Consider the following 243,793-nt stretch of genomic DNA (forward strand, 5'->3'; position numbering starts at 1 on the left):
ACCCCAGACGTTGAAGCCTCTTTTTCTTTCAATAAAAAAAAAAAAAAATTAATATTATGGGACTATTATAGGTACTAAGCAGTTAACTATTTTATAATATCATACCGTCGGTTGACAGTAGGTACCTACCTAAATAGTAAAAAATAATATTATATGCTTGAATGAAATAATTATAATATGTTTATAAGGTGCATCACATTAATAATTTCTAAACTTATTACCTATTGATTTTACTAATTTTTGAGATTGGGTCATGCCTTTATATTCAAATATATAATCGTATCCGTTTAATACGCATATAGCATTTATCAATTGTTTAATAATTATTGTTATGTTGTTCCGATCAAAAAGATTACTAACCTGCCAATCTCACAATTAGTGCAATATAATATCGTTTTTTTTTTTTTTTTTTAAAACAATTTATTATAGAAATATAAAACTTCGACCAACATTGTTGGACATGTGTTTCCACCATCGTATACGTTTTTTAAACAAGTTTTTCTGTAAAAGCAATATTGTACCATAATATATATACGAAATTATAATTATAATAATTCATAATGTGATTACACGTGTCGAAAAATCAAAAGCAATTCAAGTTAATTTTTTTTCTAAATTTAAACCTTCAGTCTTAAACTTAATACGTAGGTAGTGTGTATATGCATATACAAGTACGTTGCAGGTAATAATATTGCGCAGCGTGTGCCCAAGAGCTATTGTTCGAATGGTATACAACTATCATTATTATTATTATTATTACTAACGAAACAATGAGAACGCAGTCGTAAGTGAATTTAAATGTTATTAACGGCAGTCGAGTACATACTTCCTCCACACAAGTCCGAGCGAAACAAAATTGTCTACCACAATAATGATAATAATATTATTATTTATTACATTATTTGTTGTTTTGTCCACGCAAAAACATATCCAATCGCGGAAGGTATCAAAAAAAGATACACTAATTATTTTTAAAATACATGATATCATAAGGATTTAATAGGAACATTTTCAAGTATTCTTTCTGAAAAATCAGAAAAATGTTATTTATTCATAACAAAACATAACCCATGTACCTATAAGACCTTCCATTATTTTTAAAATGAAAAGGGGCATGTATAAAAACTAAAAATATATCATATAAGTACTAAACAGAATATAATATCCATGCAAATATTTTGGGATTTCGAATATTGTTTGTACTATTATCTCAAAATATTTTTAATTTTATCGATTTATTATATAAATTATAGTCCATACATAGTAATTAATAATTATACATAATATACGTAATATTATTATCATTGATTATAAATACTAGTATTTATAATCAATGATATTTTATACGTACAAATATAGGTACAAAATCGTGTAAAAAATTATCCTCAAGATGCAAATCCAAAATGTACATTCTTGCACCATTTTTCCATTTTTAAAAAAGAGGTAGGTACTAATTTCAACTAACGTGGTTTTCTTGTAGAATTATTTATATTTTAGGTTTCTCGTTTAATATTAAAATAAGTAATGATTGTTTGACTTGTAAATGTAAACGAATATTTGATTTGCAGCTACCTGCCATTATTGAAAAATTACTATAAATATAGACATTTGGTTGAGTATAAATAATATGTATGATATCCCTACTAAATTATATTGCGTACTGAAAATTTAAGATACATAATTAAATTTGTAATGAGAATATTTAATAAGTGAAGCAATCTTTCTATTTACTTTGAAATCGTGTCGACTGTACTTAAGCTAAAAAACGAAATAATACTAACGACATTTTCTGCAGCATCTTTTAAAAAATTGGTTAAAATATTTAATTCGAGAACGGAACAAAAAGCAAATATTTTTGTCCTTAGATGAACTCAGATGGTTAGCTGAAAAGTTAATGACTATATTAAAATTTAAAGATACATAATATGTACAAATTATTACAATTATTGTGAAATATGTAAGAGGATGTATTATCCTCATTATCTTATTAAATAGAATAATGTAAAAACCATGAGCATATAACAATCGCATATCATTAAAAATATGTAATGATATTCATATAATAGGTATTTAATAATTAGAAACCGTTAACGAATTATTATGTTTAGTATTATATAAATATATAATTATCGTTTAACGTTCAGAAGTTAACGATAAATCTCACAAAATAACAGGTAGCTGGTAATCTTAGGTTATTTTACTGATTGGAATAATTATTTTGGTTTGTTTGATATTACAACTTACGCCACGCGTATCTACAATCCGTATAGAATACCATACAAGTATACAACAGTCCCATTGTCTAAAATAATAAATTGTTGGCTGTAAATATTTCAATATCCTTAATGTTTGATATATTGGCATTTTAAAATTAACTAAACACTCAGTAAATACTATTTGCATAATATTATATATGACATACCTTAAACAATTTTTTCGAGAGTTTGCACCGTTGAGCCAAAATCAATATTAATTATATTGTTGTCTTATTGTGCGTAAAGTCTATAATAAACAATAACGCAATATATAGTAATAGTCTTATTATTTATTATAATAACAAATGTTTGTCGGTCATCAGCTAAATTTTTATTCTCAAATCGAGTCTATACGTGCTCTGTCTATGCTCGTTTTCGAAATATTGTGTGTCGTGATGTTATTATTATAACATGATTGGAGGACGGAGTGGCCGAGCGGACTAAGTAGCACACCGGCGCTGGTTCAAACCTCGGTCCACGGGCGGCAGTTTTCTTCGGGCAAGTCGCGGTGTCCGGAGAGAAGTGCCGCCATCCCCCGCCCGGGCATGGCAGATACCCACGGGTGACCACTAACAAATCTGCCAAACCAAAAACACACGTGTTTACTAACCTACAGTTCCTCCCCTACAAACAAAAAAAAAAAAACAAACAGCTAATGGCCATAGTTGCCGGGCTGCACGACCAATGAAAAAAAAATATATATATATAATATTATTATTATTATGAGATTGTCGAAAATAAAATAAAAATATACATATCCAAAAAGTTTTCCGTACAGCTTAAAATTATAACAACATAATATTATAGGTTCAAAGCACAGCAGCTGCAGATGTTATGTGAAAATGTCTGCGTACAATATAAATATGTTGTCGGGCGGACGGGCGGGCGGGGTTAAGGCGAGTATAGTAAATCGCAAGCGATTAAAGTGCAGTATAGATAATAAAACAACGAAAAAGTACCGTTACGGTTAATTTCGTTGCGCTTTTTTTTTCCATTTTTATCGCTGCGCATGTTTGCAGAGAATGCCTTATCGCGAGCTCAATATAATTACCACGTAATCGACAGCAATCGGTTTAACATCGAACGGCATGATATCCACTGCATCGGTCTGTTACAACAATATATATAACATCATATGATATATATATATATATATACGAAGCAGCGTAGTCTTTTCGAATCGGTCTCATTTACAATAGCTCGGTAGTCGGTCTTTATTTATTTTTATCGTCATCGTCATCCATATCCCCCGCAACGAATGATTATCGCAAGTGCAGGATACGCGAGTATCCGCTGTAGTATAATATATTATTGTAAAGTAGGTATATAATAACATAATCGACGAGTTCGACGTCTATATTATTATACAGAAAACTGCAGCTTTCGCAGGAGACATCCATAAATAGGTATACTATAGATAATACAATATACTGCAGGATAAACGTTCTACCACCTCCCGTTTTAACCTTTAAACGATGCGATTTTATAAACTCTGTTTCACAGAATTTGATTGAATTCGTAACTAAAGGAAAACAATACGAGGGTGAGCACTCTATGTCAATGATATTATGATTATGATAGGACATTTTTTTAACGAATTTTCTCTGCAGATCTACCGCTCAGCTTGATAGCTATTTTACCTAACTGGTATCTACAATAATACTGGCAAACGCGTATGATATTAATATTAATTATTGTGACGAATATTATTTGATTGTTCCGACAGCTGTTATACATATCGATTCCAAAACGATCAACCTTGACGATCAAAGAAGCGCACATGTGTAAATATTATCATCGCTCGTCATTTTGAATTTACATAATTATATTATATTACTTTGGGCTCCAATGTTTGTATATTATACGTGCGCGTCATTAATGCAGTAATTAAAATTTTACTCTATAGGCGTAGGCTATAATCATCGCAATATCATAACATTACATAGGTTATAGGTACGCTACCTTAAACGTTATACGATAATGCGATCGATTTAACAGGGTTTCCGAAATTATTTATATCGATCTTTCACGTGCATTACCTATCTATGTATAATATATATCATCATATTATATGCATTATACAGGGTGTAACAGAAAGAACTTACTAATGCATAACTTTTGTTCTAATCAATATTTTAAAGATTGTTTTTTTGTATGTAACTCATAAACACTTGCGCTATATTTAAACATTTTAAATATAGGTAACCTTTTAGTTTTTTCATTTTTATTCTTTAACAAGATAATGTACTATCTATACAAAGTTGTACAATAAGTGTACTTATATGATAAAAGCAAGAATAACAACGAGACGAAAAAAACAAAGGCAGAAATAACGACACTACCTTTCTTGAAATTGAAAAATTAAATGTTAAAATTTGATTCAAATTTTTAGTATCAAATTTCAAAATAACCAATTTCTTAATTTAATTATAAGAACGATTTTGTCGGTAAAAATATTTATCTCATTTAATTTTTTGGAGTGGAAAATTAATTTTAAAAGTAATAACTTTTTCAAAATATTATATTTCAATTTGAGTATATTATTCTTATATTTATTTATTATCCATATCGTTTTCACAATTGTTGCCATACGTTTAACTAACAAATTTTTTTTTTTTGACAGATTTTTCTGTTACATCCTGTATACCTAACCTTTATGAATACAACATTTAAACAGTTCAAACACTCGTTATGGATGTAATCGCGGGTGAGAGACGATAATTATTATTGCCAAATGTACATTGTACATTTATTATAATATTTATATTATACTTATTATAGGTACCTATATTTAATCGCACCATTATACTACTTGAACTGCATTAAACTGGTATGACTTATTTCTCTTAGATAAAAAAAATAAAATACATCATACAAATTACCATCTATAAATACATGGTATACTGATGTTTACTCGAAAATCGAAAATCGAAACTAAAAAAATCTGGATGTTATTATATGGTTGTTTCGACACACCACGCGCCCAACCAAGTAAATAGTTTAATAATTAAAAAATAATAACTGCCTATTATAGCGCTTACAACTGCAGCTTATTGAACAGTCACGACGGATGTTGGATACCATATTATTACCTGCAATTATAAGAATATTGTGAAACTGCAAAACCGTAATATTATATATAGGTATAGGTAAACGACTATTAATTGGTACATACTACATTCCACCATCGTAATATACTGCTGACAAGTATCGACGCGTTGGCCAGCCAAAATCGTTAAGTCCTAATTTTAATATAGATAATGTCTTATATTGTACTGTAGGTATGGGAACAATTATAAATTTACGTTTTATATTATATGTTTTAAAAGAAATATTGTACAAGTAATATCCGACTGGCGTAAACTATTCATCAGACACTTTCAATGTTCCTGTAAAATAATTTATATATATATATAATATTATTACGCAGTTTCTCCACTTTTATTGTCACGATTATGTAGGTATTATATACAATCGCACTATTATACGGTTGTCAAAATTACCGCGGACACTTGCGACTTGTATTGATTTTGTATAGAAGCCATAACAATAAAAAATATAGCTATAGATTATATATGCATTGTCAATGTTTTTTGGACAATATTCGTGATAATGTGTACATACTTTATGATGTACGTTTACGGACAACCGCGCAATACAATAAGGCAGGGCTGTCAGTATTTAAAATTTTGAGACCGTTATCCGGTATTTGTTTACTACTAATATCTACCGGTTATGTGGTATTTTTGGTAACAACAGTAATTACTTTTTCATATATATGTTATAGCGGTATTCTAATATACCGTAAATACCGGATACCACCAGCCCTACAACAAGGTACACGCACGTTGGCGCAATAATAGTTATAAATTATAATGTAGGCTGTAGCTATATATAGCGTAGCAGCCCTAAAGCCTATACAGGAGATGATTGAGAAATACAGAAATCCAGAAATGATATTGTTAAAAAGTGATGATGGGAAAAGTCGGATGCTAGAAGCTAATAAGAAATGAAAATTATTTCACCACTGCACGGAAACACAATGAACCATATATATGATACATAAAACATGATTATATGATATGATATGTTATTTGTTATCGCATATTTAATCATAAGAAAAAATGTATCAACAAAGTAATGTAATTATAATATGGATTGGTTGCTGTGTAGGGGCAACCTATAGATATAAGGTTGGGCAAGTAAGTAAGTTAATTAAAATATTTAACTGTGGCAAGTTAGATTAATTCAATTACATTGCCTCCAGTTAAGAGTTAAAAATCTTAAAGAAAAAATTTAACTCGATAAGTTTATAGTATTATTTGGAAAATTAAATACACTTAACTCAGCTAATTTTTTTTCAAGTTACAGTCATAAAGTGTCCTAGTATTTTGAATTGCACAAACATTTACCAAGACGTTTAACAATGTGAAAAAATTAAATTAATATGATATGTATATAAAGATTAAATATATTAATAGAAAATAAATCACCAAAATCGAAAAACAGTCAACGAATCAGTATTGTCTGTTGATTCCGCATGATACGAAAAGAAAACTGCACGACATTGATAATTAACTATAAAAACTTAAGGTTACAAGTTACAACAATGACAATTCTAACTGAATAAGTTAATAGGTTAAAAAGTTTGAAAAAAATAACTTTTTAACTTAACTTTTTGCAAGTAAATTCCCACCTTTGGCTATAGGCACTGTACGCAATATTGATGATGTGAAATTGGACATATAATTGTTTTTTAGGAGCATAGGGCTACATCGGTACTGAAAAGAAAAATCAAATCACAATTATGAAAAAAAAGTTGTATCCAGCCCAAAAACATATATCTATATTAAGAAATGTGTATACCTAATAATATTGTACTGTTATAAGACTTATTAGTTTATTTAAAGCATTCAAATTGTATACCTATACTTAAAAATGAAACTGTCGAGCCTTACTCATTTGATAAAAAAATAATTAATCAATTTTTTTTTTAATATCATGAAAATAAACAGTAATGTGGTTATAGCAACTTGAACGTACCTGCAGTGAGGTGGGAGCGGCCTAAAAACGCCATCGTGTCTACTAAATGTGACTCATGTAAATTTGTATTCTCAAGAAAATATTTAACCGTAAGTATATTACCTGCACAAAACACAAAACGCGAACATCGTGCGTTTCTTAAAAATAAAATGTTCATCAACATAATATTATTATATCGTAATGGAAAACAATTTGTAAAATTAGTGTAAGTATTGCTATAATGGACGACTTCCTCATCGTTCACACGCGTCGCTGTTAAAATTAAACACCACTTATAACTGGTACATACCAATTATAATCTCCTCGTCTCTCAATTAATTATATCCAGAGATAGAGTTGTCAACGCAAAAATGTTTAATAATACATATAAGAGACTTAAATTACGGTGAATTATATGTAAGTGTCTACAACCTATACGGCTTGCGATTCTTAAGATAATGATAATATTATATAAACGTTCGTTCTGAGTGTTAATATGAAGATTTGTATTTTGTATGTATAGATATTATTAACTACCTATTCAATCCAGATAACAAAAAAAAAACCGTGAAATTAATTAACTTTTCATCCTCAATATTAGCTGTAGTATTATATTATAATATTATGCAGACCGGTGCGCAGCTATAAGTCGTTTCAAGGGTAAAATGCATAAAAATCTTTAACTATATAATATATATACCTACTCTCGTCTGCGATTAAGTGATTAAGCATTGGTTATTACTTATATTAATCACTAATCCTTGAAATGTAATAAAATATTATAATAACATAACAACCGAGATCAAATCGAAGAAAAAGAAAACCGTTGACATTATATAGACACGAAATCGATTCGTAAGACTTCGGAGTAATCTAATGTAACTACGCGTGAAGCGTTGTCATTACTATAAAACGTAACTTTAACGTGTTATCGATGGCGATGGTGCAGCGATACAGTGTAATATAAGTATAATATTATTATGTGTCATTTTATAGTTTTGTATATTATATTTTACGACACCGACGGTTTTCCCTATATTATAATTTATAAGGATACATTATGGATCATACAATGTATAAACGGAAAGTCGTGTACAGGTTACCTGGTTACCACAAATGTGCTTCGTAGTAATATCACGATATTATGTGCGTGCAAATTTCGCGTTAGATAATGGAAAAAAAAATTACAAAGTCAGTTTCTTCTACTAAATGGCTAAATAATGTATACTTTACATCAGGGGTCTTCAACCTTGTTAAGCAGCGGGTCCCCTATAATTATTTTTAAAAAATCTCATGGGCCTGCACATTTGTGATAAAAACAAGTATTAAATGGTTAAAAATATGTTAAAAATACAGGCGCATATAGTCGGCATAGCCTATACTTATGAAACGTATTCGCGGACCTCGAAATATAAATAGGGCGAATCACCGTGGGTTGAAGACCCCTAGGTCCTTTACATTAATTAATGGTTTTGAGAAGACATTTCATCAGGGTCGACTTTTGTGCTTTGGATTACCTATTAAATTTAAATAAAGGTTAAAATTTAAAATAAAATAAAATGAAATTTCACATTTTTTTTTAAATATAATATGCAGCTACTTCGTGTTGACGTGTTGTATTTACTTTAAACTATATAGGTGAAACCAAAGTATTCAAATACAATTTTTCGAATGGTTAATTGTAATATATAGTTATAAATATTTGTATGTGAATTACTATATTAATTAACTTGTAATTACGTATAATATGTGCTTACGTATGAAATGTAAACCGTGAAAATGTGAAATGCGAGTACATGAAACTCAAAATGCACACACGTTTTTTACCGAGAAAAAACTTCGTTCACAATAAAGATGAAATCAGATCGTTGCAGACAAATCATGGGATTTGCTTTATCCGCAATGTCTTCCTGGAAATACTGCGCCAAGAAGGCCTATATACGCGTCAATAAAGCTATTTATAGGTTCCAATATCAATAATATATACATAGATGGATAAATCTGCAGATTATAAGCGTAAATATATCCGTGAATACAATAAATAAATGTCTTAAACGGTTGTAGGCAGTATTTTCTCATGTATAAAGAAATATACTAAAGAAATAAATAACCTCATAACACCTACCTACACGCGATCAATAAATAAGATAACTTCAATTTTCAAGTTAATTCTATGTTACTCATGTTTATTCTTTGTACTCATATAGTCATATACATATGTGTATAATATACGGGCGTGTTAAAAATTAAAATAATGGATAACTGCAGGATCTCCAATAATTGATGCCACTATAGTTATGTGTTTTGTCCATAGGGCATAAACTCATATAATATTATTATGCACGAATCAAATGTCGTTCCAAAAAAATATGTAGTGTTGCTCCTAACTTTGAACTCCCGCTGCATATTATATATAATATAATATTTATAGACTGTAGAATGCAAATATTATTTAAAAAGACATCTTTGCGCAATGCACTCGTCTACCATATAAAAAAGTAAAAAACAATATGATTGTTCAAATAAATTTTTTTTATTTTAAATTAAAACATCGTTCTATGAATTTGAAATATTTTGCATTTTTTTACTTTCTTAGATGATACTTCAAAGTTCAAAATGTGTATCATGATGACTCACGAAAGTAGGTACAACATTTTTGGAAAACGATTTTTGAGAACAAAAAAAATTAGTTCACAAAATAATTTATTTATGTACGTCGATTTTCATAATCTGTTAAAATCCTAAGTATAAACACTATACTGATAACACGCCGGGTACTCTTTGTTGTTGTTGTTGTTGTTATTATTATTGTTATGTTTTGGTCGTAAGCAAATATTATTACAAGGGTAAAAAAAATTACGATTTTTCACTGAATAGTTTGTGAATAAAGGTTTAGGTATGGTATACCTACATGTTTTTATGCGTTATAAGATTAAGGTGCAGAGTATAGTACGTATATATTATTATAATATGTAATAAGGACGTACCAGTGGTAGGTATAGTCATGATTGTGAATTTTGGGGGAGGGACTGATAATGTATTATACATGGGAGGCTTAGTTAGGATCCCTTATAAGTTTAATATGCTGATGCCTTTGGTATATAATATTTTAGACTTTTGCATCAATACCTTCGATAAAAAAATTACAAGGTTAATGCATGTTTACGTCTAACGTAACGCGTAACGTCATTATGTTCACTTCAACTCTGAAGCTTGAAAGCATTTATTTTAATTTTACTGAAATTTCGAGATGGGCCGCCGCTCCTCCAGCTCTCCCCCTTTCTGATAATGCCACTGACTCCTATAGTCTGTACACATAATATATTATATAGGTTGACAATATGGCGTTTGGTACGTATAATAGATAGCAGATGGCGGAACAGAAAAAAAATTACTAAATAGAAACTGAAAAATGATTTTTACACTAGACGAAATTATACAGCCAAACGGCCATGAAGGTACTACAACAACGTAAACATAAAATAACATTATTTTATTATCGCTAACAATAATCATTCCACGTACCTACCTATACATAATAAAGTCTAAAAGTACACACCAGCTGTGCTGAAAAATAGGCATACATCGATTATATATACCTGTATCAATAAAGGTCAATAACCTAGCTTATACGCGTATTATATTATACACTGTGTTAATATGATAATAATAGTAATTAGTTTTAATCTATACTTAAACACTATACCCGTATTATCGTTATGGTCGGTGAGAATTTAAAGAGACAAAATTATCGTTTCCAACTTTATTTTTATTCAGCTACAACCAATTTTTTACTGTTCAAAATTTGAAGTTATACGTGCCTCGTGGTAACTTAAAAGTCATATAATTGCACAGAAATTCAAAGATAACTAATAAGGCCCGAACATATACATATCATATTTGTTAGTCAATTATAAAAATTACAAACTAAAAAATAAAATGTTTTTTTTTTTTTAAACTTAAAATCATAATTAAAATCTTCATACTAGTTTATGTACAATATCTAATATCGACGACATAATTACAATAATACCAATACCGTGCATATCAATTCCATATTAAGGCGATAAAGACATTTTGATTAATCGAGAGTTATGTTGTTCTATAGCTTATAAAAAGGTTTCTTTGTACCTATATGGGTGTTATCATATATTATATAAAAACTAATTAAAAAAACACTAATTAACTGTTTTTACCTACCTAATGTTTGTACAAAATTAACATATTTTGAAAATCTATTGAAATACAGTATACATTAACTTAATTACCAATACGTGATAATATACTCAATATTATATTAATAATATAATATTATTAGTTAGTTGAACGCTATTGATGTAGATAAAAAACACTACACTATCATGCAAGTCTGGGCAAGTCAATGATTTTTTTTAACTCAGCTAAGTTAAGTTAATATGCACCAATGGCAAAAAGTTAAAAGTTAATTTAACTATAGGTTAACTCAGTTAAGTTAAAAGTTAATACACACTTTTTGTTAACTTTTTATTGAGTTAAAAAAAGTTTATTTGTTTATACTACACTAGAGTATTTAATTTTTTTCCAAACCAAAACTAAATTATAGACTATACTGTTTATACTTTATACAGTATTTCCATATTAGTTAGATTCGAATAATATACATATGTTTTACTTTAAACAATTCACGGCAAATATTTTTTGACATAAAAACGAAATTGACTGAAATAGTGAAGTATAATATATTATGTAAGATAATATTTTTACTAAAATTATACAAATTTATTAGATATACTTATTATCAGGGCTTGCATTTGAAAAAAAAATATTGTTTTACGTTATTTACAATCAAAACGTTATACAAATTTTGAGTTTATCGTTATTCAAAATTTAAACGTTATTCAACTTTTGTGTTTATCGTTATTCAGAATTAAAACGTTATACAATTTTTGCGTTTAACGTTATTCATAATTAAAACGTTATACAATTTTTGCGTTTATCGTTATTTAATATTTAAAAGTATTTAGATACCTGTTTTAAAAGTACACAGGCCGCAATTTAAAAGTATATGACTATGACCTTTTTTGGGGACATAATTTCCCTATTCTGAGTTTTAAGTAGGTATTGTGTAATTTTATTTATTTAATTAAATGGGTTAGATAACCCAATTACATATTAGTTACAAAATATAGAGTACAGTGATACAGATTAAATTATAATATACATAGTTCGTAAAGAAATGGAAACAAAATAAATGATAAAACAGTATGATGATAATTAATCTAAGTTATAAGTGATAATGTATTATTGAATTTAATAAATTGCCAAGGCTTTAAGGACTTTATTATAAAATAATAAATATAAAAAAAAAAAATCATGATCATTATTTTGAAATTTTGAACGTATTATTAGGTTTTTAAATGTTAAAATTATATAGTAAGTTTTACAATATTGTGCTTAAGAATATCATTTAAGCAGGAATCTATGTTTCAAACATATTTTACTCTGATTGTTTTGACATACTTTGTCAACATTTATTTTATATTTTCCTACAATTGACAAAATAATCAGAATCTATAATTTATGTTGTTAAAAGTTAAATAATATGTATTGGCAATATAAAAGTGTGTACATAGCTAATATACTATAGAGTGTAGACAACATAGTATAATTTATACTATCTAAATTATACTTATTACCATATTACCATTATTAAATAGAACATTCACAAATAACAAAATAAATACCAATGATCACCGAACACAATAGTTGAATAACTTGAATGGTATAAATTCCGACCGTAGTACAGATAGTACAGTACAATATTATCAGAGTATCACTATTATTAGCTATTGGTAATTAAATTATTCTATTAATACCTTCTTATTAAATTTTAAAATAAATCTAATACGGGATCTCCCGGATAGGCCGGATACGGGATAAAATTAATTCTTGGATCGAATAAATAATTGAATAATACTAAGTATTATTAAATAATTGGAAATTAATTATTTTGTTTAATAGAATACAATATAATATACCGTTTTGCGTTATGTTTTGTTTAATGATATAACATATATTTTGTTAAACGTTACGTTTTGTTTTGTGTTATTTATTTATTTATGTTTATCGTTTTTCGTTATAATTACGTTTACAAATTTCAATCGTTTTTTATCAAACATAACGTTATAATCATAACGTTATTATAACGTTTGCAAGCCCTGCTTATTATATTATATTTTATAAGCTTTCCCAGACATCGTTAAACCCATGGCTATAATCAAATATAAAATAACCGATTTGTACATAATATGAAAACCAATTCGAAACAGTTGTATAGTGATAAGTATTTTTTGTCGGAACCAATTCGTAGATTTTATTAGACCCAGGAACCAATTCCGTATTACCCAAGTGCGCATATAAAACTGCATCTAGAAAAAGGTAGCCCATCCTACATCGATAGCCTTTTTTTCTTAAATATTAATATATTGTTCATATATTATTGTCTTAACAATATTATGGGGCATTCAGTTATCGTGTGTTTCCTTATCTATATATTTTTAACTAACTGTTTTTTTTACATTTTATATCAATGAATTTATTTGTTATAATCGATTGCCAAGGTCCGTAACCACCTTCGGAGCATGTACATTGTACATACTGAAAAAAATTGAATGACCGTCGTTGCGTTCAAGGCAGAACACTCGTATGTGTATATGTGTGTTAGGTTATATTATGTGCATAAGAACTACGTCATACGATAGGTGTATAAATACATATAAATACTTTTATTTAAATCGCGTGAGAGTTTAATCCGTCTATTACCCAAATGGTCGAGAAGTGGTGAATCATTAATACTTTATACCGCATAAAAATATATTCTTAGAATTATCTAAGAATACTAATTTTATTTCCGTGCGTCGTCATATTTATAATAATAATATTATACTACCATAATATTTTATTGGGGTACACGAAAAAAATCGTCATAGTTCATGCGTTCATACCTAATATTAATTATAGTTACTAAGCGCTCATAATGTTATAATATATTATGAATATCGTTTATCTCAGGGCCCGAAATGGGAGCGATAAACCTGTCCGCGTGCAACGCAATAACGGATGCGAGAATCGGAATATATTATGCTGTTATTATTGTTATTAATACCTCCTTCTTATAAAATCAACCTTGATCGTGAATTCTCCACCGATTCAAAGGAGTTCCTAGTCTCGACGTAAATAACCCATATTATTAGGCAATGTACCGGACCCGTTGGCCAGATTCGTCCAAGCAGTCGTCATCTCGAACTCGAGTGCATAACGTGGGAGTGCATCCGCCGACGATTATGAATCGTCGTTATTTTTTTTAGCAATAATTTAATAGAAAATAACAGTGGATTTCGCCAGTAATCAAGGTCACGGAAGCTTTATGCTTGTGATACAAACACAATTAGTATAATAATAATATGTCAGTTGGTTAACCGTTTAACAGGATACGTGACGCATAGCAATCCAATCCGAACCGTATAATAACTATAATATACAAACAACGTAAAAAATTAAACAATATGCTAATAGCTATAGATTTTTAGATTTTGTACCGTATCTGTCCGGCCAGATGATTCGTCCAAGTGGTCGTCTTCGGAGGGAAAGTGAGAAGTGCGTCCGCTGACGATCTTGAACCGTAAATTTTTTTATTTTAGCAACGACGTAATAGAGCATAACGGTGGATTTCGCTTAGAAACAAGGTCATTAAAACGTTACACTTGTGGTGTACAACAATCAGTTGACCGTTTAACAGTATACAATATGACGGATATATAAGCCCAATCCAAATAGTATACAATGTACAAACAACATAGAAATTAAAACAATACTATGATATAGGTACCTAATATAATATGTTATGACAACTAATAGATTTAAGTTTGCATTAGAATAATATTATTATCATTGTGCTCCAAATTATTGTATCAGATATTTTACAGCAACAATTCTTCCTTTAAGAAAATTCAATTTTTTTCTACTTTTCTAGACAACCCTGGAATAGTTGAATGCTCAATTATTATTTATTATAATAAAAATTACAACAGCTATAGTGTCTTTCAACTTTATGTGGAATAATATATTATGGGTTTATAAGTTTATTACATAGGTACCTAAAAGTTGTTAATTATAATGAATAATGAGTTGAATATGAAAATATTACACGCGATAGCAAATATGTAAGTGGTAGGTAGAATATTATTATATACCTATATACCTAGGTAATCAAAACATCTCAAATAAAGGTGATTATAAGTTATAACTTATATCAGATAATACTGCAGTTGGAATTTACTGAGGAAGGTATTTACTATTTACCGCTATTATTGTTATCGTTATTGTTATTATTGGCAAGTATCGTTTATCGGGTACGCTCATTTCGATAATATTGTTACAATATTTCACGTATAGATAATATTTACAAAATAAATTATAACATACTTTGGCCGATTAACCGACAATTTGCCTAGTTATATCCATGTATAATAGCCAATATAAACAAACCATTTTTATTACTCTCACACTGTCATAAAAATATAACATATTTTTTTTATTATACTTTAACACATAAATTTTAAAATCTCACACCATATTTTATTCAATAATGGTACATTTCTTGTCAACAGCAATATGGTATTTTGTACAAATATTATTTCTAATCATCAATTACTGCTACAGTGAGTATTATACGGGCACCATTGTATTCATACAAACTTACCGATATTATTTAAATGCCAGTAGAGACGTTTTACAAATTTAAAGTATTTATTACCGTAGATATCATAAAACCAAAAATCGATGGTTCGCAAAGAACACAAAGGCGCATAGTTAATCTTCATTCTCAAATACAAATATTGGAAAGAAAAGTACAAGAATTGACGAGTAAAATAGAAATTAAAACACGGAAAGCCATTTTGTACAAAGAACTCTATTCGAAATCATTGAGTAACAGGAATGTCTTATATTATCATTCTGTATGAAACTATATTATATTATAATAATATAAATAAACAATGTGATAAAATGGGTGTTTTTATAGAAAAACCATCAACGCTTCTACTCTAACGTCCAAGCCGAGCGCGATTTGAACGAGTGAAACTATAACATACCTACTATCTATTATAATATGCTAAACATGTAAAATGATACGAAAAAGCTATTAAATAAATTACCAATTTGAAACCACTTTTGTTTCCGTATCTTCGAATAACAATCGACACCATCACACTCTCAAGAGTTATATACTATAATACTATAATAATAATATAAAACAACAACAACAACAACATATTATTATTATTATTAATAATCGTTTAAAAAAAGAGCATTATTGATAAAAAAAATGTTAAAAATAATGAAATATAATAAAAGCACATCATACAATGTTATATTATATAAAGAGTAATGAGTTTATAAGTAGTATTATGTATAATTTATATTATATTATACAGGGCAATTTGTTGAAAGAAGAAAGTTCAACGTACGTTATTTGTTTATTAATATTGTCAACTCGACACCGATGTTCGTCCACAAAACGTAAAAAAAAATGCACATAAACATGCTTATATTATGCATAATAGCCAATTAATAGGTGTGCATATTATACTGCATAGTCATTTTTTTTCTCGTAAAAACAATAATTCGTTCCAAATAACGATTCGTTTGTGATTTTAAAAAAATAAGTATATAGTAAATACGCCTTAGTTGATGAGAATTTATAACTGAACGATGAACGTATTTTTAAATAAGAAAAAACTCGTTACACGAGCGTATAATATTACATCTTTACACACGACGTTTGAAAGGAAATTGAATTTAAACGGTTTGTCCGAATTCTGAATAGTTTGAAAAAAAGTTTTCCTATAGGCATCTAACGACTACTTATATTATAACGTCTTAAAAAATGCATGATGACTCGGCGTTTTGATAATCATCATCAAACCAAATTCGTTGAAAATACATAGGTATTAGGTATATATTATTATAATTATTTTTAGGTAGTGAATTTTAATATTCATCACAACAGCCATTAATATTTTACTCGAGATATAAATAATAATATTATATAGTCGGTGGCACGACGTCATGGTGTTACAATAATATTATAAGTAATTACAAAAAAAAAAAATTTTAAAACACGTCAGTGATGTATAATCATCACGTATTTAAAATTAGCATACCTATTATATGTTATTCTGTAAATTTTAAATGCATAATATTCTACTCGCGCTACAGGTTTGTGACAAAAATTAAAAGAGGTAGATGCCCGCCTGCGACCCGTGACCTTAGGCAGTATGCTCGTATTAGTGGGAACTTGTATTATAACAATAATTATTACAAATTGCCGTAACCAAAGTGCTAAGTACCATCCGCGCGGTATTCTTTTTTCCCCCAGAGATTAGATTCGCCACCGTATTAAATATATAGCTCGCGGTGTACGCGTATTATAAGCTTCATTGAATAAGAGACAAAAGACATTATTCGAGGTACAGACCAACAAACAATATACAATAATATATTCCACGCGGTCCGCATATATAGGTACAATACGCAGATATAATAATATGCAATATTTAGTCTGGTATGTATTATATATATACCAGACTACCGCGGTATACCGACTGTGCACAACATGTTTAATATAAAAATATGCACATGCCTAAAGGGTGAGAACGACCACGGTATATAGGAATAGGTTATATGTGTGGTGCTATATGTGTGTGTGTGTGTGTGTGTGTCTAGTTTACTTTTCGGACGTGCGGTATGAAAAAAAAAATTCGGAACAAATGAATATGCATTTTACGACGGCGGCGGGATCGATTTGTATCCTTCTCTCGAAACAAAATATATTATAAAGAAACAGCGGCAAACGCTCTTTCTCAGCCGCCACACACACAATTGTTCGCATTTCGTCTATTAACGGCCATTTACATGCAAATCATTGCCCGTAACTTTTAAATTGCATACGTGCCAGTGTCTTAAGCCTCTACCGAGCAACGTTTTAATATACGTGCGGGCGCGCTCGGTTCTTTATATTTTTACAAGGTAATTTCTAACTTCTATGTATGTATAGGCACTGTTTCTGCAGTATACCTATACGTGCATGTAACAAATTGCTACCGCGGGTCAGGTATAAGAGGTTATACCGCGTTATAATACAGTTGATGGAATAAACCTACATTATCCAATAAATTATATACCTATACATAATATATATACAAGAGGTCAAACTATATATAATATTCGATGAACACGGTAATTATACCAACGTGTACAAACTGTGTTTCCGGCGGGTAATAGATTAACTATACTATAACGACGCAAAGTCAATACATATACCGTCGTCGTCGTCGTAATTCAAATTAAATCGAAACCTTACACGCGAAAAAGTTCCGCTGGAGTAAATTGAGCGTGTAGGCGCAGACGTCAAAATTTACTAAAAAGTTTGGTTTTGGAAAATTGGCACAACTCGATATTAAACTATCTACCTAATTAAAAAAAAAATTAAACTTCGCAAAATATTTCAGAAAATGAATAGCGTATTTCCTAAAAAGTTCCAAAATGTATCCCTGCCAAAATCTACAGATTTTATTGACATGTCGAAAATTGGCATTATACTTTAAATTCGTGTTATTATAAAACCAGGGGTACGTTCCGATATAACGAGTGGTAAAGAGCCATATTTTAAGCTGATGTCTGCAAAAAAATTGATTTAGGAATTTAATATTATATAATATTATGTTCTTTGGGATGAATATTTTATTGTCTTAAAATTTGGTACCTTTAGGTACAATATTTAATAGGTTATACAACATTTTACCAATATGCTATCTATATTCTACATGGATCACGTGTAATTATTGTGAAAAAATATGATATATCAGGTATCAATTTTATCGCGGGGTTGTATTTTTTTGTTTTTTTATATATATAATACATTTATAAAGTGTATTATATATATCTGTGGTTTTTTGTGACTAAATTTGATAAGTTAACTCTAAACAATCAGTCATCATATATTGGCCATATCAATTGTAATATTCATATAAAATATTTTGCCACTTTTTTTTCCATTTATATAATAATAAAATGATTGTACAAATGCAATCATATATCATTATTATTATTATCAATATTATTAATAATATACTTCTTTATTATAATAATAAATACAAGTAATATAATATGTTATGTGGTTATTGCAATAAAATGTTTACGGCAAAAGTATTGATACCTGGATTGTGTGTTTTTTTTTTTAAATTTAATTATTAATTAATCAATTATTGTCTATAATTTATTTTATGAGCATTATTATAGCTAAACATAATGTTAAATTTGCAATTAAAAACAAAAAAATATATTTTCTCTAAGACTGCAAACTGAAACTCACATTTACTATCTTTTGATTTTTTAAAATATTAAAACCATATGTCCTGAAAAATGAACATTTTGCAGATATCAGCTTCTGGCTCTTTACTACAGAATTGTCTGTTTTGGCAAACGATTGTTTAGGAATTTTAATTGTGTATAGCAATATATTATTATATTAACCAATGAACCTATACGTGTGTTAATTTACTAACATATTTTTATTCGATAAAACATAAATAAATTTAATGAGTGATAAGTGATGGCCAAGTTTGAAATAATCAGCTGACAAAAATATAATCTATAACGGGTAACAGCTAGAATACTTTAAAAAGCCTACAATGGCTAATTTTCGTTGAATAAAAATGGCATTAATTCAATATTTTATTCCTACAATTGTATAACTAAACATTATTTGGCTATATTATATTGTTTCGATTCGAATGTAAAAAAAAAATATTTATAATTTATATGTAAAAACAGCAAATGACAATAAATAAGGCATCATCTATTAGATCCATGTGGTTTATTTGAAATTGTAAACATCTGGGTGGTTCAAATAGTTATAGGTATTCAGTCGTGAATAGTCATTGTAAAAGTAAGATGTTAATCGATGCGAATTTCAGAAACAGGAAGGTGCATTATATTATGAATATAGTTTCAACTTTTAAGTTTGCCTTTATAATAGGCCTTTTTAATGTTTGAAATAATGTAATATGTAATGGTGTTCTCATAGTTCGATAAAAAAAAAACTGATAACAATTATAGCAGCAACACGTGTGTGTTAATTAAGTGCACTAATAATTGAATACATTTACAAATGATATCATTTTTTATCGTATTTATATTTCCATATTCGTAAAAACTAAAAACATAAAAATAAATAAATAAATACTATAAAGCTTATATAATTTTTACATTATACGTAAGGTGCAAATATAATACATAGGTAATTATTATGTTCCTAAAATTAATTCGATGAGCAATCGGATTATCTGATCGAATGACTTGTCACATGACGTGGTGGTGACCAATGGATAATATTGCCATTTAACTATAATATATTATTAAATTTAAAGGTAAACGTGTCATGTAATAATTATTATATTATATACAGTAATAGTAATCGTATGTGGCTTATTTGTCACTGATTCTAAGAATTATAGATTAAACAAAAACACTACTTTCGAAAGTCTAAAATATTAATCTTAAAATAAACGCTCAATTTTTATAAAGATATTATGCAGAACTTTACTCAAATCAGTTGAGTACATTAGGCAAATGTCGTTCTTTAATATAATATAGACGATTCAATTTATAATTTATATAAATTGTTCGTTATAAATGAAAAAATCAGTATTTTCCATTTATCAAATAACATTATAGCAAAATTATTATGGCAAACATTAAATCAATCACGCTGCAGGTTGTATTATCATAATAAATTACAATGAACGAGGAGGAAATTCAAATAATTGTCGATGCTCTATAAAAAAAAAAACCATTGGAAATATGTATAAAAAAAAACCATGTACCTACCTACCTATACAATTAATCGCGTTGATATTGTTATGATTGTTCTGAGAAACAATTTTCAAGTTTTCCCATCACGTCTGTTGACACAGTCAAACGTAAAAGTTTTTTTATAATATTATTATACTAATATGCTTAAAAACACTCTCATCTGTTAACCTACACAGCACAATTATAGTTCGCGTTTGACGTGTTTCACTGTATCACGGAACACCCCAAAAACGAATTTAATAATAATATTTAATACCTACAGTAAATGTTTTCTTATGAGAAGCAATGTCAAATAATTTTCTATTTTAAATACGTTAAAAATCATAGAGGTTTCTCTATTTTATTATACTGCCTTTCCTTATTATTTATACTGAACGTTTATTTAATAACTAGTGAATATTTATTCAATTGTTGCTTGATTGTTTATTATTAAGGGCCCTAGCCCTTAGGTAGGATAATTTTTCACAAGAGTAAGATATAATTCATAGTTGTGCCACCGTCTGTCGTTGTGTCGTTAATACCTGACACATAGACTTATTTTAGACGTATATAATAAATATATTATTTATACTATTATACACCTTGTTATTTCATTTATTTTAAATATATGTAAAATAGCATTTTTATTTTTATCGCCTATAATTTATTGATCGCAGTAATATTTAGAAAAAGAAACTTGGTGAATATTATATCAAATATTAAAAATTTTAAATATTTTCTATCGTTTAATATTATATTATATCATAACAATTGTACCTATCTGTAATTGATAATATATTTCATAAAACAAAACAAGTATTTCTGGGAACATATGTAGTTTGATAGAAAAGTTTAAAGATTAGTAATATAGGATTTTTAATAGTGCCTAAATAATATATAGGTACACTGTTTAGGTATAGATGGCTATGAAACGATTAAGCATGAAATGCCATTTTTACGGCACTATTGAGCAAAACTTTTTTTAACGCACTATGTGATACGGTTAGGTGATCGAATACTCACTACATAAACGGAATTATTCCTATAATAATTTTGGAATAGTCACTATTATCTTAATAACTTTAATAATCATAATACATTTTTCTGAAATGTTTAAAACTTTGCTGTAGAATTAATGTATTAATTGATAACACTGTCGATAAAGCTGGGCTCGGATCGTGGCTCGTGTATGTTTAGTGTCATAATAATTTGATGTAATAATACGTGAAAAAAAATAAATTACGTGATTCCGGCAAAATAAATAGCATGGAAACATCGCATAAAATATTCTATGCTCAATCGTGTTTTACCGGGTTAGGTTGCATACAATTGAGTACAAATAAAACCATTTAGAACGAATCGAGTCTCGGGATGTTTTAGGTAGGTACATACTAATAGAGTCCACGATTTAATACTGACTGAAACCCGTTAAACTTAAAAAAAAAAATAACATCTTTCCTCGCAATTATACAGACTCAGGACTGTCCGTAACTAAAATTCCTACAATAGTACCTATGGTTAAAAATGTTTGTTAAATGTTAATTTTTAAAAATGTGATTAATGTGTGTATAATATAATAAATAGGTATGTATATAATTCATTAATTTAAACTGATTAATATGTTTAAACTATACTTCTCTCAAGTGCAGACTCAATTAGTATATATTTTTTTCTTTCCACATTTCGGAATTAAGACTGGTATATTTTTTGTTTATACCGGAACTCAATTAGTATATTATTTATTTCCCGTTCAGGTATAGGACTCATTAATGCACCGAAGAACCTACAATTATGTGATATGTATTTATTATTTTAAATTTGTATCAGTTAGGTTGTTTTTCATATAAAAAATGCAGTTTAATCTTCTAAAATAAATATAATTTGAAACGTATGGTTAGTTAGTATTATTATTTCATATCTACGTGAAAGGCAGACTGCATATTAAGTTATATTTTATAAATCAGTCATCATGCTAGGTATAGTTATATGTGTATTCTACGTTGTACACAGGTATATCGTACGTACTAAATAGTTCATAATTTATGGATTACAATTTAAAAGAAAATAGCAAGATTTTAAATTTCGAAAGCATATACGTACATAATATTAAATATACAAGCAGTTATTTCATTTGAAAAATAAGTATTAACGTTAAACTATAATAACATTAGTACCTATGTTATTAAATATTTATTGGTATAAACTATACTATCGTTCAATTGTAGGTACTTACCTACTGTAAATACATTTTAACTCCAACAATAATTTCTACTAAAAAAAAATGTTTTTCATGAAAATAAAATAATCTGTTGTGATGTAGGTAATGATGATAATGTAGTATCGGCATTAAAATACCAAAATGTTGACAGTATACGGAGACGACGGTCCAACATTTTTGTAGTGGTAGGTGAGGGGGATATGGATTGCAAAACAAAACTTTCAAGGTTATATTATAGTCATGACATTTCAGTTAAGTTCTCAAACTGTGCAACTCACAAATAGGTACTTAGTTTCAGTTGGCCAAACTATACGCCTTTCAGCCAGGATAGTCGGCGGGGTAGCAGATAGAAAATTCAGCCACACCCAACGAAATGTATTTTATTTTTGTTGGCGCCTTGTTTAATAATTCTGACTAAATTACTAAAATCGAAGTACGATATACGTATATGTACGATACGTTGCCACACCATCAACCTAACCAGACATTTTCTATAGATAGGATGTCAACAAATAAAAGTCATTGAAAATAAACATAACTAAATAAAAATACTCTCAGCGGCGTTTTATTGTAATTCGGAAGAAACCGGATTATCATTAGAGTAATTAAAAACTATCACTATAGGTTATAACAATATAAGAAGATTGACTGTTCTACACGTGGTGATGTACATTTTGAACTTAGGACCATTATATTTTATTTTCTAGTATTTTTTTTTCATATATAGCTGTGCATGACACATGTTTGCTTAATATTAATATAGGTACAGCATTTATATATTATATATATTTAATTTATTATTTATAACGGCATTATGCGTAGATTGTGTACTTACATTAGGACAAATCGTTTGGTTTTATTTAAAATGAAAATTGTTTTATGCTCGTGAATAGTCGTAAGTCGTAATAATATATAATATTATACAAATAGTATAAATTATACTACCTATTTCTACCTACTTATACGGCGGATTCCATTTAGTCGGCAGGTAAGCGCACAACAACATTTCGTGAAAAAAGTAAAAACAATAATATTGTACATGATAATTGATAGGTATAGTGACAAGATTGAGAACGCACTAGTGAAGTAGTAATTTCCAAAATACATCACAGCACAATACACAATATGCGATGGTCTTCAAGTATTGTTGTTATTATTATTATTATTATTCTAGTCGTTAGACACTTTCCGCAGAATAATATACAATATTATAATATATTTATATCTCGCGGACGATGGATATGCGTGGTTCAACGCTATATAGATATGTACGCAACACCATAATATTATAACATTATATAGTATATTATACGTGCACCACACACCGTGGGTATACTGCTATAGTGTTGTTCGTTTGAAAGTTAATCCAAGCAGGCATAATAATATTGTGCTGTACGAGTCTGGTGTTCGTCAAACGACCGGCGCGAAAACGTTTCCTACACGGTTTTCCGCAAATAATAATATTACCTCGGCTGCGTTCTACCTAATATACTATATTTTAGACGCTATGGTTTCATCCAGGTAGCCGGTCTGCACCGCACGAGGCGCACACTCGAGGAATATAATGGAAATGATAATTAAGAAAACGTTTCCTTCCGCCGCATTCAAGTACCTATATATACGCGTATAATATATACCTATGTATTATAATATAATGCCGAGGCGCGTACACATACAGCACGGGATAAACCTAACCTGCACGAACCCGTACCTGTATAATATTATTATTACGGTGTATGTACGTCACGTGAAAGAAGGCCTATACACGCTCGTAAAGAACGTATTACCGCGTTAAGTCCACGTGATCCTGTGTGCGCGGGACGTGCTGCAGCGCCGCAGGAAGTTTCAATCAGTGGTTTGCGCGAGGGTGGACCCGGACGGGGAGGGACGACATAAGTCCAACAATCCCCCCGGACTAGCTTTTAATTATTTTCGAGCTTAATCGAATAATATCAGTGCACTTGTATAATATATGATATAATATGTGTATATACACGTATAAAATATAAACGCACGCCAAAAAATAAATTTGCCATTTCCGGAGGGTGTACTGCAGATAAGCGTGGCTGTGGCGACCTTGACATTAGTAAATAAGTCGTCACGCTCGAAATGCTCATAAGCGTGCCGATGACGTGTGAGAAAAAAACCACCGGTCACATAATGTATTGATAAAATTACGGGCGAACTGTAAAACGCACCTATCAAGAGATACGCTCCCACAATGCAAAACAAAATCGTTTACCATCACATCAACAGCTGCAGACTATTTAATTATATTATATTTGCGTACGTCAATGTCTGTGAAAAATTCAAAAACCGCCAAATTGTATTACCATTTCAAAGCGACAGCAATATCGAAAAGATATTATTAATATAGTGACCACGTAAAAGTCTCCAAGCAGACTTAATTATACGTAGGTACATTATCCATATACTGTATAGTAGTTGCATAGCCGTACTACAGGGTTCAGCAAAATATTACGCATAGGTAACTTATGAACACTCATCGTTTTCACTGTACATTTTCGTGTTTCCTATACCTGTTCTATCAGTATGTACTCCGCCATCGAGTGTTGTGATTGTGGTGTTAGGTGTTTGGTATCGGTACGTTGGGTTTTAAGAAATTTGAAAATATCAAAATAATAGATTTTAAAATATTTGGGAAATTTCTGCAGTGCTATTTAAAAAAGCGCCTGTCTAAAACGTTTTGGAAAAAACGAATTCTATAACAGATGAATGTCCTGGAAAGTGTCTTGCGAAAAAAATGTCCCTTTGTATTAGGTACCACCTATTATAGATATAGGTAACATCACGTCGTATATTACTCGTATATTAAATATTTTGTAATATAGCGACGCCGTGCAAAGCGTCTCCGAATTAAAGGCACCTTTTGTTTCGAACGACGCGTGTGTTTTTAATATAGCTTTAACGGCTTACCGGCTGCTGCTGCTGCGGAAGACGACGGCAACGAGTGAGGCGGAGGAGTAGGAGCAGGAGCAGGAGCAGGAAAAATCGTCGAAATATTTTCGCGGATTCTTCTCAACCGTTTTTGGTTATCGCGTCACGTAGGTACCGCAACAATGCACTTGCACCTCCGCGGCCGCCACCACAGCCATATTCCAATCTATATACACACGTTATAATAAAACAACCTCTATATAATATACGATATCACACACACACACACACACACACACACACACACACACACCACCCACCCACCCACACACCCACCAACAGACACGAACACGCACGCACGCACGACGCATTATTGCATGGTAAGAGGCGATTAAATGTTTTCCCGTATTGCATTCCGCGCCGCTAAACGAGAAACTATAATATTATATTTTATGTACAAAATATATTACAGTAACGTATATAACAATAATAATAATATAAAGCGGTTACGACATATTATTATTATATGATGATTGCAAACGAACGAAATATCTATTTTACGGCGTTATACATTCTGACTCCGCCGCGGTTTAATCAAGTTTTAGGGACTATTATAGCAACCCTGAAACCATATAAGACATAAAAAAAAACAACAGTATAGAGGTATATACAATTAGAGGTACCCAGGTCGGAAAATACGGAGAATTAAAAATGCGAAATTTTGTTTTGCATATTTTAAAAGATTTCGCTACGTACAATTATGGTAGGTATTTTCACACTCACCACAGTCACCCATGTCACATTTCCACAATCTAATAAAAATATATTATCCTACCAATTGTGGTATCACCATTCACCCGTATTAGACAATACGCGGTAAACCAACTATACGCCTTACCCTCGTATTCTCTAGTTAATGACACTATCTAAAGTTAATTAGAATGGCACTGTTAACTCGTTTAGGTACGATGGCATGCGCTTGTCAATTCTTAGTTCGTTCCTATCTAGTTGAAATGACTCAAAGATTACATATTATACCTTAACACTATTCAGTTTAATAAAACTTCATTGACACATAGTACGTACTACGTATATCCCGGCGCTGTTCCTTTGAAAGGCGAGAACGTAAGAATGACTAAAATAATGTTTAACTTGGGTTTTCAGGTCGGAAACACTTTTATTGTATTAAAACAAACATAAATAAAACACTTAGCAAATTCAGATCACCTAGGCCGTACTACGATCGGCGTTTCACACGCCGACGGGGTCAGTGTCTGCGCGTACGGCGGTGTTATATAGAAAATATTATCGTCGCCTCAGCACATATTGCTTCGCTGGCCTGACCTATGTCAATAATTTACAATTTGAAATATTCCCACCTATATTACATATATATTAAATAATATTATTTTGACGACTGTCTACAACATACGACACTATCATAAAATATTCAGGTGGGTAGTTTGATCGCGGGAAAAAAAATATTTTTTTAAAACTTTCTTAAATACATTACTAATAATTTTAGAATTTTTTTTCTTAAAACATTATGTGGGGCATCCAGGACCTAATATAGTATGATGATCTAATTTAATTCACTCATATCTAAATAATAATACATTTTTTATTTATTGTGCTCTAAACTATAAAATAGAATGTTTTATTTTTGACATTTTAAAATACGTTTAAAAATTAGGTCTTGATAGAAAATAAAAAATGTATGGTTATTGTTTAAATGAAATGCTTATTTCTATTTTTATAGTGCAAATAATTACTTTTTGAGGATGGGGGAATAATTCAAAAATTTATATTTTAACATATTTTGGTGCGATTATTCTCGTTGTCTGGTTGAAGTGAAAAAGGTAGTATTTCCGAACATTTTTTTTATTTTGAATAAGTAAAAGCATCTATTGTGGCGTCATTCAAAATTATTAATTATAAAATTTTTGTAATGTTATTTATTAATATTTGATTTTGCTCACCATTTCATCTACCCGTTCGGAAAATGTTTGCCTGTATCGAGTTTATGAAATATTAAAAACATTAAGCTATTTTCGCAAGTCCAGAACAACAGGTATAAAGTTTATAAGAACAGTAGCAACTACGACGCAGTGGCGTACTTACGCGGGATAACTTGCCTTTGGCCTTTTTATTTGATAGTTAAGTTTTCTGTATTTCTCAATAACAAATTGTAATATTACTTTAAACTTTTAAGAAAGATTATCTGTTTTCTTAATACTCTAACCGCGGCCATCCTATATTACCTAGGATTATCGCTAAGATAAATAATAAATATATACATAATATATAGGTCGGCTTTCATGGTACTAATAGGTGATCGAATACGTGACTATCCGACTGTAAAATTATTATTTATTACTAGAAAATAACTTATTATTTGAAATCATCCCTTTTTTTCGTATCGTAATGTATCGAAACATTTTAATCTCGGTCTCCCTTCCCCTCCCCATTCTCGAGCTTCAACTATGTGACTGTGCGACAAGGGACATTTTCGAGTATCTGGTAAATAATATTAGGTGGGTACCTATATCGTATATTGTATTCCTATATAATATTACGGGCTACCAACGCAGTATAGCTGGGCGTGACACAAATGTACGAGTTTTAATTAATCTGAAAGCGATTAATCGTCGTAAAATAATATACATGATATAGGTACTACTGAATACGCGACGTATACTTGGCCGAGAGTTTTGGTCGGTTTTTTTTTGTTTTCGAAACGACAAAACACCGCACAATGGGCGGTTTTCTATATTATTATATACTTCGACGATATTCGACAAATCCGCACAAACCGAACCCCCGTCCGCTGCCTACAAATTGTACTATATGACATTCGGTATATATATGGTGTGTGTGTGTATATATATATATTATATACGAGCCGCAGACTTTTATGTCCCTCCGGAAAACTACGGAGCACACACCAGAGTGCGAGCCAAATCCAAAAACACGTTTTCGGGAAAACAGTTGTCACCATGATAGACCTATAAAGGCGTTAACTAATGGACCACACTTAGAGAGAGCTTTGGTCAGGGGACGAGAAGGAGTGAAAGATAACAGAAAAAAAAATAGTAAAATACGATGTGTCTGCAGTAACCAAATAAAAAAAATGTGTTACAATAAAATTAATATTGATAGTGATTATTGTAATTATTATTATTACCTTAAAACTATTATGATAGTGAGTTATCTGAATCTCTGATCAATATTCATTGAGGTCAGGGTGGAGTGGAAATTGCTGTTCATTAGTTCGTAGGTTCACCTGTGGTTGTCACCGATATTGTACCCAAACGGAAATTCGAAATCTGGCCGAGGTCTCGGGAATGAACTCTAGTGGGTCAGTGCGAACGATAGACGCGAAACGCAATAACACGTCTTTCGAACGATAATCGTCCGAGCAGAAATTGTTTTTTATTTTTATACTGCGCCTTACAGCTTGCAATGTCCGCAAACACAAGGCGTCTAATTTTGTCCATCGAATCAGCCCTTACTCTTTGTGGAACACCTGTTAAAATTCTAAATTAAAAAAACCAAACAATATGCGATGTTGTGGGTACGGATCATTATAGTCTACACTTGCGTACTGAAAAATCCGAAAAGGAAATAATTGTTGTATTTTGGTCGTAACTGTTTTTTTTTGCGAGCACAAAGAATTTTGTAATATCGTGGCTGCACCAAATACATGAACATTATAGTAGTGTAAATAATATGGTGCATGTGCTCGACTTCTCGAGTTATAGTTATAATAAAAATTGTTATCTTCACTAATGTACCCGATAAAATACCATTCCCTCGGTTGAAAAAAGTTCTACATACTATTCTGCAGATCCATTATACATATTTAGGTTACAGCCATTATACAATACACTTGTTTAATTTTTAAACAAATGGCTTTGAATACATAATTACTTTTTTTTACCATTTAACCTAATCTAAAATAACAATTTTTTTACTTTTCTATTAGCTTATAAAATTTTCACTTCAAAACTTCATAAAAGTACGCAATATTTTAGTATATTTTAACTGTTATTCGTAAATTGTTTATTAGTCAACATTATACCAATCAACCTTTTGAAAATTACTAAATTAAAAAATAAAGTCTACTATATACTGAAATTTTTAGGTACAATTCCCGGTTTGCCGATTACAAATGACGCTCCTCAATCGTACATTTTTACCTACCTGCTTGATACCAATCCGGGTTGTCGGTAGACCTCTTGGTAGGTAGTCAGCGGCGGAGGGCTTCTGCGAGTGCATCACAAGGGACAAACGTAAATTGCGCCCAACGAAGGGAAAATATTGTAAATTGCACCTGGTATTTTTCATTTAGCAAGTCTTCCAAAAATGATTTTTTGGTTTGCTTGAAATAAATAAATAAACTAATATGGGATTACTTTGTTGTTTTAAATAATTTTTGTTAAGTTAATTTATGTAGTAAATAATAATAAACAATTTTAATAATAATAAATCAGGTAAATTATAGTACAATATATTAATATTATGTACCTAGGTAATTGTAATACAATTATAAGTTATATATCAGCATAGTATAATGAGACATAATCATCACATATCCACCAATAAATGAACAACAGTATTTAAAACATAAATATAATAGATATCGATGAATTCGAGGTCAATTAGATACTATGGATGCAATTTACTATACCCATTTAAAAAACTAAAAAATACCAGCCACAATTTACAAGCGCCCGTCACAGGCATCCCACGACCCATATACATCTATGAAGAGATGGACTACGCTTACCGACCCTCATCCAAAAAAAGCAAATATTTATTCTTCGAAATTCTCAGACCAATCGGTACTATTCCAGAACGTGAACTAACCAATATAATTCTAACGAACAGACTTAATATAAAGAAGGTTTAACAATCATTTGAGAGAAGAAAGATGGAGTCGCCTGAATATTATCTGCAGACGTTACTGCTGCAGAGTCAACAATGTTTATCTCCTCTCGCCGTATGAGATGTTGTTGTGATCAATTCTTTTTGATTTTTTTTCATATTATGAGATCATGCCACCAATCTTACGCGTCGTCGTTTCTACTGCGTATCGTTATTGCGACCCGGTGATCGCACACGTACATAATATGTTTTCAGTCCACTATGTATACATTAGGTATTACTGCGTGTCCACCGTATATCGGTTTTTAGTAAAAAAAATTGTATAATACATATTATTATACCTATTATTACATATTTCAAGACTTCCACCGTGATTATATCGATATTTTATCTATTTACTCAGAAGTAGTGGTATACATATTGTGATATTGTGTGTGTGTGTGTGTGTGTTTGTTTGTGTGTAAGGAGGATGTGATGAAGCGGAAAATTATACTTTTAGCGACCTCAATCCACTGTTTTATTTTGTAAACAATGTAACAGTACTATAATGCAAATAAGGAACATAAATACACATCCTTGATGGATGCGATACACTCACCATTCTTCTGCGTGTCTAGCACAATAATAATTAATACGACCAACACATGCAACTCAGTACCTACCAAGTCTTTATAGAATTGCTTACCTACCCGATATCAATAATATCAACTCTGGGTTATCTTAATAAATCGACACCCAGGGCTTGCATTTGAAAAAAAGAACGTTTTAGTGTTCAATCAAAACGTTTTGCAACTTGTGTACCTTTTTTGTTTTTAGATTCTGAGCAGAGCGTTGAACGCATTGATTTTACAATAAAGAGTGTTTTTTACTTTTTTTAAATTAATTTTTGTGTAATAAAAATTATACTCGAATCATAAATTTCAAAAAAAAATAACAAATATTTGAAAAAATGTTAATATTGTTATCAAAATAATTGTTTGGTGACCTTGATTAACAAAAAGTTATTTAATTAGACTGTCACTAGTTCACTCAGAATCGTTTTTAATCGTATTCAATAATTTATAATCGAATTCAAGTCTAACACATCCATTACAGCAACCTTCTCAATGATGAGGTTCACTCGACACACCACACGCCTATACTATACAGATCAGCGTATCTCTACTTGACGGTTTTTCAGATTTAAAACATTGTACCACTTTGTGTTTATCGTTATTTATAACTAAAATAAAACGTTAGTTCATATATAATTGCGCACTTGATATCACTCGATCTGATCAAAGTTGTAATGTTGTAATGTATCGAGTCAATTTTAGCTCTATTAAGTGCTGAATACTGCATAAACCATTTGTAAAAATACCATGTTACCTATTTATAGCTATTTTAAAATAGCTATAGCATGTATAAGGCATGTTTTAATATATCTACCTAAAACTATTCGTCTTGAGTGTAGACGGTCTACAAAAAGCCTTTGTTTTATTATTTTTGTTTCCTCCAGTGACCTCAAAACTTGTCAGTTTTCAATTTGTTCCGATATTTTCCAGGTAATAATATTGTAGAGACCAAACTGTTTTATAGGTAGGTACAATGAGATTTTAATTTTTTTTTTCAAATTTTCATCAAAACAAATACCGAGGCTTATTCTGAAAAAAAAAAAGATTTGAATAAATCGCAAACAATTACGACAAAATAATATACCTAGGTACGCGCATATAATAATTTGTTTTAATTGTCTATAAGTATACCAGCCGTTAACGGTTATGGTGGTACGCATCATTTGTCATGACCTCCGGGTAATTCGATAATATGCTAAATTAAAGTTGTCTGGCCCTCAAACTGCCAGCTGATCATAGTGTTCAGTGGAATTATGGCGTGTGACGATGCCAGGAAGTTAGAACCTAATACGTTGTTTTTACTTTATACGAAAGAGCCACGAAACAAAGTTTTAAAAAGATACTAACTTTAATAATATTACAATATTTAAAATATAAAAACGATGATGTCCTAAACGACTATGGTCTATGGGGTGTAATGGTTATCATTTTCACTTTTTTATGAAAACTTAAAAAAAACCAATGGTTAAACTCCCCCCCCCCCCTAACCAATGTGGTATTGCCATAGTTTGTATGATTATAAATAATTATAATATAAACGTACATTGTGTAATTAGTTGTAACACACTCTATAATCTATTATGATAGTGGCACGGCGCGGACCGTTATCTGCTATCAGTCACGCAATGTAGTCAGACAAGTAACGTCCGCTGCTACTAGTTCCTGGATGGGTGACCACCCGGGTTCGTAGTAGCAAAAACCTTACCAACACATACACGTGTTGCTTACCTACCGTAACAACCTTACCGTACTAACCCTACCAACCACAGTAATAAAAAGCTAATGGTCAAAGTTACCGGGCTCAATTTTAAAAAAAAATCTATTATATTAACAACTCAACGTAAGTCATAACATGTTTCCATGTTTGTAGAAACAGAAAATAATAAATTATTAAAGGTAGGTACTCTTATGACTTATAGTTATTATAATTGTCACTTTTGAGATTTTTAAAGGGGAATAGTTTGCTTTAGAATATAAAATTGAAAACATGAGTTGATATCAAAAAAAACTTGATTACTATTATAATAAAAAAAAAAATAAGTTCACTCTATGGGCATACTAGATCCATTAATACAACGCAATAAACTATAGTTCCATAATTCCATGATTAGGTATTCCATAATTCCATGTAAAAATTAAAAAGCATTTGGTAACCTTTATGTTTTGGTACCAATGTTTTTAATATTGGCTAGTATGAATTTATATTAAAAACTCAAATGTGGATAATGTTTATACTGGCCAATTTAAATTTATTTTGAACAGAACCGTAACATCGTCATACAAACAATCATCAATCATAACTATATGTACAATAACTTTACTAGTCTACGGACTATTAACGAATAACTTAATATCAACAATCTTAACTTATGTAATACAGATAACTAACAGACGGACAGACACAACGGGGATATAGGGTGTTTTATACTTACGTTTAGAAATCTAAAACAACGGCAGATCGCAAACAGGTACATACTTTTGATTTTTCGGTAAAATGTAAAAACATTTACAACCATTTACATCCAATGGTATAAAAAATATGTTTATTTCTAAAATACAAAAATCGATTAGTTATAAGAGTGTCCTGCTGCCTTACTTAGGTACCGACATAAATCATATTGCGCGTACATTATATGGTTATAAAAACTGCTGGAGCGAACCTCTAAGTGTATTATACACTTATAATATTATAAAGTAATCCACGATGGCACACGGGCCGACGAGACACATTTCTATATATATATAAGATACAAAGCCGGTACCTAATCCGTCGCGTAATTGAGGTCGGCGATTCGAGGGGTTAAGTCTGCTCGAAAACGCACACCGCCGCCACCGTCTAGACACGACTTTAAACGACGACGGTGACGATACGATTAAGGCAATATCATATTCCTTCGCGCACACACTATTACGTCATATAAAAGACAATAATACAATATTATATAGATACTTATCCACAACACACCCATAGGGCATGCGCAAGAGAGATGCAGCCGATGCAGGGTATGGCACACAGTAATATTATATACCTACTCTATGGTATGGCATGGTTATATGCAAAGAGCCTAGATATATAATATATAATGTCTCTCTATAGTTACATGGATCCCCTGCACAGTTATTTTAATCATACTATTTAGCATTAATAGTATAATCAATGTTTTGATTAGAGTTTTAATATTTTAACAGCTTTTTTTTAAAAACTTTTTTCATAAAAATGTTGGTAGTTGAATATCAGTTCTATATTTTCATAATAATTAATATTATCACCGGTAAAAAATGCATTAATCACCACAAATAGGTATAAATAATAAAATAGATTGCTAATACTAGAGTGCATTCGAAAACTCAACTCTAGTTAACTCTATAAAAAAATAATTACCCAACTTCGTTCGGGAACGCAGAGTTGTTATACTCCAGGTTAACTCTTTAACCCCGAAAAAATATGTAGGTTGTTTTAACTCCACTGATAATAATGCTTATCTCCGAAGATAACAAAATCAACTCTACTCTACTCTGCTCTAATTCTAACCTACTCTAAACGTACTCTACTCTAACTATTCATATTCGAACGCACCCCTAGAGAATAGAGAGCCTTTATTAGCTCACAGCTGTCTAGCTAATACCATTGATTATGCATAGTTTAAAGAATCCGCCATTTTTGTAGACATTTTGGGTTTTATCACGGAACATTCAGGACTCTGTGCTATACTACTATTATCTATTTTCATACTACTATATCGAAAACGAATGGGCTTCACGTCATACCAACAACTGACAAATACGGGGCGTGATAGAAGAGATTGGTTACTACGACATGGCCTTGTAATTAGAAACTGATGATGATATCAAAAAATAAAATAATATTATTTAAATTAATCAATTGATATTTTTTGTCTATTATTATTATAAATATAATCCTATTTTTATACGTTCTTATAATGTTGTTTTATATTGGAATGAAATCACAATATGGGGGACGGAGTGGCCGAACGGACTAATGCGTCGGTTGCGACGCACACCGGCGCTGGTTCGATACCTCGGTCGCGGGCGGCATTTTTCTTCGGGCAAGTCACGGTGTCCGGGGAACAAGTGCCGCCATCCCCCACCCGGGCATAGCAGATACCTACGGGTGCCCAAATCAAAAATTCTGCCAAAACAAATACACAAGTGTAAACAAATCTACAGTATCCTCCCCTACAGTACCACAGGCTAATGACCTAGAAGTTGAAGCCTTAACCCTAATAAAAAAAAAAAATAAAATCACAATACCATATTTTCAAATTAAAATATCTAAAACCAAAAAATAAGTTACCCAATACATGTTAATTATTTTTCGAATTTCAATTCATATTTGCATTCAGAGTCATGCCCTAGGAAACGAGATACCTATTAAGAGTTAATGAGGAGTTATTGTTTGTATTGATGAACTTTGTATTTTTTTAAATACCGGCATCCCTTTCCAAAACAATTTGCGGATTAATAATATAATGACCACACCCATATTATCACTCTTAAGAGGACGCCGCCGTCAAGAACTGTTGTCATTCTGTCATTCAGCAGACCACAGACGCGGAACATCCGAACATGGAGTTAAAGAAATATACATTATAGGTCCAATGAACTTTTCGTTCTGTATGTATAGAAGTTTAAAAAGTTATCACAGAAAGGCAGAAAGCATTATTAACTTTGGATAATTTCCCAGGTCATTCAATTGATTTAAGTATTTAACCCGTTGTAGATATCGCTTTGTTACAAATAATGTTTTTTTTATCTCATTTTATTTCGATAAGAAGTGCGTTGTGTAGTTTTAAAACAAACCGTTATAAGATGAACGATTGGTCTTTAGTATAAGTTTAATGTTACCTACTGAAATTCTAACACATATAAATACCTACCTACATTATTATAATATATAATAATACATGATAAATTTATAAATTATAAATTAGAATACATACACACATATATTTTTGCATTAATAATACGCTGTTCCTTTTTTTGGTCAAACCCTCTTAATCCGACAGTCACCGTAGTCCCATTTAAGTCGGACTATATAAATCATATTCTAAATTTCAATATGAGCGTATGACACGCCATCTGTTTAATAGGAACATACATAAGTAGGTTTTCACAATAATTATGCGTTTTATCATTCGAATCGGGTTAATTATTTATATCTTCGTATAAACTTTACGTCATACACTCCTACGTTCTTTCTGTCGCCCGTATGAAAAACCAAGATTTCACAATCAATATTTCACGATTTTTCGCAATGATTATTCGTTTAATTAAAATATAATATTATAATATTGAAATATAAACATTAAACATTCACGGCGTACCGAACGCATCAACGCCATTATCTTATCGTCGACCACAATATTATTATAAGTGTTATCGATGTGTTTAGAAATTATTATTATTATTATTGTTATTCATCATTGCTTCTTGCAGGTGTTTAATAAAAAAAAATATATAATATTTTAATCCATCCCTGGATTGCAGCTGATGCGGGTCGACCTCATTTCTGGACGGCCGACCGTTGTCGTATATGCAAACGAAGACGCACGAGGATAAGCCTTTATTTAGGTAGCATAGTTTTTATAATTGCCCTTAACGCGTTCTATCGTTCGTCAAGTAATTTTGTTTCAATCTATAGTAATTAATAATTTAATAACTAAAATTTCGTCTATAATAATATCAGGCACATAGATATATACCTGAGTGTGATGTATAGTGTGCGCACCACTTCGTTTTTAATCGTTGCGCATGCATAATATTATAACTAGGAAACGGATTTAAATATTCTAAAAACCAAGAAAAATGCCTTAAAAAATGATCTTAAATTATTTTTAACATTAAAAAAAAAATCTGTGACCCCAAACTGGCCCACACGGTTTTATTTTTAAACATTTTAAATTTATGGAGTCTTAAATATTATTCCTATGTTTATGTAGGTACTTAATAGTTAATAGCCGTTGAATAAAATAAATAATTTCTAAGATTTTATTACCCATGTATAAATATTTGTCAGCCGTTAATGAACCAAAAAATATTCATCCACCAATGGAAGAATTCCTGGCAGGTGCAAACCTTCTACAGGCACATTCACGGGGAAGGGCGGTATGTGTCTTAGGTCTTCTCAAAGTGTACATTTTTTAATATTATTAATATTATATTAATATGCATCCACTCTGCTCGAGAAAACCAAATCAAGCCCCGCGGATCACAGCCCGACGCAAAGTCGCCACCGTATCGTAAAATTGCGTTTGCGTTTAAAATAACATACACGTAATGAATCTATTTCTACGTCTTACCGTCGACGAATGGTTTTGGTCTTTAATTGTTTTCCATCAGAAAATGTTTTCGGTAACACAGACACACACAAACACAGACACAGACAGACACACACACATACAAATAATATTAACATCGGTCAGCGGACGGGTATACCCGTTATAACGGTATGCAGGTATAGCAGACATAATAATATAATATAATTGTAATGAATGGGTGCTGAAAACCTTTTCACGTTGACGTGCGCGAGGGCTGGTTACGAAAAGCAGACAGGTAGGTAGCGCAGACAGGACAGGCAGGTACAAGTGGGAGATAGGTATTCATCATTTACTCCCTTTCTGAACCTCTTCACTGCGGACGGACCGCAGCAACATAAATATTTATATATATATATTATCATAATATTATTACACTGCACCGAATAAATGATTATGTTAAATCAGGGACCGGAATAATACATTAATACCTAATGAATTAACATTTCTCATTACCCCCAAAGACTTTTGATCAAATTTTAATTGAAACATATATTTTTATAAACGTACATGGAGGATAGTTTTAAATTAAAAATTGTACTTAGGCTACCGAGCTCTGCATAATAAAGCCTAGCATTACGAGTAACGGGTTTTTATATTGCTTACAAGTCAGGTAAGATTTATATATATTGTGTTATATATTTATTTTTTTTCTTCGAGAAGATTATAATACTGAATATTATGTTCGGAGGGGGACCCATGAGTTCACAATTTAAAATATAAATTCACTAAATAGTTTGGTAATATAAATTAAATAATTACAATTTGCAATACACATTTCTCATATAACTAAACTATCAATATAAATAAATACATATTATTCCTTTGTTTTCATTTTTTTATTGATCTTAAGCCCCGTCATGTTTGTAGGGGGGCTACAGCTAGATTGGCACACGTGTGTGTATGTGTGACAAGGATTTATCACTAAAAACCCGGGTGGTCACCCATCATGTCTAGTGATACCGGCTGGTGCTTGCACTCAAATCACGTATCGCTCGTGACTGAATGCAACCAACCACCGCGTCATACCAAGCCACTTTTTATTTATTTATTTATTTGTTTGTATAATATAATATAATATTATATTATAATGTAGTATTAAGTAAAAATCGCGTAGTTAAATAATATAATATATGGCAGTAAAACTAAAACTATCAATAATAATTACTAAAATTATCTAACTATTATAATAAGTAATACAATACAATAATCCTATGCATTTGTTATAAGTCAATTATTACATGGTACTGAACAGTTGTGTATTTTAATGAATAATAATAATACATTATAGGTAGGTATTTAGGTTACACTGCGTCAACATGGCGTGACAGCACGATCATTACTTCCTCGACACAAAAGTAGGTAGGTATTATAAAATATTATTTTATATTAATATATAACAAGTATGTAGACAAGATGCTTGAACGACAACTCAAGAGACAAGAATACAAGATGAATTTTCAAAAAGATACTAGATACTTTGATTTGTTTACCTTTAGTTACTAGGTATAACATTATTTGCGTTTTAATAGTACGGTTTTTGTTTTTATTACAAACTCAAAAATAATTTGTAGTATACACACAGTTTTGAACTTGTTTTATGATTCCGGCAATCAGCTTTGGAAATAAAATGATGTAAAAACTTAATTAAATGGTTATACGTTTCTTTTGTTTTTTTCTTGGAAATATGTTTCTTAATTTTTTTCTAATGTATAACACAAAATAAATAAAAACGATATAAGATACACCATCCAAGTATCCAACCAAAGAAACATGTATCTAGATAGGTATAAGTACAATACACGAGATAAATTGAACAAATGTAAAAAAAAAGGTACACGATACAAACTAACCTATCTTAGATACAAGTACACATAAAATACAGTGTATTTCTGTTTTAAAATATATTTTTCATAATAAATCCTAAAAAAAAATGTTTAAAATTATTATAATTTTTATTTTATACAAATTAGAGGATAAGGAATCATAAAAATAAATTCATGTAATTAAGTACAAAAATATTTATGATAGGTAATGCATTCTAAGAAACACAAATCTTTCGTTATGAAATTGGTATATTTCCCAATATAATTAACATTGCGCATAGTTTATGTACATTACAAAAGAACGATAACTATTTTGCATAAAAGCGACTTAAAATTTTAAATTATTGTAATATGTACCAAATTAATAATTAATTACCTTCAATACATTACCGATATAATAAAATAACGTAATTTCGTTTTATTTTACCAAATTTCAGACATTAAAATAACTATGGTGAATTACTATTACACAACCAAAAAACCGTGTTAGATGTCCAACTTAATAAATTATCAACTTAATACCCTGAGGCAATGTCATTATTTTGTTTTTTTTCCTGCATGTATTTATATATTAATACAAATTAACATGACATTTTATCTAGGCAATAGATAAACAATTAAACTGATGCACATTATCTAACTATAACATATAATTAAAAATAAATCTACGTCAACAATTTACTAATAATAATCTCAATTCCATAATAGTTTATAGTTATATTATAAAAAACCACAACTAGATAGTTAATATAGGGAAGATAAGCTTTTAGACAAATATATTAGGTAAAAAGTGTATCGAATATTAATAACTTAAGTTTCATTAAGGTGATGTATATCAATATAATAATATATAATATTAATTATTTATTTACTTATCGGTTTATATATTACATACATAGCGCAGAAGAGAAGATCATTGAAGAAGTGTCATACTATTTACATGCAATTTTAATGTAAAATTGTGAAACTATTATGACACACTCTGCTTATTCAAAGATAAATTTCAAAACAACAATAACTTAAGACTTGTTTTCAAAATAAAAATTGTACAGTAACACAGAAGAAATCATGCAAGCATATAAAATAAAAAACAATAATATCACAAAATTATTTTAAACAAGGAACTTGTGATTCGGAACACATAATTATAATATGACTATGCACATGTCGTATACTATAATAGTTATAGTATACGCGATTGTAATAATATAATTATTATATTATTACAATCGCGATCACACTAGCAGACGATACATTGGTTGGCCAGTAAATGTTACAGCGGTTATATTCGTAGCGCAACACACTTAGGCGAGAATTTCCAAAATAAAATCAAAAATATTGTGTGTAGGACAAAAAGCCCAAAAGGAAGAGCAACGTGATATCGCGTCATTATACCGACACGGGCAAACACATACATAAATTAGGTATATAATATGTATGCGTGTGCGTCGCATTTAGTTCGAAACTCTGGTAATACTTATTTTTAAAGTTATACCCTAATTCATATTCGACCTGCGAACCGGCCAAAAGTCTGTGACACTTATTTATGCGTCGGTACGCAACAAGACACGACTCGGAAGTTTTCCGCAAACAACAACCGAGGCCAGAGTCGTGTCTCCCCGTATCAGATCCGCGAGAAGAGGAGAGGAATAATAATTATTAAAACGATACACGACTCGGCTGGAAACACAACGATCGATGCTCGGGAATTTTTGTCTCGACATGACCCGACTAGGTCACTCGCATTGGCACGTCCTGACTTGTAAACACAGAGCGAGCAAGCGGCACGTTGTCTTGGGCGTCTGACGGACCGAGAAGACGATGACCAGGTACGTGAGGTGGTGTTGCTACTGAAGACCATCATTCGTCGTCGTACAGTTGCCTCCGGTCGTCGTCGTCATTGTAGCGCGGCCGTCAGCAATCGGTAACTCATCGGGCACGCAAGAAGACAGCACCTGTTGAATGGTCTGGCCGTCGAACGTGAGTAAGGTGACCGGCGGATCGATGGCCTGCGCGTAAGCCACGTCGCCTTGCGTGTCCAATATCCGGTAGTACTGCTCCTCGTTCAGACCGTCGTCGGCCGCGCTCAAGCCCAAGTCTCGCATGGCCTGCGTCATGTACTCGGAATTGTTCTAAGTTGGGGGGGAAACAATGAAAACAAGTTTTTTTTAAATATACGCGACAGTGTGGTCCTAATATTATAACTATTGTACTATAATACAGAAATTTATTGTTACAAGTTCATAACATAACAAATTTACGCTCAGCAGATAACGTTTAACTCGGTTAGTTTAAAAATTGGAGTGAATCGACCTATTATGAAACTTGACGATGGTAAGAACATTATCTGTGTTTGTTGTGTATTTTTTTACGATAATTCAGTTTTTATAAGTGAGTTATGCGCATTTTTAATTTACGCTATTATATACGCAAAACTCAATAAAAAATTGAACTATCGTGAAAAACCTCACAGATAATGTACTTACCATCAAGTTTCATAATAGGTCGATTCACTCTAATTTTTAAACTAACGGAACTAAACGCGTTCTCCTGAGTGTAAATTGTAAGTTGTAAGACGAAGACAACAAATGGCCGTGTAACATCTTCTTAATGAGAGACCGGAACATGACCATTAGTGTAGCTAGATAGCCTATCCATAACGCCTAGTTATCGTGTTTTTTTTGTAATAATTATTGAAATGCAAAGAAAAAACGCGTTTTACGAGGTAATGGAGAATCGGGCCCAATGGTGATAGAACAAACGCCAGAACGTAACGAAAAAAATTATAAACTGTAGCACTTAATCCCCAAATTCATCACAAACACCACCAATAGCCAGTCCGTCGTTATGAAGGGACAGCGCTTTTGAAGGCACGCAAACTAACGCTCAGTATGAAATATAATATAACCATTAATCCGACTGGGGCCCAGCACACTCTGTGCAATATACACACACGTTTATATTATTGCATATCATTACACCCGTTGTAATCCGCCATCGGCTCAATCGATCGCGCACGCTGTATATAAAACAGTATTCACCAGGCTTACTTTTATGGGCCGTTTGATGGCTATTATGCTGCCCGGTTCGATTGGATTGTCCAGCTGTATGTCGGTGGCCGTTAATTCGAAACCGTCTGTATCTAAAACATACATATGTAAATGCAAATAACGATAACGATAATAATTATTAATAAAATAACACATTGGCCGGCGCACACGGGTTCATGTGTTTTCGATCCAAATTGAGGGTAAATTCAAAAACTACTATTCACTGTCTATTTGTGCCGCCGCACTGCTTTACGTGTATAATGTATATGTTCGAGCATACTTGACGACGATTTTTTTTTGGCGCACTCGATTAATTGGAATTTGAAAAGCTCCCGCCCCTTTGTCTCACTACCGGGAGTTGTTTGTCATATCACTTCAGCTCGGGTATACAATTGACAATAATTAATAATATTGCAACGCCAATGCGATTTACACATATAGATTGCAGTCAATGAGACTTCATTAATGCATTGATAAATTTACAAGCACACTGGACAATACGGACAAGTCTGTCTTATTATTTTTTCGCAAAATAGGTTTTTTAAGTGAAATTCGTAAAAAAAAAACCAAACGACAAGGCCGTGGACGACCAAACGAATACACATAAATCTACACATAATTTTCTGAGGATAATAAGGGAAATAATTAAATATCAGTTATGACAATATCGGTAAAAGTACAATAAATAACACGACACAACACAATTAATAAATAACCAGGGGCACAAAAATAAAAATCTAAAATGGCGATTCTCTATTATCCGATTTAGGAGTTTGATACATTTATTCTACAGCATAAATTAGTCGACAATTCATAAAATATTCATAATTTAATTTTAATAAAATAATACAATTTTAAGCAAATACGTCTTGTACGTGTCATGTTTTTACGACTTTGTATGGTTATTTAAGTTATTATTATCGTAGTCTGAATATAATTTTGAATAATTTAGATTCAGCAAACTATTAAAGACTAGGTATATAAAAAGTTTTCAATTTTTTTTTACTTATGCCTTGTATAGCCTTTAAAGTTATAACTCACAAAAAAACCATTTTGTTTTTTTTTTTTAGGAAAATAATTAAGTATTATGTTTAATTATAACGACTTTTTATACTGGACGCAAATAATTTAGTTAGGGCATACCACATGTGTACGTGATATGGATACTGCACACATTTCTCGCGGTACCAAAATACTCAGTAATTAATTCAGTTAAATAATAATTTAATTTCTGAACACTGAGATAACACGCACAAGGTCAGCGAAAAAGTGTGCTAAACGTAAGTATGGAGTATTATAGGTATACAGATTGTAGTCTATTGCCTGCTAAAAATAGTATCAGTATGCCTTAGATATTGACGTTGTTAACACTATTATAGCATTACCGTCCATCGATAAATGTATTAGAGTATAATATTATTATGTTAAGTATTCGACATACATTTACATGTAACATTAAACAATATAATTATTAAATAGTTGAATAACACAATATTACAGTGAAACTACGATCGATAAACACATACTATTTTAGCACTACAAATTATATGAAATTTTGAACGAGTATTTATAAGACAAAAGTAAGTAACCGCTCTGCTGTATAGTTGTAGGAGTCTAGTGTAACTCATTATCGAATAGGTTACTGTAATGGATGTGACAACATTTAGGTATTAATTATTATAGTCATTAATTTTACTATTACGAATTTGGCATTAATTATAAATGTCATATAATAGCAATTATAGCATGAAATTAATCTAAATGTTTTGAAAATTTAATAGTGTACCTATGTAAAATAAAATTATATGTAAAAGTTTCAATCGCCCACTTAAAATATTTTCAAATTATAGCAAAATAACTAAAATCATTATTCTTTGTTTAAATATTGAATTTATACAAATTTGAACTTGAAATGGCTTTAAAAAAAAATCATACATGTGCATGTATGTGATGTCATTTTCCATTTAATTTTTATTATTATTTTCAATACGAAATGCAGTTTAAAATACTTAAGCTAATAGAAAATAATGTATACGCTTATAAGTGAAATAAAATGATAAATGAACCAACTATACGTTTGATTACTATTGCTAGTACAGACCCTTCGAAGTTCGTGTATCGTTTAATTATTAAATATGAAGATATAATATAATCTATGTATTTTTTACTATCAATTGTTATCTGTTTGACGTAAAACATGTAAAATGTACAATAAATATCGGGCAAAACTATAACTGTTTACACTGTTAAATCCTACTATTATATAAATGTAAAAATATACTACTTACATATTATTAAAATTTAAAATACACTTACCGGTAAACTGAATATTAACCGTTTGAGGGGGTTGGTCTATTTTTTTTACTTTATGTCCGAGCTTTTTTTGATGGTTTTGGTTCTTGAAGGGACGGAGGCAACAAGTGGTAGTGATGTGCCCGTTGGTGTCTTATAAGTTTATGTTTTAGCACGTATTGTTTGTAACACCACTGGCAACTGTGCGCCTGAGACGACGCAGTGGCAACAGTATCTATTTGACTGGGCGGGTTGTCATCGATGGTAACCGTCTGAACACACCATTAATTAATTGATCAATAAATAAATATTATAATCTTATCAAATGGTTAAAATTAAAAGTTTTAGTAAAAATAATTATGTATAATTTTTTTTTATTTCTTACTTTATCAGTCGGTTTTTCGGGTAGTTCGCAATCCGGGTGGTTTTTAAGTATGTGCGATTTCCGCTTAGCATTAGTCTTGTACATCTGAAGTAAATTTAATATATTTTAATAACAATTAATTAATCTTCCAACCACGGAAATGATATCGAGATTATGTTGTGTCGTATGATTACCTTATCACAGTACAAACACATGTACATTTTGGCTTTAGGCATGACGGGTTGGTTGAGCGACGGCACAGAGTCAAGACTTATTTCGGGATGTCTCAGTGCCAAATGATTGACGTAAACGCCTCTTCTTTTGAAACCCACCAAACATTTATCACACTTGAACTCAGAACTTTCGTACTCCAACATTGTTTTTGTTGTTTTCTAAAGTGTAATAGGTACATAAAGCGAATATCAGAAATTTGCAGTTATTGCGAATACTACATCTATGCAATTCATCGTTTAGAATGAAACAATACATTTTTCTGCACATAGTTTTATCAACTAAATTATAAATTGAATAAAATACAATATATTGCAGATATGTATTATAGACAATGTTTCGAACGTTTCATGGGATAGCGGATAGGTGTGTATAGAAATGAATTATTATCATAATATATATTACCAATTGAATTTGTTGTGCTTTTTTTTCCGCTCTAGCTTCTAATTTTAACTGAGTTTTCGATGGCTTTTTTATGGAATAATGAACTTTATTCATATGTATCTTCAGTTTGTCTTTCCTCTTGTACTGTTTACCACACATGGTGCACAAAAAATCTCTTTGGTCCGAATGACTGCGAATTAAGTAAATATCAAACGTATATTTTATATTATGTATATGCACTAAAGCATTTATATTTGCTCGTATTTACTCTATAGATTTTGCACACAGAAATGTCCGCAATAAATACCTGAGCATGTGTACATTGAGATTGAAACGACTACTAAACGAGCTATTGCAATATTCGCAACCAAACTCAATGCCATGATGCCGGGCTCGGATGTGCTTTCTGATCAACTTATAAGTATTGAATTGCTGCATGATAAAAACAATAACAAAACAGTTTGTAATTGGGTCTATCTATCCAAGTGATGACAGTTATAAGCAAAATAATGTAACCACGTACATTACACTGCCTCCCGTCGAAATTTCAAAAATAACCCAAGCTACTAATTAGCGTGAGTTTTTACGATTATATTTGATAATTACGAGATATTTATTAAACAAGTACAAGTGAAATAATAATGGTAATTTTTTTTTACTAAAAATTAGCACGCTATTTGCGTGGTATTTTTTGTAGCGCTATATAGAATTGTCTCGTCAACAACTCACATTTCTAACTAGGGGATTCACTGAACAAGACTTACGTTTGATTTATTTTAAAGTAGCATTGCAGGTGCAATGTAATATATTTAATGTAATGTATAATATGCAATTCAACTTTTTTATTATTATTACTAGGTATCTATTGTACCTATTGTACCTATTTTGTTTGTAGTAAAGTACAGACAAATACTCCTACTATAAAATAATTTTATAACAGATAGGTAGATATGATTTTGACAGTTTTAACTATTTTGTCTATTAAGTTATTTCTAAGTTATTCAACCGTAAAAACTGAGAGAAACAACTAAAGGGTAATTTCCACTTTACTGCACGTTACATTTGGGGATTCCCACTTTACCGCCCGCTGGACGGAAAAAGGACGCTTTCTAACGCTTCAACCGCTATCAAAAACCAAACTTTCGGTGCAGGCGTGACAAAAAAGTTATTATTTAACCTGTGGAGTGTCTGGGGTAACGTTACGCCAGTTCTCCTTGTGCTATTTAATAAAAAAATCGTAAATAAGGGTAGGGAGTGCAAATTTAAAAACAATTTAAGTTCAATAGGAGAGGAGGTGGGCAATGTAATGTACGTAATATTATAATCGTACGAGTGGGCACATCGGGCAATAGAAGATGTTGTTCACCGCGTGGGAATGTACGTGTCCCTTTAATGATTTCAAATCGACAAACGTCAAACGACACATGGGACAGTCGTAAATTACACCCTCTGAAATGAATATAAAATATTATTACACAGTTAGTTTGATATTTTTGTGCGAACAATACCGTCAAACTGACGATAGCATATATAGTGTAAAATATTATAGCATGCTGTAAAAACACTTCTAGTGCAGTCTAGTGCTAAGAAGTCGACGAGTAAAACGAAAATCTATAATAAAAATATATTTTTAAACGTACTCTCGCGGTTAAAATACCTATCAATAAATAATATATAGAGTAACAGTTAAATCGATAAACTAATATTATTGTGTTATACGTTGATTGCCACACGACTGCTCCACGGTATCTCGCATAATTTTACGTATTTAGTTCTATAAAGCCATTCTAATTGCGCGGGCCGCCAGAACCTAAATCATATTATTTCACTCAGCGAGACAACTTGAGTTTCCTGAATAATAAAGTATTATAACTTTGTAAATACATGGAGATTTATCAAAGCTATCATTATCCTAGTTTATTATTATTTTTTTTTTTACATTAAGACGGCAACAGGTAAGTTAGTATTTTAAAGGAAAGAAAAATAGAATAATATGTATTTTTTTAAAATTTTTTTTTTAACTTCGGTAACTTCGGTCATTAGCCTGTTACTGTGGGGGAGGGTAAGGTTGGTTTGAACACGCGTGTATGTATGGCAAGGATTTGTCATTAAAACACGGGTGACCACCCATCCGGGAACTAGTGACACCGGCAGATGCTGGCACTCAAAACACGTTTGTGACAAAAGCCGTACACTGTGTCACACCAGGCCACAATAATAACTATTGTATACAGTAAAATAGATAACAATGCTCTAAAATGTGTGCGGTGTAATATAACCATACTGTAATTGGATCGTAAGAAGTCATGTACTAGTGTGGCGATCAACGTTTACTTCATCAATGATGAAATAGTATAAACTAATAATATAATATGAAAAGTTCTAATACAAATAATAACGAAAAATCAATCTTTAATAATATGTTTATATATTGTACCAACCAAAATGGGTGCGCACGTGGCACGTTAACACGACAGTGTTCAAAAAACGCTTATCACACATGTTACATTTGTACGGCTTGAGTTCATTTTCCTTGTGTTTTGCTTGATGAGACTAAACAGAGAAAACATAATGTAAAATAAAATAATAATAAACAAAAAGAGACAAATTAAATTGTAAACAAAAATGTCATTAAATATTTAAATGTACAAACAATTTTATTGAAACAAATCAATTTCATAGTTTATTGACCGAGGATTGACGCTAACTGCTTATGTGTAATAAAGCATAAGATTAGGTACTTTACTTACTTATATCGTTAAAAAAACCTATATAATTAAGCTTTTAAATTTGTAAATATAAAGTAGATAACTTTATAACTCGATATTTTGGATAATTTTTTTTCTTGTTGTATTATCCACGTTTCCGGCGAAACACTGGAACGTTTATTATTATTTAAATATAATTTATACAAAAACTAACCCTTAGATGAATGGCATTCCTGTATCTCCTATCACACTGATAACAGTTGTAAAAGGTACCACCTAAGCCCATTCGGTTATCCGTGAAACTGTGCACGTAAACGTGTTTAATTAGTTCTTCGGTTTGATGAAACTCCTAGGCAAAAAAATAACGATTACATTATAAAAATATTACTGAAAAAATCTAATGATAAATGAACTAGACGAACATTAACAACTAGCTAGAGCTAAAAAAAATAGTTGTTCTTAACCATGAATTTTTCTGGTCAAATTATTTATGGATCATTGCATGCCTAAAACGTAGGTTAAAGACGACTGGGTACTAAGTCAAAATTCTCGGTACGTACTATACCACCAAATCTTGAAGTATACATATAAACTATATAGTATATACATATTATAGATATATATCTTAAAAAAATCAAAAAATCTCATACTTACAGAATTACATTCCGGACAAGTGGTATCGGTTAACGTAACTTGTTCAACATCAAACTCGTCTTCATGCAATTTGATGTGTATTAAAATGGTTTCACGTTTTGAGAATTTCAAATCACAGGCCACACACAGCCAAATATGTCTAATTATAAAAGAAGCGCAGAATATTAACAATTGTGATTTTAAAATGGTGGACAAAGTGGGTACAGCTCTGCTTTGACATTAGATGTCGCGTTGGTCACTGTAATTGATGTGTCAAATTTGAAATCAATGATATAAAATCGTTGGATACGAAAAATAATTATTTTAGCGAAGATGGTCCGTCAGCCTAGATTACGAAGTATATTTTATGATATTATTTCTATAAAGTAATTCAATCGACTAATAGTAATACACTATACAGTGGGCTGAATTAATTTTTTCTGAAAACATTGCATTTGAAAATGTCATTGTGTGTATAAAATATAAAAATATACTTATAGTATATACTAATAATTATAAATAACAACAGTTTCACTAAACTTGTTGTTCTTTGATGAGAAATCGTTAATTTACGGGTAAATAACCAAATTTGTAAAAATGTGAACTTCAAACGCTCATATAATAAGTACTGCGATAGTTTTTACTTTTTACCCACTTCAAAGTACCAACTAAATTCACTTTCCTACTAGAAAAGATATAGAAATTAAAGATCCAAGCATTTTTACTACTCCAAAAGGTAAAAGAAAAATACAAATTACAAAAAACATATTATTATAAAATCAATGCATTTGTCACTTCACTCAGAAAATAAAATACATTTTATACAAACCAACAACTAATGACTTACTTGATGCTATTGTTTGCTCTTAATTTCATTTTATAGGTGTTTTTAGAGTTATTCTGTGCATTGACGCAAATATTACACTGTGCATTATTTTTACCAAATCGATTGGAAAATTTTCTTTTTAATGTCATATGCTTGCAAGTCGTTGATGATGTTCTCATCTAAGAAAATAATCAACAATTTAGATTCAAACTGTTTAAGTGGATACCGTTAACCACATACCATTTTTCCTTTGCTCGATAAATGATTTCTAAAATGCTCAGATGGTTTGTTCAACTCCTGCGATATTTTCAACGATTTAAACGTTTTTCGTGCAAGAGGAGGAGAAATGCCATGATTGATTACTAAACAAATATTTTTATTTTATTTTATATTATTTATATTATATTTTACATTTTTCAAAATTCTTAAAACACATTTTAAAATTATAATTACGATTCATTATATTATTAATACTAGTATGATACAATCTTTAACACATATTTAAATGTCAATTTTGTAAAATGCGTAAATGCCTATAATTAAATATGATGGATTATAATTTATTACGGGAAATAGTTATAAATATCTATAACCAACATATTATAACATTACTTTATATTTTGATGGATGAATTTTTTAATGTTTAATGTTCAATATTTATGCATTAGTATTTTTAGAAAATAATAGTTTGCTACAGAATATGAAATTTAAATATGAGGTTCCAAAAAATAATAATACAATAAAAAATAATTTTATTTAAAATGTCTCACTGTTAGTATGATATTTCAAATTAAATAAAAAAAATTGAATAAAAAATTAATAAACAATAATAATTATCAACAAAAATAAGCTTATTCAAATTGAGAATTGTTTATAAGGGCCCCGTAATTTCTAACAAAGTTTTAATAGAAAAGCCAAAAAAATCTGAAGATCGAATGGAATATAAAATATAATATACACTATTACATATTGTACATATTAAACAGTGATGCTATGGATTGGAAGTTTCAAATTTAAACCGAACCAAATGCTAAATTATTTATTATTTATTATTTATTGTGGTAACTTTATAGTAAATACACATTTTAAAATGTAGTCGTTTTGTTAAAATGAAAACAATAAAATATATGAATTACACAAATTGACATAGTTTTTAATTTATAAAATTTCGGTTCGGTAAGTGTTCTTTAAATTTAAAACAAAGTTCTGGTCGGGTTCTTTTCTCAAATATCAGGATTTGAAACATCACCTTTAATAATGACTACCTATGCGTAGATAGAAGAAAATTATATACATTACCTATAATACCGTAAGTATTACGTAGGTATACCTACTATTACCCTGTTACGTCACTTAGATTATGGGTACCTAATTATGAATTATTATTTATTATTAGGTAGGTAACTAAAAATTATAACGGTACTATACAACGTACGAGAGTTAATAATAGAGTCGAAATCAATGTCAATTGATGTGTTCATTTCACGATTCGTTATAATTTAAAGTATGTACTATATACTTATAAACAGAATTAACTCTGCGAAATATGATCGAGGAGTACACGATCGTCAAAATATATATCGTTTGGCCACGTTTATCGTGTCTTCAGCGCATAAACGGCCCAGTGGCGGTTTTGGGGGTGAGGCATGTGAGGCACCGCCTCACTTGTAATTTTTAGGAAAATAAAAAATATATGTTTCTTTATATTAGTATTTTGTACTATTTTGAATTTTAAAATTTTAATCGTATACTTTAATTTATATGGGTACTCGTACTTTAGGCATTAAATGCTTTAGAATTTAAGTTAAATAAACAACAATATTGAATATTATTTTTTTGTACAGAAATTGTACAGTTGTACCTACGAACGCGAGAACGGCTGCACGTCGCTGTAACGTAGCTTATGCGCCCGGCGCTACCACCGCTAAAGCGTTGAGATCGACAGAGGCGGTAGCCGCCGTCGCCTAAGTTTGTGCATGCGAGGTGCGTCTACGCACACACATGTAAGCTCGTAAAATAGTGTGAATAGCGCATGCGCAGACCGCCGCCAGAGGCGACTAGAATCAACCGCTCAACGATATTATAAACGTCGGCCGCCGGGTACATAAATTATATGAAGGGGCGCTAATTGCTAGGTGGGGGGCTGCACACTGTTGTCACTGATACACGGCCGTCGCAGTGTCGCACGACGCACGTCTGTTATCATTTAGTCAAGAATTAATATTATCTATATCTGTGAATATGATAAAATGATTGCCTTAGCACAGAACATAGAGTAAGTTACTCTATGACACAGAGCTACAGAATAGTTTTTATCATAACTGGCTAATCTTTCCACTCCATTTTAATAACTAAATACCATCTAAAAAAATTTAGCCACTGATAAACGTCATCGTCATAGAAGTACTTGCATATACAATAAACATAGTAGGCAGGTACATATTATGACATGTGATATTATACAATAATAAATAAATAGGCCGATGTGTATAAGTCAGACACGAACTACGACTTTTATTGGTACATAAATATAAGTACCCATGTATATTATTCGATTTCTATAATTTATAAACATTTATCGAAATTATACGTCTTATAATGCTATGTAGCTAACGCCGTGTTTTCACATTGTATCGTCATTGAAAGCATTTCCAAATTGTTAACACCCATCGTACATTTATTTTTTACCGTCATATTATGATAATAAATCAATACATTTCTATCTCTATTTTTAATTTATCAACGTACTTTACTCCAGACAACAGAATATACAGAGGGAATTTATTTCCCGATATTGTGAGCACAGCGTACTTTCTCCATTAAAATGTATATACAAACAACAAATTTCATTGGAATCGTGAAACATGCTTAAAAGAAACCGTTTTCATTACTTTGGTTGATACTCAATGAACAATGTTTATAGTACGTGAACAAAGAGTATAGAGATGTTGAATACAGAGCAGACGTCTTAAAAACACCAATAAAAAGGCAATACGCCTAACCTGTCCGATCGAAACCAAGAGATCCAGAATCATATACCTACTATGAATAAATATTATACCAATCGATTCATAATAAACCAATAAGGTGCACTATAACCAAATGTAGATGCACACGCACAAGAAAACTATTTTCATAATTTCTGTTTTAAACAAATCTTGGTATTGTTTCCACAGCATTAAACAAAACAAATAGTCATGTTAAGTAGTGGATGGTTTAAAACTTAAGATAAATAATTAGTGGTTGTAGCAAAATCCACATTTTTTTTTATAAAATTTTGGAAAGTTGACTATAACTCCAGTACAGGTATATAAATTTGTTGAAATAACTGTTCGTTAGTTTTAATTAATGACATTAAAATTATTATAAGTTGCCCGAGTCAGTATTGAGACGACGCAAAAAAACTAAAGGTTCTATAAAACTCGCTAAGAAATGTAGAGGTAACTTAAACATTTAAAAAATAAACTTTTAATTACTTCAAAACTATAAGGTCTATAACTTGCACGAATTAATTTGTATTACATGGAAAGAGGGGATACAAGCTATGGTACTGCATCATGATGGTACAGATCTAAGAAAATTTAAACTCACACGTTTGTAAAGCCAACAAAAAAATTAGAAATTATGAACTAATTTCACCTATACTTCACACGCATTCGATTGAGCGACTGTAACGTACAAAGCACTGTTTCCAATCGGCGATCACAATAAAACGGTAAAAACTGGTTTTTTAGTTACCATTTTAATCACGATGCGAATTATACGTTTGACCATAATAATCTGTATTAATAATAGTATAAAATTATACATCCTGCCCTAATATAAACTCACATAACTTAACCTAAATTAAATATATAACATAAATATTTAATACTATACATTTTACTGTAATAGATATAGTGTTCGTATAGTTTGTAATTAAATGTTAAGTTTTTAAAAATTATACGTATGCATGTCAAGAGCTGCATGCATAATATGTATTTTATAGGTATAATTATTACAGGAAATAGCCCTTCGCGATGCAGAGGAGATGTTCAGGATCTTCTACAAGATAGTGGAAGAGATCCTACCCCTCAAGAGGAAGAGGAGAGGGCTCGTCAGGCGACTGAAGCTGCAGGCGAGTGACCAATCAAGCACGTAAAGTGAGAGCGGTGGGAAGTCTAGGACGGCTGGCTTAGGCCGGCTCGAGAAGAGGACCCACCGAACGAGATGTCTAGGATAGCTGGCTTAAGCCGGTCCGTAAATACTTCAAACACTGTTTTGCTGCAAAATTCACTATGTGAGGGATTGCCCGGACTATTCCCATTTGGCCTAGCCATTGTAAAGACTCGTAGCATAGGAATATATACCAGCGATAGCAGCGGAAGCTATGTTATGGTCCATGCGAGCCGAAACCAACTGTTATACACATGTATATGCTTACTTATTTAAATAAACGATGCTGCATGGGGGCCAAGGAATGTGAAAGCGTACGGCTTCCATGCAGTGATGAAACCACAAAAAAAAGGTATAATTATTACAATTATTTTATTAACGCCAATATGAAAATACTAAAATAGTGAAATCAATTTATTAAATATATAATTATTGGAACGCAATTTAAAATCAAGACAATTTTGGTCCAAGGAAACGTGATTTACTGGTTAAACTACTATATATCATACATAATACTTAGTATATTATATATTTATATGTATAATAAACCGAACCTATTTGAACCCACTAATTTGTGCCTCCGACACGAGTACACGACGGTTCAAAAGGAATGTGTTGCATTAACGCTTTTAGCCGGACAGACTACCTCGTGTGCGAGGACACGGTAGTCAGTCCCTGTGTAAGTGGCAAGGCGTACAAAACATGCAAGCCTTCAGAACATTTAATTAAAATATGTAATTAGCTCAAGTTAAACCAATAAAGAATTAATCATGATTCTATTAAAATCCGTCTCGTCGTATTTGTTAAAGAGTATGTTTTTCCAATAGTCCGTAAAAAACTGTAATTATAAATGTTGATTAGAGTTTGACCACGATCTCATATTTGATTTTTAATTCTGATAATGAAGCGAGGAAGCTATTGGTTATAGATGTGCAAACGTATTAAAAGTTCGAGTTCGATACGACCATTGTGATGGACTTGGCGTGCATTTAGATCTACCACTTTTGGTATAGCAATTACCGAGAAATTATATGGTTTAAATTTATTTTATGCACTTATTTTAAGTTGTAAATTTACTCAAACACACTATATAATGTACTTATCGCAAATGCATATTTTTTTATTGGATCGAAATTGTACATATATAATATATAGGGAGTAAAAATTATGAAAATTATATGGTTAGTAAATAATTTAAGAAATATACTAATGTCAGGAAATTCCCAAAAATAAAATTTTTAAAAAAGTTATTATACGTTCAAAATTAATTTACTCAAAAAAATATTTATATTTTAAAATTTTTTTAAAAATAAACTACTTGACTTAGATAAATGTTTTAACATCAAAATTGTTCTTATAATCAGATTTACAAATTGACTATTTTGAATATTTCTAAAAAAAATGTTAATCAAATTTAAAATTTTTATTTTCAGGATTAAAAAAGAAATATAATTGTTTTAATGTCATACGTTTAACGCAAGTTATTTAATACATTATATAAATAAAAAAATTTTAAAATTTATTTGAACAAAAGTTATTTCATCTGTCAGGTATTCATGTTACATCCTCTATAATATATATTATCTATTTTATTACATTTAAGTATATTGCATTTGTCCTACTACAACTTTTTTTTTACCCACACATGACAGTGAAGGAGTGGTGTTAATAAAAAAAGAAATCTAAAGTAGATTTCAACCAAACAAGATATATTGAGTACCTAACTAGCGTATGGATAGTTATCACGATCGCCGTTTTCATCAAGTACCATAATAATCAAATAAAAATAAGAAAAAAATCGATTGAAATCGACATTTTAAAAGAAACATTTTAGAAATTTCATAAAAACACAAATTTAATGATTTTTTTTCACAACTGTTTGATATTGGTTTTTCTTCTAAATTACATAACATTTGAGTAATATCGATTTCTTAAAATGATGTATTTTTTATGCGATGTGATTTTTTTTTTAATTTTGTTAATTTTAATTATCAGTGTTAGAAACGTGTTGCCCGAATTTGTTGTATTTGTCTAATTTACGTAGAATATGGTAAATTTAAATTCAATATTGAGTAGGTCACTATTTATAGTCATTATTAAGACGTGTTAGATTTTAATTAAATGCCAAATCAAAAACAATTATGACCGGAGATCATGTATCAGCCTCAATAATTGTAATAGGATATTTTATAATATTTTTATACATAACTATTACCCAGAAAATTTCTTTTTGTATACAAAAATCGGTTGATCTAATTTTCACAAAAACATATTCTATATAATATATATTATTATACCAATGATATACCTATGATTTTAGGTGTTTTGCTGGTTCTTGTATAGCTTTTCTGAGTTCTATTACTAAATAATACTATCGTTATTTATTTTCAACCTCAGTTTACCCGAATGATACCAGTATACCACTATCGGGTCTTATAATTTATTATGATATTGCATGAATATCTGTTTGTATTATACATCAAGTTATAGCTATACGTATTACCTACCGCAGTCGCAAGTGTATTTACGATAAAATACGTAATGCCAATTGTAACGTTTATTATATATTCATTGCATTTTTAGATGGGCTTTAATATCTTTTTTAAGGCTTTAAGCTCGGACCATTTTTCCTACGCATGACTTAGCTAATACACAAACAACAATTATTATTCACCCGCATGTAAACCCTGTCATCAATATCGAGCATCTTTCGAGTCCACAACTTACAGGTACGGAGTACGCACTCAATAATATTTTTCAATCGCAACCCCGCTTTATCATCCCCTTGTTGAATATTATCTCGATTGATGTAGGTACGTACCCTGAATAAAATCATTGCACACGTGAATGATATACATAAAAGAAGAAAAAATCCTATTTATAACGAATTGAAAATATCGCATTTTTCAAAGGTATCTATACAAATAATAAAATTTTTCATTAAACCTTAATATGCATTTCAATATTTGTTGTGGAGCGACTAAAATTAAACATTTTGCCTACCTACCTTAAAAAAAAATATGAAATTAAACCGATATTATATTATGTTGCATTGTTCAATGACAATACTACTAGATGGCCGAGATACACTGAACTAAACAGAAAAAATGAAGTTATTCTCAATCGACTCAGAATCGGTCACACGAAACTCACACACGGACATCTTATGGCAAAGACAGATCCACCCTTATGCCTAACATGCAATACAAACTACTCCATCAAGCATATCATCATCCACTGCCTAAACTTCAACGAAGCCAGAAAAGATCTCAACATCCCAGACAACATGTACGAAGCAATTGGTCCATTTTCAAACTTTCATAGCATAATTTTATTTTTAAAAAAAATTGAATTGTACAATAACATATAATATTTAATGTAGAAATTAACACCTGTAAGCTAATAACCTATGTAGTTGATGCTTAACCAAAAAAAAAAAAAAAAAAATACTACTAGACATCAACTTGCATTTATTAATATTCAACTAAATTTCAGTATACACGATACACCTAAATGCATTCGTAACATCATAATATTATTCAACGTATAGTCTTATGTAATTAAATCGGAATGAATTAAATTGTTAAAATTAAAATATAATTGTATTTACATTGGTAAATTAACTGTTGTAAGTATTATAAGTATTAAGACCCGTAGGCCGATAGAAAGTAAAGACTATAATTAATTACTATTAGGTATCGTCAATAATTATAATTATCGATCGATTATAATAATAGTTTACTAACCTGCAGGCAATACTTGTAGGCCTCGTTTATGTGCATAAAATGTGCTGTATCCAACGAGTAACTCTTCTCGTTGGTAAATGGCTCTTGTAGTTGTAAAATAAAGATAATCTCCGATTTGGTCAACAATCATGTTCTGTTCTTGTTTTGTTTTTGCTGGTCGCACAAAACACATCCAATTGGATTTATCTAAATTAAAAACACAAGAATACCAAGATGCAATTAAAACGGAATTGACTTAACTTTCAATTGTTTTGATTAATACAGTATACGCATTTTATAATTGTGTGCTGAAAGCTGAATGCTTACAACGAGCCACATTTTACTTTTCAGGTCAACATGACTTTAAAGTAAATATTAAAATATATATTTTTCAATTTAAAATACTCGTATATATCTACAAACACCTAAATTGTAGGTCCTAAAACATGAAACTGATTGACTGACATTCACAGATCAAACAACAGGGTCTATAGGATCTTAACATTTTACCCAGTGTTTTATTTTCCAGAGGCAATCACAAAATAGAGATTTTTTGAAATTCAACAGCAGAGATGTTGATAAAAGATGTTAAAGTTCGCATTTTTGTCACAGGTTGGCTCCGGAAATACTTATCAAATCGTTAAGTGACAATCCTTCAATTTATCAAGCACAATACCGGGGCTGTTTTAAAAATACCAACGAATCAATACGTAGTGATACATTTAATGCGTAAGACACTGAATATTTCAGAAAACTCTGATGGTTTTAAAAATATTTCTTTTACATAACTCTAAGTCGTTACAAAACAACATATTTGGAAAAAATTATATTTTTTACCATTTTTTATCATTATTAATTTTTAAGTTATTTACTCTTTTGAATGCCAGGGACATTTTTTATTTATTTTTCCGAAACAGAACATTATTTACAAAAATTAATGTATTGAAGTACCTACTCAAAAATCATTTTATTTTGGAATATAAGAATTAAAAATACTTGTCATTAAAAAAAGTAAAAAATAGTTGTTTTAGAAAATGTATGTTTTTGGTAACTTAAAATTACATAAAAGAAACATTTTCAAAAACATCAATAATCAGCTAGTGTCTTACGTATAATGGATATCCCGGTATAATATATTTAAAATAAAAACGGATACGTATTATCTTGTATTATATTATTGAGTATTGACTACGTCATTTTTATTTCATTCGATTAAGAAACTGTAATTGATTAAATCATTATTATTTTTTTAGCGTTGAGGATTAAACGCTTTTTTTACGCATGGTAATACCGAGTTAAGTACTATATTTTCACTTTTGCCGTAAATCATCAACATTAACACTGATATATTGTAGAAACACTATTATAATAACAATAGAATAATGACATTCCGATTATGAACTGATATCAATTTTATTTTGACTGTTTTTTTTCGCCTCAATGACCATTTACTTGCATATATAAGGTAGTAAATAAAATATGTAATAAAATATGTTTGTGTTTCGTAAATAAAATACATATAATATACGTGACCCGAAAGTAAAAGCGAATGTATACATAGGTAGTCAAAAACTGGAGCAAGTAGAGTAAATGGTATACCTAGGAAGCAAAATCACATCTGATGGCAAGAGTGCCCGCGAGATAAAACAACGCATAGCATTAGCAAAAACTGCCTTTAGTAAAAAACATAAGTTGCTCACTTCAAAAAAGTTACATCTCAATGTCAAGAAGAGACTTATACAAACATATGTATGGAGTGTTGCAACATATGGAAGTGAAACTTGGGTAATAAATGATATCGAAAAGAAAAAACTAGATTAAAACTTGAAAATAATTTATTTAAGTTTATACTAGACAAATAAATGTAGCTCCTAATTGAATCTTTTGTGTTAATTAAAAAATATATGATACTAAGCATAAAAAAATAGATCTGTAAACTCCAATACCGGATACGATTTTGTATCATGTTTTTAGTCGGGACACAAACATATAATTATATGGGTGATTTTTAAAAATCCAATGATGTTTTAAAAAAAATATCGATTAATATTATGCCAAACACCTGGATACTGGTTCAATTTTAAACACTGATATTCAACAAATAGTGTGGATTAGTAGTCATAACGAATACATTAAATAAAAACAAGCTACAAGCTTTAAAACCGCCTCGTCTAGATAGTATCCAAAATATTTCCAAATCGTGTTTATCCTCTCGTCCATACCAGCTATCCTACTAATATACTCCCTAACCACCACGCCACCCCCTACACAAGCTTTCATATCCAGCTCTTTAAATACTTAATGGAAATCTATAATACAACTAATAAAATATTTACATAAATTGTTTCTAAAGAATAATTATCGCAGATGTTTGAGAAAAATGAACACGACAACTTAATTTTTTTTTATTTCCAATATAAGTGAACCAATAAATACTGTAAATTATAATAATTACAGCTCTATAAAATACATTAATTATTCTTTAAAATAATATTTAAAAAAAAAAATTAAATCAGTTATTAACGGGAACAACACCCTGTACGCGTATAGAATCACCTATTCAGAATTAAAAGAAACTTAATATATTAAAACTAATCTAAATTTGTTGATAGAATATAAACACTAAAAAAATATTTAGCCGAGAATAATAAAACCCGTTAGGGTGATAAAAAAGAAACAACGGTAATCGATAGAGTTATACTTTTTAACTCACACTCTCTCTCACACACACACACATAGAACATGGACTTGTACTAATATAAATGGTGTGTATATTATAATGATAAATCCACGTAAAAACTTGTTCCGGTTAGGTCAGATCTTACCGAAACAACTATAATAATTTATACACAGTATCCACTATCTGCGATTATACACTACTATTTTCTTTTCATAACATAACTTGGGCGGCAAGGTGGACTATTTAATTATTCAATACCTAGTAGCGGTGTCATATTATCGTGGAATCGTTCTTTTACTTTATTTTTCACTTTCATCCACCGAAGACACGCACTGTGATAAATTAACAATGTTATAATTATACGGTTCCAGTTCAGTTCACCAACAAGAAGGTAAATTATAACAGCCGGGCTTACGGCTTCAACAATCGTAAAAAAAAAACGAGGATAAAAAATATTATTTCAAGCAATTCGATCACAATTAAACCAAGAGTTATAAACAATTAGTAGGTATACGTTGATCCGCTGGTACAGTTATTAATTAATATTAGCGACGCAAGCGATCCGAATAATTATTGAAAAATATGTTCAAATTCTTATTTATAGAATTCTTAAGTATACTTGAAGACCATATTTTCAAATTCTCGAGATATTTTGAATTTTCTAGTATTTGAGAAGTGTACTGTGTGGCGATATCAATTTCTATTTTTCAAATAAGACCCCCTTCATTTGTACTGTAAAGTATTTAGTGGATGATTTTGTTTAACATTTTGATGTACTAGCTAATCCAAAATTCAGACGAATAGTTTTTCAGTTATTAAAATGTTTATACCATGAATCATGTTCATAATTGGTTTTACAAAAATATAAATATATAAATAATGTACTATGGATTTTAAACGGATCACCCGGTACCAATTATATCATAAATCATAGTGTTATGTTGAACGACGCTTGCGGAGGCAAGAACGATCCCTTTCACATTTTACGTAGGTAGGTATTACGGATGATAATATTCAAACAGCGATTTTTAGTTATTATTATAATTACATTTTTTTTTTCGGTCGATTGATACTTGACCGTAATAAATTTGATCTACACTAATGTCGCAGCCATGCGCATTAGTGTATTATTTATGCACAGCAAATTTGACACACCAACCTATCCAAATAACTGTGTTTTTGATTCCAACAATCAAAATAATTTTTACGGCGATACGCGAAATACTTCAATAAAGTAAATGCGTCGCTGCGCGGTTTACACGTCGTACAAGGCAGAAGCATAATGCAGACAACACGTGTAATGCAATTTTTTGGTAAATTAAATGTATTCTATACATATACCTATGTTTCCTTATATTTTTCGTATTAATATGTATTCCCTAGCTTATTTTAAACTATTTTTAAAACTTGTATATTAATTAAAAATCGTATATTATATATTTTTTATTATACTACCTCTAGTACCTATAGTTTCTATTTTTCACAATAATTGAATAAATATTTTCATAAATTTTTAAAATCATGACTTACTCAAGTTAATGAAATTGAAAGAAAGAGAAAATGCACAAGTAATACAATTATATTAGATTTCTCGTAGCAAAACACCATTTTCAAATTAACGAGTTTGACTGTTCGTACAAGCGCATGTAAGCAGGTAGTACGCTTTCCTCCTTTAAAAGCAAAGACGTTTCAATGTATACATTTGTCTCGAGGCTATATTGTGTATACATTTCCATATTAATTAGATTACCAAAATGAATTTGTCTTTAACGTTTAATTATAATACAACAAATTGTATGTTTACTTTTAACAAGAGGAAATCATTTTAAATAACATTATATATTTTAATTTCTATGCACTTTATGTATCAAAAAATGCCAAGTATTTAGTGTTTGACATCGATAAAACTATACAAGTATACACGCAAGTGAAAGTTATGAGACAGTTGTGTCAACCATGCTAACCAGTAGGAATAGGTAATGTTTTATTTTACTTCACTGAACTTGACCGCTAAGAGAAAGTGTCACTATATACCACCTACATATGGTGTTTTTTTTCTAAAATATAGTTAGACTATTACGGAAACTAAAACTAGAAAAATATTTGTTACTTTTAATTTATCTTATCAATTATCATATTATACCATATTCAATATATTTCTAAAAAAACAAAATCGACTTTCGATTTCCAAATTGAGACCAATCTGTGATTGTTAGTATAGTTTCGAAAAACAACAATAACTTCCAAATATACGTAGATAGTTCACCAGCCGCCTCCGAACTATTGAATATCGATATTATTTTAACCGAATGTCCTAAAAAAAACGTCTGCAATAAAATACCCCAATAACAAAATGTGAACAAATAATTTGACAGATAGCCTGGATAATAAATATTATTATTTATATATATTAATATTATTATTATGAAAAAAAAAATATTTGTCTTAGATGGATATAGGTACGATGGAAGATCCACTAAAAAAATAATAACATGACATCCATAAAATTAAAAAATCAAATTATATCTGTTCATACAAGAATTAAACAACCTATTAGTAAAAGAAGCGTTTTCAAATAATTTTTGTCATTTTAGAACACCTGCTGGTCCATCCTGTACGGTTATAATAAGTTCGTAAACTTGTAGTTTTTATTCAATTTTATATTTTTGTTTTATGCAATTTTAAAAACATTTAGAAAATCTTTTACGACGTTACTCTTGTCATGTTGAAAGTATTATGATAAAATCTCAACAATTTTGACTAAATTATAGGTACTAAGTAGTTAATTAAATGTTAAAATATACAATTATCAGTGTTTAATATACGACTGAAGATATTAAAACCTAACTTGTATAATAATAATATGCGATGTGTATCCAAACGTGTCTGCCACTATCAACGGTCAATGAGGGGGTGGGGTGGTAGGCCCATTGCCCCTCCACCACCATGGCTACGCCTCTATTACTTTCCATTTAGTACCTACCTAAAGTAAGTGCCACTACAATACAATTCTACGAATCGGAATCCAATTAACATTTGTTAATTGATTTTCATCCACTTGCACCTACACATTAATACGGGGAATTGATTTTACCCTTGAACTGCCAACCCGTTTCATTACTTCCACCTGAATACCACATTTTATTACGTCATATAGGCTATATTATACTTACTTAACATTTCAATAAATCTAAAGTAATAAATAATTATAGTTCTTAAGTCATCGATGAACCGCGGTCAGCGTATATTATGCACGCAAGTCTACAGCAATCGTAATAATCGCGCGAATACGATTATAATTTTTAAAAAAAAATACTACATACTCTAAAAGGAAAAAGTAATTTAATAGGTAACAGAACTATGAAGACGCATCTGCTGTTAATGCGGGTTTGAATAATCCGTATTCAGAGTCACCTAAACCCTCAAAACTTAATAATTTACTTAAAAGTATAAGATAGTGCAAAGAACCTACTATATTGCTATCGTCATTTTAGTTGCTCGATAAGTCCGCCAAATTAATAGCAGTCCAGAAAAAATATTATTCGGGCAAATATGTATAGTTTACCGAACTACCGAACTACTAAATACCTATAAAAAAACACGGGCTTCATTCACATCGCAACTTACTAATATTTAAAACAAACAAATTGTACCAAAAAATGTGTCTCTTAATTGAACGATGACTTCTATCAAAAACCACAAGAAAATATTAATATTATTCATGACATTTTAACATTGGCGTTCCAATAGACTCTAAAAACAAATTTTTCAAATTTTTCAAAATTTCAAATAACAAATAAAATATCTAAAAACAAATTAATATTATGAAGATAAAAGTAATATATAAAAATATAAAATCCCAATTTAAATGACAGCGTAATGACGAAATAGATATTCAGTAATTATTAAACTTTTTAATAGGATGCAAAACTTATGGTCAGGTAGTACCTTGATGGCTAGATACACACATCTTAATTTTAAACTTAAAGTACATTCATAGGTTCATTTAATGAATTTAATATTTAATGCTGGTTATACACAAGTACCGATAAATAAATGTCAAATGAACCGCATCAACAAAAATACAAAAAATTACGATTAGGTACATGGAAATACATTTTAAACTAAGAAATATATTTTTCCAAAATCTTTGCTTTCAGAAATAAATAATAATTTTATAGGATGCGTAGGCGTTTTTAAATTCAACGACAACCATAATTTTAATCAGTAAAAATTAAGGTCCGCATTTGCATACCCTGCGACAACGCAAATTACGCGCCCATGATTGCTGACATACTTATAGTATATTTTATAAGTATAACTAGTATATAACTGAGTTGTACTAGGTATAACTAACGAATTATATTTAAAACGCTATAATATTCTGATGTTACAGGCCGACAAAGCCGTACATGTTAAAAGTAGTTCATGTTTTTTAATGTCGGTCGGATAGGCATCATATTAACACCAAAATACTTTTAAAACCACTACCAACCAAAAAACGTCTCAACAGTTCAAAATAGATATAGTCAATAAACTGACTGAACGTGTTTTTACTGAAGCTACATATTTTTCCCAGATAACCACTCTCTCCATACACGCGTACGCGGACATACACACTCCGTTGATTGATAAAACGACGGTTTACCGTGCCAAACATTTTTTTTGTAAATATATTTTAAACAATATATCTTCCATATAATATTTCTACTAATTATAATAGTAATATAATATGTAACTAATGGCAACCTATTGAATAAACGATTAAAAAATGCATGTATAAGCTACCTATAGCCTATAGAGGTCGAAAAATAAGCTATAAACACCCTCAAAGTCTTAACGAATCTATTGATATAACTTTTATTGAAAACAAGTACATAACTAACAATTGTAACAATTAAGTCAATTTGATTTCATTAACTTCGGATAAAGCAAAATTCATTTTTAGCTGTAAACACGACTTTACCAGTGAAGAAATGAAAAATTATAAAATATAGTGCTACATAGTATATTGGTGTATCTTGGATTTAGTGTACCTCAGTTTACTGGAAAATCAGCATCAGTGTATACCTCGCTGTGTGAACTAATTCACGACCGAGATGGACATTTCGCCTGGAGCTGATTGGATACAGCAATTGGTATAAATCGAACATGATTAAAACTACTTTTTAAACTGTTTTGATATTTCTAAGAACAATTTGAAATTTTCACAAAATCGGCAAAGTAGTTTTTGAGAATACAAGCAATAAACATACATTCAACTCTCATAATTGGTTTAAGCCGTTTAAGGTATAATTTATTTATTCGAGGCCATAAAAGGACGATTTGATGCGTTTTGCTTATCAGTCCGATAAATTTATAAACAAAAATATTTTTGAATCTCAAAATCCTTGTGAGAGCACCTCTTTGAAATGCGAATTTTGGAAAATCATTACATGGTGGTACGAAGGTACTATGAAAATGTTAATAGTCTCCAGCTATCATAGTTTAGGCTCTATACGCGTTGTTCAGTCAGTCAAAAAAACACTTTCTGTTTTTGCCGAATTTTCCAATTATTCGGGCAACTTTTCCAATTTTTTTCCCGTTAAACCCTTGTTTAAAGTATTATGAACATTTAAAAAAAAATTGCCAAATTGGTCTAGCCGTTCTCAAGTGATGCGATTACCAAATAACAGCATTTTATTTTTAGATATATACATTAAAACCGGACTTAACGGCCTCATGTGTATATATAACAGGCACTTCCCTCAACGGACCAAAAGATAGGTATTCTAGATTATTCAACCTGTATATAACGGACCCTTTTTATTACACACATGGATGGTAATATTTCTCCCCGATACTTGCATAACGAACGACAATCTTAGTTTTAACTCAAATATAGTTGCATCCATGCGTAAATATTAAGTCACCGAATCACCAGTCGCAACAACGAGGCACACGATTAAACGTCAAAGCACGAATTACGACCGATAACGATAAAGCTAATTTCGTATATTTATAATTATGTACGACGAATGTACAATTATGTGTGCACCTATATAATATGTAATATGAATTACCTAATATTTACTTTTAGTTTTTTTCCATAACAATACAATATTTTCGTTAAATAGTTACACAATATGCGAGTTTGACTAAAAAAACATAACAGACAGTCAGACACCTGTCTATAACGGGTACTTTTGATGGTCTCATAAGCGTTCGTCATAATATACAGGTTTCAGTGTGTATAATGTGTATGATATATTATATAGGTTAGGCATCGTTAAAGTATGAAATCCGTTATTTTATAATTTAATGAACTGATTTAGTTAAAGTATTTACATTAAAATTATATTTATATACCATTAATATATAGACATTTTATAAAATAATACTAGTACGATCCCCGACTTAAAATAGTTAAAGTAAACATCATTAACTATAGTTTTAGAAGAAAAGTATAAAACTATTATTTTTAAATTAAAATGCTTATTAATTACATCCAGGAATAATATATGAAAGTATAAACAATATAAAATAAACCAACAATCATTATTTTATGTATACATAATTATCTAATTTGTTTATAATATTTTAAAATTTATGTTTATTAACTGCATAAATAATAAACGCGGAATAATAGAATACCTACTTTTTACTATTTTGTATTACAATATTGACTTTAGTGACATTTTTTATCACAATACCTATAACATTGCTTAAGAGGCTCGGTGCCAGTTTTTAAAATTGTCCTCAATTCTATACAATTTGAAAATTAAATTTTATATTTTAGTTGCCACCTCAATCATTCTACTTTTCCACTAATCTACTGCCTGATACCTGTTTAGTGGAGGTTTATAGGTGTATTATATTGGAAAAATGACTTCATGGGAATAATTCTCAAGTCTTGTAGAATTGTAGGATTTTGATAACTATTTTTTATCTAAAAGAAGGAGACTTTCTACAGGCCGTATCAAACTCGAATTTTTTGTTTTATTAAAAATAATGCTATAATATAATTTGTAAAAAAAATGCTGAAAATTGTATTATTTTTAAAGACATATTAAAAAGTTTCAGATTAAAATATTGAAAAACGGAGCTCGATGAGGCCTGTAGAATATTACCCTTTGTTAGTTAAAATTTTTTTTTTCAAATTTGGTTGATTCGATAGAACAGGATCATTATTCCCGTAGAGCGCATTTTTGTGTACAAAATTACATTGGCACCGTTTACCTTTAATACAAAAGACGTGAAAAAAGGAGAATTATATACAACAATACGAGTTGTATTTTTGAAATTATTTTTGATTTAAAGCAATTTTGTCAAAATTAAGAAAATTTACTAATTATTTTATGTTTAAAATTCGTTAAATTTAAACATATTACAATTCTACAATAATTTCATGTGTTTATGCTAATATGAAAATCGGCCACACGTCACTTACTCACTAATACCTTATGAGGAGGGAAGAACCTAGGGGGTATAGTAAGGTACACCGACGCCAATTTGTTCGGTACACTAAAGTCGAAATATATCTAAACATTAAACAGTGCTGTATTTTATATTTATTCATTTTTCGCAGGCGAAGTCGGGTTATACAGCTAGTACATAATACATATTATATAATTACAACAACGATTATAACAATATCCATTACACTTTTTGAGAACTTTGATCTTCATGTTGTGTATAAGAAAACGAATATTTAAACAGGAATGAATAATTTGAGCATTTTGTTTCTAAGAATAATCATTTCCGTAGGATGGTATTTGCTTTTTGTTGAAACAAATTACCCGAGGATTTATCTTTGACCGAGAATGGATAATAGGTATGATACTTTTACATTTAATAAGAAGCAATTATTTAAAAACATTGAACAGTAGAAACCGAGAACGCTTCACAACAGTGCAATAATTAAACATGTATTTTTCAGTAAAACAATTAAGCATAACATCTTAAAGGATAACTGCCGTGGTTAGCATAGGGACAGCATGAGGTAACTGAACCATAACAAGACAATATTACATACGATATAAATATAAATCAAAATTAAATATTGTAATAAATGGTTAGTTGTAACGATAGTTCTATATTATATCGTAGTTCCATAACACTGATAAAATATATAAATGAAACCATCTGCAGTGAATAATACAATAAATATATGTATATTATGCAATATGCGCGCGTGCAATATTCAATAATTATAGAAAATTACTTATTAGATTGAGAGTGCAAAGAGAAAATTGTGTAAAGAAGCCCCGCCCAGTAATAGCAAATAATTATATAGGCAATTAGAACTACTTCACGGACCTTTTGAATAACCACGAAATTTAAATAACTTACATTAGGTATATTACCTTTCGTATTTCTCAAATTTAGAACAATATTTTAACATTAATTAATGTTAAAACAATCTGAATAAATTATAATTCTCTTTTTTTTAAATTTAACGATGTAAGAAGAGTATAGACATGGGAATGATTAAACCAATAATATTATGATAATTTCAAATTGGGCCACTGGAACGCGGCTCTCAGACATCGTTAAGATTGTGGTAGTCGCGATAACGCAGGTAGTTTTGGATGGAAGTCGCGATAATTGCTGTAGTTTAGTATAAGAAGAATGTACCAATAGATATAAATAATTCATAACATTCAAAAAACGTTTAAAATGTTTTAAGCAAGCTACAAGTAATACAAACATGGTGAATTGGTGTATATATTTTCTGGCCAAATTATTTCAAAAACAAACATTTTATTTATAACCTCGAGCCGGCTAGACAAAAAAAAACATTGAACACACGTCATTATATAGAACCAAAACAACCAACCATTAATCAGAATCTAAAATATGTACATTACACGCTACCCACCACTAGCTAACTGGTCACGACTACTTGAAGAAATCGAATTCGATTTAAATGTTTTTTGAAAGAAGGACTACTACGGTGGGATTTAATATGCCGAAAAGTGAAAATTATCAAAATTAAATACTGATAATTAAATTACTATTGGTTACTTAAATCGATCAGTTAAGACCATCAGCCGAGTAACTGACGTCCATTGGTACGAGCCTGTCACTGCTGCGGACAGAACGTGGTACTGTACCAGAGATTTGGAATCTGGTTCATTAAACTGGTATACTGGCTACTCAGTCACGAGTTTTTACAATAAGGTCTAAAATAACATAACGAAGCAATACTGAAACATTTTTTGAAAACACACACGCGCATTCACATAGAAAATATTTAAAAAGGTAATGTCTGCTACGTAGTAAATAAAATCAAAATATAATAAACGCGGAGATCAAAGAAAAACAGTTATCTCGTCTTCGACAATAATATAAAATTAAAGTAATAAACAAAACTACTGACATCGTAAAATCATTTGTTTTTACAGATTATAATACTTTCTCCGGGTTTTAAATGTATTATCACTTGCGCATGTCTGTTTACAAACTTGAACATACAATAACGAGCCGCATCCATTAATTTAAAAAAAAAACATTTCAATTAACTTATTGGGGTACGGAGTTCACGTAAAACGCATATTACATATTCGATTAATTATTAATAATTTATCTCAACCAAACGATTATATTACATATGTTATAGCACATTTATATACACTGTGTAATGTATGGCGGAATATGATCAGTATGAGCACTAAACTGCATTTGCATTTTTGGATAGATTTCAAAGTAGTTTTTTATTAACTTGGCAATTTATAATACGCATTAGCGTACCTACGATTTATATACAATATTATGTTCTTTCAGATCCGTTTCAACTTTCAATTATTCGTATACACTTATATTATAACACAAAAATCACTCTTAAAAAAGCTAAAAAAATATAACAAAATAAAAAATACTTTCGAATTTTATTAAAAGTATCACTACTTATACAAGAAGACCTTGGTTTATAATAAACTCTAAGCTATTCGAATACATTTTATTTTATCGAAAAAATGAATATTTATGAGAGTATATAACAGATTAGTGTGTGCTCGGGATAGGTTTTCATTTTAAATGCTAAACCACCATAATATAGACATTATAGTAGTACATACGTATATTTTTTTATGTGGAATATGTATAAGATATTTTATAAAAAGATAACGTGGATAATAAAATCCACTTCCACTTGCGTCACTGCCCTTCCTATACTTTGCTCAAATTATTTGTCAAACATAAAAACAACTAAAATATTTTTTTTTTTTTAAATATAATAATTTTTTAAAAAATCAATTAAGTTACTCTACTCCGAAAGTGTCATCAATTGGTGGCTTTTTGATTCAAGACAAATATTAATTTTCTTAGGGTTATTTTTATATAGTTAACCATATATTATACTTACAATTAATACTCTAAGATCTTATAGTATCTTAACCATAGCAAATTGTGATAACAGACATATTGAGCAAATTACTAAAATATTTAAATGTTCTATTTCCAAATTAAATTATCTTTACGATTGAGTTTGTTCACTAACTGATTGCATAATCACTTGTATTATGTGCATAAATATTTTAAACATATATTTCATGGTATAAACATACAAATATATAAATTATAATTTATTATAAGAAACAACAAAAGTGTTATGATGATATTTTAATTTAAATTTATAATAATTTTATATATGTAAGTGATTTTTAAATTTCGAAAGTAATAATAATAAATTATGATATTCTATAATAATTAATAAATGGTATTAGCAATAATGTTCACTAGCATATAATCCTGCAAGTTTCGAACTGTAGTTATATCTATACTATTTTGTAGTATAATTATAGGTATGTATAATGGCTTTTCCCGCGGCATAACTCGATTTACAACTATACTTTAGTCACTACTTAATTATGCGTATCTAATAATTATAAGATTATAACCATAATAACAAAGCTAACATTTAATAAATAACAAATAAATATGTACATAATTTGAATTTTTTTATTCTATATAATCAGTTTATACTAATTTTTCTTACTAACTTTCACGAAGTGTTAAAATTATAACAAGATCTACAACAATTTACACCAAGTTCAAGTATATAGTATTATTTATGTTATTAAAAAATGTTGTCTCATACTATTAACTAGTATAGCCCATAGGTAGATAAACATATTGTTGTGTCATTAGACAAAATAATTTTATATGAACACTGAAAATATTAACTGAACAGAAACTTTGTAAACATTTACACTTTCATCACACTCAATAAATTTAATTTTTGATAGAAAATTTTTTAAATTTCTGTTTATTACATAAAAAATAATTTTGTAATTCAAATTTGAAATCTTAAAGGGAGGGGAGTTAAAAAGGTAAAGGTGGTGGTTGGAACGAAAGGTGCAATTTAAAAAAATCTTTTTAGTGCATGTGCATGCGCGAAAATGTAATAATAAGTTTTTTATATAGTAAAAAACGAATCACATTATCACGAATCAAAATATTTCGTTTTATCTTAATCGTTGAATACGCTGTGGTAGTACCTATGATAATATGAATAAGAAGTTCAGAGTATTTTCAATTAGTTTTAAATTTAAATAAATGTTTAACAATAGATTCAAATTCAATTTTTTAATTAGATTTAAGTCAATAAATCATGGCAATGGGTTGTTTTTTTTTATTGATATTTCAACCAATAATCTTATAACTTGACAATAAATTAAAGAATAAAGAAGAGAAACAAATTACACTATGTATGACAATGTCTGTAATTACTGTTTATTTGCTTTAAATATTAGTTTTTATTTAAAATTACAAATTTAAAAAATGTATAGGACTTTCAATGGGCGAATTTCAAATAGATATAAATTTGACCCAAATTGTTCTGGTATAAAACCCTCTATCTTAGAAATAAATGTATATTTACAAATTACAATATTTCTCGTATTTGATAATGGCTATCACGTTAATATTATAAATTATAATTATATAAGTACTGTATATGACTATAGTAGTATAGTGTATAAATGTGTAACATTGTTACTAATTAATAATAATTATGTACCTAGAAAATTTAAATTTAATTTGTGACAATAGTAGCATAAATTGTATGAAACATATTATTTTTCAATTGTTTTAATTGGATAGTTATCCAAAACTAGTACAAATCATGTGCAATTGTTTGATATCGGAAACTAATAATTATTTTAGTTTAATTGTAATGTTTATTCAATAAATAACATGTTCTTGATTACCTTTCAACTTCCATAATCAAATAGTATTAGTAATAGTAAACAATAACTAGAGCTAATATATTATTTCATTATTTACACAAAAGTACTCTATTAGTTAAATTATCTATGCACTTTTTGCCATTACGTATATTGTTATTTTCTATACGTAATGATATTCAAATAATATATCGATTAATTTTAAGCTATTTATACCGCGAACCTGTTCACACAGTTAAACAGTACGTCGGTACATCGGTATTAACTAATAGCAATACTATGTGATATAACATTGTAATAATCAGTAGTATAATATAAGCAATGTTTTTGGTAAAAATTAGATTAATCTACCGTATTATTAATAGAAAAATAAATTACTTATAGCATTACTTGCACTTAGCAATGCTAATAATAATAATACTTGTACGAAATATTCATAGCAAACAGAGTTTCATTGTTTTTGGCATGCAATGATTTATTGAATTCAAATTAAACACAATATATTCTGTAAGTGACCTACTCAATAATAACGAAATACACTCAAAACCTACTATACAGCAGTCCAACATCCTCAGTTAGGTTTTATTATTTGAAAACCTTATGCATTAGTTATGATATTTTTTTTTAATTTAAAGACATTCAGAGTAAGTTTACCGAATATTAGCAGTATGATAAATAATTTATATACAAAGTGCTTTACTATGTTTGTTCTCACCTGCCTATTTTATAATAAACTCTTCTCTCTGGTTACACCCTGCCAAACTCTTAAAACTTGAATCGTAAAAGATATTTACATAAATAACCCTGTATTAAAATTATCCTTTTTAAAGTTAAATTTACAAATTTTAAACATAATCATTTTGTTATTTCAAGTAAATCAATTACACTTTAAATTAAAATAATTGTTGCTCTTTAATACATAGTAACAATCTTTCAAAAGATTCGCAGGTTGGAAAAAAATAGTTGACAGAGACAAATATGGCGAGATTGATTATGTGTTACGGACATAAAGCTGAGCATTTAATAAAATTCCCGAGAAATATAATAGAAATGACCGACGTAATATAGAAATAATCATATTATATATAGCCCGGCATTTTATACAATTGGGCGGGTACCAAAAAAATGTCAGGCAATTTATTGAATGCCTAGATTTTTAGAATTTCCCGTAACATGTGTGTATTAAATCCAAAAACCATTGAAAACCTATCCTTATAACTAATACCATATTATTAATCAATGATCATTATGAGGCATAATATAGTGAATAAATTAATTAGTAAATCATAGATGTACATTAATGTCTCTTATTCCCTTCTCTTATATCTATACCAACTGTCGGATACGTATAGTTATAAATAATATACTATTGGAATTTTATTCAATGTTTACTTATATCTAAACTTTGCAATTTGTAAGTCAAAAATGAATTTAACATTTATGTAAGAATATAGTATTAATAGTTCTTCAAACTTTATACATAAATATTTATTTTTTTGAACTCCACAATTTACAAATAAGTGTCTATGCCCGATAATATAAATCACCCGATGGCTAGAAGTTATAGGTTTACATGGTTTACAGGTTATATTATGTTACTACAAACGCACGCACCGGTACACACTAAATCAAAATAAATTTACTCAAGAAGAAAAAAAGAAAAATCTTTCAAAGTATTATGTTAAAAGTTATAAGTGTCATCGATGAACGTACAATACTGAGTGAACGTGCATTAGTTCATTTTTGATAATCAAACAATATCTACAATAATAAAATTATAGAAGTACTAAGAATAAAAACAATATCTACAATAATTATCGAAGTACTAAGAATAAAATTAGAAATAATGTACTATTATCAAAGTAGGTACTAATAATAAAACTGGAAATAATTCAATAACTTTTATCGCACAATAATAACGCAAATTACAACGTCATTGTCAATTTAGTTGGTAAATTTATTTTTAAATTAAATAAATTTAAATTAGCTATACATTTTTTTTTAGGTAATTTTGTATTAAATTATTTAAATGCATTTCATTTTAGTTCAAAAATGATTTACTTTTGTATGAAATTCAAGAGTGTAATGTTTTAGGTAAAATCGAAAAAAATTAATTATTTTAAAATTTCCAAAAGCTGTAACTTATTCAATTTTAGGTTTAGAACTACGGTCAATGGATCAAAATTACTTAGAATAAAATAATCTATCCATATCCGGTGACAAAAATAGGTGTTGCAATTTAAAAAAAAAAAATTGTATTGAGCATGCGCATACTACAAGAGTTGAAATTTGTCCTTAAATGTGTACTTCAGTACTCCTTAGCTATTGCAGCAAACCGTATTTCAATCTAAGATTATTGGGCTGAGATATTTAGTGGTACATTTAAAACATTTAATATGTACTGATATATCTTATATGTCCATAAATTAATAAGATATTTATAACTTTCACAAATTTTATTTTTTGAGTCACATATAAATGGAAAATTATAAAAATGTTTTTATTATTTAAGTTGTTTAATATTTCGATATTGTATATTATATGATATTAAATATAAATACAACACCCATTCATTAAGCCGGTCCTACACGACTCGGCGAATAATCATCAATCGTGATGCTTTACGAGTCGTGTAGGAGGTGTTTTTGAATCGTACCTATGGCGATTATTTTTACTCACTCGCCGAGTCAGTCGTCGTTTCCCATGGGTTGTCGATAAATGCACAATGATCGACAAGTGTACGAGTTGTGTTGGAGCGACATAATCATCAAGTCAAAATACTCGGCGAACTTACGCGATTACGATGCTCGCCAAGTACACGAGTCGTGTGTGACCGGCTTTAGAACAAATTTAACTAAATACATACCTATTATATTTTGTGCATGATAATATGTATGATAATATGTATCAAACTGTATGCAATATATTCGTAATAATATAACTTATAACCAGTATTGAGACGTATTTAAACAAATAGTAAACTAATACATTTTTTAGATTCTGAGCGGAGCGTGGAAGCTAGTGGTTTTACAATGATGTTTTTTTTTTCCTGCAAACAAAATTTCTACTAGAGGAAGTGCTTTGATTTCCACATATAGTATCTTATATTTTAAATTGGATCAAAAATTGTATAAATTGGATCAAGATAGTACTTTTGAGAGGTCATTTTTCGATTTTCCTGATAGTTTTTTAACGCAACGGGAAAAACGACCAACATTTATTTTTCTAACTTATTTTTTTCTAACACTTTGTTTATCACCATAAAAACAAATAAAATTAAAAAAATTTCTAATTCCCACTAGGTATATTATATACAAATAATGGTTACTTATTAATAAATATTTATGATTCAAACATTTTCTTTCATCCGCTCAGAATCATTTTTTATCGAATGTAATCATAGCATTCAAATCGAATACTGTAATAATATACTATCCTGTCCTCGTCCGCATTATATTGTTGATTATTACTATTTTAAGGGATCTTTGCTCCTGAATTTTAAACATAACAAATTTAGTTTTAATAAAACTTAAGTTGACTACTTAGTTAAAGTGGTCTGATTTCTTGTGGTCTGGTGGGGGTTTAATGTCCCTAAACAAGAAATACATTAAACTAATTTTAACAAGAGTTATAAAAACTTGTAGATAAAAGTGTTACGAAAATTGAAAAATCAAAATCTACAAAATGTTACTTCAATTTAAAATCAGCAAATATACAATAACCAAATTCTCATATTTAGTATGAACCTAACATTTTAAAGTGTAATTGTGTTAACAAATTCATCTGGATACAAAACAAATATAATTGTTTTTCAACCACATCTAGATGTCTGAGTAAATCAATTTTTAGTTTGTTAAAAAAAATAATTATTTGTTCATATAAAATAAATGTTTTGTACTTTGGTGGTAAAAAATAATTGACGCTATTGATTTAATAGACTATAGAATTACATTACGAAAATAAAACTTACTTTCTACTTTATTTTCTTTATTGAAACCTTATCTATGAACTATCACTATAATGTGAGACACAAACTAAGTATCAAATGTTACAAAAAAAAGTAATAAGATATATGAGTCGAGCGTACGTAAAAGAAAATATAATATGAAACGCACAAAATCTAGTATTCTACTCCAATATAAATTACAGTTGTTTAATAACTAAAAATAGACAATGAGATTGCTTGTTTTAACTGTCGTAAGAGAAATCTATTTTATTTAAAATGTTTGTAAAGAATTTTGCAATTTGTATATTTAATTTAATTCGTATAGAAATATTTTAATTAAATACTCTTTTCCAAGATACATTTTCATTAATCAAGTGTGGAAAAAGACATTTTTTTTAAAAAAAAGCGAGTAAATGGGTGACGGTCTGCTTTACAAGAGGGTCACTGTAATGGGTGTAAAAAGAAAATTTTTTACAAATTTACAACTCAAAATAATTTGCAAATTTACATTTTTTTAGGAGCTTTGTCAAAATTTTAACATCAAACGATCATAAAAAAATAATCATGGTTTTACACTCAATTTTTTTTTAATTTTTGCAAACAACAACTTACGAGGAACTTTAAATTACATATTCAAGTTTTTTGACCAAGCAAAAATTTTTTGATCGATATTAATTTTAAAAATCTAATAATAATCGAAAATTTCATATGCCTATAAATAACTCAACATGAATCAAAATAGTTTGAAAAGCTTATAGCGTATAGAAAATGCTAATATAGACATTCTATAAAAATGTCAAGTAATTACAGTATTTTTTTTAAAGTTACACCAAAAACCAAAATAGATTTTGTCAAAAACCGATTTTGCGTAAAAATTTCCGTTTTTCCTTAATTTATTTTTTTTGTTTTTCTCGGCACTTGAATTTTACTTGAAATTTTAAATTTTTCTTCTTGAATACACCAATCAGATTCACTTTCCCACCAACTTAAGTTGAAAATCGAAGCAGTATTTCTACTAAACTTGTCGTGTACACAGACACAAAAAAATTTAAAAAAACACGCATCATAATAAAATTGCTCTAATCAGGATCTAAAATAAATACATTATTTTCATATGTTTTGAATATATAGTATATTTTTAACCAAAGCATAAAACTTAAAACAACTTAATAAGCTTTAATAACAACAAAAGTAATAATAGTACTATCTGCTTAAAATTGTAATATATTAATAATTATAAATGAAAGATCATAAAAAAAAAATGTATTTTCATTTCATCATACCATTGAAGTAACTTTATACAACATTTAATAAGTTGAATCTTAAATATAAAAAAAAGCGTTAAAAAACATTTGAATTTTTAAACAGTATTTAAACTTAAACGTTGCATTATTCTGTATGAACAATTTCTATTGTATATATATAAATATGTAGAACTATTAAATTATTATGCGATATTGCATTGCAATAAAAGAGCACTCATGAGTTAAATATTTTAACACCAGAGTATATTAAATAATAAATAAAAATATATAATAAGACTTGGAGTACTAAACCTATTATCAAAAAATCGTATATATAAGTAATAGGTATTTTTAAGTGAAATTATATTTTTGAAACATAAAATAAAATGTTTAAAATGCATGTAGGCACTATATTATAGTATACCTATTATATTTATTATATAATGATGTCCGGCAATCGTCTAAAATAATATAATAAGAAAAGTGTTAAAAATGGGTTGTTTGCTCACACTAACATCTTAATGTGCACGTTAATATTTCATGTAAATGGACCGTGTGACGTTTGATAAATTCAGCTAATTAATACTGTGATATTATATTATATACACAGTTGTTCTAACACTTATTTTTGGGACCAAACATTTTTATACTTAAAATTAACTGGTGAAGGTACTACATAGGTACGTCATACATGTAGTAGCATGATACTGTTCATTTTAATTAATTATATTAAGTAAATTAAAACCCCTAATAAATAAACAAAGTAAACTAGAGAATTAAACCAATTCCGTAGACAAGGAAAATCTAAATTACACATTGAAATCACAAATGTATATAAACTGGACGCATAAATAGTTAATACAATCATTTCTTGTTTAACTTATGAAACATATACAATATACATTATACCTAATAATTAATATAGATACTAAAATAGTTCAAAAAAATTTAAAAAAATATAACTTTTATCTGTTTTAAGCAAGGCTGTAACGAGTTAATAAGTTAAAGTTAAGTTAAAAAGTTAATTTTATTTTAACTTTTTAACTTAAATATTTCCTTTTGGCTTTTCATTAACTTAACTGTTAACTAACTAAATTTCTTTCTTAATTAACGTGAAATTAACGAGTTAATTTTTCATTTTAAGAAGTAAGTTAAGTTAATTTATTTTGTTTTTAATTTTATAATATTTCACTATTTCAGTCTATTTTGTTTTCATGTCAAAAAATATGTATCGTAAATTGTTTAAAGTTAAAAATGTATATCATTCGAATCTAACTTATATGGAAATACTGTATAAAGTATTAACACTATATCCTATAATTTAGTTTTGGGTTGGAAAAAAATTAAGCACGCTACTAGCGTTGTATAAACAAATTAACTTTTTTTAACTTAATAAAAAGTTAACAAAAAGTGCATATTAACTTAACTTAACTGAGTTAAAAAAAATCATTAACTAGCCCAGTCTTTGTTTTAAGAACAATTCGATGCATTAAAAACCTTTTCTACATTTATTAAATTTTACGTCAGACTTTTACGTTCACTTCACTTTTAGATTTCAGTTGTATGTCCATAAAATACATACAAGCACTGAAATTGTAAATATATAAATCATTTTAACATGATACATAATATTATATTATACATAGTAATTATAAATAAAATTCAAATAAAAATATTTTTTTTAATAAAATAGTACAAACCATTAAAAATGTATTATAGTACGAGCACGATGCTGATTTATGAGTAGATCATTTCGGGAATTAAAAATTAGAGTGTAGATACAAGTGTTAAAAAATCATTGTGAATCGTTCAGTCTGTAATAGAATATATGTGGAGGGAAAGAGGCGTACACAAATCGAAAGTTTGAAATCAAACGCGTATCGGATCATATGGAGGTAATATAGCAACCACCGGTGAATATGGGCAAGGAGAAATGAGTCAGGTTAAAACTTCTCCCCCCCCCTACCATAACCGAAAACGTTTCTAATGTAAGTAAAAACCCCGAAAGGCCTAAATTAGACATAACACGCCACCGGCCTGCATCTGGATTGTTGCAAACAGCACGTAATCGGTGGTTGGTGATGTAGGATGGCGGAGGGCCGGGAACTGTGTGACCCAGATAACATTTATTTCCAGATGATACGCGAGGAGCAGACGGAAACGCTACGCGTCCCGGGTATATGAAACCAGTTAAGCCTGTTTTCGAAATTAAAAATCAGCGGGCAAAATCCAAATGGCATTCGTAGGGTACGACAACCAAACAGTCATTCTGTACGTGAACGCGAACGCGTGCGGTGTTATTACTTTGTTCTAGTCGACAAAATATAAATCGTAAGGACATATAATACATACCTAGCTAATTGGTAAACGATATAGACATTTATTATAAATAAAACAAAGGTGTGTTAGTGATAGTAAATAGCAACGATGATTATGCGTATAGTGATAACGATCACAGTGGTGTGTCTCGCGATTTCGAGTTTATCTACGGCGACGGCGGAAGCGGAAGCTAGTCTACAACAGTCAGCGGAGGTACCGGAAACGAACGTACAGCAGCAAAACGTCGTCTCGGACGACGAAGGGATTAAAATCAACGTGTCTGCCATTGCCGCCAGGTTCATCAAAGATTACGTGACTCCAACATTATGCTCATACTCACCAGGATTTTGTGCCAAGCACCAACTAGGTAAGTCTGAACTATAATATGAATATTGTATTATTTTGCCTGATTGACAACAAAATACAATTTTCCCATAATTTTCCAAAATCAAATTAATCTGATAATAATGCGTTACTTTAAGTTGGCTCCCAAGCCTTGATAACCCGTTAGTATCGTTATCTACTCTGGATATTTCAGAAAGTCGTCTACAAAACATGTTATTACAGTATAACCTCATAATATTATCACACTTGTTTTTTTTGTTAACTCAAAAAATTAGAAATTTAAAATTTGAGTAATCAATTTAACTAATAATTATTTATTAATTATAAGGTTATGAGATATGACATGATTTAACAAATGCAATTTTTGCATGTAAAATTATATGTCAAACAAAATATGATTTATAGAGTTGATTCAATAAAAATCACATTTGAATAACTGATGTCATCAAAATTTGAATTTAAATCGATCTTAAGAAATGAAGGTAGATAAGTGATTACGCAAAAACTTCCTTTGTAAATATTTGTAAAAAACGTATGAAAAATCTTGTGTAAAATTGACAAGCTTTATGAATTCTTAACTACAAAATAATTTTTAAATTTTTATGATTTTGACGAATTTTGTCAAAATTTGAAATTCAAACGCAATTAAAAAAAAAATGTGATTATTTATATATTTTCGATATTTTTTAATTTCGGTAAGAACAATTTATGATGAACTTCGTATTACGTCATCAGGCTTTTTATTCAAAAGAGCACAAAATAAGCAAATTTGAAATTTATATATTATATAAATCATATTTTGAAAATTATATTATGTCTAGAAGACACTAATATATATATTTATACCTATATGAATATATTAATTGATAGCAATTCCATGTCTACAGTTATTCATTTTTGAATTACGACAACAATCGATTCTCTTAAAAACTTGCTGTATATTTCTTAGCCCTAGTTATAACTTATAATAATAACATTTAAAATTCGTTTTGAATTTAGCATAAAGATATGCCAATACAAAATACACTTAATTGATAAGGAACAAAAATCAGTTCAATATATAAACGTTTATCCAATATGACATTGTATTATGTTCAAGTTAATTTTGAATAAACAGATATCCAAATTATACATGACGTACACAATAACCCAGAAAATTGTTATCGATATTATCAACTATCAAATAATACGAATTCAATAAAAAAAAAGTGCGGTTATAGATTAAGTTATAATTTTTTTTGATTGGTAAATAATCATAAAACTAAATGCAATTTGACACTGTTCTTGGTCAGTTAAAACCGATAAAATTAAATTTTTTTAATGGTTGATATAAAGATATTTAAATTATTAATGTTTGATACTAAAAGCTAAAAGGTTAGGTTAGGCCAAAACCTGTCTTCCACAGTTGTTATGGTAATTTATGTTTTGGATAGACTATACTTGTTTTCCTAGTTTACAGAATAGCAATATCTTAATAACAGGTAACTTATATAGGTCTCGAAAAGTATGAAGCTCTACTTAAAAATATCATATTATGCTCGCAGTAAACATAAATTTAAATTTAAAACAAATAATATGTTCAGTAAAAAAAAATATGAATATTATACTTTTTAAAAAAAATAATTATTTGATTTCAAAGTAAATATGGGAGAAATTAACTACATACATTTTATAAAAACTCTCATTATCTATATTTTAAGCAAAAATTAAATCATATCACATCATATCATAGTCATGATATAATTAAAAACAAATTTTCCAATTTCGAAGATGCAATAATCAGCATTAATTTGGAATATAAACATGTTACATTGATTATTGATACATTTAGATGCAATCACAATTGTATTATATAAATAACATTTTAAAAACCAAAGATAAAAATAATAAATATCCATTCTTCATGAATTATATAATAACTATTATTCGTTGAATTTATACATAGATCAATAATATATATTGGTAATAAAGTAGTACCTGAGTAGACTTTCATGAAAAAAATAACACTATAAGATCCCCATTAAATATACTTACCAATAACTCCAACACCCTTAATTAATCCAAAATTATTTTTAATTTTCGAAAATAACATTATGTTATATGTTTTATAAAATCTAGGCATTTTGCAGCCTCACTAGGTACTAATAACAAATATATAATGATTTTCCAACTACTATGAATTGTAGAAAATATTACTTAAAAATGGATAGCGTTGGTATATCTAATTTAGCTATTTGTGGTGTAGAGGTTATCAGTATCTTAATAAAATGATATAATTTTTAGTAGATTTTAAAAAAGATAAAAGTAGGTACACCTGTTTTAAAAATAATAATTATAGATTTAGTGGTAGGTACTAGGAACATATTATTTACTATGTGTATTTATAACGGAAGTTAAAACTGCTTAAAGTAATTACATTTATAGCATTATATATAAAACAATATGTATATTGTATAAATTGTTTGCATTATTAACACAGATATGCCATAAATATTTTTGAACATTTGTGTATACAATAGGAAATGTATAAGTATTATTCCACTTCTCAGCTTTAATTACTGTAATTATTACATTCATTTATACGTTTTAACAAAGATATACTTTGATGACTGAATCGCTTAGTTACTAAGAGTATGTAATTAAAATGGAAATAATTATTCATGACGGACATAATGTTTGATTGGATTCTTTAATTACTTATAACAAAATACATCTTGACTAGAATAAGGTTCTAAAAATACGAATTTTCACAAAAATGTATTCATTTATATAATTTACAAACATTTTCATTTACAACGGTCATAAAAACGGTCATATTTTCAAATTTGATAACATAATATATAGTAATAATCTACAAATTTATAAAATTGTGAAATGATCTCCATCTATAAATATAGATAACTAACTTCAATAAAATAAAAATAATTTATTTTATTTTATAAAACAGCACAATAATATTGCTTTTAATTGATCTTAAGTAATACGTATATTCACACACGTCTTACAAACATACAAAATAGCATATTTTCGCACAACAAAACCAATTCTGTTTTGTTACCTTATATAAGAAAGTGTATTTACCTATCATCAACCTTAATGGTAAAAATATTATCAAGGACACCTTGTAGGCTTTTATAAGTAATAGGTACAATAGGTACATAATAGTACACAACATTAGTGCATTCAAATTTTGATTTAAAACCACACAAAATTACCGATATATTGGCATAAAAAAATCGAAAAAATACCACCTCCCCACTCCATCTATCACCATACCCAAGCTAAACAGTGGGGACGGCATTAACTGAGTATAATATATTGTTTTCAATTTCAGAGAGCAGAGATATCAAAAGCTATTTGGCCACTGCCGGAACATTATTCGCGGGAGTGTTGGGCGTTATGATGACTAAAATCACAGTTCTGATTGTTCTATCGGTGCTCTCCACAGTCATCGGAAAATTGCTGCTACTCTACGCATTCTTCAAGACCGTCCACACCATACCACACCACGACCATCACAGCTACAAGTCAGCCCACCACAACGCACAGCCGTTCGTCAAGTATACCAAGGACAAGTACTACATCAAGCACTCACCGTCAATTCTTAGTCACGATGTGGTCGCCGACTCACCTCTTGATTACGAGGCCTCCCCTTACCATGCTCATTCACCATACGCCCTGGAATCTACTGTCCATGACCATAAGTTAAAAGGAGTGTCTTACTACAAACGATAACGCACCACCACTACGCTCCGTCCTTGGTCAGTTGTATAGCCATCCAATCAACTTCATAGGCAAAGACACGACTTATTTTATAATTTCTACACGGTTTTACGATATATTTTTGTAATAATGCGCCAGCTCCCGTCGCCTTGTCCGGTCGAAGATGATCGAGGACGGAATCACAAATGATGATCCCCATTAATACCCTTAATAATCAGCTTGCTTGTCATCGATCATTGGATCTAAGACTTGAAAAGCGTACCTATGCGTCGACAAAACGCCAGCGTTCTTTACAAGTTCTTCTTAATTTATTTTTAATTTGTTATACCGCAAAATGCTGTATATATTATTACTGTATTATTATATTTAAATCGTCGTCAAAACAATGCAATTATTTATTCTTTGTTTTAGCGTCATATCGATAATTTATTACTCAATATTATTATTATTTATTTATTTAATTGTATGATTGCTATTGATTTCTGAAAATTACAATAATCAGAATGAAATGTATTCATAATGTTTACACAAAACTAGTCTTTATATAATATACAGTCATATTACCTATTTATTATTTATTATTTATTATTTTATACATAATTATTTTTAATAATTAACAATAAATATACCTAATATAATATTGTATAGTTATATTGATGAAAAATTAAATAATGGTTATCAATTCATACAATTTAACTCAAGTCCTTGTTATATGTGTTTTTATTATTACCGTTCTACAAAAAATATATATGTATATTGTATACATTATGATTATAATTGTACATATTGTATATACATTTAAAAAAATCCAATCTGGATGATAAGTGGCAAATGGTAATATAATACAAATTTTGGTCAGGTAAATAATAATATGCGATATCCACGAAATTTGATCCGACGTCAAAATATCCTGCACTAAAAATATCCAGCCTAAAAATGTCCGGTTAAATAAAATGAAAAGGTAACAATATTTTACAAAAATGTCTAACAAAAAAATAGTTAACTAAAACTTATACACGATACAAACTTAATAAACGAATCTAATCAGCTATCATAACAATTTATCTAATATCAATTATTATTGTGACAGAGATAGTTCGTAATATGAAAAACTGGTTGTTTTCCGGTTTTACATTTTACTTATAGCCTATACTCTATACTCTATAGTATACAGGGTTGAATAACACTTGTGTATTATTTTATATTTTATTTGTTTACTATAGTAAACAAATATGTATAATATATATAACACTTATAAAGCCAAATGGCATAAATATATACTGATACATAAAGGTAATCTTTATGGTATCCATAACAAATACAATATAGAGACAAAAGTCTATAAAATCTGTAATCATAAAAGTTCTCTCTTTCAATGCGCACAACCACAATTTTCAAGTGAACCAACAAAATTGGATATTAATAATTAATTTTCATCAAAATATCAAAACATTTTTGTATGCGTTACTTTTAAATATTAGTAGTTTAATTATTTTTTCTTTTAACTGGACATTTTTATCATTTTTATTAATAAGTAAATAAATATATAAGTTAATTAATTTTAAATTTTGAGCGGAGCGACTTTTTGCGGGAAACTTCTGTACCACTAAACTTCACTTATCAAAAACATAAATACTTATAGCTCAAAAATACTCATCCAAAATTCAGTTTTATACATCAAAGTAATAAAAAAATATTCTCCTTTGGAATGAAGAATAAAAAATTCATATTTTCATATAAAAAAAGGTGGGTAAGTGGATGTCGCTCTAAATAGTAGGTTACAAGTGGGTCACTGTAATGGATGGTGTTAAATTTGAATTCAATGATATAATATCATTGTATAAGAAAAACGATTTTGATCGAAAACGGTCAGTCAGCCTATGATTATTACCAAGTATATTTTGATGATATTATTGTGGATAAAGTAATTTATATATAACCTATTTACGTGGAGCCTTGTTTTAAATTTTCAATCCTTAGCTATAAAAGTTAAACATTTTATACATTTTTAACTACAAAATAGTTATTAAATTTTAAATTTGATAAATTTTGTCAACATTTAAACTTTAAATGCTTATAAAAATAAATTGTGCATATATATTTTTAAAATTTTTCAACTGCTATTGTAACAATATATTAGGAGCCTCGCATTAAATTTTTACGCATTTTTACCCAACAAATAAACTTTTATTGATATTTATAGAAAAAAAAACTAAAAAAATTGAAAACTGACAATGTCCGTAAACAGCTCTGAAAGAGTCAAATTATTTTCAAAATTGTATAGTGTATAGAAAATGCTAATATAAACATTAAGTGAAATTTTCAAGTATCTACAGTCATACGTTTTTTAATTACAACAAAATAAGAAAACCGTTACATGAAAAATCAAGTGAATATCAAATGTTGTAAAAATATGAATTTCAAACGCTCATAAAAATTTAATTTGACTTTCTTGTAGACATTTTTTTTTTTGATTAAGGTAGACAAAATTATTGATAATATTGTATTACATTTTCAAATTCAAATCTTAGAGTTAAAAAGACAAAATTTTATGAATTCTCAACTCAAAATAATTTGTTAATTTTCGTGATTTTCCCGTATTTTGTCAAGATTTGAACTTTAAATACTTATAAATAAAAACTGTGATTATTAATATTTTTCAAATGTCATTGTAACAATATAGTAGGAGCCTTGTATTAAATTTTCAAGCTTTTTTAACAAACAAATAAAGTTTTATTGACATCCATAGAAAAAAATACTAATAAAATTGGAAACTGAAAATGTTCCTAAACAGTTCAAAACAAATTAAAATATTTTTTAAATTTTATCATGTATAGAAATTGCAAATATAAACAACCAGTGAAAATTTCATGTATATACGTTAATTTGTTTTAGAGTTACACCAAAAACCAAAATCGATTGTCTCGAAACTTTTGTTTAAAAATTCCGGTTTTTTCTTAATTTTTCTTTTGTTTTTCACGGCGCTTTTGAAAACTACTGGGAAATTTTTTCTTTTGAACCCCCTAAAGTACCAACTAGATTCACTTTCCTATCAGAAAAGATACTGTTGAAAAAAATCCAAGCACTTTTACTGTCCTAAAAGGTGATGACAGACACAAAAAAAAATAAAAAAATTAAAACACACATCATTGTAAAATCAATACATTCATCGTTCCACTCAGAATCTAAAAGATAAACAATTAAAAAAAATAACGATGAAAAATATTAGGTAGGTACCTAATAAATATACTTGTTTAGTTAACTGTTGTTTTTTAATGACTAAATTATGCAAAAAAATAAATATTTTCAAACATTTTAATAGTTTTTTTTTTTAAATAATGAGTGTTTTACATTAAATGTGTATGGATACTTATAAGTAAAGGTAGGTATTACGGTTATTTATTTATTTATGCATATGACAATAACCGTTATTGCATTCACTTGACACCTCGCTTGACACGTACACGAGACGACGGCGATGCGCTTACAGTGTCGGTTACGGTTTACTCGTCCGTAACACTAAAAACAACTAAATGACTAATTGTAGATCCGTCATAATATACGCGGACTGTAGCGCCGATCTCACCTATCGAATGGAAAAATGCCCCAGATAATTTTTATTGAGTGGGTGTACCGCGTTGGTGAGACATTGGAATTGAGCATTTTTGATTTCTATAACGTCTAAACGTTCTTAAGTGTTTAACTCAATATGTATATATTTTTATAATACATGGCAACATATTTTTGGGAAGGTTAAGTACTTGTAGTCTGTAGAAATTCTTTCACCCCGGTGATTTAAAAATAGATTGGCGCCACTATACACAGATAATATGCATATTAGGCAGTACCTATTTCAAATTTTAATAAATGTATCCGGTATTTGTTTATTACCGATATCTGCGGTATTACCTGTTATACGGTATTTACCGAAAATACAGTAGGTACCTCGGTAATTATCGAAAATACCATACCCCAGCAAATTTATTAGTGTTTCTAAGTTTCTAACCTAGGATAGGGCTATTATAATTTATAATATGTCATCGCGATTATATAAAAATAATAAATAATAAAAGTAGATATACGATTTACGGTATTTTCGGTAACAACGGTAATTACCGATTCACTGTATACCGGTATACCGAAAATAACGTCAGCCCTAGTTAGAGGTGCTCCGCACAAGACACGATAAATATTGAATGTAACCACGTTTCATGAATCACATACACATAGTCGCATTGATATTATATTAAACGTTTTTATCGCTTTATTGACATAGCATTGTGATCTCCTCGATCATATTATTTTAAAGAGTAATCACTCTATTTAAACTAAGAATTAACTTGTATTCAGTATTGCGCTGACTGTTGAGTGTAATGGAAGGTAAACACATTTTTACTATATTTAGTATTCATGTTGCTATTTCCTAGCATTCTAAAATATTTGTATTGTGTGATCTCTAATCTCTATAATATTATGTCCTGAACTTTTAAGTGTTATTAAAATAACTTATATTGTTAAATCTTTAACATTATTTTGTTGAATGTTTCAATTATAAATGTAGTCAATTTTAAAAAGAATATAATATACGAGTAAAATTAATAAAAACTAAAAAAAGAAAGTATATTTCATCATCCAAATATTTAGTTTAATTAAGTTTAGTACCTGTTAAATTCTTTCAAAAGTTATATATTTTATTACTTTTATAGTTTTATCTTCAAACGTGATAATTAAAAAAAACATCCTACAAGTAAAACATACCCTATAATTGGTAGGGATTTAGCTCTATTCTACAATTTCTAGTTTGAATTGAAATATAAATAATTGAAATAGGTAACGTAAAAATTAACTCAAACTCAAAATTAAATAATTACCTATCTGTATAATGTATACATATGCATGCTAGGTGATAACAAAATAATTAATTAATCCATTAAAACCACTTACCTTCATTTGACACATCAATTCGTCTAAACTGTTTATCTACTTCCAACAAATATTTAAATTCATCATTGATAGACTCTTCAGCACACTCTTCATCTTTGATATTAATACCCTCTAATGGACCAAATTGAGTATGTTTTTGAACTGTTTTTCTTGCAAATACTCCAAACTCTTTAACAAGGAATATTTATAATTATATAATTAAATCAACACATCATTCTTTAACAAACTCACTATTATTTACAATTTCTTGAGTTTTAATTTTCATGATTCTTAAATGTGTAGCAGGTAATGACGCTCTAGCTCTCGTTTGTACAGCTAGGTCGATGATACTACTCACTTGGTGTATTGGACAGTTTGATTCATTTTGATAAAGCTTATTACAATCTTCACACCCTAAAAAAATCACGAAAATGCTTGACATAAATACAATTTAAATCACAAGAAATAAAATGTATTATAAATTTAGAATTTGTTCATAATAAAAAATTCAAATATATTTTCCTAATATTAACTGGATAATATTACTATATTCGATAGTATGCAATAAAGAACCAATATTTTATAAATATTATTTGCAAAAAATTGTTTTACTTTATATGATATACTCCTATAAATAAAATAGCATTGCACTATACATCAATTATATTTTAAAATTGACTGTAAAATCAAAATTTTTTTATCAAGAATTATTACAATCAATGTGTTATTTATATTACATGTTGCATCCTAATTACAAGTATTTGAATGTTTTCCATCAGTGTGAACAAAAACCAGTTTGTTGATAGAAAAATCACCAATAAATTTAACAATATTTCAACCTTGATTGTTCTATACATTTAACTTTTAATGAAATGTTCAATACTAATATAATATTAAACCAGCACATTTAACTAAAGGCTGTAGTCTACAGCTAAAAAGATAAAAAATCAATAATACAGCCTGGCTAAATGAAAATAGAGTAGCAGAACTTATTTAATTGCAACCTTATAATATAAACCTTTGACATCCCAGTTCTGGAAAAGTACCTAATGCGCTAAGATTGGATAACATTTAATAGAATTATGTTCTGGAAAAAAAGTGTACAAATGGAAAATGAGAGACCAGCCTATAATTATGGCCACATGCCCACAATACAGTCTACATCCAACGTATTAAATGCCTGTCCTACCCGTGCCTTCGGAGAACCCACAGAAGAACAATGTCAGTGCCACCCCTCAGTACTCAATGAACACCATGAGTCACCGACAATTCTGTCAAATGGATAATGATACTTGAGGTCCGTTGTGGAAAAATTGAATTATTATCATAACTACAAATAAGTTACCTTTTAGTATTTTAAAATTTAATTTAATTATATATTATCTTTTCTAAATTATTTATTTGTTGTTTGTACATAGTCTGTAACACTAGGTTCTATACATACAATAATAATAATAATAATTTCACATAATTTTGCTAATACTTACAATATTCTATTAGAGCTGGTGGTTTTGGATTAATTCTACTAATAAAATTAATACTTATATCTTCATCAATGCATTGTGGTTGTCTAACAAATTCTTCTGCTATCTTTTCAATTGTTTCTTTTGACATTCTTTGAAAACCTTAATAAAAATAATAAAAAGATTATTTTTTAATTTAGGATTTGTTTAATTGTTTAATCAAGACATAAAGTTGTTTAAATCTTATAAGTAAATCAATCTAAATATCTGTTCTATAAATACCTGAACTATGTTGATGATGATCAACATCAAGTGAAACACTTTCAGATCCTACATCAAGTCTTCCTTTTAACTGACTACTGTTAAGTGGAATTTGTGATTCATCAACAACTGCTATATCACAAGTGTCAATATCATCCACTAATTCTTCGTGATTGACTAGTAACTCTACATTATGATGTGATTTTGGAGATGATAATAAACTTAGATCGTCTATCGACACTATTTTCTGGGCAATATGATTATTTTGAACAGATCTAGACTGTGGTACCGTATAAAATTCATTTTCATCACTATTTAACACATCATTTTCTTTCAAAGTCAATTCAATATAGCTACCACCATTTTCGGAAAAGATAAAACGATTGTTCCCAGTCTCTAAAATCATATTTTGATTACTTCCTAGATTATTGACAAAATTATCAGTTTGTTTGGGAATAAATGATAACTGATCAATTTGTACTAAGGAATTGTCATGCGATAGATTATCCATGACTGAATGTCTATTAGACACTTGAGACATATTATTTGTTTTAATATGATATAAATCATTTTGAAAATACTGATCTGGTATGGATACCATAGCCTCCACTTCTGACATGCTGTTGTATTCTGGTAACATTACAGTTTGTGAGTGCTTGGTCATTCCAAAATCTGTAGCTTGATTATCTAAAAAAATATTATACAATAAATTTAAATTAAATAAGTATATATTTTCAGTTACCAAGAACTGTCATGGAATGCATATCATTGTTGGTTAATACATCAAATGGACGGCCGTTGGTATCTGTTAATACAATATTATCATCTGTGAACGTATCTTTAATGAAGTCAATATTTTTAAACTTCATACCACCAATCTAAAACAAAATATTAAAATAGGTTCCCAAAAAACATTTTGATAATCATTAGTCATTACATAGTATAATAATAACACATTTTTTTCATTTTTTTTTAGTTAAAAAAGTTATGTTACCACAAAATGACCCGTGTTGTGTTTCATTCCTGAAGGCCCTGGTCTATTTATATCATCATCTTGATCAAAATCATCTGGACACCAATCAGTACTTGAACCTTGTTTTAAATCCATCGTTGAACAATACTAAAAAACAATGAACATTTTGTTTATTTCTAATTTATGTTAACAATATTGTAAAATCGACAGCTTGAAAGGGTTCAGCAAATAGTTCAGCTACTTTCTAGGTATTGTTTGTCCTCCTTACGATTATTATCCTGTTGTCACTTATCTTAGTTTTGTGCTGAGCGCACATTATTTTGGTAAAAAATGTTTATAAGACCTACTGACTAGTGTTATTGATTCTCCAACCTTACTTTCCCTAGTTACATTTAAAGTTCCCCAACGATCTTCTCGCTGTACTTCTACATTCCACTTACCCTTCAGTTCCGCCAACTACACGAGTAATGAACCTTTAAGACGTTTGATGTCGCATGCCAACCCTACATGTAATTTTTTTTAATTTTTGATTATTACACTTAATTAAACAAAAATCTATATGTATTTACATACATTTTCTATGTAATATTAATTCTATTGCTTTACCTTACCTTGTATATTAATCTACCTAATTATACAAAGGGCTCAGCTCGTATATTTTATAATAAATAAAACCATATTTTTTTTAAATTATCAAATTAAAAATGAAAGTCTTAAGATTTTATACAATTTGTAAGTTATCATGGTACCAAACACAAATTTCTATTGGGATAAATAACCAAGTAGCCTTTGATATAACACAATAATGTGATAAGAGTAAACAAATATTTAAAATTATTTTTACCTTAGTGATTTTAAAACATCTTAACACCACTATTTTTAAGTATAAAATTATTAAAATTTAAATTTCTATAAACACATTATTACCTAATAGCCAAGCATAAATATACATTGTTTAAAATAATAACAATAATTATCAGCGGATTATCGTAATCAACTATTTACGTTAAACAGAAAAATATCATTGTACAATTCAGTAAGCTTTATTTTATTTTCAAAAAATAATCTGAGAGTATAATTTAATAAAAATATAAGAACAATTTCAAAAAACTAATTTTGGGATTAACCTATAATTTGACAAATAAAATTCATAAATTTAATATAATATTAAATAAACAAAATAAATGTTGTATCAAAATATACATTAATACTATATGTAGCTATATGAAAACATATTATTACACGTTAGCTATTACGTTTCATAAAATAACCTAGCTATACCAATTTAGGATAAGATACAAAACAAATTTGGTTCAACTAAAAAGTAAAAAATTATTATATTAGAGTTAGGTATCAGTGGCAAGTTTATTTTTAAATGCTCGCAAATCATAACTTTTTAAGGTTTGGATGCATAATTTAAAATTATCTACTACATTAATAAACGGTTTACGACCGATGTTAAATATTATTGTAAATAGACACTTACTTTTGTGTTATATCTGTAAGGTTACACCAAAGTTTATCCGATTTAAAACAAACTATAATACAATACTGTCAACATTTTCATAGTTAACGACATTTACACATTTTCAAAGTGTTATGTGTAAAACAGTATTACGACATTTTAGTAATGAAGTAAAAAATCAAAAGTAAAAGGCTGATGATTTACGAACATAATTTTAACGACCAAATTTCAGCACTATCGTTTTGGATTTTGTTGATGAAAAAAATATTATGATAAGGCTATTCAGATTTCAGCTGATAACGTTTTATCTGCCAGCTGTGCAATCGCCACATCTCTTAGTTAATTTTTCCCGCTATTCGACTTTCGAAATTCGAAACACCATAGGTGCACATAGGCGGTGCTAGGGGGTACTTACTGCTTCGCACCTCCAGGCTTCAAATTAGCTCCCCCAGTTCCCTGTAAAATGTATTTCAGTATTTCACCAATCATTTGTAAACTAGGCATAATAATTGTTTAACAACCTATCGATTTTTAAAAAATTTTATTTTCCAAAATGTGTATTTTAGGGTGCTTTATAAGAATGTAAAAAAAAGCCCGGACAAACTTCGTTGTAAAGTTATTGATGAAAAACTTCAAAAACTACATTTTTTTCGATTTTTAAAAAAAAAATACTTACAATTAAATATTTTTAAATTGTTTTTCAAAATGTGTAGTTTTTAACGCTCAGTATATTGGTAAAATAAAAACTTACCTAACATACCTACTTACTTTTGAAGTTTTTACAGGTATTAAAAGTTGCCTAATTTATGAAAAAATGTAATACAGGTAAACAGGTATAGTTACAATTTTATTTATAAAGACAATATAATATTTACATATTATACGTTAATAGGTAGTTACTAACATACCCCTCTCCCCAGGTTTGCTATTTCAACCTCGAGGGTTTGGGGGCCGAGTACCCATCCAACTCGAGGTCCGCAGTTTGGCGACCGGAGCCGGCAGGCGGAAGGAGGTCCCTTAAATTTGGTGACCGGAGCCGATGGGCGACGGTAGCCATTATACTTGTGTTACTTTTACTAACAAGGTTAAGTTTATTTGTTAGGTCATCCATCAGCCCGCAGGTTAGGTTACCAAAAAATGCACGTTACGAAAAAAATGTAGTTTTTGAATTTTTTCATCAATAACTTCAAAACGAAGTTTGTCCGGGCTTTTTTTTACATTCTTATAAAGCAGCCTAAAATACACAATTGGCTACAAAATTATGTTCCTTTTATAATAATTCTGGTTATTACTTGCTTTTTATTTTTTAGTTTTTACTAATATTATTTAACCTGCGGACTACGCTGAATTGAATGCGGAATAACAAATATTATTGAAGACGCTACACATGACGTGTTATCTCTGTCTTACAAATGTATAACATAGAAAAAATGGTTAAGTAACCATCACTCAGGTTGTAGTCCAAGTTAGGCAACCAAATATAAACACTAGAAAGAGGAGAAAATTGACTGTACAACGTTGTTTTTAATTTTTCAATATCACAAAAACGAACAAAGTTCTTATTGTTTAAAAATTGATTATTTTTGAGTTTTTCAAACTTGAGTAACTTTTTTTTAGTTCTGATATCGAAAAAATAAAAATAACGTTCACAGTAAATGTTCTCCTCTTTATAGTGTGGGAATTTGGTTGCTTGGCTTGGACTATTTGGACTACAGCCTGAGTAGCTCTTAGTGTTCTTACCCCTAGCAAAACAGTTTTTGCTATGTCTTACACTTGTAAGAAGGAGACAACACATGTGGATACTGGATATAGCGTCCTCTTAACAATTATACAGACGATTTTATTCATTGCTATTTACTATTGACGTGTATAGCAATTTAAAATCATTGCAATGCAGTTTACTATAGTATTGGGTGGTGTGGAGGGCAACAACAGAATTATATTAAAATATATTTAAAGTTTATTAAACATGTTTTGAGGTTATGAAAGGAGCAGTTGTAAAAATACCGGTGCTTAGCATTCCAGGACTATTTTTTAATTTAATTTTTGTAGCCTATTACCAAGTAAAATCATTTTTACCCTTGTACATTGCATAAGTATACGCATAAAATAAATGTATTAATTAATTTAGTAATAGCACAGTTATGCTGTATAATATTACATTAATTTATTTATATTATGGTATTATTAAACAATTTATTAGATATTGTGGAGATAACGAACGAAAATAAAAACTAATAGCACTATGTTTAATCTATGTTAATTTGTAAGCTAATAATGACTAATGTATTTGAATATGTTTCCTGTATAGTAACTAATATAGTCACTTTAATCAAGTAGGTAACTTATCTTTCTTCATTTAATCGTACTAACTTCAATAGTTCTATGGGTGTTCTTAACATCAAGTGAAAGGTAATTTTTTATCCATTTAAATCGTAAAAACACAGAATAAATTAAATTATTCTGTATGACTAGTAGATTTGTATATGCACGGCGTCGTGGATAGTCAATAAGCCGGGCACACCACTGTCGTTGATCCGTTTTTCCCGGCCGGGGATAACTAACTGTAGGAGTGGCAAAACAGTAAACATAAAGAGCCATAAAGCCATAAAGGTAACGGTGTCGTAAGCTATATACGATGTACCATAATAGTTACGATGTACTAAAAAAATACGTACAAAAAGTTTGTACGAATAAAATTATTTAAGTAAACTTCAGTTAATATTAATTTATGAATAAACATGTTACATAATATTATATTGTTAAAAAGAAAATAAAATAATAATTTATAAAAATTAGTGTCGGTCGAAATGTTCCCTAAAAATGTACTTATTTCAAAATAACGTTGTTAGGTATATGAAAAATATTATAATTTATTACTAATACCATAGATTAAACATACATATATTTAATCTATGCTAATACTTTATACTATATTAATTCCTCCCAAAATATTGCTAACATGGCATTTAATAAAATCATCGAAAATTAAATCCTTAGATGTATGCATATTATAGAGTATAGATTCATATGGAACATTTTTGTTTTGAAATATTATGCAATAAAAATTCAATGTGCTGGGTATGGGTTCCGGTTTGTAGGTCTATAGAAAAATCACTGTGATTTTATCTATGGTTATATCCAATTTAGTTCACATTTTAGTATAGATACTTTCCATAAATCCGGTTAGGTTAGGTTATAAATACTACGTGAATAGTAGTGACTAATGGTCCAAAGTTCTACTTCTCTCTTAATTTCAGGCAAAGGGTTTTTGCATTTAATTTGTTATAAAAAAAATCGTATTTTTAAAAGCTCAATGTCCTGTCAACATAAATCTAAAACTTAAATATCGTGTATGTTTTACAGTGTTCGCAGCACAAATTTATTGTAAAAATTACAAAGATTATCATAGATTGCTTACGACACCAGTGAACTACTTGTAGAACGCTTGTTACACCGTTACCGCTATAAAATACAACATTTTATACCAAGAATAGGAATGAAAATAAACGTAATAATATTTATAAAATAAACAATAATTTGGTTGGAACTTTGTCAGAAGTATCATTGTAATTTTTCTGGTTGTTTAGAACTGAAGTACCTGCATAATGTTATTTTGAATAACAATATTGCAACCGCAGAAAACTTTTTTTTAGAAAATAAAAAGATATACGTATATAGATTTTGCGTGTTGATTTAGTTCATTTACCTATCAGGTATATTAAGTGGAAGTAAATTATAAGCTTTTATACTCATCGCGATTGAAAAAGATGTTCTATAGTTCTATACAGTATACGAAATAGGTATAATGATTAAATTATTAAAATACTTAACTAACTTAAGTCTAAAAGCACATTATTAAATATTATTGAATAGGTAAGCTTTCTTATTAAATAAAAAAATTGTAACATTAGTGATTCAAATTATTTGCTTTTATTGTGTTATATATAGGTCCTTAGACTATTATAAATGTGTATAAACATAAACTGTTCAAGAATAAATATAAAATTGATATCGATGTATATATATATCAATAATAACATTTTATAAAGTGTAGTTTTATAAAGTTTGATAAAATTTTATAAATTGCATATCTCACCAAATGTTGTAGTTATGTTAAAATAGTATTACTTACATAATAATATTATGTTGGCTGAAATTCAATATTTGGTAAATTAGTAAGTGGGCCGGTTTACTTTTGTATTTTCCCTGCCCGAAATCTCCCCCAGATCCGCCCCTGCGTGTAGCCGTGTAGGTTGGATACACATTTACACGTAATCTAAAAATGTAATCCATCATTACATTATCATAACAAAATCGTATACGGCAGCGTTATCTAGCGTCAAAAATACATACTAAAACATTCGAAATTACAACGGCAGAAAGCACTGCGGCTATCGTATTGGTATACTATACTGGTTTTGTGGACTATCGTCCATGATAATAATATTATATTAATATATTTTAATAATGTATTTTTATTGGAACTCACGAACTGTCTACAACTGAGTACCCAACTAAAATAATTCATCATTGATGTCTGAAAGCTGTCTACAGTTTCAAAAAGATGGGAGTAAACCGCTATATAGTTGAGCTTTAGCCTTATGGATTTGAAAAAGAAATTTCAATGAAATTCAGCTGAAATGGATTCTCTATGCTTACTCAAGAGCAAAAATAAAACAACCTGTCAAAACATATTGTATATAATACCTACGGTTGCGTTATTGGTGGGTATACTTTGTATGATATACTGTTGTACCATTTCAAATTGTCCAGTGATACCGAATCAGTGTCCCGCACTTCTACGGTATGCACGCGTAATTTTCGCTCCGCTCGCCGCTAAATCTAGAAGATTACTGAAGACTATAGTCCATATAATTAATAATTACACTGAAACAATAAAGTTTAAAGTTGTCATAAGTGTCGAATAATAAAAAAAAAAATCGTGATGAACAAACGGGTAGGTGTACCTATTTTCCACTACAGCAGTGACAAGTGGACAACGGTGTAACGTGACTAGTAACTACGTGAGTATAAGACTTATATTATAAAATGTCTTATTGTCTTCTACAAATAACCAAAAAGTAAACACAACAAACATTATCGAAAAAGAACACCGATAACGCTAATACGCAATTAAAACTGACCTTCGCTAATATATATGAAAACAAGTTAAAATAATTATAGCAATAAGCACATTAAGCTCGAACAAAAAATTTGCTGTCTTATGGAGAGAGTGACAAGCAATCCTCCACAGATGAAATGGATTCATTAGGTATTTGGGCAATATTAGTTATTTAATTAAACACAACGAATAATTTTAACTAATTTAAAAAAATAAAAAACTTATTATATTTTTTTATATTATGGTTATTTTTTTATATTATTACTATGCAACTATCGATTTTTTTATTTATGAATTTATAATGGTGTACGCAATTTTATATAAATACATAATATATAAATATAGTTTGTTAGTATGTAATTTAAAAAGTAATGTAACTTAAAAGTTGTAATATTAAGTTAATCGAAAAATGAATTCGGCGAAATGAAACGGCCGCGGCGGCAAAATGGGAGCTTACCACACCTATAGCTTTGCCTGCAGTTAAATAACTATCTAGTCTAGATAATCGTAAAAATAATAAACCCCCCTAAATTAAAATAATTATAAGCCGACAAGCAGTATATTGTATATCTGTATACAGTGGCGTGGCGAACTTCATTAACTTATGAGGCACAATAATTTATATTAGTAATTATAAATACTTATATATAAATAATGACTTACGTAAATGGTAACTGAGAATTATTGGCTCGGTCTTATTGCCTTAGTGCGTACTTAATAAATTTTTTACTATATTTGAAATGCTCCTTGTCTCCAGGATACCCACCACCCTTAAAGCTGAGGCACGTGCCTCAAATAAAGTCCTTCGTCACGCCACTGTATGTACACTTACAAATACCAAAATTAGATAATGATTAATGGCATGCATACCAGTGACGTAAACTCAGATTACAACGAAAATAATTGGATTGAAGCCAAATCTACTTTATCATAAAAACATTTCACTTCTCCAAGAAAGTCACCAAAATCGAATATACCAAATCATGGAAATAACACTCAAACATTCTCCACTCAAAACTGATACACTCCTTAACATATTAACTAAAACAAACGATAAAAATACAGACAATATTGATATTTAAATGGTTACCTACAATAGGGTCGTCAAATACATTTGCTTGAGCCCAAAAGGTTTCAAGAACAAAAATATTGGGAGACTTGTCTTCCAGCTAGAGATGGGTCGTTCGCGAACGAACTAGTACCTACTACCTAGTATCAATTATCTTATCACATATTATAATAACAATATTAATAAATAATAATAGGTATACTATACCTACTAAACAGGAAAACACACGAGTGTATTGCAATTGTTCACTATACTGTAGGTAATAGTATAATATATTGATAAATAATACCGTTTATAAACCGCGTATATAGAAAGACATTGAAGAGACCATTAAAAACTAAAATGTGCACTTGTTATCGTCATAAGTATTATAAGTTATAATTTATCATTTATAACAGATAATCGATCATGATCATCAATGTATTATAAGTCACGATATCTAGGTACCTACCTATAACTCCAATAGGTACTTAGGTAGATATAAATTACAATTATATTAATTTTTGTGACGACTGAGAATGTAATAATATATAAGGTAGGTACTAATTATAGGTAGTAACTGCAATCTCCGCTAAATAATATTTATTATAATATTTGTAGGTATATATTATGTTTTTAAGTTGTGAATATAAATAACTTAGATTACACCGGTGGGCAACTGATAAATATTAAATATTTAAATTTGAAATTTATGAACATCGTCGATATTCGATACCTATATGGTAAAAGCATAAACACGAGTGGTAGGTAACATGTTTTTTTCTGGAAACCAATATTCGTACAGTATAGGTACCTACTGTAGTGTTAGGTTAACTATCAATTTATTGATAGTTGGTTTCGTTTAGGTATATATTATATAGGCCTTAGGCACATTCAATTTTAATAATAATATATTTATTTTTAATTTCACAGGTTTTATTTTAATTTTTTAATTTTTAAACAACTTAGGTATAATTATATTTTACGATTGGGTAATTAATTAGTAATAATATTTAGATTAGTTCAATATAAGTAGTAGTCTTAACTTTTGACTGTAGTTAGGTAAGTAGATAGGTATTTACTAACATGTTTATAAACTTATATCCAAATAGGTAGGTACCTACTTACATTAATATTAATTTAAAGGAAAATAATGTTATTGTTGGTTAATGAAATAATGATTATCCTGTTGAGTTGATAATAGTGACTTTTCCTTTACTCATTATTTTATAATAATCTTTTTTACATCAGTTTTCAACAATAAAAATGTGCATGAAATATACCTACTACCTAGGTACATCATACATGTAATATTATTAACGATAAAATATTTATTGGGACATTTTCAACTATATTTGTAATTCAGGAAATAGGAATGCATAATTACGTTTTTAAAATGTATAACACATTAATACCACACCCATATAGTAACGATTATAATCGCAAATGACATTTGAAAATTCAACTTTTTATACTTTCCCTTTGTGCATTATACAAATATAACGAGCTTTAATGATTACTTACCTAATAAATTTATCTTTAATCCATGTATGCATCTATAACGAAAAAATATACTTACACGGCTATATTGCTAATTGCTATACCACCTAACTTATATTATTTGTCTCTTCATATGAAATATTGAAATATTATATTTGTTTATGTAATACATATTATTTATATATGTTTATACCATATTATAGGTATTTCACAGTACATACCTAGTACCTACTTACCACTTGAACTATAATATAGTATATATTGTACCTATTTACTATTTTGTATTATAGGTAATCTATATACCGATACCTATGTGATTGTCAACAAACCACATTATATTTACATTCGTTTATTCGAATTGATAGTTAATAAATACCTAAACTCGACTAATCACTATAATATCATTGATTAAATATACATTATATATATTTAATGAATGCTAATATATACAGGGTGTATCTTATGTCATTGTAGAGGGGGTTTTTAACAATTATGGATCGATGACATAGAATTTCGTTAAAATGAAAAAAGAATTGTTTCTTTATTTTTAACAGGCAATTTTTTATAACAATTTCAAATTTTTTTAATACGCAGGTGTACCAATAGCAAAATCAACTTAATTTTTTCGAATGGCAACTTCTATATTTTTTTCTGAAAATGTTAATAGTCAAATCATCAATTTTGGTTTGCTAGTTTATTAACTATGGTCCTCTAAAGTTAAGTAAAATATGCATTAATACTTTTAATGGAAATTATTGATATAGGTTTAATTTACAATAGCTAAATAATTTTTTCTTATAACTAACTTTTATAACTTGAAATTTGAACCATAAGTTCCCTATATTGGTAGGTATCGCATGCAAAGCAGTTGAAATTCTTTAAGAATCATTTAATAATCGTGATATAAAATAAACTATTTGCAAGATATTTAGATAAATAGTCAATCTCAATATAGGTTTTTACCTAACTTAGGCATACTTTTAATCTGAGTTAATTACAGATTTCCAATATTATTATAACCAGAATCAAATACTATTAGGTATTACCTTAGTCCTTAACCACCTAATAAAGAATCCAAATTAATGATATTGTAAGAAAAGTATGATAGGAATTTATGATAGGAAAAGTACGAAATAAAATGTAAATGTCCAAAACTATAAAATAAGAAGGGTTTGAATTTCAACTCCTAAATTCATACTTTCCAAGCGATACCTACCAATATAGGGAACCTATATGGTTCAAATTTCAAGTTAATTCCATTACGAGAAGAGAGCACCTCAAAACATTGCACATTTTTCTTTATACAATTTTTTTTAACCCCCAACATACCTAAGACATTAATGCCAACAATCGAATACCATTTACCAATTTACCATTATTACTTTAGCCATCTAATAACAAGAATCCAATTTTATGATAATTTGTAAGAAAAGTAACTGTGAAGTAATTGATTACGATTACCTAGCTATAATAACAAATTAAAATAATAATAAATACTGATAAAATAAAAATAATAAACTATGTTTGCCAACAATTTTGTTTGTTTTTTTTTTTGAGAGAGAGTTTCATAACCGATTAAACTACTGAAGTGTATAAAAAGGTAGTTATAAGGAAAAATTATTTAGTTATTGTAAATTAAACCTATATCAATAATTTCAATTAAAATTATTAATACATATTTTACTTAACTTTAGAGGACCATAGTTAATAAACTAGCCAATAAAAATTGATGATCTGACTATCAACATTTTCAGCGAAAAAAAACTTTACCAGAATCCGTTAAAAAATATAGTAGTTACCGTTTGAAAAAATTAAGTTGATTTCTCTATTGGTACACCTGTGTTTAAAAAATTGCCTGTTAAAAATTAAGAAACACGTCTTTTTTCGTTTTAACAAAATTCTATGTCATCGATCCATAATCGTTAAAAAACCCCGCGTACTGCAATGACATAAGGTGTACCTTGTATATATAGACGGTACCTACTATTACTAGGTAGGTGCCTATATTACCATTGAACAATATTGTTCTATATGATATTACCTACAGGCTACAGTATTAATAATATACATTTTACGATATTGAAAATAAACGTTACTTATTTCGGAAACCCAATGCATAAAGGTGGGAACAATAATAAGTAATAAGTAATAGCTAATAGATATCTATCAACCATACAAGACGTGTACAACCCTTTAAAAATATTAGTTTTCCAACACAGTTTTTTTTCATAGAGTGAATCGGAAATCTGTGTTACAATTTAGAAAAATTAGTGTTCTTATAAAACTAGGTAGGTACCTACCTAATTGTAATACTAATTTACCTACTACCTACATAAGGACTAATTAAAATCATATTTAGTTACTTAATTTCATATTTTATCATTAATTTTTGTTATACTTATGGTTTTTGATTTATACTTTTGGTGCGGAAACAGGTTAGGTTTAACTAGTTAACCTTCACAACAATTGCTATTAAGGTTTCAACCGACAATATTACCTTACCGTAAATATTTTCTTATAGAGTTTTAATTATAAACACGTAAATACATAATTTATCATTGAGAACTAAATATAATTATATAAACACATGTAACCTACACAAGGCAAATTTACAAAAAATCTTCACTATTGTCTGTTTTGTTATGTTGTAATTTTTATTCACCCACAATAGAGTGGCTACTGTTAGAGAATTTCTGCATGTAAAGTTGTACATTAATTTGATCATTAAAATGTAAACTTTTTAACTTTCTTATTATATTATAATACATTATTTATTTATGTGTAGGTAGGCATGTAAAAACAAATATTTTAGTATATTACCCAGTATTTACATACCTTCCTAGTTAATTAATAAACCAGTTTGTTAATTCTTAAAAACGAAAATGTTGACAAATACCTATCTATTGTGAATCACCTATACTAAATAACCAATTTTAGTAGGTACTAAATAATGTACCTACTAAATAAGGATGTACACTAAGATTAAGTATACATTTAAAGTAGCCATAATTATCATTAAATATAATGATTATTAAACAGTATATTTTATAGTTTTATATATTTCACATAACACACATTTTGAGCAATAGGTACATAAAACATAAAAATTTAAAATACAATATAGGAACAAAAAAATACAAAAATATCACTAAAATTTGTTTCTCAAAATATAAAACACCTAACAAAGTTGTTTACAAATGTATTTAAAGAAAAACTTATATGTATTGTGTACAATATTTTGAATATAATACTATAATATAATTGTTGCTATATATACAACAGTACCTACCTGTAGGTAAATACAAATTTTATAAACACTTTAAATCACACAATTAATGTCTTAATAGTTAATATTTAGATCCTAGCCTTCCTAGTTACTTTTTGCACGAGGTTTAGATGGTTTGTATTAATTTATATGTATAATTATATAAAATTATTGAATGTGGCCATAAAACGAAATATTATAATATCTATGAATGTATAGTCAGATTTTAAAATATTTTTTCATCTCCCCATGAATTAATTACCTAAATATTTACTATTATTATTTATTTGTTATTCTATACACAATTGTATAAATGTTTATTAATTATACTATATTTTATTTGCATTAATTAACAAATGTTTAATGACCTTTTGATTTTCCTCTACAACTGCTCTTAAATCTCTTACTTCTTTTAATATTTCTTGTATTTTAAAAATGTCTTTGTCATCACACCTATCTTGTTTTTTTCTTTTAATTAAAAATCTAGCAGCGTCTATAATATCTCTAGGCAATGTTTGTTGTTGATTCAAAGGTTTAACTGTCATATGAGCTCGATGTTTAGAAGGATAAACCAGAGCCCTACGTTTGACGTTTTTTGGCCAAAAACTTCGCAACATGAATAGTTCAATATAGTATATAAGTTTAATCTGACATCTAACTTTAGACAAACCGGCAGTCTTTTTTAAACCTTGTATATCATGTACAGCAATTCCGACAAGTAGATTCATAAGTATAATTGACACAAATATTAAAAGGGCTACGTATACAATATAAGCGCTAAATTTAGATATTATCGGCGATTCATCGTGTACTTCTAACATTGAAATATCCAATTCTCCCGCCATCATCACTAGTACTTTTACAAAACCAATAATGGGATTGTTGAACCATTTAGAAGAAGGAAACACGACGCAAAGGCTAACAGAAAAACCTATTAATAGACATATATATGCCAAGAGGAGTTTTGCAAATTCTTTTTGAACTTTAGTGTACATGGCGACATAAGTGTCAAACCAAGGGAGTTGACCTATTTTTATCATTAAATTTGTCCAAGCACAGAGTACGCAAAAAGCTCCAATATGATTCTGCCAGTAAGATGTGTATCCACTAATATGAAACGATATTAATGGCACGCTTATTAATACTAACCATTCGCTCATGTTACTTAAACTAAGGACATATTGATGAACATACATATACCCAGCCATTTCTGATATTTTCAAGAATCCTTCTATGATGCTGATCAAATACAATACGTAAATAATTACATCCATTACTTGATAGTTTTCTATTAAAAATTCACTGAGGGTGGTGTTATTCTGGAAACATGTCGAATTAGTTTGATTTGGCAAATGGATCGCGTTGTAGCAATCGTGACTCAGTACGGTCGTTACATAGAGCGTATACAGAAGAATGAAAAATCCCAAACTTGCCAGTCGCATTAAATAATATTTCCGTATCTTTCTCCATTTTAGAAATAAAAAAGCTTGACACAGTGGATGCTGTAATAGTTCATATTGGCCTTCTTCTTGAAAACATTTTAGTAAATCAATTTCACCAAAAGTATTACAGTTCAACAAATACTTGAATCGAAGTTGTATCTCCGGACCACGCTTAAACCCATCTGCCCAGTTAGATGTAACGGCACTGTCCAACTGTTTGGCTACGGCAGGCACGCACGAAGGCACTTTTCTTACAATCATGTTTAGTGCCGATATACCACCGTACGTTTGAATACCTACGTTTCCACCCTTGGCCAACAATGACTCTACACATTCCGGCACCTCGTTGATCGCTGCTATGTGTAGAGGTGTAAAACCAAAGTGATCTTGTACGTTTATTTTTGCCTGGTGACTTAGCAACGTGTCTACTGCATGACAAACATTTAGAGTCTTGACAGATATGGCCGAGTGCAATGGTGTTCGGTCATCTATGTCTCTGGCGTTGACGTCAGCCCCCGCTTTTATTAGAAAATCGATGCATTCCACACTTGGAGCTTTTGCGGCCATGTGTATAGGTACTTGAAATTTCATATTTTTAGCATGTATATTAGCCTGATGTTCGATTAACAATTTTACGCACTCTACGTGTGCAGATTCGCAAGCCAAATGCAACGCTGTGCATTCGTGATAGTCTTTTTGGTCGATTAACATTTTATCGGAACTCAAGAGCATGTACATACAGTCTGAAAAACCTTGGTCAGCGCAAATATGTATAGGCGCTAAACCCATAGAGTCCAGCGTATTAACGTCCACGTTGTATTTGAATAATAAAAGTTGAATGCACCCTACAGCTCTGGATTTTACAGCGCTATGGAGGACAGTGGATTCGAGCTTACAACCATGTTCGATAAGTGTATGGACCGCATCAACGGAATCTGTGAAGGTGGCGAAGTGTAGCGCTGTCATTTCGTCAACGCGGCAATTCGGTTCACATCCATTATTTAACAACCACCTCAAACAATTAACGCAACCGTTCAAAGCACTTATGTGTACAGCACCATAGCCTTTATAGGGTAGTAAGTAATTAACGTTTGCGCCGGCTTTAACTAAGACTTCCACGACATTACATTTATTGACAAAACACGCCCACAGAACAATTAAATTTTTCAGTTGCTGTGGACACCGATTTAAAGTATCTAAATTTGCCATACCAGATTCAATATCGTGAAGAAATTGAAAACCATTAGTGAATCCTTTTGCTGAGTCCAACAGACATTGTTTCACCATTTCCTTGTAGTTATCAACGCTCAATTGATTGGTGCTTTTGGACCCGTCTACAGTTGTATCGGTACGTTCGTCGACTTCCACTAAATCCATATCCGGCAGTTCAAATGATATCGGCCTATCTCGGTTCCGGTATTTTGAGTTCTCGTGAAAACTAAAATATCTTTTTCGCTTGTTCGTTAAGTCCATTCCCATTTCCAAATACTCGCGAGTACATTCGTCTAAGCTCAAACGCCGGGACACTTTTCTTAAACTCATGTTTTCTGATTTTGTTCGCACTATCACTAAAACAGTACATCGATGAACATCGCGCTACGGCCGAACTACACTAACTGTCTAACTGAAAGGCATACACTTCGCAGACCGCAGTCACGTCTTCGTAGTTCGTTGTCAATGACCAGTTTTTCTCCCGCTACCTTTTTACTGTAATCGGTGGGAGACACGGTAAATAAAATATTCCAGTCAGTTAGTGACTCATCTTAATTATTGAACTAGTATTCAGAATTCACATCGTAACATTACGTATAGTGTACATTTTCTATTATAAAGGCATTAGTTATAATAGTAAGTCGACAACAATTATTACGATCAAAACTAAATAGGTACAATTTTCCACTGACGTTGCTATTATAATGATTAATAGTGATTTAACATTTTGTCCTGAACTATAATAGGTATTATTGATACATGTCAATTTTATTCGGGCACCTGCTGACAATTTATAACCTTCAAAAGTATTGAATAATTGCGAAAATAACATAAACCAATCGTGTGGTTTTATTTTTAAACTAACTATAAATTATTAAATCATATGTTTCTATACATATAACGAAGTATAATAATACACATATAATAATATTACATTGTATAATATAGATAATAGGTGTATATACTGTTACTGTATAGTGTATATATCAAATATAATAATAATTTATCAAGTCATAATTTCTACTTCGGATTTAAAATATAAATTATACTATTATTATTATATTGTAAGTACCCGCGTTTTTCTTTTCTTTTTTTTTTATTAGCTTTCAACCAAAAGTTATTTACAGCAAGTGCCCACGTCACCACGTTATAGATAGGTACGTTATAGATAGCTTTGAAGCCACGCATTGATGGAACCGTGCCTCCTAAAGACAATTTTAAGGTCCCAAGTTGGTCATTCAATAAAATGTAGGTAGGTACCGTACCTACACACTATTTGTGTTACATAATTCTATAATCCATACGCTATATTATACCTAATAATATAATATTAAAAATAATAATAAACATTAATAAGAATAAGAGAAAGCCAAGCCAATCGTTTTCAATAATACAAACATACTATAGCATATAAACGTAGGACGTAGGACGTACATCGTACACGAAATCCAACAAAAAAGTTAAGATAGTTTTAAGAGTACAACATACAAATTGATAGAAACAACAATTTATCTATTTGGTGAATTAGCATAATATACTCTGTAAAAATAGTACCTGAAAATACGCACGTATACGATCGTATATTTACATTATTATTATTTAATTAAGCAATAATCCGTATATTTACTATTTTGTATTTATTGTCACACAACATTTATCAATCATCTATAAGTTATAACCGTGTAATTAATAATTAATATATAATATTGGTTATTACCACGCGTACCTATAAGGGATGATAACTAGTTGCGTCCCGCGATAATAATTTCTGAATTGAGGCTCGAGTTTTTTTGGGGTAAATACGAATTGCGGTGCAGGTTTTTGTTACCGTGCGTGCGAATTGCGACCGCAATGTTTTTAATTTTACTAACTACACATTCGCATTTTTGTAATATAAAATTATATACTTTCTAAACTTCATTTTCCTTTCCATTTTCGTACAGACTTAGGACTGTCTGTAGCACCGGTAGGTAGTACAACAGGTAAGTTAAACATTTTAAAAATTTTATTTTTTAATACTAATAATATTATGGCACTGGTAAAACTGATGTTATATTTTTTTTAGGTTAAACATTTTATTATGATTTTTTTTTAAATGTTTGTCGTATTAAATATTTTTAATTAATATTATGGCACTAGTAAAAACTTGTATGATATTAGGTAGGGATATTTATAAATTCAAGTATGTCAATTTGGTTTTCTTCGAACTGTTTCATAGTATTAGAAATACATTTTTATTTTTCTAATATATTTTGTATGTATAAATTAACCTTAGAAAAAAAACCGGTTAGCGGTGAAACGTTTTCAGCAGTAGAAAAGCGACACCTAATTTGGTAACTACATATTTTACTGTCATTATACTAATCAGTCAACTAGTTATCGGTCAAGATTGAAAATCATCTAGAACTAGTAAAAAAGAATATGATATTATGTTAGTTTAAACCTATATTATGACTACTGGCTGTCGTTATTATCGAACGGGGAACATTAATAGTATTACATAGGCATGTCAGATATTGCAAAATATATTAATCGGATCGCAACTCGGATATGACGCAAAAAAGCTCTGACCTTTTTTCGTAGTTGTCTTTGGGACGCGACTATTATGCAGCGTACCCTATTGACCGACGACTGTGATTATTGTAGTTTTTTCGATAAAAATGTGTTCGAGCTGCCACTATAACAGCTAGAGTAGGTACCTACCTAATATGAATTGCCAAGAGATAATTATCAAGTTAAATATTATAGAATGTTAAACCAGACCTGTGAAATAATAAGTTGTCAATACTTACATAAATAAATGAAAATGTACCTACAAAACTAGGTAACAAAGAATGTTTACAAAGCTTGCGCAATTGTGAATGTATTCCGTACCTAAGAGCTTTGTAAAATAATTGTTCACGAAACGATTGTAGGCTTTTTGAAGGGTTGAATGTTGAATCTGATGAGTTGTGCGCTTATAATATTTCAATATTCATTGCATATTTGCATCTTTACCTTAAATTCTTAAATGAACGTATACCACTATACCTACCATATAATTTTTCTTACAAAACCGCCACTGGGTATAAGGTACTTACTTACTGGCTAGTGGCTACTATACACATAGGTACATCCGTGTATTACATAAATGGTACACTATCCATAATGTATCATTCTGAACTTAAATTATTTAATACATTTTCGTGTAAAAGCAATACATATGTTTGTCTGATCTCTGATTTTATATATATATATATATATATATACAGCAACTTTATTAAGCGGACTGCCCACCTTGTGGGTTGCCAAAAGTATACATATTCAATATTGACATAGTTATAGGATTGTTAGAAAATTATAAAATTATAGTAAAAAGTTATATAAATATAAATACAATTATTATAAAAAATATAAAGTATCTACTAGGTAGAATTGATGGAGGTTTAAAAACAAAAAAAAAAAACAGATTTTCTATAGAATAAAAAAATAGATAAAGAGAAAAAAAATATTACAATCTATTACACATTATGTGCCATAGATTGGTGGTCTTACGAATGTAAGTAATAGTTTATAACATATTATATAAATATATTATAGAATATTATAGTAAAATATTAAAGTAAAATCTATAACTATATAAGTTTATTCACAATGTTTATATATATTAAGGTCCCACACACACATACACTGCAGCGGTGGCGGTGAATTATTGCAGCAGGACACATTTCACCGCTTACCGGGGCGGTGTATAAAGCCGAGACAATAGAATGAACCGCCACCGCTGCAGTAGGTATCTTTTATAGATTTCTGCAGATTGCCAATTGATTAGTTAGTAGAACGTTATAAATTATAATGATATTGATAGTAATTATATTAATTAGCCAAATCATTGGGCCGCCTGGCGCCTACCGGTCGCTTGTTTTGTAATATATTAGGTATTCTTAATGTATATTAAACATCTGATCATCAAAAAATGTATAGGTACCGGACTACATAATGTTGAAATATTTTTTTTGGGACGAGGAACATATTATATGAGAAGCTGCGGTGTCGCATGCAGTGAGAAAACACAGAAACAAATCGTTACGAATTATTGAATTCGTTACCGGCATAAAATCATTGATGATTACGGTATTTTACTTCTTATATATATTTTGAAGTCTATGAACAATAGACATAGGTACTATGTTGTAAGGTTCTAACCGGCAAATGGATGACGATGCGCGACATCGGAAACGCGTCATTGGATAACTCAATATGGCTACCTACCTATATAGTTTTAGTTTATATTAACAGCATAATATGGCCAGCTCCAAAATCACGAATAAGAGAATACAAAAAAATACATATATACTACCTAAGCATGAATCAATTTTTTCCGATAGGGTTGGTTGTAGGTTATATAATGTGGTCTCATTATAGGTACTGCTAAGTCTTTCGAAATTAAGTTACTAACTATACATTATTCCGGTCTCATATTGAAATAAATAAATGAAAAAATACATTTTTGGTCCGTAAAAATCTTTTTAAATCGTAAAAATATTCGTTTTCAACAGTTAAATATTTGTTGAGGTTGTTAAGTTATTTAGACACTTTAACCGCGTTTAAGGTATCAAACGATGTCCCAAACATTTTCAATGACTCACTAATCCGTTTATTATATTGATGTTGACGTATTGACGATATAATATTATATAAACTTATATAAACTCTATTTTAGAATCCCAGTTTTTAATTCACGTAGTGTTTTCTCTTTCTTATCCCTTTTTATTCTGTGAACTTTTTGCAAGACAGTCCTATTTTAAGAATGATGAGCGTATATAGCGAACGAGGATCCATCATTCCTATTGAAGGACTTAACCAGTCTCCGTTCATGAAATGTTTATCACTATATATTGATGTTTTTATAATATTTTATACTATTCTGTATTTTAGCTTTGAGTTTAATTTCTAAATTTGTATGGGGCTCATCCCGTTTCATAATAATAAATAAATGTATATTATAGGTACATTAAGATCTAACTTAAATTATTGATTTATGTTTTGAAAAACCTAAACTATTATATAAATTACGATTTATGGTATAAGAACTATATTATGAGCTTTTAATATTTGAACTAAACATTTTTTTGACTTTATTTTTTAAACATTTTAACAAACTATGGCGCATAATATTATTTATAAGATTGATTTTTATAGTTTGATCATTTTCATGTGTATACCTAGGGGGCGCCACACACTTGCTGTTTTATAGTATTAGAAATACTTAAAATATTTTATATTAATAAATAACAATATTATAATATTTCAACAATGTAGACAATTTTATACAATAAATATACGACAAATCTAGTTTATTTTATTTTAATTCATCATTATATTATATTTACACAACTGCAATAAAATCAACATTTTAACGCTTCTTCCAAGTAAACTTCCTTCTAGCTCTTGCTTGGCCTGGCTTTTTCCTTTCTCTTCTTCTGTAGTCCTTTTGCAATAGACCAGCTTGAAAAACAAATACAATATTGTATGAATTAATTGAAACGCTTGCTAGGTATATAACAACGAAATATATTTACCAATTCGCATGCGTTCTACTGTTTCAGGGTCCACAAAAGAACGCAAACTCCAAGAAATACCGAAACGAATTGCGCCAGCTTTACCTGAAACTCCTCCGCCTCTTACAGTTGCATGAATATCGACTTTGTCAACCATATCCGTAAATAATAACGGGAACAGTATCTAAAAAATAAAACAGAAAAACAACTTGTATTATAATACATACACAACACTAAAAAGAGATCCTGTAATTTAAAAACAAAATATAATATAATATATTTATTTTAAAGCTACGAAATTGGATGACTAAAATTAATTTGATGTTGACAAAATGATCTTCTTATTTGCTTTACAATTTTAAATTAATATTTTGGTCTTTCCTATATTAGAAAAAAACCGAACCTATGAGTGCTACGACCTATATGGAAAGGTCGAATCTAAGTTCCTACATACCAGGAAAGGGCATACAATAAATATAAAATAGATGGGAAAATTCCTATCCAAGGGTATGAAAACGAGATGGATATTTAAATATTTCTACATTGGAATATACAGGAGGATTCATCATCATACACACTGCTCTGTCCCATTTTATTCTTTTTTTTTACAACACGTTTATATCTATTCAAATCTTGATTTTTTGGAAGTAGATACACTGAACGACCATATTTCCAAATACTTGAAACATTCCATAGCGATACAAACTTTTTTGTCCTATGGAGAATCACCGATAAAAAAGGTGGTTAAAATGTTTCAAAATTGAAAAAAAACTAAATTTCATCATCACAGGGCCTCATAAAATTTGATAAAAATCCAACTATTGAATATATGATCCTTGAGTACGCATATACTTAAAAATGTCAAAAATCTAAATTTAAATAAATGTATTGTTACAAGAAAAAGTGAGGGTGAGCACATCCTGTATATTAAATTATTAATACTAAACGTGCCAATAATTCGTGTTTGAGAATCCATCAATTTAAAATACCTTTTCTTACAGACTTATCTTGACTTTTTTGAAAAACGACACCTGTCGAGTATTACAAGGTAAAATCATACACAATACACTTATATATCCAGTGGGAGAACTCGCATACATATTATTGTATGCAATATAAATAATTTTAATATTTACTCGTATAATAACTTTCTATTTGTTTCATAATTAAGGTAAATCTTACTGAACCTCTTAAGGCTGAAATGTCCATACATTATTGAAATAATAAAAATTATGGGGGACGGAGTGGCTGAGCGGACTAAGGCGTCGGTTCAAAACCTCGGCCGCAGGCGGCATTTTTTTCGAGGAAGTCACGGTGTCCGGAGAGAAGTGCCGCCATCCCCCACCCGCGCATGGCAGATACCTACGGGTGCCCACTAAAAAATATGCCAAACTGTATAAAAACGTGTTTAAACCTACAGTATCCTCCCACACAGTTAAAAATCACCCAATGGCCTAAGTTGCCGCGGATTAATTAATAAAAAAATTTTAAAAAAAAATTATTTTAGAACTAAAGTTTAATAAATAACTCTTTAAACATTTTAAAAATAAAATTCCATTAAAAAGTAAAATTAAAGTTTCAAATTGAAACAATATTGAGATTTCTTTATAATTAAGAAATAAAATAAGTCACTGTCATGGACGAGTTAACTTTTAATTAAATAATAAATAACTGCATAGGAAACACGATTAGATCGGAGACAGTGTGGTCGTGTGGATCTAAGGATTTTTAATGTTTTATTTATTTTACTAAATACTATTAATAATTTATTTATCTATTATTAATACGGTATGTAAGATTCCTATTAAACATATTTTACAGAAAATATCGCTTATTATATTATTTAATATCCCTATTATTATCATGAAATTATAAGTTATGTCAATACCTTAGAAAGGTGTGAATAGAAACGATCGTGGTATATCTTGTACATTATTACTTAATCTAAAATGTATTTGTACATAACATAGAAAATGATAATTTAGGTAAAAGTGTAACGTTACAATTAATATCTTTTGAATTACAATAAAATAATAAAAATCTTTATTTGGAGAAAATAAATGAGAAATTGTTATTTTACATTTGATTATCCATTTCCGTTAAATATCGAGCTTAAAACGACGCTCATGAAAAATTATTATGGATTCACGCAAATTTATTTTTTAGAGTAAGATTAACTTATAGAGAATCTTTTATAAAATTTTGAAGCAGAGACAAAAATTTAAAATGTCATCGATATAAAAACGACAAAATCATTTGCAAATGTTTGTAATTTTGACGAATTTCAAACGAACAGACAGCATAGCTTTATGAGAACAGAATGCAAACGTAACCGGAAACTTCATAATACGCAAAATACAAGTATTGAATGATAAACAATAGTAATAATCATGAGACAATAATAATATATTATACCACAACAACCACTATATTATTTCAACGTTATTTCCGGAGGACTCAACATTGAATGATTCTTAGATGTTTATTAAATAAAAGGGTAACAAACACCGGTTAATACTCTGATATACGTTAGGCATGTAGTAATATTTATTTAACTTATATGTTAAGGTTATTGCTCTTAATCGCAGCCCATGTAATTCTTAATTTGCTTATGCAAGTATCAAATCGGACAAGCTATATTATCCATAATTAATAATTATTAATCATAATATAATATTTCATGACGTGTTGCGCGAGTCAAGGAGTAGGCACGCGGTTGAAATCAATGATTAATTCGGTGAATGCGAGATGCAAACATTTCTTAAGAATTTCGATAGGTTGTTGAGGGGATTCGTTTATAAAAGTACGTACCGTAATACGCGTTGAATAGAAACAGTCGGCCTTGACTTTGATAGTTAAAAAACCAACGGGCTTACGTGCGAGGAATTTATTTCTTTATGGTACAGAATGTCAGAATATAATATAATACAACAACGTTACAGAAGAACATAATCGAGCGGACAATTTTTTTTTTATTAATAATAATATAGGTAGGTTTATAAATATTGTGTACAGCCCGTACACAGTCTCTTTGTTAGTATATTTTAATATTATGATATACCTACTTAACGTATAAAGTGTTAAACCCGATTTCACCTACACCTGAGCCCGATAGCCCATCGTAATGCGCACGTCGTATAGTCATGCAAAAATACGGCATTTTATTTATTATTCGTACTTACTGTATACTATTTTATACCTTGCGTTATACATGTATTAAACTTTGAATTATACCATGCGGCGTGCATATAAGTAGGTATTTAATTTTAGTATTATACGCTATACGCATCTTATATAACATACCTATATAATATTCAAAATTCCTCTATTTTAAAAATTACTAAAATTTCATATAGACATTGCTCATGCAAATGCATTAATATTGAACAATAAAAAGAAAACGGATAGCTGAGTGTTCTGTAAATGTTTAGATGAGTAACTAACTTCAAATTAACCAATAAACTAAAAAAATGATTACAACCTGCAAATTACAGATGAACATTAATAATTAGAACCAATGACAAATAACAATACAGTATAGAAACTCGATTAACCGTCATAACATTAATACACCATACAGGCAAAACTATAGAGACATTTTGTGTGGGGGGGGGGGGGGGGGGGGCTAGAATTGTATCGCAGCAGCACAGACCCTGAGATAATGTGTATAATATTTTAAACTAAAATATGATTTCGCGTATGACCTACACAAACCAAAATACTTGTGTTTTACACTTTTGGTATGTGTCGAAAAAAAAATGGATACATATATAATATTAAATACCTACCATCGCATAAAATAATCGAGTAAGTGTACAGGGTACAGCGCATACCGTTTGATACAATTATATTATGTAAAATAAAATATTAATAATAGTAAGACGTACCTATGTGAACGCATGTATTCAATTATATATTATCATACCGCAGCAATAGCAGAGGAGACGCAGTCACGGTGCAGGATTTGCACGTTACCGGTCACCGCCGCGTGCGCGTTATAATATTATAATATGAATTTGGTATTATAATAACGATAATATTATAATAATAAAAACAACGATGAATAATAATAATAATAATCATAATATATTAAACGAAACGGAGCGGAGCGCCGAGCGGCTGACGCGCGCGCGTGTCTGGCCATCGGGAGGGGGTAGGGGGTATATAGAGGGAGATACGATCGCGTACCTATATAGTTCCGATAGCGGCCACGCTGTTGGCGTCCGTAGCACCGCGAGAGGCCACCGACCGCGTATAATATTATCATACCACCGCCGCACCGGACATTGGCGAGCGAATCGTCGAAGGAACCGAACGACGCGCGCGGGAACCCGGTGCGCTTCAGCACGGCGAGATATTACACGCACGAAACGATCGTCAGCCAGTCTTCCGACATCCGGTTTCCAATATTGTTTATTGTTCCGCACCATTCGACGTGCACCGTCACCATGACCGGCAAACATCACCTGGAAGTGGCCGTGCCGCTGGACAGGACCATCAGCCTAAACGTGCACAACCGGCAAGGCGGCGGGGCCGCAGCGTCCCGGTCACCGTCGTCGCTCAAAGACCGGTGGTACAGCTTCCGGCACCGGCCGGGCGGCGGCGGTGGCGACCAGCGTCGGCGATCCAACGTCGAGGAGTTCCTGTTCATGGAGAGCCTACCGGACACGCCAGCCGCCGACGAGCCACCGTCCGCAGCCGGACAGGAGATCGAACTGTCCATAACCATACGGAAGGACACCATTAGGCGCGACCTGATGGACTCAATGCGCACGTGCAACGGGCGGCTGCAGCTCATGGAACTCGTGGAGCTCGACGAGTTCGACCCAGGCGGCGTGCATCCGCCACCCAACCAGAGCGAGCTGGACAGGCTGCTCTGCTGGGCTGTTTACATCGGCGCGACGGCCGAATGCCTGGACACGCTGCACGAGTGCGGCGCTAACTTACACTATTCGCACTGCGGCAACATCACGGCCGTTAATTTGGCCGCATTCATGGGCAACGCCGACGCGCTGAGGTAAGCGATATTTTAAATTAAAATACCATAAATATAAGTTACGAGTTAATTGTTATATATATTTATTTATCAATAACTCTAGGTCGTGTTTAATTTTATATTTTGATATATTATAGGAGACGCCTTTGTTTTTGCCATAATGTAGATTTTGAATTTTGATCAAACTCAAAAAAAGGGGATTTGATTCTCGCCCGCATAGAAGTATAATAATATATAGATAGTAGATATATCTATACCTAATTCGTTTTAAACGATAAAAACAATTTTATTTCTGCCGATTAGGTACTTACTCGTAAAGATATAAGGATAACATTTTATTAAAATTAATAATTACAGTTAGGTACCTAAATATGATTTTTTCTAATTTATAAAAGATAATTAAGTATGTGTAAGACACGTAAAAACAATTTTTTTATACTATTATCATCATTATAATTATTGGCACTAACTACTACAATAATTTAATTTATTTACCAAAATGTCGATACGTAATTTTAATGGTCCCATAGCGTGTTAGCTGGCCTGGTTTATACTGTGCGATTTGAAATTCGTTAAATTCTTGTCGCATAACAATACTTTCTTCTAGACATAAGATTTATCCTCTATCGATTTTACTTATTTTTTTGCAATTAAAAAATATCTTTAGAAATAGAGGCCGACACATTATCTCCGATGAGAATCGTTTTTCTTATAGAATGATTAGTTGAATTCAAATTTAACACATCCGACATCCATCATTACAGCGACCTACTCAATGACGATATACACTCAAAATTAATGTTCATCCAAAAAATGTAAATTAGATAACCGATTAATTATAGAGACAACAACAAAATCATTCAAACAATGTGTTTATGAAGACATTTATCTATATAATCTGTCAACAAGCCACGAAAATGAGTTATATAGTTGAAATATTTTGGCAAGTCTCATCTAATAAATATATATAGAATTATAGACATATAGTATAATACTCAAGTCTTTAAATAAAAATCCTGTGTATGCACTAGTAATAAATGTTTTACTTGTATGCATCTATAGAATAAAGGGTTGCCATTCGTCCCGATTTCGACGAAACACTATAAGTTTTCAGTACACGATCCCAGTATGTTTTAAATCTCAATCAGAGAGGGAAAAAATACCAGTTTCTAAAAATGAGTTGCATGTATTAATTTTTGTTTACCGGCCACCGGGTATGCCTAAAATTATAAAAAAGAAATGTAAAACAATGTCAGTGATTTCAATTACGATCTAATTTACGAATATAATATGAATAATCGAAAAATCAAGATCATTGTATTATTATCGTGATTAATACGTACATAAGGTAGGGTAGGTATATTATAAATTATGATGGATTGGTGAACGGGCGTGCTGAAGTGGGGTAGGGCTTTAGGGGGTTCAACCCCTCCCCTATGGACACTTAACGAATATCATAGATGTACTTACATATAATTATAATAATTTATTGGGAACAAATCTAGGTTAGCACCAACGGTAATTATTACATTTTTACTTTCGGATACCTATGTATTACAATGATTTAATAAGAATGATGTTTTACAAATATTAATTGCCGAAAATTAGTTTTTAAGTTATAGCCTTATTATAAAGTTCACGATTTTCGGTGATTTTACGCATTCGGCATTCGTACAACTCAATATTTTACCACGCGTTTGGAACTTTTCTGTTTTACTGAACAAAATGTTTTTTGTTTTGACGTACCTATGTAGTTAAGCATGATGAAAACGATGGGGAAGTCTAAATTTAACAGCCCGAATTATTTTAAAGTTATAGCTAATTAAAATTTTTGAAATTTTCGTATACACCCGGCGTGGTTACTCGATCGCTGCGCTCGCTCAGACAATTAAAATCGAAAATATCCCTCGACTTGTTATGTAAAACCACCATATGGGTTTCAGAATTATTTTTGAACCATAATTTTTAAAACGTTGATTTAAAAAAAAATTTTAAATTTGTTGGCACAAACACCGAAAATCGTGAAATTTGTAAGGCTATACCATAAAAATTAATGATTTCCAGCAATTAATTTTTGGACTATCGTTCTTTACAAGTTGTAATAATACATAGGTGTCCGAAAAAAAACTTTATGTGGCGATAAACTAGATTTATAACGCTAAATTTAACAAATATTCTGTTTGAAAAATATATCTAAATTTTGTTAGATAAAAAACAATAAAAATAATCACCCATTATAAAATATATCACCTTTGTTTTTTAAATATTTGACCAATGTATAAGTATTCCCTAACAAAATATAACTTATGTACCATGACCAAAACTTTATGAATTTTAATTTATTAGACAGGTGTTTTAAAAACCCGCTTGTCAATTATCCCGAGTAATATATACAGCAACCCCTGCAATAATATTATACAATCTATAAGTAATATCATTTTATGATTATTACATTTTCAACATCAGTCTACTATGTTAATGTAAAACTTAGATAAGGTATCAGTAATAAACATGACTGATTTTTTTTTATTTAAAAACAACTTAATAACAACTTATTTAACACCAACATCTAATGGGCAGAGGTTCTTACCCTTGAGTATTCCTATATAAAAAGATGTGCTCACAGACCAATAAAAAAAGTAAATAGATAACATTGTGAAACCAATATATTACAACATATTGTTCATTGCCAAGCTCAAAACTTAAAATTAGTATTTGAATTAAATATTAAAAAATTATATACATGTTTATATTTTATCAGTATCTATAAATTTAAATTATACTATACTTACAGGTGGCTAATAAAAAAAAAATGTGACATGGACACAATTCAAAGTGGATATACACCATTACATTCAGCTGTTATGGGCAACGCTTTAGAAACTACAAAAATTCTGATAGACCAGAGATGTAAAGTAACTGACACAGTATTACATTGTGCAGTACAAGCCAATGCTGTAGAATGTGTCAAGTACTTACTAAACATTGGAATAGACCCCAACACTTTGGACACCAATGGGAATACACCCCTTCATTTAGCAGCAGACAAAGGATATACTGAATGTCTAAAACTTATTTTAGCTAGAAGTAATAAAACAATAAATTTAAATTCTAAATCCAGGCAATCGACGGCCTTGCATATGGCGGCTGAAAATGGATATACAGAATGTGTTCAAATACTTTTACACACAGGGTCTAGTCATAGTGCGGTAAATTATAAGAATCAAACTGCTTTACATCTAGCTGCCAAAGCTCAATGTGCTGAATCTGTTGTTATATTATTAGAATTAGGAGCCGAAGTGAATGCTTTAGATATTGACAAAAGGACAGCATTGCATTCTGCTGTTTGTAAAGCTTATTTATCATTCCATGTGGTTGAAGTATTGGTAAAATGGGGTGCAAATGTCAATATTAAAGATAGATATGGATACGCTCCTCTTCACATAGCTGCTTTAAATGAGTTATCCCAATGTGTCGATTTTTTAATCATAAAAGGAGCTGATATAAGTTCTAGAACAGTAGGCGGGATGAGTGCTTTAAGCATAATAAATAGAAAAACACCCACAAGTATAAATACAATTAAAAAAAAATTTGACCAGGCAATTACATTAAATGACCAAGCTTCCGCCAAAGAAGTTGAACTAATAATGGATTTTCGATACTTATTACAAAATCCTAGTCAAGGGGAAATCATTTTATTACACACATTGGAAGAATGTGGTCAAAAGTCTATGCTTGAACATCCATTATGTAAAGCATTTTTGTACTTAAAATGGCAAAAAATTCGTAGATTTTATTTTGTACGTCTGGTTTTTGATGCAATTTTTGTTTTACTCTTAACCACTTATGTAATGACAGCTTTAGCACATGATTGTTATAATAAGTCAAGAATCCTAACAGACAAACAAAAAATAACTCATAGTCAAGAACTAAACGAATCGGAGAATCAAAATGCCTGTCGTTTAAATGTGAATGTATTCGATTCACAATTAATATCACACATAATTATAGAATTTGTTTGGTATATATTGTTGGTATTTACAATCATCATAATAATCAGAAAATTAATTGGCACAACAGGATTTACTTCAGTCAAACAATATTTTTTAAACATTACTAACATTGTTGAATGGTTTGTGGTTGCAAGTGTTTTTTTAACATCTTTTTTATACGGAAATAAAACGTATGACTGGCAAAACCCTATTGGAGCATTTGCCGTTTTGTTTGGATGGTCAAATTTAATGGTGATGATTGGCCAGTTACCTATATTTGGAACATATATTGCTATGTTTACTAAAGTTCAAAAGGAATTTGCTAAATTGTTGCTAGCTTACTCATGTTTGCTTATAGGATTTACAATAAGTTTTTGCACACTATTCCCTACATCAGATGATTTCAATAATCCCTTAATAGGTATAGCAAAAGTTCTAGTAATGATGACAGGAGAACTTGACATAGATTTGCTATTGAAATCCGAAGAATCTCCAATTATTTTTAATGTAAGTGCTTATATAACTTTTATTCTGTTTATTGTATTTGTTACTGTTGTATTAATGAACTTGCTAGTCGGAATAGCAGTTCACGATATCCAAGGTTTGCACAAAACTGCAGACCTCTCAAAACTTGTCAGACAAACTCAACTAATTCACTCTCAAGAACAAGCATTATTTCAAGGTTGTTTACCTAGGCGTGTTATAAATTTTTTTAATTGGAGCGCAAGAGTTACACCATCAGCGTATCGAGTAGTACTTTATGTAAAACCATTAAATCCTACAGAAAAAAGATTACCAAAATACATAATGGAAGATGCATTGAATATAGCAAGGCAACAACGATTAAATACGGTTGACTATAAACAAGCTATGTTAGAAAATAAAATGGAAAACAAGGCTTTAGTTGAAGAAATTAAACAACTAAAAGAAATTGTACAAAATCAACAAGATCTCTTATTAAAGCTTATTAATAAATCTTCATAAATATTACTAGTCTTAATTTGTATTTGTTATGTAATTTAAATATTATATGAACTATGTTATATTTAAATATTATGTATTGATGTGTTGATAAAAATATTTGAAAATATTACTTCATTATAATTTTGAATTATGATCTTGTTATGTTTGTCATGATAAATTACCTAATAATAAACCCTTACATGTTTTTTTTAAAAAATAATAGGAGTATTATGATATATAAGGGTCGTATTTTTTATTTTCCTATGACATTTTCCTTTAACTCAAAATAATCCAATAAGTCAATAGTTATGTATGGGTAAAATGAGGTAATATTGATTGGACAATAAAATAATATAATACATAAACAAGATAACTTTTATGGTTCTGAGTTCTGCCTTCATTAGTTAATATACAGTTGTGTCTTATTAAACATGTTTAAAATACAAAACTTAATTATCATAAAAACTAATATTCTAAGCATGCACACATCAGCAATTTCCGTTCAATAAGGACACATTTCAAATTTATAAATACCACATTGTGAATTTAATTTCTTAGTATTTGACGTTCATATGTTGTTTATAAAGTTAATATAAACAAAAAATAAGCCAGATCTTAGATTTATAGGATTTTGTTAGTGAAATTTAACTATATGCAATGTGTTTTTGATTACTGATAAATAAACTTATTTCAAACACCCGGTGGTTCTTAAAAACAAATAAAATGTCTATTATTTATCCAATTAAATATACATACATGTGTATATGTATATACTATACATGTGTATTTATATTTATACTTTTATAAATAGGACATAAATGTGCAAGAAAAATGTTTGAGTTATATGTAAATGCTAAAAATATAAGTAATGCAACTTAACTAAATCATCTATACTTATAAAAAATATTACATTAATTTATATTTAAACTATCAATAAAAGTGCTTATTGATTTAATAGATTTAACTTGTTCAAAGGTTTAACTTATTGAAAATCAAAATTAAAGATAAATTATTTAATATTTGATTTTTAAACAGGAATAAATAATTGACTTTACACAAAAATCAGATATGTATTTGCTAATGGAATTATTGTTTTTAAGCTTATAATATATAATTTTTAAATACAGAACCGTGTTTTTGTGCAGGCCATTGTGTATTATTTATTGTTATTTATTTTCGTATAAACTACCTACTATATATTTTAATATTATTTCTCTTTTGTAATTGGATTTAGTAAAAATATATGTAATTTACTTAAATTTGATTGGACTATAAAGTAATTGATAATAGAAAAAAAAATTAATAATTGAATTATAGTATTTTATTTTATTTACCTGTTCTCTGGCTTGAATATCATCAAAGAATTCAATTCCTTTTCCATTTATTGATAGCTTGCCTGTTCCTGGATAAAAAACTGTAACATCAGCTCTAGCATCTTTCCTGGGGCAATCTACAAAGAAAAATAATATTTTAATGATCATGCCACATAATATCTGTCAATGAATTACCTTTAACAGTAATAAAGGCTCTTCCATCTTTTGTGTATTCAACCTTAAAATGTATTTTAACAATCATTAAATAAGTCTACAGTACATAATATATAAGATATAGTAATTACAGGTGCTGATTCAATAATAGCCTTAGTAGATATCATTGGTTTTTGATAATCAGATATGAATTCTCCATACTTGTATGAACATGGATGTTTTAACAAACGCTCAATTGCAATTAAAAAATTTTTGTACTAGAACAGATAGTATATGAATGCACAAAGTATAAAATATAAATAACAGTATAATTTTTTTGTAGAGCACTCAAACATATTAAAATGTTGGTTTTATGCATACAATTAACTACTACAACTTTCTAACATATTATTAACAAAATAATCTCAGCAGTGATGCTCAACCTAGATTGAAAGATAGGTGGTAGTATACTTTTAAACATTTGGTAGAGGTGTGATCGACATCAAGTAATATTAAGTAAATAACCTCCAGAGTAATATTTAGAATAGGTAATTTAAAATGGGTAACTTTGGAAAGAATATAACAAACCATAATGGTAAGTTTTATTATTTGAAATTAGATTTGTATCCACTAAATCTGATAGCTAATTGAAGTTTTGATTTATTATTTTTAATTTATTTATTACTCAAAATAATTCTTAGATTATATGTTTTATTGTGTTACCTCTCGACCTCTCTATCTGAATCTAAAAATGTTTGACCCATGATGCCAAAGCGTATCTCATCTCAGATTTGGCTAGCCTTAACATAAGGTTGGAAACTCCTGGCTCATAACAATTAATAATAATATACAAAGTATACAATAGTGTAATAATTAGATCATCATTTTTATTTATTGTATACACACGTGAAATGCTGAATTGTTGTGCTATTTCATGGGTCCCAAACAATATTTAGAAGAAAAATAAATTTTGGCGGGAACAGAAATCAAACTTTTGTTGTTTTTGATGAAAAAGAACCTTGTAAATGAAATAAAATTTCCAAAAACATACAATACATTTGGAGAAAATAAGTGTCCTAAAAAAGAACCATTAGAAATATACTTGCATAAAATTTTTCATGAAATTTAAAAAAAATTATAGTTATTATTATATGTAACTTCTGATTCTCAATTTTTATATAAGCTGATGACAAATTAATTATTTATTATTACATTGATTATGATATTCTCACATTTAGTGATAAACTTGGCGATCACACCTCATAACATAGCGGATTAAAAATCAATTATTGTAGATATTTGAAAGCTTTACAGTAATTTATATTTCAAAAAATTAAATATGACTATTAGTTTGTTATTTATGAATTGTATTACTTCGTGATCAGATAGTTTTTCAACGGTTAATTTTTCCAAATCTTCTTTAGATAACCATTGACTTCCCAATGACGTTCTATAAAATACATACTTTTAAAATTAATTCTTATCTTAAAAGGGCATAATATATAATTGGACTTACAGTTTTTTATCAGGATCTGGAAGTATATTGTTTTTTCTCAAACTATCTTCAAACTTATTTAATTCTGACAATTTAGTAGCAATGTTCTATGAAATAGAATAAACATTATATTAAGATAATATATATTGCATTTATAAAGGTTACCTCCTTTGTTTCACATATTTTCTATGACTATTAGATATTTTTATATTAAGATAAAACAATTATAATATTTATATTATACTTCAACATCTTGACATAGATCAGATTTATTTTGTATAAATCAAGTTTTTTTTTTTTTACAAAATCAATTTTTAAACAACTTTTTTTTATCACACATTAATTGTATGTACATTTAGCTGCCAAATATTAAAACGTACGTGAGTATATTTAAAAACTAGCTGACCCGTCACAGCTTTGCCCGTGATTGGTTGTTTATTTTGCCTCCGGACAATGATATAATTGTTTATTCAAATTTTATCGTTTAATGTGATTGGCAAGTAAATTTAAAAACGGTTAATGAAAACGTATTGAAATATTTCTAGCAGTATTAATGATAAATATATTTTAATTATAAAAAAACCGGTCTCGTGCATTTCGTTGCCCGTTAAATGTACCAACTCTATATGACTCAAACTTTGTTCAATTCGTTATTTAATATTCAGTGTATGGTGTTCAAAACTTATCTTAACTATTCCGTTGTGCCTATAGTCTGTTCAAAAGGAGATCGGACCTCGGCGGCGACCAGTTTTTGTTCGCGACAGTCAGGCACCTGCCCCCACCATAGATCGTCGGCGGCGGGGCATCAGGCCGAGCCGCAGAACAAAACCACACCCATGCCCACAACTCGGCCGCCGAGGTCCGATCTCATTTTGAACAGAGTATAGAATAAAAATTCTGATTCGCAGAAGTATATTATCAGGTAGGCAATCTACCTGTGGTAGATTGCGGACCCTCTGCTGTATTTACGTAAGTGTATGATTTAGCTCTAGAGTATCAAAGTTATACCCAGTTAGTCGTTTTTACTTAATTCCACCTAAGGTGGATTAATATAATCAATTAATATAAAATCCTAACGTAACCTAACCGTACTGAAGTCTGATGAATAAAAAAAACCAAATTTAACCCTTTTTATAGTAATCTATCTTTTTCAGAGGTCTAATCTAAACACAAACATTAATATATATATATATATTATATTTACGAAAAATAATAATACAAATCAACAAACATGCCCGATTAACTAATAGCAACCAATATATAATACACTATTATTATTATTTTAATCTGCAATATTAAGCTAAATTATTTTTAATTATTTATTAACTGTATCGGACTAAATTTATGCCTAAAACCTTCTCTGTGATGTCCTCTTTAATTAAAAAAAAAACTGCACGACGATCGAATAAATAGTTTTGGAGTTTATCCCGAACATACAAACAAATGCTATCATTTTATATATTAGTATAGATTAATGATGTGGCTTACATGTAAAATCAGGTAAAAATTTGGTTTCCCAGTATAAAAAAAAACATGAAATGGACGTCCAGACTCATCAAACTCTGCATCTTTTTTTGATGGAAATACTTCACTTGGAGGTTTCATTAAAGGTCTTGCTTTTGGATCATATAAACCAGAAGGAAACAAATAGTCAATAGCTACCTAAAATGAATTAACAAAATAAATATAGTTAATAAATATTAAATAATAAGATTATTTTTAAAATATAGAATTAAACAATTAACTAATTTATTTTGAAACTATGCTTTAATTTTAAATATTAGGGTGGCTGGTAGTGGTAAAAATAATAAATAATAAGTATGTGGTATATACAGAACAAATATTAAAATATTCAGTATAAAAAAATGATACACATATAGAGTAATTTATTATTATTAGGACAAAATTCATTTATTCAATTTAGTCAAAAATCATTTCATCTAAAAATTATGTCACATAATTGTTTTAATTTTGTAGCTCCCTTATTAACCCCTGTTAATATACCACTTGTTCATCATATCATAATATTTAAATAAGGGGAATTAGGTAAAATTGTAAAAATTAACTTTTTACATATTTTATGACAAACCTTTCATTCAAATTATTTAAGAAAATTATATTTAATTATACCCAAAACACCTATTATATTATAAATACCTATTAAATCTATATCAGCAAATTATTAACTTTTTATTAGTTTTTAAAGAAGAACCTACAAAAAGCATGAACATATTTAAACTTTTAATCTGCCAAAGTTAGGTTGGGTTTAAAAGTAGGTAAAATATTGTATTGTGTATTCTATTTGTCTTCTATAGGTTAGGTTATAATAATTATTACATATCAATTAATCAATTTATAAAGTTATATTGTAAATTGAATAAAACAATAAACTAACGTCTATATCTGATTGAGTAAACGTTTCTGGATCAACACCCATCATGTTAGCTAAATGACGTTTTCCAACATTGTATTCATGTGTTTGCTGTTCCATAAAGCTATCTGAAATATGAAATTGTAATACAAATTTATCTCATACAAAATTACACCCATAAAACATTTTTCAAATTTGGATCACCAATAATTCAATTTTCAATTTGTACAATAACTAAATCTCAAGACTGAAAATTTGGTCTGTGAGTATATTTAAAAATTCCAAAAATCAGATTTTTAACAACTTATACTAACTAATAATTTAATAAAAAAAAGGGGTCAGTGTGCTTGGTGAATCAATCTGTAAATTAACATAAAATCATGGAAATTCAGCATAATTTTACTACTTCAATAGTAAGTTGTTGTGTTCAAGCCATTATGGATTAAGTATCGTTTTCAATGACTAAGTATAAAGAATTATTACAAAAGGAGGTTAGTTAATAATTTACAATCTGTATTTATAGTAAATAGTAATACGATAAGCCAATTAGATGAAATGAAAACAATTAAAGAATAGTATACATTGTTTAAAAACAATTATTATAAATAGGTTTTGTACTGAAAAATCACATGTTTTATATACCTATATAATAATTTCAATAATATTACTTACTGTATTGTGTAGCTCTTTGAAGATATGCTCGCATAGCTAAACTAGTTTTTTCTTCAACAATTTTTTTTTCAATAATTTCAACATCTGGGTTATCACTCCCTACATTATTTAAACCATATGAACATCTAGGTACCTAAAATATAAATACTAAGCTATACAAATGATTACACCACTGAAGAGTGAAAATATCATGTAATAATATAACCATAAATTTGCAAGTATATAAATATTGACGTAGGCGTACAAAAAATGAACATTTTTATATTTTTAAATCTGTATAACTGTGTGAATAAAATTAAAAAATTAAATATATTCATTTTCATTAGGCTACTTTTTGACAACAATATGTTTAATGTACAAACATTTTAAAAATTAAGAAATAATCACTTACAAAATTTGACAATAGTTTTGGAGTATTTAATTTGCTTGTAGCTAGATTATTAAATAAACGTTGCAATGCCATCATGTTGAGATCGTCCTAAATAAATACTTGATTTCTAAATTAAACTAATTATGGGCGTAAGAAAGATACATAATTAAAAATTAAAAATTAATTTTATTAAAAGAAATAATAGTTGATCAACATCCGAACTCACTAAAGTTAAAATATAAATTCCCAATAAAAAATAAAATCCTCATGTACTAACTATCTCTATACTGCTATAGTAATTTATTGTAGTGCAATTTGCCAGAAGGCTTATCAATTTTTATCATTTCATATTCTGTGATATCACTGAAGTATCATGATTATAGACACGAACTTTTGGTGGGTATTTACTATTTAATTTTAAGGAACTAGAATTTTTTTATGCTCATTTTCTGTGCTATCTACCAAAAATTAATTTTTAAAATAACTAAACATTTTGTTGTGAAATAGAAAGATCAGTGTTTTAATCTTTCAATATTTCTTATGAACCACATTTTTAGTATCTTTAATTAATAGATACCTATCCGTCCTATCCTAAAAATGTATTGATATTTAATTTCAATTAATATTATTCAAGTGTTAATATAAGTAAAATAATTACTATACGAAAATGTCACAAGGATATACTGAAGATTATAAAATGAAAAAGTCTCCAGTGAAAAAGGTACGTACAATACTTTAATATTTTATGTATTAAATATTAATATTCATTAATTCCAATGATTTATAAATTTATAAATAATTCAATTAGATAAAAGATGATCGTAAACAATTTGGTTCCAAACGATTACCAATAGTTCTAGCCAAACGTGATGGGTCTATCGAACGAATCCAAGAGCCTGAAAAGTGTCATTCTCAACCAACAATATTAATTAAACCTCGAGATACAGAAAATAGACCTTTGTCACCTACTCAGAAGTGCATTCCTCAAACCATGTAAATATTTGTATTTATCATTTTTTATTTGTCCTATCCACCATCTTAAATTGGGTTTTTATTTTTCAACATATTTTGTCCATTGCATTTGCTTTGCTTCAAATCTAAAATTGCTAAACGCTAAACGGTTTAAAATTATCCCACATTATCCCGCACCAGAAATTACCAAGTCAAAACATCCTGGTGTATTTTATTACATAATTTTTTCACACCGGTTTACTGTTTAGCCTAGCAAATTCCTAGCAATTTTAGATTTTGGGCAAAGCAGGGTTAGGTGCCTATTATTAACAATAATTTTTTTTTAAACTAACCATCTATGTCCTACATTAATATTTTAGTATTAAGAAAGAAGAACCTTATCAGCCATGCTTACAAAAATCAGGAAATGAAGGTAAATTATTTACTTTTCTTTTATAAAACTAAATAATAATTATCTATTATTAGAACAAGTACAACCTCAGACCGAAATGAAAGGCCCAGTTAAAGTGATTGATGATTATATGCAATTTATCAATGAAGGTTTAAGTAATTGTTTACTTGACCAGACGGATTTCTTAGTTATTGGCTGTCTAGGTTTACAAGGTGTTGGAAAATCTACACTTATGTCTGATATTGCCAACAAGTAAATGTTTTTTGTGTAGATTAATGTTTTTGTTTTTTCTTAATTAAATAAAAATATGTAAATGTACCTACATTTATTTTTAATTTTCAGGACAAATTTATTTGCTACTTCTACATCGGAATATTTAGAAACTACACAAAACTGCACTGCTGGTATTGATGCATATATAACTAAAAATAGAATTATTTTATTGGACTGTCAACCAATATTATCATCATCTGTTGCCTATTCAGCTAGCCATAAGCGAATGGGTCAATCTATAGATCCATCGGGCTTACTAGTTGATAATGAAATGATTTCTTTGCAGTTGGCTGCGTTTTTATTATCAGTCTGCCACATAGTGTTATTGGTGCAAGATTGGTTTTTCGATCCCAATATATTTAAGTGAGTTAGTTATTTAACTAGTTGTTTATTAAAATAAATATTTCATTGTTTCTAGAATATTGCAAACAGCAGAAATGTTAAAACCGGCAATGCCTACTTCCCATCGCAATGAGGAATTAGTAGAATATTTTCCTCATATTGTATTTGTACAAAACAAATCATTTTACTCTGATTTCAGTATTGAGCATATTAAAACAGTGCAAGTATGAATTAAATACTTGAATATGGTTTAAAATATTTAAAAAAAAAAAAAATTTCAGCACGTTTATTCACAATTATTTGCACGATCTCGTCTTCATATCCAAAGTGGAGTCAGTATTGCAAATGGCAATGTTATAAGTGAATTAAACCCATTTAATTGTGGTGAACCAATTAATTTGTTTGTCTTAGCTAACAGTGAAAAGGATAATAACTCTGGTAAGTTTTTAAAAATCTATATTCTATAATTATTTGTATTAATTTTGTGTATCTATTTTTTACATCTCAAAACTCGAGTTTTTGATGTTTAATTAAATATACTGTAATTGTACAATACATCTTTTATTACAAGATTATCATTGATAATTGTTTATATTTTTGTATAATGTATGTATGGTTAAAAGATAATATTATATAGGTATATAATACTTTATATTAATTATATTATTTACATTAATAAGTAGTCTTAGTAGTCTTACTTCATAGCAGTTAATAAATATTAAATAATAAGTATTGCATTCATTTCTAGAAAAGAATGGTTATCATAAAATGCATCCAGGTCAACCAATTTTGATGCAAGAATTCAGAAAACAACTACTAGGCTTACCGATATCACCTCTCACACATAACCAATTAACAGAAAAAACATGGCAAGTTTAAACTAACTATTTAAAGACATTTGAAGTTTAGTTATTTAATTCAGAGGTTCCCAACCTTTTTTGACTCTCGGCACCCTTAGTCATTTTCTAAAAGTCCCAATATTCCCAATATATTTCGAATAATTTTGTGGAACCCTAAATAATGTTTGAGGCACCCTGGTTGGGAACCTCTGATTTAATTACTTGTTCAAATATTTTTCTATTTATGATGAAAATTAAATTTTCAAATCAAACAGCTTTTTCATAAGTTGTTCTTGCAGATATTAAAAATAGTTACAATTTTTTTCAAAAATAAGTATTTTAATTTTGATTAAAAGTTAAATTTCACTCGAACATTAAATTATTTTGTATATAAAATAATAAATATTAATATTTAAAAATTGAAATATTTTAAAAGCAATGATAGAAAAGAATGTTTTTGCTTCGCGTTTGATTTTTGATAATAGGTAACACTATTTTATTTAAGTCACAGACGGGTGGCTATAGGCCCCTCCCCCTGTTGACCTTAGAATTTTATCAAGATTAATAAGAAAATAAAAGTGTACATAAAAGACATATTGTATTTGTATACTTAGCCCCCCCCCCCCCCATACAAAATTCCAGGCTACACCACTGATTAAGGATAACAACACAAAATCAGAACTAATGAACATAATATTGCCCATTAGTAAAAAAAAGGCAATCATGTCAATATATAAAAATTTTTTTTGCCAAAATTAATTCAAACTACTAATAGAGGAACATTAATAAACTATAATTTGTCTATTATCAAAATTGTTTTTTGTATGCAATGTTTACCATTTGATTCTAAATGAACTCAATTAATACAGTGACAAAGTACACTTAAAACCTACTAAACATAGCACAGCTACTTTCACGATTTTTATACTTTCAAACTGTACTTATTTTATCTACTAGACGATTGCAATTAGGATTGTATAAAAAAAGTTACATACATTTTTTTAAATTCAAAGTACTTATATTTATTGTATTTATCTATACATTTTATAGTATAGAAATTAGAAACCAAAATTAATATTACTACTACTATTAAAAAACTATTATTCAAACAGCATCTAAAATCTTCAGACTTAAGTAGTTATAAGACGAATATTGAAAGTTTTCAGTTATAACTACAAAATGCATAGATAATATTATATAACTTAATTAATTGTATAACTTATGACTAAGATTTAATATTTTTACAGGTTTCACTATTGTGCCAAAGTATGGGATTTAATAAAAAAAAGTCAATTCTTTAATGAGTATAATAGACTTCATACATAATTTTTCATACAATTTAATGTTTTATTTAAAAGATGAACATATTATAAATAATTACTAAAAAGTGTAATGTATATAATTTGTTACATAATAAAGTATTATTATTATAGTATGTTACAAAAATTGTATTTTAATTTAAACCTTTATAGCTTTTAGCTTACGATTAAGCTCTTCAAATTTCAATACTTTTCTAATGAAGAAATCACCATAACGATGAGCAACTTTCGTATCTGCTATGTGTATCATATCACGATCAATATAAAAGTCCAACTAGAATTTACAAATTTCCCATTAGTTATAAATATATAATTTTTTAATAAAGTTAAGACAATGATCTAACCTCAGATCCTGAATGGAAGTATCCATCTAATCCAGATGCGCCTTTATTCCATACGATATTCTTCATTTTGTGTTTGAAACACAATAAATGTTTAGTCAAATTTTCTTTGTCATCGGTAGGTTCATTACTTTCATGTTGTCCTTGTTGTCCTTGTGCCATAAATGTCACCAATTTATTAATTGGCAGAGTTGTGTATAGTTTCAAATAACTATAACAAGATTAATGCATTTAAGGTAATTAAAAAATATTTTTAAATATAAAGAAATAATAAATAAATAAATATGACAGAAGTAGAACAAAAATTGGAAAAACAATAGTTTGGTAATACCTGCGAATTGTAGGCAACATTTTTTGTTGTTTAACTTCAGACATAAAAACTGAGGTTTGATATTTCACTGCTTCTTTGACTGAATCTTCAGCTGGGTCCATAGACAAGAATTTAGGACAAGCCAGTTGGAAACAATTTTCAAACTCTTGTAAATCACCATACTGCATTTTAAACATCCTGTCAGTGTAGTTCTTTTCACGCAATACTTGCTGGATTGACTCATCAACACACTGTGGATGTAAAACTAAACACATAGCTAATAATGTGTACATCTGATCAGTCTGTTTGTTAATCTAGAAATAATATAAAAATACATTAAGAAACAATATAGTAAGTTAATATAGTACTAGTTTTACTTGATCATTCTGATATGTGCGAGTTTGGAAAAGCTGCTTTGTTCTTTGAATATACAACAAAATTGAACTAAATGTACGAATCGCATCAGAATAACGACGCATCATCATGTAAGCAAATCCAACATAGTATGCCGTAGAAATGTGACATGCTGGTACTGAACTATATGCGTTCTATAAGTAATAATTATAATTTTATTAAATAAACCTTTGTTTAAATAAATGTATAGCAGTATACCTTTTTATGCATATCAATGTTTTCCAAAACCTTAATGGCTAAATAATAATCTCCAAAAAGGCTATGTAAGCGCAACAGTCCAATCATTGAATAATAACCCAACATTTTATATAAAGAATGACGACCAAATTCTCCAGCTACAGAATCTGGATCTCCCCCACTTGCAGTAACTTCCAATTGCAGTTTGATATTAGATTTATTAATAAACGAATGCAAAACGTTTAAAACCAACAAGACATTCCATACTTCATTATTAGAAGCAAGCATATCAATTTCTTCTTGAGTTTTCCGACTTCGAGACCGAAATTGAGTAAAGGATTGGAATTGATACACAAACTCATCAACAAGCTCCCATAACCATTGTTCGGGTAATTCTAATGGTACCGGAGTCTCACAAGCTGTAAATAATAATTATAAACAAACTAGTTTTATTTGATAATTTAAATAAACAAAATTGACTTACTGAAGATATAATTGAACAGATCGCAGTAATTGTAAAATGATCCAAAACGCTGTTTTGTTGAAGGTCCATTTGGTAAACGAGCAAAAATATGTCGATAGTACAGTTCTTTGTACAGCATCAAGAATGTCTAAAAATTAATTTTATTTTAGGCAATAGGTATAATACTATTAATAATTACAGTTTATAGTACTTTATCATCATCCATAATGGTGCGGACTTCTTTATCGCTAGGCCATGGAGCTTTGTCAAAAAATTGATCGGATAGTTTTGGAAACCTTGATATTATAAATATGTATATTGAGTTAAAAACTATGACATTATGTACAAGCAATATTTAAACAATAACATACGTATTTTCATATAAATTTTGCATTTCATACACCATTCCTTCATTAATGGCGTTTCTGAAGTAGAGTAAAAATTTCTTGATAATATCAGGCATTTTAGGCTCATAAGGATCGGCATCGCTATATCTGTCTTCATTATAATTATTGTAGTAGGTATCACCCTCGTATTCTGTCTATAAATATTAACAAGAAAATAATTTTACAAAAACAGGACGTTATTTAAGTCTAACAAAGTATTGATTTGTACCTGATCGTATTCCATAGCTTGAATGTTATTCAGATCAACAAAAAACGAATATAAGGATCGGGTAACTACTGATTATCGTAAAAATGCAGAATTCCTTGGCCAGGATATTCTACAAAAATTTTAGAAATAGAAAAGAGTAAATAATACTGAATACCGAAGACCGTAAATTGTGAATTGACAACATAACACTAAATATGCTTAACCTAAAAATATTTGTCATGGATGCCGTGAAGGTGGTGTGATATTTTCTACCATGGTTGGAAATGTTTGTGTTGTTGGTTGTTTGGCTGTTACCATTGTTGATGTGTGATAAAAACTTGAATTACTAGCAAAGCAAAAGAAATGTCGGCATGTCGCTAAACTCGCGTACTGGGCACTGGTTAGTGGCTACTTTTCGAAGTCAGCACTTTGAAGTCTGATTGTCTGGTTTTAGTGAATCAAGTCTTCTTCAATACTTGAAACTTGTCTATGCTGGTGACTAACAACTTCAACTGTATCACTGAAAAAACTAAATATTTAAGCTATCCTGTTCCAATCTTGAATTATAGTGAGTAAATCGATTATCCATAAATTATTAACATATTACTGTGTGCCTACCTACAATAAATTTTTATTTTTTTTTGTAACTTAACCTTCTATCTATATTATGATAGGTCTTAGTTATTAAATAACATCATACTTATACAGTTCCGACTCCTAATACTTCTGTTAACTTGTCAGTTATGCTATTACCAACAAATTATACATATTTTGTTATGATCCAATTTTAATGTCTGTGATTTATTAATTATTCAATTATTAGGTATGTAAGTACAGTTTTGTTCAAAACAGATAAATCTTTTTACTTGTTCTTTTACACCCTTGGTCTATCTAACTTCTGCTATATTGAACAATCATTAAATATATTATAATGAACTTTCATTAATCAATATCATTATTTTAATTAATCGTTATTAGAAATCTCCATTTTATTGGTTAATTAATAGTTATAGCAAAAGGGATAAAATAGTTCCAGTCATTCATTTCCTCGGATTTTATGCTCTACATATTTGAGATCATGCATTTGGAACAATTTAGAATGAACCATTTTATCACTTATCAGTATCTAAAATTATAAGTATAAGTAATCAGAGTTTTCTACAATTAATACTTTTTTTTTTTTTTTTATTAAAATAGCGTTAATTGAAATTTACAATCTATACAAGTTATGTACAATGAGTAAATTGGAGGGAGGGATAACAATGATGGGGCAGTGAAGGGAAGCTCACAGTTGAGCTACCTTTTAATGAGTCTTAAATCTAGTCAAATAAATATAAAATTATTTTAGATAAGGTCTCTGGACCAATTCCTGTTAAGTCGACGGGTAGGGTTGCCGGGAAGATGTTTTGAGCGAAGATTGGATATTAATTTGTTTGGGTGGCCTTGCATTTTGCAGTGAAGTCTTGAGTAGGATGTAATTGCAGTTTGGTTGATGGATTGAATTTTGAGATCTTGATGTAAAGAGGCATTTGTAACATACCAAGGTGCTTTGGCAACCATGCGAAGACATATTGATTGGAAAGCCTGGATTGTCCGAAGGTTTGATGGTTTGGCAGTGCCCCAGATGGCGATTCCGTATGACCATATTGGTTGGAGGAGACTTTTGTATAAAAGTAAACGGTTGGACTGGTTCATGTTTGATTTGAGGAGAGGTCTGATGACGTGTAGGCGGGAATGAGCTGTTTCCTTTTATTTTTGAGATGAGGACCCCAGGTGAGTCTCCTATCGAGTAGCAGGCCAAGGTATTTGGCTTCTCTTGAGTGGGGAATTACTGAATTATTGAAAGAAACTTCCGGACAGTCCTTAGGTCTGAGGGTGAAGGTGATATGTGTAGATTTAAGTTCGTTTACTTTGATTTTCCATGTGTTGCACCACTTTGAAAGCATGTTGAGATGGTGAGAGCAAATGTCTGGATCGGAGTCAGCGGCAAGAATGGCAGTGTCGTCTGCATATGTACCCATAGTAGTGTTTTCAGTGGTAGGAATGTCAGCTATAAATATGATGTACAAAAACGGGACAATTGATACTTACACAATGTATTTAAACACTTTAAACTTTAAAAATATACTAAACATTTGTATTTTTATGACCGAATTATAGAACTGTCTTATAATTATTTGGAAATATGGCGCTTCCATCAACATACAAACAGATAGCTATAAATCAACAGTCTCCTGCTCGTAAGTGTTTAATTAACCTGATATAATTTTATTTTACTCAAATACATAATAATTTATTGTATATTGTATTATATTATTATATGTTTAGTTTAGTTATTATTAGTGTTATTATTTATCTATATTTAAATGTTTATATTTTATGTAGGTAGATTGTAGATAAGTGTTTGGTCATAAAATTAATATTGTAATACTATCATAATTATTCAGACATTTTTGTATGCATTATACAGTGTATAGAAATTCATCAACTTATTTGAAGAAAAAAATATTTAGGATACATGCAATGCTAACATTTTTACTCCCTTTATGTTTTTATTTGTTGTAATAATAATCTATTGTTTGTATTTCATAATCTAAAACTAAAATGTGGAATTAGTTTCCAAACTATATGTAGTTATACAAGGTGATTCACCAATCATGCTCACCTCCATATTTTCTTTAATAATGAATTAATACAAATTCTGATTCTAGGAATTTATAAATAGACTCAAAGACCATATTTTAAATTTTTAAATTTTTTTTGTTCTACTTCATGAATGTCCAGTGGCGATTCAACCTTTTTTTTCAAATGACAACCCCCTTTTTTAATGTAAATTATTTAAACATTTTGATGTGCGTGAATTTGAATGAGTAGTTTCTTAGTTATTAAAATGTTTGTATTAAGGATAATAGTCCTTAAAAATGGTTTTACATAAATATAAAATAGATGTAAAACTAGACATATTATTTATTTTACTTGGGCCATTTAACAAATTATTAATATTTATGTATTAATTACTACAATTTTCAATTACCATAGTCCCCATATCTTATAAACCCATTATACCATGTACATCTTAAGATTTTGAAATTATAGTCTTAAACTATATTTAAAATTTACAAAATTAGATTTTTAATAGCTGAATTATTGAAGAAAAAAGAGGGTGAGAGCTTGGTGAATCACCCTGTATATCGAGTATTCGACTAATATTTGTTTTATATAAATATCTACTTAACATATAAAATTTACATGAGCGATTAGTAAACCAATAACTTCACCGATCACCCATTGCCATAAAACTATCATTCAATATTTATATGATACAGCTTCACATTATTAAATTATATATTAAGGTTTCCATTTACAAATCTTAAGTATATAATAGTTTGTTTTTCCAATAAACATATGGACAGTATAAAATATTAGAATTGTATGTAAAAATTTATTTATTGTTTATAAAAATTAAATATAAATATTCAAAAAAAAGTAATGTCAATATAACGTAATTGCTTTTTAAAGAATCGGCCTGTATTTATCTTATATTTATAAAAAACATTTTTGTGAGCATGATTATAATACCTAAAAAAAAAAAGCTAGCTTTACACAAGTGAAGTCACACTTTATAAATTATGAGTTAGGTTAATAAATTATGAAACTATAAATTTGATTTCTTTACTCATTTACTATCAAAAAATAGTTTACGGTTAGAAACTCTGTATTAATTAGTTAGCTGCTATAGTTTTATTAGCGACCCTGATGGTAGATATAATTTAGAATCTAAATTTGAGTAAAATTAACAATTAATAACACATCAAAGTATATGATGAACCACTATGGCCAATTGCCTGAATTTATAAATCCAATGATCAACTCTCAATTTTACCAAAGTCTGGTGAAAAGCTGTATATCTTCAGATATTGATAGCATGAAATCAAAATATATGATTATTTATTTTTGATAGAAGGACGGTATTGACAGAAATTATAATCATTAAATAATCTAAAACAACTGATGTCATTAATGTCGATTCATGCTGATATTCTATTAAATTTATCAGGCTTCAATTATATATAATACATTTTTACAAACGTAATAACATATTATGACTTTTAATATATTATTTATAGATTCTATGTTCGAGTCTGCAATTCTGCATGTATTATAGTCTTATTCTACTTTTAGTTAGATTTTTTTTATATTCTTGGATTTGAGCTTGTAAAATGTGTGCCCACAGGTGCTCCAGTCACATTCAACATTTTGAAAGGTAAATTGTATATGTTATAAATTATTTTCTAAAGACACATAAAGTTTAAGATGCACTCATTTTTGCACACATGCCAAAAATCACAATATTTACAAAAATATTTTTCACAGTTATTTTTGGTAAAGAGTATCCACAATTGAATTACATCTTCATTTTTCCAAATATAATGTTGACATATGTGTACAAGGTTTTTAAATAATACCTAATTTTAATTAGCTATACCTACATATAAGTTTCTTGTTTATTTTTCCTTTGGTGAAATTAAATTACTCTTTTATTTAACATGCTAAAATATACATTTATAAATCTCGTGATATTTGAAAATATTGATTGATATATTTCATAGAATTTGGAACTGTAAAAAAACATGATTATTGATTATCTTAATTAAAAAAAGCTTTATTGCTTAAAATGTTAGTTTATTTTGTTGTATTTTTCTTCAAAAGCCTTGTATAACTATGTTTTATTTTTTAAATGTATACGGCTAATATATTCAACATTTTTTTGTGGCAAGAAATACGGTGGTGGATATAAATCAGTGCACGATTAAAAAATTTCAATTGTTACAGGACTATTTGGCTTCAATTTTAATTATTTTAATAAATATGTTTAATAAGGGTATACACTTTTTATTGCATAAAATAATTAAAATCTAAACTCTAAATGTTCTTCTATTCTTTTCTTTTTTTTTACGTTTAATTCAAGTATTTTTTATTTAATTCTTCTTTGTAATTAATGTGAGCAAAAATAATGTTTTAAAATGAACTATTAGTGAGGATGTTTTACCTCAAAACAAATAATACAATGTGTGAATAGTTTCCTAATTTTTTCAGCGACTAAAACGGGATCCTATCAAAATGGTTAGTAAGTCTTATTTACTTATTTAATTTATTCTGTTACTAATATGCATGACCTTTCTTAGATACTTACTTAGATAGAAAAGTAGGTAACACCTACAAACTTTTCTCTTAAATTGGTTAGAAACAAGTGATACTAAAAAAATATACAAATTAATCAACTTCAAATATACATTTTCTCTTCAAACAAAATAATTTGTTCATTACCTATATAATTTATAAATAGTTGAAAACATTTTTTTAGCATCACTTGTTAATTATTGTGCTTTATGTATTAAGAATTAATCAGAGTACTAGACTTTTGAATTAAAAGCATGTTTTTTAATAACTTAATGTTATCAGCATGTAATAAAGCATGCACTACTACTATGTTAATTTTAATAATATGACTTAACAATTAACAATAATTTCTATATTTAATCACCTTAGAATGATTAGTTCAGCATTAGTTTTTTTTATAAATTACATAATTTTTAACATACAGCGAACGTCTTCCATGAAATGTTGTTTAATTAATATGATTATTATGATTTTATTCATTGTTCATTATTTTTTACATTCATAATATAAATTGAAAAATTTGTTTTTATCTTAACAATTAAAATTTAACTTAACTTGCTATACTAAAATGTAACTTTTTTTGGTGTAAATTTTTTTAACAATAATGATTTGAATTAAATTACGTTTTATTTAAGTTATATCATGATTAAAAATTATATATATTCCTTTTTTTTTTGGTGTAAAAATTATATTATATCATAGATAATGATAGTTTTTTTCTTGCATCAACTTGAAGGTTTTAAGCTAAATTAATTATTTATCCAAACAAATTGTAAATATAATAATTTGTGTCAGCGATTTATTTATGAATAACAATTTATTGTTTTTTTATCAAATTAAAAGATAACTGGTCAAGTTTTAATTAATAAATAGATTATATACCTAACATATTCCTTATATTACAGAACGTTTAAGACCTGGTGGAAGTTCCAACCAATTATCTGGATCTGTAAGTATTTGAATATTTAATATAACATATTTTTAGACAATAAATACATTGTGTACCAAAGGCAAAATTAATGGGGATAGAGGTCTCTATATTTTGTTAAGAAATAATTGTGTCTGTAACATCATGTTTTTAATAAATTATGCGGTAGAATGGAAAGACTGCTTACAAGGAGAAGTATCCTCCCCCATTAAAATATATATGCCAAAAGTTGGACACAAAAAAAAAATACAGTCATTATTTAACTTAAGACTTTATTAAAAACTTATTTGTTGGACAGATGTAACATAAATTTGTATCGTATAAACTGATTTTCTTATTTTGTTTTAATTGAAAAGAAATAACAGAAGATACTTGAAATTTTCTTTTTCTTAGGTATTAATGAAAAATAATTTGTTAGGTCAAAAATCTTGCAAATTGAATACAAGGTTCCTTGTAAGTTTTTATAATAGCAGTTTAAATGTATTAAATATGAGATGCACACATTTTTATTAGCAATTACAGTTCTAATGTTGACACAAATCATCAAAATCTTGAAAATTTGCTAATTATTTTGTATTAAAAAAATTATAAAATGTTTAAACTTGTCTTAATTGATATTTTAATAAGTAAATATTTTTATAATGAATTTTATACCCATAGAAAGATCAAAATCAAAGTCCATTCATTCCAAATAGCCATGGAAATCCAGCATTTCATCCACAAAAAATATCAAAAGCTGCTGTAAGAAATTTTCTCATTTCCTTGTATAGTTTTATTTTTTAATTAATTTATCGTATTATGTAAATAATTTTAAAGGCTGATGCTCGTGGTATTAAACCTCCCAAACCACCAGAAAAACCTCTCATGCCATACATGCGATACAGTCGCAAAGTTTGGGATCAGGTCAAGGCAGGTAATCCTGATTTAAAGTTATGGGAAATTGGTAAAATTATTGGACAAATGTGGAGGGATCTTCCTGATGATAACAAACAAGAATACATTGATGATTATGAATCAGAAAAAGTACTAAATCATTGTTAAAATTCTATTTTTAATTTTAATAACTTATTTTTAATATTTATATATTAAAGTTGACTTATGAAAAAGCTATGAAGTTATATCATACCTCACCAGCATATTTAGCCTATTTACAAGCAAAGAATAAAGGTAAATTAAATCAAGTAGAAGATAGAGAACCACATGAAAGATCAACAGGAGGTGGTAAACAAGCTGCTGCAGATCGAAGAATTGAAATACAACCAGCAGAAGACGAAGAAGGTATGTTCAAACAATATAAATTGTTAAATTTAATTTTTTTTTTATTTAAAAAAAAAAAAAATTTAATTATAAAGTAATATTATTGATTATTAACCTATGCATTATTATTTGATATTTTAGATCAAGATGATGGATTCAGTGTTAAACATGTAGCTTATGCAAGATATATAAGAAATCATAGATTGATTAATGAAATATTTTCTGATAGTGTTGTCCCCGATGTACGTTCAGTGGTCACTACTGCCCGTATGCAAGTTTTAAAGAGACAGGTTCAAAGTTTAACTATGCATCAGGTATTACATTATAAATAATTAACTAATCATATTGATTTTTAATAATTGATTTATAATTTTAGAAAAAATTGGAAGCAGAATTACAACAAATTGAAGAAAAATTTGATACTAAAAAAAGAAAATTTATTGAATGTAGTGACACATTCCAACAAGAACTAAAAAAAGTATTATTAATACGTTTACAATCTAATTATATTTTGTTTAATTGTGTAATACATTTATTGATTAATGATATTGACCCATAGTGGTGTATTTATGTTAGTTAAAAAATCGTAAACACATACACCACTGTTAAAACAATCTTATTATAAATGTAAATTTATTGATTATATATTTTTTAAGCACTGTGTTCAAGCAGTATCAGAGGAAGCATTTCAAAAAATGGTAGAACGCCAGGTTGAGATATTGCAAAAAGAACGAACTAAAACTGTGGGCCAGCCAGGACCCCCTGAAGAATTTTCTAAAGTACATTGTGAACAGCAATTGGAACAAAATGAAGCTGTACCATCAGTTGAGGAAGATACTTCATCATGTGTGGTTCCTTCTAGTACCACTGATGATAGTTCAAATATGGAAGTTGAGGTAAAATATTGAAATATTATTATATTAATTAACCAAGTGTTTTAAATTCTGTGCGATTTATGTATGAGTATATATTTACAATTATATAGTTTTTTATCTGTATATAAACATTGTTTGGGGAAGTAAAAATTCTTTGATTTTCAACTTTGATGGTGCTTTTTGGTAGCAAATTGGATTTAGTTGGTCAAAAATATAAAAATTCCTAGTACTTCAGGAAAAAAGAAATAAGGAAGAACAAGAATTTTTATGTAGTTTAAAACAATTTTCTTATTTTGTTGTAATTCAAAAACAAATAACACTGATACTTGAAATTGTTACCAAATGTTTATATTTGCCTTTTCTATACTTAGTGTAATTTTCAAAATAATTAGAATATTAATAGCTATCTAGAGTGTATACCAACGGTTCTCAAACTATTTTTTCCATGTACCACTTCAGTATATTTTTATCAATCAGTTGCATACCATTAATGGTTAAAAATAGAACAATCCAAATTTTACATAGTTTAATACGTCTATCAATAATAAGGCAGTAAAATACTACTCTATAATTATTATTTATTTATTATTATTTTAATTAAGATGATTTAAATAATATATTTTCAATAAGAACCATGGACTTGTAGGTTTAAAATTAGCGATGAGATACCGAGTCGAGTGGTAGTTAATTTTATGCGTACATTTGGAACGAGATTCAGTTTATTTTGGAACTTGTCTTTTACTACGAGCATTGAGGAGAAACCAATTTCACAAAATAAGTTATTGTGAATGGTATTAAAAATAACAATACTGTTCTAGATAGCGACGGATATTGAATTCGTTTTTAATCTTTATCCAAAACTTACCCAATTCTAATTTAGCGAATTCCATTTTCAACCATTTGTCACACGATAGTTATACCAAAGACTTTTTTATTGTTAGTTAGTCTTCTAGGAATTTTGTCCAAATCCAAAATAAATGGGTTTCTTATACAAAAACATTAAGAATAATCTGTGTAAAATATTCTTCAGATTTTGTTTTTAGCCTTTTACAATGGTGTTTTATGTTTTTTATGATATTATCTTCCACTTGCAGTTCATGCTCAGTTACAAATTGTTCCAAATTAGGAAAAGACTGTAGGTTTCTATTCAAAATATTATTACTTGTCATTTCAATTATTTTAATAAATGCTTTTATTTTATCATTCATTGAAAATTGGTTTATTGATTTACCTTGTAAACTTAAATTTAATTGAGACAATTGAAAATGTCTAATAAGTAAGCCAATGCTGTTATCCACAAATCATCTGTAAATTTATCACTGAGTTTAGAATGGGTCTTTCCTAGGAATAATTAAACCTCACTATGTAATTCAAATAACCTATTGAGCATTCTTCCTTGAGATAGCCACCTCACTTCTGTATTTAAAAGCAATTGAATGTGTTCACTTCCCATTTGAGAACACAGTTTTGAAAATAAATGAGATTGTAGAACCCGAGATTTAATAAATTTGACTACCTTTATGGTATCTTGGAGTACTAGTTTAAATTGTTCTGGCATATACTTTACTACTAAAGCTTCTCTGTGGATGCTGTAGCAATGTATGAATGTACAATTTTCTATAATCAATTTTATTTTAGAGGCAACACCTCCATGTGTATCTGTCATATCTGAGCACCGTCAGAACAGAAGCCAACAGTTTCCAATTTAATCCATTTTCAAAAAAAAAGTCCAATTTTTTTAATAGTTTGTGTTGATAATGCCTCGCAAAGTAAAAAATCTTCTTTAATTTTAGTTTGAAATACATACCCATAAGTTGAACATGGTTTGATACAGCTGTACTTTCATCAAGTTGTATAGAAAATAATCATTATTTTTATTTGAGCTATTAAATTTTCTTTAAACTTCAATGCCATCCTTTCAATCCTGCGGTGAATTGTTTCATTTAAAAGTGATATCATATCAAGTTGTTTAGTTAACGGTTCACCTAACATACAACTATACAAGTTACCATATCTTTTTCCGCCGATGAAATGAGGTTTTCCACACTTCACTATTCTTAACTTCACTAAGAAATATGCTTCTACTGCTTTTTCAGTACTAGTGCAGAAAGATGATATAATTGTCTCTGTGCTTTTCATCTAAGACAATGAATGTTGATGATTATTGTATAACTTATTTATTGATGTATTTCAAGTGATAATAATGTACATAATAAATAATTGTAATTATTTTATAAATTATATTATAACAACTATTTAAAACACAAGTAAAAATATTTATTTTTAGTTTTCCATTCTACCATCATGCGGCCTTCTTCCGCGTACCTCAATTTGAGAACCGCTGATCAGCCATTTGACAATTTTTTTCTTAAAATTATAAATGAAAATAAAATGTTTGCTATGTAAATTTAATACCAAGTTCCTCATATAAGTTATTAGTTATTACTGTATCTATTTAAAAATATAAATAGGTATGATTTTTCTTATAAATATTTGAAGTTCAAATATTGTCCATATTTCTAGTTAAAAATTTGGATGATAATTACTTATTAATAATTAAAAGTAATTTTATGTTTCAAACATTATTTAATTACTTCAATAATCCTTAAATAGCAAATTATTAACCTTGTCTATTAAATCATAGTACATAATTTGTACTTACAAATTATATTATATAAAAATACAAAATCAACATGTGACTGTCTTAAAAAAAATACAGACTTAGTTAATGTGTATGAGTAATTATTAATTATTTTATAATTTTTTTTTATATTTAGTCTGGTATAACTTCTGACAGTTCATCAAAATCTGAACAACTTGTATCAGAAACTAGAGAAAATGGAGAAATTACAACTTCTCCACCACAACCCTCACATCAACCTCAATTATTGAAAGAACAGCAGCCAACACAAATTCAATCACAACAGCATTTACAATTCCAAGCACAACATGCTCCTCAATTCCAAACACAATCACAATTTCAACAACAATTATCACAAACACAACCTCTGCAGCCTCAGCCTTCTCAACAATCGCTACAGCCGCCTCAACAACAACTTTTACAGCCACAGCCTTCATTACAGCAATTGCCACAAGCTCAGCCTTCATTACAGCAATTACCACAAGCTCAGCCTTCATTACAGCAATTGCCACAAGCACAGCCTTCATTACAGCAATTGCCACAAGCACAGCCTTCAATACAGCAATTGTCACAAGCACAGCCTTCATTACATCAATTGCCACAGACACAGCCTGATATACAGCAACTATTACAGCCACAGAATTCATTTCAGCAAATAACACAGCAACAATCACCAGAACAAGTCGCTCCACAACCACAGCCTCAACAACAACACTCTCCTCAACCACAGTTGCAGTCACTGAATCATCAACAACAACCTTTGCAGTCAAATGTGTTACAGCCACAAACTCCACAACAACAGTCTTTACAGCCTAATCCTCCTCAACAACAGTCTTTGCCACCAAACTCCCCTCAACAACAACATTTGCAGCCAAGCTCTCCTCAACAACAACCTTTGCAGTCACATCCTCCTCAACAACAGCCTTTACAACCAAATCCTCCTCAACAACAGCCTTTACAGCCCAACCCTCAACAACAACCTTTGCAGTCGCATGTTCCACAACAACAGCTTTTACAACCACATCCTCCCCAACAACAGCCTCTACAACCACATCCTCCCCAACAACATTCTTTACTGCCACATACCACCCAGCAAAATTCTTTACAGACTCAACTTCAACAGCAGCCACAAACTCCACAGCAACAACCTTCTGTGCAACCATCATCAATTCAAACACCTCCGCAACAACAATCTCCACAACCACAATTACAATCCCCACAGACACAACAATCACCCACCCCGCAGATACAACAATTGCAGTCTCCACTTCCTCAACAATTACAAACCCAACAGACACAAGTTCAAATATCACCACAGCCTCAATTGCAACCAACTCAATCTCAATTGCAACCACCACAATCACAATTACAACCACCACAATCGCAATTACAACCACCACAATCGCAATTGCAATCACCACAATCGCAATTGCAACCACCACAATCTCAACCACAGCCCCCTCCAGTCATGGTGCCGCCACCGCCTTCTGTTCCACCAGCATTGGGATCAGATTCGCCTTCAAATGTTGTTTCATCAACTACAGAATCACCACCGAAATTACCAGAAACTAAAGCTTATTCTGCTCCTTCAACTCAACCATACCCACCATTATCACAGTCTTACACTCAAGGACCTTCATTTCAACTGTCACAGAACTCTCAAGTTAATGTTCCAAATGTATATCCACCAAATCAAGCTCCCTCTAATGCTGCCCCTCCACAACATCCACATTCAGGTATGATGCAGCCTCCTCAAATTCCCCCATCTCAAGGAACACCGTCACCAACTCCGTCAACTGGATTTCCTCCATATCCACAACAGCAACCTTATTCATCTCAAGCAATGCCACCCAGGCCTTATACATACCCGCCACAACAGTATCCTCAGTATACACCCCATCCATATTATCATCAAGCTCCTTATCAACAGTATCCGCCACCACCTCCACGCGTAGCATATCCTCAACAAATAGGTACTGTTAATCAAGATACAAATCAACCACCGCTTGAAAATATGTATAACGCACCTTCAATTTCTGGACCATCTGAAACACCAAATGATGAAAATAAGCAATTAATTGATGAAGTGAAATCTACTGAACCAAACACAGGTAATTTAAAATGATGTTTCACAAAATTTGAAAAAAATCAGAATTACTTTAACATACTTATAAATTGAGTACCAGATTTTTTTGAACTTAACTATGTTGAATTTTTAAATGTAGGTATGTATTAAGATAATAGTGCATTATGTATTAATAACAATTATTAAACTAACTTTCTATCAATATTTCAAAGTAAATAAAGTTTTACCATTCGATTATCTTAAGTTAAGTTTGTTTTATTTTAGATTCTGAGCGGAGGGATGAATGTATTGATTTTACAATGTGTGTTATTTTATTTATTTACTTTTGTCTGTCATCACCATTTGGAGCAGTAAAGCTGCTTCGGTTTTCTTCAACAGTATTTTTTTTGATAGGAAAGTGTATCTAGTTGGTGCATTTGAGTGATCAAAATTTAAAATTCCCAATAGTTTTCCAAACCACCGGGAAAAAAAAAAAAAAATTAAGGAAAAACGAGAATTTTTACGCAAAATCCATTTTGGTTTTTGGCATAGCTCTGAAACAACTGACCATAGATACATGAAATGGTTGTGTATATTAGCATTTTCTATAAACGATAACATTTCCAAAATATTTTGATTGGTTTTGAACTGTTAACGGTGATTTTCAGTTTCCAATTTTTTTCTTTTTCTATGAATGTCAATAAAATTTTATTTGTTGGATAAAAAAGCTTCAAAATGTAATACAAGACTCCTAATACATTGTTACAATGACTTAAAAATTATAAAAATATTAAAAATCCAGACACAATTTTTTCTCGTTTTCTCATAGTTATTTTTTTATTTAGTTGTAACTCAAAAATTAGGTTAAAATAAATCCAAATTTCACCGAGTGTTTACATTAAAAAAAGTTGTTTACATAAAAAGTTGTTTACATAAAATTTTGAAAATATTTTCATTCGTTTTGAGCTGTTTACAGACAATTTCATTGTTATAGTTTTTTTTTCCATAAATGTCAATACAATTTTATTCATTGGATCAAAAAGCTTGAAAAAGGAAATACAAGGTTTCTAATATATTGTTCAACAGCAGTTGAAAAATATTAAAAATACATGGGCACTTTTTTTTATAAGCATTTAAGTTTGAATGTTGACAAAATTTATCAAATTATATAGTTGTTAAATATTTATAAAATGTTTAACTTTTATAGCTAAGGATTGAAAATTTAAAGCAAGATCCAAGGAAATAGGTTATTCTGTAACCAAAAATATCTTAAAAATATACATAAACACAGTTTTTTTTATAGTTATTTTAAGTTAAAATTTCGGCAAAATTTTACATTTTCAATAACCAAGAATAACTATGTTATTTTTTGTAACTTATTGATATTAATTCAACTTACCCACTATCGTATTAATTATAAGTAATAACAATATAATTAATATAATATAATATAAAATATCCTAGACAGACAAACTGTCTCCGCTTAGAATTGTTTTTTGTATACTATGATGTTAGATCATTGAATTAAAATTGAATACCATCCATTATACAGTGACCCACCTGTACAGTAGAGCGACATCCACTTCCCCGCTTTTTTATTATTATAATTATTATTTGAAATATAAGCTACATTGTATACTTATCCCTAGCATACACGATTCATAGTTAATGTCACTAAATTTTGTTGTTATATACCTACTGTATATTTTGTACCATACAACTACTAAAAAAAAAAAATGCAAGATTTCTTCTTTCGATTAGATGTTAATTTTGATAAGTGAAATCTATAAGATAACTCAGTTATACAATATACTGTTTAAATTCATGTTACAGCATTATAAAAATTAAACATATTTTTGCTGTGAATGTTTTTAAGAAATGTTTAATAAATTAGTAAGTTTCAACCTCAACGGTCAACTGTAAGTTTGATCCAAATTATGATTTAAATTTCATACCATATTACATTATTCCATCATTTCACGAATATATTATTCATATAGATTGGCTATTTATATTTTTACCCAAGAGAATCTGTAAATATCTGTTGATTTACTGCTAAATATTTCTTTAAACATGTATTTTTGATCCAGAATAAAAATTTGGATTATATAAGATATGATTATTTTTACCTCAGAAATATAACAAGATATTAAGATAGTATTTTACAAGTTTTTCACCTTGAGTAAATTATAGTTATATTAATAGTAAAAATCTATTTATTCTTTATTATTACATTTGTATGTCAATAGCTCACGAGAAACCAGCTGAACAAGAAGAAACAGTACCTCAACCATCTTCAGCAAAACTCGATGAAGTTTCACAATAACATATTTATAAGTACTCAATAATTTAAAAACATTTTTTTGTTGTCTACTTTGTTCTAAGTTTAAAAAAAATAGCATTGATATTGTATCATAACTCTTATTGAACGTATTTTCATTTTATAATTATTAAGTCAGTTTAACAAAAAACATTTTTTTAGAATTAAAATATATTGTGGGTAATGGTTTTAACACGTTGTATTGTTTTCTTTTTCTTTAAACTTATTTGCAGTCTGTATTAAATTTGTAACATGTTTTTAGTAGTCCCAATTCTTTTGTAATTCCAAATAATGTATTTAAAAATATATATATGTATACAATTGTTTTAATCAAACATTTTGTACATAATAAGCATATAATTATTAGTTTTTGGCAGGAATACAAATTTAATATTAGTGAACTGTTACAAGCATTTACATTAATGCAGTACAAAAATAAAATATATTAATATAATAGTAAATACTAAATAGTAATAAGTATATAAGATGATAATGGTAAGATAATAAATTCATACAACAAAGGTATTTTACATAGAAATTACCAGTTTTAAAATGTATTTAAGTTCTAAATGTCTCACCACAAAAAATATATATTTTAAGTTTATAAACAAAAAATAAGATCTTAATAAATGAATACAAAAATAAATTCACTGATTTATATTTTATTTTTTTTCAGTCCCTTCAATCACAATATTTTTGTTTAAGTATTTTTTTACATGATAATACAAAATTTACATTAAAGGCGATTTTACACACGTAGTGTTTACAAAAATATAAACCTACAAGGTAAATAATTTATTGTTATTGCACAATCATGTATAAATACAAATTTTATTTTACTAAATAAATCAATGAATGTATTAAAGAAGATAAAACAATATTTAACTTCAATAACCATTCAAATAAAAAGTTCAATAAAATAAAATAACAATATTCTTGAATAAAAGTTTCATATAGTCACAGCGTTCAGTTAAATTGAAAAGAAACTTCAATACATTTTAATTGTGCATACAATATATTATTTTATGAATTTTATCAATAAATAAATACAGTTTTCAAATGACTTATTTATATAAAAATAATTATTAATTAACAATAACCTATATAATACTTAAAACTAAAATAATTATCAGAATAAAGTATTTAAATGAGTAAATATCCTAATTTAAACAAGTTATACATGTCAAATAATAAATAATTAATTCTACAGTCATTAACATTACAATGTTTATTTTTATTTTTATCAAAGATATTTGAATGTAAAATAATATATATATCTGCAATATTAATTTATAAATAATTATACTATGAATTGTTTAATTATATACATCTTGAAAAATAATGATTGTCAAATTATGAGCAACTAAAAATTAAACCTGGAATGATGTGTCATAATAATATTTTCGTCAAAAACCTTCTTAAAATATACAGGACTAAGAGATTTAAATCTGAGCATAGGTTTTGCTAAATTAGTAAGCTGTGTTAAATATAATAGGTACTTGTCAAGATTTATTTACCATAAATTATGGAGTTACGTTTACTAGACATCCAACGCATAAAAATACAAAATATAAGAATCATAGTTATACTCAACAGTAATAAAAGGCTAGCAATAATTGACAACTCAAGAAAACCCAAAACTGTTTGAGGAGGTGCACCTATTCCTACTAAAAAGGTCCTGAAAATAAAAATGTTTTGTTATTAAATTACACAGAGTAAATCAAAAAATAAAAATGTATAACTTACCAGTAAGTATAATTAGATTTTGCATAAAATTCATCGTTGGGCTGTCCAAAAGATACATTTATTGACTTCAAAAGAAACGATTTGTTACCAAATAATGAATTCCCGTACATGTTATATAAAGGAGTGTTAATCCAGTCATTTTCAAAGGGATGATTATGAACATCATACTGAATTGTGGAAGAAGAATTCAATGCATGTGTATTTTCTGCTTTATATATTACTGGTTTCCAACTTAAAAAACCACCTCCTTCCACATTTCCTTTTGCATTCAACAAATAGTTCTAAAATATTCACAAGATTTCAGTAGATTATTAAAAGGATTTTAACTTTTTGTTTGCTTGGTACTACAAATACATAATTTTGTAAGTTAACATTTTACATAATCAATAATTAATCTAAGAGTTATATGATATCAAACTTAAAAACAAAAATATTATTTATATCCTCAAAAAAGTTTTTCTTTAATATTTCCATTACAATATAAGATATAAACAAAACATATATGCCACTATGTCCTAACACACCCATATAAATAATTTCTGAAAATAGCTGTGGTTCCCCACGTATTAGTGTTAAAAAAACAATAAATATTTAAAAAAAATTATTTCGGTTTTAATAGGTTAAAAATATACTATCTATATTTATACAAAATGTTGAGTATACAATTTCAAGTCCCTAAACGAATCAACACATATATTCTGCAATCCTGACAAATTCATTGAAAGAATAAATCCAATTGTAAAAACATGATGGGCTATAATCAAAAAATTGTATTTTTAAAAAGAAAAATAATATTATCTTTAATCATACTGAGCATAAATATCATTTGGGAGACCATCAATTTTCATCCTGTATATATTGGTACATGGTACATGGGAGGATACAACATTAATGACCCAATTACTCAATTTATCATATAATAATAATATGACTGTAGAAGGTGTTAAGCAAATGTAGCAATACAGAATAACATTAATGATAAATTATAAACTATATTAATGACACTTGTAAATTATTCAAACAACCAAGATGTAATGTTTAAAATTATTGAACCGTTAAATTGCTTGATTGAGGTATAAAAACAAACAGACTAATTTAAAATTAACTATTAAAGAATATTTTAGCATTAATTAACTACATTAAAAGTTAATCAATTATCATAAGTAAGTAATCAATGTAAAATAGTTAATTTGAAATTTAAAATTACATTAATATTATAATTATTTGAACATGCTATCAGTCGGGTAATTTTTATTATTTTCATAATTGGTTGGGAGGGGTAAAAATTTTCCTTAATATATTTATTTTTGTTTTACAACTTTTTATTAATTGATAACTGTACAAATAATTTAAAGTATATTTAGTTATTTTTAATACAAAATTTTGATTTTAATTAAAATAAAATAAATAATGGTTAATTTATAGAATATCAGCTTATTTGATTATGCATGGGAAAAATGTATTAAATACATGATTAACAGTTTTTACAGCAAACAAAAAAAACACCAATTAAATATAACTTCACTGACTCCAATCAGTAATAAAGTTAGATAAGCATTATAACAACTATACAATAACTTGATATTCTGATAAGTTATTAAAACAATAATTTTTATGGAAAAAATTATTTATCTTAGTTACCAATAGAAGGTTAAATACAATAAAAAACAAAAAAAAATGTTTTTATATTAAATTGTAACTAAATACAATTTGGTAATACAATGACTAGTCAATGCCAATCATAATAATTGTTACTAATTTTATGTTTTATTTTTTATCATTATAAAAATTATTAATGTTCTATTTCATTTTATCTTTGACATAAAAATCATAAGTATTTATGTCTCATATCTTAAATAATTTGTATATAATAATAGGTTAACGAGTACATTTTATAAACTTACTAAAAATGTTCCACCAGAGAGTTTATCATCTGAAAATGTATTGCTTAATAACTCTTCAGACTTATTGAATGGAAATGAGCTACTAGTAAGTAACTCAACTGCAAAGCGTGATTTCGTAAAATTTGTATTCAAATTATTAAGTGTAAATGTTAGTTCTCCAGATTCAGGAGTATGAACAAGATGTGGCAACTTAGATCCGGTACCTTTTTTCCCACATATTTTTAACTAAAAATAAACAAAATACTTATATTAACATCAAAATTATAATTTATTAGAGAGGTATAACACAAAAATTAGAATATTTTATTTAACATATTTATGAATCGAAAAATGCAATAAATTTTAATACACAAAAAAATAATAACACTAACTTGAAATTGTTCATTAATTTATGTCGAAAATTAAAATAGTTATAATTAATATAACACAATTAATTTGGTTTGCATAGGTTCAAAATAAAATACAACAACATTTCTTTATTACAGTAACCAAAAGGACTAAATAAAATAAAGGTTACTATTAACACGTTCACTGCGGATGACACCAATTGGCGTCATGTACATTGTTGTCGAATGTACTACAATTTGGTCAGCTTTAAATTTAAACTTTTTAATTCTTGTAAGTATTATTTTATAAGTATGTGCAAGTAGTAAACAAGTATTTTAATTTTTCAATTTAAAACCTTTTCTCAGTGTCAAGACAAGTTTACTCAAATATGATCCACAGTTAACATATTAATAGAAGTTTCATGTTAGATTTAATATTATTTTTAAAATTAAATACATTTATAGAACTAATTTATGTTAAATATTAATCTTTGAAAAGATAAATGAATTATTTGTTATAAGTGTTTAAATAATATTATAAGTTTTAAAATTTAGGCAAACTAATAGAATATTAGTATTTAATAGTACAAGATTAGTTACATCTGTGGATAAATATGGCAAGACATTCAGTTTTATTTTAAAATAATAATTGATTAATAATAAAACATGAGTATATATTTTTATTTTTTTTATATTAGGTATATCCAAATTAAACATCTTGATGTTTTGTGCTATTAAATTTTAAAATTAATAAATATTCAATTGAAAATTGTCATACTGTTCATAAATTTCTTTTATCATCAATTAATTTTATTCATAAATGAGCTCAAGGACAACATCATGAGTTCTTACCGTAATAGATACAATACCAGTTTTGTTAATGCCCGGCCCTCTATATGAATTAGCAGATAGAACAATCTCTACAGATTCGTTATTATTGTTTATTGATTGAGTTGTATTCCATTTAAAATTCCTGAAATCCATTTTTTTGAAATTATCGCCATCTTTCAAATTTGCTGTGTCATTTACATCATTGAACTCATACAACTAAAATTAAAATACAGTATATAAGTTATAAGAATTATACATTTTTATTTAATTTGTAGGTAGGTACTACACAAACAATAAACTTAAATATTTTTAGCAATATATATAATTTACCGTGTTGAGGTATAAATAAAATTATAGGTATGTTCAAAATAATATTTAAAGTACTGTTAATAGATGTATTTCAATAAAGCCATTCCGTCTATGTACCTTGTTTTTTATATATATTTACTTGTTGTGTTAAGTGTATGCAAATTTTAAATACAATTTAGTATCTATTTCAATTGAATCTTATAATTTAAACACGAGGTAACAAATTCCGGTCTAAGAAAATTTCTTACAGATTATTCCCAAGATTATTAGTTTACAAATAGGTAGTTAAAAAGTTTTAAAGAATTAAATTAAGAAAACCAAATTGCAAAATCTTTGGATTCTATAAATACTTAATGAAATAAAAATAACAAATTATCATTTATCAACAACTATTCTAAGTCTATTGACAATTGCTATACAATTTACAAAACTTAATTAGTAGACAAATAATAAAATATGACGATTACAGACTGGGAAAAAACAGTATACCTACATATTAAAGACAGTTAGGGTATCTAGGTATACAAATGTAATATATATTGTAACTTTAAAAATATAAATGCTTTGTAGTGAATCGTTAAACTTGGAATATAGGCTTACATTATTGAAGACAGATGCAAACGTATACAGCGGAGACTCTGTAAACTTTATGTTGTTGGCCCGATCTGTAGTATAGTTCACTTGAATAATGGCATCTTTGTTTGTGGTTATAACGACCAGAGATGGTTTTAATGTAGCATCCAGTATGAAATGAACAGTATCGTTATCTCCATCAGCACGTATGTATGTAAGTTTTGACAATTTAGAACAATGATCCTCCATCATACATCCTGGATTGAATTCAGCGTGCAACTATTCAATTAAAAACATTTTATTTATTGGTTGTCACAATAACAAGATCCTTAACTATGAGTTGTTAGTTAAATTACCTTTCTATCAGCAACCACAGACGTGGTGAATACCGTCATAATGAACACAATGGTTTTAAGCGCTTTCATTTTTTCGAATACACTTAAATGGAAGAAAACGGACTGAACGCACTATAGTGACTACTGAACAAATGTTAACACTTTACAAATTGGCAAATTTGAAACCGCGGTAACTTAAAATTATTAACTTGTCAGTTGTTTGGGAAGAAACGAACGAAAACAATAATAATAGCGACAACTCGACCTATTGCACCTATTGTTCTATTAATAATTGTATTATGTTTACTCATTCAATTGGAATTGTAACCGTCATTGGACAGCCAAACGCCGATAATGGAAGACGCATTCGGGCATCAGCTAGAGTTCGAACAAAAGTGTTACGGTCGTTGCGTGACCGCCAGCTGCAGCTGCAGGCTTCTACTATATATATATTATACGATATTATATTATTGTTGTTATTATCAAATATTTTAACGATAAAAACTGTAAAATCCACATAATATTCCCCTTCCAAGACCGTTAAAAAAATATTGTTATTTTACACACGGCCACACTGTCTAATGTTTATTGTTAATTATTTTGTTTTCTTATCATACGATATTGATAATCCCCGGTAATTCCGTAATTTCAAATTTTGAAAAACGTGATTATCGATTCATATCATCACTGAATATTAGATCGGAAATAATAAATACGAATCCCGTTTAATACCAAATAGTGGTCAGTACTCAGTACCGTCCACTAACTACTAAGGATCGTCTAGTGACTTTCAATCCTTATGATTATTATATTATCGCTTGGCGTGGATTGCTGATTTTTAATTTGTATTATTATTAAACAGTAAACACCCGTGGGCCGTATTGCTATCGTATACTATCCATATTTGTTTCCGATTATTTCGAATGCTTTAAATCTGGATGAATATAACACAATGTTGGCCGCCACCAATCCACAAGTAAGTAATTCCTGACTTTTTTCATCTCCCGGATATTAATAACAATAATTTCAGGTTTTCATACCTTTTGGGCGGCAACATGTAAAAAATAGATTCATTGGTGAAGTGAATACTCCATCAGTTGGGTATTATGATCGACCAGAACTTCATGCTGATGAATTTTTATCAAAAACAATAACTGATCTATCTTTGGACACTTCAGATAATACGCATGTATGTATTCTTATTGTTGTGTAATTATTGTTTAAGGATAAGCTAACTTCATTAATAACAGTAGGTAAAAAAATGATAGGTGTAATAAGTTAAATAATTAGATGGTAAACTATTTACCTCTTTCAGATTCAAACATTTCTACACTGATCATAAATAATGATTTACAATAGTAGAACTTGAGATGTTACTTCCTAGTTGAGTTTTATGTATTTAAATTAATATTATTATATATTTTACATCATCAGTTTGATAAAGTAACAAAACATATGAATATTATTTTTAAAAAAAACAATATATTTAAGTGTTAAAAAATAATTGTGTCTAGTTATTAGTCATCATCAATGTAAATCAAATATGGCTGTGCAGATCTGCATGTGACCATAGGCGTGTGCAGACTCCGGTTTCAGGGGCAGCAAGAGATTAATTCGGCCCATTCTTCAAATTCACCATTAAACCCAGCCCATAGTTTTACTTATTTTGCTGTTGGGTATCAAAATTAAAGTTGTATTGATTATTTGTTTATTTGGATAAACAGTTGTACAGTAAGGTACTAAGCCACTTAAGTTGTACTTTTCCACAAGCCTATAGTTAACAATTATTATTTAAAATATGATAAAATAAACAAACATTAATAATAATATAAAGTATATATTTAAAAAATAATAATAATTAAAGTAATAACAATTGGTAGTAAATAAAACAATAAAACCTCTTATTAACATTCATACAGTTTTTTACAAACTTATAATACTAATCTACGCTCTACAGGTATTAAATTTTTAAATTCATCAATTACACTCAATATTTACAGAAGAAGTTAATTCTTGTTCGACAAATAGAAACAATAATGCATTTAATCTATCTTGTATCATGGTAGATTTAAGTTTGCTTTTAACAATGGTAAGTTTAGAAAAACTCCTCTCACAACCACAACTCGTGACAGGGATAATAACAAACTAACAAACATTTTTAAACATAGAAAAAAGTTATTAAAAATATTTGATCGATCACATTTTTTTAACCTGTCAAGCCACTTATAAACAGAACCAGAGCAAGTACCTTTAGGAGTATCTTCTAATTGTTTCAAAAGGGTTATCTCAGAAATTAATGATTCTTTAAAAATATGGAAATATTTATTCAATAGGTCAAATTCTGTGTTATAATTTTCTATTTTAATATCCAAATTTACAAGATTATTTAATATCATCTATCCCTAATGTTGTGGCCCAGCATCGTCATGGCATATTAGTGTACAATGCACAAGACAATATTACGATAACGTTAAAAACCCAGTTTATTTTTAAATTTGTTGACCAAAATTGATAATAATATTTACGATTAAAAATCATTGCTATTTCTTTATATAGTTGACAGGTTCATTAGTTTTATACTGATAAATTCTATAATCATAAAATATTTATTTCTATACTTGACCAAAAAAAAAAAAAAATCATTTGTGGAAATATAATTTTACCGAAGCCCATTATTTAATATTTGCCGCCCCCGGTAGCAAAGAAAGTCCAGGGGTAGCATTTGCTGCCTCTGCTGCCCCGTGCACACGCCTATGCATGTGACTAATATAGTCTAATACCATTTATTACATCTATTGTAACAATAAATTGAAAGTCTAAATTTTACTGTCTAGTCATTAGTCATCTTCAGCAAAATCTGCTAAAATGTATTTTAGTTCATGGGTAAATTGGTTTGAGTGTCTAGACTTCATTGTTAAGAGAACAAAATTGTAAATTGTTTCTACATCTTAAAATATTCATCACTCGCTTTAAAATTAAGATAATAATAATAATAAGCCAATAAGATTGCATATATAATAATCTTACCTTTAAATTTTATCAGAGGTCAATTCACTCTAATTTTTAATTACATGTATTCTTCTGAGCATACAATTTGCTATGTCATGCACTTTTAAGACGGATACTACAAATGTCGATGTAACGTCCTCTTAAATCAGAAGTCTAAATTAAAACAATAAAATATAAACATGTGTACGTTACCTATAGCTACATATGTCCTTTATGCATTCCTAAACCGGTCATTTGATTGTGATGAAATTTGATGTAAGAATAGATTAGATCTTAGGGAAGAAGATGGGCTACATTTTGTCGCAATAAAGATAAATAAGAGGTCTAACCCTGGATGGTTCTCAAACAGGGATTTTGAGATTTTAAAATTAAGATTTTTTTATTATGTATGGTTCTTATTGGTTTTAATAATAATTATTATTAATATAATAAGCCTTTGTATTTTAGTACAGAATGCAACAAGTTCAAATCACAGTTTCTGTGGACCAATTTTTTGATACTTTAGTGTTAAATTATATTACCTACCTGATAATATGTATAATGCTCGCATAATCGCAAGCAAATCTCATGTACGACATCGTTTGGAATGGCTATAAATAAAAATATTATATCATTTACACTTAAAAAGCCATGTTACACCCAAAAGGAGTTGAACAACCACAAAAACCTAGCAATAGCAAAGCATTGCCATGTCAGCTAATATTAAATATGATAATATAAAATATTGTAAAAAGTTATATTATCGTACATTCATACATAAGCTTGTATAAAGTACTTAACATTTAGAATAATAAGTATATCCTTTAAATAATTTCATAAAATAAAATAATTACAAAAAAAGGGGAATACCGCTCAGCTGTACCCTAGGTGTCTAGAAGGGTTGCTGTAACAGAAGTGTTAAATTTGAATTCAATGATATAATTTCATTAAATACGATAAACGATTCTGGGCCTAGACGATCTGACAGCCTATATTACGAAGTATATTTTATGATATTTTTGATATTAAATAAATTAATTTTTTTATTGGACATTTGTAATACAGTAGGTTTGATGAATTTTAGCCAAAGCAATTGAATTTGAAAATGTCATTGTGTGTATACAACATAATAATATACTTTAAAGTTTGAAGTTTCCACGAAGAATATTTTTTTAAATTGCAACAAAATAACTAAAATTGTTATCTTTTGTTCAGATACCTTATTTTAAAATGTCTATAACAAAAAAAAAACTATTAAAATATTTATTAGATTTGTTGGTTGCAGTATGAATTATTAATAAGAAATTTTGTTTTAAAATTTCAATCCTTAGCTATACAAATTTAACACTACATTTTTAACTACAAATAATTTGTACATTTTCAATAAATGAATTTTGTCAAAATTTGTACTTTAAATGCTTATAAAAAAAGGCAATCATGACTATGTATCTTAAATACTTTTCTTCTGCTATTTCAACAACTTATGAGGAATCTTGTATTACATTTTCAAATATTTTGACCCAACGAAAAACATGTTGATATTTATAGAAAAAAAACTAAAATATATCATAACAATAAAGTATAGATGGTCAGTTAAAACATTGAGCAAGGAAGACAGGTTGATAGTTGTCAAGGTCAACAGATTGTGTTTCATAATTTTTGCAGAGATTAAAAAGGTATGGTTGTCAACTTTGTTCCCTATTTTTCCTCCGCAATTTAGCGTATTAATTTAAAAGACAACAAAAAAATTAGTTATCTAGGTATAGTCTAATATCTTGGCCAATAATAATAATTAATATAGAACCTTTTGAAAATTGTTTCATAGCTAAATAATTTATTTTAATCATTGTTTGACTTCTTATGCATTATATTATTTTATTAGACTGCCTAGAAAATGTTCACCTAAGATTTTTTGATTTTAGATTCTGAGTGGAACGATGAATGTATTGATTTTTTGTGTGTCTGTCATCATGGTTTGGGGCAGTAAAACTGCATTGATTTTCTTCAACGGTATCTTGTTTGATGGGAAAATGAATCTAGTTGGTGCATTTGAGAGGTCAAATTTTAAAATTCTCAATAGATTTCAAAAAAGCGTCAGAAAAAACAACATAAAAATTTAATGCAAGGCTCCTGATATATTATTACAATAGCAGTTAAAAATTATTAAAAATACATAGGCACAATATTTTTTATAAGCATTTAAAGTTTGAATTTTGACAAAATTTATTAAACTTAAAATTTAATAATCATTTTGTAGTTAAAAATTTATAAAATGTTCAACTTTTATAGCTATAGTTATTAAGGATTTAAAATTTAAAACAAGGTTCCACGTAAAAAGGTAAATATATAAATTACTTTATTCACAATAATATCATCAAATATAAATAGTAAATTATAGGCTGTCTGACCATTTTCGCTCAGAATCGTTTTTCTTATACAATGATATTATGTCATTGAATTTCAATTTAACACCGTCCATTATATTGACCCACTTGTAACCTACTGTACAGCAGAGCAACATCCACTTACCCACCTTTTTTATTATGACATTTTTATTTTATTGTAGTCCCAAGAAAAATTTATTTTGAGAGAAAAAGATGGAGCTGAAGAAGAATTATATGTTTCTGGTAAAATAGTAGTGCATAGCCGAGGAAATGCTTGTAAATCTGCTGCTGATAAAGAAGACTATACTCCAAGCTGTAGATCACTGATCTGTACTTATACTATGGAAACTAATGTCACACATGCTTTATGGAGTAAATTCAATGTTTCACCAGAAGTAAATGACAGTGAAATAAAACCTGAAGGTATATCCCATCACTTATAAATAAAATTAAGTAATAGTGGTATTATATACCAGGGATGGGCTGATACTCGATATCGGTGGTATCAGTTTTTTTTTTGAAACCTATATTTAAACCGATAAATCAAACTGGTAAAAAAAAAAAATTTAATTTGCTTTGAATCCATACACTTTTTTCATATTTAATACCATACATGATGCCATAGACTTTCTTAAATACTTGGTGCTTATCACTTAATCAGTGAACCAATCATTTTATATTCGTACAGAATAATAGTTTTTTTGACTAGTTTCATTTTGTCCCCCTCTGTTCTATTAAAATTACCCTAGGGCCACCGATGGGAAGGCCTAATTATATAATATATTGTTAGTATTCCACCAAGATGGTAAAATCAAAAACTAAATTTAAATCAATTATAAGCAAATGTTAAAGGGAATACATATTATTACCTATAGATTAGGTAGTAGGTATTTATATATTAGATTATTGTTTTAGCTTTATATTTCTGCAATTATACCACATTTCATCCTTTGCTATCGGTATCATTTTTATATATAAATTAAATTTAAATTCATTTTTACTCATTGTGCATATTATTTTATAGAAAAAACAGTTCCATGCATATGTATAGTTGATGCAAAAAAAATAAGTTTATATTCTGAAGGAGGAGATGTTTGGCATACACCATTATATTTTAAGGTATGTTATCAAAATGAGTAAGCATTATCACAAAGGCCAGATTTTTAAAAATGTGCATATTTTGTATTATATATTTAGAAAGCATTAAATATGTTTCATAAAGATGTGATTAAAAATACAAACTATTATATACCATAATATTTTAATGTTAATATTTTTTTAAAGCATATTTTACAATTTTAAGGTAATTTACTTTTTATGGCATATTGAACTATTGTGTTGCTATTGCAAAAACTGAATAATTACAAGAAAGATTTTAATTTAAAATGCCAATTCAAGTTGGAGAAGTAAAACAGATTAATTCAAAGTCTACCTACCTAAATATTTTATCATACCTAATTTTCTCTACATTTTTATTCCATTTATTTGTTTTTTTTTTTAATTTTAACAAACCCAGTAATAAATTAATTTATATATATTGCTATGATTTGTTTTATATTAATATAAACAGTTTTATGAGCATATTTTGATTTGATTTTGGAAGCGCGTTCAAATCGAAGCACTAATATTGTCAGAAATCAATAACTATTAAAATTTGAATTATTTTAGGTAACATCTGTTTGGAATACAAGTTTTGGCATACTAATTGAAAGAGATTTAGGTCAAGTGCCTATTGATATGACAGGAAAATCTTTGCCGTTGCCTACTATATACTCATTGAGTCAACCGTTAAAAGAAGTTTTGCCTTTGTTCTTATTAAAACAAGGTATTTATTAATATTTTAATCATCTATTATTGTCCAACAATAGAACACGCCAGGGTCCAATAAAAATCGATATGTTCTGCATAAACCCGTATGTTACTGAGCCACACAGTTATTCCCACCGAGACCACCACAGTGCAGGTTACTTTGAGAAAGAAATGAGGCCTCCCTACCTCAGAGATCACTATTCCGTCAGAGTACATGCACAGAACTAGCGTATTCTCTAGTTGGACAGAATATAAACCAGGGGTTTTCAACCTGTATGTCCAGGGGGTGGGGTGTCACCAATTATTATCAAGGAAGCCGTGATTGCAGAAGAAAATAAAACCATCAAAATCAGAAGAACCGTGGATCCAAAAAAGGTTGAAAACCCCTAGTTTAATATTATATGTATTAGTTATTACTTATTATTCTACCATACATTAGAATTAATATATACTATAAATAAAACTATATTATATTATTAATATTGTGTATTAAATAACATCACTATGCGTTGCACGAGATAGAAAATTTAATATATTTAATTCAATTTTGTAGGAAGTGTATTACAGTATGCCAGAGATTGTTTAACTACTATAGTTTTCACCAGTATTGAGTTTAATATATGTTTAATGTATGACATTTTAAATGGTCTACACAGTGTATGGAAGATCAGGAAGCCTACGACAGAAGTAAGCTATTATGTTTAATGAAGGTGCATTTTTATTTTTTTATCCTTGATATACAGGAATGCAATATTATGTGTGGTCAAGATTCGATATATTCTACAACAAATCCATCATACATTCCCAGTAATAGTAATCAAATGAATGCTATGTCGAGCTCATTAGTAGCTGGCTCAGGGTTTCTTTCTGATAGGCAAGTACAGGGTGATTCTTTTAACTACAAATAATAAACACTCATTATCTCAAAAAATATTATCGTTTTACAAAAAAAAAATTTTTAACGTTTTTTATGATCTCAAATTGTATAAAATATAAAAATATATTTTGGACATAATGACGGTTTACGTTTAAGACTATGTCGCCGCATTTATTTTTTTTCTCTGTGTAATCCAGGCGCAACATAACATTTGTGTTCAACAAAATCAATCTTGCATTGTTAGCTTTGTTTGCATTGTTACTGCTACTGTATCTGTGTTTGCCAATGTTCATGCTTTGTCTTGCAAGAAGAGATGTAATTACTTGTTCTTTTCACACTAATATTAAAGTTAACAACACAAGATTGGTTCTGCTGAGACCAAATTTGCAATATTGTGAACGAGTAAAAAATCAAATAGTGCACTGACATCCTTTTAAAAAAAAATTTAAATAATTTTTTTTTTTAGACTTTCATTAAATCATCCAGTGAATTCTAGCCCATTCCCTTTCAACAATAGAAGAAGTACCCCTAATATAATGTCACCATTCAATACTCTGAGTCCTATGACTGGAATCAGGTTTAATTATATTAAAGTTTTAATTAACGCATGTATAAATAGTTTGTATATTTAAAAATGTAAATTGTCATTTTTAGTCATTACAATTCCTCCGTTTGGAATAGTCCATCAAATACTTCAAAAAGGCGTCTAAATGCTACTATTACTAATAATCAAACATACAACACCCCAACGTCAATGTCTTGTATTGTTAATGCTAGGCTTGGTCATGGAAGCATGTATGGAGATAATAACTCTAAACCTGTTAGTCCTGATATTTGTTTAGAATATATGTGGACAGAAAATCAAAATACAAAAGGGTATACATTTTTAAATTTATTTAACTAAATTTAAGGTTATACTATTTAAATTGGTTTTCTCATTTATAATTTCCATAAAATCAAGTAACTTTGACTAGGTACTTCAAATCGTCCATGCTCCACAATTAATGTTGATTATAATTTTGTATTTGTGTTTAGGAATCAAGATTTATGTGCTTCAACAAAAGTATTTATTGCTTCAAATTTTGTTGGAGACCGTCTTTTATGTTATCTTTTACCTAAAAAGACCCACTTAATATGTGTTGAATTGGAAACAAATATAAGTGATATTACTTTGGGAAATGTCACAGTTCTTTTAGCAAAAGATGCAGCATATTTACCAGTAATTATTAATTATACCAATTACAAACAAAAACTTAACATGAATGTTCTATTAAATAGTGTTATAAATATTATTATAATATTAATTAATTTAATATATTTATAAATATTTTAATAAAAATTACTTAACAAATTCAATTAACTTGAGATAGTTAAGAGGTCGCAACACCCGCATGTGTTGTCTCTGCCTTACAAACGTGTAACATACCAAATTTACGCTCAGAAATTCAAGTTTTATGCAGTTAGCTTTAAAATTAGAGTGTATCGACCTATTATGAAACTTGATGGTAAGAACATCATCTGTGTTTTGTTGGAAGTTTTTTTACAATAATTCAGTTTTTAAGTGAGTTATGATCATTTTTTATTAACATTAATATACACGCTATAATTTACTTAAAAACTGAATTATCGTAAAAAAAACTTCCAACAAAACACAGATAATGTTCTTACCGTCAAGTTTCATAATAGGTTGATTCACTCTAATTTTTAAGCTAACGGCATAAAACTTGAATTTTTTAGCGTAAATTTTGTATGTTTACGCGTTTGTAAGACGGAGACAACACATACGGGCGTGGCGTCCTCTTAATGATTGGAGGTTTAACACACTATACAGCAAACTCAATAGTTAATAAGAATTATTTAACTAACTTTTTTTTATTAAAATGTAAGTAACATTGTGTATCTAAAATGTATAATTTTTCTACTAATAGTTTATTTATACTATAATATATATATCAATCCCCCCCCCCCCATTTCCGAAAAAAATATAAATTGTGTTTTTACTTTTGATTGATAATATTAAATCTTATAATTTCATTTGTACATACTTTTACAATAATGCATTACATAATAATACATCACCATTAGTGTTATTGTCAACTTTGCCGTCTATCGCCTTTTGTCGTTGTCGTTATCGACACATAACAATAGAATTTATGTTTAAAACATTAGAATATACACAATAATATTTTACTTTACTGTGACGTGTAGATTACGAGTAGTAACCTACACGCTAATGGATTTATTCAAAGTTGTTCTTAAATCATAAACAATAATTGTAAACTCGCAGTCAGACATTAGTTATACAAACACACCGTTGGCATTAAATCTTTTCTACCCCTCTTTGGGTAAATTTATTACAGCAATGATTCTGGTATTTTATAGTATTGTTATAAACAGTTTTCATATAATTACTAAATTAGTATAAATACCTATATAATACTATTTAATTATTAAATTATTACTATTAAAGTAATATAATAATATATAGTATGTGTGCCTTTTTAAAATAATTTTAATAATTAACATTAGTATCAACAATAAGTAATAGTTATATATATTATTTTGGTCATCAACCTATATTATTAAATTATTAATTATAATTTTTAAATATAATCGATTATAAATAATTTATGCATAATATACACATTTATATTTTAGTCAAAAAAATTAACCGTGATAATGGATTGTCAAAACAATATTTCATTATATTCTGGAATATTAATTATTGGTTCTATCCAATTGGGGAGTATGTCGTCAGTATTTGATGAGAATACATCTTATTTTACAGCAACAAACAGGTCAACTATCGGAACTCCATTACTAAAGTAATAGATTATTTCAAATTAATGCTTTTAATCTAGTATAATATTAATTAAATATTTTTTAACATAGTCGTAAAAGTTTATTATCATCTACAAGAAATGAAGATATTCAAATAAATGAAAATGTTAACAGCATTGTATCATCTTCTGATTATGACTCGCAACTTGTAAGACATTTTGAAACACCATATTCTGAATCATCATTGAATTGTTATGCATCTAAAGTAGAATTAGAGCATTTAAGAGATCCTATAGCTTCTCGGGTTACATTAGTAAGTTTTTTTTTTTATTTAACAATTCATAACAGTAAATTTATGAAGTGTTCTGTGTAACATATAGGTTCATGAAGATGGAAGTATGATTAGAGTTGATTTTCCAGTTGTTAGTTCATCCCCATTAGGTTAGTAGTTACTAGTACAAATCATACATTTATACAATATTATAAATTTTTTTTTTTATATTCTTTTAGTTACTAAATGTTTAAACACATTAAAAAATGTCCTTAAAAAATCAACTGTCATGGAGCTAATGATAAAATGGTATACAGTTCGAAATGCACCAGGCACTCAAAATATATCAGGTGAAGAGGAATGGAAATTATTTATCCAGATGTTACTTAGACTCATAGGATATAACTTAGAATCATTGCCATTAACACAAGATTCTTTGAATACATATAATGATACACCAGCAAAATCAAAAAAACAGAGGGTTTTAGATATTGGCAGTGATGAAGACTGGACATTTATGTTAAAATCATCATTTAACAGTTTCCGGGGAAATAATATAGCAGCCTCACTTGGGTTGAAAAATAAACTAAATAATTATAATCCAAACTTTCATCAACGTTCAAACTTGAAAAATAATATTGATACAAATGCAATACTATTTCCATACATCTATGATGTTTTATTTTCTTTACATTTAGTTTATGAAGTATGTATAATTAAATTAATTAAATTAATTTATATTAATTATTCTATTTTTTCAAGGACTTAAAGCTTAATACAATGAAAACGAATTTGCTACCAATGGTTGTACAATTGTTATATCAATTAGCAACTGATTTGAAATTAGATGAATATGTTTATCATTATTGGAAAGATTATCCAAATTTTTATAACAGGAATTATTTATCATTAGGAGTAAGTTAATAGTAATTACTTATAATACTGAAAATACGCATACATTTTGTTTTTGGTATTTTATATATTTAAATTTTAGTTGAGTCAAATAAGTGAAGAAAATCGGGAAACCCTTATAATTCCATCATATTTTGAATCAAGTCCGCCTAACATCTTCAGATTGTGTTTCTTGCTAATGAAACATTATGAAGCTAATCCTTATCCTTGTATAGAGAATGTCAATAGAAGGACCAAGAATATAATTCAGGTAAATCAATATTATTTATTTCGATAAGATACGCTTATTACTGAATGCATACTAATGTGTTTTACATAAGAGGACGTCACAGACTGGTGTGTTGTCTCCTTCTTACCAATGTTAAGTATATCAAATTTGTATTTAACAAAACCAATTTTATATTATCATTTTTAATATTAAAATTAAATTATATATTATTAAAAAACATCTGAGTTTGTATGTCAGTGTTTTATGATATTTTAATTTTAAAAAAGTTATTAGCATTTTTAAATTGCAATATTTTACATACTCATAACTTCCTTAATAATTGAAATATAGTAAAATAACATTTTTCAAATACAGATAACATTATTACCTTTAAAATGGATTATAAATAAATTCATTCTAATATTAAAGCTTAACACACAAAATTGGTTAAGAATGCTGAATGCAAATTTGCTATGTTCTACATATTTTATTCAAAAAGACGACACGTTCAGGCAGGGCTTACTTTTAACTTATAGATTCATATGTTAATTTAATTTACAGATTAACTTGAAACATTCATTTTTATGATTAATTGCAATATAAAATATAAAATGCAATTTATATAATTCGATGTATTGACTATTGGTCAAAGAATATTAATTAGAGTTAACTGTATTCAAGTTTTGAATATTTATGTTTACGTACAATTCTAATTTTCACAGATCTATGGTTTATTGTGTTTAAAAAAGAAGTCTCACATAAATGCATTAGTTAAAATAATAAATCCTGCTGGAGTAAAATTAAATAAAAATGAAAGCATTTCTTTAGAGAATGTAAATTTGAAAAATAAAGTATCAAAATATCAACACGCTACACTTTTTATGTCTAAAATAGGTAAAATCACAAAAAAGTATTTATTTATGTTAATTTTATAATTAGACTATAATCGATTTAAATTATATTCATTATGTTTGTAGGAATTACACAGCAGACTCTATTAACTTACCCACCTGGAGTTGCAATATTGCTATGTGATGTTATTGATAAATGCAGAGAAAGTCCACCTACAAATTGGCCAAAATCTACATATGAATTAATTATGCGAGAAGATTTAGCATCACAGACATTAAATACATTTTATAAAAATAACAATAAAAAAATTAATTCTAAAAATATGGATAAATCTAACAATTGGAATGATGTGAGTGAAACAGACACTGGTATTATAAAGGATGGCATGGGAAATCTGGATGATGAGGTACAAATTATTTATTAGTGTTTCAATTAATCTTATTTCTACAAAATATAAAATCACTTTTTGTTGAAATAATGATCAAACATTATAACATTGTTATTTGTTATACAGGTTTTGAAATTATTATGGAATAAAGATCATCGTATAACGGATGTGAGAAATTTTTTACAATCTTGTCACCCAGTGACCATAGGTATTAAGCAACCACCAGAAGCTAGTGATCATGACTTTGTTGAGGAACAAGAAAAATATTTGTACTCAATTTGCTCAAGAACAATGGCTCTACCAGTTGGCAGGTAAAACTTAATATGAAAAGTGCTATTATTGGTATATGAATCATTTGCATAAAAAACTTGCCAAGAGATCGACATGTGAACTTTCTTGATTTTTAATTTTTAGAAATTTTTTAACTGATATCACACCCAAGCGGTATAACAATTTGAATCCAGAAAAGACCAGAGAGCGGATTTCGTTGTTTGGGGTCTTGTTAGATTCACATTGGTTAGGAGAAGTGCAGTGAAGATTTTCAGAACCTTATCTTTAATAGTTAATTCACTACCGAACATAAAAAAAAAAAATTTGAACAAATTTTATTGGACGTTTTTTGATGTTTTTCAGCATTATAGCTTTATAGTGAACTAACGATTGGAGATAAAGTAAAATCCAACAAGACCCCAAACAACAAAATCCGTTTTCCAGTTTCGGGAAACTACCTCGCTAAATGAAAATCTAGCAAAAAATAACTTTTTTTTATCTGTGAAAAATTAAATCATTTTTTTTTTTAAATTGTAATTCCACATTTTGTATCTACTTGATAATCCCTTTTTAATGAGTTATCAACCAACTTTCTAGCTATCATAGTTTAGGAGAAAAGTTAAAATATAAATATTTTGGGACCGTTAACGCCGACGTTTTTATGAATTCAGGTGGTTATACCGCTTGAGTGTGGTATCAAATCCCTCCCATTAATATTTCATATTATAGCTAGCTAAATTACCCACCTACTTATCATTACTGAGTTACATATTTATTATTTTCCTATTTAACACAGATTCTTGAAGTTTTCAAAATTCAGACTTTTCATTTCAATTAAAAATCAAGAAAGTAAAATTAACTAAATATTATTAAAATATAAAAATAACTCGATGGTTATAAAACGCAGTGTCGGCCTGGCCGGGGCCCCTCCGATTTTTTTAGGGTCGCGTACAAGTTTAATACAATCCATTATTCATTCACCCACATGTAATCTATTGTACAGCAGAGCGACATTCACTTAGCTGCTTTTTTTTATTTGTTTGGCGTGTGCCTGTTCTATATTGGGAGTAAGGACCCCGTAAAGTATTTATTGATATATTTAACCGTACGCAATTTGTCTTGACAGGGACCAGATGCTTGCCTATTTTTATAGTGTGAGCAGGGCACTATAAATTATAACAGTACAAGTTTCAAGTAATAAATAAGAGGTTTTTTGGGATTAATTGTGCTAGGTACTGCAAGTTAAGTTAGGTTTTATATCTCCTTAGAAACAATGGGCTCAGACGAGGCCATGAGGGCCCCGCCCTGTAGCGGCTCCGCTGTTGGATTCAGCGATCATGTAAATGTTGCATACAAAAATATGTTTGATTTATAATACTATACATCTACCTATATATATATATAATTAAATACTAAACAATGATAAAGATTTTACATTTACTTTTGAAAGCTTACATGAATAATATTATGCATAGGTATAGCTTATGGATTTGTCTTCAAAGTTAAAATTCTATAGACAATATAAATATAATTTTGGTTTCCTTAATTTCGTTTCTATGTAATTAATAATTATTATTTATTATTTTGCTGTTAAAAATATTTCAATAATTTCATAGTTTATTACTGAACGAATGATTCCCCTTGTTAGGCTTTGCGTTAATATTATACGTAGTGATTTTTTAAGTACCTATGCTCACCCTATTTTTTACTTAAATTGTACATATTATATTCAAATTCTGATTTTTAGAATTTCTAAATACTCTTGAAGATTTTTGAATACTTGAGATTTTTTATACCATTTAAAAATGATGTTGTTACAACACAAACTTCTGTTTTTAAAATAGGAATCTTCTTTTTTTACTTTTATCAAAGTAAAAAAATTAATGTAAATTTAGATACATCTACATTTACAAGAACATCATCTGCTAAATAATTTGCAGTAAAAAAGGAGATTCTCATTTGAAAAATAGAAGTTTGTATAGCCACAGGATACTCTAATATTAGTAGAAAAAATATCAGTAATTTGAATATATTGTCTAACATAACCTAACCTAATCTACTTAAAAATTCTATAAATCAGAATTTGAATTAATGTATTTTTAAAGGAAAAAAGATAGTGGTAATTTTTTCCCCAAAATGTCAAGTAAATTTTGTATTTCATGATGGTGCCTCTTAAAAAAACTGATCCATGGGCCAGGCCGACACTAATAAAATGACATGAATACAATTAACAAATGAAAATGTCTTAAAACATAAAGGTAGTAATTGTATTTTATTATTATATCATTAGAGGAATGTTCACTATGAGATCAATACAACCTGTTATAACTGAACCACTTCCATTACCAAAACTTTGTTTATCTGGTAAAACACCACGTGGTGCTGCAGTTGAACTTACCCATATAGATATTGTTCCTAATATGAATCTTTGGCCATTATTCCATAATGGAGTAGCTGCTGGATTACGAATAATGCCTTCAGCTGATAATATTGATTCCACGTGGATTCTATACAATAAACCAAGAGTAATAAACCGTCATATTATTTACTATTTAATACTATTTTTGTTATATATTTATAATAATTAATAATTAATATTATAATTTGTATGCATTCATGCAGAGTACTCCAGAAGCACTACCAGAACATGCTGGATTTCTTATGGCACTGGGCTTAAACAGGCATATTACTAACTTAGCTACAATGAATACTTATGAATATCTATGTAGATCTCATGAAATGATCAGTATTGCTATACTTATTGGATTAGCAGCAGCTAAACGAGGTATTTTTCTATAATATCATACATATTATACTATTTATTAATTATTTTATTATTTTTTAGGTACTATGGATACAGAAATTACACGAATGTTGTGTATCTTTATTGAATCTTTATTACCTCCAACTACCATTGAATTAGATATGAGTCAAAACTTGCAAATAGCAGCATTATTAAGTATTGGTCTTCTTTACCAAAAAACTGCCCACAGACATATAGCAGAAGCACTGTTATCCGAGATAGGCCGACCACCTGGTCCAGAAATGGATAATAGTATTGATAGGGAATCGTATTCATTAGCAGCAAGTCTTGGTCTTGGTTTAGTTGTATTAGGTAAAGGTTCAGATGTTGTTGGCCTTAGTGATTTATCGATTGCTGATACATTGCATTACTATATGGTTGGAGGACATAAAAAACCACTTACAGGTAAATAAAGAATTGAAATATTTAAAATAAATTATTTACTTATGATTTTAAAACTTAAATATTCATTTATCCTATAGATAATACGTATATTATGTACTTAACATTTAGTAACTTTAAAATCTATTTAGTAATCAGATTCTATATTTCAATTAGTTATTACTTATTACTTTATTAGTTTAATATAATATGATACATTTATTACAATTGGTGTCAAATAAACTGACACATCACTAATAAGCAAAACCGGGTTCTCCATACTTAGATGTGATATACACTAATACTTTCACAGCATAATGGAATAAATATAGCGCAACCGAATCACATACCGCGACTTGTTTGGACTACATTTAATGATAAATGCTGCTGCTACCGTGTCAATCTATCAGACATCAACTGTATTAACTTTATCTAAAATAATGTTGTATTACTTTTATAAATAGTATTTTTAATTTTTATTAAGGAGCACAAAAGGATAAATACATTAATCCCAGTTATCAAATCCGTGAAGGGGAAATGGTAAATGTAGATGTAACTTCAAGAGGTGCTACTTTAGCCTTAGGAATGATGTATTTTAAGACAGGAAACCAGTAAGTTATTTAAGTTTATGTAATCATACATTTTTATATTGAAAAATTATATTTTTATAGAGCTGTAGCAAATTGGATGAGCATACCTGATTCCCCATATCTACTAGATTTCATTAACCCTGAATTTATATTACTTAAAATGTTAGCTAGAGGCTTAATAATGTGGAATTCCATATTACCCACAAAAGATTGGATAGAACAGTTTGTACCTCAATCTATTCAACGCTATTGCTTAGTAAAGCCTAAACCAGGAATGGCCAATCCTGATTTAGAAACCATTAAGTATGTTATTAATAAATTATCCCATAAATCAATTTATTATTATATAAAATTGTGCATTTGTTTTTAGTCAAACATACTGCAATATTGTAGCTGGCTGTAGTATGGCAATGGGTTTACGTTTTGCTGGATCTGCTAATGAAGAAGCTTTCAATACTCTTTTATCTTACTGCCAAATGTTTATATCATTATGTAGTAAATCAGTTGCTGAACTTTGTGGAAAATCAACAATTGAAACTTGTATAAATGTTACTCTTATATCATTATCCATGGTAAGTTATTTCTACTTATCATTAAAAATCTAACAAAAATTGCATGTTGGTCTTGCCATTGTTTTGAGTAAATCTCTTGATCAAATTATTTTCATGACATATTATAAATATATAATAGTTCTAGATGGGGAGTTATTTTGAGTATATTTTAAATTTTAAATTTTGGAGAAACTGTTGTATTAATGTTATTAGAAATTTTAATTTAATTTTACATAATAAATTTCGAATAAAAACAATATTAAAATTTAAAATTTGAATATATGTTCTGAATTATATTTATAACTTAGTTCATATACAATGGATGTAGCTATGTGTATTGCTCATTTGACAAATCATCCGTCTCTTAGTGAACAGAGCATCATTGCACATATTGTATCATTCCAATGCCAGTGAATTTTAATATCAGTACTTTTTAGTTCAATTTCCTTGATTGGCTTTGTTTCTATGCTCATGCACATGAGTTGTTTGTTCCCTGTAACTATAAAATAAGAGTTGGTTTATTTTAGACATTGTAAATGATTAATGTATATACATCCACTGTATAATATGATCTAATCTAAAAAACTTCTAATCAACTCTATTTCATATTATTTTTTAATATAATAGTTTATCATGGACCATATCTTATTAGTTATTAAACAATAACTCCCTTGTTCCTCTCATATTATAAAAACTCATGTTAAAATAATCTTTATTTATTTGTTTTGTTTAAGGTAATGGCAGGTACAGGTGATTTAGAGGTTTTGCGAATTTGTAGATATTTGAGATCAAGAGTTAGTGTATCTCCACATAGTGTTATTACTTATGGATCTCACTTGGCTACACATATGGCGCTAGGATTATTATTTTTAGGCGGTGGAAGATACACTCTTTCTACAACCCCAGAAGCTGTAGCTGCACTTATTATAGCATTTTATCCACAATTTCCTACTCATAGTAATGACAACAGGTAAAAATGAAAATTATAAATTAAATTTTGCATTTGATCAAATTTGATTTTATGTATCGTTTTAGGTATCATTTACAAGCTTTTAGACATCTTTATATTTTAGCTACTGAACCAAGAATAGTATTACCAAGAGATATTGATTCTGGAGATTTATGTTATGTTCATTTAAAAGTTATTTTTCTTGATACTAAATATTACAAAAACCAATTTTATACTGTCAGAGCTCCGTGTTTACTACCACAATTATCATTATTGAAAGAAGTACATGTTGACGATGGAAGATATTGGTCAATAGTGTTTGAACGTGACAGAAATTGGGATAATCTCGTGTAAGAAAATGTTAAAATATACCAGTATTTCTTGTGATTGTAACTTGCATAATTATTTTTACTATCATTTTTTCTGAACTCTAAATTATTGTTTTATCTTAAAATATAAAATCTATCATTAATAGATTTTTTTTATATTTATAAAATTAATTTTTGAGTTATTATTTTAACCAACAGACGTTTAGATGAAAGTTTGAACAATATTTTCAATTACTTTTAATGCCATTTGTAATATATTTATTATTACCCTTTTCGTTATTTAAATAATTTAAAGTTTTACTATTTAATAACAAATATCACAATATGATATTTATATACATATATAGGATGTAACAAAAATACCTGGCAAATGAAATAACATTTATTGTAATCAATATTTAAAATAATTGACGTTGCGACACACGTATTATATAACAATTTTAAGTTTAAATCTTGTTAAAAAAAATTTTTTTAATTTAAAATAGCCCATTTTTAGTTCTGGTTTTTTTTTTATTATAAAACAAGAATATATACAATCTGTAATAATCTATACAATGGGTAGTATGGGGGATAGAAGTATACAAGACGGGACAGCATGATAGAAGAAGGGGGATCCAATGACCCTACTTCAAAATTCTAAACAGGTTTTTTTTTTTTTTTAATTAGTTCTGGTTTTTATAAAAATATTTTATTGTAAAAACATTTATGCAAGTCAAGTGGTTTATATTTAAGATTTAATAAATAGTCAAAAATGTTTGAAGAAGAATATATATAAAAAATATTAATAATGACTCAAATTAATTTATTACAGAAATATGTTAAACAATGTCAGTTGCTTAAATGTCAAACATAAAGCTGGACACTTATCATATGCAGAAGATCCAAATGGTTACAAATCTCTAATAGCACAAAATCTAATGTTAAGTGATAAAAATTCCTGGACAATTTCCGTAAGTTATAATTCTTAATTTATAATTTTTGGAATTCTAAAGTTTGTAATTGGGGTTCAATGGTTATACTGCTCCAGACGTACTATTATGTCCAAAGCATTGCTCTATTACTATTACGATCCTGTGTTCTATAATATTATTATTTACCAGTAAACGTACAAGGAAACCTAGCTCGTATTATTTTAAACATAAATAATTAATCATATAGACCTCAAAATTAAAACTTAAAAAAATATATTTTTCAGCCTGAAATTATATACGGATTTTCGTCTGATCCAAAAATTGTTCAAATGGTTCGTTACTTTTTAGATTTGACAGGGGATAAAATTAACAATCCCCATCAAATAACTGTTACTCGGCAATATGCTCAAATATTATTTGATTCTATAGTACATGATAAAGTATTTTTATTACCTCTTTGGATGCCAATAATGAAGGTATGTAGTATAACTGTTGTTTTATTAGTTAAAATATTGTAATAATTATTTATTTTAGACTTTATGTAATCTACCTCAACCGCCTAGTAGCTTTTATTGTTGGCAATTAAAATTATTTATTGAGGCAGCAAGTACAAGTGTTTTTCATCGAGAAAAGTTGAGTGATAGACGAAAATTAATTCCAATATTATTTGCCTCGTCAATTGAAATGACCTGTGATGCTGTGATTCAAAATTGGGAAAGAGGTAAAAAAATTATTAAATCTTAGATTAAGAAATAAACAAGACTAACTATGCTTTATTATTTTGGTTGTAATAGAAGGGATTTCAGTTAAAGTATGTTGGGACCCCTCAGATTATCAAGACTCTAAAACTGAGTTGATCAAAAGTGCATATTGTACATTATTGGATATTCCACATAAATCCAAAATACCCGAATTTGGTAAGATTTTTATATTAGTTTGGAAAAATACTGTGGCGGTCAAATTAAATAAACTTAAATTGCAGGGCTGCCATCCTTTAATGAATGATATCCATATTTAAATTAACATACTAATTTAATAATCTAAAATAATAATAAATATTTTTAATCACTTTTTTGTTACTTTTTTAAATTTTTTAGTCACTTTTTCAACTTTCCAATTTTAAATTTTAAACTGAAATTGTATTGTTTTGGTAAACAGAAAATATTGTTTTACGCTGAATTTAAAAAAATATTTATACATCTCTATTTTAATAAAATTAGTATCGGACAAACAACTTGTGCGCAGGAACATAGAAGTCGTTCCATTCAGAATCAATTCGGTTGATGTCATCTGACTGTCACCGACAAAAACTTGTCACTTCTCGTTACTAATCTAACTTTGAATTTTATAAAAACTAATAAATTTACATTTAGATTCTAATAACTTTGACTATATTGACTTAAGTTAAATAAAACAATTATATTTTCTCAGGCGCTTGCCCAGGATTTGTATGTAGGAAAGGGTTTAGTTTAAAATTTAAATGGCTTGGGGTTCATACTCCATTGTAGTCATTAATCTTCATAATAATAATAATATAAAATATGAAATAGAACATAATGGCATATGATAGGATATTTTTAAATATCTAAAATATTTAGTAAATATATGTTTTTACATAAATACTGTTAACTGGTGAGAGGAGTTGTTACAACACAAAAACATCCGCCCCTTTGGCTACACCACTGTATTTACTTGATTTAATATTTTTCTTACTAATTATATAAAGTCATTAAAACTGCATTTTGTACGCTTAAAAATTTCAAACGAGTAGTTAATTAGTTATAAACGTTTAAAGTTTTTATGAGTGGTGCTAAGTAGCAATTGAGGTGCCCCTTAAAATATCGATCTACAACATTGTTCATCTAAACTTAAAATACATGTAGTTAATTCAAAATACTCCAAAAACTATTCTATTTTGTAACATTAAATTAAAAATATGTTGTATTTCAAAAAAGTTACAAACTTAAAAATAATGATGACAAATAAGTAAAAATATAACTTTTAAAAGAATATTAATTGTTTTCAAGAGAATGAATATTTTATATTCTAAGAATCATGCAGTATATATTGAATTTTTATTTATTAACTAATTAACATTAATTTATCTAATTTTTCAGCTTTGACAGACCCACATTTATTGTATCAATATGCTAAGGAGCTTTTTATATCATGGGAAACAATAAGTAAAATATGTCCATAATTTTAATATTATTTTTTTATCTATAGGTAATAGTTGTACAAAATACTGTATATTTAAATACCTAATTAATTTGTGTTTATTTTTATATATTATATTTTAATAATTTATAAAATGTATGTACAATATTACATTGATTTATTTAAAATATATATTTTGGAACGTGAATAATGAAAATTAAATTAAATTAAAAGTTTAAATATTGAACTTCAATTTTTTGGTTTTGTTTTTATTGAAGTAATTATTTTAATGTGTATTGTTTTACACTTTTATATCTCTCATAGACACATAAATATGTCTATGATATCTCTATACTATATACAGTCAAGATACCATATAATATAAAAGGATATGGTGACTGACTGACTGATCTATCAACGCATAGCCTAAACCACTGGATGGATCTGTTTCAAATTTGGCATATAGATAGCTTTTATGATATAGGCGTCCGCTAAGAAGGATTTTTGGAAATTCAACCCCTAAAAGGTAAAATAAGATGTTGTAAGAATACTATAGGAGCGACATCTATCTAGCAAAATCAAATTTAAATACACAACATTAGCACCAATGCCAAAATGCAAAACGTACAAACTTGACATTTGGAATAGTGGTTCTAATGATGATAGATGTTCAATAAGAAAAGATTTTCCCAATATTCGAATTTTAATGAGATGGACAAACAGAGATCTTGAGATTCGTGGTAGAAATTAAAACTTTTTTTTGTTTATAAATGATGGAAAGAAATTTGATAGAAAACCGTGAAAATACATTAGATATTTATATTATCCTTATATTATTTTCGATGTAAAAAAATCTTAGTTTTCACCTGAGATGACTTTGCCCGGGCAACACCGGGTGGGACAGCTATTAAAATATAATAAAGAATTAGAAGAAATATATAAAACAGGTAAAAAGAGTTATGTAATAACATATTAATTATTGTTTATTATGTTCTATTGTAGACACTTAGCAACTACTATAGCTAGTGCCTAGTTGAATTGTCAATCTGTTTGTTATAAATTATAATTTAAAATTTAAAATCAATTATAAATGTGTCTTACTAAGTTAACTCCACTTTTTATGAGCAAATTAATGAAAAAATGTAAATGTTTAATTTAAAATTTACTTTATAGTATATTATTATTAGCTATTTAAATCATAGACATAATATTATATACTAATTTTTCTAAACATTGTTCTCATTGGCCACACTGATAGTTATCTGGTGTTTTGGCATCCTGTCAAGCACGTTCAGCCAACCGAGTACAATATATCCATTACTACCATATATATTATATTATGTATTATTATTTAGCATAATATTAGTCTGGTCTGATAACGCGGGTAATGTGTAATTGAATTTCTTGTAAATTCGCAAAAATAATATAATTATTGTTACATTTTAAAAATTTTTTTTTATTTATTTGTTTTTATTTTGATTTGTTCCATTTAATAGTATTGAATATTTTTTTATTGTTTTATGCTAAATCCGTTGTTACAATTACCAGTAGTTTTTCATAATTAACTAGTCACTAACTTTGTAATACACACAAATTCTGCTTTTAAGTTTAATTATATTTTCTTAGTCAATATGGAGTGTAGTTTAGCCTCAACATATACCAGTAGCACCGCAAAACCTTCTAGTGCTGTATCAGGTAATAGAAGTCCGGCAAAGTCTGGCTTACATGTCAATTTTACTGAAAAAGTAGAAGTAAAAGAAAAAAGAGAAAAATTTCTAACAGCCAAGTATGGTGCCCATCAAATGAGCTTAATAAGAAAACGTTTAGCTGTCGAAATGTGGCTGTTAGAAGAATTGCAAAAACTCTATAATTTACCTAAAGTAAGTAATAATCAATTAAATTTTCACGGATATTATATTATTATTATATTATTTTAGAGCCTTAGAAAGCAAATTGGAACCTAATATTAATATTAGTTAGGTATTATTTTTACTTTTGATAATTTATGAGGTAGGTAGATAGTTAATTATATTAAATTCTGATTTTATAATAAGTATAAAGTACCAATAGGTAGTCTAATTATTTCTGTGATAGGTGTAAGTACCTACTATTTACCTAACTATATTTCTTCACAAATTTAAACTGCTTAAAAATATTATTTCTTCTCATCTATAGTTGGATAGGTACCTCCTAATAATAATTTTAAAGGTTAGGTATTGTTTAGGTAAAAATAAATATATTTTACCTGCAATTGTATATTATATTATAGATAGCCTAACTATAGGCCACATAGGTACCAGATTTTTTTTTGTTTTTAGTTTAAATAAAATATTTCAATACCTACCTATTTTCTCATACATTTATAAGTTACAATTATTTTTAAAATATCACTATTTATTAAATTACTAACATAAGTTACAAATTTTAGGTATTTAATAATAGTACTATGTATTTTTAATTATTCATACCTTATATAGATTATTATTATTCAAATGATTTATTAGTTAAACCTAGCTAGGTACCCATCAGGTATATTTTATTAGTGTCTACAAGGGTATCTACTATCTAACTATAATCAGTGGAGTATAATAATCTATATTATGAATTAATTATTTTAGAGATTCCAGTAGTTTTATTATATTAATACAATTATTGTTATTAGCCTTAAAAATTAAAAATACAACTTTTTATGAAGAAAAAAAAAATGTTGTTTTGATAATTGTTGTTGTAGTGTATTGTTCAGAAGCAATTACTTTTCTTAATCTTTTGTTCGTCTGAATCATAGAAGCATAACAACAATAGCTTTCTCTGCTATACATTTATACTTAACTGTTTTTAATCCGTGTTTATATTTAAACTGAATTTCTATGTAAAATAATAATTAGTGAGTCAAAATATGACCTTTATAATACTTTTTGAATTACTATTCAAACAAAACTCGGCAAAAGTACTACTTATATTATGAACGTAGACTTATGAAATATGAACTATGAATAATGTCTGGTGATTACTTTTAATTTATGACTCATTATGGTTGACTGACCTCTGAAAATTCCTAATTGTTATTGACTAGTCAGAAACTCCGAACTCAGTTAGACTAAAACCAGTTTTCCATATAGTTCGTAAATCGTAATAAGTACCTAATAACTAATAACCCATATTGTAAACAAAATAAATTGTATAATAATTAATAATATTATTATGTATTATTCTATAAACAAACTCTATTTTTACTTAAGTTTGCAGTTGATAAGTATATTAATTTTAAGATAAATATAGATTAGCTTGTTTACGAAAAATAATTCTTTCTTGTCAATAAAAATAGTATTGTCTAGTAATTAAGATTATTATTTTATGTATTAGATTTTGTTAAACATAAACAGTAGGAACATTGAAGAGTTATTAAAATGTTTAATTAAAAACATGTTTATAATATACTTATAATTTATCGTAATTTATATACAGAATTTGGATAAAAATTCGGTGTCGTGTGTTCGTAGACATCTTTAAACAATACAAATTTCCATAATATCTATATGTTCACTTTTTATATTCATATATTATTATGATTTAATTTTTTTAATTACGGAATTAATTAGGTTCTTATTATAAAAACTATTAAAATTAATTTGAAATATGATTATTAAAATTTTAATTTTTAAATAATATTTAATAATTTTAATATATTAAATTATTATAATTTATAAAACGTTAAAATACATTATGTTATATTTTCCAACAAATATATTAAATTACTTTTTTAATCTAAATCCTATATAATTTAAGAAATAAGAGGACAAAGTTATGACTATGAGTTATGCTTTTGACTATCAGATCTGACACTCCATTTGTCGCGTAACATGTCAATTTTCATTACTAAATTTGTTCTATTTACTTTATATAATGCAAATATTATAGTATACTAATTACTAGTACCTACATATTAATACAATTAATAAGTAGTTTCGAGTTAAATGTTATTTAGAAAACAGGATCTTATATTCTTATCAAGTATCAATATTTTTATTTTTATATCGTATTTTTTATGGATAAGTGAGGTAAGTACAAGGTACAAGGTTTCAACAGAAACAGAATGCTTACGCTATACGTTATATATATTATAACTTATAACCATTCATGAATTCAATGAGTCATTTTCCTTTTCATTGGATTACATTACGTAACTTTGGTCTACAATATTCTACTCTGTTATTGTATAAAATTATTTAACTTTTCTTTGTATTCGTTCAATAACATATAAAAAACATAGTAAAAAGTATTGTCATGTGTTTGGATATCTGGCGCCATTGATTACGGCATAGCTTATCGATTTAGCGTTTATAATTATTTTCAATGTCATACATTTGTTATACATTTGTACACTTTCCAAAATAAAAATGAACCTACCGATACCCTGTTCAAAATAAAATAAGAAGCACATAGATTTACGTAACAAAACCAGTTTTGCCCTGGCCGCCTATGTGCTTCTTATTTTGAACAGGATATAGAAATGTATACCACAACTGACAAGAAGACAATGTGCGAAAAATTTTATCTGCCCGATTAACCAATGGCAACCAATAATAAACTTATTATTTCTCTTATATTATATAATAACCAATAGCAACCGTTCATAAACAAAAATGCCCGCCGCGCGCCGTAAATCTCAAAATCCCCGTTTGAGCACCTCCCCGGGTTGGTGGTAAGAGGGTGATAAATACTTTATGACCTATATTCTCATACTGTATACAAATCTAATTTTTATCGAGTTGTTACTAGTTTATTAAGTAATTAATTTTATATAACGAAGTATACCGTATACCTATATTTGTTTATAACGAGGTATACAACTAACTATATAAGTATTTTTAATTTAGATGAGTTACATAGACCTTATAATATATTAGTATAAGGTCTATGGATGAGTATAATAATTTCACATGAACGAGTATCATACGCGATGCATCGTACTAACGCGCGTTTTTCATTTACTTTGAAGTTCATAAGCGCCATATCTGCAAGGGAAACGCGCTATCGTCGGATAGATGCGTAATGCGTATGGATTTATCCAATGTAACTGAAAACGAGTGCGTACGATACGTCGTATGATACCTGCCTATGTGAAACGGACCTGAGAATGTGGACCAATATTTTGTGGTGTTCCCGTGAACCAATCCACTCCGTCCATCAAAACCTTATGAAATTAATAATAATTGATTAAAAACTACTAGTTAAAAATTTCAACTTATATACTAATATACTGAAGTTATTGGGAAATTATTCTGCTTCAGATACCCACTACCGTAAAGTAATGAGTAATGGACAGCGCATTCCTCGACGCCCTGCCCTCAATGCTAGGCGATCATAAAATAACCATATAACTGAGAAAAAAGAATATGAGGTAATGAACGGGTCCCGCATAAAAAACTGTATTTTACTACTTTGTTTCTTTTCTCGCTCACTCTATATCGTCGCCTGACTTTCTCTAGCTATCCATTAGTTTATAGGTCTATGCCTACGACATATCCCTTTAATAACCATTAGGTATGTCTAATTATTTTCTTCAAAATGTTGAATAAGTATTTACTATTTATCAACTTGTAAAGTTGTACGTTTTAAACTGTTGTTGGTGTATAAGAAGAAAACATTTTGAATTAAGAGTATTCGTAGTTCGACGCTATTTTTTAATTTTCTGTGGCTTCCACTTATCTTAGAATATTACTAGATCCTAACCCGAATGTATACTTTATACATTCATATTTTAAAGTTTACTCATGTCGTAGTACCGTTGGGGTAACCTAACCTCCGTTGGGAGGCCTCTACAGTCTGTCTAATCTGCCTTTTTATTTTTATTTATTTTAACCTATAAACCATCAATTGTTCTTATTGTTCTTCTTTTTTGTAACAGATTAAATAAAAAAAATATGAACCAAAAAATAAAAAAATATTTTAAAGTATATAAATTATAAAGTTTAGGAAATATATATTTTTATAAAACAATTAGGTATATTCATATAAAAAAATTAATAAATAATAAAAACCCTGGCACTCGGTCAATTTGTATTTTACATAAATTCTTTAGTCTCTAATTTGAGTAGGAACTAGGATAGCTGTAATAGTTATAAATACTTATTCTGAGACGTAATAAATAAATTATATACAAATTCGTACGATTAATATTATACTTTTATCAACTTTCTTTTAAAATGTATAAGTATATAAACATTAAACAGTATAAGTCACAGGTACCCATAACTCATAAGTACGGCATATTTATAAAAGTTTATAAGAAGGATAGATATTATGTGTACACCAGTACAAGTAGGTACTAGTGAAGTACTAATAAAAAAATTCGAGTGTATATGTAATGGTTTCGAGTGTACATTGTCACATTGAATAATAATTGAGTAAGTCACGAAAAACTATTCTGAGTAGAGACGGTGTGTAACCTCTATTTCTGAAAATATTTTATAATTTATTTATCTATTTGTAGTACGGCATGTTGAACTAATTTTTGACGAAACATTGCATATTATATTAAATTATTATAATATTACATCATACATATTACCTATATGGCTATATATTACCCATATATATTAATATGTTACTATAACTTTTAAGTCAATAGGTAGGTACCAATTAGTTTAGAACTAATTAAGTGTAACTTGGTTCGTGGCAGTATTTAATAATTTTTATAGGGAGGCGATAATCCATTGAATGGCATACGTAAAAGTGGGGGGCTTTGCCCCCACACCCTATTTGAGATTTCCAAAATTTGCTCACTAAATGCTGTACAGTTTACACTTTAAACACCATATATTATTCTATATTGAATACCAATTAGTCATTATTTTTTAGTTAGCTTTCAGCAATAAGTTATTACAGCTCGACAATTAGAACCCCTACTTTGTTTTAATAGTCATTTTTATCGTCATTTTATGAAAGGATTATTTGCAATAAAAATTATAATAATAATGTGTTAGGTACTATATTTAATTCGAAAAATATTTTAAATAACAGACAAACAGGACTTCTAAATTTAAATTTTGATGGTAGTGTCGAGGGATCCTAAAGTGATCTCCGTGGAACACAGTTTCAGAAACGCTGTACTAGAGTACTATACTCTGTTCAAAATAAGACCGGACCTCGGCGGCGACCAGTTTTCGTTCGCGACGGTCAGGCACCTCCCCCACCATAGATCTCGTGTCAGGCCGAGCCGCAGAAATAAGCCACGCCCATGCGCACAACTCGGCCGCCGAGGTCCGGTCTTATTTTGAACAGAGTATAGACCATTACTCCATTCCATAATAATATAATATATTGATTTTGGTATTTAAGTCTAAAAATATCTTGTTTTTATATTACAAATTTACAACTGTACAGTAATAACTAATGAGTAATACACCCGTCTCCTGCTCATGCAATCTTGCGTCGAGTGCGCTGAACAGCTACAGCTACAGCACGATAGAATATGAATCGGACAAAAATTCGCAAGAACTCGCCGCACTATAGCTGCAACATAGCGTAGTTTCAGTGGCTAATTACATTTTAACTGTTTTTAAATTTATTTACAAAACTTAAAAATACATTAGATAATAAATAATAAATATTAAACACGATTTAGTGTCTAGGTATATAAACTTATTTTCTTTAATAAAAAAGGCCAATGGAGATTGATACCCAAAATTAAAAAATACGTAAATACGCCGCTGGTTTGTGGTATAACCAGTTTAATATTGGTAGATATATTTTTAAAAGTTCATATTTTGTGTTGAAGTTAATATTAAACTTAAGGGGATTCCATACCGTGATTTTCTGTTTTTGTCTAACACACGCGTGACATAGGATTTTTGACGGATTCTTTGCCAAACATATCAATTGATCTAATGAAGTGATGAGAATTCTGAAAACAGATTTGAATTCGTCGTCAATATTACTTGAAATCAACTTTCCCACAATTTAGATTTTTTGATTTTAGCTTCTCCAAAAATTGAAATACAAAAATGTTTAAATACTCTTTTTTAATATGACGTTTTCTGGAATTTGGGGGATAATATCAAAAATGTGGGAAAATCGATTTCAAGTAGACTTGACGACGAATTCAAATCTGTTTTCAGAATTCTTATCGCTCCAATAGATCAATTGGAATGTTTGGCAAAAAACACGTCTAAAATACTATGTCGCGCGTGTGTTAGACAAAAACAGAAAATCACGGTATCGAATCCCCTTAATAGCGAACATTTTCCAGTCCTGCGAATTGCGATTACTACTTTTTCAGTTGTAGCATAATAAGTGTTTGCATGTTTTTTTCGGGCTATTAGATTTATTGATAAGTAAGCTTGAAATAATGTTCTCGTCACTACGAAGCATATTTGATGAATAATGATAAGTTTATAATATAATTTGGCAATTAAAAAAAAATAAATAAATACATTTTAACGTATATTAATTATTACGAGTTTTCGTTAGGTATTGTTGTATTATGTTTTTTAAATCCTTAGTTGACAAACATTTTTCCGTTTTTATTAACAAATAATTAATAAAAATTATAAAATATGAAGTATTTGTTTTTATAAAAATTGTGAGTAAATAAAAAAGCGCATATTTGTACCTACTTTGTACTGCACATTAAGTCCCGTGCACGAAATTAATTACTAAAACAGGGTAAAACCGTTTGAAAATGAATCGGTATAAATTTTTGAAAATTATTGTCATAAAAGTTTAAAATTCAGTCCCGTACACTAAACTTTTTTACAAATCCCTGTAAAATAAAAGTTTTGATTATTCTTGTTTTAAATTTTTAAGATGTTTGACTTAACAATCATTTTATTATACATAAATCGGAAAAAACCTAAAAAATGTAAAATTTCACGAAAAACACTTTTATGCTCGTATAATACCTACTCTTAATTATGATATTGTATGCAATATGCAATATGCATTGTATTTGATATTACTACCCAATACAAATTAGAAATTACCATATTATAAAGATTTAATATTAGATTGTGATTGTCTTGTAAAACATTTTTTAACTATTCGTTTATGATTTTCTGCGCATAATAATTTTGTATAAGCGTTAAATATATATTTAAAACATTTTTGGCACAAGACAAAACTCCAATATTAAATTAAAAAAGTTGTAAAGTTGTTTTCAAAATAATCTACTTAGAAGTATTTATAAAAACATGTAGGTTTTTAAAATTAAAAATATAATTTTCGAATAAAAAAAACTTATTATTCTGTAACATATTATGATAAAACTAAATAATAAAAATATTGCAAAATAATGATATTTTTTAAGTGCTGTATGCCAACATAGATAGTAAAAAAAACTATTATTCATATTAAACAAAATGTTGGATTTTAAAAAATGTATTACCGGATATGTTGTAATTTGTCAATCGCATTCCGTTTTTACTTTTAATAATATTTATAGTGTTTTATCACTTATCAGTTGAATTTGATTAATATTAACGCCCGCGCATCTTTTAGAAACTATTCACAAAATCACAACCGCTGAGTAGATAATATACTGTTCACATAACCATAAGCTAGTCTCACGGACAACTCCACGCGGGATGGCTAAAAATTAAAATATAATATGATTTTGCTTCCATATGCATAGCGAATTATACCCAAAAAGAGTTAATTAATCAAAAAATTTTCCCGGGTAACGCCGGGTTATTCAGCTATTAAACTATAAAAATGTTGGCCTTTGGGTCTAGGGTGGATGGTAGATGGTTTATTGTATGAATTGAATATAAATATAAATATCATACGGGAATAATTGAGTTATAATTTTTTTTCTAAATAAATTATATCTAGATACATTTTGTGTTATAAATTAGTTGTACTGAAATTGATGTACCTAATATTCTACTATTCTAGTACTCTAGTATTATAAATGCGTCATGAATCATGATGAGTATAAATAATAATGTTATATAATAGGTAGTAGTATCTAAAGACAATTCATATTTATATAGGCTGATTATATGCGATTTAAGAGAAGCGGCTCGTTGGTCTAGGGGTATGATTTTCGCTTAGGGTGCGAGAGGTCCCGGGTTCAAATCCCGGACGAGCCCACAAAAATTTTACAATTTTTTTTCAATCATAAAACACGTGATCACACAATATTATTATTTATTATTATAATATTATCTTTTCTTTGCGTGGTTTTATTATATCATGAATCATGATCATCTAAGATTTCTACTTTTTTTTTTCTTTTTATATATTGATTCATTTTTTCTTCACATTAAAAACATTGAAAAGAAACATCCTCATCTGTAGTTGTTCTAAATTTCTAATATCTAAAGCTAAACTCTAAAGCACTTCAAATTTTAACAATGTTAGATATTTTTGAAAAAAAGTAACAAATTTTACAATTTTAATTATTTATTTATACTGATATGGATATTATATCCACGATATGTCTATGGATATAATGGTCTAGAAATATAAAAGATAAAACCATTGTAGATTTTAATCGTCCTTGTATAAAACCTTAAAATATTAAAGACACTATTATATATAACCAGTACTTATATGCATTTAATATAGAGGATGAATTTAAAAAATATAAAATAATTACTTTTCAGTGAAATGGTTTCACTCTTTCCAATTAACCAATATCATTTGTAGTGTGTAGGTCCCAGATTATTGATCCGTATTCTAAAATAAAGCGAACCAATATGTCCCTTAAAATTTAATTCAAAATAATATTAACCATAGAGACTTAAAACGTTTCCACCAACACTGATTTTATTATAGAATTTACACAATGAAGGGCTGGCGTTAAGTAATATTTGTGATAATTAAAGACCGGATTTATATGTTTTTACATATCGTTACTGGGTCTATGCAGTCTTATGAGAGTAAAAAATGTGGATGATTTGTTCAATTCTGAATGCATTGAAAAAAGTTTTTTTTGCATATTTGAGAATATTTTATGGGTTAGAGAATATTTAACTCATTTAGCATATTTTGGAATATTTCGTAAACTGTGAGAAAAAATTTGTATTTATTTTTAATTTTAATATTACGGTACCCAGAAAAAATTTTTTTGAACATTTACAATTTTTTATTTTATCATTTCCAACTCTTACTAAAGTGCAATAATATTCCATTAGAATACGAAACTTTAAATACCTAATAATTAACTCACTATTAATATAAAATTGAAAAAAAAAATTTTAAATGCATATTAATGTAAATATAATGATGTTTATTGATTATTTTTGCTTTTTTTTGTATATTTTGCATATTTTAGCATATTTCTTAAATTATTAAGAGAATATAATGAGAATATTTTAAGGTTTTTTCGAGAATATTAGCATCATATTTAAGGTATTTTAAGAGAATATAAATCCGGTCTTTAGTGATAATGTAAGATTATTGTTAATGAAACACTGAAATTGTAGACTTTATAATTAAGGTCAACTGAACAAAGTTTTTCTCACTGCACTTGAAATTTATAATTCTTCGCACTTGGAACATTTACATTCTACCTATCTCAATTTTAAATTATAAAATAATTTGCAATCTAAGTACACAACAAATAAAAAAATAGGTAGTTTGATAAAAAATAAAGAAGATGTATAGGTACCAAAACTTTAAAGCTAATCAATTTTACTATTTATTATTTATTATGTGTAACAATATAATATAAGTCATATTATATTATTAATTATTATGTATTGTATTCAATTATTTAAATAGAGTACCTATGAAGTAGGAGATAAGTAGAAGTAGCACTAATTGTAGACAAAATAAGGGAGAATAGATTGAGATGGTTTTGTCATATAATGAGGACACGTCACTCGGTGGCAATGAAAGTGACTAAAATTAATGTATAATGAAAGATTGAGTGAGGAAGACCAAAAAAGAAATGGATTAACAGAATAAAGAATTCAGTGGCGCCAAACCTATAAACCAAGAGGGGCACTCTTTTTTTCAGTGGGTGGAGGTCCGTGAGTATCCTGACCCTATAAAATAAGTACGAATGGTCAGCATAAATATAAAAAGTATGCACTTAAATATCAATATCACTTTAACTATTATTAGATTGTAAGTATTTCTTGCCCTATGTGGGATTGTATCCTGCGAGTTCGCTTGTTCCGTAGTAGTTCACGTATTTAATTTTACAATACATAGTTTTTCTTATTAATTTGTAATATTGACAATAATATTTGAACCGGTTATTTTTTATTTTATTTATTTTTATTTATTCTTCAAGAAGATTATACAAATGCGTTTCATTGAGTGTAGGGTTGTCCCAGAACCTAAACCCGCCCATCACTATATTATAACCATGCAGGCTGAATTACATCCAATGGTTTTTGGATGTTTTAAAAGTTTAAGAGCATAAGTGCTTCACTTTATTACATATTAAATTAAGAGGATACTATACCCGCATGCGTTGTCTCCGTCTTACTAATGTACAACATAGCAAAAAACTATTTCGGGCGGGAAAGAACCATAGATAATATACTTCTTATACATACTGTATTTCCAAATTTGAAATATAATTGTTGCATTATATTGTTTAATTCTTCTTATCAGTAGAATGTTGGTATACCGTATACTTCCAGGCTACATGTAGTCTTTATGATCTACAGCAAGAGCATCATTTGGGGGGATGCAGAGTGTACATTTACACCAACTTTTTTTTTAAACGCCTTCTTTGGCCTGCCAACAATAAATATAAGTGCTGATATACCTAAGTGTTTTACATTATATATATTTTATATTTTTTCAGTATTGAAAAAAAAAATACTAATGTTTAATTTTCATGAATGTTTTATGTCGTTTTGTAGTCCCATGATATTTTAATTGATAAAATAATAACACAAACATTGTGAAGAAGGGTACCCATAAAATAAATTTCTGGTTTTATTAAGCTAGCTATATTATATATTTTGAGTATACAGGGAGAAAAAATGTGTATATTTTATTATAAAGGTGTTTTATACCGATACATTTATTTACCAAGTGTAAATACCACTATACACTGGTATCCACAATATAAAATAAATACACTAAAAGTACCTACACATAGTTTGTCAAAAATAGTAACAATATTGTGATATTTTCATACTAATATAAGTGACATATTAAATAAATTATATAAATGTTCTACAGTTTTTGTCCCCAATTGACCCCCCCCCCCCCAAAAAAAAAAAAAAAAGTTTTCTTTTTGGCCTGGTAATGATTTGAATGACCTGCAAACATTTTAGCACCAACAAAAAAAAAGTTGAAATGACGCCCCTGATCTACAGACATTGTGTATGATAAATTATAATTTATAAAAATTATATATTTATGTCTTATTCCAGAGAGACCCAGCAGTCGAAGGAATAGAGTGTGAAGTGGAAGTTGATATAGACGATCTATTAGATATGGATGACGATCGTCAGCGTACACAATTTCTTCAAGTAATAAATAATTATTTTATGTATTCAGTGAAATAATGAATACATCATTTTATTTACTAAAAATGAACAATATTTATTTTCAGAAACTCTTGTCATCAGCCAAATCTAAGGAAAATATCAAAGTATGTACAATTTAATTAGTTTACAGTATACTGTATACATCATATAAAACTACATTAATGATACTTTTTTTTTATTTATTTGGGTTAAGGCTTCGACTCTTCAGGTCATTAGCCTGTGGTACTTTGGGGGGGGGGGGGGGGGGGGGGGGGGGGTACTGTAGATTTGTTTACTCGTGATTTGTTTTGGCAGAATTTTTAATTTGGGCACCCCGTAGGTATCTGCCATGCCCGGGTGGGGGATGGCGGCACTTGTTCTCCGGACACCGTGACTTGCACGGAGAAAATGCCGCCCGGTGGTCAAGGATCGAACTCGGACCGGCTGTGCCGAATCCATCGCGTTAGACCACTCGGCCACCTTGTCCCCCATTAATGATACTTGTAGATTCATTTTTTTTTTTGATAAGTTTTAATTATGCAATTGTAAAAAAAAAAATATAAGTAGAAAAAGTTAAAAAACAACTCTTAGTTCTTACATGTGTGAGTATTGAGTATTTATACTATATTTAAAATATTAGTTTGTTTAATATATTGAATTTATATAATTTGGTATAATTGTTTGTATGTATACATATTATTTATATAATATTCTACTTATAATTTTTAATCAATTTGATTTTGCATATCTTATTAAATAAAAAGATTCAGTTTCTTATACTTTTTTTAGTTAAGTGTAATGTAACTGCTTATTTAATAATGGATTTTATTGAATTATTTGTTAAAGGAATTCATTGAGAGATTACTTGAAAAGATTAAAACATTATAGATGATAACAGGCGGAATACAACTACAATTATTCATCCGCCGCGTTAGCTCTTAACTGCCAAGCAAGAAATGTCAAACCTTGCCAATTAAATAGCATTGCATGCATTTTGGAGAACATATTTTTACTAGAAAATTATAATAAAAAGTACCGTCCAGATTTAAAATAAGTAGGTTTGAATATTGCATCCTAATGAGAAGTGACATAAAATAATATCTTTATTATATGTATGTTCTTTATTCAAACCAAACTGTTAGTGTTTTTTATTCAATCGGTTAAAAGAAATTTGTTGTATTATTTTTCATAATGTTTCAACATTACTATTGATGTATGTACATGGTTGTATGTGGTAGGGGCTTTTTAGATTAAGTTCTGGACATTTTCATCTGTTTCGGTAAAATGTTAATTATCCACTTACATAAATATTATTCAGCTACAATATCCAGTGAATACATATATTTAGTAATAACAAGTTTGGTTTATATAAAATTATATTGTATATACAAGTATACTAATGGTTAAGTACCTACTTGTTTTTCAAGTATATATGTTTTTAACTTAAATTAATGATATGCATTCACATTCTCAGTTCTTAAGACTGATCTTTTTATTGCAAACAAAAAATGTAATATTTATTTATTAATTAAAAGTATACTATCAATTAAAATGCACATTTTTACTTAATAGCGTAGAAACAGTAAAAGTAAAGAAATAATTTATTTTAGTTGAAAAATATATTTATAATAATTCAGTTCAAAAGTATTTTATATTCTTATAAATATTTGTTGTTTCATTTTTCTATATAGTTTATTTTTCTTTTATCTATATGGAAAATGATAACTTCAGCAAAGCCCAACTGTAAAATTAATATTATGCATAAATTATGAACTATTATGCTTAAATAATATAATTTTAAACTAAATTAAATTTTACATCTGTATATTGTTTGCCTGTAATTTTTTTTTTAATTTTTGAAAGTGATATTTTTGTTCTTGTTCAAATACTATAAACATAATATGTATGTACATTTACGCTAAACAGTACTTCTTAGCGGCAATCAATTTTTGTCAAACTCAGCAAACAATTATCCTTTCAGTGGACGTTTATTATTGTTATACATGGCAATATTCTCATCTGTCACCACCTTGTGCAGAAATGAGCATCCCATAATTCCTCTTTCGTAAATGGAGTATTGTTTGTAAATTATTTTTAATTTAATTTGTTTTTAATTTGAAAAAAAGGATGTATTTTTACTATTTTAGCTGTTATAAAAATACATTAATAAATAATTAGCATAAAAATGTTTTAATTTTTTATTTCTTATCAATTAAAACATAAGAGTTCAAGTTGTAAATAATTTAAAATTGAATATTTTTTATTTTTATGCTTTGTGCCACCAGTACAAAGGAGTATTCAAAACACTTGTTGAATACTTCTCCAATTCAAAATATTTTATATACACTAAGGTTCTTGAAGACATATCGCACCAAAATTGTAGGAAATATGCATTTATATATTATGATGCCTATTAAATCAGTCATCTTGCCAAACTACTTGAATCAATAGTTTTGAAGGCCCATTAATAAAATTATTATTGATGAACAACATGGTTTTCGCCTTGAGCGTTCTGTTATAACTTGTCATTTAATTTTTACTGAGTACGTTTTTGAGGCCTTCAGTAAACATTCACAGGTTGATTCCGTTTATTTGGACTTCGTTAAGGCCTTTCACCGCGTGTACATTGTTGAGCGTTCTATTAAATCTTGGGTTTGGTGAGCCTCTATTATCGTGGTTCAGTTCCTATTTGTCTGAGAGGAGACAGGTTGTCAAGATCAATGGCTTCTGTACCAGCCCAGTTAGTGTAACCTCTGGTGTACCTCAAGGCGGGCATCTATCACTCTTTGTTAATGGCATCAAAGATGTGATACAGCACAGCGAACTTCTGTTGTTCGCTGATGAGATTAAACTCTTTCTCCGTATTGGCACCGTTGATGATTGTAAACTCTTACAACATGATCTAGATGCTGTCGCTCATTGGGCCCGGGGACTAGGCTTGGAGCTTAGTATCCCTAAATGTCATACCATGACTTACACTTGTTCCAATGAGCATGTCATGTTTACATACACTATCAATGATATTGCGCTAAAGCAGCCAGGTGATTGTGTTATGGACCTTGGTATTACTTTTGATTGATCGCTTACTTTTTGTACACATATTGAGAAAGTTACTTGTAAGTTGTAAGGCTTTGAAGCTTCTCAGTTTTGTGAAAAGAATTTTGGCTGAATTTAAACTGTCCAGCTCTCTTAAGACGTAATATTTCTCTTTTGTTCAGTCTGTGTTGTAGTATGGAATAATTATTTGGGATCTGTGCACATTCAATGGTGGTAGTCAACTGGAAAGAGTTCAGGGTAAATTTTTGAAATTTGCCGCTTTCGCATTACGCATTGAGTGCACACCTCACGAGTATCAACCTGTGCCTCCATATGTCTATCCTATAAGACAGGAGGAAACAGGCTAATCTTACATTTCTTTCTAAACTTAAAAATGGTGGAGTCGATTCCCCTGCCCTCCTATATAAACTTAATTTCAGAATTCCAAGTTTCAATTCCAAATACTCTTTCCCTTTCCAAATTCCTTTTAGCCACTGTAACTATCTAACAAATTGTCCAATTGTCCGTATGATGAAACTGGCCAATGAGAATCCAAACATCTCATATTTGCTACCTTACTTTCACAAAGTTTACAAAACAAAAAAAAACTGCTATCTATGATTGTACAGTCGTACTATATCTATATTGATCAACTCTTAACACTTTAAAGAAATAATGTTAATTATCTAAATGTAATATAAAATGTGAAAATGCATGAATATGATATTCCTTAACATAACTTTTTGTTAAATATGCATTTGACACAGGGCTTTGTACTTAAATCATTGATTTGGGTATTGGGTACTGAATGTATTTAGGTTTTAAAACACCAGAATAGAAAACATATACAAATATTAAGGTTTTAAAAATAGTTATTATTTGAGTTAGTATGGGTAATGCAGGTGTTCAATAGTCCAGGAAAACATAATTTGTTATACTTATTTTTATTCAATATTTTTTTAAAAATTGTCATTGTATAATTATAAATTGTATTTATGGTTCAGTTGACAATACACGTCAACATTTTATATTATGAGTTCAGTTTATAATAAAATTTGGGTGCAAGACTAAAAAATGACAAAATATGCAATATAAAGTTTTGTTACTAAGTTTATTATCTTTCTTTGAATAATATACTACAGCAACAATTAAAGAATATTCAAATGCAATAAATCACAAACCTTGTTTATAACATATTTTTAAATATATTATTAATTATAATTTATAATGTCTGTGTCTTTAAGGCTAATAATTTATAACTATTATTGCAAAGATTTGTCCAATAAGTTCTTTATATAAATTTAATTAATATTTATATTTTATTATAAACAGACTTAAATCTATTTTGATTAATGAATAACAAGTCATTTCAAATTCATGATTAATATTTATTTTGATTAGTAAACATACACAATAAAAAATATTTTCATAAAAATAAAAACAATAAATAAAAAATATATTAATATTCCAATTTGACCAATAAATATATTAGTTCATTGGATTGGAAAAAATATTGTTTTTATGGAATGTGTAAAATAACAAAATAATTATTTAACTTACAAACAATAGCAATGTTAAAGTTGGAATTATAAAAAAAGTATAGGTATTAATAAATGTATAAATTTTTCAAAGTATATAAATGAATGTTAATGTTTAAATACTGGTGAAATAGTAAAATATATTGGAATTTTTCCAATTATTTAATAATATAATATATTAACCTGACATAACCATGTTAATAAATTCTTCATAGAGAACATTTCCTTGAGAATCTTCTTGTCCGGCCAATAATTGTTCAACTTCATCGTCTGTTAATTTTTCACCTGGTTCATAACAGAGTATTTATAACATAAAATTACATCATTGAATGAACATTTTACAGACAACCCCTAAAAAAGTTTTATACTCAATTTGGAGGTAAAAACAGAGTGACCAACTTATCTTACTATAAAGGTTTCTCCCTAAAGACTTAAGAGTATCTAAGTAATATAACTCTATACCATAGAAGTAGTATTTATGTGTATTTATAGTTATGATATCTTAAATAGTAATAACAAAATATTACTAGCCCCCTCTGCTAAATCTGTATGTTAATAAATAGTAATACAAAATTAAAATACCTAGACTCGTGAGAAGATGCCGAAGTTCTGCAGATGATATATATCCATTACCATCTTTGTCAAAATGGCGTAATCCTTCGTTAAAATCTTCGGCAGTATTGGATGATCGATTTTTTGAAATCGCTTGATAAATCGGTAGAAATACTTCAAATGTTATTCTTTCATCTGTAAGAAAATAAAATATCTATATTGCTCCAGCCTTCAGATGTTCAAAATAACCTAATATATAAAACTAAACTATACTCCGTCCAATGAGAGAATGCGCTGATTCAAATATTCAATACATCCCTATGCAACACCCTGCCATAGTGGAACTAGTCTATATGGCAGAATAGCCTATTTTTGTTATATAGGTAATATAAGTGTAAACTAAATGTAGTAAAATTAAGAATTGTACAATATAAGTATTAAGTATTCATTTTTATTTTATCATGCTATATTTTATAGAATGTTTTCAAAACAAATAGATATTTCTGGGAAAAAAATATCTTCTTAATATGATTGAGATAATATAATAACAGTTTTTAATAAAACGTTTACTTAAATCAAACTTTAAGTTAAAAACATTTGTATTTTATATATTTAAATTTTAAAATAGATTTTTGTAATTGTGACATGTTTAAAATTAAAATATCTAAAAAAAAAAAAATATTCCTATCTTTAAGTTTGATAGGAAATAGGTCAAGCCAATAACATATAGCACAAATTTGGAACCGCTGAATGCTAATTTGCTATGATGTATGTTTGTAAGACAGACAACACAAGCAGATGTAGCGTCATTTTTAATATAATTATATAGTTCAATAAAAAGGTTTACATCTTGCTACTATATGAATGGACCACACCTACAGCTGTAAGTGAATGTTGGGTCATTTTTTTAAATATTTAAATCTAAGATGAGTCAATTCTCTTGTATTGTACCGATTCCCACTTAGAATCTGTAAGAAGTTTGTCCCAACCTGTTTATTATAGATTCTTGATTTTAAAATGCAAAACCAATTTTTGATTACCAATTATTTATCCAGATTGATTATTTTTTTACCTTCAAGAATCAACAATTGAAGAATCAAGAGATGGTCATTAAGGTGGTATTCCAAATTAAAACATACCTATGGAAAGCTACCAAATAAAATCATATTTTAAATCCTTCAATTTTCATACTTCAATTTATGTAGGTAAGTAAAACATGTTTTTATTCATAAAGCTGTACAACATGAAAATACATTTTACCTGCTTTGTGTTGTTGAGTAAATTTATTGACATCAGATTCAGTTGGGTTTTGACCTAATGCTCGTAGAGCATTGCCAATTTGTGATATATGTATTTTGTTATCGCCTCGAATATCAAATAATTGAAATGCTTCCTGCATTTCTGAAAATTAAATCCATTTACATTAGTATTATAGTGTACAATTAAATGATTTATAATTATTACCATCCATTGAAGTTATAACTTTTACAGTATCATAATTATAAGAATACATTTTAGATAATATTTTAGAAAAAGTTATATTATTATTAAGTTAAGCTCGACCACATACTAGAGTATTACACTATGATGTCTGTTGTACTAAATAAATACACTCACTCTTTTTTAACCTTGTCACACAAATTTCTATTAGCTATGAGGACGGGTTTCACATTAGAACCAAATAAGGTAATGAGATTGTAGTCAATACCCTTGGCTGTACTACATTCATAATTCAATAATATACAGAGTGTACTTACCAGACAGATGTTCATCCGAATAAGACGCCTGTGGGCAAATTAATTAAAATTAAATTAATACAGTGAATAAACTCAAGAATATATTTGTACATTGATGTACATGTACAAATATTATAATATATTATACATGTTATTAGTTTTGTAGGTACAGTATTTTTTATTATTATTGAAGAAATTATAACTCTTACCGTTTTACTCATGGTGTTAGTTGTTTGATTTTATTATTTGAATTTATATTATTAATGTTAATAAACGTGTTACCAGTGATGAACGAGAAAATAATAATTCAGTTTTGTAAATTCTAAGATTTTTTCATTACTAGATTAGTCAATCATGATTCATTACTTAAGATTCTATGGAATTTTTATAAAAATAACAGTGACATTAGTCAGTTATTACAGTGATAACACGTATACAACAAACAGTATATCCATATGTGTAATAAATATTTACTTTTTATTGATCGTATTATGTGACATGTCATATTTTAATATTTATAATTCATTTTATTTTTAATTAGTAATTCTTAGTTAAAATATAGATTGTAATAAATTTAGACAATTAAATCTACCCAGGAATTTTTCATTTGGGGGGGGGGGGGTTCTGACAAAATAAACCATCTTAATTGTTATAAACAATATACCGATGTTTTTATAAACAATATGTTTTTTTAATTATTATTATTATTTTAAATATTAAATAAGTACTAATTAAGACATTATTTTACAAAGAAAAATTTAAGCGGCGTTTTATATACATGTTAGTAACGTAAATATCTGTGTCATAAATCAACTTCAGATACCTACAACGTTTTCATAACTTTCAACATCTTCTTGATAATATTTTACAAGATGATGAAGATCACTTTTATATAGCACATGGATTTATAAATACTTGAAAACCAGATATTATTTCTTTATGATTATTGAAACGATCATTTAATTGTTTTACATATTATAGAATCAATGTATGAAATAAAAATAGATACTCTAATAAATAATCTTCTGGATTTTCTGTAGAAAAATTATTCCTATGTTAATATAATCCATTTCGTTTGATAATTTCATTTACAGTCACTAAGATATATATCTGATATATATCTAAGATGAATATCTTAGTCCGTGCTTCACATGAATAATAAAAGAACGAATGCTTGATTATAATTTAGAAAAGTGGTTCTCACAATCGGTGTAACTGGCTTTAAATATGATGAATTCATAGACCTTATACAGTTATACTAGTATAAGCCATAGTCTATGGATGAATTATTAAAATTTTTAAGCATCCACTATCCACATTGGCCAAAATGGGGGGATGGGATGAGTATTTGAGTGGGCCTAGCCCACGCCCCTCAAAAAAATATAGTTTTCTAGTTGTTGGATCTGTGTTGTTATTGTTTTATAATATATATGTATGTATAATGTATATTGTTTAGCTTATATATCTATCCATAGGGTCAGAGACGTATTTAATGCAATTTCTACATAAGGATACAAATCTTGATAATTATTTTTTGTGATCATAGAGTACATTTTTGTGCAGTATTAGGTAAATCATCACTTGGTAAAGTTAATAAAAAACGTCTAAAATGCACACATTCATTTGAAAATGTAGAGGCAAGATCGTCAAGGTAATACTTTTGTAATTTTTCAGATGCTTCAGAAACTTTAGATGGTGTCAAATTAGCAATATTAAAAAAAATCAAAATTTTCACATACTTGTTCATAAGCAGTTATTCGTTTTCTCAGTTCTCAATTGAGTCCATCTATAATTACCAAAAATGTTTTTATTTTAAACGTTTGACAACCATCAAGTTCAGTGTCACTTCGACTTGTTTCATCATTCATTAATTTCCGTTTTTTTTCTTGACATTCTTTATATAATTTATATCAAAATGCTTTCCAAAATTTATCACCCCCAAGTATTTTTATTGGGGACACAACCCCCCCCCCCAAGTCGTGAGATGTTCTGTTTTTTCTAATAGATATATACATTTTCTAAATTTTGTTAATTGTTAAAAGCGTTATTCAAGACTAAAAACTTTTCACACTAAGATACTATAAGATAAAAATTATTTTTTTTAAATAAATTACAATATTTAGGTACTTTAATATACAAGGTGATAATTTAAGCATGCTCATCACCATTTTCCTATTTAATAGTACCTTTTATTAATCCTTTGAATAGTTTATTCAAATTTTGATTTTTAAATATACTTAAGGACCATATTGTCCATATTATTAACTCTTGAGGTTTTTTGTACTACCTACTTAAGACATTTCTGTGGCGATACAAACTTCTGTTTTTTAGATTCTGAGCGAAGCGATGAATGTATTGATTTTACAATGATGGTGTTTTTTTTTTATTTTTTATTTTTTTTCTGTCATCACCTTTTAGGACTTGTGAAAAGTGCTTGGATTTCTTCAACAGTAACTTTTCTGATAGGAAAGTGAATCTAGTTGGTACTTTGGGGGGTCAAAAGTAAAAATTTCCCAGTAGTTTTCAAAAGCGACGTGAAAAACAAAAGAAAAATTAAGGAAAAACGGGAAATTTTACGCAAAATCTGTTTTCGAGAAAATCGATTTTGGTTTTTGGTGTAACTCTAAAACAAATGACCGTAGGGACATGAAATTTTGACTGAATGTTTATATTAGCATTTTCTATACACCATAAAATTTTGAAAATATTTTGACTCTTTTTGAGCTGTTTACGGCCATTGTCAGTTTTCAATTTTTTTTAGTTTTTTTTTCTATAAATATCAATAAAATTTTATCTGTTGAGTAAAAAAGCTTGAAAATTTAATAGAAGGCTCCCAGGTTATTGTTTCAAAGGCAGATGAAAAAAATTAAAAATCCTTAGTCACAGTTTTTAATTATAAGCATTTAAAGTTCAAATTTTGACAACATTTATCAAATTTATAATTTATTAATTATTTTGTAGTTAAAAATGTATAAAATGTTTAACTTTTATGGCTAAGGATTGCAAATTTAAAACAAGGCTCCACGTAAATAGGTCATATATAAATTACTTTATTCACAATAATATCATCAAATATACTTGGTAATATCATAGGCTGACTGACCGTTTTCGCTCAGAATCGTTTTTCTTATACAATGATATTATATCATTGAATTCAATTTTAACACCATCCATTACAGTGACCCACTTGTAACCTACTGTACAGCAGAGCGACATCCACTTAACCACCTTTTTGATAATTTTAGTTATTAATATTAATTTATTAACATAAATAATTTGTAAAAATGGCCTAAAATATTTAAATATATAATAAATGCTAGTTCCAATATTACATTTATTTTATATTTTTGTAAAACCATTTCTAAGGACTATTATCCTTAGTACAAACTATTTAATAACTAAGAAATTACTCATTCAAATTTTGAATTAGGTAGGTACATCAACATTTTCAACTGTAAAGGAGGGTGGGGGAGGAGGTTCTAATTTGAAAAACAGAAATTTTTATCACTACAAGATACTTCTTAATTAAGAATTTGATAAAAATCATTTGGTTATATTTAAAAATTCAAAAATCAGAATTTTAATAAATTCATACAAATGGGGGTGAGCATCAATAATAAATCTGTACATATTATAATTGTAACCATTGATTCAAAATTGCAAATTTATAAAAAAGAAATAATACTACCAAGTATTGACTTTATTCTAGACAAATTGAAATATTATCAGTAGGGCCAAAAACTTCATGACCTAAAAATATTTTAAAAATACACAAAAAAATTTTAAAACCGCTAATAAACATCAAAAAATGATTTAAAAAATACCAAAAATTATTTGACTTAACATTTTTAAAAATATACGTTTTGTACAATTAATGTATCATAAATCGTAACTATTATAGGTACTAGCTCTTTAAACATTTTTAATCTCGAAGGAGCCTTCAAAAATATTTTTTTGCAGTTTGAAATAAGTTGATTAACTTTTGGGAAATTTTTTCTGATTGACAGGGACTAAAATAGTATCCGCCTGTTCATTCAATAATCATAGATTGCGACAACAAACGATAAAGATAACAAACATCGGTAATCGACAAGATTAATATGGAAACTAAATTTTAGATAATAAAGTGTAACTTTAAACAAAAAAATGCAAACATATTTAAAAAAAGTACAAAAAGAATGCCAATTCTTTCAATTTGCAATGATATGCACCAAAAATACCAAAAAAATGACCATAAAGTAATGAATTCCTTAAAAATGCAAAATAAAAATTGTACCTACCATTAAATTAGACTAAATTTCTGTAAAGACGAACCTCGAATGTAAGCATTAGAAAAAAAGATGAAAATGCATCAAGTTCCAGGCTCTAGCTATCAGTAATGTATTAGTACAGAATCACTAATTAGTACAGATTACAAAATAATTGTATTCTTTTAGTTGTATAAAATTTTTTCATTATACAGATGATCATGAAGAACACCTTTGGTGTCTGGAGTTTGTAAACCTTCTGGTTTTATAGTAATTTTTCAATAATTTTGTGGTAAAATTATCAACCTATAAAGCACCAATTTTTTTAGATTTAAAACTTATTAATGGACTATAATGTGAAACTATAAGATCACTTCTTCCACCTGAAAAAATAATAATAAACAAAAAAAATAACACATCAATTACAGAAATGAATTATCATAATGCAAAATATACTGTATACAATTGAATACTTCTTTTATGTTTAATTACATAGCATAAAACATTATACTGAAAATAAAATACAGCTTAAAATAAAAATCCTTTTTATACAAAAGTTTATAATTTAATTGAAATATTTTATACTTGAAAAAAATTATTTTAGAGGTATATATAAAACAAAGAAAAAAATATTAAATAAATCAGTAAGTCAACATTTTAGTAAACAAAAAACGAAATTGCTAGCCTTTTTTTAAAATGATGTACCAATGTTCTGTGTTACTAATAATTGATACTTCAATAAGTTACTATAATTAATAATACATTTTAAATCAAAAAATTATTTCCTTACAATTTCAATTATTTGAATGTTAAAAAAAATGTTCATAAAAAATAATTAATATCGAAACAATACTCTATGATGAGACAATCCAGTGTAAAAAAAAAATATATATATATAATAATAAACACAAAAATTTCATCACATAAACATTAGTTAGTTTCAAATAAATAGTATTATTTAATGTACTTTAAAAAATATCTCATAAAAATGAATAAAAATGAATTACTTATTAATAAAGTTGTTTGTTTCTAGTCTAAAAATAGTTTAAATATAAAATAACTTAAGGTATATAATTTTAAAATAAAATATTACTTTTTTTGTCCAAATAATCAATATGTTATAATATGTGAAAGAAATAGTAATATATTATAAGATAGTTTCGTTATTCAAATTGTAACATGTAGTCCAATTCTTCAATAACAACTTCACAATTTCCGTATTAGCATTTTTTGACGCAGATTGTAATAATGTAATACCAGCATCATTTATGTGATTCACATTTGAACCTTTTTCGATCAGTAAGCGAACTAATTCTGTATCATTTTTATGTATTGCGTAGTATAATGCTGTATTTCCTTCTCCATCAAGAAGATCATCCCATGTTCTAACATATTCTAGTAAAAATCGAGCGATATCACAATGACCTAAATGTGTGGCATATCCTACTAGACTTGATATAACTGAAATAGGTGGTTGAACACGTTTAACAAATAACTTAATTATTTCTAGAGATCCAGTAAAACCAATTATCTTGAACCAAAATACTTCATCCTTTAATATTGATTCATTAGTTCTATCAATTATAATTTTAATTATGTGTATGTTTCCGGAACGTAAAGCCACACTAAACAAATCAGTATCAATACTAAATTTATATTTATTCAATAAAAACTTTATTAACTTTTCATTAGTACTTAAGACAGCATTGTATAAAGGTGACATATTGTTTTTATTTCGACAATCCATATTTGATGTATTCAAACATAATAACTTTACAGCATCAATAGCACCACGTAAACAAGCAAGGTGTATAGGCAAATCATTGTCTTTGTTTGGAATATTTGGATCGGCTCCGTGTTTCAATAAAACTTCAACCATTTTTTCATTTCCATTACAAGCCGCATAATGTAATGGTGTATTGCATTGCATAGTAACAGCATTAACATCAACATAGCACTTTAATAGTTCCTCTACCACTAAAAACCGATCGTGTTTGGCTGCAAAATGTAAAGGTGTTACTTTGCTGTTTGTTTTCTTATTTGGTCTAGAACCAGCAGCTAACAATATTTTTACAATTTCCCAATGTCCTTGATATGCAGCATAATGTAAAGCAGTAAGTCCATTTTCATCTGTTATATGAATGTCCGCTTTCATCACAAGTATTTGAACAGAATCAATACTTCCAGAAATAACTGCATGGTGTAAAGGTGTCATGCCCTCTCGTGTAATACCATTTTGGTCACAACCTATTTCTATTAGTTTTTGCAGTAATTCAGTAGAAGCTTTAAATATAGCAGCATAATGTAAGGCATTCCATTTTTTTACATCTGTGTGCAAAGGGCATATACCACTGTCAGCCAATATCCAACTGTGTTCGTTTTTATGATTATGAATAGCTAACATCAAAGAATTCAAACAGTCTGCTGTAAATGTCTTATTAACATCAGCGCCATAATCAATTAATGTTTTCAAAATTATTGGAGTTGAAATTAACGTAGCATAAATCAGTGGTGTACCAACACAATTTGATGTTGCTTCTAAATCAATATCAGAATACTCACATAAATATTTGACAATAGTTACATTTTCAGACTTAATAGCCATATGAAGTCCTGTGAAACCGGTACCCGTAAAAGTATTGACATTGATGGTGGGAAGTCTTAATAAAAATTGAATCAAGTGAAAATTACCCATTTCGATAGCTAAGTGCAAGGGTGTGTAATCTTTTTGTAATTTATTTACTTTATTATATAATGACATAAAATTTTGTACAGTACTTGTTGTGCAAATGTTTTTGTTGTAACTAATTTGAAACATTGAATCAAATACAGGCAATTTTTTTTCATTAAAGCGATTTTGAGAAAGTTTAAAATTTTTACACTTAATCTTCTTGCTGTTTGGATTTGGTAATGGATCTTCAAAACATTCATACTTGAATATGGGCATCATCTTTACCTAAAATATTATCAGTATTAAAAATATATAATTAAATAACTTATTCAAATGTAGGTATAAAGTGTATGTACATTTTTGTTTCATATTGATTATAATTTTATTCAATTTACCTACTAAAAATTAAAATTAAATTAAACTTTCTCTTGGTTATAAATTAAATCAAAATAATTAAATGGAGCCAAATCTTTAAGATGGTAATTAGAAAATATTATATACATACTAATAGTACACCTACTAAGTTTTCAAAGGAATAACAAAACATTTTACTGATAAAGCGTTGAAAGTTTTTAAGATGTCCACGGTATAGTGTAAACTTTTACAAGTTACAACTACACATCAGTGGCGGCTTTGAGGAGGGCAATTGGGACACTGCCCGATTGAAACCATAGCTAACAAGATGAACATTATTTATCAAGGTAATTACCTGTACATTATCTGAAATGTAATATTTTGAGTTTGGCACTATAATAAGCATAATTATATAATAATAATATGCATATTATATTAGGTATAATATAGAAAGCTTGAACTTTGAAAAGGGTTTTTTACACAGAAGTTAATAGCTAGTAAAGTAAATAGGTAAACTTACTTTTGCACTGTTAATATGATTCATTTCTGAAGAAAATAAAATAAAAGTTCGACGATATAATATGTTTTTAAATTATATACTATGGAATATAAAATGTTATTAATACTTATTAATTGTTAATATATTACTATTCACAAGACATGATAAATTATAATTAATTCATAATAATATCGTAGAAACCATGTGTAAAAAGGTCCGCGAACCATTGACCAGCGGCATGACTATGGTAACTGCACTACTGTTACTGTGCAGTGTGCAACTGTCTACTACAGTATACCTACTTGTCTATGCTGTATTGCTGTCTAGTATAGGCACTAGGCAGTATAGCAGTATCTTCTGCTATAATGTAATAATAATACCTACAAAGTAAACAAATACCAAGGACAACAATTTTTCATATAATTTGGGATTTTCCATTTGAAGACCTATAATATGATAAAAGCAAACATAAAGGTTCACGTATAAATTCACGTCTATCGAAAATTCTGATAATATCAATTTCATATGATAATGACTAATGACGAAATAATTGAGGCAATCAATTCGATCAAACATTTATAATTAATACTATAGTTTATAATTTATAGAATATAATAAATGTTATATATATAAGCACTTGTACTGGTCTGGTCCCAAAATAGCTGGTAGATAATAAAAAAAGTTGAATCGGTGAAAATTAAAATTACGTACCTATAGTAAATCCAAAGAATACGTGTATGGTGTACGACATTAGGTATTGCCTATTTGTTATTGATTATTATTGTATAGGTAATTGCTTAAAAAATTCAAAATTCCTAAATAATAATATGTAGGTAACTAAATTGGGACAAAAATCAACATATTGAATAGTAAGCATGCTTCGATTTTTGACATCAGCATCTTTTCTGATAGAAAAGTGAACCTAGTTACTATGGTACTTAAGGGAGATCAAAATTGAAAATTCCAAGTAGTTTTAGAAAGCGCAGAGAAAAACAAAATAAAAGTGAAAGAAAAATGATAATTTTTACCCAACATTTTTGAGGAAATTGATTTTATTTTTTTGGTGTTACTCAAAAGTTAATAACCGTAGATCATTAAAATTTTCACCAAATATTTATATTAGCATTTCACATAAATGGTAACATTTTCATAATATTTTGACTCTTTTTGGGATACTTATAGTTTTGAGAAATTTTTAGAAATTAGTAATTTTTTTAAACTATTCTCGATAAAAACTTTTTCACGTAGTAAAAAAGCTTGAAAATGTAATACAAGATTCCTTTTGATATTTTGTTGTAACTTAAAAACGAATGTACCTAGATACTTGAAATTTTTACTAAATGTTAAAACAACCATTGCCCATATACGGTAATATTTTCAAACAATTTTGAAACTTTTTCAGCTATTAATAGCCATGGGAATTTTTTTAAATGTTGTAAATTATTATTTAGTTAAATTCATAAAAGTTTTTCTTTTCATACATAAGATTAAAAATTTTAATATAAGATGTTACATAAGTTTTCGTACCTATCACAAACAAAAAAATTGTACTTTAACGGGACATTACTTTTTTATGAGCTTTTGAACTTATAATTTTTCAATATTTGATATTCAGCGGTAAATTATTGATTGATTTTTGATACTTAAGTATTTCCAAAACGAACAACTCACGAAATGTTCATCAAAGATTTATATCAGTATTTCGACTTAAACTATTTCGAAGCATTTTGAGCTATTTAAAGCCATAATATAATTTTTTCAAATTGTGCAGTAAATTATTTTTCAGTTAGAAATTCATAAAAGCTTTTTTTCATAGTTAAGATAAGAAATTTTAATAAAAGGATCCCAACAAAATTTTCTACTTATAACAAAACAATTAAGTTTAGCGTTAAGTAACAATAATTTTAGGAGCGTTTGAATACATAATTTTTACAATATTGTATATTTTTGTAGTAATTTATTGAATTTAACAAGACCTTAAATTATCCCCTTAGCTGGCTGGTTTAAAAACATATCAATAGTCTTATTTATTATTTATTAACTCACTAATTGTCCACCTAATGCTTATTAAAAATTCTGGGGTATTTACCACAGTAGCCATACGTTTTCGGCGCCATTGAGCTAGGTCTAGGCTCACGCACCGTCTCTGCTCAGAATCGTTTTTCGTATCCAATGATTTATCATTGAATTCGAATATAACACATCCAAACTCACAGTGACATACTCGACAACTACTGTACAGCAGAGAGGTACCCACTTGTCCACCTTTTTTTCTTTTTTTCTTTATTTTTGTCGTTAAAAAATAACGTTTTTTCTTAAAAAAAGGTTTAAATGTACTTGTTTGTATTCAATAGCACGGGAAATGTTAGAAGGATCGGCGCTGCAAATCTCAACTTTTAATCTTTGATAACTGCAATAATTAAGCATCAACAATTATTAATAATCGTGTAAATAGTCTGTTTTTATATTTCAATACATTTTGTGTTTGTGGCTGAGACGCTATAAAGTCGGTTGATTTTTGTTTCAATTTTGGAGATACCCCCTCCCCCTCCCGAGATACTCTTCTAATTAGCCGATTTGTTTATAACATCATTTAATTATTTCAAATAATTTGGCGTTGGTGGCTGATGAGCTAAAGTCGGTTGAATTTTGTGCCAATTTTGGAGACACCCCCCCCCCCCCTGAGACACTCTACTAATCAGCCGATTATCTATCGTATTCAGCAGCCTTGATTCTATTAGCTATACAAATTTCAAGGAAGCTAAAATGGGTTAGGTCAAACGGTCAGTAGCTCCCTGTCGACCTTATCTATACAGAAAAAGACATAAATATTGATGTAGAATCGGTCTTGAATGATTTTGCAAAAACTCGAAGAAGAATTAATTTAATTTTGTAAATATTAATTAAAATAAAATTGTGTAGGTACATTTATTATTTTATATGATTGTGATTTTTTAAATTTAATTAAGCTTTTATCTTGCAACATTACAGCTGTTAGTGAACTCTAAAACAAATGACCGTAGGGACATGACATTTTGGCTGAATGTTTATATTAGCATTTTCTATACACCATAAAATTTTGAAAATATTTTGACTCTTTTTGAACTGTTTACGGACATTGTCAATTTCCATTTTTTTTAGTTTTTTTTTCTATAAATATCAATAAAATTTTATCTGTTGAGTAAAAAAGCTTCAAAATTTAATAGAAGGCTCTTTGGTTATTGCTTCAAAGGCAGATGAAAAAAATTAAAAATCTTTAGTCAAAGTTTTTATTTATAAGCATTTAAAGTTCAAATTTTGACAAAATACGGAAAAATCACGAAAATTAGCAAATTATTTTGAGTTGGGAATTCATAAACATTTTCTTTTTAAATCTAAGATTTTAAAATGTAATATAAGATTAGTCATAAGTTTGTCTACCTTTATCAAAAAAAAAATGTCTACAAGAAACTTAAATTAAATTTTTATGAGCGTCTGAAATTTATATTTTTACAACATTTGATATTCACTCGATTTCTCATGTAACAATTTTCTTATTTTATTGTAATTAAAAAACAAATGACTGTAGATACTTGAAAATTTCACTGAATATTAATATTAGCATTTTGTATACACCATAAAATTTTGAAAATATTTTGACTCTTTTGAGCGGTTTACGAATATTGTCAGTTTTCAATTTTTTTAGTTTTTTTTCTATAAATATTAATAAAAAATTTTTTGTTGGGTAAAAAAGCGTGAAAATTTAATATAAGGCTCCTGATATATCGTTCTAATAGCAGTTGAAAAATATTAAAAATACATAGGCACAATTATTTTTTATTAGCATTTAAAGTTCAAATTTTGACAACATTTATCAAATTTATAATTTATTAATTATTTTGTAGTTAAAAATGTATAAAATGTTTAACTTTTATGGCTAAGGATTGCAAATTTAAAACAAGGCTCCACGTAAATAGGTCATATATAAATTACTTTATTCACAATAATATCATCAAATATACTTGGTAATATCATAGGCTGACTGACCGTTTTCGCTCAGAATCGTTTTTCTTATACAATGATATTGTATCATTGAATTTAAATTTAACACCATCCATTACAGTGACCCACTTGTAACCTACTGTACAGCAGAGCGACATCCACTTATCCACCTTTTTTTTGTCACGTTACTTTACTTTTTCATTTAAAATGTAAGGAGTTACAAATAACATTATCTACTTTCAAAAAAATAATAAAATTGACTATATAGTAGATAGTAAAGCCGTGTGTATGTCTTAAATCATTTATCATGGTAATATGGTACGCACTAGAGAGCCTAGATAAAAAAGGCTCTCTAGTATGCACTATAAGCAAGATATAATACACGTATAAAGGAGTGGACTGGCCCAGTGGTCTACTTTCCTAGTGCGGGCCGCTGTCCTTGGTTGGGTTTTGGGCCGGTACCTATTGTAAGTGGTACGATTATATTGTATAGGACATAGGTACATAATCATATTATAGTAATGGGACATAAACATAATATGATTATATATTAAATATATTTATATGAGACAGAGGTCTCATCAAACTTAAATAGTTAAATGGTTCCAGTTCCTATATCGAATAAATCATAAATTACTCTCTAGTCTCTTTAATTTGCCATTATATTATTTGGGGGACAAAAAATATTTTGGCGGCTAAGCCCACTCTAGCTGTCAACTAATTACGCCTATGGACTCAGGATAGGGCCGTTGTTATATTTATCTGGGATAATGGGCCGAACCCTACCCAGTCCGGCCCTGCCATAGAGAATAAGTTACTCTATGGGCCCTAAGGTTAGGTTAAGGTTAGGTTCAAGGTAGATTTATAAATCCACCTTGGTAAGGTTATGTCAAGGTGGATTAATAAATAAATAATAATAATTAATAATATATATATATGTATATGTATCTATATTCTATGGTTGATAGTTGATACACGTCCTTAGACTTTGGTATGTACACAGAATAGATACAATATTATGTATGTGGTTAATTTTTAAATTTTATATTATTCCCGCTTTTTTATACCATGGAAGTATAGGTAACCATTTTATACCACATACCATACCTGCAATTTAAAGTGACGCTTTGGAGCAGCAGGCTATGCTAATATGACGGTAATGTTGCCGTAGAACAACAAATATTATTCAAAGCGTAGATTCAAGATTGTAGAACGTTGTGAATTGTGATTTGTAACCATTAGCTGTTCTGTATCGGTGTTAGTGTTTTTCATCCGAATCTTGTTTTCGTTTCTGCTACCTTTGTAAGTATGATTTTACAGTTTGTATTTTTGTTTTGGAGGATAAATTTACGTCATAACTAGTTATTTAGCGTATTGTGTTTGACGTTTGTTCTTTTTAAGTACTTGGCCAGTAGTTTGGTACGCCATTTGTAAATAATTCGGGTATTAGGTATTATGTTAAACCATTTCGTTTGATACTTTCATAATATGTTAGATTAAGTTCTTAAAATTAATTTATCTGGTACAAGCTTATTAGTTATTGCTTCCATTCGAATCAAATAGTCGATATAAATATTAAAGTACCTATTTATTTTCATTAGCAAAATCATTTTAGTAAACATGCGATTGGGCGATAGAAACCGTGACAGGAGTCGCAGTCCACTAAGGTCTCGAAAAAGTGGATGTAAAAAAGTTTTTGTCTCGAACATACCATATGAATTCAAATGGAAGGAGCTAAAAGAGTTGTTCAAAAAAGAAGGTATTTATCTATTTTACAATAAAATGATACAAACATTAGGTTAATTATTTTAATATTATAAAATATAATTATAATATTAAAAATAATTTCCTGTCAAATTTGCTTATGGTATTTGGGCCTCTTAAACAAGATTGGTTTCATCTTCAGAACGACCTTTTTCTGCATAAACAAGGATATTATATATTTAAATAAGAAGGACTCTCATTCAAAACCTGTTTATTTATTTTTATTATTTTGTTTTAGTTGGCGATGTGTCTTTTGTAGTTGTATACTCAGATGAAAAAGACAAATCTAGAGGCTGTGGTACAGTTGAGTTTGACAGAGTAGATTCAGCTCAAAAGGCGATTGATAAAATGCACCGTTTTGATATAAATGGAAGAAAATTAGTAGTTAAAGAGGTATATAATATTAGATCAAATTATATTATGATATTTAATTAATTGTGCGTTTTAATTTGTTATAGGATGATATTGATAGAGATAAGACTGGACGTCCATTACCAAATGGACCACGTAGTAGCGGTGGTGGCGGCGGGGGGCGGTGGCGGTGGCGGTGGTGGTGGCGGTGTTGGCGGCGGTGGTGGTGGGAATATCCCAACCAGTATCAGAAGTGCTAGTAGAATGCCAGTATCAGATGATTTCCAATGGGACAATACATATGGACTCTCACCTCAATTTCTAGAATCACTACATATCCGTGGGCCACTTATCAATCGCATTTTTGTTGCTAATGTAACTTAAAAAAAATCTTCATAATATTTTTAGTTGTTTAATTTGATGTTCTAATTTTTTTTTTTAGCTCGACTACAAAGTTGATGAAAAAAAATTGAAAGAGGTATTTAAACTTGCTGGACGAGTATTAGAAGTTGAAATATTTTCAGATAAAGAAGGAAAAAGTAAAGGATATGGAGTAGTTGAATATAATCACCCAGTAGAAGCTGTTCAAGCTATTTGTATCCTTTGATAACCTTAATGTTTAAACTTTCTAAATTGGTTGAGTATTTATGTTTCAATGTTTCTTAACAATTACCAATAGCTATGTTCAACAATCAATTTTTATTTGAACGTCCAATGTCTATACGTCTTGATCGTACAGATAAAGACCCATTAGCAAGACTTCCTGAAGGGTTGAAATCAATAGGAATGGGTTTAGGTGCAGGCGGAGCACCATTGCATGATGTTGAAAGTATGTTATGATAAGATTTTAATTGTAAGAAATTATTAATTTTTGTAAAAAAAATTCCTAGATGATAAATTCAATTTTCTTTCAAATTTAATAATTTGGTGGTAGTGGATTGTATAAATAATAATAGTAATTAACTAAATTAATATGATAGTTATATCAATCAAAATGTGAACGTTACCCAAATGTAATTGAACGATACATTAAGTTTTTTTTAGTGGGACAGATAGTTAGGTTGTTATATTATATATTTTAAATATGCAGAAGGTTAAGATAATTTATACAGTTTTAATATTATCGCTATAAATCAAAATCAATTTCCTCATTTTTTTATTTAACATTTATGTATTACTTTTTTTCAATGTTCCTTGTCGCATATACTTTTTTGCATATATGGTATATTTCTAATTGATAAAACAATTATGATTTGAAAAGTTCTACTTATTTAGTTTTTGGGAAAGAAAGTTCTATATCATTAAGACCTAACTGATTAATTAACCTAAATAATTCGTTATGCTTAAAATGTTACTGAGTTTTTTTCAACCTTGAATTTATAAATAAATTAAAATATATATTTGAAATTTTATTTTTATTTATTTATATGTTACCCTTGTAATAATTATTTAGTTAATATGTAGAAACTTAAAAATATTTATTATTAGACAAATAAAAAAATTATAAAATGTGTGATTGGACAACATTAATTACCTAAAAATCTATTATTATTCAGTTCACATTATCATTTTGACAAACTTAAAACTAATTTTTATAATTTAATCAATTCTTTGTTTATTTTTTATAGGAAATCTACCTTCAAATAATACTTCATCTAATCAATCTCAGTCATTATCTACGCCTGTTAATACATCTGCTTTGGCTGTATTAAGTGGATTAAGTGCTGATAGATTGGGCATTGAGACCCAGAATAGACGTTCTCGTAAGTGATTAAAAAAAAATTTTAATTTATAGATCTCAAATGTACTTTGGTTTTATTAAGTTGGTGGAGTCAACGGACTGGGAAACTTAAGTGCTAGTGATTTAGGCATTGGAACAGGCTTAGGAGCTGCTTTTGGATCTGGTATGAATACTAGTGGAGCTGGATCGATGAATAGTTCTTCACTACATCAAAGTAATTTATTATAGTTGTATATATATTAATTTTTTTGTTAATATTTTAAAATGTATAGTAATTTAATACAAGTCTTACTATTTAAAGCATTTTTAGCATTATTAGTATTGGTAAATGTATAATTGACTAGGTTAAGGCTACTCAGCTCTGATATAAGGGCTATTTACCTCAAACATAATCATTTTTGTAGTATGTAGTTGAAATAGCCATAATAATTGTTGAGTTGAGTAAGTTTTTCATTACCAAAACTACCTAGGTTTCAGCAGTAATGTTAGTAAAATGAAAATAATACAATTGTATTATGTATAATTTTTAAATTTTTTTTGTTTTTAGTTATGGTTAATTATTTTCAATTATCTACTCAGATGTTTTTGTATTTTTATTGATTGTGTGGGTTAATTATATTATATTATAACAGCATTGCCATATAATAATATATTAATGTGTATAATCGGGGGACGGAGTGACTGAGCGGTCTTAGGCGTCGGTTGTGACGTAGCCGACGCCGACTCGATTCCTTGGTCACAGGCGGCATTTTTTTTCGGGCAAGTCACGGTGTCCGGGGATCAAGTGCCGCCATCCCCCACCCGGGCATGGCAGATACCTACGGGTGCCCAATAAAAAACTGCCAAACCTAACACACGTGTTCCCCCCCCCCTACCGACATTAAAACGTACAAAACCGGGCTTAAGATCAAAAAAAAAATAATAATGTGTATAATCGGGTTAATATATTTCAGACTCACTAGGTGGTCGTGATTACGATTCTTTATCACTCGGTGTACGAAATTCAAATAGTGGTGGTGGCGCCTTTGGTGCAGACTTTAGATCTGGTTTGGGTAATTATTTATACTTAGAATTTTAATATAACTAATATAAGTCTAAATCAAATCAATTTTCTTAAGAAAAACTGATCGTTAACATTCCATCATTAATATTAATCTTTAAATTATTTTATTATTTGTAGGTGGAGGTGATATGCATATGGGTATGGGCCCGAAAAAATCTGACACAATTATGGTAAAAAATTTACCATCGAATACAACATGGCAAAGCTTAAAGGATTACTTCCGTGACTGTGGAGACATTAAGTTTTCCGAGGTTGGAAGTAAGGGATTTGGAATTATTAGATTTGCATCTGAATGGGATGCTGAAAGAGCAATAAGTATCCTTTTTATTTGAAATTAATTTATTAAGTCTGGATGCAAAATATTTAGATTTTTTAGTTTCTATAAAGTTCTGTAATGTCTTTGTAAGGGGATAAAAAAAAATATTTTTTTTCAGAGGGTCGAATTTAAACATTGTGTTGAACCAAATTTTTTCATCATATTATGTTGAACCAAACAATTACGAGTCTGCAATGAAGTACCACATTTTATGTCTTTGTTGTCCTTACTATCATATGATATATATGTGTGCGTGCGTGCGTGTGTTTGTGGAGGAGTGATGCTCTCGGAGCGCGGCATACCGTCCACGTCCAACTTTCGCGACATTTGCTATATGCTCAAATGGTCTAATTATCAAACACATCGAACGTCGGTGCAGTCGCACCTAATTATCGTGTGATAGGCGCGTATATCGAGTTCGAATCTCTTATGATAAAAATGATATTTTGCAATTTTTTTTGATTTTGATTCTATTTGCCAAAGCAAAGACATAAAATATCAATAAGGTTTAATTGAAATTTAAAATAACAATAATGTAACTAGAATGAACATTCAACTCTACAAGTTCAAAATAATTAACAAGCATAAATTGATGTGTATTTTTTGTCAATAAAATAGACAATAGTCAAAATACAAATTTAAAAATAAACACTGAAAATAATTCTTGCTTATTTTTTTATTTTATTGTAATTCAAAGTATTTTGGAGTTCTGATTAGTTAAAGAATTTCTAACTTTTATTTGAGTTTGGTTTGATATTCAAATTGTTTAAAATTAGCTTTGATTTTCGTACACGAACTGAACCTAGTTGAACCATGGATAATATAAGAATGGATAGGACATAAGAACTTATTATTAGAAAATTTAGTTATATGTTTTTAATGTTATATGAGGTAAATATTGTTATGATAATTGATAATAAATAACATTAATGATTAACTAGTAATAACTAACAATCTATATTATTCTATATTCTAATTTCAATTAATTATGTACGCCAAGTTTAAGAGTAATTTGAGTATTCCAATTTCCTTTTTCAGGCACAACAATCAAAATACAAGTTTGAAATTGACAAATATTGTAAACAGTTTTTGGACATAACCTTAAAAAAAGCCCCATATCATCTTTCTCTCTTTACGTTCTCTCTTCCCCAAAAAAGCACACGGCCCCATATGAAACTGGTATAGGAATCTCCCTATCCATTCTTATATTATAGTTGAACCTAGTTCATATCAATAATTTAAGAACAATACGCATAGGAATTACATATTATTCATATCAATCTTTATTATATATGCAGCATACATTTCTGAATTGTAAAATAAGGAGATATAACAAAATAACATTTGTTTAATCTAAAAAAGAAAAATAGGTGTTATATTAATAAATTAAATACAGGGTAATTCTTTTATTATTGAACACTCATTATTTCAAGAAGTGTAAATGTTTTTGAAAATATTATTTTACATAGTTTCAAGTCATTTACAAAATCATTTTTATTAAAAAAATATGATTTTTAATATTTTTAATCCTTATAATTTTTCTAAGTTTTTACTTTTTTGTATGATAACATCAAGTTTTAATTTCATTAGAAATAAGAAAGAAAGAATATTTGTCTAAGTATTTTGAAACATAAAAATCAAGTTTAGAGCGAGTAGTTTATGAGTTATAACTTATAAGTATTTAAAGTTTAGATGAGCAGAGTAGTGGACAAACATTTTGCGGGGTAACCCTGTTCCACTCCGCTCATCAAAACTCATATCTCATAAACTACTTGCTCTAAATTCGATTTCTATGTTTCGAAACACTTAAAATAATATTCAGCTATGGAATATGAAATTAAAACTATGTTATCATTCAATAAAGTGAAAAAATTATAAGGATAAGAAATATTTAAAAATATAATTTTTTAATAAAAACATTGTTTTGTAAACGACTTGAAACTATGTAAAATAATATTTTCAAAAACATTTAAATTTCTTGAAATAATGAGTGTTCATTAATAAAATAATAACCCTGTATATAAATATAATTGACGCCTGTTTACTTTTAGAACAATAAATATTACGTTTTTCCTTAACTATAGAATTTTTAGCTTTAAAAAATATGTCAAGATTTGATGGTCATCTTATTGAAGTAGTATATTTCTAACTACAAGTGTAAGTAACCATTTTTATAACTCAGAAATAATACATAATTTTAATAAATATTCTAGTGTAATACTTTATGTATGTAGACCAGTTTAATTCAATATTTATTGTAACATAATTATTGTCTTTTTTTGGCAGTTACTGAAATTGAAGGCTTAAAATATTTTTCCAATAGGCTAATGACTCTGTGTGTTTGTGTTTTAGACTTCAGTACTGTTTAAAAATAACTTTTTGGAGATAATAAGACATTTTATTCTTGGTCTATTTTTATATTTTTGATTTTATTATGTCTGTCAATATCTTCTTTTTCCTATTTCAAGAATTGAGAATAAAATTGAATTAGTTTGTAAAATTGTCTTTTTTTTTCATAGTGTGTATTCTTAGTGGTGTGTGAGAATAAATGACAAGATCAGATTTATGAAATTTTAATTGGTTTGTTATTTTTATATTTTGAATTTGTTTTCCTAAACCTGTTTGTTTTACACCTAATTTACATGTTTCACTTCGCATTGCATATTTATTTATTTTATACATTTGATGGTATGTGATGTATAAGATTCTACATTCGAAATTAGAAAAATGTAGTTTGTATTCAAAATCTAATATCTTTGAATGCAGCTAAATAATTTTGTTTTAATATGTAATATTAAAACATAACATTATAATTTTGTGTTGATTTAAGAGAATAAAAGCTTAGTTTGATCATTGGAAGTTACATAATATATCAACTCTTAATGAATTTTCATAGAACATTTAGAAATCATTTTTAATCATGTAAAATCAAAATTTATATTATAATCATAAATCAAATGAGCTGAAGTATATGGTATGTTTAATATTTTGATAATGTAATATAAAAAATTTAAATGTGTTGAATATATCATAATTCCAATAAATGTGGTTATAGCAGCCACTTATTAAATTATATTATTTATATAATGTTAACAGATTTAAACTATTAAAATAGAGCATACCTCTATTGAAGCGGTTCTTAATAATCCATTTAAAATTCCATATTTATAAAACAAATTTTAAAGTAAGATCTTATATAGTAGGATTTCTAATTTGCAACAGCTCACAAAGTTTTAGTGTTTACTAACATTTTTATAATGGTATTCTTGAAAAATGCTTATCAGGAATAGTTAAAAATTCAGAATATGAAAGCTAGTCCATAAGTTTTTTAAAAAAAATATCTTAAATTTTGTTCTGTTTATGTAAAAGTATTATATGTGATTATATTTGTTTTGACGTATTACCATAATCTATTATTGGAGGATTGTCTTGTGTTTTGTAACAAATTAGTTTATCCTTAATCTTTTAAAAAATATATATAATATGCGTACATATTTATATATTTTTTATATACTTTTTCACGTATTTTTCTTGTTTGTATTTGGAACAGCCTTGGTTATTGAAGTGGCCCTATTTTCCCATCATTGTAAAAATAGTAATTTATTATTTATGATCACATATCCAATACTTCATACTATTTAATATTTTCTTTAGAAATAAGGTGTGTTTGAACTCTGAAGAATGGAGTTTTTTTTTATAGAAGTGAATAGTTCATTTTATTTTTATTCATCCTTTTAATATAAATTTATTATTCTATTATAATATAAAACCATTATTGACAGAAACAAATGTATATTTTATTTATTGTTTATATTGTTTAAAGAAAATTGAATTCTATGTATTAAGTAAACTTATCTTTCTATTCCTTTATCGGTAGAATTTAATTGAATTCAAGAGTTGCACCTTTGCTTATTCAATGCTGTTGTATTTGTATTATTTTAAATGTAATAACAATGCGGTTATTATGGTTGATTCTGAGTGATCTACATGCTCGATCATTGCATTTAAATTGTCTAATAGAGTTCAAGTACTTTTTTATATTAGGCCTTCTTTCGCTGTCCCCTAGTTGTATTTTATTGTTTTGGAGTTTGAAACAAGTAAGTTATTATATTATTTTTTTTTTTTTGTCTCACGGTTCATTAAGTTTATATGTGTATAAATAAGTTTATTTTCAGAGCAATCTTATTGAAGACTTATTGACAACAATTAAAGCCATTTTGACAACTCTCAGTTTGATGTTGTATTTTTTGTCTTGTGCTTACAACAGACATAACATACGGTTATGTTATGTAAAATGTTTGGACGTCTTATCCTACAACAAAAATACATGTCTAAAAATGTCGTCTGTATTTATTATAAGTGGTATGCATTTGTTTTGGTTGGTTGTGTTTTTTGTCAACTCAATGACAACCCAAGAGCCTACCATCAATCTAGTGCTTCATGCTCAAGATTTCGTCTGTTTCATGTTTGAAATGCAATTTTACGTGATCTTATTGCTGTTGAAATCATCACTTGAAATGATCACTCATAGGATATCCAACTTTTTTCATATGATCAAGGTAGAACGATATTAATCAAAGATAATTATTTGTTAGTTGCACATAATTTGTTAATCATTGAATTAAATTGTAAGATATATAATTAACAAATCTCAAGATATAATTGAATTATACTGAGAAGTAATCCAGTTGATTAAAATCAGTTGTATGAATATTGTTTTTCAACTTTGTTATCAGTTTATGATTTTTATTAGAAATAATAAAAGCGCCTACATTTTCCCACAAATCTAAAAACTGAACTCTGGACCTGGCTCCTTCAGTTATTGCGTTACTAATATTACGATAATTATAAGTAAATATTGTTTTTATTTCAAAAGTTCAAATATATTATATACCACTGACTACGATCATTTATAGAATTGATAATTGATATCTATTTTAACATGAAGTCTATTTTTTCCTTAAATCATGTTTTAAACATTTCTATTAATTTATTGACATAAACTATTAAATCATAATTTATGTGTTATAACACTGAATATACATTATTAGAATATTATTTTTATTTGTTTACACACAGGAAAACAAAATTGATACAAAACTTATTTTGCCAGATTACTTTGCGAATTGTTTAGAAGATACTAGATTGTTACATATGGAGATATTTGATATAATGGTTAATGTTAATAGAATATATGGGCTTAATACATTAACCCTAATTATTCAATCAAGAATTTTGTTGGCCATAAACTTGTATTCATATATAACGAGTTTTTCATTAATTGAACTTGTAGAGAGTATGGCAACATTTCAAAGAGTTGCATTGTTATGTTATTGCTGTGAACTGATCAAACGAAATGTTAGTTCTAAATAATTGTTTTGATCAAATTGTACAATTACATAAGACTAAATAGTTTTCAGGAAAATATTATTAAAAGTTTGGTTAATGAAATGGATACAAATTTATTGCCAGGAGAAAATTATAAGCAACAGGCGAGTGTGAACTTTTTTAATTTATAGAATTTGTTTTATTGATTATTCATTTAATTTTTCTTTAGAGACTTTTATTTAATCACCAAGTACAAAAATTGAAGTTTGATTTGGATGCTTTAGAAATGTTTCCAATAAATTTAGAAACACTCTTATCTGTAAGTTGAATGAATTAAACTAAAATGTACTTTGGTTATGGTATCTAGTGTGATCACAATATAAGTCCCTAAATATTATAATAGCTGGATGACCTCGGGGCTCTAAACGAAATGGGGTTATTGGGAGGTTAAAGAGAGTACCAAACTACAAGTTTTAAGAAAATGTCAATATTTTAACTCTTTCAATACGCGATATGGACGCGTAATACAAGTTACTTTTTTGTAAAGGTTAAAGCCAACCTTTTTTATAGATTCAGATGTGTTATTTTTTTTTAACGATTTTTGTATATTAAGTTTTCTCCTATTGGAAAAATTAATGAAATTGGAGTAAGTTAAAATTTACAAATAATAAAGCTGTATTTCGAATAAAAAAAACCCCCATAGGTAAATGGGTATAGGTATAGGTATATGTTATAGGAAGCCCCGAAAAATATTACCTATTTTTATTTCTATTATGGTTTTCAAAAGTCTTAATAATATTATATACAATTACTTAAATATATTACATAATTAATAAAAAACAATGTTAAGTGTATTTACCTATTAAATAATATTATATAAAAGTACAAAAATGAGAATAACTATAACGAACTTATAAAGCGCGACCATACATAATGTTAAAACATGTTTACATCATTTTGATACTTAGAACATAGAACAGTTGGAAATGTAGAGCATAGTCATTGACTGTTTAGTGGTTGTTGGTAAGGGGCTTTTTTTACAGTATTTTAAAATCTGAGCTTTTTTTCATAAATGCAATAAAGGAGGGAATTTAGGTATCTGTTTAACACTTTGTTTTCATAATTTATCGTAGTTATACAAAAACTATAACACATTGCAATCTATATAGATTTTGTTATTTAATAAATATTAGTGTTAATTTATATATTTTCTGTGTACAAATAGTAATTTAACAATATTTCAAATTCTCGAGTATGAAATAAACATTGTTTAAATATCGTTAAAAACAGCAATTATTTATTAATTTCAACTTACTGTAACATTGTCAATTATGGAACAAAAAAAAACTTTGTACACAAAAATAGTTTTATAAAAAGCATTTGAATCTGTAGAAGTCCAAAGGAATTCCAGTATATAATATATAATATTTAAAATAATTTATTTAAAAACAAAAAATCAATAATTTTAATCACCTGTAAGTCATAGTTATATAAAACAAATTGAATTAATTATTCATACAAAAATAAGAAACATAATATGTATTATATAATAATAATTTCTATCCATCTAAAGTGTGATATGGCCAATATTGGTACCTACCCAGTACTAGACAATTTTTTCTATTAAATCATTTAATTAAAATATACATTAATACTAATTGGAGTATTGTAGCATACTAAATTGTGCATAAAAAATCGTATTTTTGCTTTTAGATACCTAATTATATGTCCCATACTCTTTTACCATGGACTTCATGCTTTGGACATTTTTAATATTGTTTTTTTATACCTCAGAATTTTTGGTAGTTACGTAGAAAAAGATTGTGGTTGCTATTTAAAAATAGTTACTTATATTGTGCAAGCTAGTTCCTGAAAGGGTTAAAATGTGTACTTACACATAGGTTCTTTAATACTCTCTTTAACATCTGATAAGTGATAACCTCATTTCCTGTTTGTGAACACACTATTTTCAATTTGTTACTTATTTGGAAAGTCAGTAGCTGCAATTCAAAATATGTCGCAGTTTTTTTAAAGTTTTTTTTCACTTATATTTTCAAAAAGACAGTATATGTATTGTAAAATTGAACGGTTATCACACTTTGGTAACTAAGTTACCTTCTAGGTAATAAAAAATACACTTGACTTGTTGAAATTGTATGTAATATATTTATTAATTTTTTTATAATGTTCAATATGTTTGTCATGAATGCTATGTACAAATCAATTTTATAGGCCCATGATCTTTATAACTAAATTAGAGCTATAATAAAAAATATGCTAAATATTCCAAATGATAAGTTAATTTTATTACAAAGATCATGGACCTATAAAAATTGACTTGTGCATAGCAGTTCATGCTTTATGGTACATTTGAACAATATTATAAAAAAAAAACAAATATAAAATTTTACTTACAATTAAATCATGTATAATGAGTTCTGTATTACCTATTGGATTAGCATTAGTTATCTATGAAATAGCGTGAAAACCGTATAATATTATTCGGCAATTGCTTTCATTCATCAAAATTCAACCAATTTTGCAAACTGTTTTTTCTCTATATTATAAATAAACAACTTTGCAAAATGGCCTTAGTAAAAAGGAACTATTGGTCATAATATATTACATTAAAAAAAAATGCCCTATAATATCTGCATTATATTTTGAACTAAAGCTACTAGCTTTCCAATTAATTAACATACTGTATATGATATTTAAATATATAATGTATACGCCATGACATGTATATTATCACATAATATTTTGATGTATAAATTTATTTTTTCAGATATTAATAACTACTGCCAGTTATCTTCTTCTATTCAGCCAATTAAATTTAACTTTATAGAGCTAATAAGTTTAATCTGCATCATTCTATATTAAATAATAATAAGTATTTAATATTTTTTCTTTAATTATTTATTAGTCCATATATTAAAAATATTAAATTACTTTATATAATTACTGATCTTAACTATTAACAACCGTGTAGTTTGTCTTATATAAGTATTACATACATACAGTTTAATATGTACAATGAAGTTGTTAATAATTGATAATTCATCAAACAAATTAGGAAATTGAATTCTGATCTGCTGCCAAGATGGGTTTTGCTGAACAAAAAGTCATGTGAAGTCTAGTCTTTCATTGCTTCATAACTAATAAAGTATTCTATTAGAATGACATAAACAATAAAAATATCAACTAAAATGTTGGATCAAATTAAAGGAATAATAAACATTTTTTTTTTTTAGATTATTTTTTTATTTAGCTGTTTTATGAATATTTACAATCTATACATAGTGAAATAGTACAAATGTACAATATGTTAATACAATTAGAATGTGGTTTTAAATTACTTACATAGGTTACCCGGAGAGTACAAAGTAAAATAATAATTGCCAATTGGTAATATTGATGTAACTGTAAGCTAAACATTATAAAATCGGAAAAAAGTGTTACGATTATACTATATATATTGGTTATTACCTATAATATTAAGTAAATTATGAAAATACATTTAATTGGTTTGATGTGAGGAATCATTCAAATGTCTAATTTTAACTTGTATGATAAAATAAATAGAATACATAATACAATATACAATAAACTGAATACAATTGAATATATTATAGGTTTTTCCATAGTAGTGTATACATTATTATGAAATCAATTATTAATTGTTTTTTATTACCCAAGTACAATAAATCATAACAAAAAAATAATAATTATACAGAAGTATCTATAACTGGATTATTTAATATAATTAAAATTTATTTGTCAAACTATGTTTAAAATTTAGTTTTGATCTGCTAATTAAATACCAGTTATTTATTATTGACTAGAATAAAACCATAAGAAACTTTTTTGACACCTTCCATAATAGAATCACTAAAATAAAAATGCCAATAACAAATATTAACTTGATTAACAAAATTTCTGTAGGAACTTTGACTTCTTTTACTAATTTATTATTCAATAAATACACCATTTTACTTTCTTTTAATAATCTAAGTTTTGTTTCGTCATCTAGTTTTTCCGCCAAAGCGTTCATTTCATTCCGTAAATGATTCTTTGCCTCTCTTACATTAATATCAAAGTAAAATGCTTCAGATCCTTTTCCATCTGAGAATGCCATCCTTTGTTTAGCCATCAATATTTGACCACCAGATAAAATACCCATGTACATATGATATATAAATGGCGACAACAGTACATGATTTTCATTTTCTAAACTTAATAAATAGTTGGAGTATTCAGCCATGGCCTTAGTTGTTCCAGAAGGCCATTTTTCTCCTAAATAATGTCGTAAACTGCTTTCAAATGGTTGTGTACGTAACAATCCATTAATTTGGCCAAATTTATGCAAGTTATAATTTTCTTCCTTTTTCATTGCAATCTCTAGATACTGGTATACAATATAAAATCTTCGTAATCCTTCTACCCATACTTTGCTATCAGTCATTCCTGAAATGTATAATCATTATCTGTAATTATTTCTCAAGGAGATTTTATTTCTAGAAATTATTTTAGGCGAATAAAATCTTGAGATTATATACGATGAGTTAGTGGCAGTTATAAGTTATAAGTAAGGACTAAGGGCTAATAACATTCATATTAATTATTAGAAAAATTTCTCATTTTAAACTGAAACAATAGAAGTAATTTCAGATTAATCAATTGTTATTAGTCTATTTCTATATTTCACAAACAATAAAATTGAATTTTTAAAACCAATAGCTTTTATTATTATCTCACTTATAAACTTAATGATAGATACTTGGAACCCTTATATTAATACGAACAGCACAGCAATTATATTGAGCAAACATTTACCATATTCTATGGGTTGAGTGTCTTCTTGGCACTTAATAATGTGTACAAGTTTATTAGTGTGGAATAAAATGGCAAGTTGCATTAATAGTTCTAGTAGTCTACTTTGATAATTGTTTAAACATTCATAAAAAAACCTCTTACTATTAATCCCATTTAGTATTTGTGGTGTTTGGTACCAAGTCTTGGTCAACTTACATCATCAAATTAAATAGTGATCCTATCAAAAGCATAAATATAGTTGTAATTCATTAATAACTACAGTGCTTTCAAATTATTGATAGGATTAGAAACCTTAAAGTAATGACTAATGTTGGGTGGGTGATTCACCTAAGGGAAACAAAATTAAAACAAAACACGTTGTATTTTTTAAATCTATATAGGTTGTCCTTTATATGTAAAATCGAGGTTTAGTTTAAGTATAATATTGGACCAGGTCTAAATAATATTTTAATTTTGAATTGGTTAAATTTATTTATTTCTCGAATAATGAGAAGAAATCTTTATTAAAACAATGTGATTGCACCAATATATATTTTAGTTAAGAATATGACAATTTAAAACTAAATGTATTACCAATGGTCATTTTTGCATTAATTAAGGCATCACTAATTCGATGTTCTTTCCTTGTGGCTTTTCTCATTCGCTCGGTAAACTTGATTTCTTCAGCTGCTGAAGATGGATTTTTATTATTGTCATTATTTTCCGCTTCAGTTAACATAATTATCAAAGTAAATTGTTTATTTTATTAAATAGATAGGGTTTAGTTTAAACAGTAATGCTGGATTTGAATTAAAAAAAATTAATGATACATATTGCAATCATAACATAATTAATATTATTTAATACTATACATTTTTATTAGAACTTGAAATTGTTCAGGTAAGTTAAGTGACACAGAAATACACTACACAAAATAGTTCTGACTTATGTGATAATATTATAATAATAATAATTTATTATAATTCATAATCATTGAATGCTATATAGAATGCTAACTCTTATCATAGAAGCGTAACTCAATCAGCTGATTCGGTTTACGTCATAGACCTTATCTAAGACCGTGGTTATAACTTATAAGTTAACTAAAGACCGGATTTATATTATATTTTAATTTTAACGCAAGTTATGAGGATATTAAAATTGTAAATTTTTTATACATCTTAAAATACTCATAACTCGCTTTAAAATTAAAATATACTAAAAAGCCCATGAGGTTGCCCAGATAATAATCTTACCTTTAGATTTTATAAGAGGTCAATTCACTCTAATTTTTAAATTAACGGAGCTACACGTGTTTTTCCGAGCGTACAATTTGCTATGTTACGCACTTGTAAGACGGAGACAACACATGCGGGTATAACGTCCTCTTAATACACCCACGGACTAAGACATAAGTATATATTATATCTTAGTCCGTGAATACACCTAATATAGTAATAAATTATGATGCTAATATATTCTCTAAAAAAACATGGGTAACGTAGTTACCCCAGCACTGCCCATGACCAATTATTATCATATCAAAATTTAACTCGTACAGTATTGTAATGATATGCTCACACACCATTATAATAAACTAAAATTTTACAGAATAATAAACAACGGCCAGACTGTCGTTTGTAGAAATCGGTCACATCAAATAAAACAGTGTAGTAGTCCGTGCATCAAATAAAACCATTAACAAAGACAATTAAGATATCGGCACGCACTTATAACGGTATTACGTAGGATGTGTGTGACTTTATTTTATGCTGACGCAAAAGAATAATCTAGTTCCCAGGCTCACGATAACTTTTTGATAAAGCCGCCTACCACTCTCATCTGGTCAGCATCCTCGCGTCGTCCCTTTAACCAGTGCATGAGCACCAACCACCAGAGTAACAACCTCTCAAGTCTCAAAAAATCGATTTCAACGAGCGACAACTAGACTCCTTATGCGAGCAATAATCAGTGCGTTCTTTAATTCAATTTGTGTATTTGGAGTAGGTATTACTTTGCTTCATCCACGGACTACTACACTGGACTGGATACGTCAAGGGAGGCGGGTGACGGTGGCCGGGCCGCTTAGTGTCCGCGAGAGAGGTGTAGAAAGGGGAAATAGTACGCGAGCGTATGTAGCGCAGCCTGGCTTACCACAGACATACTACTACCCATTCGGCATTCCGTCAAACGATGTAGAAATTCGCTAGACTAAACCGGTGTGAAAAATAATGCACCGGGATGTTTGGACCATATCATTTACATGGTTCATTATCCCTGTGCGGGATAATGTGGGATAATTTTAAACCGGTTTAGTCTAGCGAATTTCTACGATATTATGTGGTTTTATTTGGCGAGAATAAATTTGGTAAATGGTTTTTATCATTAAAGTATAGATGGCGCTAGATTCGCTCATGTACGATTTCCCTTCGTACACCTCTCTCGCGGACACTAAGCGGCTCGGCGGTAAACGTCTCGTTTCCAATCCAGTATAGTTGTAGTCCGTGGTTTCATCTAAGACCTCAAACTCCTACAATGTTATCTACAAACAACTGCGAATCAGGTAAGGCATATAATACAATATTTTATGTTGATAGCAGTTAATACATTCTATGTGCCTTTTTCCATAAAATTATATTGTACGGTGTATTTGATCTAATTCTTGATTACACGATCTCGAGAGCCCTCCGAACACATGGAGGAAGGCAATAGCGTGATTTTACTAGTCTAACTTTTGGTATTTTAATATAACTATCGACAGGAGTCTTTTTATATTTATCTTATGAGGGCGGCAGGGCGCACTAGTAGACAAAATATGGCATAAAAACATTGTTTCGTAATTCCAGGAATACGGCTTATTGAAGCGGTTTACAATAAAACTACCTATTATAAAAATTGTAGAGGAGAACTTTTTTAACAATCGTAAGAAATCCGATTTTTGATATCGTATTCCAATCGTCCAATATCACATGGTAAATTAACACGGTTTTTAACTTTTTATCGATTAACTATTCAACTAATTTATAAAAATATCGAAATTCGGGTTTCTTACGATTGTTAAAAAAGTTCTTCTCTACAATTTTTGTAATAGGTAGTTTTGCTGTAAACCGCTTTAATAAGCCGTATTACTTGAATTATCGAACTATTTGGGTATGATAAAAATACTAATTATTACGATATCGGAATAATTAATAATTATAGAAAAAAAATAATTATTTTATAATCGTTTGAATGAATAAATTATTATTACAATAATTAAAATATAAACTATGGTATCGGAATATTTTGTAAAAAAAAAAATAAACAAAATTAATTCAAATGTTATAACATTTATTGAACGTATTGTACATAAATTACAAATATTTAATTATTACTATTTACTAAACGAAATGTCATATTATAATCGTTTAAATTACTAAGTAATTACATAATTATTAACTGTACAAATAACTATAAATTAATATATAAATATTAAAATATTAAATAAATTAAATATTAAATACACATAAATCATTTAAATTTCTAAGACAAATTTTATATTTAACAAATGCGTGGATACGATAAAATCTGTATTTTTAAAAAATAAAGTATAACTACCTACTATTAGTATGAAAAAATGTACCTATAAGAGATTTAAATTTACATGTATAAATGTAATTATAAATTATAAAGTAACTAGCTCTAGTGAAACTCTGGGAGGGTTGGACTCGCTGAGAGTGGGTACCAATTTTGGAGACAATGTCGTTGGAATTATAAAAGTCGCAAAGGCTGTAAGACGATAGTTTAGGATTTGTGATAAGGATTAGTGATATGGATTGTATTGGTTAATATAATATTATGTATCTATATTCTATATGTTATTTTGTTTATGAATTATAATAAATAGGTACAATATATTATATTTGTTTGTATTTATATTGTATAGTTATAGTTTGTATTTTTCGTAAATTATTTCGTAAGTTGTGTAATAGGGTTTTCACTTATAGCCGCCCAACGTCGGGTCTGCAATCCACCGCAGGTGGATTGCCTACTTTATATACTGTAGCACATTGTCCGCGATCCGACGAATTCGGATTGCCTACCTAGGTGGCTAATTGGATGTTAATCGATTTTGACTTGAGATGACTGACTTGCTAGACAATCCAACTCGGGTTTTGACTTTACACTTTTTACATAAGAAAGAGCACCGGACATGCGATGGCACATACCACTTTATCCGCCGCAGGTGGATTGCTTATTTTTGTTTTGTCTTAGATGGGTAATGACTGATTTGCTGGACACTCTAACATGCAGATTTTCGAATTAACATTTTCTTACACGTACAAAAAAAGCACCAGACATACGCTGGGGGATAGTATTATCATTGAATTGCCGGTTTTCATGGGCCATGGGAGATTTCTAGACACTGAATCTTGACTTTCAAACGTTCCCACCTTCGAAACGAGACCGCCGAAGAGCCAGGCCATACAGAAATTCTTATCACCTTCTATATGTATAAGTGCGACATTTATAATTCGAATGTGTCTCCAAAATCGGTACTCACTTACAACTAACACGGTCAAGGGGTCCAACTATTTTTTCGATTATTCACGTATCTACGCAACTGACGGGGTTCGCAATCCACCGCAGGTGGATTGCATACCTGGTGATATACGCTTCGCATATAGTCCGCGATCCGACGCAGTCGTATCGCCTACCTATGTGATTTTATGACTGATAGCTAGACAATCAAATAAACCTATCGACTCTACACTTTTTAACAATTTTAACAACCAAAAGCAGCGGAGAAACGGGAGATGATCCTGGAGATCGTATCCAGCCTATCCATTTACAACGTTCGTGACGGATTGCTAGACGCTCAAACTTTTAAACATTCCCGCCAAAGCGCCAAGCCTTATCTCCAATCCATATCACTAATCCTTATCACAAATCCTAAACTTTCGTCTTACAGCCTTTGCGACTTTTATATTCCAAAATTGGTACCCACTCTCAGCGAGTCCAACTTTCCCAGAGTTTCACTTAGAGCTATAATAATATTTATAAACTAAACACAATAATTATTGCAATCAATTCTAGCGGATAAGAATGCTAAAAATAGCTTTTGTACGAGTTTAAAACCCAGCCTGATGTGGGCATGTTTGGTTCTAAGAATTTTCGTGTACATTGTTTACTTTGACATCTAATTACACAGTTATATTTCTAAATTTGGACCATAGTTCTATTTTTTATCTTGTAGCTAAAGAGGTACTCGTGCGTACCGACGGGTCACAAAAAAGATAAATGCATCGTATTATTTAATATACATTTATTAATTATTAGTAATGTGGTACTCAAAAGTACCGTCGGTCGACAAAGGGTTAACGACGGTGAAATCCAGAGTTCACTGTAGATCGACTTTCAATGGCATTATAAGACTGCTGGAATTTTGGAGTTCTCACGTGGGCGTCCAGTTCAGTCATATAATAATATACGAATAATGAACTTACTGTTTTATTTACTTCAATTATTGCATATCGATGTGAGCGCACACATAATGTGTTGTTTCTTTATTGAACAAAATAATAAGCCCATCGGGGAAGTAAGATAATTTAATATTAAAGTAGAATAATATACAAAAACGAGTTTTGTACAAAAGTTCGTTAACTATCTGGGCCCTGTTAATTTTAAATCTTTGCTAATAGATGTGAAAAGAAATATTTTTATTGATAATACCAACATCAAGAAATGTCTTATTTAGTGAAATAAGTCAGTGATTATGTTTATGATTCGGTATTACAAAATCTAGTATAAGAAACATTTGTATATTTTTTCTTTTGTTCTTATTATTCGTATTATCATTTATTTAATTGTGTGTTTAATTCAATCACGTGACTCGCTTCATCCACCACAAGCTTAGCTTAAAGGTGTAGGTAATTTTTATTATTTCCCTTAATACTTTGTATCATTTTTTGTTAATAACATAATATAATAAAAATCTTCTTTAATAAAAAAAAAAAAACAAATCAATAAAAAGTCAATGCCAGTACTTATACCGTGGTATAATAATATGATGTACCCGCTAGGGCGCTAGCTACACAAAACGAAATACAAAACTTTGTGCGTATTACCATGAACAAATAAACAATAATAAATTCATGGCTAAATATATATTTACAACAGTTTCATACAATGATACATAATTTTTAGATTAAATACATTTAATAATACAACATTTAATAATACATAATGTGTAGAATCATAATGCGCAGTCTCATATAATACATGGTTTTTAGACAGCAGTCTCATATAACAATACATAATTTTTAGACAACAGTCTCATTTAATAATACATAATGTGAAGAATCATAATGCGCAGTCTCATAATATAATACATGGTTTTTAGACAGCAGTCCCATATAACAATACACAATAAAACATAATTTGGAACATAATTTATAACAATATAGCCGGTAAATTTGACCGCCATATTAACTGGAGAAAAGACAAATTTAATGAGGGCAAACTATAATGCAATATTGCAATGAACGATAATTACTAAACGATATTCACTAAATCACATAGGTACAACGTGGTTTGAGAGTGCTGCAACAGGAACATAAAGATGCTGACTTAGCTGCAAGAAAAAACGAAGCGAAAAGGAGCCGAAAGCTGTGCAAAACTAACATATAAAAAAAATCAGGCACCGAGCACTAATACAATTTAATATTTATTCGAAGAAATGACGGAGCCCGACAAACTAAACACGCGGCGGAGAACGGCAGTGTACAATGTAATACAAATTACAAAGTACGTATGCGAAAAACAGCGTGCACGAACGGACCTAAAAGCGGGGGCGAAAAACGTCGGACGGACTACTGGCGAACGCGCACAATAATTAGGTTAGGTTAAAGCTATTTTTATAGTAATTTAACGGTGTCGGACGAATAATTGTCCGGCGGAAACAACAGGTGGTGCGTTTCGACCGGCCTGGCACCATCATGCGGTACGCCAAGAACTGCAGGTTGACGGGCGGCTGACGGCGGAAACTGCTGCAGGTACCACTGTGGCGTACAACGGTGATGGAAGGGGAAAACTTGGTGAACATTATTCTATGTCCACGAGGGTTTGACAGATGCAAACCCTGCGTGCCACGTTCACCAAGGATTTCCAAACGAATCTTTTCGTTCTCTTCCACGCAGACCTCCGCCGACCAACAGACCGCGCTGCAGGGTTTTCCGGGAATTCCGTGGGTACCGGCGGGTCAGACTTCACGCCACCGTACACGGGCGACTGGATTTGCAGCTCAATAGACGACCGGAAATGTTCACGCCGCCGTATCGGTAGCTGCAGGACAGGCGTGGGAGTGATCCTACGATCGACTGCCAGGTCCAGCGCGTCAATCAATGAGATTTCCCCGGGTGCGTCCGTCTTTGATATCACACAAACAGTTGCAGCAGGCTCCGATGATGGTGCAATTATAACTACGTCCTGCTGGTACACGGGTGAGTTAATTATTCTCAATTCCGGTGACGACCGGGTACTCTTCTTTGCGGCGTGTCCGCTGTGCAGTAACGATGACTTGACCGCGGCTGTGTTCTTGAGGTCAACTGCCAAATCCAGAACATCTATAATGGATCGACCCTCGTTATTGGCATACGACTGTTGGCATACGACAGTTCTCGATGTGGCGTCCATCTCTGTATATATATATGACGTGTAAACGGACGGCGAACAGGATGAGAGCCAAACACTTAATGACGGGTTTCAATAAACTATTTGTTACCGAAAAAAATAAACTATAGTAGTAGACAGTAGTATTATATTGTGGCCAGTATAGTTTGCTTGTGGCCAGCTATATATTAAATAATACAACTTATGGGCATTGGGCATTATTTTTTTTCTTAAAATTAGGCCTTTGCATGATTATTGGACGTGGACTAAAGAAGCAAATTCTAAAACAACAAACAACTTTTGAGTTTTTATTATATATTATATAATAATAATAAATAATAATAATGAACATAATGACTTACATAATACATTTTGTTAAACATTTTGAATACCTAGTATTAGTAAGTGTAATATTAATTATATCTATAATAATAGATATAATGTACCTAGGAAATTATTATGATTTACAAAATTTTGATAGATTCTTCTTTTTTGCATTTTCATTAGCTGTTCCTGGTCTGTTTGCCTAGTCCATTGACGCATTCTCATATTTATATAATATTTTATAATATACGCTATAATAAAATTTTTATGTTCCCCACATGGGAATGTGAACGTTTCACACCTGGTTATCAAGGCTTCTACCGTGTCTTTCTCTACTCGTACTTAACAATATACTTTTGTTTTTATACATTTTGGCGCAATTTTTGTTTATGTATTAGATTTAGGCGGGGAGATGAATGTATTGGATTTACAATTTTTTCTTTCTGTGTTTGTATACACATTTTATAGATGAAAAAATGCTTCAATCATTAAATTTAATGTTGGTTACTGGTAGCTTTGTACTTTTATTTGTAGGTATTCGAAAAATGTACAGTACCTAAGTGGCTAAGTACTTTACAAAAACGGGAAAACGGTCATTTTTACGAATAACAAGATTTCAACAAAATCAATTGTTTTATTTTCGTAATTCTTTATTCTAATATATAATCATAATTATAGACGTGAATATTTCTTAAAATATTTATATTAGCATTTTCTAAACATAAGTCCTACACGCATGGGCCCCCTCCCATGCCCATATTTCTAAAAAAATGTATACATATTTTACAAATACAAAAAAAACATATTATAATATCAAATGTTTTCCAAAAATTATGAACCCCTCCACCCCCACCAACCATGTCTCTGGAGCCACCCCTGACTCAGGCACGTAGATAAAAATAAAATTCGAGGGAGGTTCGTAGTAGATTTCGGGGGGTTCATAATCTATATATATAAATAAACTACACAACTATTAATTTTCGGGGGGGGGCCCAAAACCCCCCTTTATACGTGCCTGCCCTGACTAGATGAGTCATGAGTGTATAGTTGTAAGTACTATCGAAAGTCGAAATTTAGTACCTGCTATTTATTAATCAGTAAAACAACTGCACCTGCAGTGAGTTTCCGTTATTAAATAATAATGAAAAACATTAATCCACTAGATAGTGAAACGTGTGCATGACTATTCTCTGTCCGGTCATTAAGAACACGGATTTCATTACTAATTAGTTGCCAGAACTATTAATCTAAAGCTGGTTACACACGGAGCGATTCGAACGCGCGCGTACGTGATTTTCAAATCGCGGCAAATATAAAAACGCGTACGCGTATGCTTACACACGAGCGTTTAACTCGCGTCAAAAATCAAAATAATAGTACTTGTTTAGTTTAATGTTAAATGATTAGTTTTATCAATTATTTTTTTTTAATATTAATGAGATTGGAGAGGCATTGATAAAAGCAATCTGGTACAGTGGCTCAAATAGTGAAATTTTTTAGGGGGGGGGCTCAAACATACATATTGACCAAAAAGTAAAAAGTATTAACCTTACAATAAGTACATACATCACTTGCATCAAGATATGTAAGGTAGATTCAAAACATACAATCTACCAACCATTGGCGGTGTCAGATATTTTTTATTGGAGTGGGTGAGGGGTGATACCGGGCCAAATTTTTTTCTGGTAGGGCATTTATATACGGCTACTGGATCACCCATTAATTTGTTTATTGGTAGGTATCATATTTTCAGAAAGTATTGCTTAAAATGTTTTGGGTATAATATACTATATTTCTAAATAAATAATCAAAAATATACCTACTATATTATTATCACAAAAGTACTACAGTAAAACTTCAAATTTTCTAATAATACTTAACTTTTTATTTTTTTATGTATGAGATTTTAGAAAGTGTACAGTATTAGTATTAACTTAATTGAATATTTTTATTTCTAAATGTGCAAAAAAAGCATATTGAACTTGAATATAACAGTCAAACTTAATAGGTGTACTATAACTCAAGTCTAAAAACTCTTTGAAGTTATTAATACAATTTTATATACAAATAATGGTTTACAATTTCTTTATTTATTTACATGTTTTTAACATTATGGAATCCAAAGTAGGTAAAGGTATAACCTAAAGTACTACATATGTTTTATGTAAACTTGTCATACGGTTATATGACTTATGAGTTTATGACATAATATAAATTTGTTATAAGCACATTAATATATTTTATGTTTATTGCAATTAAACAAAAAAAGAGAGGGCTTTTTGGACTTGGTATCTAAATAGCAACATATTAACATGTTGGTATTGCCTATTAAAATAAAAATCAATAAATGAAATGTATTATGTTAGAATTATTTATTTTATTATGATGGTTGAATCAAATTTATGCACAAGTACCATATTTCTAAATATCAACATAAGATATAAACTTTAATGGAGGGGCAAAATCAAATTTTGGGGGGACTTACCCACCCTTGTACCAGTGTAGCACCGCCCCTGCTATGAGTAAAGTTATATAAGTATATTTTTAATTAGATTTTAACCATTTTTAAAATTGTATGTATTTTATACAAGAGACATAAATAAGAAAAGACCAGTATTTTTTTCTTAATTAGAATTTTCATTTCGATAAATCAAATAAGTTTGTTCAACATTTTTAAAATGTTCATAGGTACATTGTATAATTTTGTCAATTGTTTTGTTCTGTGATTCTTGAATGGAAAGTTCCTATGTACTATTTACGCACAGAATACAACATATTTTGGATAGAAAAATAAAAAACAAGGAATATGACAATATTATTGATGATTAATCACTGGTGAGTGTTTTAATGATATTTAATTGATATAGATATATACACTTACCTGTATTCCAAATACTTTCCTCGTTCAGCTCATCAATTATAAATGCCTCGTAGTTATCAAACATTATTGTAGTTTAATATGAAATACATAAATACTAAAATATGAACAGCAAATTGCAAATTAAATGACGAGCTCTGGTCATACCAATGTCAACTTTTTGAATGAACAAAAATTGGAAAAAACGTGCCTATGGAGCGTTAAAATCGTTTCGTGTGAATATTAACATTTGAAATGCACGGTTTAATTTTAGAGTTTGATCGCGACCGAACGCGCTAAAATTAAACCTGCGCGATTTATCGCGTACATTTGCGATCCGAACGCGTCTGTTATTCCCCGTTTGAATATCAACATCAAAATACACGTGTACCATTTCGGGCGATTATTTGCCGCGATTCGAATCGCGTTCGAATCGCTCCGTGTGTAACCAGCTTTATAGTTTATTATAATTTTATAAAATATTTTCGTTTGGTCGATTGCGGGCACACATTTTTTTTTTTTTATTAATAACCCGGGTGTGCCGGGTTTATTAAACCGGGTACCGGGTATATTCCAGGGTAAAAATGTAGCTTTACACCGGGTACCGGGTACTGTCCAAGTCATCTTTTAATAATTCGCCGGGTAACGAGTATTAGTCGGGTACTGAATATGATATCGGGTACCCAGTTTGGACTCGATAGCCGGGTCTTAGCGGGTCTTAGTGGCTATTATTTAAGGGGAACAATTTAGGCAATTTCTTATCTTGTCGTCGCCGCCCGTAATCTTTGTGTTAGTCGTAAATGATTATTAGTGTGAGTGCGGTACTATATATGTACCACCACCTTCCGCCCTATCATACAGGTAGTACTGATACTGCGGGCGTATTTGCGAGTTGGGTCCGCGGTCGCTATCGCGTCTTTATCGTAAAACCATTGTGGGGATTTTAATGTTTTTATAATTACAATATTTACCGATAATAATTTATATTAGGGTTAATTATGATTTATGACTGTACTTGCCACTTGGATTTAGTTTTAATACATTACAATAATATAATATATAGTATAAGAAATAGGAATAGGTAGTATTTAAACATTTTAAAATTTTTTACATTTAATATAATTTATTTTTTATCAAATACTTAATAATACATAATAATATTGAAGTCGTTATTTTAATTAAATATATTACATTATAACTACGAAAAAAGCTAAAAATTAATCTCTAATGGGTAAACCACGATTAAAACGGGAATCTAATATTTCATGTAACAAATGGTCATGGTAAAATGAAATCAACTGTTGCTGCATTCGTAGTTCGAAAAAAACGTCATCTCGTACAATCTTTTGGTACAACATACCTGAAAACGTAAATGAGAACGATATATGAAATATTTAGTGAATCAAGTAATATTGTAAAATGTATGTGTATAACACTGGATCCTCGTCAAAATGTGGCGGCAATGATGTAAGAATTATGTTGTAAATTGTAAATAAAAAATGAATAACTACTGAAGCTGTACATTTTTCACGTAGTTATTAGCTTATTTAGAATACTTAGTACAAAATATTATTTTACTTGGTATCGCAAGTTATTCCACGATATTTTTACCATGACATTTTGACAGGATACCTATAAAACTATATAAGTATAATTTACGTACCTTTGGATGACCACACGACGAAATAACAGTAAGCTCTTTGTGTTATGTGTAGTTGTCCTTGTATTTGATAATAGTAATTATCATTTGTTTTTAAATTTAATTTTCCATCGATGACTGTCGCAAATTTCAATTTTCCATTTTGGATAGCATCTTCAGGTGTGAGATCTTTAATAGTGTATGGACATTTAATTTCTATGATACCATCGTCTTCGATTAGCCCGTCAGGACTTGCAGCCAAAAAATGATATGTTTTATCAACAAATAAACCAGCCGGTTTAATTTTTAAGTTGATCACTTTTTCGAAGGAAATTCTTGCTATAGGTTCATTTTCGATGCCATAGTTTGTCGATAAATTACCGGAAAATGTATTATATAATATACTTTTAACAGTATTTTTCCTTGACGTTGTTAATCGTAGTTTACAAACCTTTCCAAAATTTGAGGCTGTCAGTCGTATACTTCTCTCTACTTTCCATAGTTCGCTTTCAGACTGATTTTTCGTTGACTCTTCTAATGTTTTAATTTCTTCATTAGTCTTTGATACACGCTCTAAAAATTTTATTTTTTTAATATTAAATTCTTTTGGATCCATATCCAATATTTGAGGTTCTTCTTGAATACATCCATAGTCTCGGTCTGGGCCATTATAAACTTTTTTAGTAGACTTGGAATTTCCAAATAGTTGTCGTCTTTTTAATTTATTTTTATTTTTGTTCGAACGTTGTTCTATAAAACGTTTAGTAAATACACCTGGACTTGCCTTTGTAATTTTTTTGTGTAGTACACTTATATGCGACGGACCTGCATTTAAGGACGTTAGAGCAATATGACATCGTGTTTGGTAAGACCCTTTTAAAGAAAAATTAATACGCTTTCCACCTACGTATTTGGCGACTACACTATTATAATTTTCGACACAGTTATTATTAACATTGTGAATTAAACTTGAAGAATGGTGTGCTAATAAATTTCTTGCAGCTAAAATGTCATTCCAAAGACCGGATTTTTCTAAATCGGGCACTAAATTATTTTCACCGTCTTTTAGGCCATCACAAAAATACTGATCACAATGTGTATGGTATCCAAATACATGATAAGGTCCATTCAAAATATCCGACTTAAGTAGTTTTACTTTTTCTGTAGCATTTATTTTCATATTACTACGAAACTTTATGGCTTCAGTAACAGCATATCGAAGACGGAGTACATTATTTTTTAAAAAAGTTCTTTGAACACCTGGAACAATATTCCCATTTGTACACTTGCGTCGACTAGCTGTTTCACGTAGTCTGTTTATATAGTTCCTAAGCAAATGATTTGTACACTCTATTTTCTTTATATTCAAATCCGGTCCATATGGTTTAGTTAAACTCAAGTTCTTCATCACACTACTATCACCGTCTCCGATTAACTTATCATAAATAAGGTTATGCATTGGAATACTCTCTTTGAATCCTTCAACTATTATACTTGATTCCATAGAAGTAGAGGTACTATCCCAATTCTTATAACACACGTGAGATCTGGTTGGTTCATTTTGTTGGGAAGCTCGATGACAAATAATGCAATATTTATTTTTAACGCCAACAAATAAACATTTTTTTGTATTCCATCCAAATATGGAAGCGACACCAGATAAAGCATTATAATTGCTTTTATATGATCTTTTTGACCATGCCCCATCTGCAATCACGGTTATCAAGGGACGTCCTTGTTCATCTACGTCTCCGTTTTCAATTGCAATTTTTGATTCCTCTTGTCCCGCTTTTATCATCTCATCCAAACTTACACTAAATATACTTTGACTAACTTGTTCGTGAATATTTTGATAAGTAGGAAGTGACATGCAATACATATCAAGTATACCACAGAACTCTTCCAATTGGGAATATCCTTGTCCCGTGTTTAATATGGCAGATGTAACTGCTGTATTTATACTGAAACCTTTTCGTTCAGGATCTTCTGAATAAATATTTTCTATCGTACCACATATTTTACATTTAAAAACAAATGTGCTAAAAAATCCATTTTTTTTTTCTTTTATAATTTTTAAGTCAGAAAATGTACAGTCAAACGTATTGTGTCGAATACTTTGAATTGCCTTGAATAAAAATGCTATATCAACCATCCTTCTGCCTTGTAATATATATCTAATAAAAAAAAAGGTGGATAAGTGGATGTCGCTCTGCTGTACGGTAGGTTACAAGTGGGTCACTGTAATGGATGGTGTTAAATTTGAATTCAATGATATAATATCATTGTATAAGAAAAACGATTCTGAGCGAAAACGGTCAGTCAGCCTATGATTTTACCAAGTATATTTGATGATATTATTGTGAATAAAGTAATTTATATATAACCTATTTACGTGGAGCCTTGTTTTAAATTTTCAATCCTTAGCCATAAAAGTTAAAAATGTATACATTTTTAACTACAAAATAATTAATAAATTATAAATTTGATAAATGTTGTCAAAATTTGAACTTTAAATGCTTATAAAAAAAAATTATGCCTATGTATTTTTAATATTTTTCAACTGCTATTAGAACGATATATCAGGAGCCTTATATTAAATTTTCACGATTTTTTTACCCAACAAATAAAAATTTATTGATATTTATAGAAAAAAAACTAAAAAAATTGAAAACTGACAATGTCCGTAAACAGCTCAAAAAGAGTCAAAATATTTTCAACATTTTATGGTGTATAGAAAATGCTAATATAAACATTCAGTGAAATTTTCAAGTATCTACAGTCATTCGTTTTTTAATTACAATAAAATAAGAAAATTGTTACATGAGAAATCGAGTAAATATCAAATGTTGTAAAAATATAAATTTCAGACGCTCATAAAAATTTAATTTAAGTTTCTTCTAGATATTTTTTTTTTGATAAAGGTAGACAAACTTATGAGTAATCTTATATTACATTTTCAAATCTTAGATTTAAAAAGAAAAATTTTTATGAATTCTCATCAAAATAATTTGCTATTTTTCGTGATTTTTCCGTGTTTTGTCAAAATTTGAACTTTAAATGCTTATAATTAAAAACTGTGACTAAGGATTTTTAATTTTTTTCATCTGCCTTTGAAACAATAACCTGGGAGCCTTCTATTAAATTTTCAAGCTTTTTTACTCAACAGATAAAATTTTATTGATATTTATAGAAAAAAAAACTAAAAAAAATTGAAAACTGACAATGGCCGTAAACAGCTCAAAAAGAGTCAAAATATTTTGTAAATTTTATGGTGTATAGAAAATGCTAATATAAACATTCAGTCAAAATTTCATGTCCCTACGGTCATTTGTTTTAGAGTTACACCAAAAACCAAAATCGATTTTCTCGAAAACAGATTTTGCGTAAAAATTCCCGTTTTTCCTTAATTTTTCTTTTGTTTTTCACGTCGCTTGTGAAAACTACTGGGAAATTTTTACTTTTGACCCCCCAAAGTACCAACTAGATTCACTTTCCTATCAGAAAAGTTACTATTGAAGAAAATCCAAGCACTTTTACTGTCCTAAAAGGTGATGACAGACACAAAAATAAAAAAAAAAATTAAAAAAAAAATTAAAAAAAAAATAAAAAAAAATAAAAAAAAAAACACACATCATTGTAGAATCAATACATTCATCGCTTCGCTCAGAATCTAAAATATGGGTAAAAAAGCTTGAAAATTGAATAAAAACCTCCTAATATATTGTTACAATGATATTTGAAAAATATTTAAAATCCATAGTCACAATTTTTTTATAAGCATATAAATTCAAATATTGACAAAATACGTAAAAATGACAAAAATTTGCAAATTATTTTGAGCTGTTTACGGACAATTTCATATTTCAATATTTTTAGTTTTTTTTTTCTATAAATATCAATAAAATTTTATTTAATGGGCCGAAAATCTTGAAAATTTAATACAAGGCTCCTGATATATTGTTACAATAGTAGTTGAAAAATATTAAAATACATAGGCAAATTTTTGTTTTACAAGCATTTAAACTTAAATTTTTGACTAAATTTTTTTTTTTTTATTTTTTATCTAGAAACTGTACAATCTGTACATAAAAAAAAAAGTACAATAAGCATAAGTGATGGTTATTTTTTAGTTATAATTTATGATCTTGAATATCTTGAGCGAAGAACCAACCAGCGAAGGCACTTCGGCTTGACTAAATTTAAAACTATTTTTTAGTTAAAAATGTGTAAAATGTTCAACTTTTATAGCTAAGGATCGAAAATTGAAAAGAAGGTTCCACGTAAATAGGTTATAATATATAAATTACTTAATTCACAAAGAAACCAATTTATAAAAACTTAACACATTGCACCTATAATGTATATTGTAGTTATACTAATAAAAACATTAATCACTTACTCTTCTGCGTTTATTTTATGTCTGTCTGATACTACTAATCTGTATGTGGATTGAAATATGTTATTATTTATAGT

At 28.6% G+C, this 243,793-nt stretch overlaps 16 protein-coding genes, 1 non-coding gene and 1 pseudogene across 21 annotated transcripts; 9 read left to right on the forward strand and 9 right to left on the reverse strand.

Moving 5' to 3' along the window:
• Positions 1-39,491: 39,491 nt before the first annotated feature.
• LOC132949984 (PR domain zinc finger protein 10-like) lies at positions 39,492-94,071 on the reverse strand. Its single transcript, XM_061021144.1, is given in 22 exon segments — positions 39,492-42,080; positions 42,999-43,090; positions 45,315-45,381; positions 45,383-45,562; positions 45,676-45,759; positions 45,849-46,046; positions 46,291-46,459; positions 46,577-46,701; positions 47,600-47,718; positions 48,711-48,822; positions 49,192-49,326; positions 49,632-49,770; positions 50,458-50,615; positions 50,677-50,798; positions 58,338-58,523; positions 89,685-89,852; positions 89,916-90,077; positions 91,151-91,288; positions 91,409-92,074; positions 92,130-92,265; positions 92,382-92,507; positions 93,847-94,071. Coding segments are annotated over 21 exon segments (3,555 nt in total). The 5' UTR covers positions 92,496-92,507; positions 93,847-94,071; the 3' UTR covers positions 39,492-41,795.
• On the forward strand, positions 80,548-85,436 carry LOC132949985 (uncharacterized). Its single transcript, XM_061021145.1, has 2 exons — positions 80,548-81,039; positions 84,352-85,436. The coding sequence occupies exons 1-2, from the start codon at positions 80,781-80,783 to the stop codon at positions 84,750-84,752; spliced, it is 660 nt and encodes a 219-aa protein (XP_060877128.1). The 5' UTR covers positions 80,548-80,780; the 3' UTR covers positions 84,753-85,436.
• Positions 94,072-104,526: 10,455 nt separating the features above from the next.
• Positions 104,527-107,807, reverse strand: LOC132950232 (transient receptor potential channel pyrexia-like). Its single transcript, XM_061021557.1, has one exon. It carries the CDS (start codon positions 107,745-107,747, stop codon positions 105,093-105,095), a length of 2,655 nt encoding a protein of 884 aa, XP_060877540.1. The 5' UTR covers positions 107,748-107,807; the 3' UTR covers positions 104,527-105,092.
• A 4,929-nt stretch (positions 107,808-112,736) lies between these two features.
• LOC132950237 (small ribosomal subunit protein uS9m) lies at positions 112,737-129,575 on the reverse strand. Its single transcript, XM_061021562.1, has 11 exons — positions 129,304-129,575; positions 128,913-129,045; positions 128,265-128,368; positions 127,358-127,531; positions 125,891-125,976; positions 125,749-125,824; positions 124,527-124,652; positions 124,417-124,459; positions 124,243-124,358; positions 112,979-113,141; positions 112,737-112,904 (listed from the first exon to the last, which is right to left on the reverse strand). The coding sequence occupies exons 1-11, from the start codon at positions 129,376-129,378 to the stop codon at positions 112,813-112,815; spliced, it is 1,188 nt and encodes a 395-aa protein (XP_060877545.1). The 5' UTR covers positions 129,379-129,575; the 3' UTR covers positions 112,737-112,812.
• On the forward strand, positions 117,059-124,074 carry LOC132950231 (transient receptor potential channel pyrexia-like). The gene is made up of 2 exons (XM_061021556.1): positions 117,059-117,974; positions 120,748-124,074. The coding sequence occupies exons 1-2, from the start codon at positions 117,406-117,408 to the stop codon at positions 122,927-122,929; spliced, it is 2,751 nt and encodes a 916-aa protein (XP_060877539.1). The 5' UTR covers positions 117,059-117,405; the 3' UTR covers positions 122,930-124,074.
• A 522-nt stretch (positions 129,576-130,097) lies between the features above and the next one.
• Positions 130,098-133,474, forward strand: LOC132950235 (nonsense-mediated mRNA decay factor SMG9). The gene is given in 9 exon segments (XM_061021560.1): positions 130,098-130,119; positions 130,122-130,275; positions 130,614-130,666; positions 130,720-130,897; positions 130,988-131,281; positions 131,337-131,484; positions 131,542-131,698; positions 132,009-132,129; positions 133,347-133,474. Coding segments are annotated over 9 exon segments (1,206 nt in total). The 3' UTR covers positions 133,426-133,474.
• On the reverse strand, positions 133,389-135,926 carry LOC132950234 (eukaryotic translation initiation factor 3 subunit L). The gene is made up of 9 exons (XM_061021559.1): positions 135,739-135,926; positions 135,495-135,664; positions 135,335-135,419; positions 135,145-135,271; positions 134,682-135,079; positions 134,447-134,617; positions 134,091-134,383; positions 133,763-133,970; positions 133,389-133,692 (listed from the first exon to the last, which is right to left on the reverse strand). The coding sequence occupies exons 1-9, from the start codon at positions 135,751-135,753 to the stop codon at positions 133,558-133,560; spliced, it is 1,602 nt and encodes a 533-aa protein (XP_060877542.1). The 5' UTR covers positions 135,754-135,926; the 3' UTR covers positions 133,389-133,557.
• Positions 135,927-136,062: 136 nt separating this feature from the next.
• On the forward strand, positions 136,063-151,630 carry LOC132950230 (proline-rich protein 36-like). 3 transcript variants are annotated; one of them, XM_061021552.1, is made up of 13 exons: positions 136,063-136,285; positions 137,878-137,957; positions 139,952-139,981; positions 140,815-140,841; positions 141,804-141,847; positions 142,487-142,567; positions 142,643-142,849; positions 142,918-143,104; positions 143,225-143,397; positions 143,460-143,561; positions 143,740-143,979; positions 146,736-148,710; positions 150,914-151,630. In XM_061021552.1, exons 2-13 carry the CDS (start codon positions 137,903-137,905, stop codon positions 150,988-150,990), a joined length of 3,198 nt encoding a protein of 1,065 aa, XP_060877535.1. In that variant the 5' UTR covers positions 136,063-136,285; positions 137,878-137,902; the 3' UTR covers positions 150,991-151,630. The 3 variants fall into 3 exon arrangements, with proteins under 3 accessions (XP_060877535.1, XP_060877536.1, XP_060877537.1); XM_061021553.1 differs by lacking the exon at positions 140,815-140,841; XM_061021554.1 differs by lacking the exons at positions 139,952-139,981; positions 140,815-140,841.
• Positions 151,595-157,434, reverse strand: LOC132950236 (glycosylated lysosomal membrane protein B-like). Its single transcript, XM_061021561.1, has 6 exons — positions 157,030-157,434; positions 156,701-156,952; positions 155,813-156,007; positions 154,635-154,859; positions 152,731-153,011; positions 151,595-152,662 (listed from the first exon to the last, which is right to left on the reverse strand). Exons 1-6 carry the CDS (start codon positions 157,096-157,098, stop codon positions 152,494-152,496), a joined length of 1,191 nt encoding a protein of 396 aa, XP_060877544.1. The 5' UTR covers positions 157,099-157,434; the 3' UTR covers positions 151,595-152,493.
• A 214-nt stretch (positions 157,435-157,648) lies between these two features.
• Positions 157,649-179,665, forward strand: LOC132950229 (anaphase-promoting complex subunit 1). The gene is made up of 32 exons (XM_061021551.1): positions 157,649-157,984; positions 158,039-158,197; positions 162,563-162,803; positions 163,405-163,499; positions 164,049-164,205; positions 164,743-164,876; positions 164,933-165,063; positions 165,533-165,643; positions 165,721-165,942; positions 166,102-166,285; positions 167,725-167,891; positions 167,959-168,160; positions 168,228-168,288; positions 168,358-168,824; positions 168,881-169,033; positions 169,113-169,280; positions 169,961-170,132; positions 170,216-170,496; positions 170,605-170,789; positions 173,039-173,273; positions 173,371-173,533; positions 173,594-173,956; positions 174,417-174,543; positions 174,604-174,825; positions 174,893-175,094; positions 175,808-176,043; positions 176,109-176,372; positions 177,163-177,301; positions 177,547-177,738; positions 177,797-177,983; positions 178,057-178,179; positions 179,380-179,665. The coding sequence occupies exons 1-32, from the start codon at positions 157,961-157,963 to the stop codon at positions 179,460-179,462; spliced, it is 5,850 nt and encodes a 1,949-aa protein (XP_060877534.1). The 5' UTR covers positions 157,649-157,960; the 3' UTR covers positions 179,463-179,665.
• A 1,109-nt stretch (positions 179,666-180,774) lies between these two features.
• LOC132950240 (protein phosphatase 1 regulatory subunit 14C) lies at positions 180,775-195,045 on the forward strand. Its single transcript, XM_061021565.1, has 4 exons — positions 180,775-181,299; positions 192,763-192,861; positions 192,945-192,983; positions 193,705-195,045. The coding sequence occupies exons 1-4, from the start codon at positions 181,051-181,053 to the stop codon at positions 193,744-193,746; spliced, it is 429 nt and encodes a 142-aa protein (XP_060877548.1). The 5' UTR covers positions 180,775-181,050; the 3' UTR covers positions 193,747-195,045.
• Positions 189,439-189,510, forward strand: Trnap-agg (transfer RNA proline (anticodon AGG)). Its single transcript has one exon. It is a non-coding gene; the product is annotated as a tRNA-Pro (tRNA).
• A 2,216-nt stretch (positions 195,046-197,261) lies between the features above and the next one.
• LOC132950239 (myosin-2 essential light chain-like) lies at positions 197,262-200,111 on the reverse strand. Of its 2 annotated transcripts, XM_061021564.1 has the most exons (5): positions 199,930-200,111; positions 199,742-199,769; positions 199,245-199,385; positions 198,015-198,179; positions 197,262-197,717 (listed from the first exon to the last, which is right to left on the reverse strand). In XM_061021564.1, exons 1-5 carry the CDS (start codon positions 199,939-199,941, stop codon positions 197,611-197,613), a joined length of 453 nt encoding a protein of 150 aa, XP_060877547.1. In that variant the 5' UTR covers positions 199,942-200,111; the 3' UTR covers positions 197,262-197,610. The 2 variants fall into 2 exon arrangements, with proteins under 2 accessions (XP_060877547.1, XP_060877546.1); XM_061021563.1 differs by lacking the exons at positions 199,742-199,769; positions 199,930-200,111 and adding an exon at positions 199,449-199,608.
• A 4,403-nt stretch (positions 200,112-204,514) lies between these two features.
• Positions 204,515-207,781, reverse strand: LOC132950233 (putative ankyrin repeat protein RF_0381). Its single transcript, XM_061021558.1, has 2 exons — positions 207,513-207,781; positions 204,515-206,923 (listed from the first exon to the last, which is right to left on the reverse strand). The coding sequence occupies exons 1-2, from the start codon at positions 207,534-207,536 to the stop codon at positions 205,115-205,117; spliced, it is 1,833 nt and encodes a 610-aa protein (XP_060877541.1). The 5' UTR covers positions 207,537-207,781; the 3' UTR covers positions 204,515-205,114.
• A 4,835-nt stretch (positions 207,782-212,616) lies between these two features.
• LOC132949926 (myelin expression factor 2-like) lies at positions 212,617-219,207 on the forward strand. The gene is given in 12 exon segments (XM_061021050.1): positions 212,617-212,774; positions 213,074-213,231; positions 213,475-213,629; positions 213,695-213,765; positions 213,767-213,962; positions 214,030-214,183; positions 214,267-214,416; positions 215,216-215,350; positions 215,411-215,542; positions 216,282-216,380; positions 216,509-216,706; positions 218,801-219,207. Coding segments are annotated over 11 exon segments (1,485 nt in total). The 5' UTR covers positions 212,617-212,774; positions 213,074-213,092; the 3' UTR covers positions 218,857-219,207.
• Positions 219,208-220,543: 1,336 nt separating this feature from the next.
• On the forward strand, positions 220,544-225,288 carry LOC132949928 (uncharacterized; annotated as a pseudogene).
• Positions 225,289-225,426: 138 nt separating this feature from the next.
• On the reverse strand, positions 225,427-227,807 carry LOC132949927 (uncharacterized). 2 transcript variants are annotated; one of them, XM_061021052.1, is made up of 3 exons: positions 227,445-227,460; positions 227,013-227,088; positions 225,427-226,502 (listed from the first exon to the last, which is right to left on the reverse strand). In XM_061021052.1, exon 3 carries the CDS (start codon positions 226,498-226,500, stop codon positions 225,877-225,879), a length of 624 nt encoding a protein of 207 aa, XP_060877035.1. In that variant the 5' UTR covers positions 226,501-226,502; positions 227,013-227,088; positions 227,445-227,460; the 3' UTR covers positions 225,427-225,876. The 2 variants fall into 2 exon arrangements, with proteins under 2 accessions (XP_060877035.1, XP_060877034.1); XM_061021051.1 differs by lacking the exon at positions 227,013-227,088 and having other exon boundaries at positions 227,445-227,807.
• A 10,771-nt stretch (positions 227,808-238,578) lies between these two features.
• LOC132951319 (uncharacterized) lies at positions 238,579-241,472 on the reverse strand. The gene is made up of 2 exons (XM_061023146.1): positions 239,345-241,472; positions 238,579-239,041 (listed from the first exon to the last, which is right to left on the reverse strand). Exons 1-2 carry the CDS (start codon positions 241,470-241,472, stop codon positions 238,899-238,901), a joined length of 2,271 nt encoding a protein of 756 aa, XP_060879129.1. The 3' UTR covers positions 238,579-238,898.
• Between the last annotated feature and the right edge of the window lie 2,321 nt (positions 241,473-243,793).

Source organism: Metopolophium dirhodum, chromosome 8, assembly GCF_019925205.1.
Source record: "Metopolophium dirhodum isolate CAU chromosome 8, ASM1992520v1, whole genome shotgun sequence".
Taxonomy (NCBI): domain Eukaryota; kingdom Metazoa; phylum Arthropoda; class Insecta; order Hemiptera; family Aphididae; genus Metopolophium; species Metopolophium dirhodum.

Excerpts from the sequence above, each read along its gene's own strand:
- LOC132949985 (XM_061021145.1), top strand. The coding sequence starts at position 80,781 with ATGATTATGCGTATAGTGATAACGATCACAGTGGTGTGTCTCGCGATT. Across the intron at positions 81,040-84,351 it reads TTGTGCCAAGCACCAACTAG|AGAGCAGAGATATCAAAAGC; the intron begins GTAAGTCTGAAC and ends TTTCAATTTCAG.
- LOC132950232 (XM_061021557.1), bottom strand. The coding sequence starts at position 107,747 with ATGAGTTTAAGAAAAGTGTCCCGGCGTTTGAGCTTAGACGAATGTACT.
- LOC132950231 (XM_061021556.1), top strand. The coding sequence starts at position 117,406 with ATGACCGGCAAACATCACCTGGAAGTGGCCGTGCCGCTGGACAGGACC. Across the intron at positions 117,975-120,747 it reads GGCAACGCCGACGCGCTGAG|GTGGCTAATAAAAAAAAAAT; the intron begins GTAAGCGATATT and ends CTATACTTACAG.
- LOC132950237 (XM_061021562.1), bottom strand. The coding sequence starts at position 129,378 with ATGATGGCATTGCAACGTTTATTTAATAATCTAGCTACAAGCAAATTA. Across the intron at positions 128,369-128,912 it reads TCAAAGAGCTACACAATACA|ATAGCTTTATGGAACAGCAA; the intron begins GTAAGTAATATT and ends TTCATATTTCAG. Across the intron at positions 113,142-124,242 it reads ATATTCAAGCCAGAGAACAG|ATACTGTTCCCGTTATTATT; the intron begins GTAAATAAAATA and ends TTTATTTTTTAG.
- LOC132950234 (XM_061021559.1), bottom strand. Across the intron at positions 135,080-135,144 it reads TCTGTTCAATTATATCTTCA|CTTGTGAGACTCCGGTACCA; the intron begins GTAAGTCAATTT and ends TATTATTTACAG. Across the intron at positions 133,971-134,090 it reads ATGTTGCCTACAATTCGCAG|TTATTTGAAACTATACACAA; the intron begins GTATTACCAAAC and ends ATCTTGTTATAG.
- LOC132950230 (XM_061021552.1), top strand. The coding sequence starts at position 137,903 with ATGGCGCTTCCATCAACATACAAACAGATAGCTATAAATCAACAGTCT. Across the intron at positions 139,982-140,814 it reads CACATTCAACATTTTGAAAG|CGACTAAAACGGGATCCTAT; the intron begins GTAAATTGTATA and ends TAATTTTTTCAG. Across the intron at positions 140,842-141,803 it reads AACGGGATCCTATCAAAATG|AACGTTTAAGACCTGGTGGA; the intron begins GTTAGTAAGTCT and ends CTTATATTACAG.
- LOC132950236 (XM_061021561.1), bottom strand. The coding sequence starts at position 157,098 with ATGAAAGCGCTTAAAACCATTGTGTTCATTATGACGGTATTCACCACG. Across the intron at positions 156,008-156,700 it reads TTGCATCTGTCTTCAATAAT|TTGTATGAGTTCAATGATGT; the intron begins GTAAGCCTATAT and ends TTTTAATTTTAG. Across the intron at positions 152,663-152,730 it reads AAATCTAATTATACTTACTG|GACCTTTTTAGTAGGAATAG; the intron begins GTAAGTTATACA and ends TTTTATTTTCAG.
- LOC132950229 (XM_061021551.1), top strand. The coding sequence starts at position 157,961 with ATGTTGGCCGCCACCAATCCACAA. Across the intron at positions 174,544-174,603 it reads TATTTTAAGACAGGAAACCA|AGCTGTAGCAAATTGGATGA; the intron begins GTAAGTTATTTA and ends ATATTTTTATAG. Across the intron at positions 174,826-174,892 it reads CCTGATTTAGAAACCATTAA|TCAAACATACTGCAATATTG; the intron begins GTATGTTATTAA and ends ATTTGTTTTTAG.
- LOC132950240 (XM_061021565.1), top strand. The coding sequence starts at position 181,051 with ATGGAGTGTAGTTTAGCCTCAACATATACCAGTAGCACCGCAAAACCT. Across the intron at positions 181,300-192,762 it reads AACTCTATAATTTACCTAAA|AGAGACCCAGCAGTCGAAGG; the intron begins GTAAGTAATAAT and ends GTCTTATTCCAG. Across the intron at positions 192,862-192,944 it reads AGCGTACACAATTTCTTCAA|AAACTCTTGTCATCAGCCAA; the intron begins GTAATAAATAAT and ends ATTTATTTTCAG.
- LOC132950239 (XM_061021563.1), bottom strand. The coding sequence starts at position 199,497 with ATGTATTCTTATAATTATGATACTGTAAAAGTTATAACTTCAATGGAT. Across the intron at positions 199,386-199,448 it reads AGTTATAACTTCAATGGATG|AAATGCAGGAAGCATTTCAA; the intron begins GTAATAATTATA and ends TTTAATTTTCAG. Across the intron at positions 197,718-198,014 it reads GCATCTTCTCACGAGTCTAG|GTGAAAAATTAACAGACGAT; the intron begins GTATTTTAATTT and ends GTTATGAACCAG.
- LOC132950233 (XM_061021558.1), bottom strand. The coding sequence starts at position 207,536 with ATGAATCATATTAACAGTGCAAAA. Across the intron at positions 206,924-207,512 it reads ATCATATTAACAGTGCAAAA|GTAAAGATGATGCCCATATT; the intron begins GTAAGTTTACCT and ends ATAATATTTTAG.
- LOC132949927 (XM_061021051.1), bottom strand. The coding sequence starts at position 227,589 with ATGTTAACTGAAGCGGAAAATAATGACAATAATAAAAATCCATCTTCA. Across the intron at positions 226,503-227,444 it reads TAATGCAAAAATGACCATTG|GAATGACTGATAGCAAAGTA; the intron begins GTAATACATTTA and ends TATACATTTCAG.
- LOC132951319 (XM_061023146.1), bottom strand. The coding sequence starts at position 241,472 with ATGGTTGATATAGCATTTTTATTCAAGGCAATTCAAAGTATTCGACAC. Across the intron at positions 239,042-239,344 it reads CGTCGTGTGGTCATCCAAAG|GTATGTTGTACCAAAAGATT; the intron begins GTACGTAAATTA and ends TTACGTTTTCAG.